Source organism: Saccopteryx leptura, chromosome 5 (assembly GCF_036850995.1).
Source record: "Saccopteryx leptura isolate mSacLep1 chromosome 5, mSacLep1_pri_phased_curated, whole genome shotgun sequence".
NCBI classification, from domain to species: domain Eukaryota; kingdom Metazoa; phylum Chordata; class Mammalia; order Chiroptera; family Emballonuridae; genus Saccopteryx; species Saccopteryx leptura.
In genome coordinates, this window is record NC_089507.1 from 29120555 (window position 1) to 29408912 (window position 288358).

The 288358-nt window shown below is 43.1% G+C and overlaps 2 protein-coding genes, 1 long non-coding RNA gene and 1 pseudogene across 6 annotated transcripts; 2 read left to right on the plus strand and 2 right to left on the minus strand.

Annotated features, from left to right (window-relative positions):
* The first annotated feature begins 426 nt into the window (after positions 1-426).
* CHRNA9 (cholinergic receptor nicotinic alpha 9 subunit) lies at positions 427-15097 on the plus strand. 2 transcript variants are annotated; one of them, XM_066384825.1, is made up of 5 exons: positions 427-624; positions 916-1061; positions 1969-2123; positions 9720-10252; positions 14432-15097. In XM_066384825.1, exons 1-5 carry the CDS (start codon positions 561-563, stop codon positions 14971-14973), a joined length of 1440 nt encoding a protein of 479 aa, XP_066240922.1. In that variant the 5' UTR covers positions 427-560; the 3' UTR covers positions 14974-15097. The 2 variants fall into 2 exon arrangements, with proteins under 2 accessions (XP_066240922.1, XP_066240923.1); XM_066384826.1 differs by lacking the exon at positions 427-624 and adding an exon at positions 9313-9361 and having other exon boundaries at positions 924-1061.
* A 44020-nt stretch (positions 15098-59117) lies between these two features.
* On the minus strand, positions 59118-233357 carry RBM47 (RNA binding motif protein 47). Of its 3 annotated transcripts, none has more exons than XM_066386173.1 (7): positions 232849-233357; positions 170946-171074; positions 161810-161903; positions 72162-73324; positions 71214-71417; positions 67302-67498; positions 59118-61882 (listed from the first exon to the last, which is right to left on the minus strand). In XM_066386173.1, exons 1-7 carry the CDS (start codon positions 232895-232897, stop codon positions 61643-61645), a joined length of 2076 nt encoding a protein of 691 aa, XP_066242270.1. In that variant the 5' UTR covers positions 232898-233357; the 3' UTR covers positions 59118-61642. The 3 variants fall into 3 exon arrangements, with proteins under 3 accessions (XP_066242270.1, XP_066242269.1, XP_066242271.1); XM_066386172.1 differs by having other exon boundaries at positions 71214-71420; positions 232849-233356; XM_066386174.1 differs by lacking the exons at positions 161810-161903; positions 170946-171074; positions 232849-233357 and having other exon boundaries at positions 71214-71420.
* LOC136407234 (small nucleolar RNA U3) lies at positions 113080-113149 on the minus strand (annotated as a pseudogene).
* Positions 189711-192506, plus strand: LOC136406191 (uncharacterized). Its single transcript, XR_010751636.1, has 4 exons — positions 189711-189964; positions 191431-191498; positions 191679-192011; positions 192171-192506. It is a non-coding gene; the product is annotated as an uncharacterized lncRNA (long non-coding RNA).
* Positions 233358-288358: the final 55001 nt, after the last annotated feature.

Genomic DNA, 288358 nt, shown 5'->3' on the forward strand with positions numbered 1-288358 from the left:
GTGATAAGAAGCAGAAGCAGAGAAGAAAACCAAATGCCAATCTGTTCTGGAGATCACAGAACTTCTCTTTCCCTCTTCCAATGCTTCTCAGCGTGCGTATGACCTGTTCAGATGGCTGGCCGTGGCAGGGTCTGCTCAGCTTCCCTTAGCCCCCTGACTCAGGCTGAATCCCGCTGCGGGTGTAGAAAGTGCCCGTTCTTTTAAGGTGGAATCTCGAGGGTGCTGGGTGCCTACCTCTCTTCCCCTCAAAAGCTTGGTCTGGATGTCCCTGCCGAGGGTGGCTAGGGGCCCTCACTGGGATGATTCTTCCAGAGTAGCACTGCCTGGCCTAACCCACCTGGGACTCCCGGCCTCTCAGCTGCTGGAGCCGCCAGTCTCGGGTTACCAGGGGAGGGCTCTCTGACCAGGGGCCCTCTGAGCAGTGCAAGCCCGAGCTCTCCCTCAGCGGGCCGCTGTGAGACTGCCCCAGTGTGGATCGTGGTGTCCAGACCCTTACTACTCACGGAGGGAAGTGGGAAACACGCTGCCTGGCTGGGAATTTGTAGAGGCCCCGAAAAAAGATGAATTGGCCCCATTCCTGCATCTCCTTTTGCTGGATTTGCTTTGCAGCCTCCAGGCTGAGCGGTAAGAGACTGGTGGGTAGATAGCCATCTCTGCTCACCTGGAGCCACTTCTATGGCGGGAGGTGGGTGGGGCAGGAAGCAGAACCAGCGATCCAACTGCAAGGAACTGTTCTGTGCTTCTTACTGACTCACGCTGGTCCCGGTAGGGAGTGTTAGAAAAATAGCTCTCATCTACCTAAAGCTTGTCCCCAGCTGATGCTGGGTCACCCCCAATTCCAGTGCTCAGTCTGTTCTTCTTTGCCTTGAATACACACGACACTGAATGTTGACTCAGGTCCCTCTTTCTGAGCAGCTGTCGAAACAGCAGATGGAAAATATGCTCAGAAGTTGTTTAATGACCTTTTTGAAGATTATTCCAATGCTCTTCGTCCAGTAGAAGATACAGATAAGGTCCTGAATGTTACTCTGCAGATCACACTTTCTCAGATTAAGGATATGGTGAGTACCATAAAGCGGTGACTCTCTGGCATTTGCTTAGAAGGAAACTAACAGTGCTTTCCAAAGGGATGTTTTAACTGGGAACGTGAGAGAGAACAGATGGCTCAGTGTGCAAGCTGGTGGGAGAAGGGGAAGGAAGCATTCTACAAAACAAATTTCTCTAAATGTTACCCATCCTGGCCATTAACAGTAGCAGTCTTAGATATTTCAAAATGAATGTGAAGTGTTGAAATATCCTCTAATTTTTGTGAGCAGTATAAGAAAAAACCAGAGACAGAAAGCAGAGTATCAGTTGCTAGGGGCTGTGGAGAGGAAGGGGGAATAGTGAATGACTGCTTGTGGTTTCAGGGGTTCCTTTTTGAAGTGACAAAATGTTCTGGGATTAGCTAGTGGTGATGATTGTACAACATCGCAAATATACTGGAAGCCACTGAATGGTTAAAATGTAAAGCCACTTTAAAATGGAGGACTTTATGTTATGTGATTTTTATTCCAATTAAAAAAAAAAAGGTGGTGTTTTAAGACGACATACCTTGTTTAGTGCTTACATGAGTTTAATTACACAAAATTATGAAACTTGAAAGCCTTTTATCTATCATATTTCCTGACTTTCTCACTCAGGTGACTCATCAGTTGATCATTTATTGGAGAAATTTGTGCATTTGACTCATGAAAAGATCTGATGCCTTAAATATATGTTTACTTTACATTCTGAACACTAAATGAAGCAGAAAAAAAAATATGGCTTTGGCAGTCCATCAGGGGGATAGACTGAGAAAGCTCTCAGTTATTTTTTCAAAATAGATGAATGCTTTTGGAATTCCTATGTGTAGAACAAGTGGTCTAGACATGGAGGCATTCAGCTGAGATGTCTACTGAACAAAATTGTATCTGGTTAATTGCGCAGGATGAAAGAAACCAAATTCTGACTGCCTATTTATGGATCCGCCAAATCTGGTACGATGCGTATCTCACGTGGGACCGAGACCAGTACGATGGACTGGACACCATCAGGATCCCCAGCGACCTGGTGTGGAGGCCCGACATTGTCCTGTATAACAAGTAAGTACAGGTCAGCAGTTTCTCAGGGATAAACCTGTTGATTTGACAGAATTTAAACATGCTAAAAAAGAAATATTTTAAAACATATGTAAGTTACGTATCAATTCCTGTTCCTAAGCCCTAGAATGATGGTCATAAAATATTAGATGATAAAATAATAGCTCATAAGAGCTTGATCCTCCTTTTCAGGTAAGAGCTGTGTTAGAGGCTGTATTCGTTTGCTAGGGCTCCCGTAACAAAGTACCACAGACGGAGAGGTCTTAAACAACTGTGTTAACTCGCAGTTCTGAGGCTGGAAGCGCATGATCAAGGTGGGTCAGCAGCTGATTCCTCTGAGGGCGGTGCGGAAGGACTTGTTTTGACCTTTCCCCTGGCTTCTGGTCTTTGCTGACAATCTTTGATGTTCCCTGACTTATAGAAGCATCAGCTCAATCTCTGCCTTCAGCTTCCCATGACATTTTCTCTGTATTGTCTGTATCCATCTGTTCTCTTTTATAAAGACACCAGTTTTGTTGGATTAGGTGTTCACCCTACTATGCCAGTATGGCCTCATCTTAGCTAATTACGTCTGTAATGCTTCTATTCTAAATAAGTTCACCTTCTGAGATGCCAGGGAGTAGGATTTTGACATATGAGTTTTTGGAGGACACAGTTCAACCCCTAATGGTGGTATTCCTTTTTCCAAGATGATGTGTCAATAAAAGTGATACTACTAAGATTAAATCAGAAGGGGTCAGCTAGAAGCTGGCCTACAGATTTTGCACTTTGTATGGGGTGGAGGATGAACTAGATTATAAGGTCACCAGGTGGCCTTTTCCTGGTCTCAGAGTAAGGGGCCTTGAGTAAATGGTAGGTGAGGTTTATGCTTCTAAACTATAAAGTGCCCGTGACTCACCTGAGGAGCTTGTTAAAATGCAGATTCTGATTCGGCACGTCTGGGGAAGAGTTTTTTGTTCAGTATTTTTAGAAGACCCAGATGTTAGTGCTGCTGGTCTGTGGACCACATTTTGAGAAGAAACCTGATTGTTCTGTCAAAACTAGGCTCAGTTGCTCCACCTGTTGTCAAAGGGGCTTCCCTCTCCTTTTATTCTGGAACTCAAGTTTCTGTGGGTTTGGAAAGGTTCCTCTTTGGCTCAGAACAGGGTGAATGAGCGGCAGCTCCGGAGGGCTCTCCTAAGAGAGCTCACCCTGCAAGGGGTGCGGGTTTCCCTTCAGGAATCAGCACCAGGGGTCTGCAGCCTGGATGTTAGGCGCACTCCTTCCTCAGAGAGCTCGTCCAAGGCTCATGACCTCTTGAGTCATCACCCTGATCTTGCTGACCATTCCCCGCTCTGAGTGGCCAGAAGAATCTTCCATATTCCTTCCCAAGCAAGATAACATCCAAGTGTTGGTGCTTTCTTATTGCAGTTCATTGTCCCCTACGCCCAACTCCCTATGCGTACACAGACCAGGTGAGAACGAGCCTTGTTGTCCATTACCTCTTCTCACGCACAGGGTGCAGGAGAGTAATCAGAGAATATAGTCTACATGGACTGTTTATAGCATTCTGTAAATTCTGACAATTCCTCCTGTCACCACGCTGGTTCTCATTTCCTCCTGGCTTCGACTGGCTGAAGCAGAGACCAGCTCCTACTGAAACGCTTCTTTGGAACCTTGCATAGTAACCTGAGATAAGCCTTCCCCACTCCCCTTTATCAGAGAAGCCAGGTTTGTGCTCATGAGCTCACACAAACCTGCTGCGGCTTGGGTAAATTCTGTCCCATCCTCCTCCCCTTGAGATGGGTGAGCTCTGTTCCCCATCCTTTCACACACGGGGCCTTTCGGCCACACCAATTAGTCACCGCTCTTCTGTTCCGCTGGCCGACTCGGCACTCTTCCCTGCCCTCCTGTCACCTCAGACAGTCCTGTTGTGTTGTCTCTCTCTCTCAGTAATGTGAGACTTTTATTATTTAGAGGAAACTGTAAATGTAGTTATGGCTGGATGTCATTTGTATTATTTTTCTCCCAGTGAAATGGCATTGAAGAGAGTTACAGGATTAAGCAGAGGAGGGACCCCCCGTCATAGCTGTTCCCCTGACCCCGGTTGGGCTTCAGTGGTCGGCAAACTCATTAGTCAGCAGAGCCAAATATCAACAGTACAATGATTGAAATTTCTTTTGAGAGCCAAAATTTTAAAACTTAAATTATATAGGTAGGTACATTCCTTATCGAGGTAGCGCCTGCACGTGGTATTTTGTGGAAGAGCCACACTCAAGGGGTCAAAGGGCCGCATGTGGCTTGTGAGCCGCAGTTTGATGACCAGGGCAGTCTAGCCGACTCCCTGGACATATAAAATATTCTGATCCAAGATATGATATTACTACTTCTCAGAAGCTGGTGCAGAACCTTGCAGCAAAAGAAAATGGGCTTCCTGACTAGTGGTGGGGAGAGGAAAGTGGCATGGAAGGCTGGTGATCCAGCAGGGTGATAAAGACAGTTAGGTGGGAAGAGGGCTAACATGTAAACCTGTCACTGTTGCCTAAATCCATAGGGCTGGACTTGTTAGGGCGCCATCAGGATGATGCTGGGCCTGGAAGCTACTTCACATGAGTAGTAGTTGAATTTGTTGTTTGGAAGAGAAAAGTCCTCGGGAAGATTTGACGGCTATCTTAGGCAATCATAGAGAAGATAAGGTAGAGAAAAGAAATTGCTCCAGAGGACAAAACCCAATGCAATGAGTAGAAATGAAAGGGAAGACAAATAATTTTAAAAATAATAACCACTTGAGCAAGAAATTTTTTCCAAAAGATAATGAACTCTTCAGGAATATAATGGTTCAAGCAAATATGGACTCTGTTACCAAATCAATAAAGGAATAAATACATTGGGGCTCAAAGTTCTGGTGACATTGTTTAGTGTAAGTACATGGCCAATATAATGGTTAGTATATAAGAGGCTACAAGGATGCCTGGCATTTTTAGGTTAGGTAAAGAGTGGATTATGGAAATTCTAAATGTGCATTTATTATGAGAGAGTTCTAGTTGTTGGGTTTTAATATTTGGATTTTAGACCTACTGTGGAATTGGGTGCTCTATTGTATTCAGAAAGATTTTCTAGGATTTAGCTTTAAATATTGGGTAAGTAGCCTGGGTCAGTGATTTTCAGCTGGTGTGCCACAAGAGTTTTTAAAGCTTGAAGTACCTGACTATTTAGTCAGGGGCATTTACCTTTTTTCCTTTGGATTGGCAAATAAAAAATGATCACAGTCATTACAACAATAGCTGTCCGGTGTGAAAGAATAAAAATTGTACCTATATTTTTGGTCACATTAGCAAAAAATATATTTTTTTGGTGTGCTGCTGAATTTTAGTAATTAGTTTATGTGTGCCATGAGATGAAAAAGGTTGAAAATTCCTGGCCTAGATGTTTGCGAGGACAGCAAAACTTTTAGATGAGATTGAAAATAAAGGAGGAGGAAGAGGAACGAGTTGGGAAACAAAAGATGATGAGTTTGGTGCGGGAGCTGCTCAGTTTGGGGACCAAAAGAACATCCTTATGGAGAAGACCAATAAAGAAATTGCCAGGGCAAGTCTTAAACCTGGAAAGAAGGTCAGGGGTAGAGCTATCAGAAGCTCTTTAACCCCCCTTGTAGAACCTCTCAAGAAAGGAAAGAAAATGGCTGAGGATAAGTTGGGGAAACTCTTATTTAAAAAAATTTATAAAGGGCACTTAAGGGTAGAAAAAGAATGGAGAGAGGGTTGTGCCATGGAAACCAAGGGAGAAAGGATGTCTGGGAACAGCCACTGTGTGAAATGCTTGGGAAGAGGAACAGAACAGCGACCTCTTAGAAGAGGTCTTTAGATTTGCCAATTTGCAAGTCATGAATGACCTTTGAAGGAGGACACGCTGGGAAGAAGCCAAATTGCAAGAATGCAAGCAGGATGGGGAAGAGACAGCAGCAGGTATCAGTTACTCTGGAGAGCAGTCTGTGGAAGGAGAGGAGGCTGGTGGGAAGTGCCTGGGAGGAAGGGAAGTTGCTAGGAGAGACCCGGGAACAGCATTGAGAAGGGACTGGAAGAGCCAGAGAGAATAAGAGAGACCAGAAGGGGCGGAGTCCTGTAGGAGACTAGGGAGGAAAGGCATCATAGACCCAAGGGAAGTTACTCCTGGAAAGAAAAGGGACTTCTTTTTAATATGAAGAGAAGAAAGGGGATGCTTGAAAGGTGGAGACATTGGAGACAGAAACAAGGAATGGGTTGTGGGATTAAGTAAACAGACAAGTTTATGCTGAGGCTCCAGGCATGCTCTAGAGCAGGGAGTCTCAAACTCAACTCAGCATGTGGGCCGCAGAACAAGATCACAGCCATTAGGCGGGCCGCACTAGGTCTACAAAAGGCAACTGTTATGCAACACTTTTCTCACTGCAGTTGAAAACAAAAAAAAAATCAGTACAACAAGCACAATCGTACATGCAGTTTACTCAGTGTCACAAAACGACCAGAAACTGTAGTTTGCATCACAACTGCTGTTAACTAAGCTAATATCTAGCTAGGATGCTAGAGAAATGAAAAATACAAGTAGGCCCCTAGGCTTACTTAATTTTATCCAAAATATTTTGAACTTCATGGATTAGTCTGCGGGCCGCACAAAATTGTTTGGCGGGCCGCATGCAGCCCGCGGGCCGCGAGTTTGAGACCCCTGCTCTAGAGACTGAAAAAAACTGGCTGTCTCTCACTGTTGTCTCCTACACCAGCCCACTCCTCCAGTTCTGGGGATGAGATCTTACAGACCCACTGGGAAAGGCTTGTGTGCTCAAGTGCAGAACAATTAAAGTCAGTCCAGTCTTTGATCAGCTGCAGAGGGCAAGGAGAGGCTGCCTGCAGGGCACTAAGTGATTGAGTAAAGGGAAGAAAAGAGGGAAACAATTTAAATATTCTCTCAGGGTCAGACTATTCTCTTGACCTCCATTTTGAAATCTTGTTCTTGTAATATTTTTCATGTTCTCCAGTTGAGAACATGGAAGCCAGATAGAAACAGAGGGAAGGGGAAGAGAAGGAGGTAATAAAGATTGAACACTTACTCCGCGTCAGGCAGAGTTGGGGCTTTACATAGTGTGGTAGACAGAATAATCGTCCCCAAAGTGTTCATAATCCCTGAAACCTAAGGTGACTATGGAACCTTATGTGGCAAAAGGGACTTTGCAGGTATGATTATATTAAGGGTTTGAGATGAGGAGATTCCCCTGGTGGCCCCAATGTAAACACAAGCCCTTATAAAAGAGGGACAGGAAGGCCAGAACAGGGGATGCTCCGAAGGAAGCAGAGGCCAGAGCGATGGAAGAGAAGAGCCCTCTCCAGGGGATGCAGACGGCCTCTGGGAGCCCGGAAGGGACAAGACGCCCCTTCAGAGCCTCGGGAAGGACTGCGGCCTTGTCTGCATCCCGACTTTAGGATTTCTGACCTTTAGAACTATAAAGATGTTAAATTTATATATATATATATTTTAATTTTTTTTAAATTTTTTTCTTTCTTTCTTTTTCCGAAGTTGGAAACGGGGAGGCAGTCAGACAGACTCCCGCATGCACCCAACCGGGATCCACCCGGCACGCCCACCAGGGGGTGATGCTCTGCCCATCTTGGGGCGTTGCTCTGCCGCAATCAGAGCCATTCCAGAGCCTGAGGCAGAGGCCACAGAGCCATCCTCAGCGCCTGGGCCAACTTTGCTCCAATGGAGCCTCAGCTGCGGGAGGGGAAGAGAGAGACAAAGAGGAAGGAGAGGGGGAGGGGTGGAGAAGCAGATGGGCGCCTCTCCTGTGTGCCCCGGCCAGGAATCGAACCCGGGACTCCCGCACGCCAGGCCGACACTTTACCACTGAGCCAACCAGCCAGGGCCAAATCTATATATTTTTAAAGACACTAATATTATGGAAGTTTGTTACAATTGCAGTAAGAAATTAATACAGTCATTTACTTAATATAAAATTTAAAAAGAAACTTTAATGTCTCACAGCCCCGACTTTTACAGCTGAGTGATCGAGCTGTAACTTGCTCGAGGTTTTAAAACCTGAACCAGGTTTTGCACCAAAATCTCTCTGTGAGATGTCTATGATGTCATCATGGCACTTTCTAAAGGAGAATGGGCCTTATTTATTCAACCAACTTATTTACCTACTTACCTACCTTTCTTGGTTAAATCTCTCTTCTGTGCATGCTGTTGTGCATTGAGTAGATTAGGATTTTAAAAGTCAGTCTCTATTCTCAAGGAACAGTCTAATAAGAAATGTATTGAAAACTATAACACAAGGAAAAAATGTAAATTCCTTGTAACATAGAGATAAAGTGTCATGGTCCTTCGAAGATGGAGATTTCACCTGACTGAAGGGGCAATGAAAGCTGCTCATAGGAAATGTTGTTGTTTTTTGAAATTCTAATTTATTGAAAAATTTTATTTTTCAATTATAGTTGACATTCAGTAATGTTTTAGGAGGTGATTCTTGAACAATGTATTAGATTAGTACATGCAGAACAGCATTGACAGGAAAAGAGTTTGAGTAAAAGACAGTAACTCAGCATCTGCTAGGGTTTTGGCTTTGGCTGGTGGAGTGTGAGGGAGGGAGACTGTGGGAGACATCAGGCTGGAAAGGGGGATGGGCGTTGATCACGGAGCATCTAGAACACTAAACTAAGGAGACTTGGGAGTATTTGGTGGACAATAGGAAACCATTGCAAGTTTTGAGCTATAAAGTGATATGATCAGAGAAACGTGGGAGATAAAACAATAAGATGTTGGTCATGAAGTGAACAGAAATACCTTTAAACTCCTCCTGAGCTATGGGCTCCTTTGCCCTGTGACTTCTGGTTGGGTTTGGAGAACGGGGAGCAACAATGGGCAACGAAGGGAGAACAGAAAGCGAGATCAGAGTCGCATTTCTTTGCTCCCTCCCTGTAGTTATCTGTGGCTGGCTGGCTGTCCCTGGACAGAAAGTCAGCTCTTATTACAGCTTGACCAGCGGTCCATTTGCTTTGCAATGGTGGTAAAGAAAGAGGTTTTTTTAAGGAAAAAAATTCTGCACCCCCAAATGCCAGGCATAAATGTTGACAAAGCAAAAAGAAGCATTTTGAATACATGCTTATCTCTTAAATTATGGGTAAATGAATTTGTTTCTGTTTTCCAAGTGTTCTACAATTAACATGTACAACTTTTCCAACAGCAACAAAAAATTATTTCAGTATTCTTGTGGCTAAAGTTAACAAAATCAGGTAAGCAGAGCCTTCCTTTCAGATTTAAGCTTTGACAGGTTTGCTTTTTGTCTGGATGTCTATAGGATTATTATCCCTAGGCCAAGAGGGTGGCACTGGGGATAGAGAGGAAAGGACATAGAGCAGAGGTGCTTTCAATAAAGAATGCAAGAGAAGTTGCCCCTCATTAGTCACAGGAGATGGAGGAGAACAGAAAATTAGAATTGATTACAGATTTTTAAGTCAAAGTGATCAGGGGAAATGGTGACCCATTGCCAAAGACATTAACATATTGGGCCCAGAGTGGAGAGCTGTATGGAGTAGGAAGTCGGTGAGTTCTTTTAGGAAGCTGCTTTCATGTTCTTCCTCTGACTTTCAGGGCTGATGATGAATCTTCTGAGCCTGTGAACACCAATGTGGTCCTGCGGTATGATGGGATGATCACCTGGGATGCTCCAGCCATCACCAAAAGCTCCTGTGTGGTGGATGTCACCTACTTCCCCTTTGATAACCAGCAGTGCAACCTGACCTTTGGTTCCTGGACCTACAATGGCAATCAGGTGGACATATTCAACGCCCTGGACAGCGGAGACCTCTCCGACTTCATTGAAGATGTGGAGTGGCAGGTCCATGGCATGCCTGCCGTGAAGAATGTCATCTCCTATGGCTGCTGCTCTGAGCCTTACCCCGATGTGACCTTCACTCTCCTTCTGAAGAGGCGGTCCTCCTTTTATATCGTCAACCTCCTCGTCCCATGTGTCCTCATCTCTTTTCTGGCTCCCTTGAGTTTTTATCTCCCTGCAGCCTCTGGGGAAAAGGTCTCCTTGGGAGTGACCATCCTATTGGCTATGACTGTATTTCAGCTCATGGTGGCAGAGATCATGCCGGCTTCAGAAAATGTTCCTCTGATAGGTGAGTTCAAGTGTCTTACACTTTGAGGCTAACCTTGTAGTGACCGGGACTATTTCTGTGCCTTTAAACTTTTAACAATTAGGCAACTTCACACTCAACACAGGCTGTCATATACTTCATTTAGTGTCTTCAATTGGCATCTTTGAATACAGATGTAACTATTGGAAACAAAACTGTCCTTGTGGGCCCTGGCCGGTTGGTTCAGTGGTAGAGCGTCGGCCTGGCATGCAGAAGTCCCGGGTTCGATTCCCGGCCAGGGCACACAGGAAAAGTGCCCATCTGCTTCTCCACCCCTCCCCCTCTCCTTCCTCTCTGTCTCTCTCTTCCCCTCCCGCAGCCAAGGCTCCATTGGAGCAAAGATGGCCCGGGCGCTGGGGATGGCTCCTTGGCCTCTGCCCCAGGCGCTAGAGTGGCTCTGGTCGCAACAGAGCGACGCCCCGGAGGGGCAGAGCATCGCCCCCTGGTGGGCAGAGCATCGCCCCTGGTGGGTGTGCCGGGTGGATCCTGGTCGGGCGCATACGGGAGTCTGTCTGACTGTCTCTCCCCGTTTCCAGCTTCAGAAAAATACAAAAAACAAACAAACAAACAAAAACTGTCCTTGTGGTCTTCAAATTGACCCAAAAGAAGAGTGAGGGGCAATATAGTTTAGAGCAGTGGTTCTCAAAGGGTGGTCCCTAGACCCCCTACATCAGCATCATTTTAGAAATGCAAATTCTCAGGGCCCACCCTAGACTTACTGGATTAGAAACTGGGGTGAGGGCTGGCTGGCATCTGTTTGGACAAGACTTCTGAGTGATTTTGATGCACTTTCTGTTCAAATCTAGAGACCACTGGCTTATAATCAAGGCCTTGATTTTGAAGTCAAAGGAATCTATATTTGAGCTCTGCATCATCCATTCCTTGATCAACCTTAGACAAATTACTTAACCTTTGAGTCTCTGCTACATAATCAGCAAAATTTGTGTCACTGCTACCTCGTGTCATTTCTCAGTGCAGAACCTGGCATATGGGAAGTACGGAGTACACAGTGACTACTTTTATCTTTCTACATCACAAGGGGTCCCTTCTTGGGAAGAGTGGCAAACACAATAGAAATGATGAACTGGATTTTTAAGCCTACCATCTATCCTTAATGGAATAATTCTCAACCTTTATGAGGTATAATAGATATGGGAGGGCTTGTTTTAAATGCAGTTTCCTATCCTATATTCAAAGAGTTTAGCAATCTTGGGCAAACTTGATAATCTGAGGTGATTTTAAAGTAGGTCACATTTTTTAAAATCTGCAATGAGAAACCATCACCCTAAGGGTAGAGTGTAGACTGAGACTACCATCCCTGCCTCTTTTTATTTTTTTTACTCACCTTATTCTGAGATTCTTCCTAACACCTTCAGTACCTACGGCCTACCACCCAGAATACCGCTTGTCTCCAACAGCTCTGTGTCAATGGCGTGTTGTTGCAAAAGATGCTTGCCCAAACCAACAGCTAGACCTAATTTTTAGTTTCTTAAAGTATGCAATGAGAAGTTTCAGAACAAGAGACTTAGAGACCAATATCAAAGCGATATTGCATTGTCCTTTTACTCTGTACCAAATTCAGTATTATCCAATATTCAGATATTAGTATGGTTTCTCTGTTTAGAGATTTCTTTCTTACATCTCTCCAAGTAAAACACAGACACACACCTTTATTTATTTATTTATTTTTTGGTATTTTTCTGAAGCTGGAAACGGGGAGAGACAGTCAGACAGACTCCCGAATGCGCCCAACCGGGATCCACCCGGCACGCCCACCAGGGGCAACGCTCTGCCCACCAGGGGCGATGCTCTGCTCACCAGGGGGCGATGCTCTGCCCCTCCGGGGCGTCGCTCTGCTGTGACCAGAGCCACTCTAGCGCCTGGGGCAGAGGCCAAGGAGCCATCCCCAGCGCCCGGGCCATCTTTTGCTCCAATGGAGCCTTGGCTGCGGGAGGGGAAGAGAGAGACAGAGAGGAAGGGGGGGGGGTGGAGAAGCAAATGGGCGCTTCTCCTGTGTGCCCTGGCTGGGAATCGAACCCAGGTCCCCCGCACGCCAGGCCGACGCTCTACCGCTGAGCCAACCGGCCAGGGCCGACACACACCTTTTTAAGAAGTGGACACATAAGTGTCTCTATCCCCCACCCTACCACTAATAAAGACAAAGAGGTATTTTGGCATTTTTAATTACCTCATCCGAGAGGCAGAAATGACGGACAGTGATGACATCCAATCATATCCCTATTTGGGGCAGCATCAATTGGTAGATTCCTCCCTTATCGTTAGCAGTAAGATTCAACAGCAAGCTGGCTCAGTCTCTAAAGAGTGATATCGGCCCTGGCAGGTTGGCTCAGTGGTAGAGCATCAGCCTGGCGTGTGGAAGTCCCGGGTTCGATTCCTGGCCAGGGCACACAGGAGAAGCGCCCATCTGCTTCTCCACCCCTCCCCCTCTCCTTCCTCTCTGTCTCTCTCTTCCCCTCCCGCAGCCAAGGCTCCATTGGAGCAAAAGATGGCCCGGGCGCTGGGGATGGCTCCTTGGCCTCTGCCCCGGGCGCTAGAGTGGCTCTGGTCGCGGCAGAGCCACGCCCCGGAGGGGCAGAGCATCGCCCCTGGTGGGTGTGCCGGGTGGATCCCGGTCGGGCGCATGCAGGAGTCTGTCTGACTGCCTCCCCGTTTCCAGCTTCAGAAAAATACAAAAAAAAAAAAGAGTGATATCTTAGAAATTTGTAAGCATTACTTCTTCTGTTTCTGTAATAATATAAAATGTATATTTTTAGGAAGGGTGCACATAGATATTGAGAATATGAGAATATTTATTAACAATTACAATTTATTTGTAGCAACTATGAAATGTACTTCCAGTTTTATAGAAATGAGTAAAGTTCCATTTAGTTTTAGTTTGCTCAGAGCTTTTAACAAATAATAAACAGATGATGAATATTATCAAATCCATTGTCTTCATCTGTTAAGGTAATCATGTGAGTTTTCTCTTTTACTCCATTAATGTAGCGAGTTAGGTCTTCTGATGCTGAGCTACATCCTCCTTAATCAGGAAGAACTATCGTTTTCAGACACCAATGGATTTATTTAGCTAATAATGTTTATAAGACTTTCTCAAATATGTGTATAAGTGAAATGGCCTTAATATTTCTTGTTACTTTTGGAATCAAGGTTAAATTGACTTCATAAAATAAGTCAAGCAGTTTTCCCTCTTTTTCTATTCAAGGAAAAAATGTGAGTAATATGAGTTAGTTATGTTTCTTAAAAGTTTGGTGAAAGTCTCCCATAAAACCTTTTGGCCCTAGAGTAGTACTTGGGGAGAAGGTGGGTAGAGGTACTTGATTACTTTCCTTTCTATTCAAGAGTCCTTTCTTCTTACACTAAATCTGACATCTGATATATTTCCATGTATTATCATACAAATATTTCTAAGATTATTATATTGTATGCTATATTTTGATTTGATTAGTTCCTTTTTTGCATCCTTTCTCCTTCTCTCCCCACTACTGTCTGCCTCTTTTCATGAGTGGCCTTATCAAAAGTTTATCAATTTCATTACTTATTTCAAATAGCTTGCTTTTGATTTTGTTCATTTTTTTGTTTTTTTGTCCTATAGTTTATAAAATTTTACCTTTATCTTTGTTTCCTTCTTTAATTTTTTGTCAGGAATATTTGCTCTATGCAATCACATGTTAAAGACACAGTGATACAGTGTCTCTTCTTACCCAATAGCAGTGAAGGTTCAGTTAACGAGGTCTGGAGACAATTGGCCCACATTGTTAATTATTTGTTTGTTGAAAGTACAAGTTTTTCAAATTGTGATCTCAGCAAACATTTACAAACCTGTTAAGTTGGTACAAGGGACAGTGCTGAGGGCTTTACATGTATCATCTCAAAGCCTCCCCGTATTCCATTAGATACTCTTATTATACTCACTTTACAAAGCAAGAAGCTGGGGCTTAGCAGGGTTATACAACTTGTTTCAGGCCACAAGTCTAGTGAGTGACAGATTTGGGGTTTGACTTCCTGGGGTTTGAACCCAGGAAGTTTGATTCAAAAGTCTATACAAGTACCCATTAGTGTATATAGCCTCCTCAGAAAAAGAGTTTTTTAAGCCAAGCATGAGGACAGTTTTAAGCTGACTTGGTTGCTGATATTTTTCAGGCAAATACTACATCGCTACAATGGCCTTGATCACAGCCTCCACGGCCTTGACCATTATGGTGATGAACATTCACTTCTGTGGGGCCGAGGCCCGGCCGGTGCCACACTGGGCCAGGGTGGTTATATTGAAATACATGTCCAGGATCCTGTTTGTCTACGACATGGGCGAGAGCTGCCTCGGCCCCCGCCACGACATAGAGCGGAACCACCTCACGAAAGTTTATGACAAACTTGCAGAGCCTAACCTGAAAGCAACCAGGACCAAAGACCCTCCCAGGAAGAAGGAAAAGAACAAACTCTTAAAGAATGACTTGAGGTACCAGGGTGAGAACCCGCAGGATGCTGGCAGCGACTGTGCACGGTACAAAGTGCTGACGAGGAATATCGAGTACATTGCCAAGTGCCTCAAGGACCACAGGGCCACCCATTCCAAGGGGAGAGAATGGAAGAAGGTGGCGAAAGTCATAGACCGATTCTTCATGTGGATCTTTTTCATTATGGTGTTTGTGATGACTGTTTTAATCATAGCAAGAGCAGACTAGTGGGCATTTGGTATGTAGGGATAAATTAATAGAATTCCTAGTGCTCTGCTCTACTAATTCTTCCAAGTCATACATTCTCTGCCAGAATTCCAGAAGCTTGGAGCCACCGTGCAGCATTACAGCATTTGCCTTGTTACATTGTCATTTTTCTGTTTGCGTATCTGCCTCCCCAAGTATATTTGGTTCCTTCCTCTCCAGGCCGAGAGCCCAGAAACTCTGTCATTAGTCTCTCCTCATCCTTTGTGATGAAGATACTCTCTTTTTACCCTTTGCATGCAGCAGAGGGCGTACCACGAGGCCACTAGTCATTAAACCATTGCTAAATGGGTGACTGAGTGACAGGAGGAGCTGGAGGAGGGTCCAGCAGAGGGCTAGAGAAGTGCACACAGTGACAGGCTGCCTGTCCTCTACAATACACACAAACAAACGCCCGGTGAGTTAAAGAGTTGCTGTAAAAACAAGCAAAAAGCTTGTAAGACATTATAGGAAGCTTTCAAATTAGAATTTCCCACCTCAAAACATTTGAAGATGTGACTGCTATGAAAGGGGAGTCCAGGGCCCTCTGGGGAGGAGCAAAAGGGACTGGTTTGGACCGGGCCACGGCCCACTGAGGAGGGGGTGCCGATGCGAGATCTGAGGAGGAGAAGGGGTTGCCAGGAGAAGGGGTGGGAAAGTGCCAGGTTGCACGCAGTGGACAGGACAGAGTTCAAACTTAGGGGAAAAGCAGAGCTGATTATTATCTGAGAAAGAGAAAGGAGGCCTGAGAGACAGAGCGTTATGATGGAATCAGTGGTCAAGAAGATGCAAGAATCAGGTCGCACCCTGGCCGGTTGGCTCAGTGGTAGAGCGTCGGCCTGGTGTGCGGGGGACCCGGGTTTGATTCCCGGCCAAGGCACACAGGAGAAGCACCCATCTGCTTCTCCACCCCTCCCCCTCTCCTTCCTCTCTGTCTCTCTCTTCCCCTCCCACAGCCGAGGCTCCATTGGAGCAAAGATGGCCTGGGCGCTGGGGATGGCTCCTTGGCCTCTGCCCCAGGTGCTAGAGTGGCTCTGGTCGTAACAGAGCGACGCCCCGGAGGGGCAGAGCATCGCCCCCTGGTGGGCAGAGCGTGGCCCCCTGGTGGGCGTGCCGGGTGGATCCCGGTCGGGCGCATGTGGGAGTCTGTCTGACTGTCTCTCCCCGTTTCCAGCTTCAGAAAAATACCAAAAAAAAAAAAAAAATCAGGTCGCGTCAGGCAGAACCTTGCAAAGTTTAAAACACGCCAATGGCTCTGTTCATTGAATGACTGCATTGGTGTGCAGAGGTGTGCCAGGGTTTGTTGAGGTCCTGACCTTTGTTCTTTCTCCTTGGTTAGGCTGTCTACTTTTCCATCAGCTCATTGCTCAAACCAACGCTTGCCAAAGCAGCCATGGGCAAACCTGCAACTGGACTGTCTTGGTCAAACTGGAAACACAGGTTTTAGAATGTCTTGAGCAACAGTAGTAGGACACTTGTAGTATCAACTCCAGAGGCTCGCAAAGAGCTCTGCCTATTCCGCCCTTTCTCTCAGTTGACACCTTTGAAATAGATCCTAGCTATAAAGCCTTCATAAGCTTGTCAATATAGCCAACCCTTTCTAGTCCTTAAAAAATTAACCCCGGCCCTGGCCGGTTGGTTCAGCGGTAGACTGTCAGCCCGGCGTGCGGGGGACCCGGGTTCAATTCCCGGCCAGGGCACATAGGAGAAGCGCCCATTTGCTTCTCCACTCCCCCCCTCCTTCCTCTCTGTCTCTCTCTTCCCCTCCTGCAGCCAAGGCTCCATTGGAGCAAAGATGGCCCGGGCGCTGGGGATGGCTCCTTGGCCTCTGCCTCAGGCGCTAGAGTGGCTCTGGTCCCAGCAGAGCGACGCCCCGGAGGGGCAGAGCATCCCCCCTGGTGGGCAGAGCGTTGCCCCTGGTGGGCGTGCTGGGTGGATCCCGGTCGGGCGCATGCAGGAGTTTGTCTGACTGTCCCCGTTTCCAGCTTCAGAAAAATACAAAAAAAAAAAAAAAAAAAAAAAATTAACCCCATGGTACAACCTCTCACCTTTGCATATTTCTAGCTCTTCACTCTCCCCAGCCACGGTTTCTCCCTGCATCATTCAGGGTTCCAGCAAGATGTGAATGGTGTGTTCACATCAAGATAAGTCAAGGAAGGTTTAGTAAAGAGCTCTTTATAAAGGCGTGGGCAGGATGTAGAGTAATACACAGGGTGGTAGAAACCCCCAGAACCAGCAGCGCGGAGTTATTACCACTCTGAGGCCTGAAAAGAGGGAGCAAGGGGTAGTTACCTGAACCCAGCTGGAGAGAGCCGTGACCTTGGGTTGAGTGAATGCGGCAGACTCCATAAGGAAGGAACGGGGGGGTGGAGGATGGGGGGCTATGTATGCCTCTTTCACTCTCCGTCTCCCCTCCAATCTCCCAGGGCTCACTGTTGGCCAAACTCAATGGAGTCACGGGAATCCTTTGATGTTGCTTTATATCTGGGACAGAGAGCAGAGCGGTAGAGGGGAGAGTGTGGATCTGGAGGGACAGAGGGGAGATAGCTGGCTCTGACTGCACTCTGCATTTAAGTTCTAACTTCTTTTCACCCCACTCAATTGAAATTGCTCTAGTCAAATTCACTGTTTGGTAACTGCCAGATCCACTGGTTACTTCTGAGGCCCCTCTGCTGCCTTCAACACAGCAGGCCACTTCCTCCTTCTTGAAACTTTTCTCTCTTATCATCTTTGTTACCACTTCCTGCTTTTTTTTTTTTTTTTTTAATTTTTCTGAAGTGAGAAGCAGGGAGGCAGAGAGACAGACTCCCGTATGCGCCTGACAGGGATCCACCCGGCATGCCCACCAGGGGCGATGCTCTGCCCATCTGGGGCATTGCTCCATTGCAACCAGAGCCATTCTAGTGCCTGAGGTGGAGGCTATGGAGCCATCCTCAGCGCCCAGGCCAACTTTGCTCCAATGGAGCCTTGGCTGCAGGAGGGGAAGAGAGAGACAGAGAAAGTAGAGGGGGAAGGGTAAGGAAGCAAATGGGCGCCTCTCCTGTGTGCCCTGGCCGGGAATCGAACTTGGGACTTTCACACGCTGGGCTGATGCTCCATCACTGAGCCAGCTGGCCAGGGCTCACTTTCTGCTTCTTAAATGGCTCATTCTCAGAACCCCTGGCTGGTTCCAATGCCACCTTTTCTGGTAGAGTTTGACATCCCTCAGAGTTCCACCCTCAGTTCTCCTCCTCTGTGCTTGTTTCTATGACATGTATACTGATGGTTCTCAAAACCACTTATGTAGTCTGTGCTCTGCTTAGCTCCAAACCCAGAGTATCACCTCTTGAACATCTCATAACCTTCAAATTCAACATATTCCAAACTAAGCTCATTATCTCCATGGCCACCCATGTCTACTCTTTTCCCTGTGTTTCTGTGTTATTTGGCTATTTCAATACTACCCAGGCTAAAAATCAGGCAGTCAGTCTAGATTCTTACTTACCCCAACATGAAATCAGTCACTAACCCTGTCAGTGCTATCTGCTAAGAGGTTTTCAAATGGTCCTCTTCTTCCTAGATCTCTGGCAATTGCCTTATTTTGGGTCTTTGTTACTTTTGCCTGGACTATTGTAGTAGTACATTTACTGGGCCTCCTGTCTCCAGTTTCTTCCCCTTCCATTCCATCTTCTTTCACTGCCAAACTGATCTTGTGACTCTTCCACCTAAAACTTTTAAATCGCTAACTAAATACCTACAAGTTGGATAAAGCCCAACTTCCTTAATATGATATAGCAGAGATTAAAAATGTGTATATGTGTGTTTTTTTCCTGCTGTTTTACTAAGAGGTGCTCCTTTGTTCACTCTGAGGGTATGAATTCTCTTTTTTGGCATAGAAAGTAACCACCTTTCTATCTGTTTCAAGAGAAGGAATCAGACTCTTTGTGTTGTAAGAGTCTGCAACCTCTGGGAGCAATCATGAGAAGAGGAAAAGAAATAAGACTTCTGGTATTTGATGGTTCAAAAAGGAAGAGAAAAGATGGCTTCCCACCTTGGGCATATGTCAGGCTGAGCTTAGACATATAGCTCCTCTGAGACCTTGAATCTTAAAGTTTATGTGGAAGAATGAACCCTAAATACCAACAGTCAAGAAATATTTACAGAAGAAGACTGTGAGGAGAAGATATTGGAGGCCATCAAAAAGCGCATCAAATCAGGATTAGGCTAGAAGGAGACAAAAGCAAACAAAGAAACAAATAAAATCAGTAAAAATGAGCTGAGAATTCAGAAATTCTCAGCGTATGTGAGAAACTGATACATGACAATGAAGGTAGTTCAAATCAGTGAGGAAAGGCGATTTAAAAAATAAATGAGGCCCTGGCCGGTTGGCTCAGCGGTAGAGCGTCGGCCTAGCGTGCGGAGGACCCGGGTTCGATTCCCGGCCAGGGCACACAGGAGAAGCGCCCATTTGCTTCTCCACCCCTCCGCCGCGCTTTCCCTCTCTGTCTCTCTCTTCCCCTCCCGCAGCCAAGGCTCCATTGGAGCAAAGATGGCCCGGGCGCTGGGGAGCTAGAGTGGCTCTGGTCGCAATATGACGACACCCAGGATGGGCAGAGCATCGCCCCCTGGTGGGCAGAGCGTCGCCCCTGGTGGGCGTGCCGGGTGGATCCCGGTCGGGCGCATGCGGGAGTCTGTCTGACTGTCTCTCCCTGTTTCTAGCTTCAGAAAAATGAAAAAAAAAAAAAAAAAAAAAAAATATAATTGCATCAAAAATAAATAAATAAATAAATAAGACCTCTGTCTTAAATAAGATACAAATATTAATTCAAAATGAATTAAAAACTTAAATCCAAAACCAATAACATACATTATAAATCCTGTAAGGAAAACTAGGACATCAGCAAGATGCTGGAATAGGATATCCCCTACACGTATCCCCACTGAGCAATAGTAATTGGCAGCCACTGACAGACAGGAGTGCTCTGGGGGTGCATTGTGGGATCCAGAGAGGAGATGGTAAACCTTGGCAAAGCCAAAGGCTGAGGAGAGCCATTTTGAGAAGGCAGGTACATTCCAGGTGGCAAATTCACCAACTGTGGTCCTGGCTATAGACCTGGAAACAGCTCCTATGGACTTGGCTGTAGTCCCATTTAGCCTTGACCTTGCCACTAGCACCATTTGCCAAGGGACCCCACAGGAGACATGCCCATCTGGTAGGTATGGCCTAGCAACCTCAGTCTGACTACAGATCCTGAAATGGCCCTGTAACTGGGCTACAACCCCTCTTAGCCATGGGCCAGGAATACCCCTGTCTGCCCACGGACCCACTAGGAGACATGCCCACCCATGCCTCTGGAGGTAGGTCCACTTTCCTGAGCCTGACCACAATCTTGAAGCAGCCGTGTCACTCTGTTCCAGGCCCTTCGACTTCAGTCCAGGAGCAGTCGGTCCTGCCTGCCCAAAGACCCCGTGGGGGACATGCTCCTCTGTGTCCTCCAGGGCAGGCCCACCAATCTTGGTCCAAATGCAGATTCTTACAGACCTATGCTTTGTTTCCAGCTCCTTTCAGCCTTAGCAGATGCTCTTTTAAAAAAAATACTGAGGGATAATTGAAATATAACATTATATTAATTTCCAGAGTACAATGGAATGATTCTATATTTGTATATATTGTAATGTAAATGATCGTCACAATTAGCTTAGTTAACATCTCTCACCATAGTTACAAAATATTTTTTCTTGTGTTGAGAACTTTTTTTGTGTGACAAAGACATAGAGAGAGGCAGAGAGAGGGACAGATAGGGACAGACAGACAGGAAGGGAGAGAGATGAGAAGCATCAGGTCTTTATTGTGGCACTTTAGTGGTTCATTGATTGCTTTCTCATATGTGCCTTGACTGGGGGCTACGGCAGAGTGAGTAACCCCTTGCTCAAGTTAGCAAGAAACCTTGGGGTCAAGCGAGTGACCTTGGGCTTCAAGCCAGAGACCTTTGAGTTCAAGCCAGAGACCTCTGAGCTCAAGCCAGTGACCATGGGATCATGTCTATGATCTCATCCTCAAGCCAGAGACCCCACGCTCAAGCTGGCGAACCTGCTCAAGCTGGCAACCTTGGGGTTTTGAACCTGGGTCTTCTGCATTCCAGTCTAATGCTCTATCCATTGTGCCACCACAGGTCAGGCTTGTGTTAAGAACTTTTAAGATCTACTCTCTTATCAACTTTCAAATATGCAGTACAGTTTTGTTAACTATAGTCACCATGACTTGTTTACTGAGATCATCTTAACATCAGTAATAGCTATACAATCTATTAAAAATCTAGAAATTAGAAGCTATAAAAGAAAGGATAGACATATTTGATCACATAAAAACAAAAAATTATATATGACGAAAGTATAACGAATATAGTAAATGAAAGAATCAGAAGATAAATGATAGACTTGGATATACCATTAATACTAATACTAAAAACACTCCTACATGGCCCTGGCCAGTTGGCTCAGTGGGGAGCGTCGGCCTGGTGTGCGGGAGTCCCGGGTTCGATTCCCGGCCAGGGCACACAGGAGAAGCGCCCATCTGCTTCTCCGCCCCTCCCCCTCTCCTTCCTCTCTGTCTCTCTCTTCCCCTCCCGCAGCCGAGGCTCCATTGGAGCAAAGATGGCCCGGGCGCTGGGGATGGCTCCTTGGCCTCTGCCCCAGGCGCTGGAGTGGCTCTGGTCGCGGGAGAGCGACACTCCGGAGGGGCAGAGCATCACCCCCTGGTGGGCAGAGCGTTGCCCCCTGGTGGGTGTGCCGGGTGGATCCCGGTCGGGCGCATGCGGGAGTCTGTCTGACTGTCTCTCCCCATTTCCAGCTTCAGAAAAATACAAAAAAAACAAAACAAAACAAAAAAAACACTCCTACAAATTGATCAAAAAGTGTAAACTACCCAATCAAAACAATAAAAGAATATGAAAAGGCAATTCATAGAAAAATAAATTAGTATGGCTAAAAAACATAAAATGTTGCTAAAATACAGGAATAGTCCAGGAAATGCAAATTAAAGAAACACTATGTCATTTTTAACCCAGCTGGTGGCAAATATTAAAAAAGACCTTGGCTTGACCAGGCAGTGGTGTAGTGTCAGCCTGGAATACTGAGGACCCAGGTTTGAAACCCCAAGGTCACCGGCTTGAGTGCAGGCTCATCTGGCTTGAGCACGGGCTCACCAGCTTGAGTGTGGGGTCGCTGGCTTGAAGCCCAAGGTCGCTGGCTTGAGCAAGGGGTCTCTGGCTCAGCTAGAGTCCCCCAGTCGAGGCACATATGAAAAAACAATCAATGAATAACTGAAGTGCCACAACAATGAGTTGATTATTCTTGTCCCTCTCCCTTCCTGTCTGTCCCTTTCTCTTCTCTCTCTTTCTTTCTCTTAAAAAAACCAAACAAACCTGACGTCTATGACTGATAGGGATGGGTGGAGAAAAGGAGGCCTACTCTCATATGTCACAAATAGAAATGTAAACTGCTATAATATTTTTGGAATACATCTGGCAACATTTTTAAGTATTAGAAGTATGTTCTTTGCCACAACCCCCTCGCCCCAGGAATTTAGCCCATAGAAATTGAAGCAACAGCCGGCAGAAATATATGTCCAAAGATGTCTATTGTAACAATACTTATAATACCTATCAACAGGGAAATGGTTGGATAAAATATGCTATACTGATGGAATGAAATATTATAGATAATAGCAATAAAAAGTGATTTAGAGCTATACTGACTTGAAACGGAAGGGTTTCTACAAGGTTTAATTGAGGAAAGAAAAATACATACAATATCTACAATATGACCATATTTTTGCAGAATGAAAAATAACAACATATATATGGAAATAATTTATTACCTAATCTTGGAGAAATGTATAGAAAAATAAGTACCAGAGTATTAACAGGATTAACTGGGGGTAGGAGGATGCGGACTGACGTGGGTCGAAAGGGAAGGATAGAAGGAAGGGATAGAATAACAAAGGGAGAAAGAGTCACTAAAAAGGCCAGAGCTTTTGTACATAAAATTTTTTTTAAATTCACATTTTTTGTAAAGCTTGACCTGCATTCCCAGTTTGTTAATTACTCCCTTCTTGGTGTTGTCTCTATAAGTATGCATACATTTCTATCTTTCTGTTTGTGACACACTAAAAATTTGTAACTTAAAAATGTACACAGCTGTGTCCTTGCTTAGATTATGAGGAGTTTGGTGACAAAAATTGTATCTTATTTATCTTTATATCTTGTCATTATTTGGGCATTGTATCCTTGTCTGAGGGCTGCTGTAACAAAGTACCACAATCTGGCTGGCTTAAAACAAGGGAAATGTATTGGCCTACAGTTCTAGAGGCCGGAAGTAAACCATCAAGGTAGCTGCAGGGCCACGCTCTCCGGAATCCTTCCTGGCCTCTTCCAGCTTCCGGAGTTGCCTACAATCCTTGGTGTTTCTTGGCTCTCAGTGCAACATCCTAGCCTCTGCCTCTGTCTTCACATGTGTTCTCTCTGTTTGTCTCCATCTCTGTATCCAAATTTCTCTTCTCATCAGGACATGTTGGATATAGAGCCCTAATTCAGTCTGACCTCATCTTAATTTGATCACATTTGCCAAGAAGACTCTATTTGTAAGTCAGGTCACACTCATAGATTCTTTCTTATTAAAAGAAAAGTCAAATTTTAGTGATCTAAGGGAAAGTGTCCACTGATTTGTAGCCAATAATTCGTGCCAATTAGGGAGTGTAAAGTAATAATAATAAGATAGGCAATTATGAGAGTTATGAGAGACGTAAGTATGGTGCTAGGAATTATGAGAGATATAACAAGAGTTCTTTTTCTTTTGTACATGTTTCCTTATCCAGGTTAGAGAAACCTGAATATGATAAAATTTCTAATTTACATAGTATGTACTTGAATCACACTTAGCAATAAATGACTCACCACAGGTTAGAAGTGCAAGCATTAGAATTATTCAAGAGTAGAACTCACACTCTCAAATCAGGGAAGGAGTCTTACCCCCTGGATACAGCAGCATGGAGAAGTGTCATTGGTTCAAAAAAGTTATTCCATATAGCTATTGTTTCCCTTACTCCAACGACAGGAAGCAAATCTGACTAGAACTTGGCTGGTAGGGATTTAAAATATTCAAGCTGAGAAAGCTTTGAAGGAGGCCCAAGTGAAAAAAAAAAAAAGCTGAGAAGCACTAGGCAAGAAGAAGAGACAAGAAACATAATTCAGAATCATAAACTTTGAGACAATTCAGTATTCTCATGGAGACAGTGAAAGTTTGGTTCTTCAAGGCCTGCAGACTGTGGCTGAAGTCTGCTGACTTCAGTAGTTTTCATACTAACAATTCCACTTGCAGATCCCAAGGTTATAAGGTTGATAATATCAATATAAACCCAAACAAAGCAAGGGATGTGCCTTGTTTCAAGATCTTGGAGATTTGAAGCAGGCCCTGCTTCCGTCCACCTCACTTTGCCCCATTACCTCCCCACCAAGTCTAGACTAGGTTGAAATTAATGCCAAGTCCAAGCTGATATTATATTCCCTGTTGTCTCAATTAATTCAATTAATAAATGGCACATGACTGTGGTAGTAATTGAATAGTTGCAAGTACCTAGATATAGCCCATCCACAGGTGTTCCTGTGACCCAGAAAACATACCTATAGATAGGGATTTAATCTTGTTCTTCACCAGCTATATTAAATGCTTAATGGCTGGGTTTGTGGGAACTCATTTAAACTCTAAGACTCTGAGCCTTCATATGTAATTTATCTGTAGAACATATAGCAACTGAGATTCTCACATCGATAACTCGGTCAAGGTCCAGACACCAGCCTCTAGGCACATATCCAGGTGTTCTTTGTCCCTAGGAGTAGACCTTGAGCATTCTCATTTCTGCCTCATCTTGGGCAATGATTATAGAGTCAAAACCACAGAACTGCAGGCATTTGACCAGTTCTAGCATTTGGTTCAATTCTTACTAAGAGAATTAAGCAGTAACTTCTATTATTAAAAAAAAAAAAGTTCTGCAAATATAACAAGGACTATAAAAAGTTTGCAGTGAGAAAGAGTAAGTGGACAAACTTTCCTTACTCTAATCAGGAAGCAAAGTCCTTCCCACAATATGTTACAAGTAGCCCAATTGCAACCCATCCACTCTGAGACCAATCAGCCAATAATAACAGAAAGTTGGTTCCTAGAGCCAACTGAAAGTCTGAAATTAAACCTTTCACTAGCTTTTCTCAGAATTTGTCTGGTTTGACAAATTGTGTAAGAACACAGAAGGGAAGAAAAGAACTTCAGAAACAAAAGAAATAGTATGCCAACATGAAAATCAAAAAAAGAAAAAAGAAGCAAACTTAACAAATGTTAAACAAAACTTTGAAACTACATCCATTAAGTCATCCTTAAAGACTCAATGACCGACTACCCAGGTTTGAGTGGCAGAAAGAGTATAAAGTGAAAGATACTGCCGCAAAGATTAAAGTGCTAGGCTCTGTGCAGTGGAGGGGATTAATTCTATTTCTGAATATAAAGACATAGGTGCATGAGTTTGTGTATAGTTCTATTAAGAGAAAATCCATTTTCCCCACCTCCACTGAAACAAACAATAGACAAGTACTTACTAAATATGGCTTTGAAGAGGTACTCAACTATTACTCTGCCTGGAGCACCCAGTCTAGCTCCATCAGTGAGGCAGTAGGGTGCACAAGACAAGGGCTCTGGCACTCAGAAAACTGGTCTTGAACACAGGCTGCAGCACTTGCACTTTTGTGAATGTGAGCAGGTCCTTAATCTTGTTGAGTCTCAAATACTCAGTAGTAAAATGGGAACAACCTCACAGAGCGTTCTTGTAAAGTGCCTGATTCCTAGCAGATACTCATGACGTAGTTACCTTTAAACTCTTTGCTAGGAGTAGTGTTTTTCAAATTGTGGTCTTCAGGGCCCTGGCTGGTTGGCTCAGTGGTAGAGCATCAGCCTGGCGTGTGGAAGTCCCAGGTTTGATTCCCAGCCAGGGCACACAGGAGAAGTGCCCATCTGCTTCTCCACCCCTCCCCCTCTCCTTCCTCTCTGTCTCTCTCTTCCCCTCCAGCAGCCAAGGCTCCATTGGAGCAAAGTTGGCCCGGGCACTGAGGATGGCTCTATGGCCTCCACCTCAGGCACTAGAATGGCAACGGCCACAATGGAGCAATGCCCCAAATGGGCAGAGCATCACCCCCTGGTGGGCATGCCGGGTGGATCCCAGTCGGGTGCATATGGGAGTCTGTCTGACTGCTTACTCGCTTCTAACTTAGGAAAAATACAAAAAAAAAAAAAAAAAGTGGTTCTCAGACCAGGAGCACAGCATACTTAAAAATGTGTTAGAAATGCAAATTCATGAGTTCTAAGAATTGAGTCAGGGACTTTGGGATGGGCCCAGCCATCAGTGTTTTAACAAACCCTCCTGGGATTCTGGGGCGCACTCGTGTTTGAGAACGACTGGTGAAGAGCGAGAGCGCAGAGCCAAACTGCCTCAGTTTGAAGCCAGCTCGGCTTCCTACTATCTGCGTGATCTTGAGCAAGTTACTCAACTTCCCTGTGCCTCAATTTGCTCATCTGCAAATGAAGATAAAGGTTATATCTGTCTCACAGACTGCTGTGGGGATTGAATGAGTTAATACACAGAAAGTGCTTAAAATGTGACCTAGCCTACAGTAAGTGTTTAATAGATAACAGTTAATATGATTAATTATTAATAGTTCTATTGTAGTTCTGGTTCTTCTACAAGCACTTCCAGGTCAAAGGTCATTTGGGGTGAGGTGGCAGGCATACTGTGATGATGTTTTGACATCCTTAAACCTTTCCCCTGTTCTGTATCTTTTGCTCCACTCCCCCCAAATGATTTGAGGAAACTTGGGATCAGTAGGAATATGCAAAAAATATGTCTTCGCCAAGGAATTGCAAAGCCTTGTCATGTTGAGACATTTAGTGAGCTGATTGAATCATGTTTGAACTGTTTATTATTGTGCATCATGGGATTTCAACCAAGTGGAGCTGAGTTCTTATGAGTTCAATTTATTTTATAAATGCTAACAATCTTTGTACATTTAAGAAGTGATTCATAGCCCTGGCCGGTTGGCTCAGCGGTAGAGCGTCGGCCTAGCGTGCGGAGGACCCGGGTTCGATTCCCAGCCAGGGCACACAGGAGAAGCGCCCATTTGCTTCTCCACCCCTCCGCCGCGCTTTCCCTCTCTGTCTCTCTCTTCCCCTCCCGCAGCCAAGGCTCCATTGGAGCAAAAGATGGCCCGGGCGCTGGGAATGGCTCCTTGGCCTCTGCCCCAGGCGCTAGAGTGGCTCTGGTCGCAACATGGCGACGCCCAGAATGGGCAGAGATCGCCCCCTGGTGGGCAGAGCGTCGCCCCTGGTGGGCGTGCCGGGTGGATCCTGGTCGGGCGCATGCGGGAGTCTGTCTGACTGTCTCTCCCTGTTTCCAGCTTCAGAAAAATGAAAAAAAAAAAAAAAAAAAAAAAAAAAAAGAAGTGATTCATAAAAAGGACAAATACATTATGATTCCACTTATATGAGGTCCCTAGCTAGAGTGGTCAAATCCATAGGGCCAGAAAGCAGAATGGTGGTCGCCAGGGGCTGGAGGGAAAGGGAATGGCCAGTGAGTGGTTAATGGTTGCAGAGCCTCAGATTGGGAAGATGAAAAATGTTCTGCAGTTGGATGATGGTGACGACTGCACAACAATGTGAATGTATTTAAGTTACAGAACTATGCACTTAAAAACAGTTAAGATGGTAAATTTTATACTAGGTGCATTTTGCTACAATAAAAAAATTGATAGAAAAGGCAATACATGGATTTTGGGGGAAAATATTTAGACAAAAATGTTCTTAAAAGAAGCTCCTGTTCGGGGGTGCAAACAATATTTTCTTCTTTCACCTAGATACATAGGTGCTGAGGCTGCAATATTTCACCAAGCTGTTCATTTATGTAATTTCATGTCTTTGTGTTCTATTTCACAATAGAAAGATGGGACAAAGTGTGTGGGAATGATAAATGCTTAACCACTGTCATCTCTTGTCTGGGTTGTTTTGATAACCTTCTAACTGGTCTCCTAGCTTCTGCCTTTGAGAACTAGAACCTATTTTCAACCTGACAGTGAAAATGATGCTGTAAAACATAAATCAGTTATTATGGATGAAATGTGTCCCCTCCCAATTTGTATATTGAAGCCTTAACTCCCAATGCCTCCGAATGTGACTGTATTTGGAGATCGAACCTTAAAGATGTGATTAAGTACCGGATTATGTGTTGACGCAGTGGATAGAGCGTCAATCTGGGATGCTCAGTACCCAGCTTCCAAACCCCGAGGTCACTGGCTTAAACGCAGGCTCACCAGCTTGAGCACAGGGTTGCCGGCTTGAGCGTGGGATCATAGACATGACCCCAGCTTGAGCAAGGGGCCACTGGCTCAGCTGGAGCTGGTTCACTCCTTCATTTCTTTCAGCTACTCACCCATCCAGGTCACCCTATCTAAAAGAGCATGGCCCTCTCTCCATGCTTAAGGCCTCTCTTCCTTGACTTTTTTTTTCTTTTTAGCACTTGTCACCATCTAACATATTATATCTTTTATGTATTTTTTTGTTTGTTTCCTGAAATCTAGCCTGAAATCTCCAAGAGGGTGGGATTTATGTCTGCTCTGTTCACTGCTGAAGCTCTAGGCTCAGAAATGGCTTGCTCATAGCATGTGCTCAATATTTATTTGTTGTATAAATGAATGAATAATTTTATTGAGTTATAATTGATATATAACATTATATTGGCTTTAAGTATGCAGCATAATGATTTTATACTTGTATATACTGCTAAATGATCACAATAGTCTAGTGACATCCATCACCGCACATAGCTACAATATTTTCCTTGTAATGAGAACTTTTAAGATCTCCTATCTTAGTAACTTTTAAATACACAATGAATATGAATAAAATGATTTGACAGGCAAAGAATTTTTAAGTATAATTTATTCAGTTATCAGTGATGTAAAATATTTCTTCTAAAAGTTTTTTCATCATTTACATTTCCTCTTCAATATTTTATCTATTCAGGTTTTTCAGCCATTTAAAAAATCAGGATTCAAAAGACAATGTTTTCTCTGTATTGCTACTGCTTTTCCTACAAACATTAGTAATTGTTATAGTTATATTAAAGAGACTAAATTCTTCGTCGTATATTTTAACATGTATTTTTAGTTTGCAGTTAGCTTTTTTTAATCTTTTTTTTAATTTTTATTTTATTTATTCATTTTAGAGAGGAGAGAGAGAGGGAGAGAGAGAGAGAGACAGAGAGAGGAGAGAGAGATGAGGGGAGGAGCTGGAAGCATCAACTCCCATATGTGCCTTGACCAGGCAAGCCCAGGGTTTTGAACCAGTGACCTCAGCATTTCCAGGTCGACGCTTTATCCACTACGCCACCACAGGTCAGGCCTGCAGTTAGCTTTTAAATAGCATTTTTAACAAAATAATTTAGATTTTTTATATAGTTAAATCTATTATGAGTTCTTCCTCTGATGCAAACTTAGTCTCAAAACAACAGCTTTTAATAATTCTATCTTCCAGGAAATCTCTTCTTATTTCTGGAGACCTCTCTGATGCTCATTCTTCTGAAACTCACTCACCTGGAACAAGACAGAAAAAGCTGCTTTCCTGCAAGGAGTGATTGTCAGGAGTTTTTATAGCAACAACCACATGTGGATTTTGCCCTCATGAAATTATAATTTTCTGCAAACAGTCATGTGAATTTAGGATTTTTTTTTTTTAGAAAGACATAGGGAAGAAGGAAGGGGGGGGAGAGGGGGGTGAAGAGAGAAAGAGAGAATGAGAGAAAGAGAACATTCAATTGTTGCTCCACTTGGTTGTGCATTCATTGGTTGCATCCATATGTGCCCTAATCAGGGATTGAAACCAGAACCTTGGTGTTTCCAGATGACATTCTAACCAACCAAGCTACATGGCCAAGGCCAAATTTGGGAATTTTTAATGGTATCATCCAATCTCACCAGATAGGCCTTGGCTTATATGGCTGATGGTCTATTTCAGCAGCAATGTACAGAGCTATCTCATCATCTTTCTTCCTATCTATTTTCAGATGACGATTACTGCAGTAACAGCCTCCCCTACTCCAGGCAAAGGGCTTTGTGGCTTCTGGCAAAAAAGATGAGGAAACTGAGGCACAAATATAAATAATGGCTAAAATGTAGAGGGTGATATTCAAAGTGTTTAATCGCCAGCACGATGTTGATAGCAAACACTCAAAAACTGATCACTCAAAAACAGACACCAGCACGAATTCTACCCAATCAAAACAGGCCACTGTGAACAATCCCACAGGTCCCATTGCTGATGAGGCTTTTTTTTACAACATGGAAAATATGTATTTATTTATTTTTTTTTATTTTTTTTTAGCTTTATTTTTTTATAAATAAATTTTTATTAATTTTAATGGGGTGACATCAATAAATCAGGGTACATATATTCAAAGAAAACATGTCCAGGTTATCTTGTCGTTCAATTATGTTGCCTACCCATCACCCAAAGTCAGATTGTCCTCCGTTACCTTCTATCTAGTTTTCTTTGTGCCCCTCCCCCCTCCCCCTCTGTATTTATTATATTTAAACATTTATAAAACATGAACACCAACACAGTTTTGTTCAATTGATCAAACAAATATATCAAATAGAGTAGGAGGACATGTACCAGAATCTTAGCCATTCTACCTTTTGCATAGAAGGAAGGTTGTAATATAGAAAATTTCCCTCCTCTTCTAAATTTTCTTTTAAGAAGAAATTATTACTTTTATACTGCCACAACTTTATAGTTTTAGTAAAAGGTGGTTATTAAACGTGAGAGTTCTTGAAAGAGACAGTTTATCTGAAGATGGGTGGATTTTATGACATGGTTATGGGTGAGAGCAGGAGTCTAGTTGCCCCTGCTTGTGGGCAGGGGACACCAACAGGAGTCAATGGAGGATTCCGGAGAAGGTTAAGCTGAGGTCACTGTCACTGGTTTGGAATAAAGAGGAAGCACAGCAGCCAGCGGGCCTAGCAGCACTGAATGTCCTCTGGCGGTCCCTTTCCACTAGGGGCCCTTCTCCACACAAGCATCAATAGCCATGAACAAGTCGCAGCCCAGGCACGGGCTTTGGGACCAGCTGGTCTGGGAGAATGGCACGCACACAGATGCTGGTCTTGTTGTATCGCTTCTCCTTTCTGAGTAAAGCACTCTTCCAACCAGCACTTGGTGTGCTGGGCCATCCTGGGGGACTTGGGGCTCACAGGTGCTGCAGCGGGCTGACCTTCCATTCCTACAGTTGGCATTGTTATGCTTTTTGCCTTCTCCATGCAGTGGGGCTCCTCACCTAGGACCGGTAGCTCGGTCTTCCTTCAGCATGCAGGCCCTGGTGCTCCACGGGCCCTCCTGCCAATGAGCAGCTGACAAACCTGGGTCAGGGGCAGCCCCTGCGACAGGCTGGAGGCTGGTACCATGGCAAAATGGTTCTAGCTCACATTCTCACAGATCCAAACAAGGGGACCACCATGCAAGCTGCACAGGCCCTGTCCCCTGTACAGTCTGATAACACTTGGGCTCCAGGGTCGCTACTTTTGAATATACCCCACTAGACTGTGTCATCAGCAATGAAGTCTGACAACATCAAGCCCTCCTGTGCTCTGTAAAAACTTCTACCCAAGCCTTCAGCAAAGTGACTTGTAGGCTACTTGGAGTATAGCGGTGCCACAAAGAGAGAAGGCAGCGAGGTTTGTGTATAGTGGGAATCAGGTAGTGTTTGAGGTGTTTGGGGTGAATCACCGCCTGGAGAAAAGTTACGAAAAGGGAAGAGAAAGCCATAAAGCAGCCTAGAGCAGCTGTTTGTAATGAGGAGACATCCCTCTCCATTCCTCAGGAGTTTGAGACATCTTTGGAAGGGGAATAGATGTCCAGCTAACATATAAGATGTGATTGCAACATAGGCGACGACAATGATGATGATATTAAAGGAATGATTGAGTGAAATGTTGAAAGGCTTGGCGTGGACACATTGAAACCCAGGGGGGGAGGTTTAGAAACATCATCTTTGGAGTCAGACATTGCTCTGTGTGTGGTTCTGCCATTTACAGGTTAAGTGACCTGAATCAAACCTTCTCCAGAAATCTCTTTAATCTTTAAAGAGATTTTTATGGGTATAATTATAGGGTGAGGGTAAAGCGGACACATGCATCTAGTTGCTGAGCACAGTGAATGGAATGTTCAGTCCATGCCAGGCACCCCTACAGAGAGCAGCTTCATCACCATGATATAGGAAATATTTTGAGTCCTTAATCACGCGTGCACACATACGCACGCAGCATGGAAGAAAATCCAGGGTAGGGATGCTCACATATTTTCTCCTAATCTCCAAATGACAGAGGAAGAGAAAGAAATGCAAATCAGGAATGGAAGAGGCCAACTCTGAGAGCCCTTGAGAAAGCTGAGTGGGCAGGGCACTGGGCACTGGGCTCTGAGCTCAGGCTATTCTTACGGTGCTAAAGCAAGGAAATCACACGCATCCAATAAGAGAAGTGGGACGCAGTTAATGGAGACACAGTTAAAAAAGACCAAGGCAAATAATGAGAGGGACTTTTTAAATTAAGGGGGCATCTCAATCTATCAAATTTTATCCTTTGCCTTTTGATCGCCTCTCTGGGAAGTTTAAAGTGGTCAGAAGGTAATGCCAGGTGATTTAATGTTTTTCTTTAAAAAAGTTAAAAAATATTTTGTTTGTTTACAGTTGATATACAGTATTAATATTAGTTTCAGATTACAGCATTATACTGTGTCTTGATTCAGACGTTTTCAAGGTTATTTCGGTTAGCATTGGCGAGGTGAGGTGAGGTTGGGTGAGGTGAGGTGAAGCCAGGTGAGACGTGTGTTCTCGTGCTTTGCTGGAGGGAATGTAAAATAGCCTGATTGCTCTGGAGAGCAACTAGGCAAGGCACCTCAAAATGCCTTAAAAATGATCATCCATTTGGGTGCAAATTTTGTAGCAGTATCCTATAGAAGTGATCAGAAATTTGGTCAATGAAAGGGAGGCTATTGTGATGTTTACATGAGTAACAAAAAGCACATAAGAAGACTAAAAAAATTAAAAATCTGAGCATTTATTCTATCTGGGGAGTGGGACGATTTATCAAATTGTTATTTGATTCATTTTACTTTTAGATTTTCCTAAATTCTTCTAACATGTAATTTATAAGAACAGTATATTTAAATAATACATGCATTGAACAAAAATCATTTTCTCCTTTATATTCCTCCTCTGCCTCACTTCCTTTGCAAACCATGGGTCTAGTTATTCTGGCAATGACAGGCACAGGACGACCCACTGTAGATTCTGTCCTTGATTCTCCACTCTTCCTTTGCTGATTTTGCTGTGGGCTTTGGGCTGGGGTATATGGCTTCCTCCAACATAGATGGAGCTCTACAGAATGTGCTCTCAATGGCACTGGTCCATGAAGTGCTTTTCCAAGTCCAGCTGAGCAAGGCACCTCACCATGGGGGGATAATCAGGATTAATTTGGCTTAGAGTTCTTGTTTTAAATATACTGGAGTAGGGCTGGGCAAGTGGGAAGAAGAGAGAGGAGAGAGGATATTTTTTTCTGTCCACCAATATTTCTCTTGTGCAAGTTAAAAGTCATACCCGTGTCCTCCATTGGATATATCTTGGTTGATGATAACCTCTTTTGTTTCATACAAATATATACACACAAGATAATATGGTTGAGCTGATATTTTGCAAAGGAGAAATCTATTTATTCATTCATTCACTCACAGTTATTAAGTTTCTTCCCTGTGTCAAGCCCTATCCTAAATGCTGGGAATAGAGCTGTGAACAAACCAGGGGAGCTTCCACTCTAGTGGGGCTGAGAGTCCATGGGAGTCAGTAGTGCAAAGAAGAACAATTAAGCAAAGTAATCGAGCTAGAGAATGGTGGGGTGATATGTGTGCATGTTCTTGAGACAGTGCTTGAAAAAGGCCTCTTAACAAAGATATATTTGCATAAAGATCTGAAGGACGTGGGTAGTGAGGCATGTGACACTCTTGAGGAAAGGCTCTCTAGGCAGAGGGAACAGCGAGTGTAAACACCCCAAGGCAGAGCTCGGCTTGGTGCACTTGAACACTAGTGAGGAGGCCAGTCTGGCTGGAGATGAGCTTGGGGAGTTACCAGCGGGTCTTTTGTGTATTGGTTCAATATGATTTCTAGTTCACTTGTTTATGACTTCAATGAAGTTGTTTTAATGTACTTGTTTATGACAAAGACAAAAGAAAAAGATCGCTTTGATGGAAGTATGAATTAAGTTTTGTCAGGATGCCATCATTCCTCATCTGTTGTCATTGCTAAGCAGCTCAGCAGCTGGGGGCTTATCAATGAGAACAGGTGGAAAAATAACTATAGTAACGGGACATTTGGACTATAAATACTGAGAGTTTTTGAAGACTATTTGAGATGATCTCAAATAGTTTGAGTGAGGTGATTCTTGGCTAACTTAAAAATTGGAGCATTTAGTCCTTGCTATATGGTGAGTCCTTCGAGGGCAATGGTGAAAATCCAAGCAACAGCCCCACAAAGGAAGTGACTCTGTAATGGAGTCCAAGCTTATACTGCTTGCTGCATGACAGTTAGTGAGTTGAATGACAAGGTGTTGGGGCAAGGAAAGCAACTTTATTCAGAAAGCGGACAAGCTGAGAAGATGATGGACTAGCATCCTAAAGAATTATCTTGAGCCTGACCAGGCGGTGGTGCAGTGGATAGAGCATCGGACTGGGATGCAGAGGACCCAGGTTCGGGACCTCGAGGTTGCCAGCTTGAGCACGAGCTCATCTGGTTTGAGCAAGACTCACCAGCTTAAGCCCAAGGTCACTGGCTCGAACAAGGGGTTACTCCATCTGCTGTAGCCCCCCCCCCCTCCACCGGTCAAGGCACATATGAGAAAGCAATCAATGAACAACTAAGGCGCCGCATGAAGAACTGATGTTTCTCATCTCTCTCCCTTCCTGTCTATCTGCCCCTGTCTGTCCCTCTTTCTGACTCTCTCTGTCTTTCTCTCTCTGTCTCTCTCTCTCTCTCTCTCTCTCTCTCTCTCACCCACACACACACACAAAAGAATTATCTTGAGAAAGTACAGAATTCAGGCTTCGTTTATTTCAAGGGAAGGAGGAAACAGGAGGGACAAGAATTGACTGATGACCATAGACATCTAAGCACCAGCAGGGGTCTGAGGAAGATTGTGAAACTTGTTTTTTAGTTTGTCGATTTTAGTTGATGTGAGTCTGATCATGAGTTTCCTTCAAATCTTTGATAAACAGTCATTATTTTTGTACATACTTCCCTTATCTCCTTGGGAGAGGCACTTTCTGGGAAGGGGCCAGTTTTTGTAAATCTCAAGCTACTAGCGTAGTAGTCGGCAAACTCATTAGTCAACAGAGCCAAATATCAACAGTACAACGAATGAAATTTTTTTGAGAGCCAAATTTTTTAAACTTAAACTATATAGGTAGGTACATTGTTATTAACTTAATTAGGGTACTCCTAAACTGGCCTTGCTAAACACTCAAGGGGCCAAAGAGCTGCATGTGGCTCGCGAGCCGCGATTTGCCAACCAAGGTACTAGCAGAATCCTTCTAATGATTAGCATGTTTGTATGCAAGAATAAGCAGAAGTTATTAACCTGAAGGCAATGGGAACAAAGTAGGTTCAAACAAGATGGAGTCAGAGAAGCCAAGCATTTCACTCTATTACAACTCTATATAGAAACTTGGCCACCTGGGCAACTGGCTTTTACTAGTGTTACATTGATTTCTATTTTATGTTAGTGAAACTTCACATTTGTTCACACTTTTGTTTGTGATACTCAAATACCAATATTCTTATTGTAGACACTTTAAAAAGCTATCTGGATCCTCATGCACTGTTGGTGGGAGTGCAGATTGCTGTAGCCTCTATGGAAAACAGTATGGAGTTTCCTCCAAAATTTAAAAATGAAACTGCCTTATGACCCAGCAATTCTACATCTGGGTATATAGCTGAAGAAACCTAAAAAACTAATTTGAAAGAATATATGCATCCTATGTTCATTGCAGCCTTATTTACAACAGCCAAGATATGGAAGCACCCCAAGTGCCCCTCATAGATGAGTGGATAAAAAGGTGGTGATACATATATATTGTACAATGGAATATTATTCAGCCATAAAATAGAATAGAACTTTATCATTTGTGACAGCATGGATGGACCCAGAAGGAGTTGCCAAGTGAAATAAGCCAGTTAGAGAAGGACAAATAGCATATAATTTCACTTATATGTGGAATCTAAAGAACAAAATAAACAAAATAGAAATAGACTCATAGATACAGAAAATGGACTGATAGTTACCAGAGGTGAGGGGGGTTGGAGGGCTGGGTGAAAAAGGTAAAGGGTTTAAGAAGTACAAATTGGTAGTTTAGATATAAGGATTTAAAGTATAGTGTAGGAAGTATAGTCAACAATAAGGTAATAACTATGTATGGTGCCAGGTGAGTACTGAAAATATTGAGGGGAACACTTTTTAAAGTGATTGTCTAACCACTATGTTGTACACCTGAAACTAATACAAAATAATATTGAGGCCCTGGCTGGCTGTTCAGTGGATAGAGCCTTGGCCCAGCATATGGATGTCCCCGGTTTGATTCCCGGTCAGGGCACACAGGAGAAGTGACCATCTGCTTCTCCTACCCTCCCCTTTTCTCTTTCCCTTCTCTTTCTCTTCCCCTCCCGCAGCCAATGACTCAATTGTTTTAAGCATGGCCCTGGGCGCTGAGGATAGTTCCACTGGAGCACATCAGCCTCAGGCACTAAAAATACCTTGGTATTTGAGCATTGGCTCCAGATGGGCTTGCTGGGTGAATACTGGTTGGAGTACATGCAGAAGTCAGCCTCGCTATCTCCCCTCCTCTCACCTTAAAAAAAATAAAAAAATTGAATGTAAACTGTAATTGAAAAATAAAATTAATAAAAATAAAGATAGTCCAAGGGTAAAAAAAACAAAATCTATCTAGGAAGTTTTAGGCAATTTTGGAAAATCCTTATGTATCTATTTTTAGCTATCTAAAGAAGTATTCACTTCCTACAAATCCTCTCTTATTTGGTTCTGGGAAACTTTTTCTTCCTGATTAAATTGATTTTTAGTTTTTTAAAAAAGACAGAGTAGGCATTCAACTGAAAATGGTACAAAGAGCACCAGCTCTTTTTAATCTACCTGTGTGCACACGTGTATATGCACATGTGTGTGTGTATTCTCAAAATAAAACTAAAAGATAAATCAGAAATTAATAGAAATTATTTATAAGGAAGTGAGGGAATGGGAAGATTAGACAAGGGAAGAAGTGGGCATTATAAAAATAAAATAAAATTTAAAAGAAGAGACCCAGATGTAGAATCAGACAGTCTTGAGTTCAAATGTCAATTCTGCAGCTAACTACCAATTGACCTTGGTTGTTTAGTCTCTCTCAGCTTCAATTTCATTAATAAAATGCATGGCACTGTTGGGAATAAAAAGTGAGGTAACACCTGCTAAAACCTTTAGCCAAGTGCCTGGTTAGTCTAGTATAAACTATAGCTTTTATTGCCTTGGGTCAACATGCAAGAATCAGGACTATGGGAACCTTGTAAAATTCTTAAGCTTTGTTACTATCCTTTTGTATTTTTCTTGCCCCTTGTTTGTTTGTCCTGAATACTGAGGACAAAAGTCCTTAAGAGAATAAGGGCTTTATTTGTCTTGGGGGGCAGATGGAATGAGACGTTCTTACTCTGTAGGCATTTTGGGGTGGGATGGAGGAGTAGAAAGAACTCCAGGGGATAGGGCAGGCGGGAACAGATTTAGAGAGAAAACGAAAATAGCATTCACAAAACAAAATTAAACCAAGTCAATCTGAAGATCTAATTGGCTTTATGAATTCATGAATGGGGCAGAGTCTCAACCAGAAACTAGAAGCGTGTTCCAAAAGGTTGTACTACGTCAGGGGTCCCCAAACTTTTTACCCAGGGGGCCAGTTCACTGTCCCTCAGACCGTCGGAGGGCCGGACTATAAAAAAAACTATGAACAAATCCCTAGGCACACTGCACATATCTTATTTTAAAGTAAAAAAAACAAAATGGGAACAAATACAATATTGAAAATAAAGAATAAGTAAATTTTTTTTTATAAATATCTTAACCAAAGACTTTTAATTTTTATTTATTTATTTATTCATTTTAGAGAGGAGAGAGAGAGGGAGAGAGAGAGACAGGGGGGAGGAGCTGGAAGCATCAACTCCCATATGTGCCTTGACCAGGCAAGCCCAGGGTTTTGAACCGGCGACCTCAGCATTTCCAGGTCGACGCTTTATCCACTGCGCCACCACAGGTCAGGCCAAGAATAAGTAAATTTAAATCAACAATCTGACCAGTATTTCAACGGGAACTATGCTCCTCTCACTGACCACCAATGAAAGAGGTGCCTCTTCTGGAAGTGCGGCGGGGGCCAGATAAATGGCCTCAGGGGGCCGCATGCGGCCCTCGGGCCGTGGTTTGGGGACCCCTGAACTACTAGAAGGCTTTTATGAGAAGTATATGGAAGGCAGTCATTAGCAAAAGGAAAGTGGATTATTTTTAGATAAAGTGGGAAAGGAAGTCAGGGCTTTATCATACAGATTGCTTCTTCTTCTGAGGGGTGAAGAGGGCCTACATGAAGGACTAGCTTACTGGTGCTTGGCCAGAAAATTCCAGACAGGTTGATTAAGATTACATTTCTGGGAGAGGCTGAAACTGTGAATTAAATCTAGGTTCTGTATCATGGGCTTTAGCATGAGTGACACCATTCTGAGCCTGTGGTTCTTTTTAACACAGGGTGAATCCCTGGGGTTTGTTGCCAAGAAGAAAAGGTGAGCCCAGGGCCTAGACCTAGAAAATGAGAGGCTAACAGAAGGACTGAGGGTATATCCACGTATCTATCATGGATTTCTTCCTCTTTTATGATCAACGTGGAAAAGCAGGGAGACAGAATTGCTACGTAACCACCTCAGCAGGGCTTAAAAATCCGAGGGTTGTCTTCTTTATTCCAATCAGGAAACAGCTTCCCACTCCCTCTCTCTCTCGATCAATGCCTCATTGTGCATGGAGCTGAGGAAGTCCTTGCTACAGATTGTATAATCCAGACCAGACCTTTAGCATCTAATGCTTCTTTTTAAAGGGAACCAAAGCCTCTTTTCTTCCTGACATTTCAAAGCTCAGTGGAATCCGACAGCTTCCAAGCATTCTGCCACTTGGCTACCTGTGTAACCCTATGCAAGTTTCTAAATTTGCAACTTGAATGTGGGTCTGTGCCTAAGGAGAACAGCAGAGACAAGACCTTCCAACCCAGTCTTTGCCCCAATATCATATAAGTGGTTTTGGCAAGTACAACAGATGGTTTTAGAATACGTTTCCTCAGTGAGGGTTCCACTGCGAAGCTTTTTATCTTCCATCGTGCGCTAACATCTGCCTTCGTAAGATTCACAGCTGAGCTGAGCCAAAGCCTTCTAACTCTCCTTGGCGTCTCCTGGTGCAGGTGAGGCGTGGTGCCTAAAGGTCAGCCAGGTAGCTGTAGTCAGAGGCTGGCCAACAATGGCAGAAAATAAATGGATGAAATGCAATGAGAATGTCATTATTGTTGCCAACCATGGTCACTATCCTTGGACATTGATCCTAATGCCAGACCACCTCAGCTGCCACCACGGATCCAACATCACTGCTTCTTTGACTTTGCTTGACTTTGCAGAGTTCCCAATCTTTGGGGGTAGTGACCTAGAACCTGCGCTGTCTCTTTGGCAGTTGAGGGCAAGAAGGGCAAGGATTCCTGCCTCTTTGCTTCTGTGCTCTGTGGCATTGGTAAACGGTCAGAAGCTATGGCATCATTGCCCTGGGTTCATATCTTCTGGTTAACTATTGAAATGACGGGACCAGAAGGGTGTTCTGACTCATAATGGGGGTTCCTCAAAATTAGGATGAGGGATTTAGATGCTGGGCAGCGAGAGGAAAATAATGTTCTCTAATATGAAAGAACTGTGGATATGGATAGTGCTGTTAAGTGAGTTTCTCCAACCAAGCCCTTTGCTCTACCCTCCTGATGGGGTCAGGGCTGCCCAAGTCTTGTTCTGCTTCAGTACCTGAACAGGTGCATTTGCCCCCTTCCGGTGCCTGGAGTCCTGCCATCCATTGCTCAACTGCAACCTCCTGTTGTTTTAACATTGGGCTTCCACCCCCAGGGCCTTCTCCTGGCTGCAGTTCTTGGAGTCAAGTTTCCTTTCATAAAGCTGCTAGTTGCCAGCTAACCAATCATAGATCTTGGGACTTAGATAGAAATGACCCTTTTTTTTTCTTCTTTTCTTTCTTGGCTCTTCTCTCTGAAGGTCTTCTCTCTAATCCCTGGAAATGGAAAGAGTGCTAGATGGAGGCCCGGAGACCCAGATTTGTTAACTCTGGCCCTGGGCAAGCAATCTGACTTTATGAGCCTCAGTCAGTTTCCTTATCTGGAAAATCAGAGGTGTGCTGACAGTAAAGATTTTTTTTTTTGAACCGCTGAACCACAGTGACTATGGTTCTAACTCAAGGGTCTTTTTTCTCAATTCCACTCCCTGGGTCCCTGACTTTCCTGGTTCTCCCACCCCCAATTCTGGTTGGAACAATTTCTATCCCTTCGGTTCATTTTTAACTCACAAGTTATGGGGTCACAATAAAAATGGGAACTTTCCATTCTTTATTGAATGTGGAGTTCTCCCACTCAGTATCATGCATAGGTTGCCCCAAATCACTCAGCCTGAGGAGTCTGACTCTTCAGGGTCACGGGAGAACAGTGGAGGGGCTGAGCTCTCCGCACGTGATCCTTGCCCTGCAGCGCGGGGACAAACATCCTTGTCACTTTCTTGGTAAAAACCCAGATGAAACCTCAGAATCATATCTTTACGCCTTGGTTTTATGCAGAAGGAGGGGAGAAAGGCCACACAAAGCAATCTTTTGTTTATTTTATATCCCAGAGGACCCTCTTGCAGGTGTTTCCAGCCTGCTTTCCCTGTATTTTTTTTTTTGGGGGGGGGGGGGGGTTCACTAAAAATAATGGCAGTTATAAAACAGCTATCATTTACTAACAACTTGCCATGTGCCATGCCCTGTGTGGGGCGCTGGATCCATGTTAGCTCATGTAACTCGCTCAATAAATACAGGAGGTAGGCACCGACACTCTCTTTCTATGGAGGAGGAAAGGGAGGCACGGAGCAGGGGAGTGTCCTTTTTCTCTGGAGCCCTGTCCATTAGCCCCGGGAGTCACCACGCAGGCCCTCTGGTGGAGCTGGTTCACTCTCCCCAGAGTCCCTCCAGCTTCCCAATCTCCCAGGGTAAAGGAATCTGTTGCTTTTCTGATTTCTTTTTTCTCCAAAGCCTCTGAGTCCCCTGAAGGTTACCGAGCTTTAACCCCCTTGCTGAGGTGGATTTCACAGGCTCTTCATAGAACTGAAACCTTTTTGCCTTATAATATTTCCACTTTCACACAGGGCACCATGCTGGGTGTGGCCCCTTTCACCACACACCCACCCTGGGCTCCAAAAAAGATGGCTCTAACATTCTTCTCAGGGCTGAGGGAGCAGGGGCATGACCCGGAAGAGGTCTGCAGAGGCCATTTAGTTCATCTCTTTGTCTTTGGCGCCATTATCTTTCTTGACTCCGATTCCCAAGAAGGGTTACATGCCTCTCTCATACTGCTCAAAACAGTTCCCTTTCTAATTCGACCCAAATTTTTCTTGTTCTACCCTTTTAAATCAGGGGACAATTAGTTATTATCTTCAAAATACTAATTTTCTTCTATCTTTTCTCTTCTATTTCCTAAAACATTAAGCAAGTACGTTGGGGAATTGCTTTTGCCCATCAAGGTCACACACACTAGGGGGAGGGGACATTAATGTGCTTTCCTGTTTTGCTTTCTCCCTACTGGCTGCAGGATCCTTTTATCCAGAGAAGTAACTAGAATGCTTCCTGAAGACATTCAAAGAGAAAGAGAGTTAGTATTCAGTTTCTGACATCCAAAAATAGGGTTTCACAGCATGATGCTGACTTGAATGCTAGGCTTGGGGTGAGAGAAAATATTTTTCTAACTAACTGTAGCTCCCAGTTGGTCTAGAGCTTCTTTGATAGGATAGAGGCGGTAGCTCTGTTTACGATTCAGGCTTAGGTTGGAGAGAGGAAAGTATAAAGCCGAGGAAGTGAATGAGTTCACTGCCTCTTCTGGTCCTGGGACATAATGGGAAGAGGAGGCCATGAATGGAAGCCGAGATAGGAGAGGAAGTGGTGAGGTACATGCTCTGATGCCCCCTTTGAAAGGATCTCCGACAAGCTGAGAGCCACACAGAAGACAGGTCTCTTCCCCACTCCCTGTCTGTTTAAGACTGTGAGGAGAACTCTTGTAGCAGTTTCCGCCCTGGGATGGGTCAGGGGTTGAGCGGGCAATCCAACATAGTACAAAGACAGGCTGCATGCTAGGCAAAGAGGAAGGGTTCACTTTACAGTCCCAAGCCCCCCTTTCTTTCCATTGGCGAGCCAGTGAGACAGCCCTGGTACCCACCTCACCAGGAGGGTAGAAGGAGGCCGGGGCAGAGCTCTGAAGGCTCAACAGCTCCAGAAGGAGCTGAGGTGAGTCAAGGAGCCAGAGTCCAAGTGACAAGGAGCCCAGACCAGGAGCCACATCCGTTGTAGACATCAGTGGTGGGGCAAGCTGAAGCCCAGAGATAAGAACCCATCTAAGGGGCTGAATAAAACCGAGGTGCCTTCTTCCCCACAGCAATGCCATGGGCCAAAAGCTCAGACACCTTCTGAGGGAGGATGGGGCAGGAAGCAGCAGAAATAGAAGACCCTGAGCAGGACCCAAAAGGGACCAATTAATTGATTGATTTAAATTAAGGTTAAAGCTGGATTGGGTATTCAATTGTAGTTCTCCCTTTTTCCCTAGCAAGTGACAACAGATAAGATGACAACACAAAGAAAATAGTTTCCTTGTACATCCAAGTTGTATTGTGAGCATAGTTAAGACTGCCACCTGTATTTCAATAAAAGCCAAACAGCCTTTTCTATTTTAGACCCAGTGATCTGAGGCTTTTGTTTGTTTTTTAATTTTCTTCTTATTTTGCATCTTTGGTTCTAGTTGCTAATCTCTGAATAGTTCTTGAGTGTTTATATTCCCCTGAAATTCTAAAGTATGTTCTCCTTTTCTTCCTTTTCCTCACCACTAACAACAGAAAGTAGAAAGCTCACTGTCGTGGGCTGAAATGTGTCCCCTCAAAATTCCTATGTTGAAGCCTTAGCCCTCAGTGCCTCAGAATGAGCCTTGAAGGGGGTGACTAAATTCAAATGAGGCATAAGGAGGCCCTCACCCCAATCCAGCTGGTGTCCTTATAAGAAGGCAAAATTTGGACACACCAAGAAACACCAGGGAAGCATGAGCGTCGTGGAGAGGCCACGTGGGGATACAACCGGAAACCGGCATGAGCGCCGCGGAGAGGCCACGTGGGGATACAACCGGAAACCGGCACCTGCAAGGCAAGAAAGGAGCCCTCAGGAGACACCGAGCCAGCTGACGACTTGACCGTGAACTTCTAGCCTTCAGAATTGTGAGAAACAAGTTCTGTTATTTGAACCACCTAGACTGGGGTGTTTTGTTATGGCAACTTCAGAAAACCAATACTTTCCCTTTTTTGGTTTGTGTCCAGATAATAGAATTGTACAAGTGAGGGTTTTATGGTTAAAGACAGCTCCCCCAGCCCCCTGGATCTCACTGTGGGCACAGTTTTTAAAAAAATTAAATATCTTCTTCCCTTTCTATTTCTCTCAAATCAATAAAGTTTTTTTAAAAATTAAATTTCTTGGGGTAACATTGGTTACTATTATATAATTTTCAGGTTGGGCATACTTTTAAAGAGGAAGGGCATTCTGCAAGGCTGATCCTTTTGTTTGAGGATATGCTGAATGCTTTGACATTATTTTGCATAAAAAGTGTGGCCATGGCACAACGGAGTAGTGGGCAGGCTGGTATTTAATGAGAACACATGATCTTAAGTCCCTTGCAGCTCCCACTCTCCTGCGTTCAGGCAGGAGGCAGAGTGACAGAGGCACACAAAGATGGCAGCTGGATTGTGGCTGGGTGTGTGTGTGTGTGGGGGGGGTGTCCCTTGCCCACTCAAGCCATTTTTCTATGACAGATGCTTCTTTCATACTGATGGGGAGGTTTGGAATTCGTGGCACAAAAATGACAGTATAAAAAACTGAAACATGAGCTTGAAAGTTTATCACAGTCTAAAGATATGCAGGGAAAAACTTCAGGAAGTCTGCAGTTTAGCAGAGACCTTCCAGCTGGGAGGGCAGCAGAAACCCTGTGAGTTGTCATCCAAGGGCCTGAGGTCTTGTGAGTATTCTCACTGAGCAATGCTTTCTGCCAGCTGGAAGCTGTCCTGTAACTGACCGCGGGAAATCACTCATGGAAATTAGGGGAGGCCCCAAAGAACGAGGTTCTGGGAAAACAGGGACTGTAGGAAGTGTGCCCTGCACACAATCACGCCTCTTTTTCTTTTTTTTCTTTTCTTTTTTCTCTTCTTTTCTTTCCTTTCCTTTCCTTTTCTCCTTTATTTCTTTCTCCCTCTTCTTCTTCTTCTTTTTTATTTTTAATGGCGATGGGGCTAACCCAAGGTATTCTGGGATAAGTCAGCCTGAACTCCTTAGAATCTTGCATTTGGGACCCAGGTCTGAGAAGATGACTTTCCTTCTGTGCTGTGTCCAAAGTACTCAGTTCTTGTCCCATTATGTATCTTAGTTAAGGGTGTTAGGACAACTTGAAATATCAGGCAGGGCTAAGAGCATGAATAGGGCTCCACTTGCATTCAACCTCTGTTTCCTCCAAACCAGAGCTACAGGCTTTGATTTCATCCACCCATTTCTGTCTCTGTCTCACTTTAGTGTAATCATTCACAGGGCTTCATTTGGAAAGAAAACCCTTTGCTTCTTTCAGCCAGAGTCCAGAGGGGAGTTTCACTCCGACAGCTGAGCACTGTCTCATCCCCTCTCCAACACCACGATTTTGGAGGTAGAATCCCAGGAGATGATGCTGGGCCCCCGAGCAAATGTTGACTTGTCTGTGATGAGCCCCATAAAGGCAGCATTTTGAGGGCATTGTTTCAGTGCCCTCGGGTCCTGCTGCCTAGCACCCTGTCCCCTCTTCTAATCCTGTGGTTAAAGAAGCACCCCAGGTTGCTCTTTGTCCCAGAGCCTTGGAGCTCCGTTCAGGGGGAGGAGTAAACAAGCCTTTTGTCAAAGGTCTTTGCTTTCTGAGCATTGCAACAGCAAAGGCAGATGGCCTAATCTCTCACTGTAGATAGGCAGGGACAGAGCTGAGACAGAATCTTGTCAGTCACGGCATAATAGAATGCTAGAACCAGGGACACCTCTGAGATCATCTGACCTACAAATGAGGAAACGAAGACACAGAAAGATGAAGTAACTTGTCAAGGTCACACAGTTAGTAGTAATACTCCACTAGGTCCGATTTATTGAGCAGCTACTACACCATTACCTACTACTGGGCAAAGCATTTTACTTGCATCATGTCACCCTACAACAACCCTTCAAGGTAGCTGCTATTATCTCTGGCTTACAGAAAGGATACAGAAACCTAGAGAAGCCAGGTGACTTGCCCAGGAACTCCCAGCTGAGCACAAAAATCTCCGTTTCCCAACACAGTCTTGACCACCACGCTCTGAAGTAAGACCCTTTATTTGGTAGGGTTTTCAATAAGGCTGGATTTTCCATACCTAAAACATGATTGACAGGTTGCAGTTGCTGTTTTGTAATTGACCAGTATTGGGGGGGGGGGGGAGGCGGGGGAAACCACCTGGCCTCCCCAAGGCGAAAAGATTAAACCTCTCAGTTGTCTTTCCACAGGCCTCTCCAAAGAAGCTGCGAAATGTTGACAAACGAGTTGAAGGTGGGTCAGGTGCCAGCCACTGACTGCGGTTACTTCCTGCTTAACCATATCCCTGGCGCTTGCAGGTGGGAACACAGACAAGTGAGAGGATGCTAGCTTTCTCACGGGCTGGTGCGAAATCGGAGGCTCCAGCAGCTCTGGGAGGTGGGCAGAACTGTGTCTCCCTCTGACTCTGCCTTCTCACTGCTGCTTGGTCTCTTTTCCTTCCCTCGTGTCCCAACAGCCTCTCGCAAACCCCACTTCATGCCAGAATCTTTAGCCCAGTCCTCCCTCCTCTGTCCCATGACCGCATACTCGCCCCATGTGACATTTCTCTGGGGCCTTGCTCTCTGCCATGCAGGCTGACTTATAAGCTGATCCCTGTGATGGGCTCAGGGCAAACCCTCACTCCCATTAGGTAACACATTTGATATTTAAAGGGTAGAATTGTCACGTTTTTGAGCAGTCTGTCAGGAATATATTTGGAGAGCCAGTTATGTCACAACCCAATTTCTAGCATTGCCAGGAGCCTCATACTCTGCTTCCCCTTCTCCCAAACTCCCATGGGCAAGGCTGTCAAGGCTCTGCCCATGCAAAATGTGTAGCAAGGGAAACGTATTTGCATCTGTGTCCTCACACAAGTGTAGCCCTAATGCTGAACTGGGTAACTCCCAATTGCACCCCGAGTGACTCTCAAGTGCCTTTCTGTGTACAAAGAAAAATTGAAGCTATGCTTAAAGCTATGGAAATATAATATTAAACTAGCATTTTTGAATCCCTCCTATGGATCAGATTCTGTATTTATTTTTAATTTTTATAATGACCTTGAGGGAAACATTTTATCATCCATTTAGATATGAAGAAACTGAGATTCAGTGACTTGCCCAAATTCTCATAAGAAGTCAGTCTGAGAGAGGTCTGTCTGACCTCATTGCCCACGCTCTTCTGCTGACGCGGGGACTCGTGTCCCTTACTTAGCTCAGAGTGTGCCCCTAGCCCAGACTGCATCTGGCTTGTGCTAGCTTGTGAGAGCTGATTACTTAATTTTCAAGAATTTTGTGAGCCAATTGTTAAACATTGCCATATTAAAAGTCAAATTATGTTAACTTATAATAAAATAAATTATATTAAAAACAAAGATAAAAATACTCAAGACTTGCCACTATTATGTATGCTATTAAAATTATTTATGCCTATTTTATCTGTATGGTAGAAATACCAAAGTTAAATCTGGACTATTGTACTCTCTTCCTATCTCTGCATTCAGCGATAGCACCTTGGTATCTTGAAATCAGCCATGGTGGGACTATTTACACCATGGAAATTGTCAAAGGCTACAAATCAGAACTTTTTCTTTCTGGAGAGCCAGTTGTTAAACATTTACTAGCAAAGCACTGTCCTGTTCTATATAGGACGTGTGTGTGTGTGTGTATGTGTGTGTGTGTGTGTGTGTGTGTGTGTGTGTGTGTGTGTGTGTGAGAGAGAGAGAGAGAGAGAGAGAGAGAGAGAGAGAGAGAGAGAGAAATCATATTCCAGACTTGTTTTATATTGAGCAAAACTATGTTGTTAAATATCAGGCAAATGCCTAGTCCCTGACACAAGAGAAGGCAGAGATAGCTTAGTTGTTTTAAGCCATTAAGCTTTGTGGTAGAATTTGACCTAGCAACAAATAACAAAACATGAATTTTCCTTCCTATTTTCTTTACTGTGGCTTCTCAGACCCCTGATTGGTGACTTTTCTTCTAGCAGCTCCCTAAGCACTGGTGTTCATTCTTGACATTTCCTTTGTCACTTTGTTCATTCTTCCTGTCTGGTCTTCATTCCATGTCCTCAGCTACCAAATAAATGTATATATTTTGGTTTCTGAAAGGCTCCCAATAAATAGTACCTCCTTCCCCACCTCCACATTCTGAATAAACTGAGAAATGAAACAGGGAGTTGAGATGGATACTACAAACAAACAAAAATCAGATGCATTTCTATACACTAGCAAAACCACAACCTCAAAATAAACAATTCCATTTACAATAGCATTAAAAAGAATAAACTACTTATGAATAAATTTAACTAAGACTTGTACACTGAAAACAATAAAGTATTGCTGAAATCAATTTAAAAAGACCTAAAGAAATCAAAAGACATCTGGTGTTCATAAATTGGAAGACTTAACTTTTGTTAAGATGGTAATATTCCACAAAGTTATCTACAGATTCAGTGAAATACTTATTAACATTCCAAGAGTCATTTTTTTGTAGAAATGGAAAAAGCTGATCCTATAATTCATACGAAATTGCAAAGGACCCCCAAATAGTCAAAACAATCTTGAAAAATAAGGACAAAGTTGGAGAACTCATTTTTTCCAATTTCAAAACTTACTACAAAACTACAGTAATCAAGTCTGTGTGGTACTGCCAAAAGGATATACATATAGATCAAGGAAATGGAATTGAGGACTTAGAAATAAACCCATACATGTATCATCAATTGATTTTTTTTTTTTTTTTCATTTTTCTGAAGCTGGAAACAGGGAGAGACAGTCAGACAGACTCCCGCATGCGCCCGACCGGGATCCACCCGGCAAGCCCACCATGGGGCGACGCTCTGCCCACCAGGGGGCGATGCTCTGCCCATCCTGGGCATCGCCATATTGCGACCAGAGCCACTCTAGCGCCTGAGGCAGAGGCCACAGAGCCATCCCCAGCGCCCGGGCCATCTTTGCTCCAATGGAGCCCTGGCTGCGGGAGGGGAAGAGAGAGACAGAGAGGAAAGCGCGTTGGAGGGGTGGAGAAGCAAATGGGCACTTCTCCTATGTGCCCTGGCCGGGAATCGAACCCGGGTCCTCCGCACGCTAGGCCGATGCTCTACCGCTGAGCCAACCGGCCAGGGCATCAATTGATTTTTGACAAGGGTGCCAACACCATTCAATAGGGAAGGAAAAATCTTTGCAACCAATTGTGCTGGGACAACAAAATATCCAAAAGAATGAAGTTGGTTCCCTACTACACACCATATGCAAAAATTAACAAAAAATGGATTAAAGACCTAAATATAAGAGCTAAACTAGAAAACTTAGAAAAATCGTAGGGAAAAAATCTTTATGACCTTGGATTTGACAATGTATTCTTAGATATGACAACAAACGCACAAGCAACAAAATAAAATAATAGATAAATTGAACTTCATCAAAATTAAAAATTTTTGTCATCAAAAGACACTATCAAGAAAGTAAAAAGACAACCCATATAGTGGGAGAAAATGTTTGCAAACTATGTATCTGACATGGGTTTGGTATCAAGAATATATATAAAGAACTTTTACAGCCCTGGCCGGTTGGCTCAGCGGTAGAGTGTCGGCCTGGTGTGCGGGGGACCCGGGTTCGATTCCCAGCCAGGGCACATAGGAGAAGCGCCCATTTGCTTCTCCACTCCACCCTTCCTCTCTGTCTCTCTCTTCCCCTCCCGCAGCCAAGGCTCCATTGGAGCAAAGATGGCCCGGGCGCTGGGGATGGCTCCTTGGCCTCTGCCCCAGGCGCTAGAGTGGCTCTGGTCGCGGCAGAGTGACGCCCCGGAGGGGCAGAGCATCGCCCCCTGGTGGGCAGAGCGTCGCCCCTGGTGGGCGTGCCAGGTGGATCCCGGTCGGGCGCATGCGGGAGTCTGGCTGTCTCTCCCCATTTCCAGCTTCAGAAAAATACAAAAAAAAAAAGAACTTTTAGAAATCAATAACAATCAAAGACAACTCAATAAAAAATAAGCAAAGGACTTGAATAGACATTTCTACAAAGAAGATATAACATAATCAATAAGCACATAAGAACATTCTCAACATCATTAGTCATTGAGGAAATGCAGATTAAAACCACAATGAAATACCACTTCATACCCAGTAGGATGCTATAATAAAAAAAGATTAAAAAAACCCAAACAGACCAAAAAACGATTGTCAGCAAGGATGTGGAGAAATTGGAACCCGCATAAACTGCTGGTGAGACATAAAATGTGCTATTGCTGTGCAAAATAGTTTGAGGGTTCCTTAACAATTAAACATAAAATTACTATATGACCCAGCAATTGCACTCCTAGGTAGTACACATTCCAGATAAATAAAAACAGGTGTTCAAAGAAAAACTTGTACATGAATATTCATAGCAACATTATTCATACTAGCCAAAAAAGTAGAAACAATATAAATGTCCATCAAGTATTGAATGGACAAATAAGTTGTGGTATGTCTATGCAGTGGACTATTATTCAGGCATAAAAAGAAATGAAGTGCTGATACATGCAATAACATGAATAAACCCTGAAAACATGCTATGAGAAAAAAGCCAGTCATAAATGGTCACCTGTTATGATTTCATTTACAGGAAATGTACAGAATAGACAAGTTCATAGAGACAGAAAGCAGATCAGTGGTTTCCAGGAACTGGAGCTAGTGGGTGTGGAGAGTGACGAAATGCATATGAGTTTTATTCTGGGAGGGAGTCCGGTGATAAAAATGTTCTGAAATTATATCCTGGTGATTGTTATAAAATATTACGAACATAATAAAAGCCAATGCATTGTATACTTTAAAAGAGAATGGTGAACGTTACTTTTAAAATAATATTAATTTTGCCCTCTATTTAAGAAATGGAAATAAAAGTATCATGTTTGTTACTGATAGAATAGATTGCAGGAAATCGGAGGATGTTGGAGGACTTAGGTTGGCATGAGAGCCAAATGGATCTGATAAATGAGCCCCCAAATTAGGCAGACTTACCCCGCCCAATCACAGGCAACACTGGGTCCAGGAGGATTTAGGATAAGGAAGAACAGAGGAGAACTTAGCTACCACTAGGCTTTCTGCCAAGAGGAAGAGAAATTTGTTTAGTCCTGAAGCCCAGTTACTTCCATATTAACCAACCTGGTGTGAGACCATAGCCCAGAAGTGAAAACAGGCAAGCAGAGAGAGGCCAGGTGCTGTGTTCACTGCACATAAAAGGAAACATCAGGAGAAGAGAGATTTTCCTCAAAAATATGCATTCAGCTATAAAAAAATAGGGTTTTCTTGTTTTATTTTTTCAATTGTATTTATTCATTTTTAGAGACAGGAGGGAGAGAGAGAGAAGGGGGAAGGGAGCAGGAAGCATCAACTCCCATATGTACCTTGACCAGGCAAGCCCGGGGTTTCAAACTGGTGACCTCAGTGTTCCAGGTCGACGCTTTATTCACTGCGCCACCACAGGTCAGGCCTTCTTTGTTTTATGTAATAGCTTGCACCTTTGTTTTTCTGAGTAGCCAGAATAACAGCAACGCTTGGTCTTGCAATTAAAGGTACCTTAAGCATTTTTGGTTTACATTAATCTCTTTTAGATTAAAAGTCTCTCTTAAGTAAATATTCAATCAAATTAAAGTTCACCTTACAGCCAGAGCTCTTTCTCCACACTCGCTCCTCCTTCAAAATGATGCTGTGTTTGCAAGGTGCTCAAATAACATCATGGCAGCATTTGAGAAGCTGTGGATCTTGATGCTGGTTTCTGATGCAGTGAGCTGATAGAGTCTGATCCCTGAGTGTTTGGACCTGGTGTCAATCAATGAAGTCTGTGGCCAGTGGAGATGAACTTGGTTTTCTTGCCCAGGAACAGGAAGTTGCACTATATCTAGCTCACCAGAGCATTTGATGGTGTTGGGACTGTAGACCTTAGAGTCTCGGTCATGTCCTCCACCAGGCTCCTGTCTTGGGTGTCCATGGCAACCTTTGCAGTGGGTCACCCTGGTTATGTTATCTTTCTCATTGGGCAGTTGAGCATGGTGGTGGTGGGGAGCATGTGGGAATGCATCATCACAAGATTGTGAAGAACCCAGAGCCACGCATATCTACCTAGTCACGCTGCCTCTCCATGAATGTTGGACGTCACAGGAAAGCAGAGCACTGGCCACAGTGCTCTTCGACTCTCTTTGAACATCTATCTCATCTTGCTCCTCTGCACCAAAATATTTTAAAAATCCACGCTCACCACTTGTCAAGTATTTTTTACTCTGGACTGGGATTTTTGCCACCGACTTTCTGTCTTTCCTTCTAGATTTTGCCTCTTCCTTCTCCTTCCCTGTTGGGTGGGCATGACACAGAACCCACCAATCAGAATAGATGCTGATTAATCAGCGTGACCATTCCTGATACCTGTGTACTCTTAGCTGAACAATCATGATAATGCTTAATGATCTGACTTGACAGGAGACAGGAGAGACCCTTAAAAAGGGAGCTGCCACAACTCAGAAATCCTGCTTGTCTTTTGATATGACTTTCAAAACTGTTGCCTCGCTACGGACTGAAAAGAAACTGACGGTCAAGGCTGAGGATGGCTTGGACTTCTGGCTGACGTCCCACTCTCCCCTGAAGCATTGAATCCTATTGATCCCAGATACAGGGAGCCCCAGGACACCATGATTGAAGGCAAATAAAAGATACATCCATTGAGATTTTCCAAAAGCATTATTTTGTTATAAAGGGTCACACTTTTAAAACCCATAGTTTCAGCCTCTCAATCCCTCACTACTCCCAACCCCCACCCCTTATATCCCACTACCTTCTGGTATTTGCCTGGATTCTCTACAGGCATCTCAAGCTCATCATGTTCCAAACTGGTCTTGTCCTATGCTCAACCAAATTTGTGACTCCCTTCGTACTCCTCATTTCAGTAAATTGCAATCCATCGGGATTGGTTAAGAATGTGGATTCTGTACTCAGATTGCCTGAGTGTAAAACCTGATTCTGTCACTTACTAGCTGTGTGGCCTTGGGCAACTTACTTACCCTCTCTGTGCCTCAGGTTCCTTGTTTATAAAATGGCGCTAAGAATAATACTATTTCAGAGTTGTTAAGAGGATTAAATGGGTCAATTCATGTAAAATGCCTAGCACAGTGATATATGATGTTAGCTTTATAAAATCACATCGCTATCCAGCCTGATACTCAGGTGTTATTCATTTCCCTTTGCCCCATCAGCAACCAGTCACCAGCGTTTATTGACTTTAACTCCTCTTGAGTCCATTCCATCTTTAACCCCTTTGCTAGTGCCTTAGTCCAACCCACTATCATCTGACACACAGTAGACGTCCAGAAAAGCATTTGTTGAATAAACAAATAAATGAATAAATGGAAAGGAGGAGGGAAAGTAGAAGGAGGAGAAGATTGTCTTCTGTAGTCATCTTAAGAGTTGTCATGAGCCTGACCAGGCAGTGGCACAGTGGATAGAGTATTGGACTGGGACACGGAGGACCCAGGTTCAAAACCCCGAGGTCACCAGCTTGAGCTCGGGCTCATCTGGTTTGAGCAAGGCTCACTAGCTTAAGCCCAAAGTCACTGGCTTGAGCAAGGGGTCATTCACTCTGCTGTAGCCCCCAGGTCAACGCACATATGAGAAAGCAATCAATGAACAACTAAGGTGTTGCAATGAAGAATTGATGCTTCTCATCTCTCTTCCTTCCTGTCTGCCTGTCCCTAGCTGTCCCTTTCTCTGTCACAAAAAAAAAAAAAAAAAAAGAAAGAAAGAAAAGAAAAAGTTGTCATGAGACTCAAATGAGATGGAGATGAAGAAAGCCTTGATGGACAGTGAAATCTGTTCAAAGGCAAGCTAAAGATGTTAGTGTTTTCTAAAAAGGGAAGTTCCTTGATTAGCATGTCTTTCCAGGGTTTTATTCAGTAAGTCTCATACTTGGGACACTAGTCATTAATATCATTCAATTAACTCTCCAGAGGATCTGATTATTGGGCCCCTGGCAACTCAGAATTTATAATCCGAGCTCCCTAGACTGGGTTGCTTTTGTGGTACAATGTCATGAGCAGGTGGAGGACCTCTGACCCCTGAAGCAATTCTCTTTACTTGACTGGCTATGGCCTTAAATTCCTAAAGTAGGACTTTCTTCCTTAGTTTATTGACTAACTAAAGGACTTAGTGAAAAACACATAACTCACCTCAGTGTGAATTAGTTCATTCTTTCCTTCCTTTCCTGAGAGGAAAGCGGGTGTTTTGCTTTGTTTTTTAGTGAGGAAGAGAGAGAGGAGGAGGGAGAAAAGGACAAACAGGGGCAGACAGGAAGGGAGAGATGAGAAGCATCAACCTGTAGTTGCAGCAATTTAGTTGTTCATTGACTGCTTTCTCATATGTGCCTTGAGGTGTGAGGGGGAGGCTACAGTTGAGCCAGTAACCTCTTGCTCAAGCCAGTGACCTTGGGCTTCAAGCCAGTGACCCTGAGCTTCAAGACAGTGACCATGGGGTCATGTCTATGATCCCATGCTCAAGCCGGTGACCTGTGCTCAAGCCAGTAACCTTGGGGTTTTGAACCTGGGTCCTCAGTGTCTCAAGCCACTGTTCTATCCACTGTGCTACTGCCTGGTTAGGCAAGAGCCAGATTTAACAAAGGGAACATTAAAGTACAAGAGATTTGGAAGCCACCAGGAAAAAAAATGTATATAAAGGTGATCTTATGGGGTCTGGACACTCCAGGTTTTGCAACCCATGTTCTGTCATGTGTGATTTTTTTTTTCTTTCCTTCCCAATGACTTTTATGGTGAAGTGACTTTTTAAAGAGATCAGTGTAACTTCTAGAACAAATGACTTTTAATTACTCCTCCTCTCCATCTTCAGCCCTGGAATTATTTTGGTTATTATCTCTTATGCTCAGAACACTTCCTTCTACAAATGTAGAGCACATTTAGCATCAGTTGCATTTTCAGAATTTCTCTTCTTAAGGAGCATCTTATTTGGAAAAGAGAGCTTAGGGGCCTGTCAGGAAGCTACACTTGCATCACTCTGTATAAGATTGAGAAAGTCAAATGACCATATTTGAATTGGGGTGAGGGTGAGGGTGATAGAAATCCCATTCTCTGGTGCCACGACTGTTTGGAATAAAGGTTCTGGAAAATTTGGGGGAAAAAACCCAGAAAAACCAAGTTTGCCTGGCCCACTGTTCTCATAATACCATAAGCTCTAAATGTCTTGACCTTGCGCCCCCAGCAAGGTCATCTCAGAAGTTAACTGAGCCTCAGCAACTTGTCTTACCTGCCTCAGAATGACTAAGGACTATTTAAATCTCATGGTTGGTTAATCATTAATGAAGATTTTTGACAAACAAAGTAAAGTAAGCCAAGAAAGAAGGGTAGGTAAAAATTAGCCCAGGAAAGGTCATGTTTCTTGCAAATGCAGGGTTCGGTGTTGCTTTTGATTGTGGGTACAATTGTGTGGAATGGAGTTGCAGAGACATATACTCCCACTGAAGAAGCCAGCGCGCTTCTGAAGAGTTTACTGGGGACCCTCCTCCACCTTCACAGTCACCTGGGGGACTCGAAACCTCCATCACCTTTGCTGAGAAGCCTGCATTCCATTAGGGCTATCAGAGGGAGAGTGGCAACACCCTGGCCAACACACGTAGTTGCTAAATGACTCTGGGAGATGAAACTTGGAGCTAAAAGTAAGCAAGGCGTGGGAACCCTTGAGCCTTGGCTGCTCCTACAAACTCTCACAATTGTGATCAGGGTTGGTGGACATCACCTGGGGGTCAGGAAGGCGGAAGGGAGTTGTCCACTAGGGGGAGCTCTCCAATGTTGATTGCTAGACAGTTTCTCAGCTTCTGCAGTTGAGATCAAGGCTGAGCTCTGTCATCTTTTGAAAAAAACTTAAAAGTCCAAAGGAGAAATGATTTAGGGTTCTCGTCACTTTTCTGTTCTAAGGAACCAATTCTCTCTTCCACCATTAACATAGACCCATGAACCATGTTTAATACTGAACGGAGCAAAGGTTAAGTTTCTCCGCTCTATATACGCTTCCGCTTTCTCCTTGGAGACAGCCATACTTTTCAGGTATCTGAATCTACCACGTGTTTTCTTCCACACCTGGCACCTTCTGTTCCCTCTTTCTTGCTTATCTGCCCCAACTCCTCCTCATCCTGTAGATCTTGGCTCAGGTGCCACTTCTTCCCCAAATCTTTCTTAACCCTTTGGCTAAGCCTATGTGGGTGTCCCTTAGCATTTCACAGCACTTGCAACACCTGGGAGTTTCTGGAGGGCAGAGAGGTCCGTTTTATTGGTCGTTGTCTCTCCAGTCCTCATGCTGTGCTGGCACACAGCTGGCATTTGACAAATGTTTATTGAATAAATGGAAACAAAAGAAGTGAAAAGGCATAAAATCAAAGGGCTTAATGGAGTTACTATAGCAGAATGCAGTCACAGGACAATCTATAAAGAAGGGAAGTGTTTGTTGAGTGCCAACAACATGCCACACTTTTTAAAGATTCATGAACTCATCTGATGTTCACAGTACGAGGTCAGGATTATTATCTCTACTTTATCCATTAAGAAACTGGTGGTCAGATAGGTGAGACGTCTTTTCCAAGGTCATGGGGCTGGAAAGTAGCAGAGCTGGGGTTTTCCCTCCCAGACAACCTGACTGCAAACCCAACCTTGTTGCGTAAGTCCACGGTGTTTGCGCAAAGAGGTAAGTATTTGGCAATTGCATTTTTTCCAGGTTTACTGGTGTGAGGAGTTAGGAAAGAGGAATGCTGTGTACTTAAAAAGGTTCAACTAATTAGAGAAAAAGAGGACAAAGAAAAGGCTGTACACAGTCTGACGGCTTGTACTTGGAATCAGCAAAACACTTTGTGAATATCTCCTGAGTCTCATTCTGTATATAAACCTAATCCTTCCCTTGACCCTGGGTGATCAGAGATGGGCAATGTGTCAAGGATGTGGTAGGGCAAGGATCAAGTAGGTATATCTGTATCATCCTACCCAGTAATTTTTTTAAAAACAATATGTATGTATATATTTTTTGGTCATGGTGTCAAAATGTCATTTCATAAAAAAACCTATGCCATATTATTTTATTTTTTGCAAAAGAGATACAGACAGACAGACAGGAAGGGAGATGAGAAGCATCAACTCATAGTTGTGGCACCTTAGTTATTCACAGATTGCTTTCTCATATGTGCCTTGACGGGGGAGGGGGGTGCTCCAGCCAAGCCAGTGACCCCTTGCTCAAGCCAGTGACCATGGGGTCATGTCTATAACATGCTCAAGCTAACAACCCTGCATTCAAGCTGGTGACCTCAGGGTTTCAAACCTGGGTCCTTACCGTCCTAGACCAACGCTCTTTCCACTGCACCACTGCCTGGTCAGGCACATTTCTTCTGATATAAAATTGTTCACATTTTTATATCAATTCTGATATAAAAGCTGTGTACCCACAAGACTAAAAAGGATATCACATAATATACATTTCTTTTAAAATGTCAAATACCTAATGCCATTAAAATAGGGTCTGTTAAGTCAGGAAGGTCAATTAAAACTAAGAAAATACACCTAGCACAGCATAGATATGCCGCCCAATGAAAAGTGGACAGTCCATAGGATTATTCTTCACTAGAAAAGAAAAATCAGAATCTTTGTTTTCTAACTGTTCTGATTTTCAATTAAATAAGTGCTTATGAATGTTGTAACAAATATTTTTGGAATAAAAAACGTGGGGCACCTATTTCAGTGAAGAATCAGAGGCTATAGTTATCCTCCTATGATGGTTCTTAAGTCTCCTCCATCATCTCCGGTACTGCCTTGTAGATAGAACTCCTTCAATCTACCGAAACGTACATTGTTAGCAGCCTTACTTACAGCTGCTGTGTCTTCCATGCTGAGAGTAGGCATTTTAAGCCAATCTACCTTCAGTTCTCATCCCCCAAGTTGCATATGAAAAAAACAAAACAAAACCACAACACTTTTTTAGCCAACAACAACAAAAGCTACACTTGTAGAAAAGCTTTTCTTTTTCTGGGCTCTGAAGTTAGTTGTTGGCATGACTGGTTTTATCCATTTCCAGGGTCAGTGAGCTGTTAGAAAGAATCTGGGAATTGGAGTCTGAGCACAGATTCCAGTCCAGGTTTTTACCAGCTGTGTGACCTTGGCCACACACATTATCTGCCCTGCCGACTTCACTGGCCTTTTGTGGGGTCCACCTGAGCCAAAAAGCCTAATGAATAACGTAATCATAGCATTTATCCCCACCTGACATGTTATTTACCTGCTCCTTTTGTCCTGGGATGAGAACTCTATGCAGACAAGATTGTGTTGGTTTTGTTCATGCTGTAGCCACCACAGCAACTAGACAAAGCCTGGCACCTAGCAGAGTACAGTACACATTCTATATGATTGTTAATTCCTTTTCTAATGATACCACTCAAACTCCGGGATTCTGCAACTTGAAGGGAATCTGTACTTTTCTCCTAGGACAATAAGGAATCAGATCTTGTTGCCCTTGAAAATATTGCCTAATGATCTGTCATCTGGGAATGTTTCCCCAGCCTCTTCTGCCTTTACAAAGGCCTTTATCTTTGAAGAGGAAACAGGAAGTTAGTGTTCCAAGGAATGTGGGTCGGGAGACCTAACCCAGGCAGCTCAAGACTAAGAAGGTAAAATTCTTAATCAATGGCAACACCACATGGGGCCATTTTTAGAAGTAATTCTTTCGACAACCCATCACTTTTCCTTGAATCATTTGATTGGTTTTGCTAATGGACACTGTCTGAAGTTAGTGATGACCTTTAGAGAAAAGGAAAGAAAATGTTGTGCTAACCTTGCTGTGCACTGTGAAAGGGAGAAACGGAGGCTTTGGCTTCCTACTCAGTGCTCGACATTCGGGTCAACCCCAGGACTTTCATGAAACCACCCAACGACTCAATGTCACATCAACTGCCTCCACTTAGAGTTGCTTATAGGGCCGTTCAGATCATAAACAAGCTTATATCATGACAGCCGGGACAGGCTTTGCCACATCCTATTCCAGTCCAGATGCTGAGCAGTATCTGACTGGTCAACTGTCAGCCATCTGAGCTCCAGTTCAATGGAGTAATAACTCACACTTTTTACTATTGATACGTTCTCCACCTTCATCGGCAATTCCAAATCAAAACACCCGAGGGCAACTTGCTGGTTTCTCCAGCTGAAGATAACAAATTAGTTCATTCCTTTTAGGCTGTTGAGGGTCTTTCTAATTTTGTTAGAAATAAGTACGAAGAAAACACAATTTAAAATAAGGTCTTGAAATTGCTTTAAAGAAAGCTTTATTTACTACATACATCCTAAGACTGTACGGTGAATGGAGCAAGAGCAAAAGAAATTTAAAAGCTTTTCAAAGACAAAGCAACTAAAGAGAACTAAACTGCTAGCATGTTTGAAAATAGAGAACTCTAAAGCTTTTTTTTTTTTACATTTATATAGTTTGTTCTTAACCCTAAAAAAAAAAAAAGTTCACATTTCAAGTTATAAACTTACCTCAGTAGTAGTGTATATGAAATGGGTTTGAAACAGATGAGAGGCTCACTGATCTTTAACTGGCTGTCACCAACATTTGTTTTTAAGGTAGCTTGGTATTGGCCATGTCAAGATACCATTTTATTTCTTTTATTTTTATTACCCCCCCCCCAAAATAATTTACAGGCACATGTAAAATACAGTAAGATTGCTGAGTCAGAGCCTCCTCCAGTGATCCTCTGTGACAATCCCACTCTGCAAGGAGACCACTTCTTTCACACCAAGTCAGGGGATGAGGATCTGATCCAAACTGCATTTTGCTGGATTACTCATTCCAGCAGATTCACGATTGGATACAGCTTGCTGGGTACATCATCAGGAACATTGCACAATTACTTTGCCATTTAAGAATGATGAAAAGAAATGTTAGGAATGTTTAAAGGCCTTTGCAGGTTCTCGATAATTTTACACAATAAATTAATATTGCTTATATATAAAAAATTCATCCCCCCTTAAGTTGGGGGATGAACAAAACTAAAACATATGCTAGAGGCATCGTTCTATTATTAACCTGCAAATAAGAATTCAGCCATCAGCAAAAATTCAGTGAGTGGAAAGAAAGGTGTTATGGATCTCATATGACATAAAAACACAACTGTGTTAAATTGCTATCTATTGCACACCTCACTTGATAGAGCCTTTAAACAAATTCCAGGTTGATGTATTTCATAAAGGAGATGACAATCTTAACATTTTACTGTATTTTACATTCACTCTGCTAAACAAAGGCCTTTAAACAGGCACAAAACACTGCAACAATATACGGATTGGCCTCCTAATAAAACAAAACTTTTAATAACATTGAAATAAAATGGTTTCATTTTGCATTAAACTATATACCATGAACTTCTGCAACATAAAAAACCTAAAAACAAGCATTAGGGGATATGTACAAACTCTCTCTTAACTCCTGCAGGTCTCTCTTCCTCCTCCTGAATGGCACTGGCCCCAATTCAGTTCACCTGCCACCTGCCTGTGCCCGGCAACGGGAGGAAAGCCCTGCTCAATAAGCACAATGTATCTAACACCATTGGAGACCGCAGGCGTTCTGCATGAAACATGATAAGGCAACCAGAAGCATAACTTTCTGCAACAGGAGTCTCTGGGGGCCTTGCTACAATGACATTCATCGTCTCTACCAACTCATACTTCATATACAAATAAAATAAAAGCATTAGGGGAAAAAAACTGAAAGTTTTATACTGAACAATTAAATAGCTATGCAAAGATGTTCACGAAAACTATTAAAATCTTGTGCTTACACATACTCTGCTACTGAAAATATAGTATGTCCCCAACCAAAAAAAAAACAACACAAAAAAACCAAAAAACCCCACACAAAAACCAAAAAACAAACAAAAAACAACAAAATCCCAGGGAGAAGTATAAAAGCCATCGATGTTTTCTCTACCAGAGTAATTCATCTGCTCTAGACTTGCCACACGGGGAGGTGGAGAAAGAAGGAAGGGGTGAGTAGGGGAGCGAGGAGGGAACATCGAGTTCAAGAGCGAAGACACAAGGATGAGGAGGGGCCCAAGGTAACGGTGGCGGGGAGAGCTAGCTTCCCAGTGTTTGGACTCAGCAGTGTGACAAGTCTTTTCGATGTTGGCTTAAGGGGAGACTGAGTGTTTCATTTCTTTTAAAAAATAGAACTGCCATGGCTAGGCAACACCGTCCACCCTCAATGCCAGCAAATACAGAGGTTCTACTCATTTTAAAATTGCACTTTCCAGTATAGTTTTTAAAATAACGTTTTATGTATTTTTAAAGCACTATTGTTTGTATCTTTAAATATTGAATATATTTTTCAAAATAGTTCCCTAGCTGCTCAAGTGTGCTTTTTAATATATAGTTGATATATTATTGAAGGTACTACAAAATAGAAATCTCTGGAGTGCAGAAGTTAAGAAAATAACCTTCATACTGAAAATATATCCTTAAAAAATACAAAAACAAAAAGACCTCTATACAAACGTACTACAACATACAAATTTTTAAGAGATGGTATTTAAGGCACAAACCATTGCAAGTCTCTTAGAAATGTATGAACACAGGCCTGCTAAATTGAAAACAGTCTTAAAAAACTAGTGAAAACTTCATGTGTATAAAATATTTCTGTGTGATATCTGATTACATTCTTCACTTTCAGGTTTCATGAGTGTGCTCATCCACCACGTTCTTTCTTCATAAATAGTAAAGTGTTCCTTCAGGGGCAGTTTCGTGGTCTGTCTCCGCGGCCGTCGCCGAGGAGGTCAGTACGTCTGGTAGACGTCGTGGATGGGAACCTGAATAGCAGCGGCGGGGAAGGCCTGAGGTATGTAGCCGGCGTAGCCTCCGTAGACGGCAGCGGCCGCTGCCGCGTTCTTCTGTAGTGTGGCGATCGTGGCCGTGGCCGGAGCAGCGAAGGGAACATAACTGGCCCCGTAGATCCCGGCGGTGGGAATTCTCTGAATGTTGGGCGCCACCGTGTAGACTGGAGTTATTGGGCGGCCCTGGCGAGGAGAGAGAAAGGGCATCCTTACTGATCACAAGTTACCTTTCGTCAGCCATTCATTCCTTCAACTCCCGGATGTGAAAAACAAAGGCTTCTACTCTCAGGGATGAGGAGACAGAGGGATAAACAACTAACAATGATTTTGTGTAAATTGGCAGGTGAAAAGAGCCATTAAGGTAAGGTGGCCTTGCATCCTCAAGGCTCATTCAAATTCAGCAGGTGAAAGTCAGAGAACTAGAATGCTAGTGGAAAGTTTGAATATACTGGAATCTTCTACCTGCTGATCCACTCAATCAGCAAATACCCCAGAAGGAGCTAGAGAAGGGAGCTGAGACTCTACCCTTTACTTAGTTGATCTCACTGTAGTTTAAAAACTTTCCTAAAGCGGGGACCTAACATGCATGCCAGCTGCCTCATACTTAACTGAAGGAACATGGTATTTCAAAAATGGAAGGGAAGAAGAGACTGACAAGCTTATGGAACTAAGTATATAGATCTCCAAAGGGCAACTTCCTAAGCTGTTCCTTAAAGAAAAAAAAAAAGTGACCATACACAATTTTCGACAAATGTAATGGTTTCAACCACCTCCCACCTAAGACACTATACATACATATTGTGATAGAAACTTACAGGAGGAACCAACTAACCTGGGAAGCTGGAGACAGCCTCTCAGAAGTAGAGACATTGAGCTGGGCTTTGAAGGATAAGGAGGAGTTTCCACATGAGGAGGATTTGGAAAAAACAAGCTAACTAAAGCCGCCTCACTGTAGACGCCACCCCTGACTGTAAAAGGCCCTGCTACTTCCTCTTCTCTACTTGGAAGTGCAACTACGATGTTTTCAGAGTAAACAGAAGTAGAGAGGGAACACTGTGGTTCAGCAATTCCCAAAGTGGCTGCGACCAAGAAGAGGATTTTGGTAAAATAAGACACACATTTAATAAAATACGTGGTGAACTTTCTCTCCCACGGAATGCCCTATAACAAACGCTGCTATGGTCTCTACGTCTTATTGCATCTTCAAATAAACAACTCAGGATAGATGAAATGGAAAACTACATGTAAAAAGAAATTACTGGTCCTGGCCGGTTGGCTCAGTGGTAGAGCATTGGCCCGGTGTGTGGAAGTCCTGGGTTCGATTCCTGGTCAGGGCACACAGGAGAAGTGCCCATCTGCTTCTCCACCCTTCCCCCTCTCCTTCCTCTCTGCCTCTCTTCCCCTTCCATAGCCAAAGCTCCACTGGAGCAAAGTTGGCCAGAGCACTGAGGATGGCTCCATGGCCTCCGCCTCAGGCACTAGAATGGCTCTGGCCACAACGGAACAACACCCCAGATGGGCAGAGCATTGCCCCCTGGGGGGTATGCCGGGTGGATCCCGGTCGGGCGCATGCGGGAGTCTGTCTGACTGCCTCCCTGCTTCTAACTTCAGAAAAATACAAAAATAAATAAATAAATAAAATAAAAAAGAAAGAACTTTCTTATGGATTTTTATAAAGAAGTGAGTTATCGTTCCTTTACAAAATCTGCACATCAGAGTCACAAAATTATGTTCAAAGGAACAAAAATTATGTTCAAAGGAACTTTATAATCTGAGAGTCTTTTTTCTCAACTATAACCAAAATAATAATTATACTAATGATAATTACTGCCAGACACTTTTTTTCATGCCTTATTTGTATGACATTATTGAATCCATTACAACCACTAATAAGCTGCCATTGTGACTACGCAGAGAGGTTCGGATGCGCTAAATGACTCACACGAGGTGAACCAGCCTTTCAGCAGAGGCAGCGGGGAGGCAGGGCTCCGGGCCTGCACTTTTAAAGCCTACGATATCGTGATTACAACAGATCTCTCACTGGCAAGGGTTTATAACCAGGGACAGGGACTTTGGAACTGGGAAGACTGTGGTTCACAACAAGACACAAGCAATCTTTCCCAAACGTGTGGACATATATATTTTTTAAACGGGTAAGGTTGTAATTTTTTTATTTATTTTTATTTATTCATTTTAGAGAGGAGAGAGAGAGGGAGAGAGAGACAGAGAGAGGAGAGAGAGACAGGGGGGAGGAGCTGGAAGCATCAACTCCCATATGTGCCTTGACCAGGCAAGCCCAGGGTTTCAAACCGGCGACCTTAGCATTTCCAGGTCGACGTTTTATCCACTGTGCCACCACAGGTCAGGCCTGGACATACATTAAATGACAAATGCACAAAGGGAGGTAATGGCAGGGAAGGTGACGTCAGAGAGGCACCTGTCCATATGCCACGGCCCAGCCTAGTGCCTGGGCGCAGGTGTGTGAGATGGAGCGGGGCTGCTGTGGGGAGCTGGAGGCGGCAGAGGAAACAAACCTCAGCACTCCCTCCTCTCCAGGAGGGACGGTTATCCTTGCTCTGCCCATGCCACAGATTTGTGGTCAAGATTTGAGAACACTGAGAAATCATTTTAGAAAAGTGACTGTCTGCATCAGCAAACGTTTTCTGTATCACTTACTAAGGCTACATGAAAATCCTGGTCAGGGCTACACAGGAACGTCCCTGAGCACCTGGAGACAGAGGAAAACTGAATGTGCTCTACAGGAAGGTTCTGGAAGCCATTCTGGGAACTTAACCATTAGTGCCTAGAATGCTCCTTTCTCTGCTGCAGTTTGGCAGAGGATACAGAAGGGTTGGAGGTCTGAACGTGGCAGAGAACCCAGGTCAACGACCTGAAAGGCAGGACAGAGTACACAGATCTGAAGGACAGCACCAAGCCAACACACTCAAAGCAGCCACTCCCAGGTCACAGGGTAAGCAGCACCAGGCATTCTGCAGAATAGATTGAGGGGGAAAATCTCCAAAGGAATCAGCTGACGATTGTACACTGAGCAAATTCTTAAGCAAAGACTTCAAATAAAGACCCTGATGGTGACACCCAGGGCAGATGGACAAAAAACAGCAAGAGCCTGCGATTCAGATGTGATTGAGGGGCCTGGAATTTGGGCCTGACCAGAACTGACACTGCCCGCCAAAAATGAGAGTTCACGAGTTTCTCAATAAGGAGGAATTAGAAATTACTACCAGAATTACAGCAAGTATTGCTTGTAGGTATTTACAGTCCACAAGAAATAACAACACTTAGCTGTCATTCTACAGTGTGAAACAATTACAACCTATTCCTTTTTTTGGTGGTAGAGAGTCTTGAATCAAAGAATACTTGCTGGCCCTGGCCGGTTGGCTCAGCGGTAGAGCATTGGCCCGGTGTGTGGAAGTCCCGGGTTCGATTCCTGGTCAGGATACACAGGAAAAGTGCCCATCTGCTTCTCCACCCTTCCCCCTCTCCTTTCTCTCTGACTTTCTCTTCCCCTCCCGCAGCCGAGGCTCCACTGGAGCAAAGTTGGCCCGGGCGCTGAGGATGGCTCCATGGCCTCCGCCTTAGGCACTAGAATGGCTCTGGTTACAGCGGAGCAACGCCCAGAGGGGCCAAGCATCACCCCCTGGTGGGCATGCTGGGTGGATCCAGTCTGTCTGTCTGCCTCTCCACTGCTTCTCTCTTCGGAAAAATACACACACACAAAAAGAATACTGACTGACATACTGGTAGATGAATAAACTTGAACCTTTCTGAGTAATGCAGACAAGAATGGGGCTCAAGTGGGCAGATGTAGGTAAACAGCATCCCACCGCGGTGGTTCACAGACTGGCCCTGCTTCAGCATCACTGAGGAGCTGGTACAAAATATGGACTCTGGAACCCCAGCTCAGTTCTGAGAATTGGAATCTGAGGTTTCAGTCTAACAATCTCTGTTCCCTGGGTAATTCTTATCTAATTAGGTAAGAGACCCTAGGTCTGAGCATTTGTGCCTTTTTAAAAAAATTGATTTGAGAGAGAAAGAGAAGGGAGTGGAAGAGAAAGGGGGAGGGAGAAAGAGAGGGAGAAGGAGGTGGAGAGAAAGAGAGACACATCAATTTGTTGTTCCACTTACATATGCACTTACTGGTTGATTCTTGTATGTGCCCTGACCAGGGATCGAACCTGCAGCCTTAGTATATTGGGACGATGCTCTAAACCAACTGCCAGGTGCTTGTTAATTAACTGCTTCACAAAGAATAGATTTAACAAGAATTTTTCTTTCTGTTTGGATAAGTGACTTATCACTTACAGGTATTCCCAATGTACTGTGCACTGAAGATACAAAAGAATTTAAGATGCAGCTCTTGGTCTGGAGAAGCTTCATTTTAATCAGGGAGATAGAACATATTGGCAGTCCCATATCAAGTAATAATGCAGGTGGTGAGAAGTGCAGGAGAGTTGGTTTCCAAGGCTAGGTAGATGGGACAGATTCTACAGCAAGGATGAGACAGAGGAAACTACAGCTGAAAGAACACTCCGAGCACAGGTGGAGAAGGAGGCTGGAATGACAGGGCTGGACTGGGAGAGATACGGAATAGTCAGATACGGCTGGAGATGATTAATGGCAGATTTTATAGTTTCACATGTCTCCATCTCTACAAGTATTTTTCTCTCCGTGTACATACATGTGTATATATGTATACATATGTATATACTCATACAGAGAGAGGGAGATTTTTTTCCATTGACTTGAGAGAGGATAGGAGAGAGAGAGAGAAGAATCAACTCGCTGTTCCACTCAGTTGTGCACTCACTGATCGCATCATCTCTTATGTGCCCTGACGGGGGTCCGCCCCATGACCTCATTGCAGTGGGACGACGGCTTTATCTACTGAGCCACCACCTGGTCAGCGCTGAGAGAGATTTTCCCTTAAATTCTTCATTGAACTGCAATTTGAAATGTGAAGATGAAAACTGTCTTCCTGGACTGTGTGTGTCAGCATCTTAATCATAAGAACATAAGTTAAAAATTAGCCAGTGTGCCTGACAGGTGGCGGTGCAGTGGAGACAGAATCAACCTGGGACACTGAGGTCCCCAGTTTGAAACCCTGAGGTCACAGGTTTGAGCACAAAGGTTGTTGGCTTGAGCCCAAAGGTCACTGGCTTGAGCAAGGGGTCACTGGCTCGGCTGGGACCCCTGGTCAAGGCACGTATGAGAAGCAATCATCAAACAACTAGAATGAAGCAACTATAAGTTGATGCTTCTCTTTTCTTCTCCCCTCTCTCTCCTTTCCCCTCCTCCTCAAAAAAAAAAAAATTATCCAGGGTCATAAAAAAAAGTATAATATTATGACACTGAGAACCGTCATTTTTGCTTAATGCATCATATCTTTAATGCAGTGATAATGTTAGGGTAATACATCGGTATTAAAATGTTTTCTGTCTTGTCATGATTTATATTAAATTATTTTTCTGTCACTCAATTTCATAGTTCTAGCAGACAGCTCTACGCAATGAGTTCTGCTGAATGGTAGATGAATGCACGCAAAGACAGGCCTCAGTGACAATGACCGGGGCAGGAACTCTACCTGGAAAGGCGGAGGCGTTGACACGGCAGGAATGACGGCAGCGGCAGCGGCGGCCGCGACGGCGCTGGCTGGGTCTGGCTGCACAGCGATGGGGCTGATCATGTGCTCCATTGCGTGGAGTTTGCCATCTTCAATCATTTTAGGAGCAGGAGCGGCCTGAAACATGGAATACTGGGCCCCGATGGCAGGGATAGCCACTGCAAGAGAAGTCACAGGGAAACACACGTCCATCACTTCCAGTCACTTAGAAAGCTCCATCGCTTTCCCGATATTCTTAAAAACCATGTTTGGCAGTCACGGGCTCCCCCCTGCTAACTTCTGCTTTCTCGGTCCAGGTAAGGAGGTGCTACCCAAGAGGAAGAGAGGGGAGGAGGCAGGTCCTTCCCCTGCCTGTCTTCCAAACGGAACATTGTGGGCCCGGTGGAGGTTCCCAACAGATCATCATGGAAGGCAAGTCTCGAATTAGGTTTCTGCACTATTTCCTACGCCTTGTTCAGAAAAATCTCATTCTCCTGATATTTCACAGAGCAAGGAAGGGCTTTCTAAGTGAGGAAACTGGCTCAGGATCAGAAGTGAGATCAGAGGCTTGAGGCCCACCCAGTGTGAGAGCTAGCCTCCCTCTCACTCACCTCTGTCACTCCCAGACCCCGAGAGCTAGCCTCCCTCTCACTCACCTCTGTCACTCCCAGACCCCGAGAGCTAGCCCCCCTCTCACTCACCTCTGTCACTCCCAGACCCCGAGAGCTAGCCTCCCTCTCACTCACCTCTGTCACTCCCAGACCCCGAGAGCTAGCCCCCCTCTCACTCACCTCTGTCACTCCCAGACCCCGAGAGCTAGCCCCCCTCTCACTCACCTCTGTCACTCCCAGACCCCGAGAGCTAGCCTCCCTCTCACTCACCTCTGTCACTCCCAGACCCCGAGAGCTAGCCTCCCTCTCACTCACCTCTGTCGTTCCCAGACCCCGAGAGCTAGCCTCCCTCTCACTCACCTCTGTCACTCCCAGACCCCGAGAGCTAGCCTCCCTCTCACTCACCTCTGTCACTCCCAGACCCCGAGAGCTAGCCTCCCTCTCACTCACCTCTGTCACTCCCAGACCCCGAGAGCTAGCCTCCCTCTCACTCACCTCTGTCACTCCCAGACCCTGAGAGCTAGCCTCCCTCTCACTCACCTCTGTCACTCCCAGACCCCGAGAGCTAGCCTCCCTCTCACTCACCTCTGTCACTCCCAGACCCTGAGAGCTAGCCTCCCTCTCACTCACCTCTGTCACTCCCAGACCCCGAGAGCTAGCCTCCCTCTCACTCACCTCTGTCACTCCCAGACCCCGAGAGCTAGCCTCCCTCTCACTCACCTCTGTCACTCCCAGACCCCGTGCCCTTTTCACTGTCACCGCACTTTCAGAAGCAGGTGCTGCTGAGGGTTCATTCGAGCACTCAGAGCTCTGGGTACCCCTTTCCCACCCTGCGGTTCAGATCTCAACATTACTGACTCAAGGAAAAATGCATAATAAAAAAGGAAAAATTCCCTAATTTTCTAATGTTCAATCAAAACAGCAAAGCAGCAGTGACTGGTTTTCTGATGGACCTGCCAATTCAAAGAGGTGTTTCTGTGAGTCAAGTCCAAAGGACTCATTTTAACCAGAGTTCAAGCAGATAGGAGTTATTGAATGTCAGTGTATGATAAAGAGAGGTAAAAAGGACAAAATACTAGCCCTGATTAGGGGGGCTGTGTGTGTGTGTGTGTGTGTGTGTGTGTGTTTTGAGAGGATAAGCAAGAATATGCAATGAATCTACAAAATATACTTTCATTTATAGTTTTTCTCCAACAGTAGGTATATCTATTCTAATAAAAATTGATTTGATATAAAGTAAAGAGACAATTTGACTATAGCTAACCAATGGCCATTCAATAAAATCTACCTAAAATAAAAAAAAAAAATCTACCCACAACTTCAACCAAATCTTTTACCCGTCTTTCCGACTATATGATCTCATGCCCAGACACTTCACCACTGCACTGGTGATTCTCCTACAATAAAAACTTTAACTGTCAGGATCAAACAAAAATAGGCCCTGGCCAGGTGGCTCACAGGATAAAGCATCCTCCCAGCGCACTGAGGTTGATCCCCAGTCAGAGCATGAATAAGAAGCAATCATAGCCTGACCAGGCGGTGGCGCAGTGGATAGAGCGTTGGACTGGGACGCAGAGGACCCGGGTTCGAGACCCCGAGCTCGCCAGCTTGAGCGCGGGCTCATCTGCTTTGAGCAAAGCTCACCAGTTTGGACCCAGGGTTGCTGGCTTGAGCAGGGGGTTACTCGGTCTGCTGAAGGCCCACGGTGGGGGCACATGTGGGGGAGCGATCAATGAGCAACTAGGGTGTCGCAATGAAAAACTGATGATTGATGCTTCTCATCTCTCTCTGTCCCTGTCTATCCCTCTCTCTAACTCTCTCTGTCTCTGTAAAAAAAAAAAAAAAAAAAAAAAAGCAATTATAACTAATGGAACAACGAAGTGGAACAGAAAATTGATGCTTTCCCTGTCCTCTCTCTCTTTCTCTCTTCACCAATGGAAAAATTAAAAACAAAAAACAAACAAACAAAAAACACCAAAAAACAAAAATATAGATGAAGGGGAAGGGGCCCAGAGAGGGTTGTGAGTTTAGTTACTCTGGGGTTGTGCTAAGTAACTGGATTGTTCTGGTTAACAATCCACTGGAATTTCTACCTCAGGCCCCAGGACACGACTGTGCCCCCTACTGATGGGTTAAGGGTTCTTTTCCCTGGTAAATCTTAAGCTACTGCAACTTGTCAACAGGAGTCCAGTTTCCAACCAGTAGAAATGACAATTCCTGTCTTCAGGCTCTGTTTTATGAAATTACAGAATGACACGGGATCAGTTTTACAATGCTTGTAATTTCAGTGGCATTTATAAGGAGATCCAGTCTAGGGAGTCAGTTAATTGCAGAAGTTGCATATTTTTTTCACAGGAAAAAAACTAACAAAACAACCCATAACAAATCATATCACTGAATTAATTCAAAAGGAAGCTGGCTGGGAAATGCTTTAAGCTCTACGTGGCCTCTGCAAACCTATACCTCAAATGTACAGATTCCCTGACTTTGTTAGCTAGAAGGAGCATACAGTCCTCAACCAGAAGAAAATCAGACTGGCTGAACTTCGAAGGGAGGATTCTCTTAAAGAGCTCTTTAATCCACCCTCAGTGAAACCAGGAAGCGGTCTGGAGGAGGGCCACTCTGATCATGCACAGCTGGATTTTCCGTGGTGGGTGCAAATAGGGAGTTTCTGTGCTAGGCTCACACAGTGGTGTTAAATAAAATTCTTTGCAGGTTAGGGTCAGAAAGACGACCTGTCTCACCAACTGCCACTAACAAAAACTTTCACTGCTTCCTTGTTCCTTTGTTCCTGGTTTGTTAAGTCCATGACAAGGAGCAAGTAGTGTTATTTGCTCCAGAAGGGAAATTTTCTATAACTCTCAGAATGGCAATAAACTGCATCCTCTGGCTTCTGGTGGCTGGAGTAGAAATCAGCTTGAGTAAAGAACAGACGGTTTGCAGCTGATAGAAGACACAGAAGAGCCTCACGGGTCCAGCCCTGCTTCCCCACCCCACAACTCTGCCTACTCAGTCCCAGATTGAGAACGAAAACCTTACGACTGATGATACACATGTGAAAACCCCACTATTGGAAAGTTTGACTTGAATGTGGTCAAAGATAGACCACCTTTTTAAGTTCCAGACTAAGAATAGCCAGGAGGCCACATTCTTTGCACAATCTCTGGCTGCCCACCAGAAGAGGAACCCATGTGCAAGAGCCCAAGGGAGGCTTGGGATTACTTCAAAGTAAAGGTTGGGGCCGAGGCTGAATGGACGCATTCTCGCTCTGGTTTATACTGACCTGTACCAGGTTTAATGGCAACTGGATTGACAGTAGAGATTTCCAAATTCGGTACAAGTTCATATCCTTTTTCTTGCTGCTTTCCTTTCCCTTCATGATATCGGCTATATATACCACGGCCAGCAGAATATCCCCCGAGGTAGGAACCCCTGGGCCCTGGGGCTCTGTTGCCAGCTGCACCTCGACCCCGGCCTCTTATGCTGCCTGCTTATAGTAACAACACAAAAAATGATGAGCAACCAACGGTAACAGTACAGGAGACAGACTTTAACTCAAGTTCTTGGCATTGAGGTGTTTGCCCTAAGTCTAAGTTGCAGGGGCTACACCTTTGCTCATCAATGAGCTGGTAAAGATGCTTCACATATTCTATTACAGCCTAGATCTACATCTCTAGTATGTCTCTTTGATGCAAGAGATGAACTCGCAGGGTGAGTTCCCAGGATTCCAACTGCAATTTCAATAACGAAAAACGTCATAGATTGTAAAAAAAAAAAAAAGTTAGAACCAGAAGGGAACTGCTGGTTTAGCTTCCTCATTTCATGCGTGAGAAAACAGGCCTAGGACGGCTGAAGAGACTGACTAAAGTCAGAGCTAGTCAATCCGAGAGCAGGACCCAGAATTCTGGTATTTTGTTTCCCAGTGTAATATTTGATTTTACTGTACCTTAGCCAATGGTTAAAAAAACAAACCAAAAAAAGCAAACCAACAACATCGTGCCCTCTACTCACTAGCATTTTAAACCTAAAATTTCACAATTAGGTTTTAATCTAAGTGCCTAAAGAGTAGACCCCAGCAAAGAACAGAATCCAGACTAACACCCAAATGAGGGTGGGTAGGGGGGCCTGTGTCCAACCAATGTACTTATAGCCAGAACACCCCTGACACTGCCCGCCTCGCAGACACGGCTGGGGGGGGGGGGGACTACCCAGGAGAACAGCCCCCACTAACCTTTCACGAAATAATCCCTGTTGGGCCCGATGAGCGCGTTGTAGGGGTAGCCATAGTAGGCCAACGTGTAGGGGTCGCAAGAGTACACATAGCTGGGCTGCTGCACCGCTGCCGCCTCCGCCACGCCGCCGCCGCCCTTGGCAGCCTTCTGGTAGCGGGAATACTGCTCCTTGTCCACTGGCTTGGCCAGCGTCACCTCGATGCACGAGCCCTCCAGCTCCGTGCCATTGAGGTTGTTCATGGCGTGCACCGCGTCCTCGCGGCTGGCGAAGTGCACAAAGGCGTAGTCGCGGATCTTCTTGACGCGCTCCACACAGCCTGGGTTGTACTGGCCGAAGATTTTCTTGATGGTGTCTTCCGTGGTCTCGATCATGAGGTTGCGCACATAGAGTATCTTCACGGTCTCCATCACATCCTCATCCACGTCGATCTCGGGCTCGGCCCAGTCCACAGCGATCTGGTGGCCCCAGAGCTGGATGCGGCCCGGCATGAGCTTGCGGCGCGCCATGGCCGCGGCGCGGTGGCTCTCGTACTCCACGAAGGCGAAGCCGCGGTTCTTCATCTTGTCCGCGGCGCTGGCGTAGACGATCACGTCCAGCACGCCCTCGGTGACCTTGGAGATCTCCTCCAGGATCTCCTCGCGCTTCTTCATCTTGGGGATGCCGCCGATGAACAGGCGACAGTTGTCCACGCTGCAGCACACGCCGAGCAGGCGGCCGGGGCGGATCTCGTAGTTGTTGAGCTCGCGCACAGCGCGCTTGGCCTCGTTCTTGTGGCAGTACATGACGAAGGCGTAGCCGCGGTTCTTGCCGTCGAAGTCCATCATGAGGCGCAGCTCGTAGATGCGGCCCACGGTCTCGAACACAGGTACCAGCTCGTCCTCGTACACGTCACGTGGGATCTTGCCCACAAAGACCTCGCAGCCGCGCTGCGGGTGCGGGCCCTCCCAGCCGGGTGGCGGGCCACCATACTTGCGCTGCCCGTTCTCCTGCACCATGCTGTAGCCCGTGCGCTCCAGCAACGCCAGCAGCGCCGCCCCGTTGGGCGCGCTGGCCACCCCCTCGGGCATCTTGGCCGAGGACGCGGGGGCTGAGTCGCTGCTCATGGCTGCGGTGGAATCTTCTGCAGTCATAATGTCAAAGGCATCCACGGCTGGTGGAAACCTGGGGGAGGCAGAGGGAGAGTGAGTTGTGGAATCTGCACCAAGTGGAACCAGAACTTGACGCCCCACCCCACTCCCCCTTTTTTGGAGACATATCAAGACTCATGCTTAACCATCAAGTGGTTAAATGAGAAATAAGATGGAGAGTGCTCTGGAAACGCAGCAGCTCTAAAAGAGTCTAAGTAATAAATCAAGTGGTTTTGCACGAAAAACCAGAAGCGACTCAAGAAAAAAATTCAGAATGAATGAGCAAGCACTTCCGCTTCATCAGCTTTGAAGCACAGAGAACCTGCTGTAATTGTCAGCGAAAACCTCACACTCTTGCAGCATATGGCCACATCTTTTGCTTAATTCCTGCACTGTCAACCCAGATCGACTTCCTTTGAGTTATAGCATTTTACCCCCATTTATTTCTTTAGCTGACAAAAGCCTCCTTCTTTGCTTTCTTTTAAGTCTTTTTTCATTTAGGAATGGAAATACAGCAGTGTATTTACATTGTTAAGAAAAACTTTGAGGTGTTATTCAAGGTCAATACAGAGCTGCAGCCTCAGGCTTTTTAGAAGGAAGAAATGGAACATCCTCATTGACCAGGACTTGGCCTAGAAGCAGGGGTAAAGAGCGGCTAATTGATTTTAATGGTGCCATTCAAGCAAAGCTCTTAGTATGAAACATTAATGGATTTCGAATCAGTTCACAAAGGGAGTAAGTTCAACCCCGGGAAACCTGCGAAGCAGCAGCTACCTGGTAAACCACACTACAGTACTGTATTCAGAAGTGTCACATGCACTGTCTTACTTGATCTTAATCGCTTTACATGGTAAGTGATATTATCATTAGTCCCAATTTGTCTGTAGGGAGGTACGCTCAGAGAGGTTGAGTAAATTGCCCATTTCACATAGCAAGTGTCAGCTAGTCCTAGGACTGGATTCCAAGTTGTCTGGCTCCAGATTCTTTTTTGTTTATTTAGAAAATTAACTTTAACAACTGTCTCCTTCTAAAGCAGTACCAGACAGCAGACTTCTGTGATGGTGGAAAAGCTGTCTCTAGCCATGTGTGGATACTGAGCACTTGAAATGGGGCTAGCATGACTGACAAACTGAGTTCACCATTTTATTTAATTTGAACTAATTTAGAATTAAATAGAGTTTATTAATTTAGAATCACATATGACAGTACAGGTATAAAACTGGGTCACTCACTCATACAGCTCTGGGGTCTGTAGAAATGACTTTAAATTGTACAGTAAGATTATTACTAGGAGCTGCATACTGTGCTATTGTAATGAAAAGATCTGATTGGCCTTTTGAAAGGTGAAGTTATTTTTTGAATTATTAAAGTATTCAATTAAATCTTAGGGGAAATTAAGAAAAGTCAATAGAAAATTATTCCTAATTCTGCTACTCACTGATAGCCAAAATTAAACTTTCTCATCTTTTTTTAAAAGGTTTTGGGGGTACGGGGTAGAGCTTGGTTTCTAACAAATTTATAACCTGATGCCTTACTTCATTTTATAAGCATTCCTCCATGGTTTTAAAACTCTTTGTAAAAATACAAAAATTAAATTTTTTTTTTTCTCTTTGAGAGAGAGAGAGAGGAAGAGACAGAGAGAGACGCATTGTTCCACTTAGTTGTGCGCTCACTGATTACTTCCCCTACATGCCCTGACCCAGGCTCCAACTGGCAACCTTGGGATCAAGCCAGAGAACCTGGACATGAGCCAGCGACCCGGACATGAGCCAGCGACCCCAGGACGGAGCCACTGCCCTCAGTGCCCCAGGAGAACGCTCTATCCACTGTACCACTGGGCCAGGGCTGTAAAAACATAAAAATGAATGGCTGCTAAGGTTTTATTATTTAATTAGAACCTAAAGCATCATTTTTTAAAAAAAAAATTTATTACTAGGAATTGTATACAAGAGTATTAAGGGACATTTGAAGGATAATTAAATCCATCTAAAGGAAAAATAAATTATAATGACAACAGGAATCTGAGATATTTGCCAGTTGGCCAAAGCAATACTTCTCTGGTTTATTTGCTGTAACATCAAGATGCAGTACATTTTAGTAGGGAAGTGTAGCCTCTGGAGCCAGACCGCATGGCTGTGTGTGAATCCTACCTCTAATGCTTCCTAGTTGTATGACCTGGAGCAAGATACTTAGCTGTTCCATGCTTCAGTTTCTTCATCTATAAAATGGGAATGCTGATAATGGTATAAATAAGTTTAGAGGAGTGACTTTGTTATCTTTGAGCCAAACTTCTGGGTAAAACCTTAGACCATTTCTCTCAGTTTTAGAGCAATTTTATATTTTCTGAGTTCTTGAACAGCATCTGTCTGATATGGCTCTATTCTTACTTTCTTATTTTCTTTGCTTTTCAAGTGCTTGAGAGCTAGTTTGACAATATATCCAGTTATCATGAAGGTTAATTTTCAGTATACATTTGAAAATGAATATGTAGTTTCAAGTTGAAACAAAAATTTCAATTTGAATATAAAGATCTTTTCTTCTTTTCAAATGGAAGATAAATAACATATTTTTAAGACAATTTGTAGGCCTGGCCAGTGGCACAGTGGATAGAGAGAGCATTGTTCTTGAGTGCCCAGGTCACAGGTTCAATTCCTGGGTCACATGTTTGAGTCCTAGTCAGGGCACATACGAGAAGCAAATTTTAAATACTATATTTTAGTCTTGTATATTCCCAATGCCAGAAGTTGTTATTTATTAATCTTATTGTTTACACATTTTTAGAAGCCATCTCACATAATTTTGGAGCTAGAAGAGGCATAAATGCATACACACACACATACACACAAATCTAATTTGTACCAGATGTTAATTAATGTAGTATTTAAACTGTCTATTATAGTAACTACAAACACTGACATAAAAAGTGAGGACCACAAAGAGATACCACTTCACACCCATTGGCATGGCTCTTATATGTGTTCGCAAGCATGTGGAAAAGTTGGAACGCTTGCACATGGCTGGTGAGAATGTAGAATGGTGCAGCGGCTGTGGAAAAAAGTATGATGGGTGACCAAAAACTTAAACATAGAATTAAACATATGATCTATCAATTCCACTCAGTGTATACCCAAAAGAATTGAAAACTGCGTTTCAAACAGATATTTGTACTGTACCGATTTGTATAGATATTTGTACTGTAGTGATCCTAACAGTATTATACACAACGGCCAGAAGGTGGAAACAAGCCAAATGGCCACTACCAAACGGAAGGGTAAAATAAAATGTGGTATACATACACAATGGGATCTTGTTAAGCCTTAAAAAGGAAGGAAATTCTGACCCATGCTACAACATGGATGAACCATGAAGACATAATGCTAAGTGAAATATGCCAAACACAAAAGTACAGGTATTGTATGATTCCTCTCACAGGAAATACCAGAACAGTCAAATTCAGAGAGAAAGAAAGTAGAATGGTGGTTGTCAGGAGTTGGGGAGAAGGAGAATGGGGAATTAGTATTTACTGAGTGTGTCAGGGATCATGGGAACAACAATATCAATGTACTTACTGCCACTGAACTGTACACTTTGAAGCAATGGTTAAAATGGTCAATTGTGTTTTATATATATATATGTTATCACAATTTAAAAAACTAAAACAAACAAAAAAACAAAAGTGATAAGGTTCAGAGATGAAAAATAAGAGTCCATAAAATAAGAATTTCATTGAAAGCGATTACAGTACATTGAGTCAGTTTAACAAATTCAAGAAAATTTTATGGTGTACAAACTGTATTCTCTTTATCTTCATGGCTAACACAACAGCTGAAAAATTATACGGTGTGCTGCACAATAAATTTGAGCCCAAAGGCCCGAATACATAAAAGATAAGTTATTTAATGCCTTAAAAGGGGGAACTATGTAAGCTGTATAGCTGTATACATGATCTTTCTTTTAGAGATGTAACAGAATGTGTAAATTACTACAATTAGACATGCTTTACACCAGGTCTTAGCCACCTATGGCCATGGGCCAAATACAGCCCACCGCTTGTTTTTGTAAATAAAGTTTTGTTGGGGAACACAGCCATACCCCTTTATAAAAAAATAAATCATCTATAGCTGCTTTTGCACCGTAATGGTAGAGTTGAATAGTTCAGACAGAGGCTGTATGGTCTGCAAAGCTTAAAATAATTATTATCTGTCTGGGTATAGATAAGCCTGCCAACCTCTATACTAGGAGATGTGCAGAGAACATCATTGAAGATAAAGAATGCAGATTCCTATTGTTAAGTATCACAGTTACTTTTCCCTCTGTTTCCAATGCTCAGCAATGACTTAATTTCAGGACCAAATTTAAATTCTACCATATTTTAAAGACAGACTTCTTGACCTGCCTTTGTCCCTCATACTAAACTGTTTTCCACTGAAGTGCATGGTCCAATTTATGGTGCCTGCAAGAAAAGATATCTGGTCAAGGTTGTTGACTCAGCTCCTAACACATATGTAAACAACAATTTCTTAAGATTTCAAAAGAGACACAAATAGAAGGGTTTGTGTCCCTTTAGTCATTCACTCAACAAATATTTGTGAACACCTACTGTGTGCCAGGCACTGTTACATCTTGTCCTCATGGAGTTTTCTTCCGAGATAACGGAACTAAAGAATTATGCTTCACATACAGAAGAGTTAAGAATGAAGGCATTTTGTACTCATGCTCAATGACCAGAGATTGCTTAAAAAGAGTTATACAATATAATATAGTAATTGTTTGTTTGTTTGTTTTTACAGAGACAGAGAGAGAGTCAGAGAGAGGAATAGATAGGGACAGACAGGAATGGAAAGAGATGAGAAGCATCAGTCATCAGTCTTTCATTGCGACACCTTAGTTGCTCATTGATTGCTTTCTCATATGTGCCTTGACCGTGGGCCTTCAGCAGACCGAGTAACCCCTTGCTCAAGTCAGCGACCTTGGGTCCAAGCTGGTGAACTTTGCTCAAACCAGATGAGCCTGTGCTCAAGCTGGTGACCTCAGGGTCTCGAACCTGGGTCCTCCACATCCCAGTCCGACACTCTATCCACTGCGCCACCACCTGGTCAGGCTAGTTTGTTTCTTATAGACTGTTGCTCTTCAAGCTAATAAATCCCAGCCACCATCAGAGTTATGCTTTAAAAACCTTCTTTAAAAAGGTTTAAATATGTTTAAATATGTGTGTGTGTGTGTGTGTGTGTGTGTGTGTATGTTTGGAGAGGGGTGACTGAGGAATAATGAGAAACACTATCTTTAAAAAAAATTGGCCCTGGTTGGTTGGCTCAGCGGTAAAGTGTCGGCCTGGCATGTGGAAGTCCTGGGTTCGATTCCCAGCCAGGGCACACAGGAGAAGCGCCCATCTACTTCTCTACCCTTCCCCCTCTCCTTTCTCTCTATCTCTCTCTTCCCTTCCCACAGCCAAGGCTCTATTGGAGCAAAGTTGGCCCAGGAGCCGAGGATGGCTCCATGGCCTCCACCTCAGGCACTAGAATGGTTCTGACTGCAGGGGAGCAATGCCCCAGAGGGGCCGAGCATCACCCCCTAATGGGCATGCCGGGTGGATCCCGGTGAGGCAGGGTGTCTGTGGGAGTCTATCTGTCTGCCTCTCCCCCCCCCCCCCGCCCCACTTCTCACTTCGAAAAAATTAAAAAAAAAAAAAAAGATTATGAGAAAAAAATCTTTTTTATTGTTTATTGATTTTACAGAGAGAGGTAGGGGGAGAAAGAGAGAGATCTGTTTCTGTATGTTCCTTGACCAGGTATCAAACCAGAAACCTTTGTTTATCAGGACAATGCTCTAATCAACTAAGCTATCTCCCCAGGGCAAGAAATACTATCTTCTGAAAGACAGTAGACTCCTTGGGGTAGAGATGTGGACATATGAATAATAAGCAGACATCATAAAGTGAATCTTACATGTGAACAATAATTTTAGAAATCTGGATAAATGGCACAGAATCAGCCAGTTTCTTCCAGTCAGCATACAACAATTTTAAAGTGGATTGGATAGTCTGATTTCGGTTGCCTGGCCCACTGAATAAATACACAGTCTCTGGAATCAGAGGCCTGGTTCCAAACCTTGGCTCCCCTGCTTTACTAGCTGTGAGCCTGGGGGAAAGTCATTTAACTACTTTAAGCTTCAATATTCTCATCTTTAAAATGATGACAAGAATAGCTAACGTTTATCGAATGCCTATGATGTGCCAGGCGGTTTGCTAAGCTCTTTAGGTGTATTTAATTCACTTCAGTCCTCTCAATGTCTGTCTGGGATGTTAGGCTCTCTACCTTATAGGAAAACTGAGGCACAGAGAGATTAAGTAGATTTCAGTCCGTAAGCACCAGAGCTGGCATTTGAACCCTGATGGTTTGGCTTAAGTCTGTTCCAGCTGCTCCCTGGTGGTGCTTCTCATAGGGCGGTGGTGAGGGGCACAGGAATGACCCACCACAAGCTCCTGGTGTAGAACCTAACACAACGTGCACAAGAAATCTTAGCAAAAGCAATTAAACTAAGCTAAAAAATAAAGGAAAAAGAAAAAAGATATTGGAACTTGTAAGAGTCTTGCCTCTATGTAGGATTCTTCTGTTTACAGGGAAACAGGCAAGAGGTTATTTTAGTCAGCTTTAACCCAGCCAGTGTGAGAAGCCTGGCCTGTGAGTTCTGGTCTAGACTGGTGTGCCAGAGCCACCCAGGCTCCACTCCAGCAGGTAAACTGGCCGGCAGCATGGTTGTCCGCTGGTGATGTGGCTCGGACATCCAAGTGTAAGCCGGTTTCTTATCCAACCCTTGGCCACAGCAGTTTGCGAAGGCTCTTCCAGAATGAACCTGAAGGGACTTGCTGAATTGGATGCAAAAGGTCCAATCAATCATCCCATGGAAGCCAAATCCCCTCAGGCAGGACCCTCCCAACCTACAGCCATTCTCACACACACTGAAAATGCACTAGTGTGCACCAAAGGCTCTGGCATTCAACAACCACGGCAATACATTTGATACAGATCACGCACAGTTGGGCATATTAAACAAATAGAGAAACATAGCCCTCCAAATCAGGCTATTATTATTCTGAACTATTTAGCTAAAAGTTTTGTTGTGTTTCAGGTCGAGTTTGAGCTTGTCAGGGTAAAATAAAATTTCAGGGGTAACTCAGACTTAAAGCAAAAATCATCAAGGATTTGAATTCCTTTCTTAGTGCTAAGGTACTGAAAGTAGGATTTTAAATTGGAACTGGGATGTTTTAGAGGGCAGTGGATACAATTGTACTGGGAAATATTGCTACCAACCAGTCATGACCTAGAATCCAAATCAGGCATGCATTTTACTCTAGAATTATCCAAACTACTGATTAACTGTAGTTCACTCCTTAAGTGTGTGTGTGTGTGTGTGTGTGTGTGTGTGTGTGTGTGTGTGTGTGTGTGTGTGTGAGAGAGAGAGAGAGAGAGAGAGAGAGAGAGAGAGAGAGATTAATATGCAATTTGGAATTCTTGGGAGAGTTTTATTTGCTGACCAATGGATACATCGTAATATAAAGATATATTCAGTGGGGAGTAGTATATATATTCCAGTACTAGCTGGAATTTAATTGAACGGAAGGTTTTAAAATGTGTTTGTTCAAGAGGTAATTCTAGCTCTGTTTGTGATTAGATTTCTATTTTGATGTCCTTTATTCATACCATAAAATTTTTGTCTTTCTTAACAGTCCTAGGCATGACCGGCCATATACCATGTACGGATATGATAGAATACATACTCTACTGGTTAAAAGCAAAGACTTTGGGTCAAAAAAACATAAATTCAGATCATGACTGTGCCACTTACTGTCCCTGTCATACAAGGTAAATCACCTTAGTTCCAACTCCACATCTCAAAAATGGTCCTAGTAATCATACCCATTTCATTTGATGGGTTTCGGGAATAAAAGACATTTAACAGCACAAGTTGGGGGGTGGGTGGAGATTGAAGACCAGCTCCTGCAAAAAGTTTCCAAGATTCGGCCTCACCCTGAGCGGTTATCTGACTGCCTTGTGCCAAGCTGCCAGCGCCCATTAGAGTAAACAGCGGGAGAGCACTGCCGGCAGCAGCAGGCAGCCCCTGGCAGCGGGAGGCGTCTGTGACCTCACGGGCTGGAAGGGGAAAGGACTTCTGCTCAACATGAAGGCAGAATATTTAAAATTCACCAGGGGGCACAAACAATAAGCTGAAGACTGAAGTTCAGGCTTTTTTTTTTTTTTTTTTTTTCCTGTAAGCTAGGAAACCTTATTTTATTTGAAGGTCTGGCCCTTGGGACACATAAAATCTTCCCATGACTCTTATTTAGGTACAGTCCCAAGAGGATAAAGAGGAATAATGACATTCTAGGTCACAGCTTCTCTCCACTCCGGCTAATGGGAGAAGAGTCACTTCATACTAGGTCTTCCCCCACCCCCCACTGCCTTAGAGAAAGTACGCAAAGGGGGAGAAAGAGAGAGAAGCATCAACTCATTGTTCCACTTAAGTTGTCTCAGTTAGTTCTGCACTCACTGGTTGTTTCTCATATGTGCCCTGACCAGAGATCAAACCTGCGACCTCGGGGGTGCCGGGACAATGCTCTATCCACTGAGCAACCTGGCCAGGGCCCGTACTGGGTCTTAAACTGTGCGGATGCCTGTACAGATTTCATTACGGCAAAGCACATCATTCAATGAATCGCTGTGTTTGATACACAGATTCAGAGCCAAGGGCCTCACTTCTCCCAGGCGTTTCTATCAACACGTCCCTGAAAACGAGGCATTTTACTGTGGGTTCCCAGGGATCAAGTCTCCTGCCCGAAGGGGGAGCGGACTGACTAAAGGTGTTTGGCAGCACACCAGTAACCGTTAAGAATCTGTTGTTTCCTTTAAGTGAGCATTACACACTTACACTTTCTTCTCAACAGGCTGATGGGGTAATGCTGAAAATAATGAAACCCATAAATTCAACACACATCTGCCTCCTAGATGAACGCTTCCCCAAACTCTGAACAAGCAGGAGGAGGAACTTCTAGACTCAACCCTTATTTTGGCTCCTTTGACCTAATCCTTTGATGATCTGGTAAGAAACAGAAAGGCTGACCAGCACAAAGGTATCAGAAAGGAGAAGGAAGACGTGAAGCAGCAATGGCTTATGTAACAGTAGCTTAAGTTTGTTTATACAGTGTTTTGCAATTTATAAAATTATTCCGCATACATCTAATTTCATAAAATCCTATCATTTGAGCTGCAAATGGACCTTAGGTATCATTTAATGCAGGGTTTCTCAAGTTCATTCCCTATCGACATTTTGGGTGTGATAATTCTATGTTGTGTGTGTGAGGGGGCGCTGTCCTGTGCACTGTAGCATCCCTCCCTGCCCTCTACCCAGAGGGGCCCCCACCCCCGTTTTGACAACCAAAAATTGTTCACTGTTGAGAATTCCTAATCAAGACTTGGACCTATAAACTAGAAGCAGATTTTATACTTACACATGACAGATACTAAAGTAAATAGTAGACGAAGTTGTTATTTTGTAACTCTCCACCCCCAGCATGGGCTCAATGTCTTGACCTGCTATTACTGACTACTACTGTCAAGGTCGTCAAGGCAGAAATGTATAACACTTTTCAAAGGTCCAAGGTAGTGTCTCTATGATGCCACACTACTAATTTAATTTGGTTGAAAAATCTATCAATTTGATTTTTCAGACCAAACAACTAAACCAAACCAAAGCTCCATCAAACTGATTCTGGTGTCAAATTGATTTGTCATCACAGACAAATTGACAAGCCTGAGTCAGACACACAGCATTTTTTAAATCAGGCTAAGGATCTGCCAGGCTGTATACGTGCCTCATTTAAATTCAGGCCCTTTGCTTCGTGGGCACATTGAAACTGCTGACAATCTGGTTTTAAGGTCTTGGACTTCACTCAAATGTCCTTGCTGGTTTCTTCAATAATGTAGAAAGCTTTGCTTAAGATTCAAAGGGTTTTTTTTTTTTTTTTTTTTTAGTTATACTATGAGCAATCACTAAAACTGTGCTCCTAGTCAATTTACTGGTACTAAAACCAACCTTCTTACCCCTGAGGCAAAATGATTTCATAGGATAAACACACAATATGTGTGTATGTGTTCATTCATTCACTCATTCATTCGAACACTGCTTGAACATTTGCTGTATGCCAGGCCATTCTAGGGGCTTGGGGATACAATGGAGACTACGGCACAGTCCTTGGGGCTCCTGGTCTACCCAGGGTGGACGAAGAAGGAGGGAGAAGGCGGGGGAGCCGAGGGACCACCATGAACAAGGGCAGCCACATAAGGTTATTCAAACCCAGGAGGTCACATATGTTCTTTTAACAAACATTTTATTGAGTGCCAAAGCTACAACTTAGCACTTAGGTCTGAGTGGCTTAGTCAAGAATACAAGCAACAATGGACTACAGGTCAAAACAGAACCCAAGGAGTGACTCAGCTACCCTAGGTGGACAAGGACTCGTGCCTTGTTTTATTACGCTTAGAGATGGCAAATCTGCAAGAACAGAGCTCCCCCGATCCCCCCCACACTTCAGAACTCATCATGTTCTGTGTCACATTATTGCAAATATAATGCATAAGCAGTGATGCTGTAATAGAATGAATTGATTAAATCATGACTATCAAAACCCATCTGATCAAGCATCGTCATGAGCTGGACGCTGCTGATGCCGTGGTTTAGCGCAGTGAGGTGGTTCGAGAGGAGGACACGGTCCCACAGCGTATCGTACTTCTGGAAAAGCGTGCACTGTGTCTCACTCCTACGCTGAAAAGAAAGCAGCACTAGGCTATGGAAGAGTCCACTGCAGTCCTCCCTGGCGGGAAGGAGAAGGACTAGAGATAATCTCTCAAGAGTTCCCTTACCCTTCCAGTTCAAAGACTCTTGAGTTAATGCTAACTACCATTTTAATATATTGTTATATGTATAAAACACCTTAAAGAAGTTATTTGATTTTTAAGATATCCCTATAAAGTACAGTTTAAAGTGTGGATTCCAGAGCAGGGGATCAGCTAACTGCGGCCAGGGGGTCAGATTCAACCCTCTGGGTATTCTTATCAAGCTATATTGGAACACAGCCATGCCCCTTTGTTTACATATCGTCTGTGGTGGCTTTCATCCTACAATGGCAGAGTTGAGTTGCTGCAGCAGAGACAGGGTGGCCTGCAAAACCTAAAACATTGACTGTCTGGCCCTTGACGGCAAAAGACCCATGCTCTGGGTTCAGATTTCCTGGGCTTAAGCCCCAGCTTTTCAACTGCGTAGCTGTATGATGTTGGTAGTTACTTAAAGCCGTAGTTCCTCCTCCTTGTCTGCAACATGAGAATGGTGGTACTAATAATCACTATGTGAAGACATCACTGTGAGAAATAAATGAGATAGTATATGCCAAGAGCTTAGAACAAAACTGAGTGCAGCAGGTCCTCAAATAACATCGTTTTGCTCAGTGTTGTTCTGTTACTATGTTGATGAAATGGGTAGGAGCTTAGTTCTTGCTTATATCAATTAGCCTATGTAAAGTTGGTTTTGCTATACATTGTTTTGCTTAAAATCACAGAATCTATGGACGATGTTAAGTGAGGACTTAGTATATATAGTGCGAGCTGGATAAATGTTAGCTATTATTGCCCCTTTTTAAAGATCAGAAGCTTGAGGCTCAGAGAGATCAAATAATGTGTCCAAGATCCCTTAGAATTGAAACTGAGCCGACCACAAAGCTGAAGCTCTTTCTACCATGGTACTCTGCCTTTGCTGTTTCTTAGTGATGACAGGGTTAGCTAGAGCCAGTGCTGACAGAAAGAAACCACTTGCAGTGAGAAATGGACACTGACTGACACAATGGAAGGGAACGCAAGCACAGATCCACAGTCAAGTTGATGGAAAACCATCCTGTTCTAAGACATGCCTCACTATACCACCCACCCCTCTCCTAAGCTTTCCGAGAGTTCTGCGCACTGCTCCGTAACCCGTTTCTGGCCTTCTATAAAGTAGTGAACATGCTCAAATTACATTTTCTAGACTTAAAAATTTATTGCATTAAATTCTTAAATGGAAATATTTAAAGATTAGAATTCACATAATCTAAATGTTTAAAAGTGAGAATTGGGACTACAGTGAGGAAGTGGGGATTCTGGAGCCAGACCGCCCGCCTTCATAGACTGGCTTCCCCACCTGAGAAACAAGCGCCAACACACAAGTCACTTAATCTCTCTGAGCCTCAGTTTCACCATCTATAAAATGGTGATGATGCATCTCACAATGTGTGGATTAAATGCGATCATACATATAAGACACTTAGAAAAGTACTTGGCTATACAGTAAATGCTCAAATCTCATGATCATCATCATCTCAGTTGGTCAAAACTGTAGATGTTTTTCAAGGATCTTCTCTTTGTAGAGAACTATATGGTCATAGTTTAGAATCACAAATTTTCTACCTGACAACATAATTTCAACAGTTAAAGAATCTTAGGGAATTTACTTCCAAAAAGGTGTGGATGAACTGGAAGGGAATTTATATAGCCATTACTTTCTATATTTCTATGGAAAAGCTCTTTAAGACACTGTACATGTGAAATGTGTGATTATGATGATGCATTTTAAAACTAATGCTCATACAAAAGGCAAATACTATGTTCTTTTTGATATTTGTCCAATTGTGTATTATATTTTTTATACTACTTGGTAGACCTACACTGAGGTTTTGTTCCTACTCATTGAATGTAGTGGGTCCTAAATATTGTTTATTAACTATGAGATATTAAAATCACCAATAAAGGTTTAAGAAAGAAATCTGAGCATAAAATTCTCAGAAAAATTGAGTCAGCATTTGAATATATGAACTGGCAGTTTCATGGATGATTATTTTTATCATAAAAATATTCTTTAATTTATAAAGAGATTCATAATAGAATCCCTTTAGATAGGAAGTCCTCCATGTCATTTAGAATATACAAGTCTATCTATCTATCTATCTATCTATCTTTCTTTCCTGTATAAATTTTTTCTGTGTATCTACATATATATACCTACAATACTATGCAAAAGTATCAGTCCCATTTTCTTGATGGAGAAACTGAGAAAAGGGTGATCGTGTGCATAGCTCAAAACACAACTAGATAATGGTAAACTTGGGATTATAATTTAACAAAGAAACCTTATCTTTGGGGTGATAGTGTAGAGGTTAACTTCTGTGTGACAGTATAGTCTGCTTATATTTCAAACCAAACCTACATAGCCCATATACAGTAGAGATCCACATATAAATAGCTTTTTAAAAATTCTAAAATTTGTGTATAAAGGGTATTTTTCATTTGTTTGGTTTCTTAAATTTATGCCAAAACAGATTTAAAAAGTGAGCTTTCCCAAATATGTCTTTATGATGTGTAAATGCTATTCTTCCCAATTTCAAACTATATTAGTAGTTTGCAAGTAGTAGTCACGTAGTATTAGTATGGTCTATTATTACTGTGTCATATTATACAGGAGTACATGCTCCACAGGACATGTTTCTTTATTACCTTTTGGCGGTATGTCAACTAGTAGTAGACAAGACTACCATAGGGTTCTTTGTAAGAAAATGACAAATTGCCTGCTCTAAAACAAAGGCTCTGAAATAGTGACACAAACATTAGCTTCAGCTTTAGGTGTGACCTTCTGATTTTATTTGGTTAACATTAGTCATTTCAGTTGTGACTGTGCAACAATATCTGCTACCATAGAAAAACCAGATCCTATTTAACATGAACATCCTTGTACAGTATTTCATTGACCTCAAGGCAATAGTTACTGTGAAATAGCATTTGGCCAGGAATACTCTCAATATTTAATTAGTCATGGGTTACTCTCTTCTGTAAATGTGTAAGTTGAATAGGGGGCATTCTTGAAGTTAAAAGTATTTTCAAATAGCACAACAATATTTTACGACAATATGACGATAATAGGCTCTTTACGAGAAAAAAAATATAAAAGGAAGTGAACTTTCTAGTGGGAGATAAAGATATGATTAAAATGCAACTTGAAACTAATCCAGAATATATATTTTCTTATTATTCATTAAATGTTTATGTTACTCTCCCTTTACCTAGCTTTCTAGCTTTCTTCCCTGGTGATACTTGGACACTTTTTCTTTTGGTATCTAGTGAGAAACAAATGAATAGGTAGATTCTTCTAGCAAAAGGATGGCTAAGGTTAAATCCTAATACAACAATAGCTTAATTCTTAATTATAAAAACATGGTAAAGAATGATGGAAGACCATGAATTCATTGGTCTGAGAAGGAACCTAGGTCATCCTCTGATGGGTATTTGTGAATATCTTGGCACATTTTATCAATTTCATTTGTTTTTCCGTCTTTTTCAGAGGACTCTATTAGAAATTGGGCCATCTGCGAGAGATACAATAATAAGAGAAAAAATAAAATTTACCTTCTATTATGAAGTGATTTTAGATATTAGAGGCTATATATCCAGTTACTCCTACACTGTTGGAAATGTATTAGAAAATTAAAGCATGTGGTGTGTAGACAGTGTTATACTGAGTGGGACACCTGAAATCATGTCAACCCAAAAAGTTAACAAATAAACAAATTAAATAAATAAGAAAATTAAAGTAATATGGTTTATTTTGTTAGCTATGATTGAAGCTTTTCAAAGGCAAGGACTCTTATTTTGGTATCTTCAGTGCCTATTACTGAAAGAATGTTTCAATAACAAAATGAAGAATGAATGAATAAAACCAATGAATGAGAATTATCTTTTATAAGAAACATGGTAGGATAAAATTATAAAAATAATTTTATCATCATATATAACTACCAGTAAATGGCTTTGGAAATTTTTTTCATCTATTTATATTTAACTTTAGTGGTTTATCTGCCAAGAACTGTGTACAAACAGTCTTACCAAGTATTGTCCGGCAGTGTCTGTGTGACTAAAAGGGGCCCATAAAGAATGGATAGTTAAGCTTTGGTATGGGAGCTGGTGTTCTAACACATAGCTCAGGACCAGCAGTGTCAAGGGGAAAAGTCACACCTACCATGGACGGACTACATTGAATGCAAATGTTACCCTCTTTAGAGCCTCGCTGAAAAAGTAGGCACTGTCAGGCAGCTGTAGAGCTCTAGGGCTTTTCTTGCCTTAGTCGATATGCTTAGCTGCAGCTACCTTGTTTCAGGGATTTGGTAGACATTTTATGCCACAGGGAAATAGCAAAAAGATGGTGCCTGACCAAAGGCAGTTTCCAAATGCCATTTTATATGCAGGTACTTTGAGAAGAGCTGCTCCCGCACACTGGCATTGGGTAGGACCCTCTTCTCCTGGGCAGTTAGTTCTTTACCAGCCGTAGTGGGTCTTAATAAGTTGGAAAGGAGGTCACAAATTAATCCGATACTAACAATATAATACAGAACTTCACAAGTGTCTATATATGGAACCCAAGGTTCTCAATGCAGTAATGTCACTTACTTCACTATAGTTCCACTTTCTACGGGAGTGTGCCACACAGGGAAGCAACCTTGGGGCACAGAGAGAAAACGACAGGGAAGCAGCACACTTTTTAGTGAGAAAAAAAGCGTGACCGCTTGTCATCTTTCCTCCTTATTCAGTTTCCTTAACTTTCCTATTTCGTAATTGTTTTTTCTCTTCTTCATCTTAAATTGTTATTTAACACCCCTGGTTTTGTAATGTAATGACTGTGGTTAATAAGTACCCCAGAGTGATACATAGGAATAGAGCAATGCCACTGCCTGATTAGCTGTTTGCTTTAATCATTGTTTAAATAAAACACAATCAGTCTGTAACAGGTATATACCAATTGACCAAAATGTAGTAATAATATGGTTTAAAACTAAGTACAGGAAAATAGTTTGCCAATTACGAATTACTTATATGCTAAATTTATAATTTTTTTGAGGTAGAATTTACAGATATTTGGAAAAGACAAAGTTGTTCCATCCCAAGGAAAGATACTAATTTTAAAAAGGAGGAAAAAGACGGGGAAGGAGAAGGAGAACCAGTTTTCCCAGTCTAATTTAATTAGACAGTTAAAGTTAGTTGGAAATTTACATAAAAGTTACATAGAAAGCAGAACTAGATTAATGAAAGAAGCTCGTGAAATGTAGAGTTATATTTTGAGAATGGGAAGGAAGAGAAAATATACATCCATAATTCTCCTGAAACTAGAGCATTTAGAATGAAATGTTCCCGGGTCAGGAAGCTGTGATCTTCTGGGTATATTAAAATCCTGGGACTAGTGTTGGAGTATGATCGCTGTTCTGTCTTATGTACTCTGTACTTTCATTGTGTGCACTTGAGTTAATATTTCTGTTGAGAAACTAACATACCAGGAAAAATGTCCCTGATTTGAGCGAGTCATTTATTCCCAGTCTCGCAGAGAAATATTGGATATTCTTCGAGTTAATAAAGTGTGAAATGACTTTAATGTTCCAAGGGAAATATAGTATACCGTATCAGCCTTGCAAAATGTTTTTAGAAATCATGGTTTATCTTATCCCACCTGGATCAGAAAATTTAATTGGCTTAGTTATTCCCTCTTTCTCTGAATCCCCTTCTATGGCAAGGAGGAAATGAGGACCTACAGCAGCAGAGTTCATCTCTTATGCACCTCATGAAAACCAAGACGGGGCAGGTGGGGTCACCGTTTGTTTCTCAGAGGCCTGGAAGCCCGTTGCAGTAGATTTAACACTTAACTTACTTGGGATGTGGACGCCTAACTGTTAATACCGTGTTCTAATGCTGAGAACCTAGTTTGTGTGGAGAATGCCGCAGCTCTGAGTTATACCAGCGTGGGCTGTTATCTCCACACCCATCAGAGAGGAGCCAGTCTGGTGCAGACCTTTGGTCCTGGGGATACTAGGAGAGGCAGCTGACACAGCCTGTAGTTCCGGGTTTGTTTTTTTTTTAAGTTTTTCATTTTTTAATTTATTGATTTTAGACAGAGGGAGGGAGAGAGAGAGATGTATATAAGAACATGTATTTTTTTGTTCCTCTTATTTATGCATTCATTGATTGGTTTTTGTATGTGCCCTGACCTAGGATCGAATCTGTGACCTTGGTGTATCTGGCTGACGCTCTCACCGACTGAACTACCCAGCCAGGGCCCTAGTTCCTTCTTCTCAAGATTCTGTGAGTGAAGGCTCGGCAGACCTATCCGTTTTACACTATAAGCACATCGAGGCCTGTCCACAATAAAACAGAAACCAGGATAACCGTTTTAGAAAAACTGTTTGGAAACATAACTGTGGCTGATCTAGTTTTGTTTCCTTAAAGCAGCACAGAGATCACTTAATTTTGTACAAAAATAAGTAAATATTGATTGTCGCTCATAATTCACAGTCATACCCGGTGCAGGGTCCCCCCGCCCCCTTTCCTCGGTTGCTAAATAGTAGATGTACATGCACATATCACACACACACTTTTTTCCTTTTGGCCTAAAACGCTATCTACCCCGGCTGTTCTTTCGTTGGGGATTTCATCAAGCCTGTTTACATCGAAACGTGTACTGATCCGGCCGCTGCCTCAGTGCTGTCTCCTAGTTACCAGAGCTGAGCCAGCCCAGCTCTCAGTTCCCCAACTGCTTCCGCTTCCTCTCACCTGTCTGTTGGGAAACCACCAAAGCCTTTACCAGGTAGAAAAATAAGTGGTAAGTAAGGAGGAGAATTAGATGTCAGTGTCTGGCTTTGCTTAACTGGCTGACACACGTCTTTACTGAGACTCAGTGGGATTGAAAAGTCCCTCTTTCAAAAGAATCCTGGCCCTTCCCATCAGCATATACAAAAATGGACTCAAAATGGATCACAGACCTAGACAAAAGGGCTAAAACTAAAAACTCTTGAGGAGAAAACATGGAGGAAAAGCTTTATGATGTTGGAGTTGGCATTGTCTTCTTGGCTATGACACCAGAGGCGCAGGCAACAAAAGAAAAAACAAACTGGACTGCGTCAGTCAAAGGATACTATCAGCAGAGTGGAAGGGCAACCCTGGGAATTGGGAGAAACTTATCCCTTAAAATATTAAGAAATCAATATCCAGAATACAAAAGGAATTCCTACAGTTCAACAACAACAAAACAAATAAACCAATTAAAAAATGGGCAAAGGGCTGAATAGGTATTTCTCCAAATACCCAAATGACCAACCAGAATATAAAAAGATTCTCACCCTGGCCAGTTGGCTCAGTGGTAGAGCATTGGCCTGGCGTGCAGGAGTCCTGGGTTCAATTCCCGGCCAGGGCACACAGGAGAAGCATCCATCTGCTTCTCCACCCCTCCCCCTCTCCTTCCTCTCTGTTTCTCTCTTCCCCTCCCGCAGCCGAGGCTCCATTGTAGCAAAGTTGGCCCGGGCGCTGGGGATGGCTCTGTGGCCTCTGCCTCAGGCGCTGGAATGGCTCTGGATGCAGCAGAGCGACGCCCCAGAGGGGCAGAACATTGCCCCCTGGTGGGCATGCCGGGTGGATCCCGGTCGGGCGCATGCCGGAGTCTGTCTGACTGCCTCCCCGTTTCCAGCTTCGGAAAAATGAAAAAGATTCTCATCATCACTAAACATTTAGGAAATACAAATCAAAACCACAATGATATACCACTTCATGCCTCTTAAGATGGCTATATATTAAAAACAAACAAACAAACAAAACACCAGAAAATAACAAGTGCTGGTAAGAATGTGGAGAAATTAGAACCCTTGTGTATTGCTCGTGGGAATGTAAAATGGTGTAGCTGCTGTGGAAAACAGGACAGTGGTTCCTTAAAAATTTAAACATAGAATTATATGAAGCACCAATTCCACCACATGGTATATACCTAATAGAATTGAAGCAGGTATTTAAAGACATTTATATACCCATGATAATAGCATTATTATCCATATAGCCAAAAGGTAGAAATAATCCAAATGTCCATCAATGCATGAATGGATCAACAAAATGGGGTACATATACACAACAAAATATTATTCTGCCTTAAAAGGGAAGGAAATTCTGACACATACTACAACATGGATAAACCATGAAGACATGCCAAGTGAAATAAGCCAGACCCGAAAGGACAAATGCTGTAGAATTCCACTTATATGAGAAGCTAGACTAGTCTACTTCATAGAGACAGGAAGTACAAAGGTGGTTGCCAGAACCGGGGGGGGGGGGGGAGGAATGGGGAGTTATTGTTTAGTGAGTACAAAGCTTCCGTTTGGGAAGATGATAAAGTTCTGGAGATGGACGGTGGCATTTCCATAACAATGTGAATGTATTTAATGCCTCTGAACTGTACATCTCAAAATGGTTAAAATGGTAAGTATTATGTTATGCATATTTTACCACAATGAACAGAGAGTCACAGAAAACCAGCAGTTATTATATGAAATTAAAAGAATAAAAAGGAGCCTGACCAGGTGGTGGCGCAGTGGATAGAGCGTCGAACTGGGATGCGGAAGACCCAGGTTCGAGACCCTGACATCACCAGCTTGAGCGCGGGCTCATCTGGTTTGAGCAAAAAGCTCACCAGCTTGAGCCCAAAGTCGCTAACTCAAGCAAGGGGTTGCTCAGTCTGCTGAAGGCCCACGGTCAAGGCACATATGAGAAAGCAATCAATGAACAACTAAGGTGTTGCAACGCACAACGAAAAACTAATGATTGATGCTTCTCATCTCTCCGTTCCTGTCTGTCTGTCTCTGTCTATCCCTCTCTCTGACTCTCTCTTTCTCTCTCTGTCTCTGTAAAAAAAAAAAAAAAAGAATAAAAAGGAATGCAGATTTTAACAAGAAGATGGTAAAATGATTAAAAATACAATGTTTTTGGTTATACAGCCTTTTCTTCTTGTTTGCAATTCAAATTGAAAAGACACAAAGGACCAATATATAAGAAATTGAGACTTTTACACTATGTGAAAAGTAGTCAAAAAGTGTCTGTGTTGTTCCAAGAATAAGATTAGAGCCTGTTTGAGGAACTATTATAATTCTTTCATGCTCTTATTTGGAAGTTGTCCCAACATAAATGTAAATCTACATTTTTTTAAAGTACAAAGCAAACAAGTATTACAAAATAGCAAAAAATCTGAGTAGAGAGGAATCCAAAAAATATTTATGAAGTATTTACTCTATGTTAATATGCAAGGGACAATCTATCTCAGAGAGGAAGATCAGTTGGCAGGTGGTAGACTTTCTCACAAGATTTGGCTCAGTCTCCCTGAAATTGCTCAGTACAGCTCAGTGGGTTAGTCATACAATGTTAAAATTCCTGGCAAGTGTAGGTGGTAATGGTGAAGGTAAATATTCATGAACTTATTTCCCCCCTTAAACTTTTTGCTTGTGTTCCAAAGCTTGGACATCTGATAAAAGCCATGAACAGTGCAAGCGTGACCTCGTGTGTGTGTGTGTGTGTGTGTGTGTGTGTGTGTGTGTGTGTGTGTGTGTGTGTTTGGCGGGGGCGCGCTATTGGTATAGGAGTGAGGATGAAGATTAGACAGAACTAATCTGTGGGATCTCTCACCTTTCTGATTCTAGTCATGATTCTATCAACCTTCCTCTGAAGCTCACTGACCACTCCTTCTCTTTGGGGGTCCTCAGCCTTTGGTAGTTTAGCTGTTATTTATGAGTTATAGATGTTAGAGCTAAAGGAAACTGTAGAGGCCACCTTGACCTCCTATTACTTTACTCTCACATCTAAAATACGATTAACTTGAAAATTTTTCTGAGTATTGAATTCAGGGAAACACTTCTCTCCTAAGAAACTCACGTGCTTTTCCTGCCGGATAACGGAAGTGACAGCACATCATGTTGGTCTCAGTTAAGTTCGGACATCTACATAATGACCTTCACTGTTGTTTCACTACCATGTGTACTCCCATCATTTTACTAAAAACCACTTCAGATACTCTTCAGATATAAACAAACTGAGCCTCTCACTTTAAAGAAGAAACAGGCTTCGAGAAGGTAAGTGACCTACCCAAGGATAAGTATTTTAAAGTTTGTTGTTTAGACTCCCAACTGAATTGAGCTTCTCAGAGACAATGAAAACATATTCTTTTGTTCTCCTGAAGCACATAGGACAGAAATGAACAAAAGCAGTGATAATAAATACCAGACGAATGAACGCAAGCCTCCTATATGCCTGTCCTCACAGACAGATCTGAGAGGTTGATCTTGATGCATGAGGTCAATGGAATGACGCTGTCTTCTACTTTAGAAACCTGATCTTGGCTAAGGCTGGGGTGGGCCGGGAGGAGGGAACAGGCTTTTACTTCCCGAGCTTCTGCAGAAATATTTATGATTTGCAACCTTCTTAAAGTCAAAACTCCATCATTACATGCATGCAGGGAAATGAACACTGTCACATATAATGGGAGGAGAAGTATAATATGCTACATTTCTGGAGGACAATTTGACAATATCAAGAGCTTCACGGTGTTCATTAAAAATAGTTCATTCTAATTAGATCAACAATTCCATTTCAGGAAATTTACCCCCAGAAGATAATCAGAGACACAAGTAAAATTTACAGTAAAAAATATTCATTACGGTGGTATTTATAACATACTGTCATAAATATAATAGTTTATTTTTATAAGTGATGTAACAAACATAATGTTCAACGCCATGGAAATGGCTAAATAAATTATGGTATAATTGTAAGCTACAATATTAACTTCATGTTCTCAACCATGTGAACCTTGTAAAATCATAAGTAATTTTATAGTTTTCCTTAATTTTAGGTTTCCTTTAATAAATATATTTTTTATAAAAAGAAATAGAAATGGGCTTTCCCAGTCCCTGAATTCAGCGTACTACGTCCAGATCCCAGCCTAGAGGATACGGAAAGAGGGGACTTTTGGGGGGTACTGGTGGAAGGGGAGTTGTTGGGCCCATCAGTGTCACCAGGACAGCTGCCTGACACACAGGGTCTACTGCCTCTACCTTTTACCTTTTAGATCTACGTGAGGGCTGTGGCTGTGACTGGGGAGGCCTGGCCGTGCGAGGTGCCAGGTGAGGATGATGTAAGCGACCTCTTTCTTGTATGCTTTCCATCCCTGCCTCAGCGCACCTAAAATTATCACCCACAGAGTAATAACACCTCCTATCTGTGTAGAGAATTATATAGTTGTTAAACTGTATTTACATAGGTTGTAATTCCCTGGATTGCCATGAGTTAGAGAGTCTGACATGACAATTACTTCCACCTTATAACACGGGTGGGGGAACAAGAGGACCCTTCCTCGTGTCTAACCCTTTGGAAAGACAATGCTGACTGAAATGCCTTTGACCTCTTTGGGGGAGACTGTAAAAGACAAATTATAAGCAATACATAATCATTCCTCGTCTCTAAACTCCGAAGATGCTCACACATGCATAGAGCAGCAGTGGTTTTTCCTCTTGAGCCACAAGATGTAAACTCAACAAAGAAATAAGGATTAATATCGTGGGTTCAAAATACTTGCTCTGTTTAACCACTCACGTTGCCACAGAATGACACACCAGGTGCGCACTGTCTAAGCAGCAGAAATCGCAGTTGATAGGAATGAAAATTTATGGGTTTCCTTAAGAAGAAAGGACACCAGCTGCTGTACTCACCAAAAACCACCAGTTTGCTTTGTCTGGTCCTTAATGAGATGTAGAGCAAGAATATGCCCAGAAATTCAGGTAGCTTGCTTGGGATTTCTCAGTTCAATTTTTTGGAGTACCCTTTGAAGCAAATCCTATGGGTAAAAAATAAATAAAAAATGCTAGAAATGTTTTCTATTTCAATCTAATTTTCAAACACGTGTTACAAACTTGGGGCCATTTCCTTAAAAAAAAAAAAAAAGGACTACCATTCAGTGGTGGGATTCAAATAATTTAACAACCGGTTCTCTGCCCTAATGACCATTTTAAGTATAAAGAAAGATATACTGAAAGGTAGTTTATTATTTCATGCATTTAATACTTAAGCACAATAAAAGAGGTACACAAAACTAGATTATAAGAGTTTTAAAATATTAATGAAAAAATATTAAATAATACCTGACAAAAACAATAAAACTTTTATTTAAAATATTTCCATATTGCTTCTTGATGGGTGTCCTCACTTGCAATTTTTTTCACCTATGGACAGAATGAACATTATTATGGGTGCTTAGAACATGCTGTTGGGCAGATAAATGTTAAAAAAGAGTAAGAAATGTAAATTTGTGATTTCCACATTGGGTGGCTGCCCAGGCTCCCACCTTAGAGAGAACCCTGATTACAAGTGCCGTTTTAACACCTGGTTCACTGAACACAACAAAAAACTAGGTATCAGTTCTGCTGAACCAGTGTCCACGGGCTGAATCCCACCATCGCTACTTACTCTATCATGTCCTCTACAAAGCAAGAAATGCAACCCTTTTTCTTTATCCTTGAACAGGGAACAGTAATAAGAAAATGACCGTCTGACCAAATGGTGGTAGAGTGAATAGAGCATCAGCCAGGGACGCTGAGGACCCAGGTTGGCAGCTTTAGTGCAGGCTCGCCAGCTTGAACACAAGGTCGCTGGCTTGAGCCCAAAGGTCACTTGGCTTGAAGCCCAAGGTCACTGGCTTGGCTAGTAAGAGTCAAGGCACATATGAGAAGCAATCAATGAAGAACTAAAGTGATGCAACTATAAGCTGATGCTTCTCATCTCTCTCCTTTCTTGTCTTTCTCTCTCTGTCTCTTTCTCTTTCATAAAAAAAAAAAAAGACCAATTTCTTTCATGTCTTTCCCTCTGCTTTCTTTAGATCACCCAGAACTTTAAGATGAATAATAACTATATTTATGCTTATAGACCCTTAAAGAGACAAGGTGGTTCCCCTTCTAGGGATGGTAAAATCTAGCTTCAGAGTGCCCCTCCCATGTGGGGCTTATGCCGCACATCACTGGTAGATCACACGCTCCTTTCTGCTGCGTCCAGAGGGCTCAAAACCACTGAAACTAGAACCACCATCCACTAGCAACCAATTAGAGTTGCTATGACAGTGACTTGATATTCTGCCCTAACATGTATAGTTAAGACTCTGACGAGAATGTTCTTGGCATGGAGAGTCCCACAAAAACAGTATTTGGGGTCCTAGGATAAAAGGCCTTTAAAGTTATGACGTAGAAAATATTCAAATTTAGGAGGCTTAAAGTAAAGATAAGGGTACATCGCATAAAATATTAAAATAACCTTAAACACAAAACTTTTACCATTATTTCACATCTGGATACAGAATCCGGCCAACTTTAAGCACATTCACCCCCCGCTACTGAGAGCCCTCATCCAGCATCTAAGATTCAGCATGGCACAGTGGCTGCAGCTTCAGAATGGGGGCTACAAGTCAACTTTACCAAAAAAACTTTCCCCAACTTTACTGAGGAATAAGTAATTGACAAGTATAATTGTATGTATTTAGAATGCAGAACATGACGTATGTTTGACAGACTAGTTTTAATTCTAGCTCTGCCGTGCCTTTTTCTGTGCTCTTAGGCAAAGCATTTCACCCCAAAGTTTGTTCCCCAGGAAGAAAATAAGGAGTTGGATGACCAGTTTTCAGACTGGTTTTAACTTCTGTTTTCTTTTACTGGTTTTTAGGAATAGAACCTTTTCTTCCACCAAAAATTTACCTAGATGCAGGAACAAAACTAATCAAACGGAGGCTGGCTGAAGCGGAGGGGGCATGACGTGGGGACGCGCCTCCAGCTCAGCACCGACTCTGGTCCCTCCTCCACTGGAGCTGTGTGGGGGCCCCTGGGGCCCGTAGGACTACAGAGAGCGCAGTTTGGAACCTGCCCGCTAAATGGCCTCTAGAGTCAGCGACAGCTCCGAAATTATTCTGCTGTAACTATCTTTATATTGCAACGACTGGCAAAGCATTCAGCGGGATCCACAACCTCCCATAAACCAAACCCAGAGCTGATTTTAATCCTTATTATCAATGATTTACTGAAAGAAAGGGGGGGGAAAAGCACCACACCCTCCAACAAATCATAGAGTCACAGCTGTTAAACTATTTACTGCTTAAAGTATACAACCCACTCCCACGTCTGTGCCGATGGTTTCCCAATGCCGCATCCTGGATAATACCTAACGATCAACATCACAGTGCGTGATAAGTAAAAATAAATGGACAAATTACAAGCTGTGTCCGGAAATTTATCCCACCCTGTTGAGGCAATAGCATAAAATTTGGATTCCAGCACTATTCATTTATTAGCTGAGTGAATACAGACAAATTTACTCAACTTTTCTGATCCTCAGTTTCCACATCCATAAAGTGGAGATCAGTCCTTGCAGAACTATACAGAGATGAGAGAAAATATACTTTAAGCACCATTTCTGGCATGTATTATTTGTGCAGAATTGTGAGCTTTCTCTTTGCATAATGGCAAGATTTCCCCCTTAAAAAAGTGTCATGGTGATGGACATGTAAACTCCATGCACTGAAAGTAAATTATTAATATATACATAATATTATAGGTTTTATATAGTTTCATATTATGTCTTTATGAAGGAAAGAGGGATTATTGATATGCCTCTCATGACTATTCAAGAAACAGAACTTTTCCCTAAAATGAAACACTAAGGTTCAATTGTGTGTTTCCGGAATGACTCCAAACACATTTCACAAAAATTTTACTGTTGTTTTGTCAAAAATCTTCAAGCAAGACCCAGATGCCACATTTTCCTCCGTGGCTCCACACTCCTCCTGACACATTATTAGATACCCCATGGCGCCCACTCTGAGAGGTCTAGCTCTAGTCCAAATCCTGATTTTACTATGCAGGAAACTGTCTTACCAAAGGTCACATCACTCAGTATACTAATAAGAAATGGTTTCCAGACATTGATAGGGTTAATTCATTCCAATCCCCCCACTCACTCTAAAACAAGTAGGAATATTGCTCAATACATCATAGAATCTTTATGAAGACCAAATGGAGAAAGTTTTCTAGATTCTAGTAGAAGGAAAAGCTATTCTGAACAGAACTCTTGGCTTGTTTTAAATATATTTGGGGGGGCATGTGAATCTTAGAGCTGATTACGAGTCCCTCTTTACCAAGTGTCTGTTGGACTTAAGACACCGATGGCATCATCTCAACCTGCCTACCCTGATTATCTACTTCCTCTTCTTGTCAGACCATATGTAGTTTTGAAAGTTGTTTCAAATCCACTTTTGGAGTGAGGCCGGGTATAAATAAATACATGAAATTAATAAATGTATTCCCCCCGCCAAGTGCTCCAGTTTAATATCAAGTTCCACAAGACAGGGTTGTCCACTCTCTCCACTCTTATTTAATGTGGTACTAGAAGTTCTAGCCAGAGCAATCAGACAAGACAAAGAAATAAAAGGCATCCATATCGGAAAAGAAGAAGTAAAGGTATCACTTTTTGCTGATGATATGATCCTATACATCGAAAACCCGAAGGACTCCACAAAAAGATTATTAGAAACAATAAACCAATACAGTAAGGTCGCAGGATACAAAATTAACATACAGAAGTCCATAGCCTTTCTCTATGCCAACAATGAAATATTAGAAAACGAACTCAAAAAAATAATCCCCTTCACGATTGCAACAAAAAAAATAAAATACCTAGGAATAAACATAACAAAGAATGTAAAGGACCTATATAATGAAAATTACAAAGCATTGTTAAGGGAAATCGAAAAAGATACAATGAGATGGAAAAATATTCCTTGTTCTTGGATAGGAAGAATAAATATAATCAAAATGGCCATATTACCCAAAGCAATATACAAATTTAATGCAATTCCCATCAAAATCCCTATGAGATTTTTTAAAGAAATAGAACAAAAAATCATCAGATTTATATGGAACTATAAAAAACCCCGAATAGCCAAAACAATCCTAAGGAAAAAGAATGAAGCTGGGGGCATTACAATACCTGACTTTAAACTATATTATAGGGCCACAGTAATCAAAACAGCATGGTATTGGCAGAAAAATAGACACTCAGACCAATGGAACAGAATAGAAAGCCCAGAAATAAAACCACATATATATGGTCAAATAATCTTTGATAAAGGGGCCAACAACACACAATGGAGAAAAGAAAGCCTCTTCAACAAATGGTGTTGGGAAAACTGGAAAGCCACATGCAAAAGAATGAAACTCGACTACAGCCTGTCCCCGTGTACTAAAATTAATTCAAAATGGATCAAAGACCTAAATATAAGACCTGAAACAATAAAGTACATAGAAGAAGACATAGGTACTAAACTGATGGACCTGGGTTTTAAAGAACATTTTATGAACTTGACTCCAATGGCAAGAGAAGTGAAGGCAAAGATAAATGAATGGGACTACATCAGAATAAAAAGTTTTTGCTCAGCAAGAGAAACTGATATAAAAATAAACAGACAGCCAACTAAATGGGAAATGATATTTTCAAACAACAGCTCAGATAAGGGTCTAATTTCCAAAATTTACAAAGAACTCATAAAACTCAACAACAAACAATCCAATAAAAAAATGGGAAGAGGACATGAATAGACACTTCTCCCAGGAAGAGATACAAATGGCCAACAGATATATGAAAAGATGCTCAGCTTCATTAGTTATTAGGGAAATGCAAATCAAAACTACAATGAGATACCACCTCACCCCTGTTAGATTAGCTATTATCAACAAGACGGGTAATAGCAAATGTTGGAGAGGCTGTGGAGAAAAAAGGAACCCTCATTCACTGTTGGTGGGACTGTAAAGTAGTACAACCATTATGGAGGAAAGTATGGTGGTTCCTCAAAAAACTGCAAATAGAACTACCTTATGACCCAGCAATCCCTCTACTGGGTATATACCCCAAAACCTCAGAAACATTGATACGGGAAGACACATGTAGCCCCATGTTCATTGCAGCACTGTTCACAGTGGCCAAGACATGGAAACAACCAAAAAGCCCTTCAATAGAAGACTGGATAAAGAAGATGTGGCACATATACACTATGGAATACTACTCAGCCATAAGAAATGATGACATCAGATCATTTACAGCAAAATGGTGGGATCTTGATAACATTATAAGGAGTGAAATAAGTAAATCAGAAAAAAACAAGAACTACATGATTCCATACATTGGTGGAACATAAAAATGAGACTAAGAGACATGGACAAGAGTGTGGTGGTTACCAGGGGTGGGGGGGAGGGAGGACAGGGGGAGAGTTAGGGGGAGGGGGAGGGGCACAGAGAACTAGATAGAGGGTGGCGAAGGACAATCTGACTTTGGGCGAGGGGTATGCAACATAATTTAATGACAAAATAACCTAGACATGTTTTCTTTGAATATATGTACCCTGATTTATTAATGTCATCCCATTACCATTAATAAAAATTTATTTAAAAAAAAAAAATCAAGTTCCATGTCACGCTCTGCTTGCTTCCAAATTCTCATTCATAAACCTAAGCTAAAAGAACCTTTCTCATCCCCTCCCTCCACCAACTGCCCACACCCAGGGATGCTGGTGCCTGAAGCTCCCAGGAGAACGGGGCAAGAGTCAGATGACAGAGCTATCACTGCCACCAGCACCATCTGACTACGGGCATGCCAATTTTCTGAAGCTGATGTTAACTACTCACATAAGAATTGTTATAAAAGATAAAACAAGATACTACATTTGAAAGCATTTTGTAAACTGCCAACCACCAGTTCCTGCCTGGATGCCGGCAGTCACCTCCCAACTGACTCTGTTCCATCCACTCCTGCCCACTGCAATCAACCCAGCTCTCAGTGGACAAAGTGGCCTTCTAAAACACCTTCCAGCTTAAGCCTCTAAACAGTCTTCCCACTGCCGTAAGATAAAGTCAATATTCCTAGTAAGTCCTATAAGGAAGACTCTGTCTCCTTTTGTTAGCCCTATCTTGTGTAACTTTTCCTCTTACATGTTCTGTTCCCAATGCTTCAAACCCTGGCCAGTCCCCCTGTGTAGCCAGTTTATACTCATCCTTAGATCTCACTCCTTGGATGTCATCCCTGGAGCCCCCAAGATACGTGCCAGTGACATCCTATAATCCCTCATAATGCTCCTTATAACTCTAGATTGAATCATATAAAACCACTGTCTTGGAGGACAGAAATAGTAGCCTATTGGCAATTTTATATGGTTTAACCTTACAATAATTGATATAACAATGGTTATCTCCAATCAATTGTAAACTTTACCAAGGCAAAATCTAAGTCTGACTCCCTACTAGAGTCCCAGTGTCCCAAACCCCATCCTAGCACCCAGTAATTTTTAAATTAATGTGAGATGTTGCTACCTTTTTAATGCTAAGCACATGCTTTTTATATTGTCATTGGCAGTAAAAATTATGTTTTTATTCAAATGCTACTTCTATGTGCCATAGGATTAAAATTAAGAAATGAAATGGAAAAAATGGTATTTTCAGAGTTTCTATTCTGGCATTTCTGAAAAGCATGAATCCTAGTAAGTATAACACATATTATCAGGGGTAAAATTAGCCCACTGGTGTGGTATCGCTCATGAATTTTTTTAACTCAAATGTTTCTCACTGAAGGGCAGAACGAAAACGCCGAAAGGAAACCAGATGGTTTGGATTTCTCTCTTTCTACAGCCTTGGCATGCAGCAGCAAATCAGCTAGTGGAAAAAAGATAGCATCTAGAAGAGTGCTAGACTTGAAACAGAAATTCTAAAATACACTTCCCCATGATATTCAAAAGGAACATATGCTAAAGCTTGTCCAACTATGCCATAGCTGGTGACCCTCATGAAATGAACAGAGCTAAGACCAAGTCTAAACCAAGTTGGGATGAAGTATGGGAAAGGCTAGACTTATTCCTCAGCTACATAATTAATGATATTAATAGTGTTAATAACAGCTGACACTTGTTGAGTGCTTGTTATGCAACAGGCACTGTGTTAAGCATTCTTGTATACTGTCTTACAACCCCCTGAAGCCAATTCCATGGTTATTTTCATCCTGGAGATGAGGAAACTGAAACACAGGGAGGCTTCCTATTGGCTAAGGTCCCTTAGCTGTAAGTGATGAAGCTGGGATTCAAACCCAGGAGGTCTGAGACCAGAGTCTCTGCTCTTGACTATTCTGCTCTATGGAAAAATCCAACTGCTTCTGCACCTGAGTCTGGAAGAGCAGAAGTTGTGCTATAACAAAAACGGTGACTTGTACTGCAGTTTCAGAGTCATCTGTGACTCAAACTGTGAATGGCAAAATCACGGACTGTCAAAGCCCACCATCTAAGAATTTTTTCACGAGTCCCAGTATTCAACTTTAAGCAGTAAAAGTTGTTCTCAACCTTGGTTAGAAATGTAGGAGTTCAACATTTTGGTTGAAGAGTACAGAATGTCAGAGATTCAGAAATCCTTGGTTATCCAATTTGTTCCCTAGATTCTTAAAGCTGTCACATTTCGGAATGCTTATAAAAAAATCTCAAGAGACCCACAAAAGGAGTAAACAGCCTGCAACTGCACTTTCTACTGCTCCGTCAATAATCTCTAATCCGACCATTCTTTCTTTCTATTTATTTATTTATTTGAGAAAAAGAAGAGGAAGAGAGAGAGATGAGAAGCATCACCTTGTAGTTGCATTAATTTAGTTGTTCATTGATTGCTCTCATATGTGTCTTGACTCATACTGGCCGAACCAGTGATCCCTTGCTCAAGCCAGCAACGTTAGGGCTCAAGCTAGTGACTTTTGGGCTCAAGCCAGCAGCCATGGGATCAATGGTCCCACGTTCAAGCCAGCAACCCCTGGTGAGCTTACTATTTAAGCCAGTGAGTTTGCTATTCAAGCTGGATTTGCCTGTGCTCAAGCTGGTAATCTCGGGGTTTCAAACCTGGCCTCAGCATCCCAGCTCGATGCTCTATCCACTGTGCCACCGCCTGGTCAGGCTATATAATCTGACCATTTTTCTTGCTATATCTGAAAAATATACCTACCTCTTTTAGTAGCAAAGAAAATGAACATACTAACATTCACACAACAGAAACAGGATTTTAAAAATAAATACAAATTACTAATTCTTTACATATGATTCATAGGTGGTGGTTATTGAGATATCACTCCCCACCCCCCTCTGTCTTCGTGCATTAACATTTGACCCTTTTTATAATATGCACCTTGTACCAGGGAAACCCAAGGCACCAGCTAGTTACTCATTAAACTTGGGTGCCAAGGGCTGACTTGTACAAATTACACTGTTAACTGCCCAGCCTGGCCTGTGTGCAGAGGTGGAAAAAAAGCAATCATCATAGCTGTGAAATTCTGTCATATCGGCAGAATTGGACTACAAATTGCAGCAATTCATGCCTGACCTCTGATCTGTGAAGTTAAGTCTAAAACCTTTGACCCTCAGCTTGGAACTGAGAAACAGCATTTACTTGTAGTGGAGAAGATGGCTAGCAAGTATTCCCTGTTGTGAATAGTTAACTCTGTGGCTGTTGGTCAACCCACATCTACCTCCCCCAAGGAGTCAACCAGAGTAAAAGACTAAAAAGGAGATCTTGAGACCATAAAATAGCATTTAAAACAAATCTAATAAAATTAGAAAGTTTCAGGATGTAAGTCTTTTAAATGAGTATGTAAAAATAATAATAAAAGGGGGTGTCTGAGATCACTTAAGTAACTGGGCACTTAATGATCTGTGCGCTAAAAAATTCTTTTTATAAATTAGACAAAAATAGTTTTAACTAAATACTTTAAAAAAATCTTTACCAAATGGTACCATCTCTTGCATGTTATATTTTTAAACAAATATATGATCTAATTTCTGTTATAAAATACAACCCATATTAAGCTATCTCTGGGAAAAAGCAATAATGGGAAATCGGTTCTACTTTTTTTCAAATGAAAATTTAACTTCTAATATTAAATATTACATGTAGACTGATGATAATAATAACAATATATATTTCTTATGTGTACATTTTGTTGCAACATTGGCTTATCATTTTATTCACAATGAGGAAGGTATTTCTTTTGAGGAAGCTTCAAATACTATTTAAATTGCTCCATTACCAGGTAGAAAGAAGCAAATGATTCTAATTCTCTTGTTTCTTTGAGTTAATATTAGAACAAATCTCAAATAGCACATAAAATATAACTCAACTCTTTATAATGAAAGTGAAACTTATTTATAGTCTTTAAAGCATATAATGTCCACCTAACTAATTCTGTTTCATAAACTTTACTATTGGTTTGAAAAAATGATTGATTCAAGAGTTTTCTTAAACCGGAACTTTTCTCAGAGGAAACGTCATTATTACTAACCTTTATGTAGTCATTATCCTAACATTAATTCCATTAACTTTTTTATTTGTCATCACCACATTTCTTAAAATAAAAAATTTCTTCTATAGAGACTGACTCTGAAATGACTGTGGAAAACAAATGAGGAACTAATTGATAAAATCCTGCTTTTTATTCCACTGTTTAAAAAGCAGCAACTTATAAAATGATGACTTTGTAAAGACCTAGCTTTTATAAGGGTACAGTGAAGAGCTGCTAGATGAACTGATTTTTTTTTAATGTTAATAACTTAAAAATTTTGGTTTTGCTGCTAGTAAGGTAAAGTGTACAATATTTGAAATTCTCACAGACTTCGCATTAGTTTTTGCCTTCAATTTAAAACAAACAAAACAGATTGTTGGTTTATTCGACCTGATCTAAATTACTTTAACCAAACACAACCATCTCTTTCTCTCATACAGTTAAAGCAAATAAGGTGTCCCCTACCTTTCCAGTCCTGAAATCTGGATACGACAGGCTAACAGTAACAAAAGCTTTGCTTAAGCAACCTTCGCTCCTGATCCCAGGAACTGCGTAACTCTGTTATACAGGGCACACGTATCCTCATTGGTCAGTGAGCTTGGGCCACTTAAATGCCTTGGGAGTCATTTGCTAAGGGCACCTGGAATGAGCTTTGAGTGGGTGGTACAGAAAGAAGGGAGGTGTTCAAATTGCCAGATACAAAATGCTCAACAGCAGCCTGAAAACTTCATGAAAAACCCACTGTAACAAAAGGCCCAAGGAGACAAACTCTGGCATGTCACAGAAAAGGAAATTGAACTTAAATATTTTACTCAAAAACCAACACCCGCTAAAAGAAAACAAGTGATTTTTTTAAAGCCACCTTCCCAGTATAAGATGGGTGCCCACTACCTGTACTGCTTGAGGCAGACAAGAAACACAATAATGCCTATTTCACCCAGGCTGTTGTGGGACTGAATGAATGAATGCATGTAAAATACTTACTAAATTTCTTGGCCTATAGAAAGTACTCAAAAAGTGTTAATATGGTTCCTTAGAAATGTTATAGTTTTAGTAAGTATTGCTTTTTCCCTTATTTCTGGGATGAGTGATCTAGATTGAGTACCCTTTATCTTTCCTCCTCATCAATACCAAGAATCATGTTTAGGATAAGCCTGGAAGAAAAAAAGATCCAGGCAAAAGTAATGCATGCGCTGAACTCTCATTTTGTTTTACTTCTATCAGTCTGGAGCTGGAAATGGATTTACCGGTAAGAAGCGGAGAAAAATAGAAGGGGCGAAGAAAGAAAACAAAGGGCGCGGTAAAACATGATTCATTGATAATAAAAGCAGTCTGTACATAACAACGGATCAGAAGGACCTGAAGCGCTTAAGCAGAGTAAATACGCCCCTTTCCAAGCCGCGAGGAGAGGAGACAGAACTTCATCTGGAGGCTGAGTTTGTCAGTCCAGGCAGCCGGGAGGTCAGGGGACAGGGGAGCAGAAGGAGGACCCGGGAGGCCCCTGGGGGCAATGGGACGTCCGAGATTAGAGACCCTCTGAACCAAGAATAAAAGGAGTTCCACAGCATAGAAAGAGAGAAACAAATCTGTAACTTCCTGAAACAAAAATTTCAAAGTGGTGGACTCCAGTTTTCCCTCAGTGGTTCTCCTGTAATTGTTCACCTTATTAAACCCTATAAACCACAGCGATTTGAAGTAGCCTCAATGGGAAGTAAAAAGGCCAGAGGGAACAAGTTTTAAATCTATTTATCTACCTATATTTTTAGAGATAGTTTTAATACCCACAAATAATACATTCTAAAGCTATCAACAGTGACTAGGAAATACCAGAAGGTTAGTACAGGGTCCAAATACAGACCAAGTCTAAGATTACAATCATGTTAAATATTATATAAAACTAAATTGCTAGGTTCTGATTGAAGATATGATCTTTGTAAAAATAATGCACACTAGTTATAACACTCAAACAATAGAGAAAAGTATGGATAAAAGGTAAAACTCACCCTTTCTCCAATGCCATTGACATTGACTGTTACTACATAGCCCTCGACCAAACTATACATCAGTGGCATCAGAGTAGACATGCCATGCAAATTTGGTCTCTTAACTTCTGATAGATCTGGCAGAGAGACAGACTACCACATGCGCCCTGACCAGATCCACCTGGCAAGCCCACTACTTAGTGATGCTCTGCCCATCTGGGACATTGCTCCATTGCTCAGCAATTGAGCTGTTTTAGCACCTGAGGTGAGGCCATGGAGTCATCCTCAACACCCAGGGCCAACTTGTTCCAATGGAGCCATGGCTGTGGGAGGAGAAGAGACAGAGAAAGAGACGGGAAAGCGGGAAGGGTGGAGAATCAGATGGTCACTTCTCCTGTGTGCCCTGAGTGGTAATTGAACCCAGGACATCCACACACCGAGGTGATGCTCTACCACTGAGCAACCAGCCAGGCCCGGCAATATTATAATAAGGACTTGGCTTCAGTGGTATGCATTGTTCTCTTATTTTTGGATTTGATCTCTTTTACTTCATTCAATATTCTAGGACATTTATTGAATTTCTACACTATGCTATTTCATTTTTTTTTTTTTTTTTTGTATTTCTCTGAAGCTGGAAACGGGGAGGCAGTCAGACAGACTTCCGCATGTGCCCAACCAGGATCCACCCGGCACGCCCACCAGGGGGCAATGCTCTGCCCATCTTGGGGCGTCGCTCTGCCATAATCAGAGCCATTCTAGCTTCTGAGGCAGAGACCAGAGGGCCATCCTCAGCGCCCGGGCAAACACTGTTCCAATGGAGCCTTGGCTGCGGGAGGGGAAGAGAAAGACATAGAGGAAGGAGAAGGGGAGGGGTGGAGAAGCAGATGGGCGCTTCTCCTGTGTGCCCTGGCTGGGAATCGAACCCGGGACTCCCGCACGCCAGGCTGATGCTCTACCACTGAGCCAACTGGCCAGGGCTATTTCCTATTTTAGGGACTCAGGATACCATACTTAATTTAAAAAAATCCCTGTCCTCTGGAGTTTTATTCTATTGTAGTTGGGAGACAGATAATAAACCATAAAAACAGAAATAACGCCACAGTAAATGCAGCTGCATACACTGGCCCCGTCCTTCACCTGCCCGCGTCCATCACTGCGTTACACCAAAAGTGTAGCTTTTATAAACCTGGGTAGTAGTTCATAAAGGTACGATTTAAACCACCATAACATTCTTTTTCAGTAAATTTGTTAAATATCCCATTAATGGTATCACAGGAAGAATTCAATAATGGGCACTGTCATATCTAGGATGGAGAGTTTATCTTATCTGGACATTAGGGAAGAATTTGAGAGCTTTCATTTTAAAATTTAAAAATTGTATCCTCTCAAATTGGCACAATTTTTTTTAGAGTAAAATTATAATAGTAACTAATTTGTGGGCATTTCATTCGCTCAGTCAGCGTTATCAAGGGCCTTTTCCAGGACTCTGGTTCATAGAGATCACATTTTACCACCTCCAGGTAAGTAGATGGTGTTTCTTCCTTCCTCCCTCTCTTCTTTCTTTCTTCCTAACGCCTGCCTCTTTATTTACCTACCCAACCTTCACCTTTCTTCTCTGACCCTGCTACTTAGTGACAGGCATTTCTGTACTTACAGGAATAGCTTGGGATTTCTGGAGATGGTATCTCTGGAGCCAGGTAGGGAAACCTTTAAAGGTTTGGTCAGTGAAACCATAACTTTAAAAAGCCACAAAATCCAATTTAAACCTAAAGACAATTCTCTTTGCACTTTCTCCCCGAACACTTCCTGTTCTAGGCAGCATTCCTCAATGATTCTTAGAAACTTATAAGCTTGTATAGCGATTTCTTTCTGCTCCTCTAGCAATTACCAGTCTTTATATATCCTGTGGTAGTTTAACAGGCTTTTTATTTTTTTATTTTTTTATTTTTTCTGAAGCTGGAAACGGGGAGGCAGTCAGACAGACTCCCGCATGCGCCCGACCGGGATCCACCCGGCATGCCCACCAGGGAGCGACGCTCCGCCCATCTGGGGCGTTGCTCTGCTGCAATCAGAGCCATTCTAGCTTCTGAGGCAGAGGCCACAGAGCCATCCTCAGCGCCCGGGCCAACTTTGCCACAATGGAGCCTCGGCTGTGGGAGGGAAAGAGAGAGACAGAGAGGAAGGAGAGGGGGAGGGGTAGAGAAGCAGATGGGCGCTTCTCCTGTGTACCCATGCTGGGAATCAAACCCGGGACTCCTGCACGCCAGGCAGACGCTCTACCACTGAGCCAACCAGCCAGGGCCTGGGCTTTTTATTTTTAAAAGAGGAAGTTCAGAATAAACATTGAATGTAGGTGGAGAGGAGATACCTATTACAGAATCATGAAGAATGTGTTCCACTTTGGCTAGAGAAAAGCCAGCTACATTCAGTCATAATATACAAACAGAATTCCCTCCTTAGAATTAACACTCCTGTCAACGAAAGCTGAGGAAGTGTATGTTTTTAGGCAAGCATTATGTGAGCTTTGCTCTTTAATGATTAAATGGTGTTTTACTAATTTTCTTAAAGTTGCCACAGATATCCCCTAGCATTCTAGATTTACCCAATATAGTGCTCTTCCATTCTAATAGGTGTTTACTGAGTATTTTCAATAACAGCTCCAAGGTATAGTCAAGAACTGGGTGTGGGTAGAGCAGGGGTGGGGATAAGAAATGCAGTCAAAGACCTGGACCCTGATACGGTCTATATTAACTAGGAGCTAGTCATCTTTTCGGAGAGACAATTAAATGTCAAACAATTGGAACACACAAAACACAAGGTAAAACAAAGCACCGTGTACTGTGTAGACAGGAAGCGCTTGTGGGGTTGGGTAGACAGCAATGTCAAGCTGACCAGAGCCCATGTGGAAAGCTTTCTGAAAAGAAATGTCAGTCACCTGCATTCTGATTCACAGCCCTATTAGGTTACAAACATGGGCAATCACAAACCCCACAACTTCAAAATATGCATTTTTCTGTTCTGTTCACTTTGTGATTAAAAAAAAAAAATCTTTTTCCTGAAAAATTTTTTATTTCAGGAATTAGGTATTATCAATGTTGGTATTAACCTTAACCATAAAATATTTTGTAAATGATAAGTATGATAGCTTAGTCAAGCAGAAAATTGAATCTTGTCAGAGGCTTGAATAGCTGGCAAGGTACTGAAGAAGTGAAGTTGACTTTAAAAGACTGTGAACACTTTTTCTTAAGATCTTTTGGGGTCAGTTCTTGTTTAAGCTTAATTTTCTGTTCAACATGTTCTTCTACTACTTTTCTAAAATTAGGGCTTTTACTTTTTGAGAACATAAAAGTAGATATTCTAAAGAAATTTAAAAGAAACATGGAAATAGTAGAAACCGTGCAAAAAAAAAATCTAACATTAAAACTTTGGCTACTGTGGATCAATAGCACAGACTAAGTCATTAATTAGACACATGTGAACATCTTTAGAGATCAGTTGCAAGGCTGATCAGTTTAAACAGGGTACTAAAATGAGCAAGCAGTGTGCGTTCAAGAAAAAGGACAACATAAAATAGTACCAGAACAAATAGTTTAGACATAAGGAACCTAATTTACTATGAGCAAATGGTAACTTTACAAGACACTAGATTTTGAATTGGTTATATGAGTTACTTAATCATTTAACAAATAGTTACTGATCATCCATGGTGTCTGGCTTTGTTCGAGACCCTGGAGAAAGAGTGATGACCAAGAAAGACAAGGCCCTTCCCATCACGTTGGGGAAACATAATAAACAAACAAAGATATCTGTTTTGGGGAAGCAGAGTGATAAATGCTATGAGGAACAATAAAGTGGGGTTAGGAGGGGAGAAGGGGGCTGCTTTGGTTAGGGTAGTCAGGGAAGTCCCTTCTCTCTCGAGCAGAGACCTGATGTTCGGACACCCAGAGAAAAAGTGCTCCAGAAGAAGAAAGGAGAGACCAGGGGTCCCCAAACTTTTTAAACAGGGGGCCAGTTCACTGTCCTTCAGATCGTTGGAGGGCCGGACTATAAAAAAAACTATGAACAAATCCCTATGCACACTGCACATATCTTATTTTAAAGTAAAAAAACAAAACGGGAACAAATACAATATTTAAAATAAAAAACAAGTAAATTTAAATCAAGAAACTGACCAGTATTTCAATGGGAACTATGGGCCTGCTTTTGGCTAATGAGATGGTCAATGTGCTCCTTTCATTGACCGCCAATGAAAGAGGTGCCCCTTCCAGAAGTGCAGCGGGGGCCGGATAAATGGCCTCAGGGGGCTGCATGTGGCCCGCGGGCCATAGTTTGGGGACCCCCGGGAGAGACTGTGGCTGGGGGTGGAGGTTTTGGGGTGTCTGAAGAACAGCAGGAAAGGGGCAGGGCAGCGGTAGAGCAAGCAAAGCAGGCAGCAGGCAGGTGAAGGCCCATACATAATGGACCCTGGGTTCTACTCAGCTTATTGGAGGACTCTGAGCAGAGAAGTGATGTGATCTGATTTTTCTTCTGATCACTCTGGTCTGAAGAAGAGATCAGAGGCATGCAGAAGAGGAAGCAGAGGGTAGTCTGGGAGGCTGCTGCAGTCATCCGGAGGGCGGGATGACGGTGGCTTACACAAGAAGAGAGGCTGACTTTGAGTTGTCTTTTAAAGGCAGTGCTGAAAGAGCTGGTTAATGGATGGCAGGTAGGGTGGCAGTGTCCAGGGTGACTAACATTTTCAGCCCAAGCATTGAGAGGAGTGGGGTGCCATAAAACCACATCGATAATATGGGCGAGACACTTAGAGCACTGCATTCAGTCATAAGCAGTAAAAGCACAAACAGGTATACAGAGCGGTCACTGCCAATCATCAGGCCGCATATTAGAAGGTTATTTTATAAAGTCTAGGTTTTTGGCAACCAATGCCCTTGCTCCTTGACTTCATTGCTAAATACCTTGTGCATGAATCCTGCCATCCTCTCCATTTCCAGAGTTCTCTGGTACTTTTTGTTTATTTATTTTTTTAACTCAAAAGAATGTATACACTATGGACAACTGATTTCAGGGCCAAAAAACAAAAAAAAAAATACCAAAATATAGTCACAGTGACTTGCTAATTAAAAGGGGTAATGCACAAATTTAAGAGACACACTGGGTATGGGGGGAACATTATACAATAGATTCATGCTCGGGACACTCGGCCAAATTTGAGGGAAACAAAGACTTGCATAAGTAAGAGCCCACCTGGAAAACTCTCGGGAAGCCCGTGGAAAGCAAAGCTGGAGGATGTACGGGGTGGGACCCTCATTCTCTACTCTGCAGGCCTCTTTCCCCTCTGCCCACTGTCTGGCCGTTAATTCCGCCCGCCGACCCCTTGGTTTTCTGCTTTGTGCAGTTCATTCTCTTTTCATCAGGGGCTTCATGACCCTGTTCTTACAGCTGCATTACTTGGCCCTTGCTTTCCATTCTTCCATTAAAAAGATATCTGTTATCTAATCAACTAATAACATGAAGTTTGCAAATTAATTTACACATCATATAACAAACTATAGAAATGATCCCTGAAAGTATAGTCTTTACACATCATATAAATATATATGGTATTTATAGTTTAAGGTCTCTCTTCTAGGAATTACAAATGACACTCAAACACAACAACATGTTCAACTCACATTAGTAAGTAAATAATGTATATTAAAGCAAAATATTATTAACATTATCACTTTTAACCATTAAAATTAGAAAATATTTCAATGAATAATGTTAAAATGTGACTCTTTAATAAGACAGGTATAAATTGATCAAAAAATTCTTTAAAAAAGAAACTATGGCCCTGGCCAGTTGGTTCAGCAGTAGAGCGTTGGCCCTGCGTGTGAAAGTCCCAGGTTTGATTCCCGGCCAGGGAACACAGGAGAAGCGCCCATCTGCTTTTCCACCCTTCCCCCTCTCCTTCCTCTCTCTCTCTTCCCCTCCTGCAACCAAGGCTCCATTCGAGCAAAGTTGGCCCAGGCACTGAAGATGGCTCCATGGCCTCTGCCTCAGGCGCTAGAATAGCTCTGATTGCAGCAGAGCAACGCCCCAGAGGGGCCAAGCATCGCCCCCTGGTGGGCATGCCGGGTGAATTCTGGTCGGGCACATGCAGGAGTCTGTCAGCCTCCTTGCTTCTAACTTCGAAAAAATACAAAAAAAAGAAAGAAAGAAAGAAAGAAACTATATATGAAGAGTCATGGGAAAATGTTCACTGTCTTCACTTCATGAAGATGTTTACCTTAGAAATTTTTATAAAAAAATTGAAACTACCCAAATGCTTGACCTTAAACAAATAAACAAATGGTGGTACATAAGCCACTAAAAATTATATTTATGAAGAATTTTAATGTCATGAGTAAAGGTTTTATGTACGATTAAGAAAACAGTCCATAAAACTACATGTATCATGCATGTGATCTCAACTGATACTATGAAAATAAAAACTAGAAAACTATAACCAAGTAGTGACAGTGGTTGTCTCTGGGTAGTAAGAATACCGAAGATAGATGATTAAAATTTTCATCTTGCCCTGGCTGGTTGGCTCAGCAGTAGAGCGTCGGCCTAGCGTGCGGGGGACCCGGGTTCGATTCCCGGCCAGGGCACATAGGAGAAGCGCCCATTTGCTTCTCCACCCCTCCGCCGTGCCTTCCTCTCTGTCTCTCTCTTCCCCTCCCGCAGCCAAGGCTCCATTGGAGCAAAGATGGCCCGGGCGCTGGGGATGGCTCTGTGGCCTCTGCCTCAGGCGCTAGAGTGGCTCTGGTCGCAACATGGTGACGCCCAGGATGGGCAGAGCATCGCCCCCTGGTGGGCAGAGCGTCGCCCCATGGTGGGTTTGCCGGTGGATCCCGGTCGGGCACATGCGGGAGTCTGTCTGACTGTCTTTCCCTGTTTCCAGCTTCAGAAAAGTGCAAAAAAAAAAAAAAAATTTTTTTTCATTTTAAAGTGCTTCTGTATTTTAACATTTTACACACATATATTTATGTTATATATCTTTATATATATAACTTTGATCATCAGAAAATTAAAATGATTTGAAAAAATAAATCTCTCTTTCTTCCAGCCCCATTCCCTCCTTTCAGCCCATCTTTACATTCTGCCAGTTCCTTTCCTTTCTCACTGACCGGGCTCAGCACCAGCCATGCACAACCTCCCACCTCCACCCTCTGCTTTCCTCCCTGGTAACCACTTTTCCTGTAACCATCCTGAGAGCAGTAGGAAGAACTGTCTACCTCAGATACGGCTGGGATCATGTTACCCTCATGAAGGAAATTTGATGTGAGCCTTGGTCATCCATAACTCTACAAGCTTTTGATCATGCACTGCAAATCTTCAGTTATCTTTGACTACAAACCACTGCATAATTTCCCTTTGCTCCTTTCAACCTCAACCTACGCACACCCACAAGCAAAATCCCCAGACAGCCTTTCTGTTTTCTCCAAACTAACTGTTTTTTTCCTTCCTCACTCTTCCCTAAAATCATTTCCTTCCGAAAGGCTGCCTACCCAGGCATCGACTTCTCTGCAAACAATGTTAGTGCCACCTTGCTTAGAGCATTCCTTCCTTTTTTATACACTTGGCATGAGTGCATTTGTCATTTGCAAAATGGAAGGAAATTCCTGTTTCATCACATAGCCTAAACAGCAAATACTTCTAGTGTACATTCGAAAATTACACCTTATCCAAAAAATTCTAGACCGTCTTGTAATAAATGAGATATCTCAGGAGTCAGGTTTTTTTGTTTGCTCACATAGGTACTTACCATTTGCTTGCATGACAAGGGGATAGCTACTTCAGAATTCTTTATATCCAAGGCATCTGCTTTCAACTCTCTCCCCTGCCCAGTGAAATACGCACAGAAACTCACTAAGTTGGGTGCTCAGTAATTGCTCTTGACAAGACTTTTAAAGTATTGGTAAAATAGTTTTGATTTACAACACGGAACCAGGAGCCATAAAGCATAATAAAAGTCATAATAAGAAAGTTTCGCTTATTAAGAATCATTATGAAACAAAGACCTCAAAGTCCAATCTCTTCAGCTGTTTGGTGAACAACTATGGAAATCGTTAGGAAGAAGGAAAGTCACATTAACAGTTGCAATCTCTGACTGGCAGGAACACGCAAGTGTGTGCCTCTTCAGTTCTACCATATTTATTTCAGGCTTCTGATCTGAAATCTCTAAGAGCCTCTAACACGTCAGTGCTTGGACAAGCACCTCCTTTCTCCAGCTTTGTTTTACAGACAGGGAAACCAAGAAACAGCAACAGAGCAGCTTATTAACAGTATGTTTAAAAAATACACACAGTATGTTTTTAGAAATGCCATCACTGAAATCATCAATACCTGAGATCCAACTGAAACTATGAACAGATTTGTATAAAAATCACTTGTGGGTCTGATCCCCGGTCAAGGCACATAACAAGAATCAACCAATGATTCCTCTCTAAAAAGGAATGAACAAATAAATAAATAATTTTAAAAAATGTGCATGAAAATATTTTGCATCTTCAGGAAGAAAAGCAACATATTTGCCTACTATTTTACTATTAAATATTAATATTTATAATCAATATTATATTACATCCAAATGGCAATAACATAAAAATATTATCTAGCTATAGTTAATAAAATATTGCTTTGCTTGAAGGGTTGAATATTATTTTAGCTAATCCCATTCATAAATAACTTGAGGTGGCTATATATACATTTCAGAGGTTAAATGTATATTAAAGGTTCATTAAAGGTTCCAGAATAGGATTGATCCATATCCTTTTTCTTCTTGTACAAGTAATGGCCGCTCTTTGGTTGAAGGACAGGAGTAACGGCAGCCGTGTGCCTTGAAGCTGCAAAGGGAGGACACGCTACCCCCATGAAGCCTCAGGTGACAGACTTTCATGTTCGCTCCTCTGGCGAGTTCAGAGAAGGGCATTTTTACCCCCACCCCAAGAGGAGAATTTGAGGTACTATAAAACTGAAATTAGAATTTTTTAGTGATACCATTTTCATAATTTATGGTACTCCCATCCTGAGTCTGTTCCAAATTTGTTTAGGAAAATATATATATTTCCTGCCGTTGTTCTCATATCATCATTATAATCTGGGTGGATGATCAAATAAGTAAAGTCTGTGATCTTTCTGAGCAAAGATCTCTGGTTTGAAAGTAACATCCAGGGCTGCCACACCCGGGTAGGAAATATGTCTCAGCACCTGGTAGCAAAGGCAAGTGAGGGTCATCCTGGCAGAATATGCAGGTGAGGTCATGGATGGTCATCAAAGAGCTACGAATAAATGGAAACACAAGTCAGGGCTCTGTAGCTACCTTACATAGAGTTGGCTCAGCACAGATCCATCTGACCCAAGAGCAACCACAACAGAAACATAAGAATAGTCCTTACGGAGCATTTACTATGGACAAATTCAGGACTAAGTCACATGCTAGCTCATTTATTCATTACAAAAACACTATGAGATAGTACTATCTTTTTGCTTATTTTACAAATGTGTGAATTGAGACTTTAAGAACTTAAATAAGTTGCCCAAAGTCTTAGAGCTATTAAGTGGAAGAGACAGAATTCACACCCAGGCAGCAGACTCCAGAGCCCAGGTTTTGATCTAGCACCACTGTACTACAGGGACTCCATCACAGTGAACGGCTGGTGCTTCCTCAAGTATTCAGTGTACCTGCTTCCTGTATTCAGTTGCTTTGTCACTCTGTCTGTTCCCAAAGCAGAAGGTCAGATTCAGCAACTGGTCATTCATACTCACAAAGTGTCTTGTGAGACAGAGAAAGAAGACAACAATTAAAATGCAGTCAACTCCCTAAAGTTCCACTTTAGGAAACTAGAAAACAAGAGCAAACTAAACTTGAAACAGCAGAAGGAAGAAATGGAAATGAGTAAGAATAAGGATTTGAATAGAAATAAAGGAAATGGAGAGTAGAAAAATAAAGAAAATTAACAAAACTGAAAGTTAATTCTTTGAAAAGATCAACACTGTTGCCAAACCTTTATTAGAATGATAAAGAATATAAGAGAGAAAAGATTCAATTTACAACACTCAGGAATGAAAGAGGGAACATCGCTACTGACCACACAGAAATTGAAAAGATTATGAGAGAATATTATAGATAATTGTATGCCAGCAAATTAGATATCCTAGATGTAATGGACAAATTCCTAGAAAGACACAACTATCAAAACAGACTCAAGCCTGACCAGGTGGCACAGTGGATAGAGCATCGGACTGGGATGCAGAGGACCCGAGTTTAAGACCCCGAGGTCACCAGCTTGAGCACGGGTTCATCCGGTTTGAGCAAAAAGCTCACCAGCTTGGACCCAAGGTCGCTGGCTCGAGCAAGGGGTTACTTGGTCTGCTGTAGCCCCATGGTCAAGGCACATATGAGAAAGCAATCAATGAACAACTAAGGTGTCGCAACAAAAGTGATGATTGAGGCTTCTCATTTCTCTTCGTTCCTGTCTGTCTGTACCTACCTATCCCTCTCTCTGACTTTCTCTGTCTCTGTAAAAACAAAACAAAAAAACCAAAAAAAAAACAGACTCAAGAAGAAATAGAAACTCTGAATAGATGTATAATGAGTAAAGGGACTAAATTAATAATGTTTTTCCCCACTAAGAAGAGCCAAGGAACTAGCTTAACTAGTGAATTCTACCTAACATTTAAAAAGTATGATTATCACCAATCCTTTATAAACTCTTCCAAAAAATAGAAGAGGATGGAACACTTCTCAATTTAAGGAGGCCAGTAGTACCATACCACAAAATCCTGACAAAGACATCACAAGAAGACTACATCAATATCTCTTATGAATACATTGGCAGAAGTCCTCAACAAAATACTAGCAAATTGATTCTTACCACCAACCCAACCCACAATGTGAATTTGCAGCAGAGGCAGAAATATGAACCAAAACTTCCACAGCCCTGCTTTTTTTTCTTAAAAGTATTTTTTGAAAGACTCTAATATTTCTCTTTTTTTTTTAGAGACAGAATTTGAGAGAGAGGAGAGAAAGGGAGGAGAAACAGGAAGCATCAGCTTGTAGTTGCTTGTGCCTTGACCAGGCAAGCCCAAGGTTTTGAACCTGAGACCTCAGCATTCCAGGTCAACACTTTATCCACTGAGTCACCACAGGTCAGGCATAAAAGTATTTTAAAAAGGAAAATTTGTTTGTATTTGTATTTACATTTTATATTTTTGTATCTATATGTCACTAGGGGTCAGCCATTTTTAATGGTCTTGGGATGACCAAACCAGCTTTTGGTGCATTCTCCATCTCACTTACTTTACTTGTGGTGTGACTATGTTGATTATAATCTCAAAGGAGAGAAAAAAAAACCTTGTTAAAAAAAAAAGCAAAAACAGTAACAGCAACAAAAATCTTATTCTAAGCATTCCAGTAACGTTCTGTGTATGTACATACTTAGCTGTACTATAAGTAGTTAGTTTGCTTGAGATGATTAAGAAGGCCAAAGATAAAAGGTTTCTTTTTCTTCCTTTTTTTGGTCTATGAAGTTGCTGTTTATTTATTTATTTTTTGGTCTCTTTGATGTATGTGTGAAATAATGTTGTCCAACAATAAACCGGAATCTTATTTGTGCTGAGTTGTTTTAACAACAACAAAAAATACTAGCAAATCGAATTCAGCAACATATAAAGGATTATACACTGTGGCCAAGTGTGATTTATCACCGAATGCAAAGTTTTAATATAGGAAAATCAATCAACACAAGACACCATATTAATAAAGGAAAAAACTATACAATCATTTAAATAGACATAAAAATTTTTGACAAAATGCAACAACCTTTCGTGATTAAAACACTCAACATACTAAACACCAAGGGAACTTCTTCAACCTGATCAAGACCATCTACAAAAAACCCACAGCTAACATCGTACTGCACAGAGAAAGGCTGAATGTTTTCCCCTTTAGAATAGGAGTAGCCCTGGCCGGTTGGCTCAGCGGTAGAGCGTTGGCCTGGCGTGCAGGAGTCCCGGGTTCGATTCCCGACCAGGACACACAAGAGAAGCACCCATCTGCTTCTCCACCCTTCCCCCTCTCCTTCCTCTCTGTCTCTCTCTCCCCCTCCCGCAGCCGAGGCTCCATTGGAGCAAAGATGGCCCGGGCACTGGGGATGGCTCTGTGGCCTCTGCCTCAGGCGCTAGAATGGCTCTGGATGCAACAGAGCGATGCCCCAGAGGGGCAGAACATCGCCCCCTAGTAGGCATGCCGGGTGGATCCCAGTCGGGCGCATGCAGGAGTCTGTCTGACTGCCTCCCCAGCTTTGGAAAAATGAAAAAAGAAAAAAAAGAATAGGAGCAAACAATACTGCCTCTCTTTGTCATATTTTTCAATACTGTACTAGAGATTCTAGCCAGGGGAATTAGGCAAGAAAAAGACATAAAGGGCATCCCTATTGGGAAAGATGAAGTGGAACTTCATATATTCACAGAGGACATGATCTTTTATGTACAAAGTCCTAAGGAATCCATTAAGATACTATTAAAATAAATAAACAAGTTCAATAAGGTTGCAGGATATGAGACCAATATATAAAAAAATCAACTGTATTTCTATACACTATCAATGAACGAGCCATAAATGAAATTAACAAAACAGTTCAAAAATAAAAAACAGCATCAAAAAGAATAAAATAACTAAAAACTACAAAACAGTTGTTAAAAGAAATGAAAGATCTAGCCTCATCTGTGGTAGTGCAGTGGATAGATCACTGACCTGGAATGCTGAGGTCGCCAGTACGAAACCCTGGGCTTGCCTGGTCAAGGCACATATGAGAAACAACCAATGAACAACTAAAGTGAACCAACTCTGAGTTGATACTTCTCATTCCCCCCGCCTTCTCTCTATAAAATCAATAAAGCTTAATTTAAAAAAATTAAAGATCTAAATAAATGGAAACACACCTGCTGCTCATGGATAAAAGATGTAATATTTTAAAAATGGCAGCACTCCTCAAACTGATCTAAGGATTTGACACAATCCCCTCAATATTTCAGCTAGCTTCTTTAAAAAAGTTGGTAAGCTGATCCTAAAATTTGTTTGAAAAGTAAAGGGGCCCAAAATAGCCAAAACAATTTTGCAAAAGAACAAAGTTGGAGGACTCGCATTTCCCAATTGCAAAACTTACTACAAAGATTAGTAATTAAGACAATATTGCCCTGGCGGGGTAATATCCCTGGCGGGATAACTCGGTCGGTTAGAGTGTTGTCCTAGTATGTAGAGGATGCAGGTTTGATCTCCAGTCAGAGCACATACAGGAACAGATTGATGGTTCTGTCGCTCTCTCTCCCTTCCTGTTTCTCTAAAATCAACAACAATAATAAAAAAGACAGTATTGTACTGGCATAAGGATAAACATAAAGATCAATGGACTATAATTGAGAGTAAGGAAAGAAAACATATTATCTATGGTCAATTGATTTTTGACAAGGGTATTAAGTCCATTAAGTGGAAAAAGAATAGTCTTTTAAAGAAATGATGCTTGAACAATGGAATATCCACATGCAAGAGAATGAAGCTGGACCCCTAGCTCATACCATATACAAAAATGAAATTATTATAAATCAATCCCCAAATCTAAGAGTTTAAACTATAAAACTCTCAGAAGAAAAACATAGGTTTAAATCTTCATGACCTTAGATCAGAAAATAGCCTTTTAGATATGATGCCAACACACAAGCAACAAGAGAAAAAAAAAATTAAATTGGATTTCACAAAATTGAAAGCTGCTGTGCCTCAAAGGATGTGACTGAGAAAGTAAAAGAATAACTGACACAAATGGGAGAAAATATCTACAGATTACATGTCCAATGAGGGACTTGTAGTTAAAAGTATTCCTAAAACTCAGTAATAAAAAAATCATTTAAACAAATAATTTAAAAATGGGCAAAGGCCTGACCAGGAGGTGGCACAGTGGATGGAGTGTTGGGCTGGGATGTGGAGGACCCAGGTTCGAGACCCCGAGGTCGCCAGCTTGAGCACGGGCTCATCTGGTTTGAGCAAAAGCTCATCAGCTTGGACCCAAAGTCGCTGGCTCAAGCAAGAGATTACTTGGTCTGCGAAGGCCATGGTCGAGGCACATATAAGAAAGCAATCAATGAACAACTAAGGTGTCGCAACGAAAAACTAATGATTGATGCTTCTCATCTCTCTCCATTCCTGTCTGTCTGTCCCTATCTATCCCTCTGACTCTCTCTCTCTCTCTGAAAAAAAAAAAATGGGGGGGGGGGGTTTGAATAGGCATTTCTTCAAAGAAGATAAACAAATGACCAAAAAGCACATGAAAAATGTTCAACATAATTAGCCATCAGGGAAATGAAAATTTTAACCACAGAAGAGATACCACTTCCCAACCAATAGGACAGCTATAATTAAAAAGACTGATAACAGCAAGTGTTGGCAAAGATGTGAAGAAATTGGGACTTTCATACACTGCTAGTGGGAATGTAAAATGGTGCTGCCACTTTGGAAAACTGTCTGACAGTTACTCAAAAGGTGGAACAGAGTTACCGCATGATCCAGCAATTCTATATACCCAAGAGAAATGGATACTTATGACCACACAAAAATTTGTACATGAATCATCATAGCAGCATTATAATAGCCCCAAAGTAGAAACAACCCAAATGTCCATCAACTAATGAATAAATACATAGATAAATAAAATGTGATATATTTATACAATAGAATACTACTCAGTACTAAATGGAGCTAAGTACTGATGCATGCTACAGCATGAAAGAACTTTGAAAACATGAAGCTAAGTAAAAGCCAGCCACAAAAGACCACACACTGTATTGATTCTGGTTATTTGAAGTGTTCGGCATCGGCCAATCTACAAAGACAGAAACTGGATTAGTGGTCGTATAGGGCTGGAGCAGGGGGTGGGAGGTAGAGGGGCAGGGAGATGATGAAAATGTTCTAATATTATTTGTAGTAATGGCTGCACAATTCTGTGACTGTAATAAAACCCACTGAATTGTAAATTTGAAATAGAAAAAGGGGCTTGACCAGTGGCAGTGCAGTGGATAAAGCATCGACTTGGAGTGCCTAGGCTGCTGGTTGGAAACCCCAGGCTTGCCTGGTGGAGGCACATAAGAGAAGCAACAGCTATGAGTTGATGCTTCCCGCTCCTCCTCCACTGTGTTTCTTTCTTTCTCTCTCTATAAAATCAATAAATAAATTCTTTAAAAACATAGGTGAAGGGTATGGCATGTAAATTATATTCCAATAAAGCTGATATTTAAAAAGCCAGCGTGTGAGAGTAGACGTATGACGGACGCTGCCACCCACCACCCCTACTACAGTAGGCTGTATTATTTCAAAGGCTTCCCCTAAATCTCTCCCACTCCAACCCTCATGTCGGAGAAATAAGAGCCAGGCATGCAGCAGTGGGAACTGTGATGTTACATGTTATTCCCTAATTTCATTTCTGACTAGAACCTAGTAGGTAGAAAATCTCACCACACAAAATAGGACTACAGAGAATGTTCCGTTATGACAACGAGAGTTTTATGTCCTGGTGGACAACTTAGTGCTCCAGCTCTTTGTTACAGCTTTCCAAGGAAAGGCTTTCTCTGGCCTCTGCTCACTCAGCACTCCTTCTGTGATGAGAATTGCCCCGTGGTTATCGGCGTGCACGCATGCGTGTGCGTTTGCTGGGGAAGGGAGTCTGGGGCCAGAAAAGTGCCAAACTGAGCAATGTATAGTATAATACAGCTCCCTTCCCGGCCCCAACAAGCAACAACTCTCCTCCACGTCCCCTTACGCCTCTCCCATCAGTCACCCTCATCACCCCAGCCAATCTTGCTTTCCCACAGTGGATTCGCAAAAAGCAAACAAGTTTTAGAGTCTGGTGGACACGAGCTCGAGAACAAACCTTATAACTTTCTATTTAGTCACCTTGGGCAAGACTCAAATGCAAAATTTGTAACATGAAGATCACATTTAAAAAAAAAAAAAAGATTGCACATTTCTAGAGTTCTCACCATGAGCTGGGTACTGAGACTACACACCTGAATAAGACACAGCTCTGCAGTCTAGGAGCAGACAGAGAAATACAGACAAGTAATTACAGCGCAGTGTGATGAATGCCATGATAGATGGTACCGTGAAGGAGAGAAGGGTTAAGGCTGTGGCTGTGACACTTCAGTATGACAATGTGTCCACAGAACACTTGGCACATGGCAAGCACTCAGAGAGTATAGTGTTTTTCCCCCACAAAAGGCGCCAGAAATTTAGAAGAAAAAGAATTGTGAGTTTGGGTGAGAGGTAAGAAGCTGAAAGGGGTTCTTCACTGCACCAGCCAGAGTATTATCAAGGCCTAATTCAACTAAAGAAGGCAAGACATCCGTTTTGTTTTTGAAGATATTAATTCTAATATATCTATATATTTTAATACACAGATAGGAAGATAAAACAAACCCTTAATAACTGTAATACGTAGCAGAATACCAAGTGGCGTTTATTTTCCCCTCAGGAGGTTTTCTTGCTCTTCAAACAAAACAGGGAGACAATGTTGACAACTTTGGTTCCTTCCTGATCAGACCTGTACTCTGCCATTAATTTGTAGAACTAGATATTTGCAAATAAGCATTCCTTTAGTTTAAAAAAAAGGGGGAGGGAGGGAGGGAGGGAGGGAAGGAGGGAGGAAGGAAATGATCAAGTGTCTCAATAGAGGCCAGTCAAGTACTTGGTGTTCTCAGAGCAGAATCTTGCTGAAATGGTAAAACCTCCATCAGTTATCAAGAGACTTTGTTGCATAGATAAACAACCCTAAGAGTCAGTAAAAGGAACATGGGTAATCCAGCTTTGGAGTCTGTGGCATCAGATGTGGGGATTGCTAACCCGAGACCAGTGAAGCGCCTGCACTAAGGAAAGGCAGCCCAGGAGCACAGCAGATGCCTACCTGTCCTGCCCATCCATCCTCCCATGTAACAGAAGGCCCCTTTATGTCCCAGAACTCAGGTGTAGTACCATTCGGGTGAATCAGAGTCCCTCTGGGGATGAGAAAACTGAAGGGTTTTCCTTAGGAATGAGAGTTATATGAACAATAGAAGCCTGAAGTTTCCAAAAATACAACCAACAGAGAGGACAACAGACTGAGAGATATATGTAGAAAAAAAATTCCAGTGACTTCTTTTGAATCCTTTGATCCAGCCATGGTTCACCCATTGGAATTTTTAGTTAAGAAAAAATATACAGCCTGACCAGGCGGTGGCGCAGTGGATAGAGCATCGGACTGGGATGCGGAAGACCCAGGTTCGAGACCCCGAGCTTGCCAGCTTGAGCGCGGGCTCATCTGGTTTGAGCAAAAAGCTCACCAGCTTGGACCCAAGGTCGCTGGCTCCAGCAAGGGGTTACTCAGTCTGCTGAAGGCCCACGGTCAAGGCACATATGAGAAAACAATCAATGAACAACTAAGGTGTTGCAAAGCGCAATGAAAAACTAATGATTGATGCTTCTCATCTCTCTCCATTCCTGTCTATCCCTCTCTCTGACTCACTCTCTGTCTCTGTAAAAAATAAATAAAATTAAATTTAAAAAAAAGTTTTAAAAAAAAAGAAAAAATATACATAGGTATGTGTGTATTTTAATATATAGAATTTAACTTGATATATTTGGTTGTCGATTAATCCCTTAAACCATTTGGGATTGGGTTTCTGTCACTTGCAACCAAGAGTCCTAATTAACAAAGGGTCTCACTGCACCTCTCTTCCGTGGTTTATATTTTTATGGGGATGGGGTAACCAAGATCAGACAAGACCTCACCTGACCCATTTTATTCTTCCTATTCTTTTTTCCAGTTCAACACACATACTCTTCAGGTCTCAAAAAAACCTGCCATTTTCCCTCCTAGCAAAATTTTACTTTGTGCCTCTTTGCCCTTATGGAAAAAGGCATCCCATCGTTTCTCGTACAGCAGAGGAGCGGTGCTAATCTGACATATCTTTGAAGAGAAGAAGTGCTGGCATTCAAACAGAAAGCTGACAAAGGACATCAATTAAAGAAGGCTCCTCCTAGAAATTCCTTATATATAACCTTTGAAAAGTGATCAGATCCCTCTCTCACTCTCTCTCTTTGTCTGTAGTAGAAGCTTACAGAAAATTCACTTGCTCATGGTGAAGGCCTTTCTTGCAATGATTATAGCCTAATACCACTGAAGTGCAGCCCCTAAAAAGGCCTTGTCACCTGTTGACATCACATCTGTGTCTGCCGGCTTGAGCCATGTTTACTCAGATTGTTCAAAGGACTCACGTGAGCAAATACAGTTTTAAATGATTATTTAAAGACTAACGAAAACTAAGAATATAAATTCAAAACAAGTTTCTTTCATTTTAAATTATGATCTCTACAGGCTCATTATTTAAAAACAATTCTCTGATCTTAGAAGGCAGAGACAAATGTCAAGAGCTGTTACCAGCCTACCTTCAAAACTCTAATGTCCATTTTCAATTTGAACTTACCTCCTTGAGCAAGCTGGTTTTGTTTAGTCTGGTGAATATACACTTGGTTTGGGTATAATCAGCAGTGACACTTCTAGTACTACATATCCCAGGACATCAATTACCTAAAACTGATGCTTCTTCAAATTCCCTTTTCTGCACATACTCAAATTATTGGTAAATCTGGAAATTCCCCTTAGAGATTCTTGGAAAGCACACAATAGTACAATATTCTATTAAACATTAAGTATGACAGTTGATATAATAGCTTTTAATTGCTAGGAAACATAAGGCACACACACAGAGAGGGTTTCTTTTCTCTCACAATGTATAAATGTGGCCATGATTGTTATCTTTAGAAACTGAAGAGGTTGTTACAGTTAGCTTCACAGAAGTCCTATTCAGTTCATTTATATGGTCTTACCATCTCTATGGCCTTACCACCTTACACCTTATGTATTAACCTTATACTATTATGTTCTCAAAAATACTCATTAAATACAAATGGGGGAGAATGCAATGCAAAAATTTTCAAACAGAAAAACAAACTCTATGGTCATTAAAAAATAAAAGTGGGTGAAATTTAAGATCCATAGCATATGGATCCTATACATTAACAAAAAGGCATTTTATTCTAAAGGATGTCAGTTATTTAAAATTTTAAGTGTATGGAAATAGCACAGAGAAGTTTTCCTACATCCAATGCAACTTTACAGCTATCAACAAAATGAAAAGGCAACCAAATGAATGGGACAAAATATATATAAATCATATATCCAATAAGGGGTTAATACCCAAAATATATAAAGAACTCAATAGCAAAAAAAAAAACAACAAAAAAAAACAATCTGATTTTAAAATGGGCAGATGATATAAAGAGACATTTTTCTAAAGAAGATATACAGATAGCTAATAGGCACATGCAATGTTTAACATCACTAACCATCAAGGAAATGGAAATCAAAACCACAATAAGAAATCACCTCACACTTTAACGTAGAGTAGCTATCATCAAAAAGACAAGGAACGACAAGTGTTGGAAAGGATGTGGAGAAAGGGGAACCCTCACACAGTGTTGGTGGGGAACAAACTGGTGTAGCTGCTATGGAAAACAGTATGGAGGTGCCATAAAAACAAAAATAGAAATGCCATTTGATTCAGTGATTCCACTTCTATTTATCCAAAGAAAATGAAAATACTAATTCCAAAATATATATGTCCCTTTATGTTTAGCGCAGTCTTACTTACAATAGCCAAGATATGGGAACAACCTAAATATCCATCAGTAGATGAATGATAAAGAAGATGTAATATAACTATCTATACAATGGAATACTACTCAGCCATAAAAAAGAAAATCTTGCCATTTGAGACAACATGGATGAACCTTGAGGGCATTATGGTAAGTGAAATACGTCAGAGACAGACAGATACTATAGGATTTCCCTTACGGGTGAATTTTAAAAAACAGAGCAAACAAAGAAGACAAGACAAAATAAAACTCTTAGCTACAAAGAACAGATTAACGGTTATCAGAAGGGAAAGAAGTTGAGGAGCAGCTGAAATGGGTGAAGAGGGTCAATTGTATGGTGATGGATCTTAGCGACTTATTGTAGTGATCATTTTTATTATGCTATATACCTGGAATTAATATAATGTTATATACCAGTTTTACCTCAATTAATAAAAAAGAAATGAGACTTTGTGGTTTATTTAGACTCTTTTCTCTCTAAAAACTCTCTGAGGAAGCAGTTACAACTTCAGAATCACATTTTATTTAATCATTTCCCTCCGATGTTCCCCGAGCACACTGAAATCTTTAATACAGCTGGTTATAGATACACTGGTGACCACAGACATATTATAATGTCTTGATATTACTTCCGTCCATTCATTCATCTAGTAACTGAATTGTGCTTTGCCCAACAGGAGGTACATAATGAATCAGCAATGTAACAGACACTTCATAGCTGGAGAATACCATCTAGCACCTCTGTGGTGCAAACACCTTGAAGACAAAAGATATGTCTTATTCCTATGTGTCCTTAAAGCACAAACTTGAGAAATGTTTGATGAACTGAACCACACCTTAGAGATAATTTAGCTCAACACCTCATTTCCTGGTGGTGACTGGATTTTTTCAGAAATTGACAAAGCTACTAGCTAGTGGTAGGGCCAGGACTAAAGGTCAAATTGCCTTTCTCCCAATCCGGAGCTCATGTAAAATTTATTTTATGGTTGCTTCCAAATCAATTTATAACTCAAGTGGCACAGTGATAGTTATTTTCTTTCAACTCAAAAGCCCACTATTGTCTTTAGAATCAAGTGTCTTTCAAGTTCCAATTTATTGAAGAAACACTGCAATTTCATGGGCATGCTCTTCATAATTGAGCATCATAAGTTTTTCCAGTTAGGTGAAGTTTATAAACATCATAATAATGAAGATTAATAATTAGTTATGCTGGATGTTAATATTTTAGTTAAAAGCTTCATTATTTTATTTTTACAATGTGTTTGTACTCCTAGGGATTTATCCAAGAGAAATAAAAACATGTTCACAAAGTCTTGTAAAGAATGTTTACAGGCCCTGGCCGGTTGGCTCAGCGGTAGAGCGTCGGCCTAGCGTGCGGAGGACCCGGGTTCGATTCCCGGCCAGGGCACATAGGAGAAGCGCCCATTTGCTTCTCCACCCCTCCGCCGCGCTTTCCTCTCTGTCTCTCTCTTCCCCTCCCGCAGCCAAGGCTCCATTGGAGCAAAAGATGGCCCGGGCGCTGGGCATGGCTCTGTGGCCTCTGCCTCAGGCGCTAAAGTAGCTCTGGTCGCAATATGGCGACGCCCAGGATGGGCAGAGCACCGCCCCCTGGGGGGCAGAGCACCGCCCCTGGTGGGCGTGCCGGGTGGATCCCGGTCGGGCGCATGCGGGAGTCTGTCTGACTGTCTCTCCCCGTTTCCAGCTTCAGAAAAATGAAAAAAAAAAAAAAAAAAAAAAGAATGTTTACAGCAGTGTTATTTATAATAGCATAAAACTCAGAACATCTTAGTCATCTATCAGGAGAATGGACAAACAGGCTGTGATATATCATATAATCGAATACTACTCAGTAACAGAAGGAAATAAATTACTGATACATGCCACATCGTGGCTCACTAACTCATTAGCATAAAACATTATTGGGTGGAAAAGGGGTCTTACACAGAAGAGAACATTCTGAGTGAACTTTTTATATGAAATTCTAAAACAGGACAAAGTTCACATCAATGGCTGACTGGGAGGTAGGGAGTAGGGGCAGGGATTAACTTCGTAGGGACATGAAGACAACTTTCTGGGGTGATGACAATGTTTTTGTTTTTTTATCATGACAGGGGTTTGGGTTACAAACTCCTGTTAAAGCTTGGTAAATGTATACCTAAGATCTGTACATGTCATTATATGCAAACTTTATCTTTAAAATTATAAAAAAGGCCCTGGCCGGTTGGCTCAGTGGTAGAGCGTCGGCCTGGCGTACGGAAGTCCCCGGTTCGATTCCCGGCCAGGGCACACAGGAGAGGTGCCCATCTGCTTCTCCACCCCTCCCCTTCTCCTTCCTCTCTGTCTCTCTCTTCCCCTCCCGCAGCCGAGGCTCCACTGGAGCAAAAGGTGGCCCGGGCGCTGGGGATGGCTCCTTGGCCTCTGCCCCAGGCGCTAGAGTGGCTCTGGTCGCGACAGAGCAACGCCCCGGATGGGCAGAGCATCGCCCCCTGGTGGGCGTGCCGGGTGGATCCCGGTCGGGCGCATGCAGGAGTCTGTCTGACTGCCTCCCGGTTTCCAGCTTCAGAAAAATACAAAAAAAAAAAAAATTATAAAAAAGATTGAACTTTAGTTAATAAAGTGTTTCAGGGAAAGTGTTCCAATGTTCAGCTATTTATTTTGAAGGTCATTAATAAAATATATAATAAATTCATGAGTAGAAAAATGGATTGATTGGTAGATATATAATAAAGCAACTACAGAAAAATGTTAATGGGAGAATCTAGGTTTAGGGTATTTGAATATTTACTGTCAAATTCAAATTTGTTGTATGTTTGGTATTATAATAATAAAATGTTGGTGAAAAAGAGACTTAAAATAAGCAATCTCCAGGAATCCTGGAGAATGAAGAAACCAACTGTAAAAAGAAATTAAGACAACTGGGAAGTATATGTGAACTAGGTATCAGATGATAAGGTATTACTGTTAATTTTGTTAGGTATGATCATGACATTGTGGTTATATAAAAATATCTCCATATTTTAAAAAAATGCATATTAAATTACTAGAAATAAAAATAATAGCTGTCTATCTGGCCTGTGGTGGCACAGTGGATAAAGCATTGACCTGGCACGCTGAGGGCATTGGTTCTGAATTCTGGGCTTGCCTGGTCAAGGCACATAAGATAAGCAAATACTATAGGTTAATGCTTCCCGCTCCCCTATTCCTTCTCTCTCTCTCTCTCCTCTCTCTAAAATTAATAAAATAAAATCTTTTTAAAAAGGCCTGATCAGGCGATGGTGCAGTGGATAGAGTGTCGGACTGGGAAACGGAGGACCCAGTTTCAAAACCCCAAGGTTGCAGGCTTGAGCGTGGGCTCACAAGCTTGAGCATGGGATCATGCACCTGACCCCACGGTCGCTGGCTTGAGCCCAAGGTTGCTGGCTTGAGCCCAAGGTTGCTGGCTTGAGCAAGGGGCCACTCACTCTGCTGCAGTCCCTGCGCCTCAGTCAAGGCACATATGAGAAAGCAATCAGTGAACAACTAAGGAGACTAAGGAGCTGCAACAAAGAATTGATGCTTCTCATCTCTCTCTCTCCCTTCCTGCCTATCCCTGTCTGTCCCTCTTTCTCTCTCTCTCTCTCTCTCTCTCTCTCTCTCTCTCTCTCTCACACACACACACACACACACAAAAGAAGCTTAAAAAAATTAATAGCGGTCTTTGATTTGCTTTAAAAAACTTAAAAAATGAAGGGGGAGGAATGATGTCACAGTGTAGCAATATATTAATAGCTATTAAATCTGTGTAATGAGCATATTAAAACATATTTATTACTTCTAAACTTTAATGTATATTTGAATTTTAAATATTCTTTTGAAAACAATTAGTTTACATTTACATTAAATCAAATGGCTAGTCCTAAAAATTTGAAATTATAACATCCTTTGATTAATTATAACACCTCTTTCATTAAAAGTACTCTTACAATAGATTTCCTTTCTTAAAATTAAAGTGAATCTCAGTTCAACCTGTTACTAAAATTTTTTAAATTCTAATAAAGGCTCTCCTTTGAATAAATTAGAAACAGTTCATAACCGCAGGTCTTAGAATCAGTAGATTAGTCATATTAAATTAGAGACGCATTCATTAACTCACTCAAGCATTTAATCAATGTCTGTTTTTCAAACTCCAAAGTAATATAACTACTAAAAAATATTTTTTTAATATGAAGATGACATAATACCTTAAGACAACTTTAGGGGAAAAACCCCACACAGGTACTGCCTAGGCCTAAACACTTCCAATCCATACGGTTGTGACTTTATAAGAAATACATTTTAAAAAGAGAACCATAATCAATGACATTTTCATCGACTTGACCCTAAACAACTTGACTTCCTGTGGTATTTAATGAAATTAGTCTTACTAAGCTTCGGAATTTACCACATGAGCTTCTGAATTTACCAAAGAGATGAGCTGGTAGGTGGTTTAGGTCATCCAAGAACATAATCCTTTTCTTTACAAAATGATCTAATCCCAATATTCTCTATGCTTCCTCAATACATTTAAAACTCCACTGGTGGACTAGCTTGCCCTTGAGCCACAGCTTCCCAGAAACAACCCAGCACAGAAAACACAGCTCCGGTCCTTGACATTCTTCGGTTCCGTATCACATCTCTTATTCACGTTTCACTTGTTTATAAATTCCAAGTTCTAAGTTTTGAAGAAATACATACCTGCCAGGTCAGTATTTAAACTGGTTTCTGGTAACACTTATGTTCTTCATTAAATTTCACCGTGTTAAAAAAGTAACAGTAATATAAAATAGGAGATCCCAGAGGACTCAAGTTTTAACACGGAGACCAAATGTGCAGACAAGATCAGCTGATGGCTTCGTTTATCACGAAGAGTGAAATGAATCCGGGAAACACTCTCAGTCTTAATTCGAGCATAATCTAAACTTGAACTTGATCATTGCAACTTGAAGCCATGCTTATGTGGAAAACGTGAATATAACAGTTATAATGAAGACTGCAAGGCAGATAAGATGTGGAAAGCAGAAAGGAGGGCAGTCTGTAAAACAGATCCGGGCCCCGCTGCTTCCAGTTCTGACCTCAGAGGCCAGCGGGCTGCACAGCCCCTACTGCACGTCGTCAGATCCTAAACACAAGTATCTAGATCAGGGTTTTCCAGTAGAATTTTCAGTGATGAGGGAAACATTTGACATCTGCACTGTTCCATATAGTAGCCACTAAGCACATGCAATTGAACATCTGAAATGCGCTTAGTGCAAACAATGAACTAAATTATTTCACTTAATTGTAATTGACTAAATGAAATAGTTGCATTGCATCTGGCTATCAGCTACCACATTGGAAAACACAGGTCTGGCTAGATTCCCAGGGTAGCTCCTGGACAAGAGATTTGGGGCAGAGTTTGTCCAGTAAGTCTTAGAAATGTATCCACTTTGGTAGAGGACAAGAAGCGAATGCAACCAATACTTTCTATTTAATGCACTTCAAATTTGTGGCCACCTTTTTCAAGATTCAATAAAGAGTCAGATGAGAGTGAAATAAAGCTCAGCAGCTCATGTGGGTTTTTTTCAGTCTTTTCGTTCTTCCTCTCCAGAGGCAGAACTGCCTTCCTGCACCAGCATCTAGTAAACACAAAACCCTCCAGCAACGACACGTACACCTTCATTACAAGCCCCAGCAAACACACATACTTTCCCACACGTCTCCTGCCTCCCCCAGTTCAAAAGTTTCCATCCAGATGGTCTTTTTGTTTTATTTTTTAAAATTGATTTTAAAGAGACACAGAGAGAAAGCACTCCTTCGTTGTTCTACTTAGTTGTGCATTCACTGGCCACTTCCTGTATGTGCCCTGACCCGGGATCAAGCCCACAACCTTGGTGTTTTAGACAGCGCTCTGACTGAGCTAACCGGCCAGGGCTTCTCATCCTGCTAATCTGAGACACTAACATGGTCTACAGCAAAACCCCCGATTCTGGCCCATTAGCTTATAAGAATGAATATACAGGCCCTGGCCGGTTGGCTCAGCGGTAGAGCGTCGGCCTAGCGTGCGGAGGACCCGGGTTCGATTCCCGGCCAGGGCACACAGGAGAAGCGCCCATTTGCTTCTCCACCCCTCCGCCGCGCCTTCCTCTCTGTCTCTCTCTTCCCCTCCCGCAGCCAAGGCTCCATTGGAGCAAAGATGGCCCGGGCACTGAGGATGGCTCTGTGGCCTCTGCCCCAGGCGCTAGAGTGGCTCTGGTGGCAACATGGCGACGCCCAGGATGGGCAGAGCATCACCCCCTGGTGGGCAGAGCGTCGCCCCATGGTGGGTGTGCCGGGTGGATCCCGGTCGGGCGCATGCGGGAGTCTGTCTGACTATCTCTCCCTGTTTCCAGCTTCAGAAAAATGCAAAAAAAAAAAAAAAAAAAGAATGAATATACACAAAGGTCAAGCATGGGCATTTGGCACCTGTCTTTGATATAAGTTCAAAGCAGGTTTGCCTGTCTGGCTTCTTGGGTGGGGATGCCACGTTGGACAAATCATTTGCTGTATTGTCACCACTGTTGACCTATTTGACCAGCATATTTGCTTGATGTGTCCTGTTACTCTGTTCAGAAAAAGGAGTACAGAAAGAACTTCATTCGGTGATTCCAACCTCGCCTGAATCGAGGGGAAGTCAAGCATGAAGGAGGAAGTGAACTGGACTCCCTAAGAGTTGTTGAACAATGTGTGTCCCCAGCTAAGACGGCATTTTCCCATCTCTCTGGTGGAAAGGAGGGAGAGAGGTCAACAGCTGCATGTGAATCAGTCAGTGTTCAATGATGCAGAACTTGAAAACGGTTGAATTAGTTAAGCTAGGACAGACATACAAGTGACTAAATTCTGATATTTATATCTTCCTTCTGTCACTCCTTGTCTTTGAAACAAGAACTACAAAGACTTGAAATCAGAGCCTAAGGCTGAGAGGGCAGAACAAACGGAACAGAAGTATGATGAGCCAGCACTGGGCAGGGGACACCTCCCTGCACAGTGATCTCAAAGCAGGAGGAGGCGAGAGGGAGGCAAGGTCTGGAGAGATTTCCGGTAGTGCAGATGGCCAGCAGCAGGCGACAGGAGTTGGGAGAAGAAGGTGCACTCCAGATCATGCATGGGAATCACTCACGACAGGTGACGCGCGGGCTTGCCTTTGGGAGAGGGGGCAGTAAAGGGTGGAGCCAGGAGCACAGGTAATGCCAGTCGTGGACATTCTGAAAAAGCTTAGGATCCAAGAGCTTGGAAAGTCCTACCAACAGTATATACAATAGTAAGACCAAGAACCTTCCCAGGGCCACAGCTTTCTGCTGCCCTTCACCTTAGACGGTGTTTGTGGTCATTAGGCTGTAGATTCGCCAGCAGAAGACTTTGAATTTCAACAATTACTTTTAGAAATAACATTTTTATATGCTTCTTCTGATGATACAAGAAATCCATACACGAAGAGGGATGAAAGGAGGAATACACGCACATTCTCTCTCTCTCTCATATATAACTATATAATTTCTTATTAAAAGACCATAGGAAAGAAAGAGGAGCTGAGATGGAAATATGAATAATTAGATATAAAATGATAAACCTTCTCATCACCAGTAGAAATTTGGGTGTTCTGATTTTTCAGGTGTTCTTCCATTTTGCTTTATTCCTTTCTAACAGAATCCTGTTGGTGTGATGACTGGGTTAAGCATTTCTAAGGTTCTTGATATATATTGCCAACCTGTTTTCCTGCTAGGGCATACTAATTAGTGTGGCTCAAGACATGTATGAGGAGTAAATTAGATTCCTTCATGGCAGGGACATGATAAACTCACTGTTGTTTTAACTGGTAGGTTATTAATGATGTTGACATTCTTCCTTATGTGTGAATTAGATTTTTCTTTCTACTTTTTTTCTGTCATTTTCCCTCTCAGATTCTATGACAGCATTTTGTTACTAAAATAATGAATTAATAAAATACTAGATTACTTCTTTGTGTTGAAAATCTCTCTTGCCTGACCAGGTGGTGGCGCAGTGGATAGAGCGTCAGACTGGGATGCGGAGAACCCAGGTTCGAGACCCCGAGGTTGCCAGCTTGAGCGCAGGCTCCTCTGGCTTGAGCAAAAAGCTCATCAGCTTGGACCCCAAGGTCTCTAGCTCGAGCAAGGGGTTACTCAGTCTGCTGAAGGCCCGCGGAAAAGGCACATATGAGAAGGCAATCAATGACCAACTAAGGTGTCGCAACGAAAAACTGATGATTGATGCGTCTCATCTCTCTCGGTTCCTGTCTGTCTATCCCTATCTATCCCTCTTTCTGATTCTCTCTCCGTCCCTGTAAAAAAAAAAAAGAAAAAAAGAAAAATCTCTCCCAACCAAAAATTATCACCATTAACTTAGTTGTTCACGTTATGCTCGAATTCCTTATTTTGGTCACAATTTTTTTTTTTTTTTTTAATAAATTTTTATTAATGGTAATGGGATGACATTAATAAATCAGGGTACATATATTCAAAGAAAACATGTCTAGGTTATTTTGTCATTAAATTATGTTGCATACCCCTCGCCCAAAGTCAGATTGTCCTTCGCCACCCTCTATCTAGTTCTCTGTGCCCCTCCCCCTCCCCCTAACTCTCCCCCTGTCCTCCCTCCCCCCACCCCTGGTAACCACCACACTCTTGTCCATGTCTCTTAGTCTCATTTTTATGTTCCACCAATGTATGGAATCATGTAGTTCTTGTTTTTTTCTGATTTACTTATTTCACTCCTTATAATGTTATCAAGATCCCACCATTTTGCTGTAAATGATCTGATGTCATCGTTTCTTATGGCTGAGTAGTATTCCATAGTGTATATGTGCCACATCTTCTTTATCCAGTCTTCTATTGAAGGGCTTTTTGGTTGTTTCCATGTCTTGGCCACTGTGAACAGTGCTGCAATGAACATGGGGCTACATGTGTCTTCACGTATCAATGTTTCTGAGTTTTGGGGGTGTATACCCAGTAGAGGGATTGCTGGGTCATAAGGTAGTTCTATTTGCAGTTTTTTGAGGAACCACCATACTTTCCTCCATAATGGTTGTACTACCTTACAGTCCCACCAACAGTGAATGAGGGTTCCTTTTTCTCCACAGCCTCTCCAACATTTGCTATTACCCGTCTTGTTGATCATAGCTAATCTAACAGGTGTGAGGTGGTATCTCATTGTAGTTTTGATTTGTTGGTCACAATTTTTATGTGGCCCAGAAATAGGCCCCTTGGGAGACACCTGCAAAGAGCAGGTTCTTCACCACAGAGTGCGTAGGGAGGGCCAAGGACTGCCAACTCGTGAAGGCAAATTATAGAAGTGGAAAAGGTTGTTTGTTGTTTTTTACTTTTCAAAATAAAAAGAAGATTCCTTCATTTCTTATTGCAAAGAGAAAGAGGGGTTGGACGATAAACTTCATAGACTAGGATCTTTTGATATTTAAGTTTTCTATATCATAATAGTACAGTATCCAAATCAATGTTATTTCCTAGAATTAAAAACAAAACTTTTCACTGTGCAAACAACAAAATACCCTTGAACAAACATATAATGTGAGGGTACCCCCGAACGGGTAGCAGCTAAATGCATAAAGGGGTTTCTCTAAGTCACAGAACTAGTTAAAAGGTAGACAGAGAATGGATCAATTCCTTGATTCCTGGTCAAGTGTTCTTCCCACAGCACCCCACTCCCTCAGAGCCTGATGGTTTTGTCTGTGGAATTCTAATTCATTTAAAAATTTCAGTTAAAATACTTACCATCATTTTATGTGGCAAATAAAGCCCTCATCACATTATAAATGGGATTATATTCAATCATTTGTGTGTGTGTGTGGGGGGGGTTTATGCCTTCATTATATAATCTTACTTTCTCTGACATATCTATGATTAAACAACAGAAACTATACACATGAATCTACTCTAATATTATTTATTTAAAAGTGAGAGAGCGGGCATTTCTTACAGCTTTATAATAAGAAATCATTTCACTAGGAAAGTAGAATGAAAGCCTTTGTCTCGACTCAGAGTCCAAGTTTGCATTTGTGATTGACACAGCAGAGGCATTGACTTCGTCAGTGGCTAATTTAAATGTTGACGTTTCACAATCCTTAAAGAAAAAGTCACACATGACCATGTTCAGTCTTTTGAATTCACTAGTAAGAGTCCAGTTCCGTTCACATGTGCAAACTTCCTCCCAGGGATCCTGTTTAAGCGGAAGGTAAACTAAGATCTATTGAATACCCATGATGTGCCAGATAATGTCACGTACTGCATGACATCTCAGCTAATCCCAACAGTCACCGCCAGGGACTGGTAAGTTTTTGGAAAAAGTAAGTATCATACGGAAAAAGTTTCTTTATTTCAGCTTTCTCATATATGAAATGAGTATATTTTACATCTCAGAATTTTTTAAAGGTAACCAGAATGTTTATTTGGGAAAGTATTTTTTAAAGCATGTAAATATAAGGCATTGTTCTTGTGGCTGTTCATAAAGTTTTTTCTTTTCTTTTTTTTTTAAGTGACAAGAGAGGAGATAGAGAGACAGCCTCACGCATGCGCCCCAACTGGGATCCACCCAGCAATCCCTGTCTGGGCCAATGCTCGGCCCATCTGGGACCCATGCTCACAACTGAGCTATTTTTAGTGCCTGAGGTGAAGGCTACATGGAGGCATCCTCAGCACCTGGGGCTTACGCATTCAAACCAATTGAGCCATGGCTGTGGGAGGGAAAGAAAGAGACAGAAAAGGGTGAGGCAGAGAGGAGGAGAAGCAGATGGTCTTTTCTTCTGTGTGCCCTGACTGGGAATCAAACCCAGGACTTCCACATGCTGGATCAATGCTTTACCACTGAGCTAACCACCCAGAGCTACTGTTCATAAAGTTAAAAAGAATTAAATCTTTGATGACTTTTTTCAAGTGTCCCAGATGAAAGAGCTTTCTACTATGAAAATAATAAAGCTTTTGAAGCAAAGAATCTAGGCATCTCTTGCTCTTTCTAGAAGTGATTTAAAATATTTGAATGAGATGCTATCAGGGTATTCTCTTGTCTTCCATTGGGCAAAGGGTGGGCTAACCAGCTTATCTACCGTCTCCCTGAAATGCTAGCCTGGCCACACTGACACGCCTGGTGATGCTAATGCAAAGTTATAGGCGTACATTCTTTCATTCACAACTAGAAAATAATCTAGAACAGGGGTCGGGAAGCTTTTTGGCTGAGAGAGCCATGAACGCCACATATTTTAAAATGTAATTCTGTGAGAGCCATACAACGACCTGTGTACGTTACGCATTATCCAATAAAATTTGGTGTTGTCCCAGAGGACAGCTGTGATTGGCTCCAGCCACCTGCAACCATGAACATGAGCGGTAGGAAATGAATGGATTGTAATACATGAGAATGATTTATATTTTTAACATTATTTTTTTTATTAAATATTGTCTGCGAGCCAGATGCAGCCATCAAAAGAGCCACATCTGGCTCGCAAGCCATAGGTTCCCGACCCCTGATCTAGAAGGTATATACTCCCTTTTGTTATTCTAAACGAAGGGCATTCTGAGCAAGTCTCTGTGGTAATTTTTGAAGTAAGAATAGAATATTTGTGAATGCCTGTGTTTATAGAATGGAAAATCGAGGAAGGTGATACAAAGGACATTTAGAAACTTGGTTCATTTCTGAGATGTTCAGTTGGATCAGAGACTTTGACATCCCCAATGCAGAGTCTTCTGTGAGTTAAAATTTAAAGTACTTCAAACTCCACTTTGAAAGACCTGACATTTACCTCCCAGAAAACTTAGAAATTCTGGCTTAAAATTCACCTACTTTTCCTACTGTGATTGAATATCTTTTTATGCAGATATTAAAACCTCATCTTTAAAAAGAAAAACCTTAAAAGTTGTTAAATCTAGATTTTAGAATATATCATGCACATCTGAAAATAAATTACTCATAAGAAAGAAAATATATTCATAAATAAAGGTGAGAATAAAAAATACACAAGAGAGAGCCTTCTTTTCAAAATAAAACAAACTTTGCAGGGAAAGTGAGAGAGATGACCTGAGAAATGTCAGGTCAATGGCTGGCTTTTGACAGGAGATACAAGTCTGCACTATTGTATAAAAGCCGTCTTCGTGAACGAGGTGGCACAGCCCCAACAGCCATCTGGCATCACCTTTGCCAGGACTGGATTTCTGTCTGCTATAACTAACAACTTATGTGCTTAGTTCAGCCCAATCGTGAAGTCACGAATCTTTTCTCAGGCTCAGTTTCCTCACCTGCAAAACAGTGTAGTCGCCTCCACAGGCAATGGTTCCAGTTTAAGTGAACTGTGCTTAGCAAATCCACTCCCAGAAACAGACTCTCCTCTACCCTTTGAGGTGATAACATTTCCATCCCCTCTCCCTTTATGAGATCATCTAACTTGAAAGAGCTGGCACACACTGGCAATGATTTTCTGCTCAGAGTCATGTTTATAATTCCTCCCAAATTTATTAAATTGTGGTCCATTCTTAAACAAAAGAATACTATGCAGTAATGAAAGAATAAATTACAGTTACATGAAACAATGTGCATGAATGTCTCAGACATAATGTTGAGTGAGAAGCCAGATACGATTGAGTGCATACTCTATGAGTCCGTTTCTCTGAAGTTCGAGAACAGCCAGAGCTCCTCTATGGCAATCATGGTCACCTGCGATGAATGTGTGTAAGGGGGAGGGGAGGCACAGGGAGCCTTCCGATACCCTGAAAATGTTCTGCACTTTGATCTGAGTGGTGGTTACACAGGCGTATACAGATGTGAAAATTCATCAAGCTGTATACTTCGGAGTTGTGCATTTCATTATTGTCTTTATATCTCAATATATAATGTTTAAAATAATACATTTTTCAAAGCACTTACTTGACTTAATCTTATTACCTGGAGTTTTCCTCTTATGCATTCTTTCAAAGTAAGCAGACGATTACTTTCCTGGATAAAAGCCTTTACAAAATGATTTGTAGTCCTCTCTACTATTTTAAACAGATGCTACGGAGCACATTCTTCTTGGTGCGCCAAGGTTATCCTTAGAAACTTACAAGGTCAGGCTGGGCTAAAATGGAGTGACAGCGTCCTGGCCATTGCTCCTCTGCTGGAAGCTTTGGCCCTTCCCTGTTATCTGGGGCTGTTTTTCACTGTTGCATGACAGCTTCTAAAGGTCGGTCTTTCTCATTTATTTTCTCTTATTCATTTATTCATATATTTGGTACTTTTAAAAAAAATGCCTAGTCGGTGATAAGCACTGGAAATACAGTGGTTAATAGACACTCATGGTCTAAGGGGACTTACAGTTTAGCATAAAACAAGAGTGATAACTATCTTAAAGGGGGAAGTATTAGACCTAATTTAGGGGGGTTGGGACTTCACCTTGATGAAGTGACATTTAAGAACTGAGAGATGAGAACCTAGCTCAGAGTGAGACCTAAGTGTTTGTTATATGAATGAATTATGCATGAATGATCCTTAGCCAACTAAGAAGAAAAGAGTTCTGATTTTCTGCGCACTAAGAAACCTGGAACTTTATTCAAAGCTGTTTAAAACAAGAATCAATAGGCACTGAGTGAGGCCGTGGTGGACTTGACTTAAGACCTTAGGTTATTACACCCTGGCCAGATAGCTCAGTTGGTTAAAACATTGCCCTGAAACACAAAGGTTGTTGGTTCAATCCTCTGTCAAGGCACATACAGGAATAGATTGATGTTCCTCTCTTTCTCTCTCCCTCTCCCTTCCTCTCTGTAAAAATTAAAAAAAAAAAAAATTGTAAAGACCTTAGGTTACTAGACAAGTAAAAGATTTAGTCATTGCTCAGCTAACCTACACATATTCCATTTTAATTCCATCCTACCGAAACAAAAGCAGCCAAAAGTAGCCCAAATATTTATGATGATCCCTCCATTTTGCCTTCACACTTCTGACCCAAGCTGACATGCAAGTGAATTTACTGGCACAGTCACCAAAATCACCTTGAAAGACTGTCACTCACCAAGGCCTTTGTGTGACAGCTCTTCCAAGCCCAAACTGCCCTCACTCCTTAGGCATTAATTGTATATTGCAAACCACCATCACTAATTTGGGGCCCATTCTTGTCCCCAGAGAGTTCACCTTCATGATATATTACAAATCAAGAACTCACAGTCTAAAGGATAGAAGGAAAGATAACAACCACCTTTGTGGAGAGACTTGACTCAATTATATGCCTTATAAAACCAACCTGATACAGAAGCATTATTACCATTTTATATGTAATAGCAGCAAAGTTTAAAATGCCAGAGACATGGGCCAAGTTATTCAGGGTTTAGTTTGATATAGGACTTAATCTGTCAACCAACTATCATGTAACTGTAAGAACCCCTAACAAGAGATATCAATGTAGCTTTTGGTAACCGTAGTTTCTTACAATTCCATATAGATCTTTGCGACTTGAAATTTGAAAATGATAAACAAAGAAATAAGGATTTTCCCAGTGAAATAAAGGGAAATGAGGAAGTGGTTTTATATTTAGAGCTTTTTTTCCCAGAATCTTTCTGTTCTTCTGATAAAATTTCAAAAGTAAAAAGGCATCCGTCTCTTTTAGAGACAGTGGAGTTAATAATGCATGAGTTCTGTCACTGGTCTAGGGTTTGTATTTTTAATTTACGTGGTTTAACAGAAGGTCAAAAGATTAAGCAATCTAAGTGCATCTACAGCACAGATGAGTAGAGAGCAAGTATTCTTACCTCTGTTTTGAAATCTTAGAGGTAAGAAAAAATTAATTTGCTTGTCAAAACGTGACAAACTTTCAGTGGTCAGGGTAAACTCAATCTTCTGATACACACATACAAGTTGTCAAGCGTGCTATCCCTCAGGTGCACTTGATGTCTTTTGACCTCCACAGTTTGTTAGGTTTAGTCCTATTTGCTTAAATACACAAAGCCACAGTGAAGTTTTTCCCATGAAGGAAGTCTTTTCTAATTTTAAAACAATCATTTCTCCCAGCCATTTTGCAATGACTGGGAACTTGTCGGGAGAAAGACTGTTGGCCTCTTATTGCCAGTGTCACTGGGCAAAAATGTACCAAAATCAAGGTCTGTCATAACCAATGGGCTCCTAAATTTTAGTGCCATCTTTACACTTGTGTCTCCTGCCATTAGACACAGTAAACAGGGAATGTTTGCTATACTGCATAGATTACATTTACAAACCAGCTCCTTTCTCCAAGAAGTGAGCATCACAGCCCTGGCTGGGTGGCTCAGTGCATAAAGCATTACCCAGGCACACGGTGGTTGCTGGTTCAATCCTGGTCAGGGCGCATACATGAAGCAATCAGTAAGTACACAACTAAATGGAACAACTAAGTGGAATAACAAATTGATACTTTTCTCTCTCCTTCTCTCCCCCACCCCTACACCGCAAATCAATGGAACAATTTTTTTAAAAAAGTAAGCATTACAGAAATCTTTTGAAGCTACTCTTTTTCTATATTTCCCTATTTGCTATTTAGGTTTTAGCCACTAATGATATGGTCGAGGTATCTGTGTCCAGGCTACCATTGCTGCAATTGTTCAAAGGTAAACATTTAATTAAAGCTTTAGTTTTATCATACATGCTCATATTTTCTTTTTCAAGCTCATATTTTCTACAACTAAACAAGCTAGGAAAAAAATAAAACAAGCCAGAAAACAGTACTTCTAGGACGTACATGTACTCATTTGTTTCTCCAACACTCCCTCTAACCAGCGTGTATCATTCCTAGCCACTGAATGCGTTCTAAAAACACCGATTTAAAGGTAAGAAGCAGTCTTTCAAGCTGACCTTTAATTTGTTATCTAGTCGAAATTTAACAACGGTGGGGGGAGGGAAGAAAGTTTAAAAGAGTTTTCAGAAACCAGAGCCACCATTTAGCAAAAGCTTTTAATGGAATGAGTCATGGGGCATACTGAACTGCAAATCGCAAGGTTCCACGTCGCCTCCTAGAAACACCGCACCCGGCCCTGAATTCTGTGCGAGAGCAAACGCTAACATCCGATTCAGACCGCTGGCAAACCTCAAGCACAGGTAGACTCTACCTCACTCTCCTCAACGGACCAGCGCGTCCCTCTAGTAATACTGAAAACAACATTCGCCTGAAACCTAAGATCGCAATCACCCGGGGACTCTGAGCCACTGAAAAACGCCCCTCCCTTCCCCTCCCCCATCCCCGCCCCCCTTTAGCAGCAGGGGAACTCAATCGCAGGTAACCTGAAATTTTAAACTTTTCTAAATACTAACGTAGAAAACAAGTACCTGGCAAACACCTGGAGCTCCCTTTCGGTGGCTCACTCTCGCCTCCCACACTCTGGCAAGGGAATGCCCTTCAGAACCATGGCTCAGTGCTTTTGGTAAATGTTTTACAGGACACTAAACAGCCTTGAGTCCCACCCTCAGAGCAAACACCATTGAGGGAACACATTATAATGGTCGCAGAGATAGCGTGTGATGTACAATAATGCAAATGAATAGGCGGGCTCTATTAACACAAGGGGGAAAAAATCCCAAACTTTCAAGGGTTAGGAGTAAGCAAGCAGGAAGGGCTTGAAGAAATAAACCCTGACACTAGAAGTGTTGGAGTTTTGTACTATTTATTTATTTTTCCTTAAAGCAGCCTTATGATAAGCTCATTGTTCTAATCCCCGAGCAAGTCCTGGCTTGCTAGACTGAACAAGTGTCAAAGGCAAGAGTTAATAAAGGGGAGAGTTCACCACTGAGTGTGTAGACACAGGAGTACCTGTACATTGACCGTATATTTCTATTGATCAGAGCAACTGCAATTCAAGAAACCTTTTCGTGAACCATCTTTCACAATAAACAAAACGTACTCCCCATTTCCCATCTACCTCAAGTGAATTCACAGTTAAAAAACCCACTCTGCTCCAAACCAGAAGTTTTGCATTCCATTCAAGTTAACAATTACAACTGGAGGATAACAGAAACTTGCTGGCACCGGGTTGCTAGCGTGCCCAGAGTGTCAGGTGCCTCTTGGTACCACCAGGGTTAACCGGGATCATCTGCCCAGTTTCACAGAAACTGCGGGAGTCCGAGGCCCCTGTGGGCAACACACACCTTCTGAGGGCAGGATGGTCTGAGAAAGGACAGGGAGAATTAGTTAGCAATCATCACACCTACTTGCTAAAAGGAGACCAAGGCCATCTAGAGAAGGAAGAATTGACTTTGCCTTCAGAATCACACACAAGGCCAAGTTAGGCAAATACGAAAACCCATTCTCAGATCCCCACCCCCTACCAGGGAAAATGTTCCAAGGGAACAGAAGAAGCTCTGCCCACCCGAGAGCCTAGAGCAGTTCTTCCACGTTTTCAAAACATCTTAAGGGTTACTGCAATTTATTTTTTGTCAGCCCCCCTACCTTATGTATATGGGTTCCATCTTATTTTCAACTTCCTCATGTACAGATGCCTCAGGTTGTAAGTCAGGGTGACTGACTGCGCTTTGGTCTGATGGACTAATCCAGCTTGGGTGGGAGCCTCAGTGACCAGTTGTATCTGCCTCCTGGGCGTGGTGAGGGGCCCTCCCTGGCCTCCAGCCCGGGCTGCCATGGCTTTTGCTTTCACATATTTTGCTCCTGCCTCTAATCCGCCTTCTAGTCTCATCCTGGCCTCTCCTGCCCTTTTGTCTTTTCCTCATCTTCTATTCCCGCTTCCTTCCCTCCTTCCTTTTCTGCCTGGTTCCCCTGAGAGATGACAGGGGTGTGGTGATGAGTCATTATTCTCGGCATACTATTTCTTCTACATACAGTGTGTCCGTAAAGTCATGGTGCACTTTTGACAGGTCACAGGAAAGCAAAAAAAGACGATAGAAATGTGAAGTCTGCACCAAATAAAAGGAAAACTCTCCCAGTTTCATACCTATTCAGTGCAGTTCAATGTGGGCTAATGCACAGATTTGTTAGGGCTCCTTAGGTAGCTATCCCGTATAGCCTCTACAGACTCGTCACTGACTGATGGCCTACCAGAACAGGGTTTCTCCACCAAACTGCTGGTTTCCTTCAACTGCTTATCCCACTGAGTAATGTTATTCCTATGTGGTGGTGCCTCGTTATAAACGTGCCGATATTCACATTGCACTTTGGTCACAGATTCGAATTTAGCAAGCCACAGAACACACTGAACTTTCCTCTGTACCGTCCACATCTGGACTGGCATGGCTGTGGGCTGCTCCGCTGTATACACGGTGTTACCTCATCATCTGCGCATGCGCACATGCTGCCACATCATCCTACAGAAACTGGGAGGGTTTTCCTTTTATTTGGTGCAGATTTCACATTTCTATCGTCTTTTGTTGCTTTCCTATGACCAGTCAAAAGTGCACCATTTACGGACACACTGTATTATTCTATGCAGTATACCAGACAACCCAGCAAAGGGGTAAGACAGGTGTCCTTATCCTACAGATTCCACTGAAGTGACACCAGGGATTCAGAAAGATGTGACACCGGGCCCGGGGTCATGGGGCCGAGCTGATGGGACCGGGGCTGAAGCTCCGCTCTGCAGACAGGCCAGGCTGTCCCCGCTGCCACGGAGCCCTGGCCAGCTCCCCGCGCTCAGATACGCCTCTTTTCGGTGCCCTGCAGTCTCAGCCTGGCCTGTCAACCCTCACTGCCATCTCGGTCTACTTTCCTCTAGGACGGTTCTTCTATCCCCTCCCTCCTTCCCTCTGGGCCAGCCCACCTCTTATCCTGTGGTGGAGTCTATCGCACTTGACCCGTCACCCACCTCCTGGCGACTGCTCTCCTTGCATGCCCTGCTGTAGGCAAACCCAATAGGGGCACATCTCCAAAGTGACAGGTCTGCGTGACTGGGGTTAACTATCGCTTCCTAGGCGTCTGTCCTTGTCAGTGCCTCTCCTGGGTCAACTGCGCATCCACTGCCACACCCCTTAGCACGGTGTACTGTGCTTACTGTTAAGGAACATATTTGAAATCGGATGGGAGAAAAAAATGAGAAGACATATTACAATCCTAAGCAATGCCTCAGTGGATAACACTCCAGATATAAGTGATGGCCTGAGAGTTAGGGTTGCTTTGGCCTTTTTTTAATATATATATTCAGAAGAGTATAAGAAAAGTGGGTCATAAAGACAAGATAGCAAATAAGCCAACTAGTATGTCACACTGTGAAACAAGCAGCGTTTATTAAATGTCAATAATTACTAGGTACTTGATATGTGATTTCATTTCATTTAATCAGACAGAGGGGAGCCAGGCTCAGAGAGGCTGCCCAGGGGTGCACAGCAGACAACAGCAGACCTGGCCCCGGTCCGCACTCCTGCTCTTTGCCTGAGCCGCATGGTCCCGCCCCTGGCCCCCGCAGCCCGCTCTCCAGCAACCTGTCTGCTGCCCAAATCAAGAGCCACTTGCACAGCTTGCTGCCAGCCTGTGCTCAGAACCTGTTTGGCCCTGTTCGTCTGCTCTATTCCTTTTCCCTGGCCTCCCCACCACCTTTCCGCCACCTTTTCTTCTTGTCCCAAAGACAATCTGTTCTGTTCCTTTTGAAGTCGATGAGTAAATCTATTAAGAGGCAACTTGGATTCCCCCACGTCAGGGAAGCCTTTATGTTCATTTTCTTCTGTGGCCATAAATTTGATGTTTGGCTTGAAACAGTGTAGGCAGTATTAAAATTCCGTGTGTTACAGACAGCACTTGGTGTGCTACTGTATTCAAATATTATATCTCATGCTGCCCGGAGACTGAATGCCATGGCCCTGAGACAGAACTACACACGCGCCTTCCGTACAACACAGACGGTTTATTACGGCATCTTCCTACTTCCAGTCACGCAGTCCTGAGTCAGTCTCTGCCCCTCTGTTTTGGGTACGCCAGCATGTGGGTAGAGCCCAGGGATGTTTACCTGCAGAGTTCTGACAGAGAAGGACAACCAGTTCCTGTCACCCCAAGCTTATCATGGAGTCTGTCAGCTCCAGGGGTTTACTTCTAGTTTGGATATCCTTGAGTCTAGCATAACTTTGGTCCTACAAGATGGTTCCAGATTCTGAAAAGGGTTTCGAGCTTCCTTGGATACAAGGAGATCGGGGAGGAGGAAGCATCGGAATATTAAGATTTTATTGGGAGCTGCTCAGACTCCTAGGACCTGCCTTCAGTTCTCTGGAGAGAGCTCCCAAGAGCCTCATCAGTGTGGCTCAGAAACTGCTCACCCACTCCAGTCTAAACCCAGACCCGAAGCAGGCTCCCAACAGCCCAAGAAAGGAGAGGGAGGAATGGGCCAGGGAAACACATGATGAAATCTACACTGCCCAGCACTGTTTTCACGGGATCATCATCTGCTAGACCAGTAGTTCTCAAAGTAAGGGCCCTCGGCCCCCGGGGAACCCAAAGACTCTTTTTTTTTTAAGATTTGATTTACTTTTTTTTTTTTTTTTAGAGAGAGAGAGGAGTGAAAGAATAAGAGAGAGAAAGAGAAGGGGGAGGAGCAGGAAGCATCACTCCCACGTGTGCCTCAACCAGGCAAACCTGGGGTTTTGAACTAGCAACCTCAGCCTTCTAGATTGACGCTGCCATAATTATTTTCACAAAAATGCAATTATTTTCGCCTTACTCACTGCATTGGCATTTGCACTATTGATGAGAAGGCGATGGTGGGTAAGCTGCTGGTAACTCGGCACAAAATAAGGCAGTGACACAGAGCTATACTCGTAGTCAAAACATTTTTCATCACCAGGCACTCACAAAGGTTGTACTTTTTTTTTTAAGAGCCAGTTTTCCTTAAGAATGTACTTGAGGAAACAGGAAAATATTAATTTTATTGTATCTTGACTCTTGCATACATCTTTTCAATATATTGACATATACAGTATCTTGGATATATTCTCTGTGGTGAAATGGGAGGGGTGCGCATAGCAGTCTTATTACATACCAAACTATGAGGACAGTCTCAGGGAAAATCATCTGTGAGACTGAGTTAGAGAACTAGAGCTGCTTTTGTCATGGAACACCAGTTTTACGAATGATCGACAGACAAACAATGGTGATTCAGACTGTGTGTTTGGCAGACGTTTTCTGGAAAAATGAGTAAAATCACTTCAAAGAACATGATTGATGGTATTTATTTCCAATGATAAAATTTAATCTTTCAAGCAAAAGTTACAATTGTTGAGAACTGGAACTCACTACCATGAGCTTGACAGCTTGCCAATAATTAAAGGCATTTCTGATGAGAATAGTTGTGATATTAACAAATGTGATTTTTTAATATTGTCTAATAAAAATGTGTCACTATTTGGAAAATCTTCACAATTCAGTAAACCAATATTTTCCAAACAACCAATTCATAATGTTACAGAATTCATGCCACACATGGGTAAGATCCATTCAAAGGACAAGATAAACCAGTGAATTTTAAGGTAAGAGCAAGAAAAGTTCATTGATAATGGTTTCGGTCCATAGTGCAACTAACTTTTAAGGAACTATCTCTTCCAGAGTTTGGGTTTAGTATCAAAGAAAAATATTCACAATTATCCAAAAAGTCTACTAACATACTCCTCCCTTTTCCAACAATAATCTTTGTGAAGCTAAATTTTCTTTATATGTGCTGATGAAAATAACTAATCTCAACAGATTGAAGGCAAAGCAAATATAAGAATAGAACTGACTTTGGCCCTGGCTGGGTAGCCCAGTGGATAAAGCACTGTCACAGCACACCAAAGTCTTGAGGTTCATCCCAGTTAGGGCACATAGGAGAAGCAACCAATGATTACACAACTAAATGGAACAACTAAATTGAATAACTAGTTGATGTTTCTCTCTCTCTCCCCCCCTTTTTTTTTCTTGCGGGAGAGACAGAGAGAGTCAGAGAGAGGGACAGATAGGGTCAGACAGACAGGAAGGGAGAAAGATGAGGAACATCAATTCTTCTTTGCAGTTCCTTAGTTGTTCACTGATTGATTTCTCATATGTGCCTTGACCAGGGGGCTACAGCAGACTGAGTGACCCCTTGCTCAAGCCAGCGACCTTGGGCTCAAGTTGGTGAGCCTTGCTCAAACCAGATGAGCTCGCGCTCAAGCTAGCGACCTCAGGGTCTCGAACCCGGGTCCTCCATATCCCAGTCCGATGCTCTATCCACTGCGCCACCGGCTGGTCAGGCTCTCCCCCTTTCTATCTCTCTTTTTCTTTCTCTCTCTCTCCCTTCCTCTATCTCTCTGTCAAATCAATGGAAAAATTTTAAAAAAATACAGCTGACTTCTATCAAGGCAGTCATCAAAGAGATTTAGGGAAAAAAAGATTCATAAAAATATCAATGATGCATTCGTCTTACCATCTGTTTTGTTTGGAAATACAAAGTTTTCATAAAATTATTATTTATGTCAACATAAGGTTTTACTATTGTTATTTCTGAAGGAATTATAACTGCCCACATAAATAGGAGCAATTTGGGTTCCTCTATGATTTTTCAGAATGTAAAGGTTGGGTTGCCAAATTTAGCAGTGAAAATTTCAGTGTATCCAGTTCAATTTGAATTTCAGAGAGATAATAAATTATATTTTTATAAGTATCTATGCAATATGTGGAATATACTGATATTTTAAAAATAGTTGTTTTTTTGTTTTGTTTTTTGTTGTTTTTTACAGAGACAGAGAGGAGTCAGAGAGAGGGATAGATAGGGACAGACAGACAGGAATAGAGAGAGATGAGAAGCATCAATCATTAGTTTTTTGTTGTGGTTCCTTAGTTGTTCATTGATTGCTTTCTCACATGTGCCTTGACTGTGGGGCTACAGCAGACCGAGTAACCCCTTGCTCTAGCCAGCGACCTTGGGTCCAAGCTTTGCTCAAACCAGATGAGCCCGCGCTCAAGCTGGTGACCTTGGGGTCTCAAACCTGGGTCCTCAGCATCCCAGTCCGATGCTCTATCCACTGTGCCACCACCTGGTCAGGCTAAAAAATAGTTATTGCTTAGCTTAAGTTTATATCTATTTTAAGCATCCTTTCTTTCATTTGTCTGATAAAATGTGCTGACCCTAAAACATCTAAGAAAGTGTACTAGACCATGCTCCTCACATTTGATCTGAAACACTAATTACAACATTTACTAAGCACCCACTGTGTACCAGACCCAGTGCTGAATTCTTGACACACAGTACTTCTTCAATCATCTCCAAAATTCTACATGACAAATATTACTGATCATCCCTGTTCTATAAATGAGGAAATAGAAACCCAAATAAGTTTAATAAATGAGGAAACAGAAACCCAAATAAGTCAAGGAAAGCCTGACACGACTAAAACCTACCTGCTCAGACACCCAAATCTTAGTTTGTAACTAATAAGCTTACGCTGAACTCTGAATGATGAAGATTCCCAAAGATGATGGGTTTTTCTACATAGCTGCATCTCAAATCTTAGTAAATCAATTTCTGTTGCTTATCTTCTCTGTGTCTGCCTCACGGCCGTGTGTTCTGCTATCGGAACAACAGTGAAATCCAAAGAACACAGGCACGCTGGGAGGGAAGCCTATCCAGAAATGGCCGTCGGCACATTTACTTGGAGCTGACCTTCCACAGGGTGCTTCTCTGGGCATGACAACGGCATTGTTCTGGGCTGGGAATCCCAGAATGGAGCAGCGGTGCATGGGCACTGCTCATTGCTATTCACTGGACGCCACTGCGAGCTTGATGCTGAGCTAGACTCATCCTTGAGAAGAAGCTGGGAATTTCTAAGAGCATCTGTACTAACTGAGGCAAATGCATCCACTGCTGTGAGCCAAGGCCCTGTCTTGCGTATGATCATGACCCAGGCCCCTGGATGTATCTAATCAGCTCAGGCTTGACAGTAAACAAACCAGGGAAAGTAAAATTTTTATGCTCCAGCATGGGGTCAAGGGTATGCACTCCATGGGGCCACGTGATCTGCAAACACAAACAGGAACTGTAGCCAACTAAGGATTCTCCCCCAATCACCATGCTGTAATATAGTGTGGATAGCGACAGACATATAAGGCAGAGAAAGAGAGATACTAGCCTTTTATATGGAAGAGATCTCTTTAACAAAGGGAAGCTGTTTTGTAAACTTGGATTTGAAGATGAGGCCCCTGGCAGTTGTGTATACAGAAGTCAAGGGCGGCAGGAAGAGAAAAGAGATTTGTAAAGAAATCTTTGCAAACTTTGAAAAACAGCCTAGAGGAGAGAGGAAGACAAGGAGAGGGGAGGAGGAAAGGGGATAGATCAGAAAACAAAAGATGCCAAATTGAAATTTATTAGGTAACTGGATAATTATAGAAAAGGTGCATTTTAGAAACCAAGACTTGGTGAGACAGGAGAGAGAGGCCTAGGTAGAAAGAGGGTTTGGGGAAATTCAAGGGCCGGGACACCTGGCCATGAGGCATGCAAAGGAAAAGTAAAGAGTATTTTTACTTTTAGCCTGCCAGGCAGTGGTGCAGTGGGTAGAGTGTGGGACCGGGATGTGGAGGACCCAGGTTCGAGACCCTGGTGTCGTCAGCTTGAGCGCGGGCTCATCTGGTTTGAGCAAAGCTCATCAGCTTGAGCCCAAGGTTGCTGGCTTGAGCAAGGGGATCACTCACTGTGTTGTAGCCCCTGGTCAAGGCACATATGAGAAATCAATGAACAACTAAGGTGCCAATTGATGCTTCTCATCTCTATCCCTTCCTGTCTGTCTGTCCCTATCTGTCCCTCTCTCTCTGTCTCTCTGTCTGTGTGTGTATGTCTCTCTCTCACACACATATGTACACACTGTTGGGCAGATAAAATATATTATGCTCACTTTGTTAAAGATGGCGCTGCCCCCATGGATGCCTGTCACCCAGATGATAATATTAGTTGCCCTTCTTGCTTGGGATGGGCGTGACTATACTAATGTGTGTTGGGGGAAGGCTTTCGCTCCAAAAGGTTTTAAAAGGAGGAGAGATCCCGCTGTTCTAGAGAAGAGTGATTACGTTCTAGGAAGAGCAGATGGAGGCAGGGCAGGGAAACCACATGGAGGATGCAGCTAGAATGGTGGATTAGGAGAAGGAATGGGGAATAGAGGTGAATAAGGCTGATGAGGTAGAAACCTTTGATTCTAGGAAACTCGGATGAGTCCGTGGCTTTGGGAGCTCTGAATGGAAAGGGAAGTATTTCCCGCTCTGTGTATTTCTCGCCTGCCCGGGTGCAAGTCTAGAATAAAGGACAATGGAACACCAGTTCTTGGCCCCATTGTTTCATTACAATCTGTCCAAATCAAATGTGAACCTGCACAAGCCAGGCAGCTGTGATGGTGGCTGCGGCTACTGGACACACACAGAATAATGTTTACTTTTAAAACTGTCAATTTTGTAGTTTGTCTCAGACCCACCTGGCAGGGTTCCAGTCTCAGTGCAGATCCTGGCCCAGCCCTGCCCTTTGCCTCTCTAATTAGGCTCCTTTGTCTGCCCACTCAGTCTAGACCCTTAAGTGCTGAAAGGAGTGTCTGCAGGAGGAAAAGGGAACAAATAAATTGTAATGCAATGCTGGGCTCCCTCCTTAGATAAAGAGAGGGGCCAGGATTCTTGCAGCTTTCCCTTTCACAGGGCCTTCAGAGTTTATTCTCCTATGTCAGGGAGGACACAGCCAGAAACTGGCTCACCTAATTTCCAAGGTCAAGACCAGAACACACTGACTTTGGATCCGAGGACTCGCTTTCTACCTTCAGAGCAGAGTCAATGGCCCTGCCTGCTTTGGATATAAGTGACGGAGCCAAGTGGCCTCACTGTTCCCCACCAGGCCGCTGCCTTACTTCCCCTGTCTCCAGGGTTCTCTAAAGCACACAAGAATGAGGAGTTCTAGGCCCTTGCGTATGAGACACAGGCCCTGGTGACATTTCTGAAAGCAACTGCCCTTGAAAAGTGGGTGGACCTGTACATGAAGGTCACCAGTCACTAGATAGTAAATATTTTAGGCTTTGCAGGCCATATGGTTTCTGTTACATTTTGTTCTTTTTCTTTTCTTATAATCCCTAATAATGTACAAACTATTCTTAGCTACATACAAAACACACAAAAACCGAGCAGAGCAGGCCATAGGTTGCTGATCCCTCACTTACAGCAGTGCCCAGGGGTGAGCAGCATGTACCAGTGAATGACTTCCATCTACAGTATGGCTGAATATAGTGTTAAAACGTTAGGGAGATGTTACACCACCTCCTCACTGACAAAGACTACCTAATCTTCACGCCACTTGCCCAAGTCTGACATTCTCTATTCGTGGGGTCATCTCACCTTAGCTGTGGTCCCCTTTGAAAAAGAATTTAGCTGTGTATCTGGCAGGGAATTAAATCCTCAAATGATAGCCATATATTTGGAAAATTAAGAGAAGCAGGATTTAAAATAGACTAGAATATTTTTAATCGGTTATTGGGCAGATAAAATATATTATGCTCACTTTGTTAAAGATGGCACTGCCCACGTGGAGGCCCGTCGCCCAGGTGATATTAATGTGTGTTGGGGGCGGGCTGTGGGCAGGCAGGATCCTTGTAGCCAGGGGCTTGGTTTTAGGACTAAGCCTTTCCCATCCTTTTTTTTTTTTTTTTTGATGTGGGGTGGTACAATCCCATCATGCCTCAGATAAGTGACTTTGTATTAGAGACTTCCCTATTTTGTATATTGGATTAAAGGCTTTGATTTCTACACTATAAAATGGGGGCAGACCAGGAGCTTGCTCTCTTGGTTCCTGAGATTAGCATTAGAGGAGAGAACAGAGAGGAGAGAGCAGAGAGAGGCCACATGGAGGAGGCCAGGTGAAGCAGCCAAGATGGTGGAGTGTTGAGGGAGAAGCCAGTTTGTGCAGAGTTTGTGCAGGGAGAAGGAAGGAGATGGGGAACAGAGGTGAATAAGTCTGGTGAGCTAGAAACCTTTGATTCTAGGAAACTCGGATAAGTCGGTAGCTTTGTGAGCACTGAATGAGTGAGTTTTGGAGCCCAGTGTGTGTTTTTACTTGCCCGCCTGGTGCAAGCTAGGATTAAAGATGATGGCCCACCAGTTTCTGGCTCTGTTCTCTCTTTACCGACTGTCCGAATCTAATGTGAACCTGCATGGGCTGGGCAGCTGTGATGGTGGCCGCGGCAACTGGCTTCACAGACATCCAAGTCATATACTAACCAGCAGAAAGGCTGGGGCCAGAAACTTGGTTTCCTAATTTCTAAATTAGTTCTCTTTATACTACTCTACTCTATTACTATATAGCACATTGCAAAGTTAGTACTAAAAATCAATTCAACTAATACCCATAAAGTGTTTCCAACATGCCCAGCACGGACTAAGTGCTCTAGGAATACAAAAGAATTTTAAGAGAATTCCTGCTCAATGTTTTAGTTCTGAGAAAGTAAGGCACACACACAAAGCAAATATATTGTTTTACATTGTTATGTAGCGATCTGGCTAAAACAGGGTGAATAAAAGTTTCTGTGATGATGAAAAGATTCTCTACCTGTGCTGTATAATACAGTATCTAGTAGCCACCTGTGGTTACTGAGCACTTGAAATGTGGGTACTGCAACTAAGAAGTGGCTGATGGTGGCTGCAGCAAGTGGCTCTACACTCCCACTCTAAAATTAATTAACACATTTAATAAAAAGAATATATATAGTACACATTCTGTCATTTCTCCCTCTTACACTGTAAAGCCAGAAGCCAGGGCCACCATCACAGCCGCCTGGCCCATGCAGGTTCGCACTGGATTCGGACAGTCAGTAAAGAAACAACGGAGTCAAAAACTGGTGGGCCATCATCTTTAATTCTAGCTTGCACCCGGCAGGCAAGTAAAAACACACACTGGGCTCCAAAACCCACTCACATTCAGTGCTCACAAAGCTACGGACTTATCCGAGTTTCCTAGAATCAAGAGTTTCTAGCTCACCAGACTTATTCACCTCTGTTCCCCATCTCCTTCCTTCTCCCTGCACAAACTCTACACAAACTGGCTTCTTACTCAACACTCCACCATCTTGGCTACTTCTCCTGGCCTCCTCCACATGGCCTTTCTCTGCTCTCCTCTCTGCTCTCTCCTCTAATATTAATCTCAGGAACCAAGAGAGCAACCTCCTGTTCTGCCCCCATTTTATAGTGTAGAAATCAAAACCTTTAATCCAATATACAAAATAGGGAAGTCTCTAATACAAAGTCACTTATCTGGGACATGATGAACATGATTGTACCACCCCACATCAAAAAGGGTGGGAAAGGCTTAATCCCAAAACCAAGCCCCAGGCTACAAGGATCCTGCCTTCCCACAGCCCGCCCCCAACACACATTAATATCACCTGGGCGATGGCTTCCATGTGGGCAGTGCCATCTTTAACAAAGTGAGCATAATATATTTTATCTGCCCAACATACACTTATGACAGAACCACTATTGATCACAGAACTCCTTCCTTCTGAGCACATATGGGCTCTCAGGAATCTCCGTGCAGCGTATTTCCAATTGCCTGGATCTGATATATAACGTGAAACCTGTCTGCCATTCCAGATACAGGTAAAGGTAACAAAAGTGAGCTGGAGGAGGAAGTACTTGAGCTGAACCTAGAAAGACTACATTTGGGCAGGTAGAGTGGACAGAGGGTGGGGCTCTCATGCACAGAACAGCAGGAGCAAAGGAACTGGATTGAGTTCTCGTGGTTCTGTGACAGGGAGAATGCTGGCAGGCAAGGAGGGAGGATTGTGCTGGGTGTGGTGCAGATAAGGGGATGGCAGAGGGTGGGGCTAGATTAAGGAGACCTTTGGATTCCAGGAGTTTGGACTTTTCTCAAGAGCAATAGGAGCCCCTGAATGTCTAAGCAGGAAAAGGGCTGGAGAAAAATCACATTTTAGGATGGCAACTCTGATAGCCAGCCACAGAATGGGGTGCATAATGCATATAAACATACAGGGACCAGTAAGAAGGCTATTCTGTTAATGGTTTTTTGTCTTCATTTAGGAAAGTAATACTTGTTTATTGAAGAATATGTATAAATCACAGAAAAGCATATATTAAATTAAAACTAGAACTCTACCATTCAAACTCAACCACTATTGGCATTTTGATATGGTTTCTCCCAGGGTTTTTTTTTTCCTCTTTCCATGACTATTATCGATATAATAATTTAGGAATAAGGTTAAGACTAAAGTTAGAAAGTGTGTAGCCTGACCAGGCGGTGGCGCAGTGAATAGAGCGTCGGACTGGGATGGGGATGCGGAGGACCCAGGTTCGAGACCCTGAGGTCGCCAGCTTGAGTGCGGGCTCATCTGGTTTGAGCAAAGCTCACCAGCTTGGACCCAAGGTCACTGGCTTGAGCAAGGGGTTACTTGGTCTGCTGTAACCCCCTGGTCAAGGCACATATGAAAAAGTAATCGATGAACAACTAAGGTGTTGCAACGAAAAATTGATGATTGATGCTTCTCATCTCTCTCTGTTCCTGTCTAACTCTCTCTCTGTATCTGTAAAAAAAACAAAACAAAAAAACCCGTGCAGTAGTGCGAATAAAGAGGAAAGGCTACAAAAGAAATCTGTAAGTAAGGCAGCAGGGTAAGAGGAAAGACCACTAGCACCAAGGGACCTGAGTTCTGGACCCGACTACTTCCATGGACCTCCCCTCTTTCAACCCCAGACTTGGTTTCCTCATTTAATAACCAAGCTACTGGTCTAGATCAACTTCTGTCCAGTCATGAATCAGATGAGATTTTTGAGAACTTCCCTCAAGACCTAAAGTAGAACTAAAATATGTGTATGTGTATTTTAAGTGAACATCACATATAGCTAGCAGGGGTTGTCATAAGACAAAAATGTTCACTTGATCTTTAAGCTGTACCAACAACTTACAGCCCATTGAAATCTACAGGACTGTAAGTATAAAGTAACTTTTTTTTTCCTTTTTTTAGCAAGAGAAACAGAGGCAGATAGAGAGGCAGAGAGAGAGACAGATAGGGACAGACAGACAGGAAAGGAGAGAGATGAGAAGCTTCAGTTCTTTGTTGTGGCACCTTAGTTGTTCATTGATTACTTTCTCATATGTGCCTTGTCTGGGGGACTCCAGCAGAGCCAGTGACTTCTTGCTCAAATCAGTGACCTTGGGCTTCAAGACAGCGACCTTTTGTCTCAAGCCAGCGGCCATCGGGTCATGTCTATGATCTCATGCTCAAGCTGGTGAGCCCGCGCTCAAACCAGTGAGCCCAGTCAAGCCAACCTCAGGATTTCGAACCTGGGTCCTCTGTGTCCTAGGCTGACGCTGTCTCTATTGCACCGCCGCCTGGTCAGGCTAAGTAATTACACCATATATTCTGAGCACTGCTGTGTGGAGGATGCGCACAGGGAATCCGTTCCCAGATAGGACTGCACCAGGCAGGGGCAGCAGCTTCCAAGGAGCCAAAGGTTGTTAAGACCCAATCCATCTTCTCAGACCACAGGAAAAACAAAAACAAAAACAGCCGCTGGAGAACACAAATCATGCTCTCTGGAAAAAAACCAACAATGCCTAGCCAACCATCTGTTAGTACATAGAAGTATAAAACAGTGGTTGTCACATGAGGCTCAGTTATAGTTTCCAAAAGATACTGATAGGGTTCCTCCTCAGATCAGTTCATTTGGAGTCTTAGTGAGTGGGCTCTGTGCAGTGGTATTTTGTTAAAAGTTTTCAAAATGACTGAGCCTGAAGCACAAGCAGATGTCCCAGAGCAAGAACAGTTCAAGGAGCAACTGTGCTGGTAGCCACCCTGCTTACGAGCGGCAGCCGGTTCCTGGGGGGGGCGGGGGGGGACCACACACGGGACTGGAGGCCAGCACAACCCACCTTTATCATGTGCATACGAAACTACACACAGTTCCTATTTCAGAGTGTAGGATCTGCCACTGACAACGCGTCCCGTTGTCTTCTTCACTGAACCACGCTTTCAAGAACTCCTAGGGACTCTCACCAGTTAGTGCCCTCTGGTCAATGGACATGCCTTTCTCTGAAGATCATTTGAGCCTCAAAGGGTATCGTAGTTAAAAAGTGTAGACCTGACTCAGACTGACCGAGGTGTGTGCACCAGCTTTGCCACGCACTCCCTGCACGACCTTGTACAAGTGACACATTCTCTATTATTCCTCAGTTTCCTCACTTGACTAACATCTTTAGGTAGAAACTAAATGAGGACAATAAGTCAAGCAAGATTTCTTTTGTGCCTGGCACTTAGTAAGCAATCAATAAATACTATCATTATTTATCATTTATTTTCATCAGGGTTCCTTCTATCTCCAACATTTTATGGTTCTAAGAATCATTTGCTATCTGCACAGAATCAGGAGGCATCGTCATGCCTCTATTAAAATATCTTATCTTCAGGCCCCTTTCACCCAGACTGAGTCCTCAATAATCACTTCATTCTTTCCTTAAGATGTCCCTTCGTATTTTGCGGGTCTTGGTCTTAATTTCAAAAGGACCTCACTTATTTTGCAGACACAGAATTTTTGTTACGCTTGACAAAAGCAATGTGGTTGTTCTGTTACTGTTATTTCTTGGCAGCACAGGTGCCCATGACTATGGTTGAAGTGAATGTCAGATGTTCTACTCCTGTCTGTCCTTGTGAAACAGCTGCCAACACCTCGGGGCACTGGCATGAACCAACGCCCAGCCCTGATGAGGCCCCAACTCAGCATAACTTTGATGTATATCTGATGACTGGTTAGAAGACCTTGTTCTTGGAAACTTCAGGCCTGACGTTTGAGTGTTGCCCATGAGATTTGACTAAAAGGCTGATGCTGACTGTAGCCATGGATTTCAGCCTCATAACCTTGGAGTATTCTCTTGCTTTCCCTAGCACCAATATCCTCCTGCAAAGCATAATGCCATCATCGACCTGTTATTCTGCCAAGAGACACACACATTTTGTTGATGCCCACAGCTTTCTTTTTCCTTGTCCATGGTGGCAACAAACCTCTTCCTTTGAGGAAGACAGTCTTCCTTTTGTAGGTCCGCTTGTCAGCCACAATGTTATTGGTTGAGGCATGGCCCACGGCCACCGCTCTGCCTTTCCAGTTTTGGAAATGGGTTAGCTTGTTTTGCAAATAGCAAGTCATCAAGGAGCAGGCTGCCAAAGGAACCACTGGCTCTATGAAACTTTTGCCCATGCGAATGAAATAATTTTAAAAGGGGAAATTATCCAGTTTGTGATTAACCACAAACACCCTGTGAAAACTTGTTATTCCCCGCGAAATCCAGTTATTCCAAATCCATGTTCATTTGGGGATGGAAAACAGACCTGAGGATCTTCCTAGCTACAGAAATGCCTTGTTATGAAGTCACTGGTTGACTTTATCCACAAAGGGCTATGGGTAAGTTGGGCCCAATTATTCTGACATCAGGTCTTTTTGAAAAGTTCTTCAGTTTATATCACCATTGACTACACATGGTTCATTATGAACTACAAAGGACTTCGGGGTTACTATTGCACAAGTTCTCAACGCCAACAGGCCCCATACTTGAATTAGAACTTTTGTTGAACTAGATCAGAGATCAGAAAAAAGCAAACAGTCCAGAGAACAGGGTGATGGGTTTGCTCTCTGGTAAATCTAGATACAAATGAGAATAGAGGTCCATTCACTTCTACTGTGTTTTCAAACGTGCCATTAAATATTTGAGTTATAATGCTGCTTGTTATAACTCCTGTTTTATTGTGAATATTTCTTCTTAACTAGATGCCTAAGCTTTCATTGTTAAACTCCCCTGGGGCAAGGATGATGTCTGAATCATCTTTGTATCCCTTGTACCCCTACCGCAGTATCTTGCATATGGGGGTCTTTTGTATGTCTATTCAAATTAAATTACAGACCTTTATTTCCCTCTCTGTATAGTGACCAGTTATTTGGTGCCAAATAAATAGTTATATATGATAGAAAAACATGTCTTCTATTTTCAGGTCGCAAAGCAAGAAAATCACGTTAGAAACCGCTTTTGGGGATTGCCTTCAGCATCCTGGCATCATTTTGTGACAGGTCCCTATTATTGGCTGACTAAACAAAAGACAATCTGTTTCAACTCATTTGCTTGACCTTTGTGTGTCTTTGTTCCTCAGTATGTTTCCTACATACTGCAGGAGTTGTGCAACTGTGTGAAGCTTACCTTAAGTCCTATTGGAGTTACAGTCTGCCCTCTTGGTAAAAATTCCAAAACACTTTTCCTGATGGCTGCCCCTCTCACTAACGGTTAGGTTAAGGCCTTGGATTTTAAACTCCCTTAACTCCTTACACGTCTTCAATGCACTCATTACTCTTTTATATTCAATGTCTGCCTTGACTACCAGACCAAGTTCTTTGGGGCAGAAATCCAATTCTTTCTGCATTTACCTCTTAATTACCCAGTTCCTAGCACAGAGCCTGGCACATAGCAGGTGCTCGGAATATGTTAACCAATTTACCTGTATGCCTACTGATTTCAGCATTAGCGTTCTATCTCCTGTGGGGCCCTACAAAATGGAAGTTCTACAAATCTTCAAGCCTATAAAAAAACAGGCCCATGTGGCCTGGGGAATCCTGCCCATTCTGTGTCATTCGTTCTATAGAGACACTATTTTCCCACACGTGCAACATGAATGTGGACTCGAACTCATTCACAGATAAATGGGTGCTGACAGATCGTTCTGAAGGTAGAGCACAGTCAGCATTTTCGCTGCAAGTCTTATGGTGCTGATTGTTGGAGGGGATCACGGCTTTGGATAACAGAGTCGGATTCTGGGATCTGTTGCCCAGGAGGCTGCTCTGTCATCCCCCACGGGCTGTTCTGACTGCAGGCACCTCTGCCTAGGAGGTCCCGGGGCGACTGACCTCAGAATCATCATATGAAGTCACCGAAAAAAATTAGTTTTTCCTCTGAGTATTAAAACCTTAAATTGTTTCTTTGGTAAGTACAGAATTCTTATCGATTCGCTCTTTACCTGCCCTCTTCAAGAAAAAAAATATTTGTTCGATACCTTAAAAAAGAAAAAAAGCATTTGTACCCTGTGAAAAACAGGAGATAGAAAACACTTAAGCTTGGTCACCTGGAGATTATCGGTGCTGTGTTTCACCCAATCTAAGTCTGCGTAAGATGCATCCCAATTTCAGACACGTTAACTTGTGGGGAGAAAACACATTCTAGAGTTGACAAACTACAGTAAACACGACAGGGAAAAACTCAATATTGAAAGAGTTTAAGCAAAGTCATTCAAATATGGCTCCTGTCCTTTGTGACTGTGGAATCCTCTGGAGACATGCGGGCTTATAAATACACAGAGCACTGTGGCCTAGTAAGTTAAGCAAACACCCAGAAGCAGAACAATATGTGTTGGTTAGAAACAAAGGCAGGGGAAAAGAGAGGGGATTAGTATTTGAATGTCACTATGTAATGTTCACCTACTCTTCTCCACCCCTGGCTCATGTTCATTTGAGCCGTGGTCAAGATGTAGCCAGCTTGACTTACCAAACCTCTTCAGCGAGCCCAGGAATGGCTGATCTCTGTCTGCTGGGTGACCTGATGCAAGGTGTCCGTCCTTCTAATGCCTCTGTTACATGAACTGTGAAACAGAAAAGACAGCACCACTGAACCAGAGACCAGAGACCGCTAACGAGGAGTACGTGGTTAATGAGCACTAAAAGTAATGGAGGAAGGAGGGTACTTAAGAAGAATAAATACAGTGTTTTGTTATTATCACACATCTCCGTGTGTACGCGGATTACAAGGAAAGCTACATAACCGGACAGTATAGGAAATTTCCACTGGCCCATATACGTGGAGAAAATAGGTCAATTCTGCAAGGCTATTCAGGTTCATATTAGCTAAAGGACAGTCACGGAAGAGAATTTTACTTTGACAAAGAGAGAAGAGGGAAATTTAAGGAGAGGTGGTGTTGACAGGGATGGGAAGACCACAGGTTTGCCCAGGTGCTCAGAACTCAGCTCTACTGCTTGCTAGCTGGGTAACCTTGGGAATTCTACTCAACCTCTCTGAGCCTCCTTTAACTCATCTATATGGGCCTAATGCAATCCACCTGTTAAGGACATCGTGACAATAAATAAGACAACAGATATGAAGACCTTGGGACCCCATATGAAAGCAAACACTCATGAAGGGCAGTTATGATGATTATATCCATGTAAGTTTCTTTCTGCAGAGGCACTGTAAATTGTGGTCTATTCAGGTAAATCACCGCACACTCAAAATTATTTAAAGCACTGTGAGCTATTAGTATAATATTTTAAATGTTCCTTAGCCTTTGGTAGCTCTTTACAGCTAGCTTTTCTGTCCACATATAACTAATATTCCATAACTATTCAGCTCATCTCTAAGTAAAAACACTTGATTAGCTCACTCTGTACAGAGATTTTCTTATGCTACTTCCCCACGAAGAATAAGTAAAACTCCTGCCCTCTTCAAGAAAGGCTACGAGTCCACAACTTACCCCTTGGAAATAAATTACTGAATCCTGCTCACCTCTGTGGCCCACCTCAGTAATCATTCATTCCAAAGTTCTTCCCAACCCAATGGCCTAATTAACTAAGGTTGAGCTTTTGATTAACATACAGTGCTTGAAGGAACTTTGACCCACACAGAAACTTGGTGTTTAACTTGCTTCTCTGAGTCCAAGCTGTATCACCAATGCCAGTTTCAAGGGTAATAAAGGACCTAGCTGTTTGCTTATAGCAAACGGAGGCAGTGCCGTGTCATTACCCGACTTTTATCTCTGCTGTCCACTGAACCCTGGACAAAGAAAAGTTTGCAGCCTGTATGTCAGTTTTTAGAGTGAACAGAATGAAAGGACATATATTTCCAAACTGAAAAGCACCTAAGTTCTACCTGGCACACTAACTAAACGCCGATTGTTTAAGAAACATGAGTCTGCTCCCGAGATCTGAGTGCCCCGAGTGCAGAGCAGGTGTCTGAGCAGGTGCAGGTTGAGTCTGTCCAGATTCTGCCTGGGTGAGCCGGCGGCGCTCTGCTGGCTCCTGAGTTCTTCTTTACCAGTGTGTTACATAAAACATACGCCAGGCACAAGGCAGAGGCCACAGTAGCCGAGAGCTCATGTTCCTGGCTGTCATGAGGTTAATACTGTCCCCCCAAAATTCATTTGTTGAAGCCCTGGCCCCCAGAATGTCAGAATGTGACCATATTTAATTACGGGGGGTTTTTTTTGTATTTTTCTGAAGTTGGAAACGGGGAGGCAGTCAGACAGACTCCCGCATGCACCTGACCAGGGTTCACCTAGCATGCCCACCAGGGGGCGATGCTCTGCCCGTCTGGGGCTTCGCTCTGTTGCAACCAGAGCCACTCTAGCGCCTGAGGCAGAGGCCACAGAGCCACCCCCAGCGCCTGGGCCAACTTTGCTCCAATGGAGCCCTAGCTACGGGAGGAGAAGAGAGAGACAGAGAGGAAGGAGAGGGGGAGGGGTGGAGAAGCAGATGGGCACTTCTCCTGTGTGCCCTGGCCGGGAATCGAACCCGGGACTCCTGCATGCCAGGCCGACGCTCTACCACTGAGCCAACCGGCCAGGGCCAGAATGTGACCGTATTTAGATATAGGGCCTTTAAACAGGTAATTAATCAATGACATGAGGTCAAATGGGTGGATCCTAACCCAATATGACTGTTGTCCTTATAAGAGGAGATTAGGACACAGACTAAGGAACAGCCACACAAGGGCACAGTGAAATGGTGGCCATCTGCAAGTCGAAGAGAGAAAGCTCAAAAGAAACTAAATCCACTGACACCTTGATCTTGGACTTCCAGCCTCCAGAATTCCAGAACTGTGAGAAAATAAATTCCTCTTGTTTAGGCCACCCAATCTGTGGTATTTTGTTATGACAAACCAGGACACTGCCCCACGCCCTGCACATCACTACCCTATGTCCCAGGACCGAGCAGGCAATAAATGAGCGGAGTAGATAAAGAGTAAGATAATAGGAGTGGTACAGACAGTGGTAAATAGGAGAGGACATGTTCTATCTACAGCCATCAAATGTTCAAACTCCAAAATACCGTGAGGCCATACAAAATATATCCACGGCTTAATTATGTTGGTGACCCTTCGGTTGCAATCCCTGGGCTAAACCATTGTGATCCGGGGCTAAACCATTGCGATCTGACATTTAACAACAGTGATATTTTAAAATATTCACTATTTGTGCTTTTAAAAAATATTAATTGAGGCCTGACCTATGGTGGCACAGTGGATAAAGCATCAACCTGGAAACACTGAGGTTGCCAGTTCAAAACCCTGGGCTTGCCTGGTCAAGGCACATATGGGAGTTGATGCTTCCTGCTCCTCCCCCTTTCTCTCTGTCTCTCTCTCTGTCTCTCTCTCTCTCTCTGTCTCTCTCTCTCTCTCTCTCTCCCTCCCTCCTCTCTATAATGAATAAATATAATCTTTAAAAAATAAAATAAAAAAAAAACCTCACCCTTCTTTTTTTTAAAAAAAATATATTAATTGAACACTTACTATAGGTCAGGCCCTAGGCCAGGCACTGGGCATAGCAGTACTGAATAAAATAGGTGTTTTCTCTGCCTTCACAGTATGTAACATCTGTATAGACCGTCAGGTATTGAGTTCGGCTAGAAATATCAAGTTGAAAAGACAAAGTTGCTGCCCTCTCAGAGGGTGCAGATTAGTGGGGCACAGAGGTGCAACAAGAACATTATAAAACAATGTGACACTGGCTCAACATGCAAGAGGCAATGGAAAATGGGAAGATGACGACTCCAAGTCTATCCAAGTTAATCAAGGAAAATGTGAGCCAACTCCTTAAGGGTGAGGTGCAGTCTGCCTGGCAAACAGGAGGGTGGACAAAGAGAGGGCACTTTCTAGACAGAAGGAACAGTCAGTTCCTGGGTACAGGGACATGAGAGGGCATGGCATCTTTGGACAATGACAACAAGCTGGACTGAGGGTGGGCAGCGGAGAGCAGCAAGGTGTGACCAGTGAACACGGCGAGGACCCAGCAGCTCACGTGCTAGTGCACAGTGAAGCACTGGAGAATTTTAATCAGGTGATGGCGCCCCAGTTCTATGTGAGAAAGATCACGCTGACCACAACTCAGCAGGGGCTACAGGCAGGGCAACCCATCGGGAGAAGATGAAGGCAAGAACCAGGGAGACAGACAGATGGATGTTTGGTGGGCAAGGCCAGGGGTGCACAACTGGAATCGTCATGGCATTCAACCACGGCCCCGGGTGACATTGCCCAAGGACATTATGTGCGTAAAGAGAAGCACTAGTTTTCCTAGCTGGGTACTTTCATCAATGAGAACACACATTTCTTCAGAAACTCTTAATTTCATTCATCTTACATTTCACATCAGGAAACTAACTTTACTCTCTTTTCCGGCAAAGCCATTAAGTGTATGTACCTCAGTTTCCTTATCTGTGAATATGATAGTAATGGCACTTCCCTCACAGGGATTCTTGAGTTCATTAATACAAATAAGTACTTACTTAAGTGTGACAAATGTGTGCAATTTTTAGAGCAGAAATAAACTTGCCAGAACAAATGCATAATTAATGACTGCAATGAACAGCTCTCCTTCTCATTGAAGATGAGCCAGATTAAACCAACAACCACAACCACAGGGTAAAAACTTTCACACGGTAATTGTCTTAGAAATGAGCAGCCTCGGCCTGACCTGTGGTGGCGCAGTGGATAAAGCATCGACCTGGGAACACTGAGGTCGCCGGTTCAAAATCCTGCACTTGTCTGGTCAAGGCACATATGGGAGTTGATGCTTCCTGCTCCTCCCCCTTTCTCTTTCTCTGTCTCTTACTCTGTCTCTCCTCTCTAAAATGAATAAATAAAAAAAGAAATTAAAAAAAAAAAGAAAGGAGCAGCCTCTATTCCTTGATCTCCCCTGAGTTCTCCCACAGCCTCTTGGAAAGGGGCCCCCACACTTTACATGATCATGAATGTAAATTTATAAAATGCTTTGTCTCGGGTAAAATTTTTTCAAAGATTAAATTAAGGGGCTGTGGGACCTGCAAGGGGAAACTGAGGCAAAAGGCCACCCGGGAACTTTCCAGGGAGAAGGAAATATCTCCCTTGGTTGGGGCAGGGATTCCAAGTGTATGTGTTCCAAAGATCAATGCAAATGTGCGGATTTTATTATGTGTAAATTTTACTCCAACAAATATTGAATGAAGGTAGAAGGGCTGGAAGATAGGAAGACAGGGAATTCACAGAAAAACGGATGTTCCTATTCCAACGAGAAGGAAAGGCAGATTTGCACGAAAGACGTTGCCTTAAAACTCAGTTTCCAGCCTGACCTGTGGTAGCACAGTAGCTAAAGCGTCAACCTGGAACGCTGAGGTCGCGGGCTCGAAACCAGGCTAGCCGGGCCAAGGAACCTAGGACAAGCAATGAGCAACTAAAATGCAGTAACTATGAGTCAAAACTTCTCACTCCCCATGACCCTCCCTCTTTCTCCTCTCCCTGTAAAAATCAATAAATAAAGTCTTTTAAAAACTCAGTTTCCAAAACTATCATCTTTTAGATGGGATGAAGCTGGCTAGGAATGTCAAAGAGTGTGCTTATGCAACAAACACGTTGAAAAGTCACCCTCCTTACCCTATGCCTAAACAACAGCACTTTTTGCCCCTAGTTTCACTGGACAAGCTGCCCTCTTGTGGCTTTGACATGTATTTCCTGGGCACGAAGCGGGCGGTTACTAAGTGACCCCAGCGGGATCCCAGGCTGCCCACAGATATTTCTCAAGATAACTGAGAAGGGGCGTGCTGGCCGCTTGCACACGAGAAAGCACACAGGCCATTACGGGCTTGTGACACAGCTGGGCTTTAAATAACTTAAGAAAACAGGGTCGCCACCAAGTACTTATGGTTTGAAGTTGATGAATTCAAAAGACACTTGATCTCAATTTAAACTCTTGGCTCATTTTAACAAACTTTAGTACACACTTTCACTTTTGTAACACAGAAGCTGCGTGTCACAAGCAAGCATGTGTCTCAAACAGGGTGAGTGCAAAGAAGAAAACTGAAAAGTTTCAGGTCCACCATCTGGGAGTACTATTCAATATTCCCGAGATATCTTTGCACAAAGAGAGAAAACAAACACCACCACCAAGCAAATACAACCCAAAACTCTGGGTTTTATTAGCATTGGCACATGGGGAAGCTAGGTGTCTTGTGAAACATTAAGCATTTGTTTAATAAAAGGGAAGAAGGAAGGACAAGGGTGGAGGGAGGGAAGAAGGAAGTAGACAAGAACAAAAGGGAGGGAGGGAGGAGGAAGGATCCAATAGCACTTCTTTCAAAAGTTGCACTAAAAGGGAGGATAAAAGGTGGCACAAACATTAACTCGAAAAATGGCAACATACAAAAAAAAAGAAAAAGAACAGATATATATATATATATGTATTTTAAAGGCATTTATTTTTAATTTTTAGCAAAATGACTAAATGGCAATGTGCTGTTGCTTTGTGTATAAAGGTATATTTGCTTGACTCTACTCATATGCTAGAGTAAGCATAATATATGCAAAAAAGTATGTTGAGTACAACTGCTCTCGTTTCTCAATCTAAGCCCAGGATGTTTTAATAGAGTCACGATCTGCTTAATGACACTGTGACTTCTGTTCAATATAAATTACAGATTCTCATTCTGGCATCTGTGTAAGGTAGTGCACACTACTTGGTAAGTGCAGATTCTCTAAGGACAAAATTATTAAAAGGATTTTTCAAGGTGGCAAGATTAAGGTTGGATTTTTTTTCTTTTTTGTTTGTTTGTTTAATGAGCATTTATTAAGTATCTTTTTTTTATTTTATTTATTTTTTATTTATTCATTTTAGAGAGGAGAGGGAGAGACAGAGAGAGAGAGAAAGGAGAGACAGAGAGAGAGAGTAGAGGGGAGGAGCTGGAAGCATCAACTCCCATATGTGCCTTGACCAGGCAAGCCCCCGGTTTCGAACCGGCAACCTCAGCATTTACAGGTCGACGCTTTATCCACTGCGCCACCACAGGTTAGGCAAGCATCTTCTTTTTAAAAATTTTTAATTAATTTTAATTGGGTGACATTGATCAACCAGGGTACACAGGTTCAGAGAAAACATCTCCAGGTTATTTTGACATTTGATTATGTTGCATACCTGTATATTTTTAAATGGCAACATTTTCTCTTTAGAAAGCAATTCATCTTCATATAGGCCTTTTTGTAAAAGAAATATATAGAGAGAAAATAAGAGTGTGGATGAAAAACATGCTGTATTTCAACTGTTGAGGTGTTAACAGTTCATCTAGTCCGGATCAGCAGTGTGAGACTGGATTAAATTAATTTACCCCAGGGCTACACTCACTCCCGAATCTATAGTCTAGTAAAACGATTTTTCTTTTTAAATCAAGTCATGTTGCTTTGCTTCTCAAAACCCTCCTATGTCTTTTCCTCACTCTTGGAATAAAATCTGAAATCCTTCCCGGGGCTCCCCTTCGTTCCCCGCCTCTCTCTGGCTCCCTCGTTCCCTCTGCACACCACCAGCATCCTGGCTGTTCCTGCAATTCCAGCTCCTTCTCACCTCCCCACACAGGCCTTTCTCACCTCCCTACCTTAGCATCACCATCCAGCTGCGATCCTCACACCTGGAATTTCCTTTCCCAGCCAAAGGGCTCTCTCCCTGACTGGACTCAGGTCTCTAATACCACCTCCAGGAAGTCTTCCCTGCCCATTCCTTGAAAACAACCCACCACCTGACCAGGCGGTGGTGCAGTGGATAGAGTGTCAGACTGGGACACAGAGGACCCGAGGTCGCCGGTTTGAGCGCGGGCTCATCTGGTTTGAACAAGGCTCACCAGCTTGAGCCTAAGGTTGCTGGCTTGAGCAAGGGGTCACTCAGTTTGCTGTAGCCCCCCGGTCAGGGCACATTTGAGAAAGCAATCAATGAACAACTAAGGTGCCACAATGAAGAACTGATGCTTCTTGTCTCCCTTCCTGTCTGTCCCTCTCTCTGTCACAAAAAAAATAAATAAATAAAACAAAACAAAAAACCGCAATCATGAACCTTGCACTCTCTTCTGTCCTGCCTTTATTTTTTGTCTTTGCACTTATTAGTATCTGAAATTATATTTTGTCTTCCTTTTTATCACTTTGTATCATCTTCCTGCCCCACTGAAATGTGAGCTCCATGAGAGGAGGGGACTTTTACTCCTAATACAGACACTGACACTAATCAGTACTATTTCAGAAATGAAATAACCTTGCTTAGGGAGATGATAAAACCTAATCTAGAGGCGGATTTAATAGCATGCGCACTGGGCACGCCCTGGGCCTCAACTTCTGAAGGGCCCTGCAAAACCCCAACTTTATACTTATTTTCTAATGACACCAAGTTTGGTTTCATATGTGTGCACTTTTAACGTTAATAGTACATAATATTTGTTATTTATTTAAAAACATGGTTAACATGTATTTTTATTTTCTCTGTCTCTCTCTTTTTTTAAAGGGCCCAATATTTTCTTCTGTGCCCAGGGCCTCCACCGCCTCTGACCTAATAATCCATTATGTTCCAACACCCTGTCACTATCAACAGCCCTTCCTCAGCTCCACCTCAAGTGTCCCCTCTTCCAACAAACGCCCGTGTTCTTGACTTGAATCCCAGAGCGACAGTGATTGACCAACATGCTCTGTTCAGCAATTCTTTAGGACCAGAGACTTTTGAAGGTGAAACGGGGCCTCATAAACTACTGCAGCCCTTGTGTTTAGATGATAAGAACACAGGCTCGGAGAGGTTGGCTGGTACCTCCAGGCATACACAGAAACAGCCAACGTCAGCAAGCACCAGATCGCTTACGGGGTGTGTTCAGTGCCTGCCTCGCTCATCTCTATAATCCCAGGACCCAGCACGGAACCCAGCACACAGAACAGGCTCAGCACAAGGGCGCCTGCATAACAGCTGCCCTCAGTCCTGCCTGAAGTGCTCATTCAACTGAACTGTACTTCCTCTCGTCGGTGGCTCAACTGTAACTTCCTGTCCGAGGGCCACTTCCAGTCACTGGGGTCACGTGTCCCTGTTTCCCATCCTCTCTCCTTTTAATGTGCAGTTTGACCACATGTGAGGCATCACAGTGTATCTGGGGGCTGGTTTGATTCCAACATAGTTCAAATAGTCCAGCCTGGAAACGACAAGGAAAATGCAGGATATGCAAAGCAAACTAAGACAGAGAGAGAGAGAGAAAGAGAAGGAAAAAGGGAGGGGGGGGGAGGAAGGAGAGAGAGAGAGGGAGGGAGAGGGAAAGAGAGGGAGAGAGAGGGAGAGAGAGGGAGAGAGACACTGTGCTGGCAATGTCCCCAGCCACAGGGGCCGTGACTGGACTGCAGGCCAGAGCCTGTCCGGTCCCGCTTGCCCCCTTGCAGCACCTGGCCGTGAGCCGGGCACACAGCGAGGCCCACTTGTCAGGAGGAAAAAGAGGAGAGAATGACGGTGCAGGTTCCGTTTACATTCGGCCTCCAGTGGTTCGGTAATAACAAGTAAGTTTACTTCATAATAACAGCTTACAGGTGCACGGTGTCTCCCGTTCTCAGCACTATACACACATCTCTTCACTGAATCCTCCCAAGACAAACAGCTCACCTGTGAGAGAGAAACTACAAGGCTGAGAAACCAAGTCGCTCTCAGAAATCAGGGAGCAGCCAATGCTAGACCCGAGGCTAACGAGACTCTGCGGTTTTCCTTCCCTGCACATCCGCACACCCATGCGCTCTGCAGAAGAAAGTGACGTTGGCCCAGACTCAGTTAGTGGCATTAAACAATGTAGAGTGCATACAACAGATCATCTTTCTAAAATCTGAAATATTCTGGATTCCAAAGCACATCTGACCCAATAGGTTTCAGTCAAGAACGTGTCAGATTTACCTTAATCCAGGGAAGTAACCTGCCCAAAGTCACATATGCAGGCAGTGGTAGAGCTTGAGATTGCGACTCAGGAGTCTAATTCTGCAGGTGTGCTGAGGGCACACGATCCTGCCTCTCTAATCGATGATGTTGCTATGACCTGAAAAACAACGATCGCCTCAACTATCTTTCTGATGTGGCTCCAGGAAATAAGATTCAGCGAGGTGAATGGCTGGGGAGGACCTGTGTTGTCATCTGTGAAGATTGATTAGGACTAGCGATGACCCCAGCTAAATGAGGGCCCAGGGACAGTAACCTGAGCACAGTGGACTTTCTAGGAGGTCATGGCCACGTTGAGGAAGAGGGCATACAAGGCTTTTGATGATCAAAATATTTACTACCCTGAAAGCCTTCCCAGGAGCTTCTGGGAAACGCTGAGGCAAAGCAGCCAGGGCTCTGCTATGATCTTCCCACTTTGATTTACATACCCTATGGAGGGGGCGGGGGGCTGTCCGTGGGGCGGAGACTGTGTAAGCGGAAAGGGTATGTGTTTGTGCACACATGAAACCATGTGCTGTCTGCACACTGACTTCCCTAACAGCCACAGTACAGAACAATAACTGTGTCTTAGCTTTTCCTTCTATCACCTAAACTACTTAATTATCTGTGGAAATAAAAGATGCTAGTTAACTTGGCCCAGCGGTGTTCTTACTTCACCAAGAACTTGGGGTGGACCTCATTCTTCAGATCTCAGTTCAAACACTACTTCCTAACAGCCCAAATTAAATTATTTCCCCTGGCCCTGGCAGGTTGGCTCAGTGGTAGAGCATCAATCAGCCCAGCATGTAGATGTCCAGGGTTTGATTACCAGTCAGGGCACACAGGAGAAGCTCCCATCTGCTTCTCCACCCTTCCCTCTCTCCTTTCTCTCTGTCTCTCTCTTCCTCTCCCACAGCCAAGGCTCCATTGGAGCAAAAGTTGGCCCGGGTGCTGAGGATGGCTCCGTGGCCTCTGCCTCAGGCACTAGAATGGCTCCAATTGCAATGGAGCAACGCCCAAGATGGGCAGAGCATCCGGGTGGATCCCAGTTGGGCGCATGTAGGAGTCTGTCTCTCTGCCTCCCTGCTTCTCACTTCAGAAAAATACAAAAAAAAAAAATTGTTTCCCCTGTTCATTCTCTCTCCTATATTGGTGTAAGCCTTTCCTCATAGCGCTCACCATGATCTGTATATAAATACCTGTGAGTTCATTTGCTCACTGTCTGGCTGTCCCCACCAGACTGTAATCTCCATGATGGCAGGACCCTGTCTGTGTGCTCCCTCTGTGTCCCCAGGATGTAGCACGACACCTGGCACATCCTAGTAGCTCCATCAATATTTGTTGACTGAACGAATGAATGAGTCTTGAATTTCACAACAAAACCGGGCATCGGCCGCACCTCACCAGCAGACACACACGAGGTCTTCGCCTACCTCTGAATTGTGAAAGCCTATTGCCTAGGCGATTCTATTTGGAAATTCATCGTGTGCTGCCCAGTGACGTGTTATTTCTATAGTTCTGGGTGGTTACTTCACTCTGTTACTCTTAGTGTTTAACTTTCAACCTGTTTAGATCTTGTCTCTCCAACTCCATGAGGAGCACACCAAGTGTAAGTCATCCTGTGTCGATTTCCTCAGAGCTCCCCAACCAGTGTTTGGCATCTGCCCTTTTTATTTGGATGTTTTTTTTTTAGTGCTCAACACAGGTATTACGGAGGTGACTGAGTCTGAAGCCCCAAAGTGCAGGATAGTGCCAGATGAGAACATCTAAAATGGACACTGGGGATTTTGTGTACAATATTTTAAAAATGAGTCGAGTGCTCAGAAAGAAAGACTGAGTGTTAAACATAAAACACAGGTTCTTACTTTTGTTTCTGTAAGTGACCAATACAGGGACAGAGAAAAATCTTAATTCAGCAAAGTTCTTTTTTAGCTTCATGAAATATCCCTTCTGCCAACCTTCAGGTCCCACCCAAATCGGGACCGCTCTTGGTGGCTCAAAAGTAGGATATTTGTTGCTTTGCCAAGTCAGGCCTTTATTATTGGGTAGAAAGAACACTTGTTCCTGATTTCTCAATTCCTCATTCCTATTGGCAGCACAAATATGCCCAGCCCTGACTGATGCTCAAGCCCAACAAACCACAAATGACATAGATAACTCGATGTTCTTTCCAATCTATAGATTTCAAGCAGTTTTTAACGTTCACTCTTTTTTTTTTGGGGGGGGGGGGTCCAATTACTTAAGATAGATGTTAATGAATTAGCAAGCAGGTCTGCGAATCATTCACCCACGGCCAGGCACTCACTTTCGGGCCTTACCCTGTTCTCATTCCTTGCCCAGACCCTCATAGAAGCACAGCATTTAAAAACCAGACTAGTCAACTGAAATGCTGTTGTCAAAACACAGCCAAACACTCAGAATTTTCACAATTGTTAGGAGTTTCCTGACATGGCCAGGGGCACTGACAATGTGAGGTTTCACCAGCATCACCTACAGAATCTTGAGTCCACTCCATGAAAAGTGCAGAACCCCCCCTAAAACGCTCTAAGCACTCAGTGAGTTCAGCCTTTGACATCCAGGGCATGGAAATTACGAGTTGAGCTCATCTCCACATCCCCAGGGCACAGGTGTTTCCGAGTGAGATTCCACCCTAGCTTTTCCTTCCCACCCTCAGAGACCAACAGAGCTCAAGGCATTCTTCGCAGGTCCAATTTTTTGAAAACCTAATTGGACCTTACAATGTAACCAATTCCTTGGGTGGACTGGCACATGCTCTGGCTCTCCCATCTCTTATGACTCTTGGGAGCCTGAGCAGCCAGGTGGTGGTGACCTCATCGACTCCTTGACTTCCCCACCTCTTTGTGCACCTCAAGTTTTAATCTAGTCTGTACAGTGTATCAATCTATGTCCTCCTTGACTGCTGGGCACCATAACAAAGCAATAATTGATGCTGTTCCCTTTTCTTTCATTATTTGCCATGTTTTTCACCCTGGCTATGTGCCAGACACTGTATTAAAACAGACCATGTGTCTGGGGTTTTTTTTGTTTGTTTGTTTGTTGTTGTTTTTTTACAGAGACAGAGAGAGAGTCAGAGAGAGAGATAGATAGGAACAGACAGACAGGAACGGAGAGAGATGAGAAGCATCAATCATTAGTTTTTCGTTGTGACACCTTAGTTGTTCATTGATTGCTTTCTCATATGTGCCTTGACTGTGGGACTACAGCAGACTAAGTAACACCTTGCTCAAGCCAGCAACCTTGGGTCCAAGCTGGTGAGTTTTACTCAAATCAGATGAGCTCGCACTCAAGCTGGTGACCTCGGGGTCTCAAACCTGGGTCCTCTGCATCCCAGTTCAACACTCTATCCACTGTGCCACCGCCTGGTCAGGCCCATATGTCTGGTTTCAATTCTTCCAATGACCAAGCAAAGTGGGAACTCTAAGCCTGCTTTCAGTGAAGAAAACTGAAGCTTGGGGAGACTGTTAAAGAAAAGACACTTCTAAGAGGTAGGCTAAGACTTAAACCTTGTTTTTTCTGACATTACTCAATTGTTTAAAATAAGAAATCCTTCCACTAGAAGATCAGAAATCTCTTGCCATTCAGCATTCACTCATTCATCCAATCTGTAACACTTAATAGAGGTGCACAATGCATGGTCCGCTCTTTTATATGTAACTTAAAACCTGTTTCTTCTGGTCTATAATACACCAAATTCTATACTTCACCATCTCTTAGATAACCAATGTGTATATTTACTATTTTAAAAGCTAGTATTAAATCACTTGCATATTTTACAGTCTGTAATCAGTTGACAGTCCAGGGAACAAGCCCCATGAGGGATCATCTCCAAGATCCAGTTGATCAAAAATATGCAAAGTCAACAGAAAAAGACCACCAGGCCAGCCTGGCTACAAGACTGTAAAATTAATGTGATTCAAGAAAAAAAAATGATTATCAGAAGAAAGGGTGGTCCTCCTCTGGAAGCCCAAGAAAAGCTGGACAGGTAGAAGTTGGCAGTGCACACTGGAGCACAGCTGGGGAGAGGAACTTTGCAGTCACTGGACTTCAGAAGGAAGACAAGATCAGCCTACTGTGAAACAGACCGGGGTTCTCCACCTGGCCAAGGAAATGGGTGCGGCTCAATTTCAGATCCCTTTCCTCCCCAGCTCTAATTCCATGCTCAGCCAGTGGTCTTGGGAATTTGATTTGCCACTCCCTGTCCACCCAAGACTGAGAGAGAATGCGCTCATTTCCCCAAAGTAACCTTGTTTCCAACAGTCAACAAATACCGAGGGAAGGCCTGCCCCAAGCGATCGCTGTGCTAGACAGCCGCCCGGATCCTCTGCCTGCGCCTCACCCGAGGAGCACTGTGTCCACGACGCCCCCCGGAGAGCGTCTCTTCTGACAGGGAGCGGAACCCTCCCCTGAGACAGGGTTTCCCAAGCTGGCGCGATCACCTGGCGAGCTCGTTAAAAATCAGATTCCCGGGCCTTGCCTCGGATCTTCTGCATCATCAGCACCAAAGGAAGGTTCTGGAAACCTCTCATTTTAAACAGAGTCCCAGTAACTCTGCTCACTGAACACATCTGTCAAACACAGTTCTCTGGCCACTGACCCTCCTATCATCGGTGTGGGCCCAGGAAGAAGCAATACAATGTGCTGCAATGAAGTGGGGAGTCCGAGTTTTTAAAAAATGTCTTGAGAATTAACTGTACAACAGCTTTTGTTGTCAAACCACATTCCTTTGCCCCAAATCCTACTTCATAAAGTCCCAGAAACTCAGGTCCTGTCTCAATGAAATCCCATATGACATAATAGAAGATCAGTTAATGGTAGGCAGCCCAGGCTAATGTTGAAATTCTGACTGCTCACAAAACCCTTAGCCCAATGCTGTCAGCACATGAGCACTCAAAACTTTCAACAGCCTGGCCTGGCCCTTTCCAGGCCAACGACTACAGAAGTTTTTAGGTGCACAATACATTGTTCCTTATAGTGGGTAACACGCACACACATACACATCACTTGCCCACAAAATGCTTTTTTTCTATTTATGACTACTCCCTGGAAACAAAAACTTATTTCACAGCGAATATATTTTTTCATGCTGAGTAAGATTGGTTTCAATATTTATAGAACTGCTTAGAAGCAGTATTATTCTCAAAAGAGACAACATTAACAAAGAATTCACTCCAAGGAGCGAGAGTCATATTTTGAGGGTGTGAAAGCTTCAAACGCCATACCCCGAAGAGAGGGATATCCAATGATAAAGCAGCATAAACAGGCAGGCTAAATTATCCAAAGTCTATAGACTGATGTGCTATACTAGATTGGCCTTCTTCCACCCTCGCTAAAATAAAAAATCAAAGGTACATTTTAGTGTGGTTACTGACCTCTGAACTGTCCACCACTCAAGTAGGCTGGCTCCAAATAAATCTCTTTTTGCTTCATAAATAGCATTTAAGCAACGAACACTTTGATGCTATGCGATGCTTTGCATTTTTTAAAAATGAATCAAGGGCTATAAAGGCTATAAAAAGGCTCACGGAACTTTGTAGCTGTGTTGTAATTACCCTGCAGGGTCGCCAGAGGTCAAATTCTTAAAACAGTGAAATACCTTAGATTATCTACTAGCTGATACAGATAAGAAAACAGATTCAGACAGGTGACTTGCCCAAGGTCTTACTACCAGTCAGTTCCTCTCCGCCCAGACGGGAGGCCTCTCCCACTGCATGCATAATGGTACTCAGAGAGGGGTGTGCCTTGTAAGCAAAAGCTGATGGACCCTCCCACATGCTCACCTCCCACCTGGTGTCCTCCTTCTTTGGGCTTTCCTAATACAGAGAGGTAACAAACACTCCTCCCAGTGTGGCTGTGTTACCACACTGTGGCCCACCTCCTAAGTAGGACCACCAGAAGGGCACCTGTAAGGCCAGGAGCCGCCATCATGGCCATTCACATGCAGGTTCGCATTGGATTCGGACAGACGGTAAAGAAACAATGGAGCCAAAAACTGATGGGCCATCATCTTTAATCCTAGCTTGCACCCGGCGGGCAAGTAAAAACACACACTGGGCTCCAAAACCCACTCACATTCAGTGCTCACAAAGCTACTGACTTATCCGAGTTTCCTAGAATCAAAGGTTTCTAGCTCACCAGACTTATTCACCTCTGTTCCCCATCTCCTTCCTTCTCCCTGCACAAACTCTGCACAAACTGGCTTCTCCCTCAACACTCCGCCATCTTGGCTGCTTCTCCTGACCTCCTCCACGTGGCCTTTCTCTGCTCTCTGCTCTCTAATGCTAATCTCAGGAACCGAGAGAGCAAGCTCCTGGTCTGCCCTCATTTTATAGTGTAGAAATCAAAACCTTTAATCCAATATACAAAATAGGGAAGTCTCTAATACAAAGTCACTTATCAGAGGCATGATGGGATTGCACCACCCCACATCAAAAAGGGTGGGAAAGGTTTAGTCCTAAAACCAAGCCCCAGGCTACAAGCATCTTTCCTGCCCACAGCCCACCCCCAACACACATTAATATCACCTGGGCGACGGGCTTCCATGTGGGCAGCGCCATCTTTAACAAACTCAGCATAATATATTTTATCTGCCCAACAGTACCTGACAAGTGTAATGGCCCCGTGTATTTGAACATTACGAGAATTGTATGTTGCGCAAGTTCTCCCCTCCATGGAGCTCAGCAAGGCCGCAGTTCCCACATTACGGTGAGGTTTGACCATTTGACTTAACTCTGACCAACGGATGGAGAGGTCACAATGCAACCCATGATGATGCAATGCAGGCCTGGCCTCCACTGGCTTTCCTCTGGCCTTTCCCTCCTCTGGTGACTGGGAGAGCAATGCCCAGGCAACTCGGGACACCATGGACTGTGTTGGGCAGATAAAATGTATTATGCTCACTTTGTTAAAGAGGCCGTTGCCCAGGTGATATTAATGTGTGTTGAGAATCCTTGTAGCCTGGGGCTTGGTTTTGGGATTAAGCCTTTCCCACCCTTTTTGATGTGGGGTGGTACAATCCAATCATGCCTCAGAGAAGTGATTTTGTATTAGAGACTTCCCTATTTTGTATATTGGATTAGAGGTTGCGAAGCTACAATATAAAATGGGGAAGGAGCGGGAGTTTGCTCTCTTGGTTCCTGGGATGATTAGCATAAGAGAGCAGAGGGAGCAGAGCAGAGAGCAGAAAGAGGCCATGTGGCCAGGAGAAGCAGCCAAGATGGCGGAGTGCTGAGTGAGATGCCAGTTTGTGTGCAGTTTATGCAGGGAGAAGGAAGGAGATGGGAAACTGAGGAGAATAAGGCTGGTGAGCTAGAAACCTTTGATTCTAGGAAACTCGGATAAGTCAGTGGCTTTGTGAGCACTGAATGTGAGTGGGTTTTGGAGCCTAGTGTGTATTTTTACTTGCCTGCCGGGTGCAAGCTAGAATTAAAGACTATGGCCCACCAGTTTGTGGCTCCGTTGTTTCTTTACCGACTGTCCGAATCCAATGCGAACCTGCATGAGCCAGGCAGCTGTGCTGGTGGCCCTGGCCACGGCTACTGACTTTACAGACTGGAAAGAGCAGAACCACTCTCAACCGGGTCTTCAAATGAGTGCCTGGCAGTGAGCTACCCACCCCACCAACCAGCAGGGACAAGAAATACATTTCTATTGGGTAAGCGATGGACGTACTGGGCTCTATTGTTCTGCTACTTAGCCTAGCCTAACGAAAACAAGGGATCCCTGAAGACTGGGGACAGTGTGACTTTAAAGTTAGAGAGGGGAAAAAATCAACACAGGTAACATCTGCTTTTCATCATCGACCACAAAACAATAAGATTTGGGGAAGAGTAAAACATAGATTACCTTGTTTCCTTCTAGAACATAAGAAAAATCCCTACCTTGCTTTCAGAACAGTTCACTTATAAATTAAATTGCTTTTTAAAACATAGAATGCCTTTTTCAAAGAAAGACTATTAGAAATGGTGTTCAGAATGCCAGGCCCTACCAAAATCTTTTTTTTGCCCAAGTGCAACAGAAATGATTCTAAAAGTGACCCAGTCTTGTGGGTCTGGGAGGCCTGAGGATCCCAGGTGGACGGAGGGGGGACAGAAGGGCGCAGAGGAGCCTTCTTAGCACGGGCCCCGGGGCCTGAAGCCCAGGAGGAGGGCCCTGGCTTGGGTGGCTTGGGTTGTGGGGGTGAAGATGGGCAGGCACTAAGGAAATGCTCCTTCCAGCAACCTCAGTCTTGGTGAGAACACAGAATCCACCTGTCCACACATGCAACGTTCTGCATCCTGTACTCTATCAAGGGAGGCAATAAATTCGGCTAAGCTTCCATCCACAGTGTTTCTGATCTGACCCCCAATGGCAGTTTCATTATTGAGCTGCAAAGTCATTTTTTCATTCATCCTGAGCTGTCCCAATGATGGTAAGCAGTACTCAGCATGATGCTTGATACTACACAGCAGTGTAGTTAGCAGTGTAGTGTGGTTAGAAGCAGGAGACCCTCAAGGGCAGACACACATCTGCCAGTGCTGGCCTTGGACCTGGAGCAGGGTCCTCCATGCTTCTGCTGGAATGAACATTAACTGTTTACTTGCTGGCTAATGGGCAGGTCCAGGGGTCCCTGGGGAAGGGGCGCGAGAGAGTGCAGGCTGGTGGTGGCGTGGACACGTGGGAGGCTTGGGGCAGCAGCTAGCCACAAAGAGGTACAGAAAAATCCCAATCCTCTAAAAACTGGCATGGTAGTACCAGTGCATACAACTGTCAGCCCTGACGGAAAAGCACCAGCTTCGGAAACAAAACCCAGGCTCAAAGCTTAATTCTGCTACAATCCAACTGTGTGAACATGGGTGACTTACTCCTTATATTCTCAAGGCCTCGGTTTTCTCAGCTGCAGAATGAGGGTGAGAACATGGAGATGCAAGCACCTGGTGGAATGTCTGATGTTTAGGGAAGCTGGTTTCCCTGAACCCCTCCCCAGCTCACATCATCGTCACAGTAAGCCCCAAAAACACACAGATTAGGATAGAGGATGAATAACATCATAGAACAAAAACGATAAACAGACTGAGGGAGAGACAGAAGAAAGCAGAGAGCAATGAGGAACCTCGAGAAGGATGCTACATGTAGTTGAGGAGAAATGCTTCAAAAATAGAGCAACGCCCCAGTGGGGAGGTATTACCAGCCCAAGTTAGACCTTGGGGTGAGCCAGGTGCTCATTCCCTGATTGTCACCGACGAGAGGTTCTGTATCATATTAGAAACTGGACTGTGGAGTTCTGAGGCCAACATCTTAGTTAAAATCTTGGCTCCATCATTTACTAGTTGTATGTAAATAATTTAACCTCTCGGTACATCAGTTTCTTCACCTGTACGTGGGACTAATCACAGTACCTAATCTGGCTCATATTAACACAGGTGAAGTGCTAAGAAGGGCGCCTACTTGCTAAGGACCATACACCTTAGCTATTTTTGGTTCTTATTCTTTCTTCTTATTCATTGGTGGCACCATGGAAAGAACACTGGACTCAGAGATAAAAGCTCTGCCACTTTCTAACAATGGAGGGATTTTAGAAAAGTTACTTCAGAGTCTGAGTCTCAGAAGCTATCTCTAAAATTAAGGGATTTCGGTATTGCTAAAATTTATTGAGTATGTAGTATGTGCCTATTACTGTACACACTAAGTGTTTTTTCACTTAATGTTCATAATGATACTTTGATGCAGATTTCTTATGATGTCTATTTTTCAGAGAAGAAAGCTGTGTCTTCAAAAGGTTAAGTATTTAGCCCAAGGTTAAAAAGCTGGGAAGAGGCCTAGCCAAGACTTCAAGCCAGTTTAGAGAGACACCAGAATCTACTCTCCTAAACATTGCTCTATTATCTATGACCCCAAGATGCTATAATGCAGGGGTCAGCAACCTTTTTGGCTGAGAGAGCTATGAACACCACATATTTTAAAACATAATTCCGTGAGAGCCATACAACGACCTGTGTACATTATGCATTATCCAATAAAAATTTGGTGTTGTCCCGGAGGACAGCTGTGATTGGCTCCAGCCACCTGCAACCATGAACATGAGCGGTAGGAAATGAATGGATTGTAATACATGAGAATGTTTTATATTTTTGACGTTATTATTATTTTTATTAAAGATTTGTCTGCGAGCCAGATGCAGCCATCAAAAGAGCCACATCTGGCTCGCGAGCCATAGGTTCCTGATCCCTGCTGTAACGGCATTGCAAACACGCTGGTGGGGTACAATATACTATGGTGGACAGCACAGCAAATGCATCTGAAGAAAGGAATGTACCTGAGCAGGTGGTGGCGCAGTAGACAGAGAGAGTTGGCCTGGGATGTTGAAGATCCAGGTCCGAAATCCTGAGGTCACCGTCTTGAGCACAGGCTCACCAGCTTGAGTGGGGGTCGCCAGCTTAAGAGTGGGATCACAGACATAACCCCATGGTCACTAGCTCAGCTGGACAACCCCACCCCCGTCAAGACACGTATGAAAAAGCAATCACTGAGCAACTACTGCAATTACAAGATGATGCTTCTCATTTCTTTCCCTTCCTACCTGCCTATCCCTATCTGTCTTTCTCTCATTTAAAAAAAAAAAAAAAAAGGGAACGCAATCAGTGTCCATAAAAAAACAAGAAATGTAGGGCTAGCCCAACAGAATCAAGATTAAGGTCAGGGCTATGGACTGTCCAACATGACTAGGGGTGGGGCAAGACGAGAGAGGTAGGAAAATGGGAGCTAACGTTGGAGAACCAAGAGGCCAAAGAATCTAACATCGCATAACTTCTAAAGTGACTGTGCTTTATAAATCAGACGATCTCAAATAATTATTTTTGCCCTGGTCGGGTAGCTCAGTCAGCTGAGTTTCGTCCTCATACACTAAGGCTGCAGGTTAGATCCCCGACCAGGGCACATACGAGAAACCACCAAGGAATGCATAAAAAAGTGGAACAACAAATCAGTGTCTCTCTCGCACACACACACATCAATCAATAAATTTTTAAAAACTTTATATGATATTTCTATATTAAATGATACCTTAACACTAGCTTACATTATGATCTCAGAGAATGGCTCTAAAGTCCCAAAATGAATAGAGTCTATACCTAGGAATCCCAACAACATTCCTGTTTGAATGTTTTTCTCCCCCATACTTCTGGATAGGAAGATTCAACATCATGAGATACCATTTTGAATTAATGTATAAATTTAATATGTTCACCTCCAAAAAATTAATAATAATGAAATATTTCTTTTTTAAGGAAGGGAGGTTTGGAAGTAGACAAGTTAATAATAACAAAGTTCATAACTAGAAAAATTCTGACCTAGGGGTCAGAATTTTCAGACCCTTGCATTATCAGATATTGAAAGATAGGATAAAACCTCAATAAATAAAGAGTGTGATCTAGGAGAAACATGCATTAATGCTAGACCCCAAATTATTTCTATAAAAACATTTTTAAATACAAGATCCAGCATCCAGGCAAAGAGAACCAGACAACATGAGCAAGAGCCCGCAAAAATATAGGAAATAAAATTAACTCAGGGGACTCCAGATATTGAAGTTATTAGACAGACTATGGTAACTGTGCTTATTTATACAAAATGTAGTTACTGCCTTCAAAGGTCTATCAGATTGACAACTGCCTTCTTAGAACCAACAAAGAAAGCCAGAAAACAGCAGAATGTGTTCAATATGGTGGAAACAAACCAAGACTACAAACTTAGAATTCTAATCTCATCAAAAATCCCAAATGAAGCTGAAAATAATGACATATACATTGAAACATTTAGTAACTGCGTTTATCCCAAGTAGATCCTCACTAAAAGGATGCTCTTTAAGAAGAAGGAAAGTAGCCTGACCAGGCGGTGGCGCAGTGGATAGAGCATCGGACCGGGATGCGGAAGACCCAGGTTCGAGACCCCGAGGTCGCCAGCTTGAGCGCGGGCTCATCTGGTTTGAGCAAAGCTCACCAGCTTGGAGCCAAGGTCGCTGGCTCAAGCAAGGGGTTACTCAGTCTGCTGTAGCCCCACGGTCAAAGCACATATGAGAAAGCAATCAATGAACAACTCAGGTGTTGCAATGCGCAACGAAAACTAATGATTGATGCTTCTCATCTCTTCGTTCCTGTCTGTCTGTCCCTGTCTATCCCTCTCTTTGTAAAAAAATAAAAATTAAAAAAAAAAGAAGGAAAGTAGTCCCAAGGGAGACAGAGAATACAGTATAGAATAAAGAGCAATAAAAATTATAAATTCAAATAAACAATGACTATATAAAACCTTCATGATAATGTCTTATGAGGTTTTAATATAAACAAATAAAGACTTAAAAATACTATTTAAAGGGAATTAAAACACGTGACAAGAGTAGCACATGAGTCAGAAAGGAGGTCAGTGGACTTAAAAGCAGTCCAGTAACTTACAAGGTAAATATTAAAAATATTTTTTTAAAAGACAGAATTCCAAACTAATGGACGGGAGAATGGAATAAAACACAGACACTTATGCACAAAAATAGAATACTGATTAAGGAGTAGCTGGGGCAATGGAATGGAATAGAAAATCCAGAAATAAGTCCAAGTATGTATGGCAATTTAACAGACGATGAAATAGGCATCATATACCAATAGAGACATGACTTGGTGTTAGGACAGCTAGAGAGGCACTTAGCAAAAACAAAGTTGGATTTGTACCTCATATCTTACACCAGGGTAAATCCTGAATGGATTGAATATTTTAATGTGAAAATTAAACCAGAGAAGTTCTGGCCCTGGCCAGTTGGCTCAGCGGTAGAGCGTCGGCCTGGCGTGCGGGGGACCCGGGTTCGATTCCCGGCCAGGGCACATAGGAGAAGCGCCCATTTGCTTCTCCACCCCCGCCCCCCCTCCTTCTTCTCTGTCTCTCTCTTCCCTTCCCGCAGCCGAGGCTCCATTGGAGCAAAGATGGCCCGGGCGCTGGGGATGGCTCCTTGGCCTCTGCCCCAGGCGCTAGAGTGGCTCTGGTCGCGGCAGAGCGACACCCCGGAGGGGCAGAGCATCGCCTCCTGGTGGGCAGAGCGTCGCCCCTGGTGGGCGTGCCGGGTGGATCCCGGTCGGGCGCATGTGGGAGTCTGTCTGACTGTCTCTCCCTGTTTCCAGCTTCAGAAAAATACAAAAAAAAAAAAACAACAACAGAGAAGTTCTACAAGAAAACATAAGAGAATTCTTTCAGAACTTTGAAATGAGAAAGATCTACCGTGGTGAGTCATAAACAAAAGCCATAGTAAAGCCTCATAATTTCAAGTACATTCAATATTTCTTAAAACCACAAGCAAAAAGGATAAATGATCAACAGTTAAATATTGACAATTCACAACACAAAGAACTTGTTTCTGTAAAATATAAAATGCTTATGCAAATCAATGAGAAAATGATCGATAAGCTGATAGAAAAAATGGGCAGCCTGACCAGGAGGTGGTACATGGATAGAGCATTGGCCTGGGACACTGAGGACCCAGGTTCGAAACCCTGAGGTCCCAGCTTGAGTGCAGGCTCATCCGGCTTGAGCACAGGCTCATCAGCTTGAGTATAAGGTCGCTGGCTTAAGCGTGGGACCCTAGACATGACCCCATGGTCACTGGCTTGAGCCCAGAGGTTGCTGGTTTGAAGCCAAGGTCACTAGCTTGAGTCCAAGGTTACTGTCCGGCTTGAGTCCAAGGTCAGTAGCTTGAGAAGCTGGTCACTGGCTAGGCTGGAGCCCCCAGTCAAGGCACATAATGAGAAAACAATCAATGAATAACTAAGGTGCCACAACTATGATTTGATGCTTCTCATCTGTCTCCCTTCCTGTCTGTCTGTCCTTGTCTCTCTCTCTTTCAAAAAAAGAAAAAGAAAGAAAGAAAAGTGGGCAGAGAATATGAACAGATAGTCAACAAAGTACAAATGACCTTTAACTCTATTAAAATATACAAGTTGAAAATAGCTGAAATATCATGTCTCATCTATCAGATCAACAAAAATTGATAGCACAACATGTTAATATGTTGGCAAAGATATGGGGAAACATACTCTCATACATTTCTGATGGGAATATATGTACACTGGTACCCCCTTTATGGAGGAAACTTATCTATTTTATTATGTATTTATTACAATTGCTATAACTACTATGTATCTATTATATCCATTACATATACTCATTTATTTTTTAATATACTTCTTAAACTTTATTTATTGATTTTTAGATAGAAGAGGGAGAGAGAGAGAAAGTTGGAGAAGCAAGAAGCATCAACTCATAGTAGCTTCCCGTATATGCCTTGACCAAGCAAGCTCAGGGTTTCAAACCGGCAACCTCAGAATTCCAGGTTGATGCTTTATCCACTGCACCACCACAGGTCGGGCAATATACTCTTTAACCTAGCAATTCTACTAAGAGAAATTTATCCTACAGATATGTTTAATACTTGCAAAATTATATGTGTACAAGATAATTTATTTTGGCATTTTCTTAAACAGCAAAAGACTAGAAACAAAACAATGTACATCAACAGCTAGCTAGTTAAATAAATTATGGTAAATGCATACAATGGAATATTATGTCATTATTTTTTTTTCAAGTCATTGTGGAAGCTCTCTCACTGAGATTGAGAGATCTGCAAAACAAAGTTACAAAACTAGTCAACTAATAGTCTACCTTTTGTGGAAAGTTGGGGGAGAGGAGTAGAAGCTACAAGTATACCTGCCTGCATGGCATAAAGAAATTCCCAAAGAATAGATAAGAAACTAAAGACAGTTGGCACCTGTGTCCAGTTTATTTGAATAAGGCAAAGTAATTAACAAAGTGTTGTATGTTCATCATTATGCATTCTTTGTTAATTTAATTCTGTGAAACTCCTTATTTATTCATTTAAAATGATAATATATTCACCACAAATTGTGAGTGTTTTCTATCCCTAATGAGAACTGAACAGGAGAGAAGTTAACCTAATAAGCATATATTATATATATTTTTAAAAGAAATATAATTCCAATACAATTATCTCTGGGTTGTGGGGTTACAGATTATTTTTATTTTCTCCTTTGTGTCCGTCTCTGTTTCTCTAATGGCCTGTATCATTGTTATAATTAATTAAAAATTGTTCTTATAAAGTAAACCTTATAAAGAGTTAATTATCTCCAATGGTTAAGAAAGAAATTTTGAATGAGGGTAATTAAAAACTCAAACAGTTTACGAATAAAGAATAATTGGAATTTCTATTTCTGCAAGACTTTATAAAAATAGTATTAGTCAGATTTGGTTTAAATACTCATTTGTTAAAGGCCAAAAGGTCAATCAGATCATGTTTTCCCACAAAGCTGTCATCAAATGCTGAAGAGCAGTATTTAGAATATTTTTTCATTAAAAACATTAGGAAGAGCCTGACCTGTGGTGGCACAGGGAATAACAGGTCGACCTGGAGGCTGAGGTCGCTGGTTCAAAACCCCAGGCTTGCCTGGTCAAAGCACACACAAGAAGCAGCTACTACGAGTTGATGCTTCCCGTTCCTTGCCCCTTCTCTCTCTCCTCTCTCTCAAATCAGTAAATAAAATGTTTTTTTAAAATATTAGAAAGATTAGTGCTAACTGAACAGGTGGAAGAATCTAGATTGTGTGAATGTTCGGTTCTGCAGCCTCTCTGTCGGTGTTGTGGGCTATTAGACTTCTGACATTCAAAATCTCCTCTCATAATGTAAGAAGCTCCTCCTAACGTGTCTATATAGAACATAATTTCATAAATAGCCTGGGCAAAGCCAGTCCCATGAGAGAAACAAGCTTTCTAGTAAAAAAATAATAATAATAAATCAATTTTAATTATCGTTCTTCTAAGAAACCTTGAAGACTTGTATTTGCCTGATTCCAGTGAACCTCAGGGGACCCACTTTACTGAGAACAAATGAAATGAAGGCAAGAAAGAATTTCCATATTCTAAAAACTTCAAAGAAATGACTCTCCTGGTCTGACCTGTGGTGGCGCAGTGGATAAAGCGTCGACCTGGAAATGCTGAGGTCGCCGGTTCGAAACCCTGGGCTTGCCTGGTCAAGGCACACAAGGGAGTTGATGCTTTCAGCTCCTCCCCCCTTCTCTCTCTCTGTCTCTCCCTCTCCTCTCTAAAATAAATTAATTAATTAATTAATTTTTAAAAAAAAAGAAATGGCTCTCCTTCAGACCCTTAGACAAACTTGGATTCTATAGGCATGTTTCAGATTTTATAAGTAATCAGAAAATCATATATGGTAGCGGAGGGGAAGAAAAGGACAAGAGAATTCTCAGAGTATCGGCAGAAGTATAACTGGACGGAAAATACACAAAATGAAGACTGAGTCAGACAGGTTACAAAGATGATCAGATGGTCATGTTCCTCAAGTGTGGGAGCTATGATGGTTCTTCACTGGGGTCATTTTCCTCACCCATCCCAGAAATTACCTAGCAATGTTCTGAAGATGTTTTTGGTGATGGGTGTTACTGGCATCTAATAGGAAGAGGGCCAGGCATCCTCCTAACTGTCCTATAATGCCATGAGACAACATCCCACAGTTCAAAGTATCCACGGTGCCAGGGTGGAAACACCTTGCTCTGGGGTTGGTGGGAGGTACGAGTGGGGAGGATACTGGCTCCATAAAAACTCTACAGTTCACAAAGGGAATATCATTACCATAGCTACCTGCAAGGAGTCGCACCAAGTTTTCCGGCCTTGGAATCTGAGTAACGACTTTGTCCTTACTCTGCCTTGGGCCACTTGATCCGTGTCCACTGTGCCTCGGTGACCAGCGCCTGAGGGTTTTCCTGGAACCATCCTGGATTTAGCACTGAGAGGAAAGTGAAGCCGCTCTGTTGGCCAAGAGCACAGTGCAGTTTGGTCATCTGGAATTTTTCTCTTTTGAAGAGAAAAATCTGGTTTTCTTCATGGTTTTCTCTGCGCCTTGTCACACATAACAAGCTCCCAAAGAGCACAGCCCAGGAGGGAAAGAAGCGGTTTGGTTTCTCAGATGCTCTCGGTACCTGGTGCCTGCCTCTTGGCAAACAGCCCCAGTGAGAAGGGCAGAGCCTCTTGGGGTCCCTGACTCATCAGTAGTTCTTGTTCTACTCCCGATCCCGGTTCTCCTTGGACAGGAGCTCTGGGAAGACACTCCTATCCTGCAGGTTTCCGTAGCTTGCTGAAAGACAGGGTATGCAATCAGCATTGGTGGGCCACCTTCCCCAAAGTCCTCCTGGGGCAGCACCCCGGGCAATGAAATGCATTCCTTGAAGATGAAGGCCTTTCCCCTTATCTTTCCTAGATTCTACTCTCTCCTCGGCCTATTTCTTATAAATGTGGGACATATTTTAACTAGTATCTCTCCTCTGATCACTGGACATAATATATACGAAAGTGCGTGGCCAAATAGCTTGGTTGGTTGAAGCATTGTCCCAAAGACTGGGGAGAAGGACACCTTAATTTGGGGATGCTTCGCCAAGACTTCCAGCTCTTAGAACAAATACCCAACGAGTGCCTGCTGCCTGTCAGCCCTGTGCTGGGCGCCGGGGACAGGTGGCAGGCCAAGGACCCACACGCCGAAAGGGAAAGATGACTATATGTAACCCTCCTCACGCACACACACGCCGGAATGCTCTCAGCGTTGGGACAATGCTCCAACCAACCAAGCTATTTGGCCACGCACTTGACCCTCATAGGGTCCTTGAGGACAATACTGGATACTTTATAAGGCCAATAATAAAGCCTCTGGTTAGGGCACATACAGGAACAGCTCAATGTTCCTGTCTCTCTCTTTCTCTCTTACTAAACTCAATGACTAAAAATTAAAAAATACATTTATATATATATATATATATATACAAAAGCTGTAAAATACAAAATAAATGTAATGTAAAATACAAAATTGTATTTACAGACTGTACAATATAAAATAAATGTAATGGATTAATGTCGTAACAAGAAATCATTTGTTTAAGGTTAGCATTTGATGGCTGTTTCTGTCTTGATAAACATTTATAATTACCATGTGGTTTCTATTATAAGCACTGTGCATGTATTAGCTCATATAATATTCACAAAAATCTTACAAAGTATTATTACTCTGATGCCCAGTTTACAGAAGAAGAAACTACGGTAGAATGATATTAAATAACTTTCAGATTAATGCAGCCTGGCTCTGATGTTCCCGCTGGAGGTCACCTGTCACTCAAGCCATTCCAGGAGAAAGAAGGGAGTTGTTTAGATAAGGTAGGATACTGGACCCTCACCATAATGAATCATTAACTCTCAGCCCACTTCAGGCTGAGATACTTGGTGGCCTGCGGGTCATGTGCTGGAGTAGAAACCCTGAGTGAGTCACTGGGGAACCCATGACTGTCCTCTTAGTTCCTTCTGGCTCTGCTTCCTGAAACAGCCTTCCTCGAGTGCTGAGCCAACGAACGGGAGCAGTTTCAGTTCTGGGAAAGAGGCTAAGATCTAGTCACTGTGTCCACACTCCAGCTCTCTGCAGGCTAGTGACCCCAAACTAACACGGCCAGCCACTGGGACTTCCTCAAACTGAGAAACGCCCGCTCACAAATGCGGGTCCTGGACCAACAGCCTGCTGGCAGATGAAACACCTTGCAGGCAGCCTCACAACGCTCCCGGAGTTCACAGTCGCCTGATGACAGTTGTAGAGACAGCCCGTGTGACAATCCGAGCAAATGCAGGTAGTATAAATAATAGGCACCTCGTCAGATTCTATGAAAAACCAAGGTTGTTCCTCTCTGCTGTTTATTCTCTCTTCCTGTGTCCCAATTTTTTTAAAGCCCTGTGTTCCCTTTCCTGATCCTCTCTTATGATGTTTGCTTTAAAAAAAAAAAAAGGTCTGGAATAACCTTATGGTTACAGAGAGACAGGAATGCAGCCAAACAAGAAACCGAAAGCCCCAAATCTCAGCCTTATCACAGACACTTGCAAGCTCTGGGGTTTTCTCCTCCTTCAGCACAAATCTTGTGATCAGATAGATGCGGTGCTTTTCCCTGGTAAAGAAACCGACAAACAGATACTTAGAATTTTCCCCCCTGGGCACTTACCAGATGTTTGTTGAATAAATGGTCTCCCACTTTCTATTTTCATCCATTTTCGGTTTTAAGTTTCTTTCTTGCTATATCCTTACCTAGTGTCAGAGCCTACTTCAATTTCATTGTTCTTACAGCATCTAAAAGCTTATATTTTGGAGGCCTTTTCTGTAATTTTCTCTTTCACCTTAACTTTTGGAGTTATCATGCTATTTAGGGTGTCAACAGGACAAGAGATTTAACTTCTCTATTCCAGTTCCTCCATCTGTAAATGCTAGAACAGTCCTGGCCACAAGGATTGACAAAGATCATGCTCATAAAGGACTCGGCCTGGTGTGTAGCACAGCACAGCTCAAATCGAGGAACAAAACCCTCAATTAAACAGAATTACCAGTTCAGATTGTCCAGGTCAGTGCAATTTTGTAACTTTTAGAAGCGATGAGGGAAAATAAGATCTGATCTGAGGGAATACTAGAAAACGCACCGGGCCCATTTGGTGAAAGTCGTTCAGATCAGAGCACATCGCCACACACATGGCTAAATTCCCATGAAGCAGCTCTGGGGGAAATCTAGGAAGCATTTTTCCCTGTGGGTCTCTCTTTGCTGCCTTTTTTCCCAATGACCTTGGAATTGCTATGTTGGGAATGTGACGCCAGGGTAATCATTGACAAGCAGGAATACAAAGCATCTCCTCCCACCCTGACCATTATTACTGTGCAGAAAATCTTACGCAAAAATCTAATAATTTTTTTTTAACCCAGAAATGTTTTTTTGAGTGCCCTCAAATTCTAATTCTGTTTAAACACCAACATGCTGAATATCACAGGCCCTCTCTCTACTAGGAAATCTTTCTCCAGTGAAACTTTCTTTAGTTAGCCAAGTCAAATGATTCCACCTCATGGACAGTTTCTAAATTTGTCTACTTTCACTTTTTAAAGGAACATCTGAGAATCCAAGTGACTTACTTGTAGGCTTGAACCCTTTTCCCTTTCTCGTTTTCCTCCTCCAAGTTTTGAATACTGGCTCCCAGTTGTGAAAGATCATCAAACTGCACAACCAATGAGTTTAGGTTCCTCATTTGGAGCTTAAATTCTAATTCCTCTTTCTGGTATCAGGGCTCCAAGAATTCCTGAGAACACTTACATGACAGCCTTTGGGAACCAAACGAGGAAGCTCACACGGGGTAGGGGCCCTTTCACTATGACCACTGCAGTGACAGTTGATTTACAAGGTGGAAGGACAAGGGGCTTTAAACGAGGGTTGACTCCAACGAGAGTCGACCAGCTAGCTGGGGGCTGTGCTCGCCGGCGGTGTCAGCTGCCCCCTGCCCAACCCCTTCCACACCTCTCGTCCTTCTCTGCAGTGGATTCCTTCTGCGGCACAGAAACCGAGAGAGTGATTCCTGACTGCCCTCTGCCCTGGCCCCCTATTGGATCAGCTCCACAGTCCCACCCTGACCTGCCTGCCTGCTTCAAATGAGGATCCCCGCAGTCCTCACCTGAGAGCATCTACACCTGCGGCAAGAACCTGGCCCTCGGCTTCAGGGATGCCAAGCGAGAGTCCTGAGTCTACCTTTCCTGACGATGACTTGAGTCCATCTCAAATATAAAACTGCACTAATACCAACTGCATGCAAATACTGGATTTCATGCCGCGTCGAGTCCAGTGCCTGGCAGAGCGTAGGAGTGCAAGAGAGGTAGCTGTTATTTTTTGTTACATTTTGGAACTCATGGTCTAGCTCTCAACAGATGGTAAAGAATAGATTGTGTCAGAACTTAGCTCTGTCTTCTAACATCAAATTAAATTTATTTTATTTTATTTTTTATTTTTTGCTCCTAAATATATTACTTGACAGGACCATGCTGAATCACCAATCCGTGAGGAATACCTCAGCCTCAGAGTACGGCGGGCTGAGACAGAGAAGTGCGCTGGAAGACCCATGGATCACCCACTTCCTTACAGAGAATTTTGTCTGACCTGCGAAGCAAGTAGTCTTATGACTGTGGCCACAAATGATGCACTAGAACAAGCCAACCAACACACAAAAACGAACATAGAACATTCTTGCATATCAGGCAGTTGGACTACTATGAACAAGCTATTATGGAGGATTAAATTGTGGTTTGTCATTCCTACGATTTATCAAAATATTCTGGTTTCAGAACAGATTCATTTCACAAGCTTTCACATATTATTCAATTAGGCTCAAAATTCACACAAAGTGAGGAATAATCCCCTATCACATCATTCTAGGGTCTTAAAAGGAGTTGTAAGCATGTTGTTCCCTGTTCCCAAATACCTTTCCCTCGCTGGCACACAAAATAAGTAACAGTATAAAACAGTGTGTTTGGTTAAGGAAGAAAATTATTGGCACAGGCACATGACACAATTTTCTCTCCTTGTACACTGTACCCTCTTCCACTGCCGGACGCTGACCCGCGTGGGTGTGTCTCCTTTGCCCTCTGGCACCCCACTGAGTTAAGCCAATGGGGGCACAGGCAGAGGATGAGAGGCTGGGGGCATAGAGGTCAGGGCACTTATTCCCTGGGTTCCCTGACTCCCGGGGGACAGCAGGGGGGCTGCAGCCCTTTACCAAAGGCTCCTGCCAAGGCCTCCTCCATGTAACAATTTTCTCTGGATACTTGGCAGTACTTCACAATCCCTTCAAGGTTTCCCCTAGACCTTGATAATCCCTTTAATAATCTCTCCTCAATTATCCTGTTGAGTGTACATCTGTTTCCTACCGGAATCTGACCGACAGAGCTGACTGCCCCCCCCCACACACACACACACAAATTATCATTCCTCACTTTGTGTGATATAGTCGCCCCAGAAACCAGTGTTTGTTTCAAAACTTTGCTAGAGTGACTGGGGAGGAGGACACCTTGATTTGGGGATGCTTCGCCAAGACTTCCAGCTCTTAGAACAAATACCCAATGAGTGCCTGCTACCTGTCAGCCCTGTGCTGGGCGCCGGGGACAGGTGGCAGCCAAGGACCCACACGCTGAAGGGGAAAGATGACTATATGCAAATCAACAGTTAAGATCATTTCGGGCCCCGCTCAGTGCTGCAGGCGAGTGCAGCAGGGCCAGGAGCTGGTGGGGACCCAAGAGAAGGCTGCTCTGAATGACCTGTAGCGATGACTGAAGGAAGGAGGGGAGGAAGCCCAGCAGAGACCTGGTGGGGGAGCCGTCTAGGCAAGGCACACGCAAGGCATCTGCCAGGCCCAAATGCCCAGCAGCGGGAACGAGCTGGTTTGTTTGCTTGTTTCGTTGTTAATTCCGGGAACAGGAATCTACAGCTAGAATCCGGTGAGAGAGGCAGAGAAGAAAGCCAAGTTGGGGAAGTGGCCAGGGGTTCGGTGGCAACGGGTCTTAGGAGTCAGGCTAAGGAGCTTGGGGTTTATTCTAAGTACAAGGAGAAGCCATTGCAGAGCGTTCAGCTCGGCAGGGAGACACCTGGCACGAGGAAGGGTTAGAGAACACCACAGAGAGATGGTTCGTTTGCTTTCTTGCAGGAAGACTCCTTCCTCATTGGTACAGTCTGCTTGTGAGGTGAGGGGGGTAAGGAGACACTGAGATTAAATTATTCCTTCTTTACAAGAGAGCACAACAAGCCACCAACAGAAAGTGGAAAGACAACGCGGAGAGCATTCCGGCGTGTGTGCGCGTGGGGAGGGTTGCAGCGGTGTGCGAGACGCGTTCTGCAGGAGGGAAAATGAGAAGCAACAACAGCTCAACAGTCATAGAGCTCCGGGCCCAGCTCTCTCTCCCAAACTTCAGCTCCTAGACCAATTACCTGCCGGACCTTCCTCTACAATATCACTACTTGCTATATGTATCATATATAATGTGAAATGATTAGCACCTGAATTTGGTAACATCCCTCATCACCCGTGTCCTCCTTGAATCTCCACGCCTCGTCTCCTTCTCTCCCCACAGCCTCTTCACTCAGACTCTCACGATAGCTTCGTTACAGGCTTCGACTCCTAACTCGAGTCCTTGTTGCCAAAGTGATCTTTCCACAACTGCTTGTGCCTCTGACTGTGTCACTCACTACCAACTAGTTAGCAAAGCATCCCAAGTCCTCTGGGATCGGTTCCCTGTCCCTCTACAGTCAAGTGTCTTGTCCCAACCCCATCTTTCTCCAGCTGTCTGACCCAGCTACTCCTTACAAACACTAGACATCGCCTGAACACATTATTCAGGCTTTGGGCTGTTTCTTGTGACTACAGTGGACCTTCTACCTGTTGCTTCTCTAACCTTATGCCCTACTCTCAATTCCTGCTCATTTATCAAAACCATTCTTTTGTCACTTCCTCGAATCACCCCCCTGGTAGAATCCATTGTCTCATTCCTGCCCCTGCCCACGCCGAACTCTCTTCCAACTTCTATCAGGGCACCGGTGACATTTATTGTCCTTACTTATAAACTCCCTGGACTAGTAGTAAGCAATTTGAAAGCAGGAGCTGTGTTATTCATCTTTGTATTCCTGGCACCTACCAGAGAGTCTGGCACACAGTAATTGCTCAATACTCACTCATAAGTAAAACTTTAGTAGAGACACAAAATGTGCCCACTACAGAAGAGACAAAGGAAGAGGAGAAACTTCAGGGTCAAAGGCTAATTGCAGAACAGGGCAAAGAACAAGACAGAATAAAAGGAAAACAAAACAAGCTCAAGGATAGGCACGAGGAATATAAATAATTTTAACACTAAAATAATTTTAACTTGCAAATGAATGGCAGAGCATTCCAGACACAACAGCAAGATAGCAGATAGGGTCCTTGAGGACGATACTGGATACTTTATACGCCCAATAATAATAACAATAACTTCATAATCAACAATTATCAACAACTGAGTGCATCCCATACGCCAGGTACTTTACATGGGTTATAACTTTTTTTTTTTTTTTTTTTTTTGCATTTTTCTGAAGCTGGAAACGAGGAGACAGTCAGACAGACTCCCGCATGTACCTGACCGGGATCCACCCGGCATGCCCACCAGGGGACGATGCTCTGCCCCTCTGGGGCGTCGCTCTGTTGCACCCAGAGCCATTCTAGCGCCTGAGGCAGAGGCCACAGAGCCATCCCCAGCGCCCAGGCCAACTTTGCTCCAATGGAGCCTTGGCTGCAGGAGGGGAAGAGAGAGACAGAGAGGAAGGAGAGGGGGAGGGGTGGAGAAGCAGATGGGCGCTTCTCCTGTGTGCCCTGGCTGGGAATCGAACCCGGGACTCCTGCATGCCAGGCCGACGCTCTACCACTGAGCCAACCAGCCAGGACCAGGTTATAACTTTTAATCCTCATAACAATGCTATTAGGTAGGGACTATTACTGTCCCATTTTATAGATGAAGAAACCAAGTATTAACAAGTTTAAAATACTAGTCCAGGGTCACACAACTAGAAAATAACAGATCTGGAATTCATGTCCAGGTCCGTCTAACTCTAAAACCTGAGCTTTTAACCACAAATAGTATGGTGTTCATAATGTAAAATATTATTTATATGCTTTATCATATTATCTATAATTAGATTCATTTAACCACAATGTTGAATGGCTCTCTTAACCAGGTGAGTTGTCTAAAATTTCAATGTTTAGATGATAAGATTTATAACATGATAAGTAAAACTGAACACATGGCACAGTTTTGCAATAAAAAGTATCCAAGGCCTGACCTGTGGTGGCGCAGTGGATAAAGCATCGACCTGGAACACTGAGGTCAGCAGTTCAAAACCCTGGGTTTGCCTGATCCAGGCACATATGGGAGTTGATGCTTCCTGCTCCTCCCCCTTCTCTCTCTCTCTCTCTCTCTCTGTCTCTCCTCTCTAAAATGAATAAATAAGTAAAAAAATAAAATTTTAAAAAGTATCCAAGACCACCTGGGTTTGACAAGCTTAAAAAAGCCAAATTATTAAATGTTTTATGATTTGCTATGACACAGAATGTGTTGTATCTGCTTTTAACTGCGCTCATTACGGTGTTCTCACAAGGTAGACTGGTGAGAACTCAGTGGACCATGACATGGAACCTTTTGTTCTGATCCAACAGACCAGTGCTATTCTGTATTAACATGAGAAGTACTAACGTGATTTTAAATTTTATGATAGCCACATTTTAAAGGTACAAGAAACAGGTGACATTATTATTATTTTGAGAGAGAGAGAGAGTGTGTGTGTGTGTGTTAGAGACAGAGCGAGAGAGTGAGAAGCATCAACTTATAGTTGCTTTCTTTTTTCTTTTCTTTTTTTTTTTTTTTTTACAGAGACAGAGAGGGAATCAGAGAGAGGGATAGACAGGGACAGACAGGGACACAGAGAGATGAGAAGCATCAATCATTAGTTTTTTGTTGCGACACCTTAGTTGTTCATTGATTGCTGTCTCATATGTGCCTTGACCGGGGGGCTACAGCAGACCGAGTAACCCCCTTGCTTGAGCCAGTGACCTTGGGTCCAAGCTAGTGAGCTTTTGCTCAAACCAGATGAGCCCACGCTCAAGCTGGCGACCTCAGGGTCTCGAACCTGGGTCCTCTGCATCCTAGTCCGACGCTCTATCCACTGCGCCACCGCCTGGTCAAGCAGTTGCTTTCACATTAATTGTGCATTGGTTAAGCCTTTACCTGAGCCGAGCCAGTGACCCCTTGCTCAAGCCAGTGACTTTGGGCTTTTCATGCCAGTGATCTTTTCTGGGCTCAAGCTGGAGAGTTTGGGGATCCTGTGAACAATTTTCCTGCTCAAGAGAGCAACTCCGTGCTGATGAGCCCACACTCAGAGCCAGCCTCCTCGGGTCTTGGAACTGGCCACCTCAGCATTCCAACATACTTACAAGCTTCCAATAAAGTTGTGTTTAACAAAAATATATTTAACACTGCCTCAGTTTTTAAATGTAAATTAATTAAAATAAAAACTTCAGCCCAGTCACACTAGCCACATTTCAGAAGCCACAGGTAGCTAGTGGCTATAGTTCTGGACAGATACAGATAATGGGTGTTGTTTGTTTTCGCATGCTCAACACGGAAAGGTGAGAAAGCTGAATGGAGTGCTAGCTAATAATATGGACGAATGGACTGCTGTCTACTCACAGGGGTGAATTAATAGTGCATTCTCTACTTCCCTTCGAGTTGTACAAACAAAGGTTGAGAAGTAAGGCAGAGACAAACTGTGAGGAACATTATTAATGTATTACTTTGCTTTTCTAACAGGTTGTACTTGGGGTCATTAAATGAATACCTAGTCCATGTGACTGGGCTACTTAAAGGTTTTATCCCAACAAATCCTTGTTTGTAAAATTCAAGGAAACTAAGAGGATTACGTGTTTCCATGTTAGTTAAACTAGGAAAACAGAGTTGCTGCTGTTCTTTTTCTTTTTCCAATTTTTCCATTGATGTGTAAGAAGGGGGGGCAGGCAGGGGGAGGGAGAGAAAGAGAAAAGTATCAGTTCATTGTTCCATTTAGTTGTGCACTCATTGGTTGCTTCTCATATGTGTTCTGACCAGGGATCGAACCCATGACCTCAGGTACTGGTGCTGTATCCACTGGGCACCCCAGCCAGGACTGCTACTGTTTATTTTAAAACTTCACTGTGCATAAGGCAATAACTGATGTGGAATGAAATTCCTGAGCCAAATAAAAACGCAAAGGGGAGAATAAGATCAAGTTCCTCTGAGCCTAATTCTTTTTTTTTTTTTTTAATTTTTTTTTTAATATTTTTTTTACGGGGAGGCAGTCAGACAGACTCCCTCATGCGCCCGACCGGGATCCACCCGGCATGCCCACCAGGGGGCGATGCTCTGCCCATCTTGGGGCGTCGCTCTGCCTCAATCAGAGCCACTCCAGTGCCTGAGGCAGAGGCCACAGAGCCATCCTCAGCGCCCAGGCAAACCTTGCTCCAGTGGAGCCCCGGCTGCGGGAGGGGGAAGAGAGAGACAGAGAGGAAGGAGAGGGGGAGGGGCGGAGAAGCAGATGGGCTCCTCTCCTGTGTGCCCTGGCCGGGAATCGAACCCGGGACTCCCGCACACCAGGCCGACGCTCCACCACTGAGCCAACCGGCCAGGGCCTGAGCCTAATTCTTATGTGTCCTTTTCATTTCTGAGCCCCAGAATAAGGCTGCCATCAAGAACTGCGACGTTTACTATAGAAGTAAAGGAGCAACTAAATCACCCTGCAAATGCCTAATTCTCTCATTAGGCTCTCACAAACTGGCCTTTAAAGGTCTTGTGCAAAGAAAAAGCACAAACATTACTCAACTGCCTATTATTTTCTTGCCTCATATTGAAAGTCTTGGTTAACCAGAGTAATCACATTGGTGGGATTTCTTGAGGCAAAACCCATCTTAGCATCCAGAACGAAGTCAAAGGAAATCCAGGCATCTGCCAACGACAGAGGTGTTTCAGACCATGATCATGCATGGTTTCCTAACCATGTTCCTACTGTTACTAATGAGATTATTGACAGGTCATCCATCAGAGCTCTTTAGGGCAGACACAGAGGTTATTTTTATTCCTTGCTGATACCCAGCACCAAATACCAAGCCTGGCAAATAACAGGGACTCTAGAAATATTTATTGAATGAGTGAGTGAATGAATGAGTAAAGACATTCTGGAGAACAAAAGTGGAGTAGGCATTCTTTTGTATTCTGGAAGGTGGTAACAGGATGGCACCCTTTATCTCTTTCTACACCGCCCTCTTCCCCAACCCCAAGTTCCTTCTCTAAAGTACACTTGATGGGTCAATTCCACTCGCTGCAAGTGTTCACTGTGCTAAATGCTAAAGGGGCAGGAATTCATAAGAAAGAGAGGATACATTTCTTAGAGAGTTAACATGTTAGGGAGATGACATAACGCCCCCCCCCCCCAATCCTCTAAAGAGTATAATGTGGGGATAATCTGATAGGTTCATCCTGTTGAGGTTTGGGGTAAAGAACCCCATTGAGTAGTGGCAGGGGTGGAGGTGGGGGAGTCCCTAAACATTGTGACTGTGAAAAGGAGAGGCTCCTCCCACCAGAAAGAATCTGGAAAATGAGCCTTTGACCACCAGGAACAGAAATTCCTGCGATTTGGGGTATTATTTTGGGTGCAGAGTCAGATTTTTGGAGGGTCCTCATGGACAACAGGGGAGTAATAGCTACCTACGTATTTCATAGACATGAGAGAGAGGGAGGCCTAGAGCACAGGCCCAACTGCCAGGACAGATGGAAAAGCCTCCTCTTGTTAATCAGAGTACGTGGCACACATGTAACTCCGTGTTTACCCCACCCCCTCGGTACTCCACGTCCAGCTTGGACTCCAGCGTTAACGTGGGAGCGGGCTCCCGAGACCAGCCAGGTGGGGTCATGGTAACTGGTGAGAGCTGTCCAAGCATAAGGTGCTCCCTGGAAACAAGAGTCACAGGTGGGAGGATCAGGGCCCACCCACTGTGACCCTCTCCACTGCCCATGTGAAAGATCTGAGTTCCCTTTTAAGGTTATTTTCTGAGTTTCCTTACAGAAAACAGTGCATACACTTACGCAGCAGGTAAACACTAGAGGACAGCACGAAGGGCGGGGCTAGAGAGTCAGAACAGCTGCGTCCAGGCAGTGAATAAATACTTTAGATAACGGTGTGACCTGAGGCCTGTCTCATGACTTCCTTGGGCCTCAGTGTCCTCATCCATTAAATGGGGGGTTTGGACTGTACGTTTTCAACTCTTCTCACAGGAGCTGCCAAACTAAGTCCTAAGGGACGTGATGCCCACCAAGTGCCGGAAGAGTTCAGAACGGAGGATTCTGCTGCGCTGGGTGGCAGGAAAGGGCTTTGTGGGAAAGGCAGGGCTGGCAGTAGGATGAGGATGAGGAGAATTTCGGTGTCTAGTGAGAGCGGGGGAGGGAAAGGGACAAGGGAAGAACACTATGACAAAGGCTTACAGCCTTGAGTTTGGGAATGCTTGTGGTGTGACCGGGGAAATCCTCACTGCTGAGTTGGGAGGAGAGTACTAAGGGGTCAGAGCAGAGGGGCAGGAGTGGCAAGGGCAGCAGGGGCGGCAGGGTCAGAGGGGCGAGTGGATGCGTGGGGCGGGGGGGGGGGGGGTGGAAGCACGGGGGGGGGGGTGCGGGGGGGGGGGAGTGGATGCGCGCGCGCGGGGCAGAGCGGAGGCACAGGTCCAGAGGCTGTGCTGGAGGGGGCGCTGTGGGCCAGGGGCGGCAAGTACCGGTAAAGAAGAAACCAGAGGCCCTGACTCCCTTCACCCCTTCCCACGGTTCCAAACATTCCCCAGTCAGTAAACTGTATTCAGACTGTGCCAGGCAGGAGATGCTCCGGAGAGGTAGAGAGGGGTGGGGGAGGGCCATGGACACTAAATATGGGACAAAATAAGTGGCATTGCCTTTTCCTTCCACGCCCATGAATTCTTTCCCCTCTCCAGGCAAGTTTTTGAGTTTATTTTCAACTTGATTTCATTAAAATATTGGAGAGGTAGAGCTGACCTGTGGTGGTGCTGTGGATAAAGCATTAACTTGGAATGCTGAGCTCGCTGGTTCGAAACCCTGGGCTTGCCTGGTCAAGGCGCATACAAGAAACACCAAGAGAAGTTGGTGCTTCCCGCTCCCACCACCTTTCTCTCTCTCTCTCTCTCTTTCTCTAAAATCAATAAATAAAATATTTTTTAAAATAAAACCCTTTATTATTAAAAATACATATACTGTAGAGGTGGGGTGGGTCATTTCAGCACTTTAACTCACAACCAAAAAACCTTCCCCAGGACTTTCATTACCCCTCAGAGCCTTGGCTTCTTTGTCTATAAAAGGAGCATAATGGCTCCTGTCATCAAAGGAACAGACAGCCCCTGGGGCAGGGGCTGAGGAGCAAGGCCCCACTAATTAGGATTGCTAATTCAATTAAACAAGCAAACAATAGTGCCCTAGACAAATGCACCTGGTTCTTGGTGTTTTCACTGTTTTCATTTTAGGGAAGTAAAAAGGATGAAACTGCAGTTCCAAGGAATGCTAGTGACTTGCTCTGGTGACCAAGAAAGGCCTTAAAACTGGACCTCTGCCAGGCAGCGCCAGGAGGCACTTCAGTCTGTCTTCCCTATCTGTCAGTAACTCGCCGGCCTCTTTGCCTGGCCAGACACCTGGCTGTGCCAGCTGGGACACGGACCCTAACCCTTCCTCACCAACGTCTTACTTCTTTGAAAGACGTGCAAAGCGCTCCCAGACCTGGATTTAAGGACCTGCCACTAAAGGGACAGGCGGCACAGAGCACACACAGAACCACGACCAGAGGCATGGCAGATAAATCTGAATTTCAGATAAACCATCAATAATTTTCATATGTTAAATATGGCAACTCTAGGTCAACAGGCACCTAAGACTGCGTGCAAGGTGAGTCCCGCAGGCAGGCTGTAGGCTGTGCAGGGGAACTTTCCGGCTCCCCTGAGGCGCTATCATTTACATTTAATGCTTCTTCACCAAGGCCCTTATTGCTGGGGTGGTTTCCCTTTTGTGATTCAAAGTGTCACAACTGAATACTCAGCCAGAAGAACAGCAGCACCTGGAAGGTCTTACATATGTCTAATTCAAACTGAACTTTTCCTCAAAGGTTGACCAACCATAGCAAGAGATGTCAGGGTAGGGGAGGAAGCTTGTTGGGCAGATAAAATGTATTATGCTCACTTTGTTAAAGATGACACAAGGAGGCCATCGCCCAGGTGATATTAAATGTGTGTCTCTGTGGGCAGGCAGGATTGTTGCAGCCTGGGGCTTGGTTTTGGGATTAAGCCTTTCCCACCCTTTTTGATGTGGGGTGGTACAATCCAATCATGCCTCAGAGAAGTGACTTTGTATTAGAGACTTCCCTATTTTGTATATTGGATTAAAAGTTGTGAAGCTATACTATAAAATGGGGGCAGAACGGGAGCTGGGCTCTTGGTTCCTGAGGTTAGAAGAGAGAGCAGGGGAGAGCAGAGAAAGGCCACGTGGAGGAGGCCAGGAGAAGCAGCCAAGATGGTGGAGTGCTGAGTGAAATGCCAGTTTGTGTACAGTTTGTATCTGGGATAAGGAAGGAGATGGGGAACAGAGGTGAATAAGTCTGGTGAGCTAGAAACCTTTGATTCTAGGAAACTCGGATAAGTCAGTGGCTTTGTGAGCACTGAATGTGACTGGGCTGGGTTTTGGAGCCCAGTCTGTATTTTTACTTGCCCGCCGGGTGCAAGCTAGAATTAAAGACTATGGCCCATCAGTTTTTGGCTCTGCTGTTTCTTTACCGACTGTCCGAATCCAATGCGAACCTGCATAGGCCGGGCTGCTGTGATAGTGGCCTTGGCCGTGCCTCCTGGCTTTACAAAGCTCCTTTAAAGACACTAAAGTATATAAATGAGTTTGTTTCCAAAACTCATACAGAAATTCACTGGTTGGGATGAGAACCTAGCAGTTTCCCAGGTATGGCAATAACTAGACTGGGATCAAAGGCCTAGATTGATTTTTGTTCTGACCACGTCCATCCTCTCAGATGCCCACAAGACGCGGCTGCCTGAATTGGTCTTAAAATGTAGTCATGAGTGGCTCACAGCTATAAATTATTTAGCTAGAATTAAGACTCCAAAGGAAAATCCTATATTCACTGGCCCAAGGGAGGCAACTGCAACATGAGGTAGTAAGAGTGGGCAGCGCAGAAAGCAGGCCTAGCAGGTGACAAAAAGAGCAAGAACGAAGTGCTATAATCCTCCACCACCATCGCCTCATTACCATGGGAGATAGTCATACTCCAACAGTGGCTGCATTGGACTTTTCCCTGACATGGTTAGTGTTGGGTTCCCTTCCAATCTCTTCCAGTCTCTTTGATGTACCATCAAAATTTCTGATAATCGATTAGCAGTTGCTTTGATATCTGAGGCGAAGGGGAAGAGAGGGGTACTAGCCAAAGGGTTTCTTTTTTTTTTTTTTTTTTTTTTTTTGTATTTTTCTGAAGCTGGAAACGGGGAGGCAGTCAGACAGACTCCCGCATGCACCCGACAGGGATCCACCTGGCACGCCCACCAGGGGGCGATGCTCTGCCCATCTGGGGCGTCACTCTGTTGCAACCAGAGCCACTCTAGCGCCTGAGGCAGAGGCCATGGAGCCATCCCCAGCGCCCGGGCCATCTTTGCTCCAATGGAGCCTTGGCTGTGGGAGGGGAAGAGAGAGACAGAGAGGAAGGAGAGGGGGAGGGGTGGAGAAGCAGATGGGCGCTTCTCCTGCGTGCCCTGGCCGGGAATCGAACCCGGGACTTCCGCACGCCAGGCCAACGCTCTACTACTGAGCCAACCGGCCAGGGCCCAAAGGATTTCTTTTTGAGGTGATGAAAATATTCTAAATTGACAGTGGTGATCGCTGTACACATCTGTGACATGTATTAAAGTCCACTGAATTGTATACTTTAAATGGATGAATTGCATGAAATGTGGATTTTATTTCATTAAAAAGGTTTGGGCCTGACCAGGCGGTGGCGCAGTGGATAGAGTGTCAAACTGGGATGCAGAGGACCCAGCTTCAAGACTCCGAGGTCACCAGCTTGAGCGCAGGCTCCTCTGGTTTGAGCAAAAGCCCACCAGCTTGAACCCAAGGTCACTGGCTCCAGCAAAAGGTTACTCGGTCTGCTGAAGGCCCGCGGTCAAGGCACATATGAGAAAGCAATCAATGAACAACTAAGGTGTTGCAATGCGCAACAAAAAACTAATGATTGATGCTTCTCATCTCTCTCCGTTCCTGTCTGTCTGTCCCTATCTATCCCTCTCTCTGACTCACTGTCTCTGTAAAAAAATAAAAATAAATAAATAAATAAAAATAAAGGTTTGGGTTTGTTTTTTTTTAATCCAGGTAGCCCTGGCCAGTTGGCTCAGTGGATAGAGTATTGGTCTGGCATGTAGTCATTTCAGGTTCGATCCCCGGTCAGGTACACATAAGAAGCGACCATCTGCTTCTCTTCCCCTCCCTCTCCCCCTTCTCTCCCTCTCCCCCTCTCACAGTCAGTAGCTCAGCTGGTTCAAGTGTCGGCCCTGGGTGCTGAGGATGGCTCGACCGATTCAAGCACTGGCCTCAGATGGGGTAGCCGATGGATCCTAGTCCGGGCGCATGCGGGAGTCTGTCCCACTATCTCCCCTCCTCTCACTTAAAGATAAATAAATAAAAAAGAGTAAAAATTTAAAAATCCAGACACTTAGGAAGGAGGGAAGACATTGAACCTTAGTGCCTGTGGAACAAGAAGGGCAGTGAGGGAAGCAGCTTCTTTCATTTCTTTTACTGTTTTTGGCAAAGACCATCTTTCACTTTCCTCTAACTTCACTATTATTAAAAAACGGCGACTCAAGTGGTTTGACCTTCGACCTCACTAAGAAAGGCTGGCCGGGGCTCTGATGACCCAGAGAGGGCTTTCCCCAACCACAAGGGGCAGAATGGGGCGCCCATGCTCCACGCAAGCTCGCAGTTGCCAGGTGGATATGTCAGGTTCTGACAAAGCTTTGCTTTGTTTTGGTTTTTGTAAGACAGAAATTTAGATGTGTGTGGTGGTGGAGGGGGAGAGATGGGATGGGGGAGGTGGAGGGGAGAATCTCTAACTTTAAATGTAGGTAACTGATTTAATTGCTAGAGACTGAGCAAGGCAACAGTGCATGGAAGAGCAAACACAACACAACTTGGGGGCTCATTTTGCCCATTCACAACCCTTAGCTAGAGTCACAAAGCAGTCCTGGTCGAGGTCTCTCTTCCTGAGCAAGGACCCTGGTCTCTGAGCTGAAGACACTGCATCTCACTTGGAAATCGGTAGTCAGCTTGGTTGTGGCGACCTTAAAAAGCAACAGCCCAAAGAGTGGAAACAATGCAAATATCTATCAGTGGGTAACTAGATAAACAATCTGTGGTATAGTCAAGAATGACATTCTGATACAGGCTATAACAGAGATCGACCTCAACCAGATCATGCTAAGTGAAAAAGTCAGACACAAAAGACCACCTATTGAATAACTCCATTTATATGAAATATCCAGAATGGTAAATCTATAGATCCAAAGGCAGGTTAGTGGTTTCAGGGGCTACGGAAAGGTGGGGTGGTCAGTGATTTCTTAAATGAACAGAGTCTCCTTTAGCAGTGATGAAAACATTTGGAAGTAGATAGAAATGATGGTTGTGTAACATTGCAGATTCCCAGTTTCAACCTTGCATGTCCTGATTCAGGACTCAAAATACACACACTTGAGAATCCCTGCATCTTCATGTCAATGTCAAAATGGCATTTAAAACTTTAGTTTGGCCTGACAGGTGGTAGCGCAGGGGACAGAGCATTGATCTGGGATGCTGACGTCCCAGGTTCCAAACCGAGGTCGCTGGCTTGAGCATGAAATCATTGACATGATCACGTGGTTGCTGGCTTGAGCCTGAAGGTCACTGGCTTGAAGCCCAAGGTCCTGGCTTGAGCAAGGCATCCCTGGCTCAGCTGGAGCCCCCCAGTCAAGGCACGCATGAGAAGCAATCAATGAACAACTAAAGTGCCACAACTACAAGTTGATGCTTCTTAGCTCTCTCCCTGTCTCTCTCTCTCCCTCCCTTGCTAAAAACAAACAAACAAAGAAACATTTTAGTTTGGTTTATAAACCTCTCCGTGCAATACAGTATCAATGAAACAATTTGGGACATACTATTGTATATTATAAAAACATTAAAGACTTTTTTTTATTCAATGAGCTGTCTTCATGAATGGAAGCCTTAACTAATACCTGCCTAAAGGGAGGAGACTTATGGAAGGCCACTTCAGACACACCGAAAACCCTGACACACGTGTATCCTTAACAATCTAAGGGAAGAGTTCCAGTGATCATTTTTCCCCTCTCCTCGCCTCCACCCACTTCAAATATGAAAATTCCACTCTGGTCTCCTTTTTCGGCTAGATCTGTGGAAGAGTAAGCATATTCCATTATAGTCAGGGCTCTTTCTCTTGATTTGAAGGTGATAATGGAGAGATGAGGGCCATTGTGCAATGCTTCCCAGATTGGTCCTTTCGGAGATGTTTTGGAAAACAACATGTTCCAGTGCCTTTCACATTTTTTGTACTGAGATAGCAAACTGGCACAAAGTGACATTGGACCAAGATAGAAAAAGCCAAAGCCTTGTGGCAGGGTGGTCTTCTAGAACTGAGGACAGAGCTCAGACTCAAAAAGCTATCATTAGGCAGGCACGCACATTGCTGGTAGGAGTATATAAACTATCATAGCTATCAAACTCCTCTACCTGGCATCAAGGCCGTGCCAACCAGACCTTAATCCTCATCTCCAGTCTTATCTCTCCCTTTATTTCCCTTCTTATAAGGTCAGACTGAATCATTCTCTGTTCTTCACTTGTAATCTGATTATCTCTGCCTTAGTACCTTTGCTCATGCTGTTCTCAAGGCCTATAATTTTCTTGCTCTAAATTCCTCTGATCCAAATGCTTGCTTTTCCCTGCCACTCCTCAAGAAGCCCTTCAGAGATTGTCTGCAGAATGAAAACAGGTCTCCCTTTTTTCTTTCTTTTTTTTTTGTATTTTTCTGAAGTAAGAAGCAGGGAGACAGAGAGACAGAATCCCACATGCACCCAACTGAGATGCACCCAACAAGCCCACTAGGGGGCAATGCTCTGCCCATCTGGGCCATTGCTCCATTGCAACCGGAGCCATTCTACCACCTGAGGCAGAGGCCATGGAGCCATTCTCAGAACCCAGCTCAACTTTTGCCCCAATGGAGGCTTGGCTGTGGGAGGGGAAGAGAGAAATATAGAGAAAAGAGAGGGGGAAGGGTGGAGTGTGCCCTGGCCAGGAATCTCCTATGTGCCCTGGTCAGGAATCGAACCCGGGACTTCCACACGCTGGCTGATGCTTTACCAATGAGCAAACTGGCCAGGGCCTCCCTTCTTTCTACTCCAATACCTTTTCTGTATTCTCTTGTAACTTTTATCATACTCTACTTTGATTTTTTTACCCTGTAGTATTTATCATTTTCTATTGTTTATTGTTTTATTTCATTTACACACTTAGAAGCACCTTGAGGTTGAAGACTGAGTATTATTATTCTTGATTTCTATCTTTTTTGGCAGGCAGCAGGATGACTATCTCCCTCTTTGCTTAGAGAGCTCCGAGGTCTCACTGCTAAGGGCCGACTTCCTGGCTTCAGCGCCAGTGCAGCTTACTCAGCACTGCGCTGGCGGCGCTCCTTGAGTGCTCAGCACCATTCACCATTCAGTGACTACTGGAAAAGCAAACAATCAACTGGGACAGTTATCTGCATACTTCTGGCTTGAAAAGGGGAAGATCCATCATTAAAGAAACAAGGAGTGGTATTATTATCATTATCATTATTATTTGCAAAAGAAACTGAAATATCTTCAGCTCTTTATCTATTTTTTGTCTAAAAGGTCATTTGCTCACTTCCTCTGGCTGACTCCCCCCTGTCTGTCCGTTGCCAGTGTGGATGTGATCTCTTGCTGTGCCATCAGCCAGAATTTTAAGGGACAGAAGACAAGGGAAGTACAGGGGGACTCAATGTGCCAAATCAGAGACACAGGCAAAGCATATTGCTCAGCCAAGAGCTTTGCGGGGAGGGGGGGGGGACTACCCTTTGCAGCAGTTTGTTCTGTCACAGGACGTGGGATTTGCTGGGTTTGCAGGCATGAGGGTGGGAAAGTGAGAGCAGGAGGAAAAGAAGCTTAAAGCAGAGGAATAAGATCTAATGACTGAGGGGAGGGGGTTGGCAGGGAAAGTTCAATCATTGTTAGTCTCCTGAGACAAGGGAAAGGAAGGGAGGATTTCTGGGTTATTACAAAAAAGCCTTTTGTCCACCTCAGCCTTCTCCTGGCCAAGGCACATACACCTACATACCAATCTTTCTGTAGCCAGATTATTTACTGTGTGTTGTGTGTGTGTGCAAATGCTAGACAAGGGGTTGGCAAGCATTTTTTAGAGTCAAATAGTCAATATTTTAGGCATTACCAGCCATACAGTTTCAGTTCCAACTATTCAAACCTGCCACGTTACACAAAAGCAACCACAGACAATAATACGTCCTTACACCGTGTGCCAATAAAACTTTATGGACACTGAAATTTAAATTTCATATAATTTTCAAGTGTCACAAAAGATTATCATCCTTTTGATGTTTCCCCCTAACAATTAAGAACATAAAAGCCTACGTGTTATTTATGAGTATATACTGTATGTAATAAAGGCAAGAAAACATAACAGGGAATGGTGACCCCCTCATTTAGGGCAAAAGCCATTCCTGTGAAGGGAGGAAGAGGATGGGGTGAAGTTCACAAGAGGCTTCAATTATCTCTCTAGTCTTATTCTTTATGTTGGCTCATGGACATAGGTATTTGCTGTACCGTTCCCTGTACTTTCCAGTTGGTCTGACATACTGCAATAAAACAAAGTAAAGGCACATGAAGTGAGATGAGATTGCTCAGGTTCATTTCTATTTTTGCAGGAAGAAATGAATTAAATAAATAAACAAATGACATAAATTAAGTCACCGTGTCAGTAAAAAAAATAAAGAAAATAAAGAAAGAAATAAACAATAGTGCTTGTCCATGAAAAACCTATGATTTTAGCTTTGGGAAAAAGTTTATTTAGAAAGTCACAAAGGCAGAAGAAGTGAGCTGTAGAAGAAATAGGTTCAGGAAACAAGTTACAGAGGTGATAGAAGGGTCCTTGGAGCTGGGGGGGCGGGGTGGACAAGGAAACCGCGCCTGGGGGAGGGGAGGGGCGGGGAAAGGCACCATGTGCTCCACAGAGAGAGCCGCCTCTTTCCGCTTTTAAGTCCCCATACACGTTTTCCTCAGGAGCTCAAGCAGTACAAAAACAGGTCACCTGGCAACAATGAATTGACATCTCTTATCCAAAGGATCTCAATTTTACTTCTGCATTTTCTGTTTTCTAAAACAGCGCCTTTTGTCCAATTTGGCATGCCAGCTGCTAGCATAACTCCACGAAATGGCAACTTTTTAAAGCAGGGACCTACATTTGGTTCCCAACAGCTGCTTTCTGGAAATTCTTTCGTGCATTATTGCAGAGCAGAGGAGTGTGACAAGGATCAAAAGATTAGAAATAATTTCAATTAACCCCTTCTGCTAATACAGGTCGAGGAATAACCCGTTGAATTTAGCCTCAGTTTTCAATGGAAAACAATGTACACATATCATTAACCAAAATTACAGAACTTTAAAATGCTGTTTTAAAGAATCAAAATGTCACAAATGCTCTGTGGGGCTGAAAAACTGAAAATTATGTAATAGGGTAAGAGTATAAATTAAGCTACTTATAAAAACCCTTCGATGAAGGGTTTCTACATTCTTTTTCTACCGAGTCTCCAGTGTCCTTCTGTTGTCTACTTATATACAGTGTGTCCGTAAAGTCATGGTGCACTTTTGACCGGTCACAGGAAAGCAACAAAAGACGATAGAAATGTGAAGTCTGCACCAAATAAAAGGAAAACTCTCCCAGTTTCATACCTATTCAGTGCAGTTTGATGTGGGCTCATGCACAGATTTTTTAGGGATCCTCAGGTAGCTATCCCGTATAGCCTCTACAGACTCGTCACTGACCGATGGCCTACCAGAACGGGGTTTCTCCACCAAACTGCCGGTTTCCTTCAACTGCTAATCCCACCGAGTAATGTTATTCCTATGTGGTGGTGCTTCATTATAAACGTGCCGATATTCACGTTGCACTTTGGTCACGGATTCGAATTTAGCGAACCACAGAACACACTGAACTTTCCTCTGTACCATCCACATCTCGACTGGCATGGCCGTGGGCTGCTCTGCTGTATACATGATGTTACGTCATCACCTGCACATGCGCACATGCTGCCACATCATCCTACAGAAACTGGGAGGGTTTTCCTTTTATTTGGTGCAGATTTCACATTTCTATCATCTTTTGTTGCTTTCCTGTGACCGGTCAAAGTGCACCATCACTTTATGGACACACTGTATATTTAAACCGCAAATGAATTAGATCAGAAAGTCTTTTGTCCGGGAGGATCTATCTTTATAGGACTATAATACTAATGGGCTCATTATCCTCAACTTTAGCAAATAATTAGTACTGATAAACAGTTTGATATATAACTAAAATAATTATTAGAAAAAGAGGTCCCGAAAGTGCAAATGCCCCCAAATAGATAAAATAAAAAGTGCAGCAGGAGGATTTTCAAAGCCAAATAGGTAGTACCCACCACCCAGGCACATGGGGATTAAGTGAGGCTGATCCTCAGCATGGCCGTTTAAAAATGGCACTCCTCCCTTTGAAAAGTGAGGTCTATGTCCTTCCACTTGAAGTCGGTGGGTTCTGTGCCTGCTTTGACCCGAAAGTGACATTGTTTTAGCTCCCAAGCCCAGCCCTTCAGAGATTAGCAGCTCTGACGTCCTTTTGACCCTTGGAATGCTTCAACTGTCCTGCAGGGGACAACTCACGGAGAAGCTTGAGACATCCTGCCAAGGACCTGTGGGCCAGAGTAGCCCACAGTTGAGTATCACCAACTTGATCCCTGTTGATGCAGGTCTTACAGAAGAATCTCCCAGCTGAGACCTGCCCAAATCATGAGAGATGATAGCTACTCACTGGTGGGTGTTTGACCTGCTAAGATACAGGGTAATTTATTGTACACCAAGAGATCATTAAGCCCATGCATCATTCTGGAAACAACTAATCTAATCCCTCACTATAAATTTGGAGGGGGGGGGGGGGGGCTTTTCACTCCAAAGGAAGGATTTGCAATAATGGTATTACTCTTGAGAGCAAAACTAGGTCCCATGGATGAAAGTTCCAAGAAATAAGATTCCAGTTAAACGTAAGGAGAAACTTTCCAGTAGGATTTTCCATCCTGGGCCTGAAGTGTCTCAAGGAAATGATGGTGCACCCATCACTGTAGGAATTCAAGGCCAAGATGGAAGCAGTGAAGCAGCACAGCCACAAAACCCTCCAAATTTGGAGTCAGAAAGACCTGTGTCTGGATCTGTTTTGCTATAACTACCTGTGTGTTTTATGGCAAATTTCCTAACCTCTCTAAGTCTATTTGCTCACCAGTAAAATAGGGATATTTTACATGCGGAGGCCTCGGAGCACATACGTCTCCCGTTACGGTCACCACGCTGCAGAGGCATCCCTGCACTGGATGGAATGTCAAGCCAGAAAGTCCCTGTGGCCCGGTCCAACTGAAAACATGCTAGAAGATTCCATGACCATGCATGGAAAGTTTTGAGTCGGCTCAAAAGCTAACAGAAAGCAGCCCAAATGGTTTTCAACTACTATTCAATCAAGATCACACAAACTCTTTTTGTTAACTTGGGGTCACTTAATTTGTATTGAAGACCCCTAATTATTTAAGCAAAACAGCAGCAAAAATAAAAGTAAAAATTAAAAAACAATAAATTTAATTTACATGCCAAAAAGCTTTGCTTGTTTATTGGCTTAACATAATTAGTTACAAATCTTCCATTATGGATTTATCACGTTGATGGTTCGCCATTCTTTCCACACTTATTGCCAGCCTCCTTCTCTCCATTCTTGGAGACTCATAGTCCAAGTACAACTGCCAACCCCCGGTGGCCGTGAACCATGGACAGGACTTAGAAAAAATAGTTTCAGTTCAGTCACTTACTAGCTCTGTGACTTAGGGCAATTTAAGAAATTTCTTTAAGCCTCAGTTTCATCCTCTGGAGAATGGGGATAATAATGAACCCTCATAGAGATGTTTTAAAGATGAAACAGAATAATGATTATAGTCAAATGCTGTAAAACAAAATGCAGTCATTAGTCACTGTTACTTTTACAGCTAAAGCCTGGCAAATAAAAATCCCAAGACAGCCTGACCAGGCGGTGGCGCAGTGGATAGAGTGTCGGACTGGAATGCAGAGGATCCAGGTTCAAGACTCCAAGGTCTCCAGCTTGAGCGCAGGCTCATCTGGTTTGAGCAAAAGCCCACCAGCTTGGACCCAAGATCACTGGCTCCAGCAAGGGGTTACTTGGTCTGCTGAAGGCCCGCAGTCAAGGCATATATGAGAAAGCAATCAATGAACAACTAAGGTGTTGCAACGCACAATGAAAAACTAATGATTGATGCTTCTCATCTCTATCCGTTCCTGTCTGTCCCTGTCTATCCCTCTCTCTGACTCACTCTCTGTCTCTGTAAAAAATAAATAAATAAATAAATAAATTTTTAAAAAATCCCAAGACAACTGAGTCAAATGAAAATATAGAGAAGTAGCTCAGGATCTGAGATTCATCATTTGTTCCTCTGCTTATTTCTCATTAAGTCTGTTGTTCACTTCTTTGTGGAACAAGGCTTCTAAATTAAAAAAAGAAAAAAATTTTTTTGTTAATCCCTTTTATTTCTTCCCATGTTTTAAATATAAACTTTTCATGGAGGCATAGCACATGTACAGAAAACTCACAGGCTAAGACAGTGCCTCTCAATGAATTTCCACAACCTGAACACAGGCGTTTCACCAGCATCCGGGAAGTCCCCTTCATGGCCCTTCATCACCACTTGCCCCAGGGTGACTGCCATCCTGACTTCTACCACCACAGATTCATTCGTCAGTTTTGGAACTCTATGTGAATACTCTATGGCAGGGGTCCCCAAACTTTTTACACAGGGGGCCAGTTCACTGTCCCTCAGACTGTTGGAGGGCCAGACTATAAAAAAAATATGAACAAATCCCTGTGCACATTGCACATATCTTATTTTAAAGTAAAAAAACAAAATTGGAACAAATACAATATTTAAAATAAAGAACGAGTAAATTTAAATCAACAAACTGACCAGTATTTCAATGGGAACTATGCTCCTCTCACTGACCACCAATGAAAGAGGTGCCCCTCTGGAAGTGCGGTGGGGGCCGGATAAATGGCCTCAGGGGGCTGCATGCGGCCCGCGGGCCGTAGTTTGGGGACCCCTGCTCTATTGGGTCTGGCTTCTTTAACCGAACATTATGTTTGTGAACCTTGAGCACATTTGTACATGCCGTAATAGTTGTTCATTTTTATTATATATAGAGTATCCCACTGAAGGAATACACATGTTGTTGTTGTTTTTTAATTCATTCTGCATTGTTAAGCTTGTCTTTTGGCGAACATGTGAACATATTCCTGTTGTATACATACCTGAGAATAGAGTCATTGGCTCAAAGGTATGTATATTTTCAGTTTTAGTGGATTCTTTTTTTGGCTCCAGGCATTTTAATTAGTGCTTATTTCATATTTGTCTCCCAGTCTCCAGGACCTCACTCCTCTGAATTCCATACAACCAACCACATTTAACACTGAGCCTGACTAGGCGGTGGCACAGTGGATAGAGCGTCAGACTGGGATGCGGAGGACCCAGATTCAAGACCCTGAGGTCACCAGCTTGAGCGCGGGTTCATCTGGTTTGAGCCAAGCTCACCAGCTTGGACCCTAGGTCGCTGGCTTGAGCAAGGGGTTACTCGGTCTACTGAAGGCCCATGGTCAAGGCACATATGAGAAAGCAGTCAATGAAAAACTAAGGTGTCACAACATAAAACTGATGATTGATGTTTCTCATCTCTCTCCATTCCTGTCTGTCTCTCTGACTCTCTCTCTGTCTCTAAAATAAATAAATAAATAAAAGTGGCACTGATAGTGTTACTTGTTTCAGAACAGTCCATGATTTGGGAATGCTGAATTCAAGACCATGTTCAAGGTCTTTTCCCTTTGGTCCTAACCAATCATTTATTCATTCAACAAATAACATTTGTTATTTGAAGCAGCCTTGAGGCACCTCACAATCTGTTCGGAACACACTAAACACAAGTACAGTAACAGAAGAGGAGACATCTCAGGGCCAAGTTCTGGAGGGACCCAGAGGATGTGAGAAGACCTGTAAGAGAAGCAACTGTTTGAGTCAGTGCTAAGAAAGGAGGGAGGGGAAGGAGATAAGACCATCAAAGGAACAATATATTATGATGAAAAAGCATGAGCCCACGAAGGAGGGGAGCACATTTGATGGGACAGCCACATGAGGTACTGACGTGTGGGAACCAGACACGGGGCTGTGGTGTAGGCTGTAGCCAGGTTTTGAAGGGGCTAGCACACAGTGTTCGAATCTTACATGTAAGCCCCAATTTCTCAATACTGTATGTATGATGCACCCTGCTGATGTGCAGGCTGCTCTTTGGTGGTGACAAGGAGTGAAGGTCATTCATTCTAATAGTTTGGTTTATTTAAGAGCACATTAAAAAATTGCCGATTTTCCATTTCCGGTAGTGAGATCAAGTTCCACTTTAGTTGGAAAACTAAACAGAAAGATGGGGAAATTGGGGCAGTTTTCCTGTAGGAAATGATGTGGTCAGGTGTGTCTTTTACAAAGAGCAGGACTGCTTTGCCCCATGACCCTGCCTTCGTAGCAGAACTGGGTGGGTGAGAGAAACCCCAGGGCCAGATTGCCTGGATGTGACCCCCAAGCGCTCCACTCACTGGTTGGTAACCTGGGAAAATTGTTTTGCCTCTTTGTGCCTCGTACGCCCCCTCAGAGGGTTGTTAAGGAAAACTCAGAAAGTCAGTATTTGTGAAGGGCTTGCAATGTACCTGGCATTAACTAGTACAGTGCAACGTATCATACATGCGCATTAAAACGGTGCATTTTCTCTGTCCTAAAATGCACGCTCCCTGTTATGCCTGGCAAAAACCTTTCTATTTATTCAAAATCCAGCTGAAAATCAAATGTCCGTCAAGTAATGAATGGCTAAACAAAGTGCCGTAGATCAAGATAATGGAATATTATTGAGCCATAAAAAAGAATGAGGTACTGACACGTGCGACCACATGCATGAACCCAGGAAACATACATGCTGAGTGAAATAAGCCAGACACAAGGAGTTACATATTGTATCATCCCACTTACATGCAATGTCCAGACAAGCAGATACAGAGAGAGAGAGAGAAAGGAGGCGAGTAGTCGCCAGCGGGTAGGGGAGAGGGAAACGGGAAGTGAGGGCTCCACAGGCCTGGGTTCCTTTTCAGGGTAACAAAAATATTTTGGAATTAGACAGTGGTGATGGCCGCACAACTTAGTGAATATACTAAAAACCACTGAATTTTACACTTTAAATGATGAACTTTATGGTATGTGAATTGTATCTTCCCCCAAACAAACAAACTAACAAACAGTCCAGCTAGAAGACCGCCCCTCCCCACTGACTATGGACTCCCTGTTGCTATCATATGCCTGGTTACACTACAGTAGCAGGCATTGGTCAGGAAGCGGGCACACTCCCTGGAGTGTGAGCAGCCCGAGGGCAGGAGGAGTGGCCTGTTCCTCACTCCCAGAACTGAGCAGAATGACCAGTATCCAGCTGTTGCTCTAGTGAATGCTTATCGACATAGTAAGCAGAACACGATCATTAGAGGAAATAGAAGACTCGGAGAGTAATTTATTTCCTTAAGTGTGAAGGCTCTGAAGTACAAACTCAATAGCAAAAGATCTCATATGCCCTGGCAGACATGGTGCCCAACCTCTGCTGAGTATTAAGACTGGGGAAAACAACAGAAAAAGTCCTTTCTTTGGCCATTGAGACTGAAACAAGCTTAGACTTAGATTTTTTTTTGCTCTCCTGTCAACTAGGTCTGTTTGTACCGGGCAAACACGCAAATCTTCAATTTAGATATTGTCGGAGCTATAGCACTCTCTGCTCTGATAATCCCTGCCCTGCCAAAGCCATTATAAGTAAAGCAGGTAAAATTCTAAGATCCTGCCATGGAAGCCACACTCTGAGTGAGCACATGTTATGATGTAAACATAAGCAGCAGAAATCCCGCTAACATGGCAGCATGGATCCAAACTGAGGGTCTTACACGTACATTCCCCAGTTGGTCTGCTAATCCTGCGCTCATTGCTGACTTGGAAAAACAAGACCGCACAGAACACGTGAGCTACCTGAGCTGTTTGGATACATTCCCATACCTCTTCTTTCTACATCCAGGTTTGCTGGGGAGGAGGCACAAAATGAAAAGAGACCAGAACTCCAATTTAGAACACCTGGGTTCAGCGCTGTAGGTTTCATATGAACTAAGCAGTTTGTCCACAGGGCCTCAGGGTCCATCCACCTCTGTAAAATGGGGGCTGTGATAGCCCTGGCCGGTTGGCTCAGCGGTAGAGCATCGGCCTGGCGTGCAGGGGACCCGGGTTCGATTCCCGGCCAGGGCACATAGGAGAAGCGCCCATTTGCTTCTCCACCCCCACCCCCTCCTTCCTCTCTGTCTCTCTCTTCCCCTCCCGCAGCCGAGGCTCCATTGGAGCAAGGATGGCCCGGGTGCTGGGGATGGCTCCATGGCCTCTGCCTCAGGTGCTAGAATGGCTCTGGTTGCAACAGAGCGAAGCCCCAGATGGGCAGAGCATCGCCCCCTGGTGGGCATGCCGGGTGGATCCCGGTCGGGCGCATGCAGGAATCTATCTGACTGCCTCCCCATTTCCAACTTCAGAAAAATACAAAAAAAAAAAAAAAAAAAAAAAGAAGAAAGAATGGCCCCAAATGCTGGCAATTCAGATATGCCAAAAAGAAGCCATAAAGTGTTCCTTTTAGTAAAAAGGAATGTATGTATAGGAATAATCACTATATTTAGAATTCAATGTTATCCAAGGTTCAGGCATCCACTGGGGATCTTGGAGTGTATTCCCTGAGGACAAGGGGGACTACTGTATATCCCATGAAGCCTGAAAGAGGCAGAAACAAATGTCCTAACCCACCTGGGCATTTGTAGAGCTTTTGTGACCTTACATGACCTGACCTGGCATAACACAAAAGGCTTTCTTTGGTTGTAATAGATTACTTATGGAAACTAGGTAACTGCAGCTTCCCTCTGCCAGAAACAGCTGCAAACCTAAATGCATTTATCTTTCTTCCCCAAATCTATAGGACATCAAATATTGACCAAAATGTTTCCTCAGAGGAAAATCTCAGCCTAGTACATGGAGTTCGTTTCTAGCCATCTTTTTCTATTTGCTGTTTTTTCCAAAGCTGTCGACAATGCGTCTGTATACCAGCATGTATTTATTTACTGTAGCTTTTCTCTCACCATGGAGTTTAAAGCATGGTACGACACTGACCAGGTAGCTCGGTTGGTTAAAGCATTGTCTTGATATGCCAAGGTTGTTGGTTCGATCCTCAGTCAGGAAACATACAAGAATCAACCAATGAGTGCATAAATAAATGGAACAAACTGATGTTTCTCTCTCTTCTTTCCTCTCTATAATCAATCAAAAATTAGGTTTTTTATCTTTTAGAAAGCATGGTGCAAAGGTTTTTTTCATTTTAAATGAATGAAATTAAGATACAGACTTGATAAAACAGAGAAAGTCTTCCTTCTACTTACAGCCTTAAACTGAAGTCATCTTAAGGTCTGAAAAGATTCTACTAACAAACTTTCTCAAAGCCCCGCTGGTAGAAATTCATAAATACCAAGACACCTCTTTTAAAAAAATTAAAATGTCTAACAAATTTTGGAAGTATTTTAGTGACATCAGTAGTACTTAAGGAAAAATTCTCAGAACCCGAGAAGGAACGCATGAAGTGACTGACTGTAATCATGAATCTGTGACAAAGGGCAAAATAGGATTTTCTGGCAGGCTGCTGGTGAACACTTGTACCCGAAGAGCAGAGTCCAGTTCAACCCTGTCACTCACCCCCTTCCCCAAATCGTATTTCAGATTCTGGATCTTCAGAAAGAGCCGAGTATAGAAACTAAAGAAAGTCTGAACACTGTTTACTCAAGTTGTGTAAGATTATGGTGGATGTAGAAAGCGAAGACTCATCTAGAATGGAGCTATTGACATTTTGGGCCAGGTGAGTCTTTGTTGTGAGGAGCTGACCTATGCATTGCAGGGCGTTCAGTAGCATCCCTGGCTTCTGCCCACAGATGCCAGGAACACCCTGTCCCTCCTGGATTGCAACAACCAATAACGTCTTCAGATATGGCCAAATTGTCCTTTGGAAGACAATCTCTCCCAGTGGGGAACCACCAGTCTAGAACCACTCTATCTGCCAACTATAGTCACTATCTTGAACGGAATTCCGGAATCAAAACTCATATTTATCAGAACTTTGTGGCATTTGTACAAGCTATCTAACCCAATTCCTTCTAATCCCATCCCCCTAGTATACCCCCAGCACCCTAATCTTCCCTTCTGATATCTTACAAATAGGAAGCTTTGATCAATTTGAACCATGAGACTAAAAAGACTCAGAATTAGAGAAATTTAGGGCTGTGTAAAACATGTCTAGCCCAAAACTTCCCCTCCCTTCTATCCAATTTTAAGGACAAGGAAATTGAAAGCAAGGTGAAGTGCCATGTCCAAGGTCACTTGTCTGCTAAGCCAGAGGCAGATCTCACCAGTAAGAAAACTGGGTCCTGATCCAGGCATTTTCTCAGACCTCATTTCGGGAGTCTTACAAGACTCTGAAATCCTGACTACTATTTACTCTGGTCAAGTGGCTTTGACCTGTCAGCGTCTCATTTCCACATCTGGCAAATGAGAATAATAGTAGGACCTAATCCTTAAGGGTGGTTTTGTTGATTAAATAAGGTCATGCCTGGCATACAGTAAGTGCTTATTCAATGTCAGCCATTCTTATTAGTCATTATTATTTTAACTTCCAACGTCAAATATTTAGTTACAGACAGCCATTCAGCAATTACTCAGACACAAGCCTCCTTATTTTCCGTGAGATTATTGCAGATATATAACACATTATAACAGCTCCTCACTAAAATCTCTTTCTTATTAAAAACAGAATTTGAATAAAGGTGAATCCTTCAGGCACTATGTATCCTTTGGAAACTGACTCTTCTTATGCAAAACCAAAAACAACTCCATTTGGCTCAATTAAGCAATAATAAATTTAATTACACCTCATAGACTCCACTGGTGTTGACATACCAGAATGAAAAGCTATAGCCGCTGACAGTTTCTATAGCTATGACTGCAGAACCATATACATAGTAACTTCTTCTCCTAAATCCACCCACCACTACTGGTTTGCAACTTTTTCAACTGAAGTTTCCCATTGCTTAAGACCAAAATATAGCATTTTATTCCTAAAAACTTGGAAATATATATTCAATCACTTTTTTTGGAATAACCACTGGTGGGTGGGAGGGGCTTGCAGTGGTGGTACTAGAAACAGATAAAGCTTCCTCTCCTCTAAGCTCCAAAAACCTTGGCCTTATTCACCATCATATCCTCAGTGCTTGCTCTAGAACCTCAAAACATGAGTTTGTGAGAGATATAAATTAGCCTTTCACAATGTAGTTTAAAGAGTGTCTATACTAGCTTCCGGTTTCCATGCACATAACATGCAGAAGTGTGGAAGTCCCTTTGTAAAGTTAAGTGAGGAAAAGAAAAATATATTTGCATATGTAAATGCATCTATTTTCATTACCAATATTTATAGCAAGAATCGGTGTGCCTCTGAGTGACTGCAACTCAAGGAAATCCACGGTGTTTCATCCTGTATATATCTTCCTTTATCTTTTGTAATGTGGGTGAATTTCTGTTCATGCATGATTTACCTTTCGTTTTTATTATCAAATGTTTTAAAATATATATTAAATATGCATTCTTTATTGAATATACTGAATATTACATTTAATTATCTATAAAACCTGTTTCTATTAGTACAGAAATTATTGCTAAAAATATAAATATCAAATACATATTTAACGTTTGGATATTATATGTAAAATTGTGACTTAGATGATGCTTGGTGGCTGAAACTATACATAAGATTTTTTTTATTGATTTTTGGAGAGAAGGGGGAGAGAGGCAGGGAGAGAGAGAGAGTTTAGAAAGGTAGAGTGAGAGTAAGAAAGAGGGGGGCGCAGGAAGCATCTACTCATAGCAGTTGCTTCCTATATGTGCCTTGACCCGGCAAGCTCGGGAATCCGAACCGGCAACCTCAGCATTCCAGGTCGATGCTTTATCCACTGCGCCACCACAGGTCAGGCTTGGTTTTTTAATGAGGGGACAAACGGGGATGGAAAGAGACTCCTTTGGGCAATGGGTGCACGATGCAGTGCACAAATTATGTTTCACTGAGTTGTACACTTGAAATTTGCATAGCTTTGTTAACCAATGGCACCCTAAATAAACTCAATAAAAATAAATATTGTTAAATGTTTGATCCTCATCCCCCATCAGTTTCCTATACACGGTAGATGTTCAGTTAGTATTAAAATATTATTTTGTCATTTGAGACTGTTATGTAAACAAAGGTCATGCACCTTATCTATATGTGTAAATCTGGACCATGTGAGAAAAGAGAAATACTGAAATACAAAACATGCCTAAAAGACGTGCCTCCTCTTCTTGTTGGAGGTGATAGATACAAGAGGGAAACTTGCATCTCCTTGGCATGTTTTACAGGCATCTCAGTCAACACGCCCCACACTGAGCGGTGTATTCACGTTGCCCTCCTCAAACCTGTTCTCCTTCAGCCTCTCCCAATGCACTCAGTAACTCAAGTCAGAATTCTATTCCTCTCCCTCACCCCTACATCCAGGTTATCACCACATCTTGCTATTTCTGCCAGCCAGTGGTGAAACTACTGCCAGGGCTGAAGTAAGGCTATAAAAAAGGCAGTTGAATGCACAGAAGAAACTACAACCACGTGACCAGCTTCTTTCCACCTGCTCCTCAGAAAGGAACTCAAATACTGGATTCATGTTTCATCTGCTGCGACAGCCTCCCTCCAGTCCAGTGTGCACCCAGTAGTCAATTATTTTTGACAAGTAAGTCCTCTTTAATGGCTTTCCAATGGGCTTGTCATAACAAACTACAAACTCTTTCCATGATCTTTTTTTTTTTAGAGAGAGAGAGAAAGGGTGAGAGAGGGCAGGAGAAATTTAAAAAAAGCATCAATTTGTAGTTGCTTTAGTTTTTATTGATTGCTTCTCATACATGCCTTGACAAGGGTGGGGGATGCTCAGCTAAGCCAGTGACCCCTTGCTCAAGCCAGCAACCTTCGGCTTGAGCCAGCCACCTTGGGCTTCAAGCCAGCGAACTTGGGCTCAAGCCAGAGACCTTAGGCTTCAAGCCAGCAACCTTGGGCTCAAGCCAGCAACCGTGGGATCATGTGGGTGATCCTGCACTCAAGCTGGCAAATCCGCGCTCAAGCTGGCAACCCCAGGGCTTTGAAATGGGGCCCTCAGCACCCTGGTCTGACGCTCAATCCATTGCACCACCCCCAGTCAGGTTCTCTTCCATGGTCTTGAAGGGCCTACATGTGGGTTTCAATAACCCTCACAGCCCTATCTCATGCCATTTGCTCCTTGCTCTCGGTACTTACACCCCTTAATATGCCAAGCTTTGTCCAGCCTTAGGACCTTCATAAACGCTACTTTATCTGCCAAGGATCTTTCTGTCCATCAGCAGCACCTCACTGGAGGTGACCACTCCAGTTAAAGAGTTCCTCCTACTGTTGTCTAGTAGTTGTTGGTTCCTTCAGGATAGTGAATTCCATCTCCATCCCCAAAGAAAGCTCCAGGAGAGAGAGCAGAGAACTTCTATTCTCCACTGCATACCTAGTACCTAGCAGTGTTTGGCACATACACTGTTATAGGGGCTGCTCAGTAAGTAACAGGTGAGTCTAGGTCTCCATTAGAAAAGTAGGTCTGCCTGACTGGTGGTGGCACAATGGATAGAGAATAAACCTGGGACACTGAAGTCCCAGGTTCAAAACCCCAAGGTCATAGGTTGAACGTAGGTCACTGGCTAGAGCATGGGATCATCAACATGATCCTATGGTTGCTGGCGTAAGCCCAAAGGTCGCTAGCTTGAAGCCTAATGTCACTGGCTTGAACCCAAGGTTGCTGGCTTGAACAAGAGGTCATTGGCTCAGCTTGAGCCCACCAGTCAAGGCACATATGAGAAGCAATTAGTGAACAACTAAAATGATTCAACTACAAGTTGATGCTTTTTATCTCTCTCCCTCCCTTCCTGTCTCTTTCTCTTTCTCTCACTCTCTCCCTCTTTCTCTTGCAAAAAAAAAAAAAAGTAGGTCCTTTTGATGTTTAATTAATAATCATCTTTTTTTTCAAGTGTACCTATATACATATATATATTACACACATATACACATATACATATATATATACATTAGTGATATTTTTTATTTTAAGTGTTTTAATTTTTTTTTTATTTTGGGGGGCAAACATATATCCCACATAGGTGGGATATAAAACTGAGACTCATGGACATAGATAAAAGTAAAGTGGTTACCTGGGGGAGGGAGGAGGGGACAGGGTGGGAGTAAAGAGGGACAAATATACGGTGATGAAAAATAATTTGACTTTGGGAGATGGGTACACAACACAATCAACAGTTCAAATGCTATAGAGATAGTCACCTGAAACCTATGTACTTATTGATCAATGTCACCCCGTTAAATTTAATTTATAAAAAAATAATAGTTACACAACTAATCAAAACATACATTCAACAGTTTCCACAGAGAGAATAAAAATGTTTTATTGATTTTAGGGAGACAGAAAGAAAGAGAGAAAGAGAGAGAAACATCAAACTGCTGCTCCACTCATCTATGCACTCAGTGACTGATTCTTGTATGTGCCTTGACCAGGGAATGAACCCATAACCTTGGCATATGGCGACAATGCTCTAACCAACTACCTGGTCAGGGCTACTCATATTTTGATAAAGTTTTCTAACTCGTAAGTAATTACCACTAGCTTATTCTACATAGCATATTGTTACAGACAAGTCTAATTTAACATTTATGGCCCTAGCCGATTGGCTCAGAGGTAGAGCATCAGCCAGGCATGTGGATGTTTTGGGTTCAATTCCTAGTCAGGGCACATAGGAGAAGGGCCCATCTACTTCTCTACCCCTCCCCTTCTCACTTCTCTCTCTCTCTCTCTCTCTCTCTCTCTCTCTCTCTCTCTTTCCCTTCCCCTCCTGTAGCCATGGCTCGATTGGAGCAAGTTGGCCCCAGGCACTAATGGCTCCATGGCCTCAGCCCCAAGCGCTGAGAAGAGCTCAGTTGCTGAGCAACAGAGCAACATCCCAAATGGGCAAAGCATCGCTTCCTAGTAGGCTTGCTGGGTAGATTCCAGTCAGGGCACATACAGGAGTCTGTCTCTGCCTCCCCTCCTCTGACTGAATAAAAAACAAAAAAGATATGCTATTCATTTTTAATTCCCCATTTGGTACATAACAGTAAGTAATGAAATGATTTGCAGAAAGTACTATAAATATTAGCAGGTTATTAGTTATATTTAGTTTTTTAATTCCTCAACAAATTGTCGTGACTTTCAATTATAATATGTAGTTTCCAAATCAATTCAGAAGTGAAAAAATAATCCAGTAATTCTAAATCAGACACAAGTCATGATCAACAATAGTCAGAAATAACTATATCCAGCATCTTCATGAACCTTCAGCAGAATTTATACTATTTATTACCTTTTTTTTTTTTTTTTTTTACTACAAAGAACCTTTCCAGAGTACACCTTCATGACTGGTTCTAGGGTCCCCAAGCCTAGTAGTGGCAGGATTCTACCCACCATTTGGGAAGCTCTTTCCAGTGCCGAGTTATGGATCTAAATAAGGCAGCTGGACACACAGAGGGACCTGTACCTCCAAAGATCAAGAAATGCAATTTGGCCAAACCAAGGTAATCGTGCAACGGGAGAGAAAGAGGCTGGTGCTAGCAACGAGTATGACAGATCAGAGAGTTCTTTTGCCACTCGGTAAAAGGCAAGGCCAAGTTTTTGTGCAAAGGTCTGGGAGAATATTAAAGACTCAAACAATGACACTAGCACTCTTGTTTCATGCCAGGTCAAGTTCAAACACCTAACTAAACTAAGTAATCGAGAAAAATCTACATGGAATCTTGTAGCAGCAATTGGAATTTGGCAAAATCTCAAAGTTCCAAAGAGATAGTTTTAAAAAATCTTGACAGTTAACTTTCAGAACAATCATTAATTATAATTAAATGACAATAGAAAAAGTGATAATATAGTAACACACAATTATCTGTAGGGTATGCAATTCATAAGACTGGTTCAAAACAGAGGGCTGTAAGAATTGGAAATCACGAAAGGATTGCCAAAGATCAGGCTTTGGTTTGGAAAGAGAGAGAAGTGCTGAAATGATTGCGCCATTCCCACACTGAGACCTGCCTTGCTCATTACTTAGTCATCGGCCTCCATCAAGGGCTCTGGGTGGCACAGACAATAACGAAACCAGAGAAAACACGGCAGCTTAATAAGAGAGGTGTGGGAGAAAACCCATGCTTATTCAGAAAGGTGTGTTTGTGGTTGTATTCTGAGTAAGAAACCCAAGCAATACACTTTCAATCATACCTGTGCTGTGTAAAGGCCTGTGTTTTATTCATTCATTCTAAACACTTATTGAGTGCCTACTCTGCAGCAGCAGACTGTGCTAAGGTGCTTGAAATACATTAATAAATGAAGTAAACATTCTAGTGGGGAAGAGACAACGAGCCACACAATTATATAGCATTCTGAACACTAATAAGTATATTTTAAAATAGAGCAGGGTAGAGAGAGTGCCAACAGGAAGGAGGAACTAGTTTAGATGCGGGGAGGAGAACAAAGACCTGAAGGAGGTGGAAGAGTGAGCCATGAACATATTTAGAGAAGCTGGTTCAGCGAGAGGGAGCAGCCGGTGCAAAGGCCCGGAGGCATGAAACTGGCTAAAGCAGAGTGAATAAAAGAGTGGCAGGAGTTGAGATTAAAGAGGTAATTGGGCTAGAAATATAGTGAGTGCCTCACTGGCTTTTGAGTAAGATAGAGAAGCACTGAACAATTTTCAGCAGAGGTCTGACATGATCTGACTTCTGTTTTGAAAGAGTTGCTCTGGATTCTGTGTCAAGAACAGAGTGTATGGGTGAGGGCAAAGATGGAAGCAGGGGAAAAAAGATAAGCAGATTCTACAACAGGGGTCCCCAAACTTTTTACACAGGGGTCCAGTTCACTGTGCCTCAGACCATTGGAGGGCTGGACTATAAAAAAAACTATGAACAAATTCCTATGCACACTGCACATATCTTATTTTAAAGTAAAAAAACAAAATGGGAACAAATACAATATTTAAAATAAAGAACAAGTATATTTAAATCAACAAACTGACCAATATTTCAATGGGAACTATGCTCCTCTCACTGGCCACCAATGAAAGAGGTGCCCCTTCCGGAAGTGCGGCGGGGGCCAGATAAATGGCCTCAGGGGGCCGCATGTGGCCCGCGGGCTGTAGTTTGGGGACCCCTGTTCTACAATTCCATTCACTAGTTCATTCACTAGCTACTGCCAATGGGAAAAGGGCAAGACCTTCCACAGATTAGTAGGATGTGTGAGAACATGGGTGTCACCATTTAATTTCAGGGACTGTGTACCTCCCACAGTTTCCCCTGAAGGAGTGAGTGACTCCTGGGTTCCCCAGTGGGAATGGTACTGGAAGACTATGCCACCATCACTCCCTTCCCAGCCCTGATCTCAGCTGATCGAGTGACTGTAAATATGGAGCCACTGCTGCTGAGGACCTAATATACTGCACGGTGACAACAGTTAATAATACTCTATTGTATACAGGGCTCCTCGGGTTATGACAGTTCTGTTCCTATGACAGTGACACAACCCAAATTTCGGTGTGAGTCAAAGCACACCCTAGCCTAACACAAACGGCACACTTGTGCTTTTAACAGTCCAAAATGGTGTAGGTAAGCGCACTGGGGGATGTCAACTCCCTCATTCATAGGCTGTGTTACTGCATGTTATTCTGCTGCTCAACCAAACTAGTTTGCCCATGTAGTCCCTAAGTATGACACTAATGATGTAACTCTCATCTCAAACACTCATCCCAAAACACTCGCATCTCAATTTAAGTTTTTATGGGAGTGAGCATCATAAACTCGAAACTTCGTATGTCAAAGCTGCCATAACCTGAGGACCCCCTGTATTTGAAAATTGCTGAGTAGATCTTAAATGTTTTTAACACACACACACACACCAATAAATGGTAACTATGCGAGGTGATGGATATATTAACTAACATTGGGATAGTTATTTTTCATTATATAGGCTTATCAAATTATCACATTGTTTACCTTATTCTTACATCAATGAAATCTCAATAAAGCTGGAAAAAAAGTTCCAGGAAAAAAAAGGCACAAATTCCACTCATTGGTACCATCTGGACTGGTAGTTTACTCACTGGCAAATTTACATGTACTCTGAGGTAGATCCTGGAAACCACAGCGTAAGGTAAAGAGCACAAAGAAGGCCCCTGGGCCAAACAATTGTTTGCACCAAGTGGGAAGAGCTAACTTGTCATTGGATTCCCTTGTTCTGCAAATAGGATTTCACTAGAGGCAATTTTCTCCATCCTTCTTTAGCCACCGCTTCTCCTTAGCCAAGCGAACCCTACCAGCCCACATGGAAAAGCACACCTCTATATGCACCTGATATTGTTCCTCTCTTGGATTTTGTTGTGGTTGTTCATTTTCCCTAATTTTGAGAATATGCACTTTTTTCGGCCCTGGCCAGTTGGCTCAGCGGTAGAGCGTCGGCCTGGAGTGCGGGGAACCGGGGTTCGATTCCGGGCCAGGGCACATAGGAGAAGCGCCCATTTGCTTCTCCACCCCCACCCCCTCCTTCCTCTCTGTCTCTCTCTTCCCCTCCCGCAGCCAAGGCTCCATTGGAGCAAAGATGGCCGGGCGCTGGGGATGGCTCCTTGGCCTCTGCCCCAGGCGCTAGAGTGACTCTGGTCGCAGCAGAGCAACGCCCCCTGGTGGGCAGAGCATCGCCCCCTGATGGGCAGAGCGCCACCCCTGGTGGGCGTGCCGGGTGGATCCCAGTCGGGCGCATGCGGGAGTCTGTCTGACTGTCTCTCCCCGTTTCCAGCTTCAGAAAAATACAAAAAAAAAAAAAGAGAGAGAATATGCACTTTTTTCCTATTATCCGATAAATTTATTCTGATTTTGAGAAAATGTATTTCTCCTCCCCTTCTCATAGTTACCTAGTAACCAGTCTAAGCCTTTTAAAGGATGGTAAAGACCAGAAAAAAAGGTGCATATAAACTTACACAATGTGACGGGGACTCAAGCCGAGCCTCCCCATCCTACTAGGCTTTCAGGACTGGGCTGAGGATAGGGCTTCTGTGCTCGCCCATTCCTGCCTGAGTTCACTGCAGGCCATTCAAATAAATACGATGTATGACACACACCCGTAGAATGCAAAAATGCTGTTTCATGTGTATAATGATAATGTATTTGGGTGAAGAAATCCTATTATATTATGAGCACCTAACTATAAACTAGGGACATTGAGGGATACAAATATTATTCAGATACAAATACTGCCTCTAAGGAGCTTAATTTCTGTCTGGTAGGGGAAACAGTGTACGTACTAAAGTATGAAGTGATATAAAAGTCATGAAATGTGACAGTTCTGAGCAAGTTTCATATTATATATTATGATCATGACTAGTTAATACAAACCAATAAGACATAATAAGGACTACTTAAGTTTGATGTATTAAGCTCTTTCACACAGAAAATGTCTACTTTGCATCAGCCGTCTTCAGAATGAATCTATGCTTGATTGCAGCCAGCTATACTTGGCAGTTTCTCACTTGACAGATATAATAGCATCATTCCTTTTGTTTTTGATAACATCGTATAGTTTACTGAAGGGGGGGGAAATGCGCTTTGGTGATGCTAAATAACATTTTCTCCATACAAAGAAGATACAAAAACCAAAAAGAAGCTTAGCAAAATAGCACCTGCCTACAATGGCAATGGCACATGGTCAAAGCCAAGGAGTGACATTAGGAAGAGAATCCCGGATCCCAACCAGCAGAAGAGGTCACAAAAGACAACTCTTCCATGGAGTAGGGTAGCGAGATGAGAACTCAAACACAGAAATGCAATTAAACATGATGCATATGCATGTCATACTGACCACATGCCAGGCACTGTTCTAAGCTCTGTTCATACAATAGATTAATTTATACTAACATAATAGTGTATGCCAACTATACCTTAATAAAAAAAAATTTAAGGTTAATTACTTTGATCCTTTACCTTGTCAAGCAGTTTTTGATTGGGGAAACTGAGTCAAACACAGTGTTTTGTTTTTGGTTTTTGTTTTGTTTTAGGTAACTTGCCTAAAGTCCCACAGCACATAAGGGGCAGTGCCAGGATTTGAACCAAGATCATCTCTGCTCTTAGCCACTCTGCCATGGAGTTTGAATTTAGAGCCAAAAATCATCCCTTTTCCCCAAAATTGTCATTTACACTTTGGCTAACCCCCTTTTACTTTTTTTCCGCATGTGACCAAATTTTGCTGATTACCCTGAGAACAAACTGGCTCACAGAGCCAAGCTCTCCTCTGCTCAGCACACTGCAGACCTGGCCTTTTCTAATCTAACTAAATTCCAAGGTAAATCCGCAGCCACCAATTTCTTCCCCGGACAAGTCTACAATAGCATCATCTGCATGGAGAAATATAACATAGATATTAACTAGGAGAGTATTAAAAAAAAAAAATACAACTACATGAGGTCATTGAATTTTCTGTTAATAATCAGTTGCAGTGCCCCATTGAGTTTTCTGTGTCACCAAATCCTCCCAGTAGTTGTTATACAAAGGCAACTTTGTCTTAAGAAGGCTACTGAAAAGATGGGCCTAATCTTGGCAAGGGCTTGGTATACCAAGAACCATTTTATTATTTTAAAAAAGAAATGACAACAAACAAAAAGCAAATTATTTAAGCCGTCTTTTCAAAAGTCACAGTGCTATCATGGACAAGGGTCCCTGACTTTCACCAAAGTGAATATTTCACCCGGGCTCAAAAGGCCCAAATATACATTTTCAGAATGGCAATCAAATTGATCTAAGAGAACGAACACCTCAAATGACGAACACTTTGTCATTTTATTAAATATGTCTTTATTTTCTTTTGGCACAATGTGAAATGTTTTACAAGAATGATCGAGCCAAGTCTCAGTGCTCTGAAAGCTGAATGCTTTTTGTTATAATTTTTACAGGTTGGCATTTCCTTGGTCAGGTAGAAGCGTCCTGTTCCTGTTTCACCCGCACAATGCCCCGCATTCATTGCGCACCCGCCCGCTGCCCGCTGGTACATATAGTTAACTCTTGCTCACCCACATGTGGATTACCCCTGGCTTCTGGGATCAGATTGTCTTTCTTCCCAGCTGGTGGAAACTTCCATATTAGCAATATTAACTATTATCCCAAGTAAAGCAAAATCAGGAGGCTAAACTGTCAGCAACTCCCCTTTCGTTCAACATACACCCAACTTGGGTACTTACTAAGTAAGGTCTTGGCACTGGGCTGCCACGTTCATAAGAACCAAAAATACACAATATCCCAAAGGGAGACTGGAGATTTGTTTTCTTGACTAATATGAATGGCTAAAACTTATAAATAAAGTACATACTTTGTACTACCAGGAATCTTCTGAGACCAAAGGATTGGTATTTTCCCAAATTCACAAAAAAATTTCAGGTTTAGGCCAGCACTTGTCTTCTCTTGATGTCATCTCTCTTAAATCCCTCTCAGCAAGACAGGGTTTGTACTTTTGATTTCTAAAATGAACTTCTCAAAACCTGATATGGTTTACCAAAAGGGCAACTATAAACTATACTCAATGATTTCTATTATAGTATTAATTTACTTATGTTTCGTATTTTAAAAACACAAATGATATACATCTAAACACATTTCACAAATCATTTTGCACGAACTAAGTTCATATGATGAAAACTGAATATTCACAACATCAAAAATGAATGCTCTTATTACATACCTAAGTTATAAAAACTGAGCTCTGGGTTTGTTTGTTTGTTTGAGTTGTCCTTAAAACACTGAAGAAAGTAGAGGAATGACATTGGGAGTCTGGTTGAAGGGCTTGTGCCTTTTGTAATCTGTGTATTTTTGGTTGTACCAAGATGGTATCTCTAACCCATTCAAATTAGCTATCTATTGCAGTGCACTAGGAACCTTGAACTACAAAAGTTTGGGGGATGAGCTTCACATTCCTACAGGCAACAGTTCACCTTCAATATTAGAGGGCACTGATAACCTCCGTGTCAGCTTTCTGGTAAATTCTGCATTACTAACAGTGTTTTGGAACTCACCTGTGTCTTGGCCAATTATTCCTCCAGGCACTTTCTCCCCTTCTACTTTCACTGGAAAATTCCTCCCTCGCTCCCTTTTCAGGGCAAAACATAAGAAAGAGGTCCTGAAAAGAGGGGTTATACTGACTTCAAAGGGAGGCTCCCTTCCCCTCTGCCTCCTCTCCCCAGGACAGACTCTGACAGACAGAAGGGAAAACAACTATGACGGGAGTAGAAACAATCAGAAATCAAGCTCAGGTTTATCTCAGGAGTGTCTTACTGACAAGTAATTCAGGACCACACACAAAAAGTGGCAGGGTGCTGTAGCAACTGAACAATTCATTATTTCTATGATAGCTCTTCTCCAGAGATTCTAAAGGCCCCCTATCTCATAAACCAAGTCATCTGCATTATGGAAAATCTTTTTCCAGTTGTTCTTTGAAGCGATTACTCTGAACAGGTGGTTGTTTTGACTAACACAACACTTCTTAGGATACTGAACCAGAAAATCAACATCATCATAAGACACAGAGACTGCTCCAAAGAGGAAAAACATATCGCTTAATCAGGCCAGCAGTTGAAACATTCCAATATAACCTTTAACTTGGCATCATTCTGACAACCACCTTGTAAGCAGCATTACCCCTTCACTGTAACTTCATAAATGTTTGGCGCACAATTCTAGAGTCATGAAAAAATGTATCCTTTTTCTAAGTCTTATGAATCCCCAATTAAAGCCCTCTTCAGAGTTAAGCTTTTTTTTTTTTTTTCCCCCTCTAGGATTATGCACTCTCTGGGGAAATCTGACCACAGTATCGCCTGAACCCCAGTCTAATTTTGAGGAGCTCCTCTGCACCGTTCTTCTCCCCACCAGCACCTCTGCATCCATTCTCCTGCCTGGTCCTGAAAAAATCAGAAGGGACTTGAACTGAAATGTAGAGATGGAAATCTGTCTGAAGCAGTCAAAATACTTTCCTAGGGCTCAATCACCGGGGATGTGATTTACTTTCAATCTTCAAACCAAGAGTAGGATTTGGAAAACAAACTTACTTTGTAAGAAAACAATTCCATCTACTTTCACCTTCTAATTTTTGTTTAAATTACCCCGTAATTACGTCAAAGTGTCCGATGGGATGTACATCAAATCAGAACAGGGTGACGGGTAGGGTAGACAAAAAAGGATAAAAACCCCCAAACTTATTTCTCTCCCTCCTGTCTTCCCTCTCAGCCTGGGTTGGCTTTGTTCCCCTCCAAGATTTCCGATCATCAATCTAACAAAGATTATTGTTTAAATTAACAGCAACAAAATCTCCCCCAAAGTGTTATCTCATTGGGTCGGTTGGGTACTTCGGTTTTGTTTTATGCGGCTGACAACCTTTCACCTGTTAGAATGGGCGCTTGCGACTCCCAAATGCTCTTCGGCTGGTTGCAACTGTGCTTAAAACTGCAGCCACCTCTCGGTGTTTGTGTTGTCAACCCCTTCTCTCCCCCCCCCCCAAGAAACTCATGTGATCTAGGATTAAAACTTTTAAAGAATCATTTCTCATCTACATTCCTGCTAATGAAAACTGAGTGAGTCAGGAAAATGCCACTAGAGAGAAAAAAAAAAACAAAACTACTTGGTTTTTTTCCCCTCAGAGCAGTATGGCCTATAAGAAGTCCCCGAGGACATTATCTTTCTATCACTTTGATAAACCGCAAGAAAGAAGCCACATCCCCAAAATGCCTTGGGGACAGTACTCAAAAGTAGAGGAACTTTTACCTAATTAAAAAAGAAATCATTTATTTGAAAAATTCCATTTTATTTATTGTAACTGATTTCTTAAATATCCAGTGACTAGTGATTGGTCAGCTGTCATAATTCACCAGTCCTACACTTTTAAGCAGACTGAATTTTTAACTTTAAACAACTGAGCCTCCACTCAGTGTTACCTTTGGAGATATATTACTACAGAAAGATATTTCCAGCCCACCATCCTTAACATTGAAATGAGATGACTGTCATGTTTCTTCAATCTCACTTTAATAATCTGAGTCTAAAAAGTCACCAGTGCCTTGGGGTGGCCCAATCATGTGTTTTCAAGGGTGACAAAAATCTGTTTCTTGTATGGAAAAGGTTTCATCACCACAGGAAACATGATGTGAATGACTGTATGTGATTTTCTGTTTTCCAGAAGCTGACGCTTTTAAAATCTTTTTATAAACCCATTTCTTTCCCACTAAATACCCAGAGTAAAAAGGAAGGCGATAGAATGAGGGATGTAAGAGCTAAAGAGAAAAGAAAAAGAAAAAAAATTTTTTTTCAAAATAGGGACCCAAATATAAGATGAAGGGACACTAGTTGAAAGGGTTACTAAAAAGTACCTTACCTTTGTTATGTATATGAAGTCGCCCACTGCAGAAATTAACACCATTCATTCACCAGCCGGTAGCAATTTACACGGCTAGCAAGTAACCTACAACATCTTCTCGGCCTCCCTCCTTTTAATGTAAAACCAAAATAAGGAGTGTCCAGCTAGCTACTCCCCACCGCGCCGCTTAAAGCAACAGGTCGTTTTAGGATTAACTCCCAGGCTCTGGGAATTCCAGTTTGTCAGATTATTTTTTTTTTTTTAACTTTGGAAACCTGCAGAGAGAAACTCTCAACGAGGACAACTCCCCGAGCCCTGGCTTCTCACTATCCCAAACTGCACAATCCAAAGTGGGAAGCAGGAGCGAGAACCAGAAGGCAGCTCTCTGGGGCTCCGTTCCCGGCGGGAGCGAGAACTTGAAAGAGCAGCGATCGCGCTGGCGGCACGGCGCCGGGTCCGCACCCCGGGGAGACCGGCGGCCCGCGAGCCCAGCTGCGTCCGGCGCTGCGCACGGGGAGCGCTCAGCGTCTGGTCTCCGAGCTCTTCCCTGTTCCCTCCTCCCTCCTCCCGCTGCCCTCCCCCGCCGAGGCCATTCGCCTCACAGTAGCAAGGTTGTCTCTCGTCTACTCCCTTCCCTTAAACTCACCAAACCAGATTTTTACTCTCCACACCGGCAACTTCCCGTAAATCTGCACTGAAATTTTATCCTGCTCGCTGAGCCTCCGCTGGCTTAAGGCCAGTGCAACATTCCTGTTGTTTTAGGAGCCGAGATACCTTTGCTGAAGGTTAAAAAATAAATCCGCCTTGATGGGAGAGATTTAAGGACTCCACCCGACAGGCTTCTCTCCCCGCTCGAAAAGTCACATCCACTTCAGACATCTAGACAGGACCCCAGAAGTGACACCTGCTCCACCTGGGGAACATCTGTCCGAAACAGACGTCTGGCCCCCTTTGGGAGGTTCAGAGACACCAAGCAGAACCCTGTTCGAGGAATAAGGAACCTGCTGCTGAATCACGAGCGGATCAGCACCACCCTACCCCGGTCCTGGCCCCTAGGGAAGACGTCGTGTAACCAGGTAGGCTCAGAGCGGACACCGCGGCGGACCCGGCGGAAGGGGGGACCTCCCAGAGCGCCCTTACCTGAAGCCGCGCACCGCTCGGACCAGCGCGGGGAGGAACGTCACGCGGACCGAGGCCTGACCTTTGCCAGGGGCACTTCGCAGCAGGGCCCGGGGCCTGGGCGCTGCTCGCTCGAAGTGGCTTAACTTAATGAGCTCTGCCCTAAAGTTACAGCTGCTTGCTAGAAAGGGAACAACAACAACAAAAAAAAAAACCCGCTGAATTTAAAAACAGCGGCCAAGCCCTCCCTTAACCTTTCCTGATCTCTGGGGAGTTGATTCTAACCCCCACCCCCACCCCCTTCCCAAAGAAGCCCGCAATCCGTGCCCCACCCCTTCACATTACCTGTTTACACAAGAGTTAAGGAGCCTCAAGCATTTCAATAGAGCGCTAAACTTGTTTGCAGGCGCGTAATCGGCCAACAGGAATCGAATTCTGTGACTAAACAAACTAGAAGAGGAAGCAGGCACCACCAGGAACCTAAAACGGAGTTGTGATTTCGGGTTGCAATGTCATTCAACTGAGGGGGGGGGAAAGTGCTGTTTCTCTTTGGGCTACTTCAGTGAAGGACTAGTCTAAAAAAAATGTTTTTTGATGGGTAAGTGAGTTAATAAATGCAAAGAATCTGGAACAAGTGCCTGGCCCATGGCGTTAGCTATTATTATTTTGTACTATGACTTTTTTCTGAAGAGGAGAGGGCGTGATCAGAGTGAGAAAGGGGCTCTAGGTTCACCAGTAGTAAGGCCTTGAGTAATTTTTTTTAAAAAAACTTTTTCCAACCTCAGTTTCTGGAAGATTCCAGCGATGAGATTTTTTGTTAACAGTTCACACTGGGAAGAAAGTTCATGTAAAGGAGTGTCCAACTGATTTTCATCTCACTTAAAAGTTGCAAGATTGACAAGATACTGGAGATAAATTGGCCTGTGCATGCCATGAAGTTCACTGCTAGGAAGGAGGCTGTGGACCCAGCAATCAAGCCAGCTGTGTGCTTCCTTCTAATTTGGATTTAGACCTTAGATTTGCTGCCTGACCCCGGGAGAGTTTCTTATCCTGTTCACTTAGAAGCTGATGCTAGACAAATAATGGTCATTGCCCCTTGAAAAACGGTGTGAAATAGGGGGAAATGATTTTTAAACTCCTCATGAATATTAAAAAGTGATTACTGAAGCCTAAAATGTAATAAGTGCCTGATAGGACACCCTCTCCCCTCCTTCACTTTTAAAGAAATCCCTTTACTTCAATGAGGTCCTTCCTACTTCACCAAGCACTTTCACCCACCCAATCTGATCTGATTTTACAAATCAATCCGAAGAGCTTTTTCATACCCTTTTTGCAGATTAAGACATTGAGGTCAATTAGTTCCAGGTTTCATTTCATGGTGTGGCAGAGACTAGTTCGCAGTTCTCATTAAATCTAAACACAGCATTTGCCACCTTTAGGGAAAATGATTCCATAAAACCAGCAAAGAATTCTGAAACGTTTTCAGTCCCTTTGATTCTGTATTTTCCCAATGGCAAGTTTTAACTCAGATCAATTAAACATTTTCTGAGTTTTAGATTCATTTCCTTGTCAATACAAGCCAGAATGAACCATCAACAGCAGGAAGTCAGGATACTCCAAGGTTCTCTCACCATGCCTAGGGGGTGGTACTGCCAGGCAGGAACAAGGGCTCCACAACGTTAAAACTCCAATTCTATGTTAGCCTTCCTCCTCTTTCCCAGAAATACCTGGATGGAGCCTTAAAAGCCTCTCACTATTAAGACGCACTGTGTTAGAAGATTCAGGAGGGGGCATTCTCAGTCAGACGTTAAAACTCCAATTCTATGTTAGCCTTCCTCCTCTTTCCCAGAAATACCTGGATGGAGCCTTAAAAGCCTCTCACTATTAAGACGCACTGTGTTAGAAGATTCAGGAGGGGGCATTCTCAGTCAGAGTTTTCCACTGCAGAACAGACTTTTCCGTAGGAAGCCCTGGCCACAGCCTGGGGACTAGTGACCAGAAATAATAAAATGCGTTTGAAAGTGTGAAGGTCAGTGGCTCCAGGTGAACTGGAGCTGGTCAGGGAAGATGGCCCTTGAGGAGGTCCAGGTCCCTGGAAACAAGTCCTTATGGTAGTTCTGCATGTTGGTTACTTTCAAATGTTGTCTGGACTATCTGCTGCTTCTTTCTCAGTTTTGCCCACAGCTACCTATTAAATAGCTATAGTTTTTGTTCCTAACTATTTCCCACTGCTCTCCCCAGAAATATGGCAATAATAAAACAGATTTTTATTTTTTTTAGTTTTTATTCATTTTAGAGAGGAGAGAGAGAGACAGAGAGAGAAGGAGGGGAGGAGCTGGAAGCATCAACTCCCATATGTGCCTTGACCAGGCAAGCCCAGGGTTTCGAACCGGCGACCTCAGCATTTCCAGATTGACGCTTTATACACTGCGCCACCACAGGTCAGGCTAAAACAGATTTTTTTTTTTTTTTTACAGGGACAGAGAGATAGATAGGGACAGATAGACAGGAACGGAGAGAGACGAGAAGCATCAATCATCAGTTTTTCGTTGTGACACCATAGTTGTTCACTGATTGCTCTCTCATATGTGCCATGACCGCGGGCCCCCAGCAGACTGAGCAACCCCCTGCTCGAACCAGTGACCCTGGGTCCACGCTAGTGAGCTTTTTGCCCAAGCCAGATGAGCCCGTGCTCAAGCTGGCAACCCTGAGGTCTCGAACCTGGGTCCTTTCGCATCCCAGTCTGACGCTCTATCCACTGTGCCACCGCCTTGTCAGGCTAAAACAGATCTTTAAAGTGGAAGCCTATAGCAAAAAAAAAAGAGTGAGCTTTCATGATTTCTTCTTTGTGGCAAAACCTTAATGCCTAATAATAATAATATTATTATTATTATTATTATTATTATTATTAATTCTCAGGCAAACCCCACGCTCCTGGGCATTTTACGTGTGCAAACCCCTTCCTTTTGCTTTCTGCTTCCTTCTTTCCCTTCTGCCTATGAGGCAATGTGCTGGAGTGAATGCAAACATCATGGAGATTGGTTTCCCACAGATCTGAGTTTGAATCTGAATTTTATCTGTTAGCTATGTGGTGCTGAGCAAATTGCTTAACTGCTCTGAACTATAGTACCTTCGTTATAAAATAATAACACCTGGCCCTGGACAGTTGGCTCAGTGGATAGAGTGTTGGCCCAGCATATTGATGTCCCAGGTTCAACTCCTGGTCAGGGCACACAGAACAAGTGATCATCTGCTTCTCTCCCCCTTCTTCTCCCCTTTCTCTCTCTCCTTCCCTCCCCCTCCCTCCCCCTCAGACAGTGGCTCAATTGGTTCAAGCTTCATCCCCGGGCACTGGGGATAGCTCAGTTGGTCCCAGTGTGTTAGCCGCAGGTGCTAAAAATAGCTCAGTACTCAAGCATTGGCCCTAGACAGGAGTTGCCAGGTGGATCCAAGTCAGGGCGCATGAGGGAGTCTGTCTCACTGTCTCTCCTCCTCTCACATAAAATAAATGAATAAGTAATAACACCTACTTCTCTGGGTTTCTATATGAGTTAAATGAGAGGTGAAATCTAAGCATAATTCTTGGCACACAGAAGGTATTCAAATAATGGAATTTCCTTTTGTATCTGGGGGAAAAAAAACACCTTATTCCACAGCTCATAAAGAAATCTTTCCCATATTTAAATCTTAGGTCAAATAACATTATTCAAAGATATCCTCAGTAACAAAGGCAAGCCTCAGACTCTTATAAAGAAACAAAGTTTAATAATCACTCATGTACATAGCATTTTCAATGATATATTATCATCTTCGATCATCACAATTGTGTGAGTTGAGGTAAGTATGGGTAAAGCACAAATCATTCATATTAGCCCCATTGCTCAGATTAAGAGTTATTCCAAGTTGCTAGTAAGTAAAAGAGCCAGGGTTTTTTGTTTTGTTTTGACTGTTTTTTACTATTCACTACTACTAGAACTGGGATTAGTTTATTCTTATACCCAGTCAGAACTCAAGGATTTCTAAAAGATTATTTTAGTTTGTAGTTGTACAGAGAGGGCCAGGAGATTCTGGCCAGAGTTTCAGGGTACTTCTCATTTTGAAGGCATGGGAAACCACAAAGAAAACAATGAAAGAACTGTGCCCTGTGCAGGATGCCTCCCATTCTATGACAAGCAGAAGGTCAGCAAGGTAAAGAGCTTGGGCTTGATATTAGCAAGATCGAAGGCTATCCCCTGGCAGTTGTGGGGCCATAGGCAAGCTACCTAACTCTTCCTAAGCCTCAATTTGCTGCTAACGGCAATACCTAACTGTAGGGTCATCATGATGATTAAAGGTGATACACATAAAAGCACAATGCTCAACGCATTCTAAGTATTCAATACATGTTCATTATTTTTCTAAACCAAAGAACATGTACTAAAATGGCATATGTGAGGCCTAAATGAGGAATGTAATAAATAAATGCAAAGAGTTAAGAACATTGCCTGGCACATAGTAATTGCTGTTTAACTGTTTGCTATTCATTATTGTTGCTATTATCTCTCTGTATAACCATTTCTTTTGTTATATTGTGGTGAGGCCATGGTGAACAAGTGACTTTGTCAGGGATAGGAGCTTTGTTATTTATTTCTTATGAGAGCTGACATTTTAGATACCACCTTGCAATGCGATAAAGGATATTAATATCTTCTCAATGGTTTTATCTTCTACCTGCTTCCCTCATTTCTCCCAATTTTACCTGAGACAGAAAAATTATTCCTGGATGGGATAAAGATCACTGATCTGAACCCGAACTTTCTAGAGGTTGCTGACATTTTTGCCCAACAGAAGTCATTCAGAAAATAAACCCTATTTTAATATAAAACATGCAGCTTGACCCAGAGAGACCTTTCAACCCCATAGCTTCCACAGTCTCTCTTTCCCTCATATGGTGGCCATTAATTTCCTATAGAGGCCTTTTTAAAGAATCTTTTATTTTTAGATTTTAATATTACATTCCCACTGGATCTAATATATTCAAATTTGAGACGAGTTATTCCTCGGCACTCTTTAATCCAAAGGATTCAGCCCAACGACTAACCCCAAAACGCAGTCATCAGCCTATAGGTCACAGGATGAAGGAGAGCCATTCGGAACTCTGTTAGGCGTCTGGGAGTGTGGTTTCCATGCCACACCATGGGAGGGCCCCTAACTGAATTTTAAAAATGTACTGACTTTACAGAAAAGGGAATTAAGTATAGCAGGGGTTCACTCCAAACATTAATCTCAGAAGCCAAATCCTTCATTTTGAGAAAGGCCTTCAACACAAGGAGTCCCTTGACCTTCGTTCTTCCTGCACAAATAGCTCTGCCAAAGGCCGTCTGCTTAGGCCCAAGGCTCCCGCCCCCACCCTGGGAGAGAAGGAGCACTGATGTAAATTACAGGCCCTTAAAGGCCCACTCCAGACCAAGAAACAGTTTTGTTATGGCAACAGATGCTGTTAATTCCTTTGTATCCCTTTAAGACCTATTCCCCACCAGAGAAGATCTCTAGTTTTCTTTTATTTTATAATGGAAAACAGCCACACATAAGAAGCTCAATCATTCAGCAATAACTTAACAGAAAAGATTATCAACATAAAATTACTAACATTGATTTAGGGCTTACCAGAGTATTTGTCAGACACTGTGTTAAGCACTTTACATGTATTTTGATTCTCACAAGAACCCCATGAGACAGCGACTGCTGTTATACCCATTTTGTAGATGAAGAGACCAAGGCATGGTGGGGATAAGCAATGCTGCTAAAGTCCTACAACTAGAAAGTGCAGAGCTGGTCTCTAGAGTATGTGATCCTACCACAACACTCTAATACCTCACAATACATTCTATGTATGTCTGATTATATTATATATGGATGTGGGATGTGTGTATTCTAGTACCAATAGTGCCGGCATAAAGGCAGGACCTGGCAGGCCCTGGCTAGTTGGCTCAGTGGTAGAGTGTTGGCCCAGTGTGTGGATGTCCTGGTTTAATTCCAGGTCAGGATACACAAGAGAAGCGACCATCGGCCTTTCCACCTCTCCCCCTTCACTCTCTCTCTCTTCCCTTCCTGCAGCCATGGCCAGATTGTTTCGAGCACATTGGCTCTGGGCACTGAGGATGGCTCCATGGAGCCTAAGGTGCTAAAAATAGCTTAGTTGTGAGCATGGCCCCAGATAGGTTGAGCATCAGCCCTAGATGGGGGTAACAAGGTAGGTCTCAGCTGAGGCACATGTGGGAGTCTGTCTCTTTATCTCCTCTCCTCTCACTTGGGGGAAAAAAAAAAAAAAGACAGTATCTGGCACACAGTAGTCAGTCACTCAATAAGACTTGTTGGATGAATGAGTGAATATGGACATACATTTAAATGTCATGATCTTAATATTTAGAAGTATGTGTCAAAGGAAATAGGGTTTAGCTCGTATAGGATCTGAGGTTAGCTTCACATTACAGAATGAATACAAATGTGTTTTCAAAATATATGGTTAAGGTTTTAATTTGATATATACTATAGGAGATAAGTATTTTATAGGACAGAATTAATTGAAGGTGTGGCCAAATTTACTGACTGTAAAAGCCACACAAAAATAATGTGAATATTCTCACCTTTGTTTCTATTGTTGTTCTGCTTGGAATACCCTTGTACATACCTTCTATACATCCATAACCAGTTATAAACATAGTGGTTAAGAACACACTCTGCAGCCAGATACCTGAGTTTGAATCTTGTCTCTGCCACCTATTGTGTGACTGCAGGCAAACAATTTGACCATCCAGGGTCTTTAGAATCCTCATCAGTATCAGTACCCACCCTTTAGAAGTGTTAGGAAGATTTTGTGTTTTAATAAATGGGATCTGAGAACAGCACCAGATAATTAAAAGCCCCATGTAAGTAAGTAATTACTGTTACAATTATTCATTCTACCATTCATCCATTATTTTATCCAACAAATATTTATCAAGGATCTACAATATGTCAGGTTCCGAGAATCACGCTAAATATGGAAAAAGAAATGAGATATGATCCCTGTCTCCAAGGAACTCATATTCTATGGTAATAGGTAAGCAACCAGCCATGAGCTTGCAGTGGGTAAGCCCAGGAAGTTAGTGGCAGTCTAACATAAACTTAAGGGGTCAATCTAGGGCAGATGATGTCCAAACTGAGAGGTCTCAAGGCTGCATAGAAGTTAACCAGATAGAGCAGATGAGAAGCGCATTTTAGGAGAGTAAAAATCACCAAGGAACAAGAGAAATGGTGGATTCGGGGGTGTGAAGGCAAGGAGTTCTCTATGGCTGGAGGGTTGGATGGCAATGTCATGAGATAGTCAGGGCCATGCATGAGGAGAATTATCTGTTATGCCGGGGAGTTCAGGAGAATTTTAAACAGGGAGTGCTGTGATCAGGGTGGCATATCTATTAGAGTCCAAGTTAGGGGCAACCTAGATGGCAAGAAGAGGGTTCAGGGTCCATACAGGCGGTCAGAGTCATGGCACTTAGTGACTCATCAGAAGATTTGGAGTAGAAATGATCATTCATTTCATAAATATTTATTGAACAGTTACTATGTGCCAAGCTCTGTTCCAGACCACAGGAAAACGAGCAAAAATCTTGTCCTGATGGAGCTTACATTCCAGTTGGAAGACAGACAAAAAAAAAAAAAAAAAGTAAAGTATACAGCAGGGGTCCCCAAACTTTTTACACAGGGGGCCAGTTCACTGTCCCTCAGACCGTTGGAGGGCCAGACTATAAAAAAACTATGAACAAATCCCTATGCACACTGCACATATCTTTTTTTAAAGTAAAAAAACAAAATGGGAACAAATACAATATTTAAAATAAAGAACAAGTAAATTTAAATCAACAAACTGACCAGTATTTCAATGGGAACTATGCTCCTCTCACTGACCACCAATGAGAGAGGTGCCCCTTCCGGAAGTGCGGCGGGGGCCAGATAAATGGCCTCAGGGGGCCGTATGCGGCCCACGGGCCGTAGTTTGGGGACCCCTGGTATACAGCATATGTGATGATGGTAAATACTAAAAAGACAAAAAAGGGGAAGAAATAGAGAACGAAAGCAGAGAAGGAAAATAAGGCTGAAGCAGGATGCAATATTTCAAAGGTGGTCAGGGAAGACCTCTCTGAGAAGGTGACGCTGAGAGGGACTGAGGTGGTGAGAAACAGCGGTCCAAATGCCCAAAGGGATGCACTTCAGGCAGAGCAAGAGTGTTCCCCGCATATTCGAGCACAGCCGAAAGGGATGGGGTAGCTGGAGTGGAAACAGAGTTAGTAAGATAATGGGGCAAGACTGAGCACAGCCTCGTAGGCCGCTGAAAGGACATCGGCTTTTGCTCTGAGGACATGCAAAGCCATTGAGTAGGGGAGTGAGCAGAGCTGACTCTGGTTTTAAGGAGGTTGGTCTGTGTTCCTGCACACTGCCAGGGGAAGAGCAGCAGCCCAGAGACCAGTGAAAAGATCACTGCAACAGTGTATGAGTCCAGCTTTGAACTTGAGTCTGAGTGGCCGTGGGACACCCACGTAGACAGGTCTAGTGGGCAGTTCATCGGGTCCACCCGCTGAGAGTGTCTCATAGATAAACACAGCTTTGATGGTGCTTGGAGCCACGAGATCACCCAGAGTGTTGGAGGTGATCTACAACAGAGTGTTGGAGGGCGGACAAGAAGAGAAGAGAACTGGAGACAGGTACTCTGGGCAAAGGGAGACATGCCCATGAAGATGGCTTAGAACAGGGGTCCCCAAACTACGGCCCGCGGGCCGCATGCAGCCCCCTGAGGCCATTTATCCGGCCCCCGTCGCACTTCCAGAAGGGGCACCTCTTTCATTGGTGGTCAGTGAGAGGAGCATAGTTCCCATTGAAATACTGGTCAGTTTGTTGATTTAAATTTACTTGTTCTTTATTTTAAATGTTATATTTGTTCCCGTTTTGTTTTTTTACTTTAAAATAAGATATGTGCAGTGTGCATAGGGATTTGTTCATAGTTTTTTTTTTTTATAGTCCGGCCCTCCAATGGTCTGAGGGACAGTGAACTGGCCCCCTGTGTAAAAAGTTTGGGGACCCCTGGAAGGTGTTAGTCTAGGAAAGAATGAGATTCTAGAAGGAAGGCATGTTTACAAAGTCAAATGAGGCCCAAGTAGTATAAGGATTGAAAACTTTTCTTTAGTAACTAGGAGATAACTGGTGACCTTGACAAGGGTAATTCCAGTGGCTTGGTAACTCTGAGCAGTGAATGGTGATGAAGGAGTAAAGACAGTAGGTGTAGACCAGCCTCTCAAAAACTAGGCCTGAAATGAAGAACAGTGGTAATAACCGGAGGATTGCAACAGAGCTGGCTTTTGGAGACCAGAAAGACCTCAGGATGCCCATGATCTGATGAGAAAAGCTTGTCGGGTAAAACTGGGTGGCCTAGGCACACAGGACAATTCACTCATTAATTTATTCCCTTGTTCAACAAATATTTACCGTACTCAGGATCTATCAAGAGTCAGTCTCAATCAGAGATACACAGATGAACGGAAGCTCGGGCCATTCCCTGACACTGAAAAGCCCGACAGAACTATGACTATATGTAATTCAAAGTAAGGAGGGCAATAGAGACGGAAGCAAAATGCTAGGAAGAACCCATCAATTCTGCCTCTGGGAATGAGGGGGAAAGTGAGAGGCGCTTCCTAGAGGTTCAAACATTCGAACAAGGAATTAAAAATGAGAAAATGAAGGGTAGCTAAGCATTCCAGTCAGGGGAACTTCATGACCAAGTGACAAGATGCAGGGCGGGGGTGGGGAAAGCATTTAGCACCTGGTGTGACGGAAACCTGAGGGTGTAGAGAAGCACTAGCATTTGCAGCTGGTAAAGTGGGTTTGGGCCAGATGGCTAAGAAACTTGAAAGGAGAATGATCCTATTGCTATGGGTGATCAGATTTTGAACAGAATGTGACATGGTCACAGCTCTATTTTAGAAAGAAAACACAGCCTGACCAGGTGGTAGCACAATGGATAAAGCATTGGCCTGTGACACTGAGGACCCAGGTTCGAAACCTTGAGATTGCCAGCTTGAGTGCAGGCTCATCCAGCTTAATCATAGGCTCACCAGCTTGAGTGCAGGGTCACCAGCTCAAGCATGGGATCACAGACATGACCCCATGGTGGTTGGCTTGAGCCCAAAGGTTGCTGGCTTGAAGCCCAAGATCACTAGCTTCCGCCCAAGGTTGCTGGCTTGAGCCCAAGGTTGCTGGCTTGAGCAAGGGGTCACTGGCTCAGCTGGAGCCCTCAGGTCAAGGCACACGTGAGAAAGCAAACAGTGAACAACTAAGGAGCCACAACTATGAGTTGATGCTTCTCATCTCTCCCTTTAAAAAAAAAAAAAAAAAAGAAAAGAAAACTCAAGCTCAACACAGAGGATAGATTGAAGAGAGGAGAACTTGGGAGCAGAGACTAGTGATGAGGAAATGGCAATGGTTCAGGTGAGAGATGACACGGTCCACAGGGCAGTGGCTGTTCAAGAAATGGTGACTGTGGCAGCTATTGTGGATGACTTGACTCTCCTTCCAGCACACCCTCCTGCACTGACAGTCTAGAAGGTGAAAAACTACGTTTCCTAGACTCCTTTGCAGTTAAAATTGCAAAGGCAGCGTAAGTTCTGACAAGTTGATCCGTTTGTACAAGATTTGGAAGGTAAAACTGATGAAGAGGCAGGCTTCTTGTTTTTGCTGCTTCTTCCAGCAAGCACAACCATAAACACATCAGGGTGCTGCTCTGGCTTTAGGAGGAGAGCACGGAACACAGGGCACCATTTTTTTTTCTTTTTTGCTGGATCTAGCAGACATAGCATGGCTCTATTGCAAATTGTGGCTGTGGTAGCTTTTGGATCTCAGATTGCAAAGAAGTTGTGTGTCACTAAACTGAGTAGTTCCAGGGATGCTTTTCTGCTCCCCACCTTCCCGGTCATGGCTGGCAACGTCACTACAGAAGTTATACCTCAAGGCCCAGCCAAGTGCTTGCTCTTTCAACAATTACGTGCCTGACCTGTGGTGGCGCAGTGGATAAAGCATCGACCTGGAAATGCTGAGGTCACCGGTTCGAAACCCTGGGCTTGCCTGGTCAAGGTACATATAGGAGTTGATGCTTCCAGCTCCTCCCCCTTTCTCTCTCTCTGTCTCTCCTCTCTCTCTCTCTCTCTCTCTCTCTCTCTCTCTTTCTGTCTTTCCCTCTCCTCTCTAAAATGAATAAATAAAAAATTTAATAAAAAAAAAAAGAAGAAAAAAAAAAAACAATTACGTAAGCACCTAATTGCATATATCAAGTCCCTTTTTGTTTCAAACAGCTAGAGTGATTTCTATTTAGTGCGCTTAAACCCTGCCTGATAGGCTGAATAAACAGAACTGAGAGAATTTGATGCCCATTGAATGTGGTAAGGAAGAAGGGGGGTGTGGCAGTGAGAGAAAGAGAGGGGGCAACTACTTCCAAGGTTTCTAGCTTCCTGTGGCCATCAAGCAAACTAGGGCTCCCAGAGAGCATTGGAGTCTTGCAGTAGGAGAGTAGGGCATCTCAGGAGTTGGTTGGAATAGGTCCTCTGTAACATCCAGCAGTTGACTTAGGTCATCACTGACTAACAGGGGAGCAGGAGATTCAGTCCCAGAACCTAAGTGGCATTTTTACTGCAGTGCATCACTGACCCGCACCTTCCAGTTCAGTTCTTGCAGGAGGAGTCATATGAAAGAGCAATGGTGGAGTTAGTGAAATTACATACTTACCTGTCTGTCCCTATGAACATTTTCCACCTCGTGTCTTACTATTCAGAAAGCTAAGTCATATATCCTTCCTTAACTTCAGTAAGACCAGTGCATTTTTTCCTTTTAGAATGGTAAGTGCCAGCATAGTCTACCAGCATCTTTCTTTCAGGGCCTACCTGACACAGTATTGCTCAAATAGAATAGCATTCTAACCTCGACCTATTACCCTGGCATGATGAGCAGCCCATGATCCAATGACCACATGACTCCTCCACTAAAAAATCTCACATTCTACTGTGGTTGTTACAACAAACCTGAACAAGTAGTATGGTTTCTTTTTCTTCCTTTTTTCTTTTTTTAAATTTTTTTTTTTTTTTCATTTTTCCAAAGCTGGAAACAGGGAGGCAGTCAGACAGACTCCCACATGCGCCCGACCAGGATCCACCCGGCACGCCCACCAGGGGGCGATGCTCTGCCCCTCTGGGGCATCGCTCTGTTGCATCCGGAGCCATTCTAGCGCCTGAGGCAGAGGCCACAGAGCCATCCTCAGCACCCGGGCCATCTTTGCTCCAATGGAGCCTCGGCTGCGGGAGGGGAAGAGAGAGACAGAGAGGAAGGAGAGGGGGAGGGGTGGAGAAGCAGATGGGCGCTTCTCCTGTGTGCTCTGGCCGGGAATCAAACCCGGGACTCCTGCACGCCAGGCCGACACTCTACACTGAGCCAACTGGCCAGGGCCTCTTTTTTCTTTTTTTTTAAAGCAGTTGATTCCATTTATTGTCAGCATAGTGACCACATTTCGAAGGTTCTAGGCAGTAGAAAGGTAAATGGACCTCATTAGCAACTTTGAATTTTTTGGACAAGTAACAGCCTGACACTGCACACTTGACATGAGAACATGGTTTCTGTTTTTACAATAAAATTCAGGGACCTGTGCAATTGTCATTAAGTGTGTGCCTAAGTGAATACATTTCTTAATGGGCATGAGGATTGGAAGCAGGAGATAGAAGCAGAAGCTTTTGTAATGTGTTATAAACATTAACATCCATTTTTTTCACAAACAAAAAAAAGACTCTTGGTAGGACTTCAAAATGCCTTTGAACATGCCTGTATTGTAGTACTAGTGATATTTGGATATAGTTAATTAAATGTAAATATCTTTGCTCAACTATATTATGGTCCCCCTCTTGGGGCCGCAGAAATGGCCTTGCTGAGCTATGTTTTCCCAGCCCCTAGCAGAGGTCCGTGTGATGGGCCCTCAGCGAATGCTTGATGAGTAATTGAAGGAAGTTTCTAAACTGGGATCAGGAGACAACGTTTTAGTACTGGCTCGGCTTCAGCTTCCTCAGCTATGAAATGAGTTTCCAGGTCATAAATTCTTTTACTTCTTTGAAGGGCTTTTCTTTTCTTTTCTTTTTTTTTTTTTTTGAAGGCCTTCTTACTCATAATTTTTTTTTGATCCCTAAAAGATCTCTCCTTCCCTAAAATGTCTGAAGTATAGTTGTGTTTAATGAATTCAGCTTGGTGTGCCTACAGCTCGGGGGTGGAAATGACCTCTAGATGTTCTTTACGGACTCTGTGATGATGGGGTCCTACTGACTCTCCTTTACCTTGAGACCTGGGTAAGAGTCCCTGAGGTATAGCTCTTCTCCAGAAATGATTTTGGCCACTGAATTGTTTCTATTTTCCTCTTGTTTTCCATCAGGATATTTCCCCTTTCCACGGGGATTTTCTGAAAAGGTCACATAGCCACTTCAGAAAACTATCCTCTTGTTGAATGACAGTGATAGCCTCTTTTTCTGCTTGGCAACCAGCAGAGAGCTGTGTGAGCTAAGTAGAAAGAGGGGGCTAGGCTGCTTAGTTGGCCAAGACCAGAGGGAAAGTCTAGCCTCCTGTGATGACATTGGGACTGTGGCAAAATATCTTCCATGGAAGGGACAGGCAGGCAACAGTCCACCAAGGCCTGGCTGGGGCAGCACAAGGGAAAGAAGCATCTTTTGTGGCCAGCTCTGGGCTTACAGGGAAGGAGATCCAAAATACTTTGGACCATCCCATCAGCACCACCTTTCCGGTTCACTTCCAAAACACACACACGAGATAATCCAGTGTCCTTTGGAATCAAGGACAACCCTGCTATAAGCACCACTGAATAGCTCTGGATAGAGCTATGACGGTAAACCGACCTAGTCATTCATCAGTCAAATACTTTCTAAGTCCCTACCATGTGCTAGACCCTGTGCTAGGTGTTGAGCTCAGGGTGGTACATGAAATCACAATCTATAAACTGAGATCTGGCTGTGTAAGCACAGACGTGCTATTATGATAATAGCATAAGGCCCTGCTCTGCCTGGGACTGCAGAAGAGGAACCAACTTATTCTCATCCCAGTAAGTGCTACCCATCCGTCTATCCTGTGTGCTGGCCAGTGTTTGTGTGTCGCTCTGCCTTCCCATCTCACCACCTGCCCTGCTTCCAGGGCACTTGGCTCATCTGCCCAGAGCACTCTGCTGCCCAGATCATCAGTGATCTTACCCTTATCCAATAAAGAACCACCCCTCCTGTAGCAAGGCATACCCGTTGACTCCCACTTTCTTTTTCAGTTTTATCTCTCGTCCCTTCACTGAACAGTCCATAATTCATGGTGCTTTTTTTGGTCCCAGTGCCTTTGGTCCCTTATAGCAGATGCTACGGGACTTGCCCACAGAAGACCGCATTTACTCGGCCACCCTAGAATTTGCTGCAAACAACTCTAGCTCTCTTGCTGAGGCTTTTGTTTGTTCTTTTCATCTGTAGGAGTACAAGACAGGGCAAACCAGAAGTGTCTCTGGAAGCAACCCCCCAACCCAGCTTCTTTGCCCTTCTGTTACAATAACTCTGAGACATGCTTTACACCACACTGACTCCCAGAGCTGAGCAGGGAACGGCGCTCCAAATGGCTCCCAATAGCAAATGTCGGATAAGAGATCGCACTTCCATCTCTTGTTGCATTCTCCACTCCTCGACTGTCGTTTCCCGGCTCATCTCCCACACTATTGCATTAAATTCTTTTCTTTTCTTTCTTTTTTTTTTTTTGTGACAGAGAGAGACACACACAGAGAGGGACAGACAGGCAGGAAGGCAGAGAGATGAAAAGCATCAATTCTTCGTTGCAGCACCTTAGTGCATTCAATTCTTGTCCTGGGTCTGCCTCTGGAGACATCCAAACCAAACAGCCTCTTCCGTCTCCACAGCCTCTGCTTTTGTGCCACTGCCTCCAGCCAGTTGAGCTCCTTATTCTGAAATGCTCTGCTGGGCAGTCACTTCCTCCGTGATGCCAATTCCCATCTACCCCGCTCCCCGGCTACAGTGTGAAGGCCTCCTGCCCCTGACCTCCTTGGCCTTTTACACAGACCTCTCTTATGATGTACATCACATGGCATTGTAACTGTGTGTAGGTGTATTTGGCTCTGCCCACAGGGAACTATGACTTACTCATTCTTGTGAACCCCGGGCCCTAGCAGAGTACCTTGTATAGAGTAGATACCTAATAAATATTTGATGGATGAATAGATGACCCCTCTGCTGTGGTTTCCTGGCTGTAATCCTTATGTACACAGCATGAAGCTGGAAGCCATGTTCCTGACCCAGCACTTCTGGCCCAAGAGGAATTCTTGCTGTGCCTTGAGAGGAGGTTAGGAAACCTCTCCTTGCCCCTCCCACGGGACGGACAGATTGTGATCCTATTGTAAAGAAGGGGCTCCCTTTCAATGCGGGGCAGGTCTCCAGGCAGACTCACCCAGGCCATTAGGAATCAAAGGAGTAAATTCCAAGGGTGTGAAAAACCAGTGACCAAGGCTTGAGGGCTGGGGCAGTGGCCACATGAAAATTGTTGCAGATAAGCCTGGGGCAACTCAAAGATGCCATCAGTCCCGTAAGAAAGCTGCTACCTTTGTAGTTTTTATAACAGGGGGAAACCAGCTCTGCAGTAAACTGAGGACTGAATAAACAGCCCCAAAGGAGATGGAATCCAGGAGAGGAATCCAAAAAGGTTGGTTGAGCAGCTGCTGGTCTTCAGGGGAAGGCTGGTTTCAGCTGACTTTCTGTGCTTGGCCTGCGGTGTTATTTTAAAATCTCACTGCCAAGGAAGACCTGACCCCTCTGAAGAACCAGGGCTAGCAGAGAGGGAAGGCACAGGCGGGTCCCCTGCCATGTAAGACTCCAACCAAACAAACAGAAACACAAATTCCAGAGCCACGAGAGGGAAAGTTGGTCTTCCCTGCTGAGCAGAAATGGAAATGAACTAAACAGCCTGCAGCATAAGAAATGGGAGTTGGCAGAAGAAAATGACCCCGTGTTCCCCCACATTAGCGGAAGTCAGGAAAGGAAGAAGGCTTGAAGAAGGGCAGTAAACTCACTAAATAGGCACGGAAGGAAGAAAAACAGGGGCATTTGTGCTTCATAAGGGCTGCCATGTGCCAGCTAGGGAGCACTTACTTATTTCTTATATCAGAGAAATTTGAGCTATTAGTCGTCGTCGTAGTAGTATAAATTAGAGTTCAATTGCTTTGAACTATTATAACCATTCTAGAGATGGAAAAACGAACTCCGAGAGGTGAAGTGACTAGTCCAAGGTATCCCAGCGATTTGGGAAAGAAATCTGGGCTTAAATGACAAGAAGAGTTTGAAAACAATTCATACCCAGTTCAAGAAATGAGACGGCCATCACAGTTTGACTTAGGTCATGTGCTCAAAATAGTGAGGGATCATAACTCATTTGTTTGTCCTCTGCATTTGCGAATCCACTGCCTTCTGGCGCATGGTCAGGTGGGTAGTGCGACTGTGGGAGGAAGAAGGGGAAGGATCTTTTAGAGGATCAAGTTTAAAGAGGCCCAATTTTTGGAAAATCTCCAAATTTGGGTTTAGCAGTGCACTTGGCTTAAAAAGAAGGAAAGAAGGAAGAAAGGAGGGAGGGAGGGAAAGAAGCAGGGAGAGATGGAAGAAGGGAGGAAGGAAGGGAGGTAGCAAGCATAAGATTTAAATTTTCACACTTCCGAATATCAGTTATGACCAGAGGGAGACACTGAAATGCCACCCAAGTACTACTCCACTTTCAGTCCAGTCCAGAGCAGGAAGGCTGAGGTACGTCACGCAGAGCCTCTTGTTACTGCCCTAAGACCAGAACAAAAACACAGGAGGAAACTCCCATCTGGACTGCATGATTTCCACAGAAGCTGGTCTTATGACTGTGATGTCTCCAGTGTCACAGTTGTGTAACCTGCTGATATTTAAAATGATCCTCAAATCCATCACATAGGATTATGAAGATAATGTACACTAGTTTTAGTAAAAGGGTAGAGGAGCGACGATGACTCTTGCTGAAGAACAAAGAGAAGAGGCAAGAAACCTGGACTGGACTTGTAGGTTCTAGTTCTGGCTCCTTCATGCATTTGAACTTGGCAGCGGTAACTCTCGCTCTGTGCTTTCCTCTGCTGTCACAAAGGAGATGTGCTAGATGTCATAGAAGAGAACTTCCAGCTCCAAAGAGCTAGGGCAGTGATCTTCAACTGGTGTGCCGCAAGAATTTTTAAAACATGCAATACCTGACTTATTTAGTCAGGGGCACTGACTTCTTTCTCCTTAGATTGTCAAATAAAACAAAACAAAACAAAACAAAAAACCAGCCAATACAACAAGAGTCATCCAGAATGAATGAATCAAAATTATACCTATTTTTTTTGACAGGTAGGCAAAATATATATTTTTTGGTGTACCACAGAATTTTAGTAATAAGTTTTTGTGTGCTCTGAGCTGAGAAAGGTTGGAAATTGCTGACCTAAGGGGATTGTTTGGAGGCTTTCAAGGCTGTAGGTACTTGCATGATGTTTGGTGTTCTTGGGTTATACGATGAGTCAGAAACCAATCCAAGGACTATTTTTACTGCTGTTTATTTCAAATGTCCTAATCTGGTTTTGACTAAATGAAAGAGAAAGAGAGGAGGGAAACTATCAAAAGGTAAACAGGAAAAAGAAAACAGCAAATAAAAATTTTAAAAAGAGTTTACTTAAAGAGTCATTTTGATTGGCAATGTCATGCTGTGGAAAGAATACAGATGGGTTTTGAATCCAGGAGACCTATAATTGAATCATAATCTTATCATTTATGGCATAAACAACCCTGAATAAATCTCTTCATCTCTTTGAGTCTCAATTTCCTTGCGTAGAAAAAGAAGAATAATTATAACAATAGTAGTGGTAGCTGCCATTTATTGGGCAATTTCTGAGGCAGCCACCAAGCTAGGCTCTTTGTATTATAGCTCTGAATCCACCCACCCTGTATGAATTAGGAACAACTATCCCCTTTTACAGATAAGGACACCACATCGAAGAGTAGAGTGAGATTCAAACCCAATTTGGTAAAATTTGGAAGCTTATTCTCTTATCTATGCTCTTCCTACGCTTTCCCCAAAAGATAATAATACAGATCATATAAGTAATATTTTAAAAGATACTGTATGTGCCCTGGCCGGTGACACAGTAGATAGAGCATCATCCTGGGGCTCTGGGGTCACTGGTTTGACCCCAACAGTGTAGGTTTGAGCCCCAGTCAGGGCACATATGAGAAGCAATCTCTCTTTAAAAGTAAAAATAAAAAATAAAAGAGACTTTGTGAGTGGAAATATACAAGTTTCCATACAATATTCCATATAGTATTCATCATCAATACAATAATGGTAATAATGCCATAGTAACAACGATAATGGTGAATATTTAAATGTGCATAATCAAAGTGAGTACACAAATAGAAATATACATAATCTTATTTGAATCTCTAATCAAAAAGGGACTAAATGGTGACTCCAGGCTAATCAGCCCTTGGCAGCTCCCCTCATCAGTTGCCATCATTGGATATCTCAGTTTCTGGGCTCAGATAAAGAGTTTGCATGAGCAGAAATGCGGCTATCTGAGAAACAGTGCACAGAAGATACAGAACATAGTGAAACCTCTTTGTTCTGTACAGTTTTATCACCGAAAGTGCCATCTGGCCAAGCATACCAGAATATAACCAGAGATTAGCAGCTGGCCAATTTTGCCTTTTTAAAAATCAAGCAAAAGACTGAATCAGTGCAGTAATTCTGAATTGTAGTCAGAATAAATTAAATGGCCAAGTGTCCCTATGAGTCATCAAGGCCAACAAAGAATCCTTCTGGCCTTTCAGAAGTAGATCGCGTTAACTTGAAATTGAATCTTAGCGCAGAGCAACAGGGCATAGTTCCTTTAAAAGGGGCTGTGGGAAACCAGATGACTCAAGCAGGTGGCACAGCTGAGCTGGGAGCCCTGGTCCTGCTGAGGTATCAATGCCGCCTGAGGGACCCTCCTCCCCACCTACTAATTCAGTTTCTTCAGCTCCCTTAAAAAGTCCTGGCACTTTTCAAATTAGACACAGATACAGAAAGTTAAATGTAGAAAGGACCTTAGAACTCACCTGGTCAAATGCTCTCACTTCACAGGGGAGAAAACAAAGGCCCAGAGAGGTCAAGTCTGAGCCTCAAAGCTCACTGGCAGCACAGGCAGCACATGAATCTCTACTTTCTATTTATTGTTCTCCTAACAGGTGATGCTGCCCATCTCATCCTTCTTCCTTTAGTACTTTCACACTGACTTTTATTTTGACACATGTACACCTGCATTTCACTCATATATGCACTAAGATCTTGGGGGAGATAATAATCCCAGAGCTTTATTCATAGGCAGTAGAAAGTACTATCTATGTGCACAATCCCAAGCACTTTAAACATATGAACTCATAAATTCTCACAATAACTCTAGGAAGTAGGTACTATTATTATTCATATCTTACCGAGACACAAAGAGGTTAAGTGAATTGCCTTAGGTCACACAGCTAGTCAGTGGTAGAGACAGGACTAAAACCCAGGCCAGTTAGCTCCAGTGTTCATGTTCTCACCTCATACAAAGATAGATAGAAATAATTACTGGTTGACTCTGGAGAAGAGAAGGGGGGGTTTCAGGGTCTAGAATGGGAAGACTTTCCTTTTCCTGTAAACCCTCATAGATTGTTTATGTTTTTGCCATATGTGTATGTTACTAATTAAATAAATAAATAAAAAATAACTATTGTGAGTGTCTTTTTTTTTCCCAAATGAGAGGAGGGGAGGTAGAGAGACAGACTCCCACAGTGTGCCCTGACCTGGCAACCCCCGTCTAGGGTCAATGCTCTGCCCATCTGGGGCCATGCTTGCAACCGAGCTATTTTTAGTGCCTGAGGCAGAAGCTCCACAAAGCCATCCTCAGCTCCGGGGGCTGATGCATTCGAACTAATTGAGCCATGGCTATGAAAGGAGAAGAGAGAAAGAGAGAGAGAGAGAGAGAGAGAGAAGAGAGCGAGGGAGAGTGACCTGGTCACTAAAACCAGATGTTTAAAAAACATTAACCACATTAGCCACAGTCCAAGTACTCTGCCACCCAGCTGTCTTGTGAAGAAGTATAGGCGGTCTACACGTAGAGAGAGGCCACATGTAAGCTTCAGAGGCTGAAAGGCCATGTGGAGAAGAACAGAGGCACCTCCGCTAAGAGCCAGCACCAATGTGGTGCATGAAGCCATCTTGAATCCTCTACTCCCAGCTGAACTGCCCCAGGAGACACCTACACTTCATGACAAGGCAGATGGTCACTTCTCCTGTGTACCCTGATGGGGAATTGAACCAGGGACATCTACACACCAGGCTGATGCTCTACCACTGAGCCAACCAGCCAGGGCCAATGGTGTATTTTAAAAATAGTTCATAGTAGGAGTGGTGATGGTTGTACAACACTGTGGATGTACTTAATGCTGTTGAATTGTACATTTAGAAATGGTTAAAATGATAAATTATATATTTTGTATATTTTACTACCAAAAAAATAGCTCTAAAAGCCTTTTTGGCAATGAGAAATACTGGAGCAATGTTTTCCAAGACTTCAAGCAGCATATTTTGGGTCTGGAGCCTAAATATCTCAAGATAATTCAGTAAATTGTACACCTATTGTACATAAGGCTCTGTGCAAGGTCTGGTGGGACATATTAAAATGATAAAGCCATAGTCTTTACTCTTAAAAAAAAATAAACAGACTGCAGCTTAGGTGATGAAAATACCAAGTCAAGAGGAGGAGCTTCTTTTCTGTGACCCACAATGCCTAAGGTACCAAAAGGGCATTTCTGGGAGCTTCCAGGGAGACACTCTGTGTGATGCACCTGGCACATTGGCTGGGTTATCGTAGGAGCTGAACCAATGCCAGGTGTTACTATTACTATTTTGTGACTTTTCTGAAACGTACTTCCCTCTTTTGCAAAATCAGAGGCTTTGGATTAGATAACCTACAGACGCTATAACCAGGAATGAGGGTGGCTTTCTCTGTTTTGTCAATAGGTAAAGTGAGGCAAGTCATGCTAGAATGTCTATTCTCACCGAGCGAGAAAAAAGAAGCCCTGGATGGGAAGGGGTGAGCCCCATTTTGCAGTGACAGACCTATTTGAGTTTTTCTGTGCCCCATACCGCACAGTGGTCCCTGCCACAGGGCTCGTATAGGGGTGCTGGAGCTGCCTTCTGGTTCTCACCACTGGAGCCAGTTGCTAAACAGCCACATTTAAAATTAAATGATATAAATTTACAATTAAATAAGTCACATTTAAAATGAAGTAACAAATACTCAAAAATCAATTTCTTTTTTTTTTTTTTTTTTGTATTTTTCTGAAGCTGGAAACGGGGAGAGACGGTCAGACAGACTCCCGCATGCGCCCAACCGGGATCCACCAGGCACGCCCACCAGGGGCGACGCTCTGCCCACCAGGGGGCGATGCTCTGCCCCTCCGGGGCGTCACTCTGCTGCGACCAGAGCCACTCTAGCGCCTGGGGCAGAGGCCAAGGAGCCAACCCCAGCGCCCGGGCCATCCTTGCTCCAATGGAGCCTTGGCTGCGGGAAGAGAAGAGAGAGACAGAGAGGAAGGAGGGGATGGGGGTGGAGAAGCAAATGGGCGCTTCTCCTATGTGCCCTGGCTGGGAATCGAACCCGGGTCCCCCGCACGCCAGGCCGACGCTCTACCACTGAGCCAACCGGCCAGGGCCAAAACTCAATTTCTTAATTAATTCATTACATTTTACTCATATCCATTTTTTTTTTCTTTATAGGGACAGAGAGAGAGGGGGGGGGATAGATAGGGACAGACAGACAGGAACGGAGAGAGATGAGAAGCATCAATCATCAGTTTTTCGTTGGAACACCTTAGTGGTTCATTGATTGCTTTCTGATATGTGCCCCGACCATGGGCCTTCAGCAGACCGAGTAACCCCTTGCTTGAGCCAGCGACCTGGGTCTAAGCTGGTGAGCATTTTTTATTTTGCTCAAGCCAGATGAGCCCGCGCTCAAGCTGGCAACCTCGAGGTCTCGAACCTGGGTCCTCGGCATCCCAGTCCAACGTTCTATCCACTGCGCCACCGCCTGGTCAGGCCTCATATCCATTTTTAAAGATTATTTCAATTGTATTTGAATGGTGGAAACAATACATAACAGTGTGCTACTCTGCACTCTTCCAAACTCCTCTTTTAGTGATGTCAGATGAGTAGCCTGAAATCATGCAAGGTAGGAATATTTACACTACAGAAATTGGCAAACATTACAAATCAGCCTTCAACCTCTGTCAAAACTGGTTGTTAAAAATTTACCAGCACACCATTGGTTCAAACCAGCATGTGCAATCTGGTCTCTTGGAAGGACCCTCCTATTGTTCTCAAATAGAAGAGTGCACAGTATTATCCCATTGCACGTAAACCAGGGGCCCATGGACAAACAGGCTACCAGACGTGGCCCTCTTCTCTTCTGTTTCCTTAACCGAAATAAAATAAATAATTCTGAGTGCCTGGCCTGCAGCCAAGGACCTCTCTGTTCAATTCTTCATCCCCTGTTTGCAAGAGCTAATTACAGTGAGGGGCGTGCAAAGCAACAGTTCTTTGTGTTCAGAGTGAAATAATGGCTTAGTCACCCCTGACAGCATGAAGGCTCTGTACTTCTGCTCAGGGCAGTGAACACAAATCCTAATGTGGAGGCATGTGACTTTCTTTTTCTAAATGAATCAGACTTTATGAATAGAAATTTAGCTTCCCTCCGCCCACTCCAGCCCCACTGTGCCAGCGAGCATATTTTCTGTTTTTCTAGTTGAATTGACTCACTAATAGTCCTAGGAGCCTGTTGGTTTGCATGTTCAGTACTGATAATATCAGAGAAAGATGGAATTCTTGCTCTGCAACTCACTAATTATATAGCATAAATTTTATTGTTTTTGGTTAAAGAAAATAACACTCACTCTTAAGATAGAGAACTGAGTGCTGGGTTTGGGAGAGGCATCTTTTCTCTCTAGGTTTCTGGGTTTCAGTGCCCTCTCTGTACACCCAGAACACTGCAGGGTGGGTTTGAGCTGAATGCCAGGTCACAAGGGCTTAAAGGGTCCAGGCCTCCAGACCCTAAACATTGACAGACGTTGCTATTCCCCAAACCATAGGTAATTCAAAATAAAATTTCTAATATCTAAAAACCTACGTAGAGAAAAGTGTCATATTGTGAATAAGTGTATGGACTCCGGAGTCAGACTGCTTGCATTGGAATCCTGGCTTTCCTACTTACCAGTTTTGTGATCTTGAGAAAGTCACTTAAAATCTGTGTTTCAGTTTCAAAAGGGATAATTAGTACTACTTACCTTAATGGGGTTGGTCTGAGGATTAAATATTAATATGTTAAGATTTGTAATATGCAATTTGGTCTCTTGTGCCTGGGACATGTTAAGTACCATATAAATGTTAACTGTTATTTGAATGCTGATGTGCTTTCTAATTGCTTTTTAAGTCTTCTGATTTTTTTATTTTATTAATGATTTTAGAGAAAAAGATGAATGGAGAGAGAAACATCAATTTGTTGTTTCACTTATTTATGCATTCAATGGTTGATTTTTGTACGTGCTCTGACCAAGGATCAAACCCATAACTTTGGTGTATTGGGTTGATGCTCTACTCAAATGAGCTACCCTGCCAGGGTGCTTTCTAATTGTTTTGGATTGAAAATTTGTGCATTGGTTAATTAAAACTCAACTCTTACTTATAGTACTTCTCTGTACCAGGCCCTGTTGTGAGCACTTCATAAATAGTCATTAAATAATAATTCTGTGGGTGGAAAAAAATTAAGCCAATAGAAAAAACTAAAAACCCATGTGGCACAAAGGAAATACAGTTGTCCTTCGCTGTATCGTGGTTTACTTTTTGCAGTCTCACTATATGGCAGGTTTTTTAATTGTATATATCTAATTTTGTATCACAGATTTTTCGCTATATCGCAGGATTTTGCGGTATATAGGTATTTTAATATATTTATTATTTTAATTATTTTTGTGGTAAAATAAGCATTCTCTAGCCTAAAAAATTGAAAGCAATATAAAAGTATAAAATATACTAATTAAAACATATGAAAAGAATATTAAATCGAAATGAAATACACAGAGCACAGCAGATGAGGAGACAAAGACTCGCACGTATGGAAAACGCATAGGAAGTGTTTATAAGAGTGCGGGAAAGGTTAATAACAGTGTGGGAAATGTTTATAAGAATGTGGGGAAGGTCTATAAAGCCTTCATATATATATAAATAATAAAATAAATATAAGGTCGCTACTTTGCGGATTTTTGCCTATTGTGTGTGGGGTGTGTGTCTGGAACCTGACCCCCGCGATAGATGAGGGACCACTGTACTGTAAATGCGAAATTTCGGAGCAATATAATAACTCTCCCCTTTACTACATAAGCAAGTCCATACTGTCTTCAGACACAGTGTAACTCATTTTCAGACATCAAGACTTGGTCCTCCCAGCAGAACACAGCACCTGGCATCCCTGCATTATGACTTCTCTTAAGGAGGGTTGTTTTTTCTTTGTTTTGTTTGCTACCAACCGTAGTATAAATAACTCAAGTGAAAGAAACACACCCTTTCTATTAGGAATAAATAACGGAAGAACCCAATTATGGCATTTTAAACAACTCTTCTCTAGGGAAGACTAAAGGAGAGAACGGAAGAAGACATGAGGAACAACAGTAGCTATGCTGGGTACTTGTCATTATGCTAGAAATGGTTCTCGGACTTCACATATATTAATTATCTAATTTTCACAACCATCCTATGACATATTTACTATTATTATTACCTGTATCTTACATATAGGGATGAGCAAACTGGCCCTGGCCGGTTGGCTCAGTGGTAGAGCTTCGGCCTGGTGTGCAGGAGTCCCAGGTTCAATTCCCAGCCAGGGCACACAGGAGAAGCGCCCATCTGCTTCTCCACCCCTCCCCCTCTCCTTCCTCTCTGTCTCTCTCTTCCCCTCCCGCAGCCAAAGCTCCATTGGAGCAAAGTTGGCCCGGGCACTGAGGATGGCTCTATGGCCTCTGCCTCAGGTGCTAGAATGGTTCTGGTTGCAACAGAGCGACGCCCCAGATGGGCAGAGCATCGCCCCCTGGTGGGCATGCTGGGTGGATCCCGGTTGGGCGCATGCGGGAGTCTGTCTGACTGCCTCCCTGTTTCCAGCTTCAGAAAAATACAAAAAGAGAGAGAGAGAGAGAGAGAGAGAGAGAGAGAGAGAGATGAGCAAACAATCACAGAAAGACTACATAATTAACATCACCCAGCTAATAAGTGGAGAGCTGGGATTTGAACCAAGCAATGTGGCTCCAAGATACTGAAGTTCTTGATCCCTACAACACATTGCAGTTCAAGAGGCAAATAACTTCTGAGAGTCATATATTTTTCTTCCTCTTAAATATGTTATGAATCTAATATATGTATTTTAAGTACAGTATATAGAAAATGTTTTTAATATACCACAAATCTAATGATATTTACTTTCTGCCTCTTAAATATACTACAAAACAGTATTTCTGGCATTTGCTTTTTTTCCCCTTTTTACTCCTTTCAACACCACTACATCTCACACAGATGAGAACTGTGTCATTTAGCCATCCCTGGATTGTTCTGTAATTGACTTACGGGTCAACAATTCTGTGAAAGTTCTATGGAGACAAGGATCAAGTTTTAGACGTGCAGCCTAATCCTCATGGAGCCCCAGGAAAGAATGAATCTAAGGACTAATTTTTTTTCAGTAAGCAATAAATAATCACAACTCTGATAAACCTCATTGGCTACAATACTGTCACTGCGCAAAGCTAAGGCCTAATTTTGTTTAAGATTTTATTTACTGATTTTAGAGAGAGGAGAAAGAGAGAGAAATGGGGAGTGGGGGAGTAGGAAGCATCAACTCGTTGTAGTTGCTTCCTGTATGTGCCGTGACCGGGCAAGCCCAGGGTTTTGAACCAGAGACTTCAGCATTGCAGGTCGATACTTTGTCCACTGTGCCACCGCAGGTCAGGCAAAATTTCCTGATTTTTAAAAAAGATTTTATTTATTGATTTTAGAGAGAGGAGAGAGAGTGAGAAAGGGACTAATTTTTTATAGACCACTTAATTGGTGTCTGACAATATATTCTAAGTATTTCATACTCGTCCTTCAGGACAGCTTTTGTGGCCCATGCTATTATTATCCTCATTTCACAGATGAGGAAACCAAAGTTAAATGACTGCCTCTAGTCAACCCAACTAGTAAGAGGTAAAGCCAAGATGTCAACCAAAGTCTGTCTAACCCCAAAGCTGCCAGCTCAACCACTACACTACACAGCACGCCTGCTGATGCTAATATATAGCAGGTACTCAGTCAATGTTGACTGGTCATTTGATTGATTGCTTCATGTGTTTGTTTATTCTTTTATTCTTAGTGAGGGAGGGAAGATGGAAAACCAGGAAGATGGGGGAAGAGACAGTTAATAAATGGAAGTCTCCAGGAAAATAACTGAGCTGAGGGCTGGTGACCAGGTAGAGACTGATACTGGGGAGTGTAGGGGAGAGACAGAAAAGACACACGAGAGGGAAGCGAGGCAGCGGCAGCCTCAGATGATGTCATGGCTGGAAGTCACACGGGCATCACACAGGGGCTATGCTCCTACAACTTCTCCTGTGACTTGAGGCTAGAGACGGCAATGTCCATCTTGTCTCCCTAACCCCTCACAACCTTATATTTTGTTAGTCTTAGGAGTTTAAATTTTATTCATTCATCTCTGAGGTCACAGACTATATTCTAGGCCCTGGGGCCAAATAAGTAAACAATACAGATAAAAATTCCAGCTTTCGTAAAGCCTGCATTTTAATGGGGGGGGGGTACAGTAACATATAATAGCTTTAAGGTGGCAAGTTGCTGTGGTTTAAAAAGAATAGATCAGAATAAGGGAGACCGGAGGGCTGAGAGGTTGAAGTCAGAAACGAGCAAATACATAAAGAAGATGAGGTTAAAAGAAAGATAATAAGTATGTAAGACCCACATTTCTAGATTATAGAAATTAAGAATGAATGTTTTTACAGTGAGATACCACCTCACACCTGTTAAATTAGCTATTATTAACAAGACAGGTAATAGCAAATGTTGGAGAGGCTGTGGAGAAAAAGGAACCCTCATTCACTGTTGGTGGGAATGTAAAGTAGTACAACCATTATGGAAGAAAGTATGGTGGTTCCTCAAAAACCTAAAAATAGAACTACCTTATGACCCAGCAATCCCTCTACTGGGTATATACCCCCAAAACTCAGAAACATTGATAAGTAAAGACACATGTAGCCCCATGTTAATTGTAGCATTGTTCACAGTGGCCAAAACATGGAAACAACCAAAAAGCCCTTCAATAGAAGACTGGATAAAGAAGATGTGGCACATATACACTATGGAATACTACTCAGCTATAAGAAATGATGACATCGGATCATTTACAACAAAATGGTGGGATCTTGATAACATTATACGGAGTGAAATAAGTAAATCAGAAAAAAACAAGAACTACATGATTCCATACATTGATGGGACATAAAAACAAGACTAAGAGACATGGACAAGAGTGTGGTGGTTAGGGGGGGGGGGAGGAGGGAGAGGGGGAGGGGGAGGGGCACAAAGAAAACTAGATAGAAGGTGACAGAGGACAATCTGACTTTGGGTGATGGGTATGCAACATAATTGAATGACAAGATAACCTGGACATGTTTTCTTTGAATATATGTACCCTGATTTATTTATGTCACCCCATTAAAATTAATAAAAATTTATTTATAAAAAAAAGAATGAATGTTTTATAATAAAATTGCTACTGAGAAGCTGAGTATTATAACAAAAGAAAAGTGACTTGCAGCTCTTTCATTCTTCCCTGGGAGGTCTCAGGGATGAGGAAGCATCTATAACTCAATTTTTCTCTCACTTTGTTTAAAAATAAAATTGGCATCCCAGTCTAAGTAGTGGTAGCACACTTTTGAACCTTCAGTTTTGTTTGTTCATGCTCATGCTGTCTGTGAGTTTGTATGTTATGTGGTTTGTTCTCATGAGCACAAAACTGGAGTTCCCCACTTGACGATGAGAATCCCCACGGAACAGCAAAGATGGTCTTTCTGTTCATGAACCAATTGAAGTATGAAACCAGTACATACCTTATCAAGAATAGTCAAAAAGTTTGTTTTTAATATAAATGTACAAAGAAACACTACTTAAATAGTTTCTGAGACAAGGAACACACAGAAGTGAGTATGTTTCCCAGTTCCTATTCTGATACAGTAACTGCTAACAATTATGGAGTTCCTACCATGTCCAGATACTGCAGGAAGTATTTTATGTGTATAATTTCATTTAATGTATTCACTCACTCAACAGATATTATTGAGCACTCTATTTGTGCCAGGCCTCATCTTAGACTCTGGGGCAATAGCAGGGAACAAAACAGACAAAATCCTTGATCCTATGGATCTAGAATAGGTCAGGTGCTGATGAGTGCCACAGAGAGAAGTCAAACCAGGAGGTGGACAGCGCCTTCAGGAGGCAGTGCTGCTAACTCATTAGAGTGATCAGAGAAAAAGGTGTCTCCAATGGGATGACGGTTGGTTTTCTGGGGAAAATTATTTCCAGGCAGAGGATACAGCAGAAAGAAAAAACCTATTTAGTATTTGATTCTGTAAGATAAGTATTGTTTTATAGGAAGGTGCAGGCTCAGGGATGGGATTTTTATATATGTACCCATGCCACATGAATAATAAGAGGCAAAGCCACAACATGACTCCAGGTCTACTGACCTCAAAATCCACGCCTTGCTCTTCCAAACTACTATCAGTTTATTCATCCTAACCAAAAGAGTTAGTCTTTGAAAAGATTGGCAGAGCATAGGACTACCAGGAATTAATTAATTGGTGCTGTTGTTATATCTATAATTTACTCTAGCCTTAGGCAAATTACTGACACTTGCTCTTCTCCAGAGCCTGTAAAATGGGGTTCACATAATTAACAACTCAGAACAACTGTTATGAGAACTAATTAGCTACAGCTTACAAAATCCTTTGAACATTAACAGTAAGAGTGTCTTCCTTCTGAGTATCAAACTTTTCGCCCAGTGGAACTCTAGATACCTCCATCCCTGTCCTCCTCCAACTTCCACATCCAGTCCTTCTCTGCTTTCCCTCTGTTGGCAAAACGAATTACCTAGTTATTAAAACCAGAGGCCCAAGAGTCATTTTTTTTTTTTTTTTTTTTCATTTTTCTGAAGCTGGAAACAGGGAGAGACAGTCAGACAGACTCCCGCATGCGCCCGACCGGGATCCACCCGGCACGCCCACCATGGGGCGGCGCTCTGCCCACCAGGGGGCGATGCTCTGCCCATCCTGGGTGTCGCCATATTGCGACCAGAGCCACTCTAGCGCCTGGGGCAGAGGCCAAGGAGCCATCCCCAGCGCCCGGGCCATCTTTGCTCCAATGGCGCCTTGGCTGCGGGAGGGGAAGAGAGAGACAGAGAGGAAAGTGCGGCGGAGGGGTGGAGAAGCAAATGGGCGCTTCTCCTGCATGCCCTGGCCGGGAATCGAACCCGGGTCCTCCGCACGCTAGGCCGACGCTCTACCGCTGAGCCAACCGGCCAGGGCCCAAGAGTCATTTTTAACTCCCTTTTCTTCACTACATACATTACTTTGTCTTGCTCCTCCTACCTCCAAAAAGGATCTCCATCTCTGTCTTCAATGCCACCAGTCTATTTCAACCCACTGTCCTGTCTTGCATGGGTAATGACAATAATTGTCTAATTAGCCTTCTCCTTCCGTCTTGCTCCTTCCCAATGCATTTGCCATGCAAAAGCCAAGAGTGACCTTTTGAAAACAGAAATAAAAACATATCATCTCCCTACATAGAAAGAGACCGCTTACTGCGGACAGGGTACGTGCAAGCTGCTATCATGGCTAGAATGACCAACGCATCAGGTCTTTCCCAGGAACATCCTGATTTAAGCACTAAAAGTCCTGCATCCCAAGAAACTCTTCAGTTCCGGGCAAACAAGGATAGTTGGGTACCTTAACCATGGCCTCTAAGGCCTATCTCACAGCTTCCTCTCCTGGCCCTGTCTCCTCAATCACACACCCTTCCCACACTAGCCTTGGCCAAGTCCTGGAACATCCTGGCCTTTTCCATTCTCAATGCCTTGATGGTTGTGCTTGTGTTTGCCTTGGCCTGGAATGCTCTTCCACAGCTGGATTTTTCTCACCTTTTAAGGCTCAGCTTAAATGCTCCAGAAAGGCCTTCCCTGATCCAAGTTAACTCAATAGTTCCTTTTTGCTATTATTATAATATTCTTCTACATCTTTCCTTCCTAGCACTTACCATTAGTCTTGATTCATTTTCCATTTACCTACTTATCTCTGTTTCCTAAAATTAGAACGCAAGAGGTCGGGAACCTTGTCTACAGTGTTCACTGTGGTAACCCCTAACACATAGCACATGGCAAGTGCTCAGAAAATATTTTTACTGAACCAAGTTAAAAAAATTATTTGTTGACAGATTTTAGAGAGAGAAGAAGGGGGGAGAGAGAGAAACATCAATTTGTTGTTCCACTTTCTTGTGCATTCATTGGTTGATTCTTGTTTGTGCCCTGACCAGGGATTGAACCTGCAACCTTGGGATACTGGGATGATGCTCTAACCAACTGAGCTACGGGCCAGGGCTAAACCAACTTTTTTTTTTTTTTTTGTATTTTTCTGAAGCTGGAAATGGGGAGAGACAGTCAGACAGACTCCTGCATGCGCCCGACTGGGATCCACCCAGCACGCCCACCAGGGGGTGACGCTCTGCCCACCAGGGGGCGATGCTCTGCCCCTCCGGGCGTCGCTCTGTTGCGACCAGAGCCACTCTAGCGCCTGGGGCAGAGGCCAAGGAGCCATCCCCAGCGCCAGGGCCATCTTTGCTCCAATGGAGCCTCGGCTGCGGGAGGGGAAGAGAGAGACAGAGAGGAAGGAGAGGGGGCTAAACCAACTTTTTAACCTTGAGCCTCACTCCCACCAAATAACAGGTGGACCCAGGTGCTGTAGTGACAGAGATCAAGGTCTTGCAAACACCGGAACACAGGGTGGACTTGGCTACCCATTCCCCCCTCCAATTCCTGTTAATGTCTGAGACACTAACCTCAAGGGCACTCCAAAGAAATTTTGTTTTTTAGGGGGGCCTAGACAGATTTAAAACTTGCCATAAGTTATACACTCAGTTTACATTTTTCATAGGCAGGGCTAAAACTGATATTTCTTGATTCCCTACCAATTGAATTCCCTTTTCAAAGGATTTTAGTGTAGGAAGAAATCTCCAGATCCCATTTGCTTTACAATTCAAATAACACTCTATTCCATTAAAGGCTAAGATATCTGGAGCCAAGAGAAATGCATGACTTCCAAGGCCACACACTATGGAAAGGCAAGGAAAGACTTCATCCTTCCACCGCATTGTCTCTGGTCTTAAACACTTCTTTTATTGGGCCAAGTAGCTCAGTTGTTAGAGTACTATCACGGGCCTGACCTGTGGTGGCGCAGTGGGATAAAGCGTCAACCTGGAACACTGAGGTCGCCGGTTCGAAACCTTGGGCTTGCCTGGTCAAGGCACATATGGGAGTTGATGCTTCCTGCTCCTCCCCCTTCTCTCTCTCTCTGTCTCTCTCTGTCTCTCTCTCCTCTCTCTCTAAAAAATCAATAAATAGAGTATTATCACCAAGGTTGCTGGTTTGATCCCTGGTCAGAGTACATATAAGAATCAACCAATGAATGCATAAGGAACTAGAACAACAAACTGATATCCTGCCCTCTTCCTCTCTCTCTAAAATCAATCAATTAAAAAAATAATAATTTAAAAAATTTATTTTGGTGTGTATCTTTTTATTGATTGATTTTTTATTGATTTAAATTTATTGTGTTTACATAGATTCAAGTGTCCCACCAAATACATCCCCCCGTCCCTCAACATCCCCCTATACCCCTTCCCCCCCAACGCCCTCCCTCCTTCCCTTCAGGATTTGCTTTTCTGCTCTCTATAATACTGTGTTATGTGTATATAATTTCACCAATCCTGGAAACTATTATGTTAAGTAAAAAAATATTTTTTATTCTGGATTTTTACAATCATTGCAATCAAGTATCTTTTTCATAATGAATAGGTTAACAAATGTTATTTTTTAGAAAGAGAGAGGGAAAAAATTGGATTCAAAGATATCGATATCTTGGGAGTGGAAGCCCTGGCCAGATGGTTCGGTTCCTTAGGGTATCGTCCTGAAGCACAGAGGTTGCTTCAATCCCTAGTCAGGGCACGTACAGGAACAGACCTATGTTCCTGTCTCTCTCTCTTGATCTCTCCCTCCCCCTCTTTAAAATTAATAAAATAAACATGAAAAGGATACCTCAAGAGTGGCACATTATTCAAACAGATGCAATGCTTTTGTTCCTGATTCATTCATTCATTCAATGGGTATTTGACTGAGTTCTTGCTAGGTGCCAGGAATTGTTCTGGATAGTTGGGATACAGCAAAGAAGAGAGCAAGCAAAGCCTCTATGCCCTCCTTGTGCTTACATTCTGGTGTGGAAGACAGATCATACGAATAAACATATTTTTGTGTGTAAGGTGGTCGAAATGCTGTGGAGAAGGATAGAGCAGGGTTAGGAGAGGAGCAGTGGCCAGCGGGGAGCACAGCTGCCTAAAAACAGAAGGTCAGGGAAGACCTTCCAGGAAGATGCCACCTGAGCAGTGAGCTGAGGGAACGAAGGGCAGGAACTAGAGGAAGAATGTTCCAGGCCAAGTCAAGCAGATGTGCAATGGCCCTGAGGCAGCACAGGGCTTGGCATATTCAAGGGAATGTTCAGGACCCTGTGGTTAGAAATCAGAAAGAGGAAGGACAGGTCACAAAAGGAGCTGGGGCCAGATCCTGATGGTAACTGTTCTTCAGAATGCCTCCTCCCTAAAGTGACATTTCTCTGTGATGCTAACGTTTACAAAGCGAGTCCTTGGAGAGAGGGGTTTCACTGAACGCATTGTGCCTGTGCAGCAATGTGTTAACAAGCCCCACGGATTGGCTTCGTCTCCCCCTAACTGCCTCTTGCTGTTAGAATGTTAATCTGTCTAAATCCATTCAGCTTCACTCCTTGGAAATCAGTCACCCAGTGCTCTTAGCCAAAAAAAGATCAACTAATACATTTCAATAGAACAGGTAGAAGGGGCCACTCCCATGGATCAGATCACTGCAGAAACCTGAGCTATTGTTCAGCCAATAGTTTCGTCTTGGTTTCTAAAAATAAGTAAGAATCTGAGTCATCCTGTCCTTAGTGAGAGAGAACTTTATTCCTTTTCACCCAGTGGCTCCTAGTTGGTGAACACATACCTTAGCCCTGGCGGGGGCAGGACTACCTGCTCCCGACATAGGTGGTGTGGCTCTGAAGTCAGACCTGAGTCTAATCCTGCCCCTCACCACCTTCATGAGATCGTTTTAACCAAGCAACTTCTCTGAGCATCAGTTTCCTCATCTGTAAAAGAGGGCTATTAATGCTGTGTTCGTTGTCTATTGCCACATAACACGTCTAGGGACTGGAACAGCACCATTTACTATCTCGTAGATCTGCAGGTAGGATGTCCCGAACGGCACAACTGGTTCTCTGCTCTGAGTCTCACAAGGCTGAAATCAAGGTATCAGTCCACCATGTTCTTGCCTGGAGCTCTGGGTCCTCTCCGAAGCTCAGTCCTGTTCCTAGTAGTAGAATTCAGTTCCTTGCGGGTGTTTCCTTGCTGGCCGTCAGCTGGAGGCCTCTCAGTTCTTGAAGGCCCACATTCCTTCCCCAGTGTTCCCTCCAACTTCAAAGCAGGATCTTCACATCAAGTCCTTCTCACACTTGGAGCGCCTCTGACTTCTGCTCTTAGTCATTTAAGGGCTGCTTTGCAAGACTCGTGTATTTAGATCAGGCCCACCCAGATCATCTCCTTTCTTAAGGTCTACTGTGTCTTATAACTTAATATCATCGCCAGCATGAAACCTCATTATATTCACAGGTTCCCGGGATTAGGGAAAAACGTCTTTGGAGGCCATCCTAAAAATTTTGCCTACAATAAATGCTCCCCTCAGAGAACTTGCTTGAAAATTAGAGGTAATATATATGTGTAAAACAGCAGCAGACAATCAATTTAGCCACGGCCCCTCTGGCACAGGGAGTAGGAAAGTATCTGAACTACTCAGTGAACCAAGTATAAGACTCTGAATTGTCTATAGTAAATACTCCTTAGCCTTCCCATATTTAGAGATGTTAAAATAGTATTCTGCATGTAATAAGTGATCTCTGTTTTAACTGGAGCATTGATTTGGTGACTTGATTTGGAAGGTCTATTTAAGCCAATTGAACACAGATGGAGTTTCTCCTTCTTCTGAGCACATCACTTCTTTCTCCCTTATCAAGTCATTTGGGCAAAGCTGTCTCTTATTACTTCCTATGTACTGGGGTGGACTTCAGCAACACAGGACTTGGAGGTCAGGCTTTAATAGTATAGACAAGAAAAGAATTCTGGGAATTGACTCAAGTCCTGCCACCGTAAAATGGGGAAGGAATGGCCTCTGCATATTATTAAAGGCCCAGAAAATAGAAAAGGGGAGTGGCTGGGGTCCTGAATTCATTTCAGAATATGACTATTTTGGTTGACTATATTAAAGATAATCAAGGCTGCAATTTTCACATTCATGGTATGAGGTAGTTTTCTTTTTTTAATTAAATTTATTGGGGTAACATTGGTTAATTAAATTATATAGGTTTTAGGTGTACAGTTCTATAATACATCATCTGTATATTGTATTGTGTGATCACCACCCAAGTCAAATCTCCTTCCATCACGATTTATCCCCCCATACCTTCCTCTACCTCCCCCACCCCCAGTTTTTACACCATGACAGCACAATGCACAACATAGCACCCATAAAAAGCACTCTAAAGCCACACTGCTAGGGTTCAAATCCTGTCTCTGCCACCCTCTTTCTGTGTGGCCTTGGGCAAGTTACTTCATCTCTTCATGCTTAGTTTTCTCATCTGCAGAGCATCTACTTCATAAAGTTGTTACGAGAATTGAATTAAATATTTATGAAGTACTCACAACAGGGCCTGGTGCAGAGAAGTACTATATAAGTGTATGTTAAGCAAATAAATTTTCTCCATCACCACTTTCATCTAAGCTGCTAAGAAGAAGCAAAAGTGAGTCACTTAAGGCTTCGCTATTCTTCCCTGGCCTAATCTACTCTCTTATAAGACAGTGGCATGAATTTTTCAAATTGCGTGTTATTTATCTATTTTTAAAATTAGCAATATTTGCACATCTTACAAAATTTAAAAGGGTACAAAAAGATAAACAATGAAAAGTAAGATTTTCTCCTACCCTAGGCATCCAGAAACTTTGCTTTCATAAGCAATAATTGCTCCTAGTCTCTCATACATTTTCTTGATAGTCTATTTATATACATAGTATAAATACTGATATGATAATACAGTGTGTCTGCAAATTCATGGTGCACTTTTGACCGGTCACAGGAAAGCAACAAAAGACAATAGAAATGTGAAATCTGCACCAAATAAAAGGAAAACTCGCCCAGTTTCATACCTATTCAGAGCAGTTCGATGTGGGCTCATGCACAGATTTTTTAGGGCTCCTTAGGTAGCTATCCCGTATAGCCTCTACAGACTCGTCACTGATTGATGGCCTACCAGAACGGGGTTTCTCCACCAAACTGCCAGTTTCCTTCAACTGCTTATCCCACCGAGTAATGTTATTCCTATGTAGTGGCGCTTCGTTATAAACGCGCTGACATTCATGTTGCACTTTGGTCACGGATTCAAATTTAGCAAGCCAAAGAACACACTGAACTTTCCTCTGTACCGTCCACATCTTGACTGACATGGCCGTGGGCTGCTCCGCTGTATACACAGTGTTACGTCATCATCTGCACATGCGCACACGCCACATCATCCTACAGAAACTGGCAGGGTTTTCCTTTTATTTGGTGCAGATTTCACATTTCTATCGTCTTTTGTTGCTTTCCTGTGACCGGTCAAAAGTGCACCATGACTTTATGGACACACTGTATATCATATAGATCATTTTCACAGATATGTTTTTAACATCTTATGATAATGTGTTCTGTTCTGCACCTTGCTTTTCTTCACTTAGCAATATCTGTTGGAGATCCTTCCACATTAACACACAGAGAGCTGCCTCCTTCTTTTTTATGGCTGTAGACTATTCCACTGGATAGGTACACCATATTCATTTAACCAGTGCCTTGTTAATGAAAATTTAGTTTTCAAATTTTTCTATTATAAACAATACTGTGATTAATACCCATATATTTTGCACATCTGTGAGTATATCTGCAGGAAAAATTTCTAGAGTTGGAATTGTTTGATCAAAAAGTATGTGTAGGCCCTGGCCGGTTGGCTCAGCGGTAGAGCGTCGGCCTGGCGTGCGGGGGACCCGGGTTCGATTCCCGGCCATGGCACACAGGAGAAGCACCCATTTGCTTCTCCACCTCCCCCCCTCCTTCCTCTCTGTCTCTCTCTTCCCCTCCCGCAGCCAAGGCTCCATTGGAGCAAAGATGGCCCGGGCGCTGGGGATGGCTCCTTGGCCTCTGCCCCAGGCGCTAGAGTGGCTCTGGTCGCAGCAGAGCGATGCCCCGGAGGGGCAGAGCATCGCCCCCTGGTGGGCAGAGCATCGCCCCTGGTGGGCGTGCCAGGTGGATCCCGGTGGGGCGCATGCGGGAGTCTGACTGACTGTCTCTCCCCGTTTCCAGCTTCAGAAAAATACAAAAAAAAAAAAAAAAAAGTATGTGTACTACTGCGCTGTCTTCCATTGAGGCTATACTAATTTATACTCCCTTTAACAGTGTATGAGTCTCTGTTTTGCTACCCCTTCACCAAAATAGTGTGTTATTTCAAAGTTTTTCTTTGCCGTAGACTTTAAGCCTGACTTTGACCCTTTGGTTTCAAATGGTTATTCACATTTACTAGCAAATGTAGCAGCAGAAATAATTAGGGATGCTCTTATCCATTGTCATGATGGTGCAGATAAATGGATCTCTGGAAATCACGATACTTTAAGGCAAAGGCCAACTAAATCTGACTAGGTCTCATTCTCTATAGTAACAGGCTGGCTGTCAGTCCAGGACTGTAAAGACTTTATGAGGACAAAGATGCAGCAAAGACCAGAAAAGATCTTCCATATGCAAATAATATACCTTCTGCTCTGGCTGCTTAATGTGGATCCCCTAAGGTTCACATGGCATTGGGACATGTAAATGGGGGGGGGGGACACTTGCTATTTTGAACATGGACTTTGGGCCCTTTTATTCTGTAGATGGTTCTCAGCAGGTACAACAGAGTTCTTTGTGTTCAGAAGGGAGAACAGCCAAAATACCAAATTGCCAGAGCATCACCAGTCAAAAGTGTGCAGAGTCAACAAGGAAAATGCTGAGTCAGTGAAATCTGTGTTCAACATTGTGGCACGTCTGGGACTCACTGTTCTGTGCTGAGCAGCAAAGCAGCGTGTGCCCCGGCTTGGGGGGGCGGGCAGTGTCTGTCGGTGCATTTAGCTAGTGAAAGAGGTTTGCTTCTTTGGATTTATACTTAAAACTACTCACCCCTGGTAGTATTATATTTTAAGATGTTACTCATGTGATAGTTGACAGCATGCAATACTATCAAACTGATATGAACGATTGATTCTGTTTATGTTGGCACATCATTAAAGGGAGGGAAACTGTAAGCCCAGATGAAAATCCAACTTTTTAAAGGAATAAGGTTTGAGTTATAGATTGCACGTAATGGAATTATATATAGCTGAAGGTTAGATCCTTTTGTACCTCAGCCTTGTCTGGTAAAGGCTTATCGGTTTGGGGAAAATTTTTCTTGGAGCTGAGTTTATATGTTTGTTTTGAATCTTAGTTCAAATTGATTGGAAATTCAATAAAACTCTAACTCCGAATGTATCTTTTTTCTTTTCCAAATAAAATTTTGTGCAAAAGTCCAGTCTTCATTAAATAATATATAACTCTCCCTGCCTCCCTCCTTTTTGTCCATAACGATGACACCTAACCTATGAGAGCTGATATGATGTCACTTGGAGAAAGAGTTTGGTTAAAGCCAACCACGCACATAGTGTGTGCTTGCTTTTCCCTAATTTGGATGCTAAATAAACAGGTGAATGAATTACAGCTAGTGCTCAACCACCATTGGTTCCGACAGACCAGTTGTAACATGATTTGGTCGTAAGTTGAGTAGGCTATATGTATAGTACTGTGAAATAATGTTATAAAAATCTTTAAGTCAAAGACAAAGACAATTTTCTCTTGGTAGACATCTTGGGAGGGGTTTGATGAAAAATATCCAAGACACAAAACACAAATTGCTGTACCGAGTCTGGGATAACAGTTGAAATGGTGCACGCGGAGATGGTAGTGCTGCTGGAAGCTGGTCTGTACTGTCGTACGCCCAGCTGGGCAACACTTGCGCTGCCAGACACGGAGCAGTCGTGGCTAGTGATTGTGGTCGTAAAGTCGAATGGTCATAAGTTGCATAGGTCGTAAGTCGATCAATACCTGTATCTACATTTGGCCTTTTACCTATTCTGTAATGATGATTGCAAAGATATTTTTAAATTTTCATATAGCAGCCTTGATATGCTACTCATGGTACTCCTTGCTGACTGGATCTTCAAATGAAGATCTTCCCATTATGAGAGGATGTAACATTTTTGGTGTGTTCACTGTTCTTTATTTGATAGCTGTGTCCAGAGAAGGAGGCAGCAACTAGTCATTAGTAGTCAACACCCTGGGTGGGTAGAGTAGTAGGGAAAGGGAACCTGGGTAGGGTAACAATGGGATCCACTACACATAAAACTGGGGGAAGGGGATTTGGAGTTGCTATAAAAATGATGGGTCAGTATGAATCTCCTCCCTTACCCTTTCAATCAAATTTTCCCTACTAGGTCCCTCCTATATAGAAATTGTAAAATAACACATGAGGAAATTTGTCCACTTTCCTCATGTGTGCCTGAAATCTAATTATGTTAAAAGAAGAGCATGTAATAAAGTACCATGTCCCCTGGCATTTTCATTTCTCAGAAGGAGGAGAAAACAATAAGGAGAAATATCCTTTTGTCCTTAATTTTTACTGCCAAGGCAGAATGGGTCCACAAGAGACAAGTGTCACAGCAGAAAAGATAGAGAATCTTAAACTTCGAGAATGCCAATTTTCAGAGAGTCCCCAGAAAAAGAAAGATCTGAGTCTCTATACAGAGTTTCAAAGGGACTTGGTTTAAAAAAATTCTAAAAAGTGAAATGTCAACTCTTGATCCCAATGGATACCTAGGAGTGACCCCCAGCAACTGTGTCTGTACTCTATGGCCCACCTCCCTGACCACAGCTGGGCTAGGAATGGATAACTGACCCAAGCTGGGTCAATGAGTTTCCAGGTCTAGGGACTCTGAACTGTTGAACTGAGAGTCTAACAGTAAGGTGATGTCCATGCCCTAGAATGGAGTCATAAACTGTCACTGATGTGACCTGCCTTTCTCAAGGTTTGGTGTTCAACTCTTCTTTAGAGCTTTTAATCTATTCTGGCCAAGTTCATTTCTATATTTGCAACCAAAAGAACCTTAATAGATCTGCCTGACCAGGTGGTGGTACAGTGGATAGAGCATTGGCCTGGGTTGCAGAGGACCCAGATTCGAGACCTCCAAGGTCGCTGGCTTGAGCACGGGCTCACCTGGCTTGAGTGTGGGCTAATTAGCTTGAGCACAGGGTTGCCGGCTTGAACATGGGATCATAGACATGACCCCCAAGGTCACTGGTTTGAAGCTCAAGGTCACTGGCTTGAGCCCAAGGTCGCTGGCTTGAGCAAGGGGTCACTGGCTCCACTGGAGCCCTCCCCCTGGTCAAGGAACATATGAAAAAGCAATCAATGAACAGCTAAGGTGCCACAACTATGAGTTGATGATTCTCATCTCTCTTCCTTCCTATTTGTCCCTGTCTGTCCCTTTCTGTCTCTCTCGCGCTAAAAAAAAAAAAAAGAAAAAGAAAAAAAAATCAGATCTTCAAAACTTGCCTGAAAGGAGATTATGTTTCATACATAGCTATTACTTTAATATCTATAGAACTATCTATTAACAATATATGTTAATTCTCAACTTTTTAGGTTGATAGTAACTTTTTTGCCCAGTTTTCTCACTCAATAAATATTAAAAGCCCAAATAAAGTAAAAGTATGTTGGTTTTAATAAGATGACTTCAAGAAAGAAGAAGGTTGGGAACCACTGATCTAGAACTTTCTGACAATGTAATGGGCCTCTTTGTGAGGTAATGGCAGAGAAACCTAAAAGGCTCAGGGGCATACATTTAAGGTCGGAAGTCACTAATGCCTGCTCAAAGTCTGGCGATCTAACCAGACTGACTGCAGGCCCAGTAGAGATGGTACACTTGTAACAATCCTCAAGTCACAACCTGACTCTGCCATCCAGAATAAGCTCCAAGCGGAGGATTCGGGTAAGCCGTCAAGGGGCTGTGCACTGTCCCTGAGAGGGCGGTGCCCGGCTCAGCGCTTCCTGTGAGGCTCTGTGCCTTCCCGGAACTTACCCTGCCACACTCTTCCTTTGAGACAGCCTTAGTGGGTGACGGGAGCCACAGCCTATACTTTGAAAGCAGACAGTTTACCTTCTATATAGAAAAGGAGCACAGGGATGTTGGCCATGTCCCTTTTGCCACTAACAAAGGTGAATACTTCCAAGCAAGGGCAGAAATCCTTCTCTGTAGAGTAAAAATTGAGGGTCAATAGTGCTTGGAGTGGAAGATTTCAACGTTTTCATTTCGCTTGACGTTGTTTTAAATGATTATAAATATTGCAAATCATGATCAATTTATTTAAAAGCCTAACCCTGCACTTGTTGCAAAAAAAGTAGTCTAAATGAGTGACCCCAGTGGTCTTCATGCAATAACCAATGCATTGGTTTAATCAATATAAAAATCTCACTTCCTGCTTTAAGATTATTTGAAATTTTAAGATAAATTAAGTATTAATCATTAAAAGTGTATAAAATCAATAATAATTTTAGAATATGATATTAACAGCTACATACCACTGTTCCCACCACTCCTCCTAACTACACAGTGTCCTCTGCTTGACCCACACGAGTGAGAGAAACAAATACTCTCCGAGTTCAGAAGCATTACTAACCTACCATAGAAACCATCTGTATAACTACTCATCCTCGATTCTCACCAATTTGCTGACTGTTTTAACATTACGTGCTCTTAAGGCATAATTTTTTTCAAGTGCATTTTGAAGATGGAATATTTTACCTCTGGTCTTCCTTGCAAAAAAAAAAAAAAGTCAACTTGGCCTAGTTCTCTGTCACAGGGGACTCCTGAATCCCAAGGTGACCCAGTGGTTCCAGATTTTGATGTTGCAGATATTCTTTGAAAAACCTGGGGAATTCTTTGCCATTTGGAAAAAACTGCTGTTTTCAGGTAGCGCTACTCAAAATGAAGATGGTCTTTATCTATTTCTAAAATTGGAAAAGTTATTTAGATCATAACTTGAAAATGCAAAGATACTCAGTTGGGGAAATGTATGCCTTGACGAGAATGATATTTGACTTGCTGTTCAATCTACCACAAAGCCAAAAGATGGAACAGTGAGTGCCTAATGCAGAGACAGGACAGGTCCCCTCTCTGGAATTCTAAGTCAACACCAGCAAATAATTCCACAGAGCCCATCATTTCTCCTTGTGCGCATTCATTTTTATCTGAAATAACAAAGAATGATCAGATTGCCTGTGTCTATTATCCAAAACAAGTTTAGAAAACGAGAGGCCAACAACTACCTCAGTTTGAATTTATCAATGTTAGCAATACCTTGTTCATATAAGATTTAATTTTCTGACGTGATCTGGTGGGACCTTTCTCTAAAGAACATTTCACTGCTAACCATAAATAATCTGTGTTTCAGACCCAATCTAAGAAAGAACTGACCACAGAAACTACCTTCCTTTAGTTGTTTTCTTGTATCTATTTAGTTAGTTTAATTAAAATAAAAATTGACATTTCCATTTGGTGACCATTAAAGGCTTCACCTGCCAGTCCCTCTCTGCTGTGTGGCCAGCCAGATTCTGCTGAGGGATTATGCACTTGAGAGCAGCGGCTACATGGATACCAGCAGCCATCTTTGAAAAACAGCCTGTAGCCTGACCAGGTGGTGGCGCAGTGGATAGAGAGTCAGACTGGGATGCAGAGGACCCAGGTTCGAGACCCCGAGGTCGCCAACTTGAGCGCAGGCTCATCTGGTTTGAGCAAAATGCCCACCAACTTGAACCCAAGGTCGCTGGCTCCAGCAAGGGCTTACTTGGTCTGCTGAAGGCCCGCGGTCAAGGCACATATGAGAAAGCAATCAATGAACAACTAAGGTGTTGCAACATGCAATGAAAAACTAATGATTGATGCTTCTCATCTCTCTCCGTTCCTGTCTGTCTGTCCCTGTCTATCCCTTTCTCTAACTCACTCTCTGTCTCTGTAAAAAATTAAAAAAAGAAAAAGAAAAACAGCCTGTACTCCAAGCTTGTTTTCAACTGAGTGCATGACTTCTCACAGATACAATATGCTGAGCACTGGATTAGTCCCCTTGATAATCCAACAGGTTTATTTAAACCTAATATTCAATATATTGGTACACTTACCACATCACATAAATATAAATATGTTTTGCCAGCCAATGTCAGCATGGCTGTGCTATTGCTCAAATTCTATTGTGGAATTTCAAACTTCCTTTTTTTTTTTCTTTTTTTTTTCTTTTTTTTTTTACAGGGACACAGAGAGAGAGAGAGTCAGAGAGAGGGACAGATAAGGACAGACAGACAGGAATGGAAAGAGATGAGAAGCATCAATCATCAGTTTTTCGTTGTGACACCTTAGTTGTTCATTGATTGCTTTCTCATATGTGCCTTGCCCGTGGGCCTTCAGCAGACCGAGTAACCCCTTGCTCGAGCCAGCGACCTTGGGTCCAAGCTGGTGAGCTTTTGCTCAAGCCAGATGAGCCCGTGCTCAAGCTGGTGACCTCGGGGTCTCGAACCTGGGCCTTCCGCATCCCAGTCTGACGCTCTATCCACTGCGCCACCGCCTGGTCAGGCTTCAAACTTCCTTTTTGAAATCACCAACTATGGGCCCTGGCCAGTTGACTCAGTGGTAGAGCACTGGCCTGGTGTGTGGATGTCCTGGGTTTGATTCCCAGTCAGGGCACACAGGAGAGGCACCCATTTGCTTCTCCACCCCTCCCCCTATCACTTCTCTTTCTCTCTCTCTCTCCTCCTCTCCTCATGCAGCCATGGCTTGATTGGAGAGAGTTGGCCCCAGGCACTGAGGATGGCTCCATGACCTCCACCTCAGGTGCTGGGAAGAGCTCGGGGGCAAGCATCACCCCAGATGGGCAGGGCATCGCCCCCTAGTGGGATGGCCAGGTGGATCCTGGCCGGGGGGCATGTGGGAGTTTGTCTCTCTGCCTCCCCTCCTCTCACTGCATAAAAAAAAGAGAGAGAGAAAGAAATCACCAACTATGGCTGAAGCCTTTTTTGTCTTTGGAGGGGGGAGCAGTAAAGAAAAACCTCTGTCCTTGATGTCTGAGAGCAGGTAAGTCTTTTTGGAGGTCCCCTTTCGCCTTCCAAGAGCTGAGTTTCTGCCCTTCCCTTTCCCTCCCTTCTGTTAAATGCCAGCACTTCCAATTCCCAGGTCGAGAACTAGCCCACATGTTCCTCCAGTTTTTTTTCCCCTAGAATTTTTTTTTTTTTGAGAGTACGGTTATTGAAACTGGGAACACTGAAACAAAGAAAGGCTCAGGATAGAAGCGACAGGAGCCTAGGCAGGGCTGCTCTGGCTCCTTAGAAGTCAGAAAAAAGGTTGGCCTTGGAGACAGGTGCAGGGTGAGCCTGGGACGAGCTGCCGCTACCCACTGCTCCCCTGGTGGCAAGTCTCGTGGGGACCCTTAGAGCTTAGGGGACTCACGCCTGTAGGGGGAAAAGGCGTGCTCCCAGGAGGGACAGTGTGCCTCTTCTCAGGAGTGTTCAAGTCCCTAGTCATGCCTTTCCTTAACTGGGAGCTACATTTATTTGTCTTTTGATTAGCCAAGTTTTTTTTGTTTTTTTTTCTGAAGACTTAACCTGCACAATTTCTTACATAAATATTGTACATTTTCCAAGTCATTCTGGGCCTCTGTGCGCTACTACAGTGGTTTTCAACCTTAGAGACTGGTGACCTAGCCAGCCAGAAGTGGAAACACGCAACAAGAGTCAAGTTCCATCTTCCAGCGCATACAGTGCAATACGGTACAAGCTAATGCTTGATTTCTGAACGCCACATGTACAGATGTGCACTGAATGCTACCTAAGTTTGTCCAAATGCTTTTTGCCTATTGCACGTGATTTGTAAATGCTCTGCCTGATGCAAAGGGTTATTCCAACAAGCCTACAAGTTCCAAAGATATGTAAGTCAACCTCAATAGTATTTTCATCAATGATACAGGCTGATAAGTGGTATCACCCTGAGTATTAGCAAATGGGGTCTGTAATAATCATACATCAGGGCAGTTAACTCTTTCGCTGACCAGCATGAGATTTCTGGCAGAGTGGCACCGGTTCGTGGACTAGCAGGTGAAAAACAACACTACCTTACTACACACAGGTGTATGCTGGTTGAGTTATACCCAGACTTCAAGATTCCTTACTAATTATTGTATGCCCCCCTTTTCTCGGTCCCTACCCCATCTGATCTTTATAAATCTTTGAAGGATTTCTAGGACTTCAGAGTTCTCTTTTTAGAAATGTTGCTATCGGATTACCTCTGCCTTAGACCCCATGACACTTTGTTGTTGTTGTTCTTTTTTCAGAGACGGACAGAGAGTCAGAGAGAGGGATAGATAGGGACAGACAGACAGGAACGGAGAGATGAGAAGCATCAATCATCAGTTTTCATTGCGACACCTTAGTTCAGGGGTAGTCAACCTTTTTATACCTACTTCCCACTTTTGTATCTCTGTTAGTAGTAAAATTTTCTAACTGCTCACCGGTTCCACAGTAATGGTGATTTATAAAGTAGGAAAGTAACTTTACTTTATAAAATTTATAAAGCAGAGTTACAGCAAGTTAAAGCATATAATAATTACTTACCAAGTATTTTATGTAGGATTTTTGCTAAGTTTGGCAGAATAAAGCTTTATAAAACAACTTACTATAGTTAAATCTATCTTTTTATTTATACTTTGGTTGCTCTGTTACCGCCCACCATGAAAGCTGGAATGCCCACTAATGGGCGGTAGGGACCAGGTTAACTACTACTGCCTTAGTTGTTATTGAAAGCTTTCTCATATGTGCCTTGACCGTGGGGCTACAGCAGACTGAGTAACCCCTTGCTCAAGCCAGTGACCTTGGGTCCAAGGTGGTGAGCTTTGCTCAAACCAGATGAGCCCACGCTCAAGCTGGTGACCTCAGGGTCTCGAACCTGGGTCCTTCACATCCCAGTCCAACACTCTATCCACTGTGCCACCGCCTGGTCAGGCAGACCCCATAACACTTTGATAGCAGTGGGGAATATTAGGGTTCTGGAATACATTATGGGCCACAGAAATCAAAATCATGGGCTCACAAAGGGAAAAAAGTCTTGTTGGAAAAAATCTCAGTCAGTACCATTTGTGATGGTTATGAATTTCACGGTGGAAATAGAAGTAAAAGCTTCTGAAAGCTCAACAGAAAAAGCCTATCACTCTTGGTGAGAGAGACAGTAAAGAGCTCTCAAGAAAGCTGCAGGTCCAGGAAGTGTGAATCTGCCACAGAAAGGGCAGCCACCCTTCCAGAAAATCGACTGCAGATGGTCAAAGCTCTTAAAAACCACAATTTTTAGAAAAAGTGCAGCCAGAGAAGACTAATTGGATATATATCCTTGAGGTATTTTATCTATTGATGGTTCTATTTTTGTTACATCGAAAATATTGTCATATAAAGTATCTCAGGCAGTCCAAATGACAAAAAATAAGCTTTTATGTAACAACTATTATCTCTACTTAGTACATTATGCTACCACTAACGTGACAACCATATTACTGAATTTTAGGATCACTACTGGAATCCTTAGAATATAAAATACTGAATTACAAGTTACTTTAGTTTGCATTACTTTTATTTTGAAAATCTTTTCTATTTTTAGGTAATCTCATGTCTAAGAAAAAAATGGGAAACTCTGCCTATCTTGGTGAGTCCTAATCAATTATATTAGAAACAGGATTTCAATAAATACCCATTTATTCATTCTTTCAAAAAAGAGGCATTCAGCACACATACGGCTCATGCCAGGCACAGCGCTAGGCACTGGGGCTACAAAGCTAAAGTGGGTACAGTCTTTGCCTTTGGGAGCCACAGTTTGAAAACAGACAAGCAAACAATAACTAGAGCACAAGAGAAAACTGTAGCTTACTCTTAGGGAGTGTATCAGGGTAGGCTCAGAGAGGAGGTGATCTTTGAGCAGTCCTGAAGGATGATGAGCAGTTTGCCTGGTGGGCAAAGGAAGGAAGGGCTGTTCAGGCAGAGGGAACAGCATTTGTGATTATATGCACATGAGGAAGGGGCAGCACTGGTTGCTCAGTGTGGTGGATCCCGGGGGCCTTTGGGAGATCAGTCAGTGGGAGATGACACTGGAGAGGCAGGCACGGGCCAGGTGACAAGAACAAATCCTGCCTCCATGTTGTAGCTTGGTAATATGTGAATTCACTTTATTTTGTTTATTTATTTATGTGTGTGTGTGTGTGTGTGTGTGTGGCAGAGACAGGGAGAGTCAGAGAGAGGGACAGATAGGGACAGACAGACAGGAAGGGAGAGAGATGAGAAACATCAATTCTTCGTTGCGGTTCCTTAGTTGTTCATTGATTGCTTTCTCATATGTGCCTTGACTGGGGAGCTACAGCAGACCGAGTGATTCCTTGCTCAAGCTAGCGACCTTGGGCTCAAGCTGGTGAGCCTTGCTCAAACCAGATGAACCCGCGCTCAGCTGGTGACCTCGGAGTCTCAAACCTGGGTCCTCCATATGCCAGTCCAACGCTCTATCCACTGTGCCACCACCTGGTCAGGCTGTACTCACTTTAAAGAAAGAAAAAAAAATAGCTGGCTAGGGATTTTAAATCAGGAAATGAAATGATCAGATTAGCATTTATGGAAGATTGCTTTGGTAGCAGCGAGTAGATGAAGTAAACAGGGAAGGTCAGAGACCAGTGGTTAGGAGGTTGCTACATGGGTTTGAGCAGGAAGGAGAGTTACTGACATGCACTGAGTGCTAACCATGTGTCAAGCACTTGACATCTCATTTAGTCCTCACAATGATCCTATAAAGTACTGTGTTAGGACAATTTAGTTAGGTTATGCTGTGACAAGGAACAATGCCAAAATTTCAGTGGCTTTAAGTGACCAAAATAATTCTTTGCTTATGCCACATGTCCCATGGAGCTCTGCTCCTCAGTCACATAGAAATTCAGGATAATGGAGGCTTCTACTTTTTTATTTTTTGAGAGAGACAGACAGACAGATAGACAGGAAGGGAAAGATTTGAGAAGCATCAACTCGTAGTTGTGGCACCTTAGTTATTCATTGATTGCTTTCTTATGTGTGCCTTGACCAGGGGGCTCCAGCCGAGCCAGTGACCCCTTGCTCAAGCCAGCAACCGTGGACTCAAGCCAGTGACTTTGGCTTCAAGCCAATGACCTTTGGGTTCAAGACACCGACCATGGGGTCATGTCTATGATCCCATGCTCATGCTGGCAACCCCACGCTCAATCCGGTGAACCTGCTCAAGCCAGTAACCTTGGGCTTTCAAACCTGCGTTCCCAGATCGATGCTTCATCCACTGCTCCACCACCAGTCAGGCAGTGGAGGCTTCATTTTAATATATACCTCAGAGCAGTGAGGAGGGAATGTGGTTCACGGTGTCTGGTCTCTCAAAGTTTCTGACCAAGTGTCACACAGCCACAACCAATACCAGAGAGGGCAGGGAAGTGTAAGCCTAACATGTGCCCAAAAGGAGAACCAGAAATACTTAAGACACCAGCACCAATTACTACCACATACTAGTTCTTAGTATCGAGTAAAATTGTACATTTTTGACCTTTTAAAGTTGGATGTGGTCATATGACCTGATTTGGCCAATGAAATGAGGGAAGCTTTAGGAACTAGAAAGTTTAAGAAATAAGAGCTGCCTGACCTGTGGCCACACAGTGGATAAAATGTCAACCTGGAATGCTGAGGTCGCGGATTTGAAACTCCCTGGCTTGCCCGGCCCAGGCACATACAGGAAGCAACTATGAGTTGATGCTTCCTGCTCCTCTCTCCCACCTCTCTCTCTCTCTCTCTCTCTCTCTCTCTCTCTCTCTCTCTCTCTCTCTCCTCTCTCTAAAATGAATAATTTTTTTTTTTAAATCTTAAGAACTAGAACATAATTGATCAGGCTCTTGCTTTCCTTCTGCTATGCCAACTGGCCATATTCCCGCTTGCGGCTGCTCCTTTATTCTGGGTTCCAGAGTGAGAATAACAGATAGCAAAGCCGCCATTGACTTCCAGAGGGGCACGCAGTGTGAGTTGCTATTGTAAGACATTCAGATTTGAAGGATGTTTGTGACTATAGGATAACTCACTTTACCTGGGACGATTATTACGATGACAGAATATTTCTGTGCAATTAAAAAAATGTCTACAGATAGGCTTTTACTATTGGTATTATTATTCCCATTTTACAGGTCAAGTAATTGAGACTCAGAAAAGTCAAAGACTATTCCCAAAGTTTCACTTACTTAGTTATTTCATTGTTTTCTGTTCTCTCTGGTTTCTGACGAGAGTTGGTCATCACCACATAGCTGATGCCCTAATATTATTCTTCTCTGGCTATTTTCCAATGTTTCCCTTTATTTTTGTATTGTTTTTGGCAACCAGACAACAATGGACCTAGGTATGTTTTGCTTTCTTTTTATATTGCCTGGAGTTCACTGTGCTTCTTAGATTTGACATTTTCATCAACTTTGGAACATTTTTGGCCATTACAGTATTTCTTCAATTACTTTCTGTCCTGTTCTGTCTTTTCCTTTCAGAACACCAGTTACATATATGTCTGATATTGTCCACAGCATCTGTTCGTGTTTCTTCAATATTTCCTTCTATTCTTTAAATTGGATTTCTCTGATCTTTGGGTTTACTAATTCTTCTGTCGTGTCTCATCTGGTGTTAAGCCTCTAGTGAATTTTGTTATTTGGTTTTGAAAAGTTCTAGAATTTGCATTTGCTTCTTCTTTTTATAGTTTCCATTTCTCTGCTGAGATTCCCTCTCTGTTCCTTATTTATTTACTCATTAAGATCCTATTTCCCTTCACTTTGAACACATTTGTTTCTAATTCTTTGAATATCTTTATAACTTCCTTAATGTCTTTGCTACTAAATCTAATATCTGAGTAATCTTACGATCAATTTCTATTTTCTACTTTTGTTTTCCTACTGTTTTTTTTTTGCATGTCTAGTAATATTTTTATTGCAATCCTGGAGGCTTCAGGTGATACACTGTAGAAATTCCGGATTTTAGATTGTTATCTTCCTTTGAAAAGTTTTAATATTTCATCTAGTAGGCAGTTTAATTATTGTCTGGTCACTTTTAACGTGTAGGCTTTTTTTTGCCCTTTGTTAGGTAGATCTCTGGAAAGTCCAAGATATCTATCTTCCCAAATCCTTATAACATAGTGTGCTCAACCTCCAGAAAGTTTCCCCTGCGGATCCTGTCAAGGCTTGGTTTTAGGCAGTGTTAGAGCAGGTCTAGTGTAGGTCTTCCTGCAGTTCTGGAACTGGAGCATATATCAGAATCATCTCAAGAGCTTTTTATTTTTATTTTATTTTATTTTTTTGTACTTTTTCCGAAGCTGGAAACGGGGAGAGATAGTCAGACAGACTCCCGCATGCGCCCGACTGGGATCCACCTGGCACGCCCACCAGGGGTGACGCTCTGCCCACCAGGGGGCGATGCTCTGCCCCTCCGGGGCGTCGCTCTGCCGCGACCAGAGCCACTCTAGCGCCTGGGGCAGAGGCCAAGAAGCCATCCCCAGCGCCCGGGCCATCTTTGCTCCAATGGAGCCTCGGCTGCGGGAGGGGAAGAGAGAGACAGAGAGGAAGGGGGGGGGTGGAGAAGCAAATGGGCGCTTCTCCTATATGCCCTGGCCGGGAATCGAACCTGGGTCCCCCGCACGCCAGGCCGACGCTCTACCGCTGAGCCAACCGGCCAGGGCCTCAAGAGCTTGTTAAAACATAATCTTCTGGGTTTCTTCCCTGAGTTTGATCTAGTAGATCTGAGGTGGGACCCTGGAATTTGCATTTCCAATAGTATGCCTAACAAATTTTCAGGTGATGCAGATACTACTGGGCTGGGGACAATGATTTGAAAAATACTGCTCTAGAACATGGTCCTTACATTTAAAATGTGAGCTTCCTGGTGTCCCAGCTGGATGCACGAGGTATTACTAACAAAGCGTTAACGTGGCTTCCCACTCAGGCTGAGCAAAAACTCTGAAGACCCCCACCACTGCTTAAATCCTAAAATGCCTGTTCAGCTTCCACCCCCACAAACGCCGGGATATGCTAATCCTTGGCTAGTCTCACTTCACACGTGTGCAGCTCAGCTCTTAGCCAGGTCCCCACAGGAGACCTCTACAAGGATTTCTGAAGCCCTCCCTCTGCAGGGCTAACTCCTCCCCAGTGCTCTCCTTTGCAGACTCCAACTATTCAGCTGCCCTAATTGTTTATGGGTGAGAGAAAAAAGAGGGTTGGCAAACGAGGTATAGAAGGAGTGGTCCAACAGGCAGCAGAAGAGCCACTGTCCCAGAAATCAATGGCAAAGAATTTTTAAAAGAGATTTTAAATTCTTATTATGTCACCCCCCCCCCATGCTAAGAAGTTTACAAAAAAAAATTTTTTTTAATTTATTTTTCAATTAACGCAATAACATAGTACTATTACCAATCCCATTTAATAGATGAAGACGAGGCTGCAGATAAAGAAATCGACTGGTTAATTAACTATGTCAAGGTCTGGTAAGTGGCAGAGCCAGGACGTCAAGGCAGGTATTCTGGCCCCAATACTCGAAAACACCACAGTGTCCGGCCTGGCTCCCAAACAGGAGGGGATGACCGGTGCTGCCGGCTGTCCAGGAAGCTGAGGCTGAAAAAGCGCCTAGTGGGTTGGGCACTAGGGCCACTGGTGAGTTCAGCAAGAACTCACTGCAAGAAACAGTGGGTGCTAATTAACTGCTCAACACGATCATTTCCTGGGCTTATCTGCTCTTTGGGGCCAGCAGAGTGCCATCCACATGGCGTGCCTCTGCCCCTGCTTGCACTGTCCTCCTCCTCAGCAACCTGCTCTGGGTTTCTGCTCAGAAAGAGGAGACTCACTCCCACCTGCATTCAGGGAAGACAAGACCCCCTGCTCCGGCTTCCTCAGTGGGTGAAGAGACATGGCAGGTGCCTATGTATATAGTCCCGCCACCGTGCCCAGGCCCAGATTTGCATGCATTTGAACATGTCATCAACTCAATTACCTATGTTCAGATTAGCCTCAGCAAATCTCTAAGTGCTCCCAGCTGTCTTCAGGTGTTCAGGGGATTATTATGGAGCAATGCTGATCAGCTGTTCCCTACGTCTCCTGTGGGCGGAACAAAGGGAAAGGGAAAGAGGTTTAAATGTCAGCAAGGGATTTAGACGTAAGTGAGAACTCTGTGAGGCAGGGATGTCTTCTGTTTCCAGCCTCTTTCTCTTATTTAGCCCTAAATATTCCCTTCCCCACCATAACATCTCTTTTTTGTCTTAGAAAAGGTAAAACGAACAATGACAGTAATAGCAAATGGTTATAGAGTACTTTCCTTGTGTCAGGCACGGTTACTCAGTTTTTAAATAATATTCACTCACTTAATACAACAACCTGATGGGATAAATACTATTGCCATCCCCGTTTTACAGATAAAACTGAGGCACAGGGTGCCAGCTTGCCAGAGGTCATACCATGATCAAAAGGCAGGGCCAGCATTTGAAGCCTCATGCCCAAGTCCATCCTCTTAACCACTACCCTATACTGCTACTGTGTGGATAGCTATTGCATTAGGACAGAATTTAAGATAAGGCTAACAAATTGGCATAGAGATGATAGTAAATTGCTTTTATAAAATGGCCCTAAATGAACCGTGCATCTCTGAATTCACACTATATGTGGTCCCCTCCCACATTGAAGCCATGTCAGCATAATGACACTTACTTGGCCAGTAGCATGTGATGGAAGCAACTTTCTGGGACTTCAAAGCCCAGGCCCTAAAAGGACTGGAACTTCTACTTTCTCAGAACCCAGCTGTCTTGTGAAGAAGTATAGGCGGTCTACACGTAGAGAGAGGCCACATGTAAGCTTCAGAGGCTGAAAGGCCATGTGGAGAAGAACAGAGGCACCTCCGCTAAGAGCCAGCACCAATGTGGTGCATGAAGCCATCTTGGATCCTCTACTCCCAGCTGAACTGCCCCAGGAGACACCTACAGAGCAAAGATGAGCTGACCTGTTGAGCCCTGTCCTAACTCTGGACTCTTAAAGGGCTGTGTTTTTAAGTTACTATGTGCTTTTTTATTATGGTGAAACAAGCATAATATAAAGTGCATCATTTAAACCATTTTTTTAGTGTACTGTTCTGTGGCATTAAGTACATGCAGCTTGTTGTGCAACCATCTATCTCTAGAACTTTTTCATCATCTCAATCTGAAACTCTGTCCCCATTGAACACTATTCCTCCCTCCTCCCAGCCCCTGGTTACCACTGTTCTACTTTCTGTTTCTATTTATGTAAGTTTTATGGTGGTTTCTTAGGTTGCAACATATAGATTCATACAGATACTGATAGATTTAATAATCTGCTTTAGAATATATTAATGTTTTTGTTAGTTGGTCAAATACCACGGAGCTGTAGAAGCATCAGGAACCTGCCCAGAGCTTTAGTCTGCAGTGTCATTTGTTTAATTCTAATGTGTCATGACCTATAGTGTCATAGGTAAAATTATAATTATACCTAACATTTACTTTCAAGTTGAGAAGGCAGTTTCACATTTAATGTATCATTTGCCTTTCACAATAGCCTTGGGAGGTAGAATTAGTTTTTCATTTTATAAATCAGGGGACCAAGAATCAAAGAGTTTGAGAGACTTGCTCAAGGTCACAGTGCAGAGTAGAACAGGTTGATCTGCCACCATTTACTGATCACTCCTATTTGAGAAGGGAGCAGGGGAAGGGACCCAATCCAGCAGCTTGAAAGGGGAGACACAGCCTTGTCCTCAAAGAGCATCTGCTCTTCAAGACACACCCATGAATCACCCACAGTCCTTTGATCATGCTGAGTACCAACCAAGATGGCTCCCAATGAGATGTTTTATAGGGTGTGACTTGGTCCCACATTAAGAAATATGGCCTGATCTGTGGTGGCGCAGTGGATAAAGTGATGTCCTGGAATGCTGAGGTTGCTGGTTCGAAACCCTGGGCTTGTCCCAAGGTCAAGGCACTTACGGGAAACAACTACTATGAGTTGATACTTCCCTTTTCTCTCACCTGCCTTTCTCTTTCTCTCTCTCTCTCTCTCTCTTCCATCTCTAAGATCAGTAAATAAAATCTTTTAAAAAATAAAATTTAAAATAAAAAAAGAAACAAATATGTGTGGCTATATTTTGGGTAAGAATAGCATGATAAGGCAAGTCAGGTACATTCACATTGAGTAAAGCCATTGAATCGAGTCCCATTTATAAAAGGGCCAAAATCAATACAGTGGTTCACAAACTGTGTATATTTTTAATGCAACAGAGCAGAATTCTTTGAAATGGCAAAGGTGCTTTTCTGTGGAATTTATTTTATTTATATTGTATGCACATACTTGAGTTTTCATAATTATGTTTGGGGGGGGGATTTGGGTCACATCATGAAGTATATTTCTTACTATGGATGGCAGTGAAAATGCTTAAAAATCACTGCCCTGCTCCCTTCTCCCCTGGCCACAGTTTTTCTCAAAGGGTAGAGAAATATTCTGCAGTTTCTGGGAAAATATAACCTGTCCACATGCACTGATCTTGAGCAAACACAG

Bases quoted from the DNA above. Each gene is read 5' to 3' on its own strand.
- CHRNA9 (XM_066384825.1), top strand. From the start codon at position 561: ATGAATTGGCCCCATTCCTGCATCTCCTTTTGCTGGATTTGCTTTGCA. The intron at 625-915 runs GTAAGAGACTGG...CTTTCTGAGCAG, and splicing joins TGCAGCCTCCAGGCTGAGCG to CTGTCGAAACAGCAGATGGA. The intron at 2,124-9,719 runs GTAAGTACAGGT...TCTGACTTTCAG, and splicing joins GACATTGTCCTGTATAACAA to GGCTGATGATGAATCTTCTG.
- RBM47 (XM_066386172.1), bottom strand. From the start codon at position 232,897: ATGAATGGTGTTAATTTCTGCAGTGGGCGACTTCATATACATAACAAA. The intron at 171,075-232,848 runs GTAAGGTACTTT...TTTCTTCTGCAG, and splicing joins ACTTCATATACATAACAAAG to AGCGCATGGGTGTGCGGATG. The intron at 71,421-72,161 runs GTTAGTGGGGGC...TGTTACTATAAG, and splicing joins CAGGGATTATTTCGTGAAAG to CAGGCAGCATAAGAGGCCGG.